The sequence below is a fragment of the Talpa occidentalis genome, unplaced genomic scaffold (assembly GCF_014898055.3).
Source record: "Talpa occidentalis isolate TD23 unplaced genomic scaffold, MPIMG_talOcc4v2.1 talOcc4.3, whole genome shotgun sequence".
Classification (NCBI taxonomy): Eukaryota; Metazoa; Chordata; class Mammalia; order Eulipotyphla; family Talpidae; genus Talpa; species Talpa occidentalis.
In genome coordinates, this window is record NW_023603184.1 from 25,867,826 (window position 1) to 26,156,183 (window position 288,358).

The window sequence follows — 288,358 nt, forward strand, 5'->3', positions numbered from 1 at the left end:
AAAAGTAGTGCATGAGCATTTGTATTGGGGTGATCTGTATATGTATGCACTTAAATAGGTATTAATGCCTATCTATACACTTGCATGTATAAAAAATTATATGTGTGAATTTTGTATAAGTATTGTGTGTTGTGTAGCTAAAGAGATAGGGCAGAGCACATACACCAGATAATGAGAGGTAAAGCCAGGAGTGAATCACTGTTGATTTCTGTCCCCGTAGATTGAGAGCTTTTTGAGGGTCTGAGTGAATGACCTTATATGTGCCTGCAAACTTGCCCTCTCCTGTAGACTGTGAACACAGTGTCCTTGCTGTTCCCATCAACTCAGGGGCCAAGAGTTTCTTGGGAAAGTCCAGATTGTCTAGTGAGGGGAAGTGAAAGGCCCTTGGATCAGCTCCCAAATGAAAGTTATATTTAACTATGGCTAAAGTCCCAAAGATATTTTGGAGGGAGGGGGTGATGGAATTGTTTTGTATTTTGATTGTGGTAGTAGCTACACAATTGTTAACGTTTGTCAAAACTTATAGAACTATACGCTGAAACAGTGAGTTTTACTTTTTATAAATTTTAATTTTAAAAAATGTAAAAAAAATCTATGCATTGATAATTGAATATTTTGTTATATTTTTCCTGTTGTCATACAAAGTCATCCTATCAATTTTCTAGATTATATCAATCTGCTTTTGGTATGACAGAGAAAAACATACAAGAATTATTACATGGAGGAAAATGAATGACATTTAATTACTGAAATGATTCATTTCATAATCCATTTATAATAACAAATCTGAAAGAATTCAAACAGCACAGAACTTTTTAACTTATCAAGAATTAACTGTAGGGCCTCCCCGGTGACGCAGCGGTTGAGCGCTGGGTTGCGAAGCTGCCCGCAGCCTCTGCAGTGCCGGTTCGATCCCCGGCTGCTCCCCGGCCACCAGAGGAGGGTCCCACATGGCTGCAGACCTCTCCTGCCACCCGCTGCTCCCCTCAGCAGTGTACTTCGGTCCTTCTGCCTGCTCTGCTCCCCGCTCTGGCTCTGGTGAATTCTCTCACCCTCCCGTGCTTCTGACTGTACCCAGTGCTTGTATAAATAAATAAATAAATCTTTAAAAAAAAAAAAAGAAAAGAAGAATTAACTGTAATCAAAATAAACTGAATTTCTAAAGGTCAGACCATTGGTCCTAGATTCTAATTGGGTAACACTTCGTCTTTATCCGTACGTAAGGAAATGCCCTGTTGTTGAATTTCACGTACTCTGTGGGAAAGAAGAGATGTTACTGGGTCACTAGTAAGTATAAAGCATTCATACAAATTATTAATGCTTGTTATCAAATGCTGGATATATTTATAATATTCAGTAACCTTTTAGCAAATGTTAATGACTTTTTTGGTCTGAAAAGTTTAATGAGATTTCAAGAAGAAAAAGAAGAGAAGGGGGAAAAAGTAGTTATCTATTTCTGGGGGAAAAGGAGTCTGCCTCAGGGGCCAAGAAACCTGAGTCAGAACCCTAACTGTCATTCACATTAAGTCCTCACTGAACATTGTCAATAGGTTCTTGAAAACTGTGACTTTAAGCCAAATGACACAGAAGGAAAACAGTTTGTGGGCCTCCCTGGTGGCCCAAGGGATTAAGATGCAACCAATGAAGCTGTCTGCAGCCACTGCAGCATGAGCTCAATCCCTGGCCAGGGAGCAACCCACATGGTGCAGCAGACCTCTCCTGACTCGCCCACTGCTCCCCTCAGCGATGTATTTCAGTCAGTCTGCCTGTTCTGTTCCCCACTCTGTTTCTGGTGAATCCTCTCACCCCCCACACCTCTGGCCTGTACCCCAGTTCTTGTTTGCATAAATAAATAAATCTTTAAAAAAAAAAAAAGAAAGAAAACAGTTTCTCAAATAACATGGTTTTTTTCACTATTATCTGGAATTGGTATTTTCTCATCCCCGTTGTAACCAAATAATGTTGAAGCAAGTGACATTATTTGAGGAGCTGCTGTACTCAAGTGATGTGACCTCAGGCAGCTTCTGCACTTTCTCAAATGTTTTGCTTTCTCCATCCACAAAGAAAGGCCTGGCCGTGAGCAGGGTTTCAGATAGCTGCATTGTTAAGAGTCCCTTAATCATTTTTCCATCTCAGGGACATTATGATTAGAAAGACATCTCTGACACAAATTGCTTTTATAATCAATTTTCTCTTTTTTTTTCTGTTAATAAAAGATGCATTGCTCTGATTTTCAGACTTTTAATTAGCACAAGATATGTGGACCACAAAGAATTAATATAATTTCAGTAAAAAGCAAAAGAAGGATATTTTTGTTGACCTGTGTGGACTTCTCTTATATAAAAATATCATTCCTTCCAGTAGACTTTGAAATGGTGGAACTGACCAAAAGTCCCCACAACAACAATCTTCAGGGGCTTCAAGGGGCAAGGCAATATAAAGTGAGTTGCTTCTGGTTTTAAATCTCATCTGATGGCTTCTGATACTAGGATTCAGGGGTGTGACTGAGCTGCCTTAACTCCTACCTTCTGTCCACTAAGTTTGCTTAAGTTCAAGTTGTAAGTTATCAAAACCTGTGCCTCTGGCCCCCTGAAACCTTGGGGGTGATAGGCACAGCTGCCATTCACATTTATACCAAATGAGCATTGCCCAATACATAGATACCTTTCATTGTTGTCACTATTTATATAGTTATTATGAGAGTTTTCCAACAGATGGCACCAAAATATCTTAAGAAAGAGGTACCTTTTTCTAGTCACCAAAAAGTACAATATGAACTAACAAAAGAGCTCATTTGGGGGCCTCCCTGGTGGCTCAAGGGGTTAAGACACAACCTATGAAACTATCCGCCGCCACTGCAGCATGAGTTTGATCCCCAGCCAGGGAGGTGACCCACATGGCACAGCAGACCTCCCTTGTCTCGCCTGCTGCTCCCCTCAGTGGTGTATTTCAGTAGAGCTGCCTGTTCTGCTCCCCACTCTGTCTCTGGTGAATCCTCTCACCCACCCCACCTCTGGCCTGTACCCCAGTTCTTGTATGCATAAATAAATACATCTTTAAAGAAAAAAAAGAGCTCGTTTTCTTCATATTGCACAATTCAGTGCTGGTAAACAGGGACAGAGGAAGTGTAAGTGGGTCTTGAAGAACTAGGAAGTCAACATCGATTATCTCTCATATACATGGTTTCTTTCTGTTCCACTGCTTCAGTCATCCTAATGCATCTGTTCACAAGTGTCCTACACTGTATATGGTAGTTGACATTCAATATCCATTACTATCTACTTGTTATATCCAGGGCCAGCTTCATGGGTGTTCCACCCATACACAGGGCTCTGTACTCAGAAGGGCCATACACTTGGTTTAATGCCCTACTGCTGCCATATTAAATTCTTAATTTTTGAACTTGTGTCTTGTTAAGTCTGATGGGACAAAGGAACATGCACATGGGCAGATTTATATGCGCAATATGCATGACAGCTGTTCCTTGCTGCATTAGTCCCCTTCAGAGCAAGAATTCTGGTAGACCTGTATTGCTTGGTAGTTCAGCGAGACTCAGTTAAGCATGTTATGAATACAAAAGTATATGCCGACGTGCTGAAAATCCTGACAAATGCTTTCCAGTCAACCCAGAATATGATTCTAATGAAGAAAGGGCTTCCCTGGTGGTGTAAGGGGTTAAGCACAGTACTGTGAAATTATCCGCAGCCTCTGCAGCACGAGTTCAATCCCCAGCAGGCCAGGAAGCTGACCCACACAACGCAGCAGACCTCTCCTGTCTCACCGGCCACATCCCTCAGCAGTGTATTTCACTCAATCTGTCTGTTCTGCTCCCCACTCTGTCTCTGGTGAATCCTCTCACCCCCACCCCGCACCTCTGACCTGTATCCCAGTACTTGTATGCACAAATAAATAAATCTTTTTTTAAAAAATGATTTTAATGAAGAAAGAAGGCAAATGGCTAAGGAACCCTATCACATTCTTATTTAGGTGATTTCCCTATAGTAACCAATCACTTGCTAAAAATAATGTCATAAAAGGAAAGGGAATAACAGGGAAACCTGTAGTTCCTTTCCTTTCAGTTCTTCCTGACTAATCACTAAGTTCAAGGTAAAGAATGCTGGTAGAATATGTGCACATCAAGAAGTGAAATCAGAGAGTTGAGTTACTTATTTGCAACATTTTCACTGTTCTTCTAAGAATGAAATACAAGGGCATATGGGACCTTCAAAGCAGAATTGTATAATTTTGTTGAGTTCATAAGCAAGTTAAATGTTATTATATTTGCATTTAAAACCAGCACTGCATAATACAAAGATGGACAAAAAATTCAAGCTAATAATTTATTTTTTTCTTAAACAATTCATTAAATAGAAGATAAAAACACTATAACAAGCCAAAAAATGACCTGATCAAGAGACTTTCACAGCTCTCTGCATCTACCCAGCTGTTTATGAAATTCTGTGCAAGCTCAGCTTGGAGGGTCATCACATTACACCAAGTGCATATGGGTCAGTCAAAGTGTTTGTTTGTTCATTATAAAGACAGGATATTGCCTTCACCTACCAGAGAAAAACCAAACAGGAACTTGCTTCAGCATTCAAGTTAGCCTAGTTTCGCCACCTGGAGATGGTGATTTGAGGTCTCTAGAAAACACTTGCTCAGTATGATGCTTTGGAGCTGAAAGTCTCCATGAAGAGACTGGGAACGGATGAGGAGTCCCTCATCAAGATCATTTGGTAGAGGACAAACAAGGACCTTCAAGGATATGTACAAGACAGATTTGGAGAAGAACATTATTTCGACATTTCTTGTGACTCCCACAAGCTGATGGTTACCTTTGCAAAGGGTAGCAGGGCAGAGGAGGGCTCTGTCATTGATTATGAATTGATTGACCTAGAAGCCCAGGATCTCTATGATGCTGGAGTGAAGAGAAAAGGAACTGATGTCCCCAAGTGGATCAGTATCATGACTGATTGGAACGTGTGTCAACTCCAGGAAGTATTCGAAAAGTGCAAGAGCTACAACCCTTATGACATGGAGGAGAACATCAGAAAGGAGGTCAAAGGACACCTGGAAAATGTTTTCCTGAAATTGGTCCAATGTATTAAGAACAAGCCCCAATATATTTGCTAGCCAACTGTAGAATGCCTTGAAGGAAAGGCACCTTGCAATAAGGTTCTGATTAGAATCCTGGTCTCCCCCAGTGAACATGTTGAAATTCAGGTCTGAATTCAAGAAAAACTACTTCAAGACCCTCTACTCCTACATCCAGCAAGATACTAATGGTCACTACCAGAAGGCGCTAGTGTACCTGTGCAGTGGGGATGACTGAAGCTCGAGGCACCTCATGCATCCAAGAGTGGAGCTCTAGGCTTCCAGATAACAGTTAAGAAATCAGCTTACTCTAACAGCCCCTGTGCTCCTCCCTGTGAAGATGACCTTGGCATTGCCTCCATTCTTATCTTAGTAGCCTATTTTAGCATTGCCTGCCTTTCCCTGTCTAGTCTCTCCTTACAAAGAAATGAACATTCCAAGGAGTTGGAAGAGAAATCTGTAATGTGAATAAATTTGTTGCACTTGCAAGAAATTTGATTGGCAGAGAGAAAGAGGCCATTTTCCTGCTTCTGTGGTCTCGGGGCATGTAGCATTATAGAGATGCAGGTGGTTCATCTCCAGCCTTGAGGACAATATGATGGCATTGAAGTAACAAAAATATCAGGCTTATTCTTCAGGCCTCTACGAAGCAGCAACAACTGCTGTGGAGGTTTAATTCCTGTCCTTCTGATCCCTAGATCAACTATAGTGTAAGTTCTTGAATACAACTACTGCCAGATTTGGAAATTGCTAGGAGTCCTTTTTGGATGCTTAGTCTAAAGACTGGCCCTCCAATTTTCATTTGTAAACACCTAAAATTCCCTATGTTAAGTATTTTCTGCTTATATCTGGAATATAGTTGCTTAAAACCAAATCTAAAATGTCACACATTCTAATGGAATGTACCCCTAATAAACTAAATAAAACTAAAGTAAAACATCTGGTCAATTTTTAAAGCTACAATATACAACCTGTAAAGGTGTATTTATTCATTTAACCCTTTCTTTACTTAAAACAAACAAAAACACTGGAATAGTTTCTTTTACTACTTTGATCCCTGTCATGACTATCTCACTCAGGTTTCAGAAGTCATGTTCAGAACTTTTCAAAAGCCCTTCTTCTTTTTTTTTTTTTTTTCAAAGCAGAAAGTTGAAGACATTGGGCTCCACTCTGCTCAGGACCTTCTTATAAAGCTTCAGATCCAGGGCTTCTCTGGCGGTGCAGGGGTTAAAGTCTCAGAGCTATCAAGCTATCACAAGCCACTGTGGCCTGAGTTTGATCCCCAGGCAGGGAGCTAACCCACATGGCTCAGCAGACCTCTCCTGTATCTCGCACTCCCCTCAGCAGTGTATTTCAGTAGATTTGCCTATTCTGCTCCCCATTCTGTCTATGGTGAATCCTCTCAATCCCAGCCCCTCCCTCCCCCCACCTCTGGTCTATACTTCAGTTCTTGTATGTATGCATGCATAAATAAATAATTAAAATAAATCTTTCAAAAAAAACATAAAGTTTAATATCCATCCATTCACCACTACATTGAAGAGCACCAGACACCAAAAACTGCAATCCTAAAGTTGCACATCTCTGACCACCCTCTGTCATTCCAGCAGCCCCTTCCAGCTCCTGGAGACTTCTAGTTGCTTTACCCCTCTGAACCTCATCAACCTTCCCTCTCAGCAGCAAGGTCCTAACCTCAAAGAGTACCTGGTTAGCTATGAGGCAGAGGAGTCAATAAATTTAAAGATATTGAAAATTTATGTCTTTACATCTACAGAAGATTTCCTCATGGAAGAGGTCACCTTATGGTATAAGGGTAAAATTCCAAAGATTATTTTTCAAGATGGCAGATCCTGTTAAAAGTGTGGTTCTTGGGCCTCCCCTGGTGGTGCAGCGGTTGAGTGCTGGGGCTGCGAAGCTGCCTGCAGCCTCTGCAGCTTTGGTTCGATCCCCGCCCGCTGGGTGAGGGTCCCACATGGCACGCAGACCTCTCCTGCGGACAGCTGCTCCTCTCAGCAGTGTACTTCGGTCCTTCTGCCTGTTCTGCTCCCCACTCTGGCTCTGGTGAATTCTCTCACCCTCCCACACTTCTGACTGTACCCAGTGCTTGTATGCATAAATAAATAAATCTTCAAAAAAAAAAAAGTGTGGTCCTTTATGTTCAGCAAACATGCTAAAGCCTCCCTTTAGTTCTAACTTGCTTTATTTTGCTTTTTTTTATTTTATGTATTTTTGAACTTTTAATGATTTATTTATGCATACAAGAGCTGGGGTGTAGGCCAGAGGTGTGGTGGGGCGGGATGGGGAGGGGGCAGTGAGAGGATTCACTAGAGACAGAGTGGGGAACAGAACAGGTGGATGTACTGAAATACACCACTGAGGGGAGCAGCGGGCAAGACAGGAGAGGTCTGCTGTGCAATGTGTGTCAGCTCCCTGGCCGGGGATAGAACTCATGATGCAGTGGCTGCTGATAGCTTCATAGTGCTGAGACTTAACTCCTTGTGCCACAAGGGAGGCCCTATTTTGCTATTTTTTTATTATTTTATGATTATATCTATCAACTGCAAATAATAAGTTTTATCTTTTCCTTCCACTTTACACCTAATATTTCTTTCTCTTTCCTTAGAACATTGATCAAGACCTCCAGCACCATATCAAACCTTAGCAGCAATAGCAGAATCTTTATGATGTTCTCAACCTTAAAGAAAATGTATCTAGTTTTCCATTAAGAATGACTTATGGGGACTCCCCTGTGGCGCAGCAGTTGAGCGCTGGGCTGCGAAGCTGCCCACAGCCTCTGCAGCGCAGGTTCGATCCCCGGCTGCTCCCCAGCCACTGGAGGAGGGTCCCGCATGGCGCGCAGACCTCTCCTGCCACCTGCTGCTCCCCTCAGCAGTGTACTTCGGTCCTTCTGCCTGCTCTGCTCTCCACTCTTAAAAAAAAAAATGACTGGGCCTCCCCGGTGGCGCAGCGGTTGAGCGCTGGGTTGCGAATCTGCCCGCGCCCTCTGCGGCGCCGGTTCGATCCCCGGCTGCTCCCTGGCCACCGGAGGAGGGTCCCACATGGTGCGCAGACCTCTCCTGCCGCCCGCTGCTCCCCTCAGCAGTGTACCTCGGTCCTTCTGCCTGCTCTGCTCCCCGCTCTGGCTCTGGTGAATTCTCTCACCCTCCCGCGCTTCTGACTGTACCCAGTGCATGTATAAACAAAACAAACAAACAAACAAATAAATAAATAAAACATGCCTCTATTTAAAAAAAAAAAAAAAATGACTTATGTTGCAAATATTGGCGAGGTTGTGGAGAAAAAGGAACTCTCCTGCACTTTTGGTGGGAGTGCAAACTGGTCCAACCACTATGGAGAGCTGTGTGGAGATTTCTTGACCTACTAAACATAGAGCTTCCATATGATCCAGCAATTCCACTCCTAGATATTTACCCAAAGGACAGAGAAACATTAATTCAACAGGGCACCTGCACCCCTATGTTTATAACAGCACTATTTACAATAGCTAAGCTTTGGAAACAACCCAAATGCCCAAAAATAGATGACTGGCTCAAGAAGATGTGGTACATATACACCATGGAATATTACTCAGCATTCAAAAAAGATAAACACCTTAAAGGAAAAAAAAAAAAGATTAACACATGCAATTTGCAGCAACATGGATGCAGCTGGAAGGAGCTGCTCTGCTCAGCGAAATAAGCCAGAAAGAAAAAGAAAAATACCGGATGGTCTCACTCATAGCAGGAATCTAGAAAACTTAAATAAGGGACCAGGAAAAAGAATAACTATAAGAAAGAAAATACCAAAATCAACAAACAACTATGAACCAGAGACACTCTATGGGGGTTGGGGGGCAGGGAAAGGAGGGATTGGGGTCAAAAAAAGGGGGTTGTAATTGTAAGGTGAATATAAAAATAAAATTTAAATAATAATAAAAAAATGACTTATGTTGCAGGGTTTTGGTGACCTATTTATCAAATTAAATAAGTTACTGTCTATTATTGACTTGTTACAACTTTTATTATAGATGGGTGTTGAACATTATCAGAAGTATTTCTCCATCTATGGAGATACTAATATGATTTTTCTCCTTTTAATGTGGTCAGTTACACCGATAAATTCTACTGATGTTGAACCATTCCTATAGCCTGGGGATAAATTCTACTTATTTTTTTTTTTTTAAAGATTTATTCATTTATTTATACAAGCACTGGGTACAGTCAGAAGCGCGGGTGGGTGAGAGAATTCACCAGAGCCAGAGCAGGGAGCAGAGCAGGCAGAAGGACCGAAGTACACTGCTGAGGGGAGCAGCGGGCAGCAGGAGAGGTCTGCGCACCATGTGGGACCCTCCTCGGGTGGCCGGGGAGCAGCCGGGATCAAACCGGTGCTGTAGAGGCTGCGGGCAGCTTTGCAACCCAGCGCTCAACCGCTGCGCCACGGGGGAGGCCCAAATTCTACTTATTCTTGATGTGGTTTTTTTAAGTATAAGAGCTGGAATTAGATAAATTATGTTAGATTTTTTGCATTTTTGTTTATAAGTGAAGTGAGTCTATTAGAGAAGTCAAAATGAAGTTGAATAATAGTATGTATACCTTCAGTACACATGGAAGAGCCGCAGTAAAGCTGTGTAACTCACCACATGGTTTCAGAGGACATCTTAAATAGTTTTGCTAAGACAAGGGAGGTTGGGGAGAAGTAAGGGGAAGGTCAGTTAGGGAGTTTACCAAGGAAGGCCAGTAAACAATGGTATGACAGTTTTAGTTTCACCATCTCCACTGAAAAAAATAGTAAGATTAGGTCTTCCAGAACAGTGAAGGAACACCCTTACAGAGAGAAGTTTACAAATAAATGTCTTTTTCAAAAGCAACCTCTATCCAACCTTCAGAGCTCCTCCCGTGAAATCAACCTTTTCCCAGAAACACTTATTTTGCGTTGGCAGATTTTTGTTCTGCTTTCGGAACTTCTCATGAAATTCCACAGAAGTTGAGTTGCTTGATTATTTCATAGAGCCAATCTCTCAGTGCTAAGATTAGATTAGCGCAATTAAATAGTTGTGTCCAATTTCTGGAGGCAATTTCTTGTGGATGGGTCCCTATATTAAACTTGTGTCATGCACACAATAAGAGGCATTTTTGTGGAAACAAAAGAAAAACAAGGAGCAAAGCAGATCAAAAATCCAGTTGGGGGGGCCTCCCTGATGATGCAAGGGGTTAGGATGCAGCACTATGAAGCTATCCTCAGCCACTGCAGCACAAGTTGGATCCCCAGCTAGGGAGGTGACCCACTTGGTGCAGCAGACCTCTCCTGACTCGGCCACTGCTCCCCTCAGCAGTGTATTTCAGTTAATCTGCCTGTTCTGTTCCCCCACTGTCTCTGGTGAATTGTCTCAACCCCCCCCACACACACACCTCTGGCCTGTACCCCAGTTCTTGTATGCATAAATAAATAAATCTTTAAAAAAATCCAGTTAGGAATTCTGAGGGCAGTCAGTGAAGAACATTTTTAGATGTCAAGTTTTAAGGGTTTTCAGATGACGTATTTGCATGAGATGTAATCAGATGTCATCAAAGTATTCAGAAGACAGTAATCATTCATAAAGATAGTCCACACACAGTTACTGAAGTGATCTCTTTGAAGTGGATACCAAATTCTTCATTTCCAGTTTGCATCAATTCCTTGCTGGCATGTTCAGAAGTTCTAGACCTCATCTTTTGCAGTCATTCTGGGAAACAAGTAACTTGCGGCTATTTGATAGCTGGCTCATCAAATTGTGATGATGCAAATGAAATTACCCTGCACCCCTAAAGTCTCAATGCTATCAAGCTATCGCCAGCCAGTGAGGCATGAGTCAAGCTATTGCCAGCCGGCGAGGGAGGTGACCCACATGGCAAAGCAGACCTCTCCTAACTCGCCTACTGCCTCCTCAGCAGTGTATTTCAGTTAATCTGCCTGTTCTGCTCCCCACTCTGTCTCTGGTGAATCATCTCACCCCCCACACCTCTGGCCTACACCCCAGTTCTTGTATGCATAAAAATAAATCTTTTTAAAAAATGAATCATACAGCGTATAATCCTTTATCATTGACTTTTCTCACTCAGTGCAATTCTCTGGAGACTCAGCTAGCTTGTTGTATGAATCATGTGTTCATTCATTTTCTACTGCTGAGCAGTATTTAATGGTGAAAATGTACCACAGTTTAATCACCCACCTATTGAAGATCATCTGGGTTGTTCCTAGCTTAGGACTATTAAGACTGTGATAACTGCTATGAACATTCATATGCATGTTTTTGTGTAAATATAGTTTTTGTTTCTGGATAAATGAGAAGTGTAATTGTTGAGTCATATAGTAGTTGCATGTGTTTTGTTTTTTTTTTTAAAGAAGCTTCCAGGGGCCACCCTGTTGGCACAAGCGGTTAAGTCTCAGCACTATGAAGCACTCTGCAGCCTCTGCAGCTTGAGTTCCATCCGCAGCTGGCCAGGGAGCTACCCACATGGTGCAACAGACCTCTCCAGCACCATTGCTCCCCTCAGGAGTGTATTTCAGTCAATCTGCCTGTTCTGCTCCCCACTCTGTCCCTTGTGAATCCTCTCACTACTTCTGGTCTGCACCCCAACTCTTGTATGCATAAATTAAAAAAAAAACTTCCAGACTTTTCCAGACAGGTTGTACTATTTAACATTCCCACTGGCAATGCATGAATGAATGATCCAGTTTTTCTACATCCTTGCCAATATTCAGTGATGTCACTGTTTTTTATTTAGTCATATAGATCAATGTCTAAAGATATCTCTAATTTGTGGCTTTGATTTGCATTTCTCTAATGTTAAATGATGTTGAACATCTGTTCATATATTTGTCATCTATATGTTCTCTTTGGTGAAATGTCTGTATCATTTACCCATTTTCTTTTTTTTTAAGATTTATTTATTCATGCATACAAGAGCTGGGGTACAGGCCAGAGGTGCGGTGGGGGGGGGTGGTGGTGGTGAGAGGATTCACCAGAGTGGGGAGCAGAACAGGTAGATCTACCGAAACACAGTGCTGAGGGGAGCAGCGGGCGAGACAGGAGAGGTCTGCTGCACCATGTGGGTTGCTCCCTGGCAGGCTGGGGATTGAACTTGTGCTGCAGTGACTGGCGACAGCTTGATAGTGCTGTCTTTAACATCCGCATCACCAGAGAGGCCCTATTCATCCATTTTCTAATTGAAGTGTTTTTACTGTTGCATTTTGAGGGTACTTTGCGTGTCCTAGATACCAGTCCTGTGGTTTGTAAATACTTTCTTTTATTCTGTAGCTTATCTTGTCATCCTCTTAACAAGATCCTTTGCAAACATTCTTAATTTCTAAGCACAATTTATCAGTCTGTCCTTTTATGGATCATGCTTCTGGTATCAATCTTAAGTACTATTTGCCTGATTCCAGATACCAAAGATTTTCTTTTGCTTTTATCTAAGTTAGTTTTACATTCATGCTTTTTTGGAAAAAAAAAATTATTTATGTATACAAGAACTGGGGTGTAGGCCAGAGGTGCAGGAGGTAAGAGGATTCACCAGAGACAGTGGAGAGAACAGTCAGATCTACTGAAATACACTGCTGAGGGGAGCAGTGGGCAAGACAGGAGTGGTCTGCTGCACCACGCGGGTTAGCTGTCTGGCTGCGATTGAACTCAGGCTGCAGTGTCGGGTGATAGCTTGTAACACTGAAACTTAACCTCTGAGCCACTAGGGAGGCCCTACATTTATGCTTTTTATACATATAGTAAATTTTTATATAATGTTTGAGGTTTAGGTAGAGGTTAATTTTTTACCTAAGGATGTCCATTTGCTCCATCATTATTTGTTTAAAAGTTGATCTTTCCGGGCCTCCCTGGTGGCACAAGGGGTTAAGCACCACACTAAAAAGCAATTCGCAGCCTCTGCAGCACAAGTTCGATCCCCAGCCTGCCAGGGAGCAACCCACATGGCACAGCAGACCTCTCCTGTCTAGCCCACTGCTCCCCTCAGCAGTGTACTTTGGTCAATCTGCCTGTTCTGTTCCCACTGTCTCTGGTGAATCCTCTCACCCGCTGCATCTCTGGCCTGCACCCCAGCTCTTGTATGCATAAATAAATCTTTAAAAAAAAAAAAGATCTTTCCTCCATTGAATTGCTTTTGCATCTGTCAAAATCAGTTGGGTACAGTTATTTGTGTGGGTCTTTTTCTGGGTTCTCTGTTCCCCTCCTTAAAATAAATTTTTTATCTTTCTGCCAACTCACACTCTTTATGCAGCTGTATAATGAATCTGAAAAAGCAATTCTTCACCCATTATTCTACTCTTCTTAGATTGCTTTACCCATTCTACTTTGCCTTTCCATATAAATTTTAAAGAATTCTTGTCTATATCTCCAAAGTATCTTCCTGGGATATTGATGAAAATTACATTATATCTATGTTCAATCTGGGGAGAACTGACATGTTTAAAATGGGGAGTCATCCATCCATGAAGATAGTATTGTTTCTCCTTGATTTCTTTCATCAGCATTGAATAATTTTCAGCATACAAGTTCTACGTGTTTTGTTAGATTTATTCATTTTATTTTCCGTGATTATGAGTGGAAATATAGTCTTTTTATTTCATTTGTTTAATACTAGTATATAGAAATGCAACCTTGCTGAAATCAGTTATTAGTTTTAGAAGTTATTATATTGTTGATTCCTTGGTATCCTGACTGCAACTTTATTGGGTCATTCCTTGGTTCAGGAATTTAAGCATAAATACTTAGAAAGGAACCCTAATATAGGAGATAGTGCTCTAAATTTATGAGACTTGATATAAGGGGGCAGAGAGGGAGAAGTGACTATTGAGGGTTGTTGGCACTCATATTCATCAAGTCTTCATCCCAGTAGGGCTTTCACACTATCCTGTTGTTATCCAATTAATCCAGGGAGTCTAGGCTATTATTAATATAGAAAGAAGAAAACCAGACTTTCAAAATTTCAACTTATTGTCTCAGTGTCCTCCAGTCCTGTATCATGACTATAGCTACTAGTTATAGAAAGCAAGCAAGCTGGCAATTACACATACATAGTTAACTATTTTCATTCTCCAGGGGGGTTCTCATGGTATGTTGCTCGTTTCTTAGATCCATGCTTCCCTCTTGCTCCCACTGTGTCTCTCGTATTGATTTTGGAAGGGAAGTCAACAGGCCAAGATAGTTTACAATCTTACTAGGTAATTTAAGCTTTTATGGTTGCAGTGAACCCTGACCAACCATAACCTCATTTTATGGAGTACCAGGTCACCAGTGCAGTCTGCCCCAAATGCCCAGATTCACAACAAAAACAAACACACTAGTGTTTCTGCCCCACCTATGCATCCCCTCACTCCAACAACCCATCCACTCAAGCAGCCCTTTTCTTCAGAATCTTCCCCATATACACTAAGGCCTGAAAGAGTTGTTTTATTTGTGACCAAGTCTTCCCACACATTCACAGCTGATGCAAATTGATGCTCAGGGCTTGCTTTAGGCAGAATTTGACCAAAAACATTTCTATCACCTAGAACCCTATTCATTGTGCGTCTAAACTCAATTCTAGCTCCTCAAGGTCTGAACTGATGCCTCCCTTCCCAAATAGACTGGTTAGAATTGTTATATGGAGATAACCAGTTTCTCATGTTGCTTCTCTTCTACCCAAGTTAGATACCTAAGAAAGGTGATCTAAGAGCCTCTCGGGACTTTGGTAGAGTCAGTTCTTGTAGTGTTTGAATCCAGTTAGGTGTGATGTTCCAAAATGCATCACATGACCTGATGCAAATTTCCCTAAAACTTACATAAAGGTAGATTGCTTTTCCTTCCTTTATATAGTCAGAAGCGCTACATATAAAATCTAACAACTATCCATAGTACCAAATACCTTGTATGGTGTGTGCATGTGTGTATGGAGAAGTTCCATATTCTACTGTGTGGTATATAATTCAAAAGTCTGAGAGTCAATGGTATAGATTCCAATGCAAGTCTGAAGGCCTGAGAACCAGAAGTGCCAAGGATAGAAGATCAATGTCATAGCTCAACATTAAGGCAGAGTGAATCAATCTTCCTCTATGTTTGTTCTATTCAGGCTCTTGACATCTTGAATGAGTCCCACTCACATTGGGGAAGACCATCTGCTTTACTCAGACTACCAATTCAAATGTTAAAACTCTCTCTTTTTCTCTCTCGGATACATCCAGAAATAAATGTGTAACCAGTTTTCAAAGCATGCAATGGTTTAGTTAGGACAACACAAATCTTGAATGCTGCTCTAATACCAATTCAAAAACCAAGTGCAGGCCTCCCTGGTGGCACAGGGGTTAAAGTCTCAGCACTATCAAGCTATGCCAGCCACTGCAGCATGAGTTCAATCCCCTGCCAGGGAGCTAACCCACATGGCGCAGCAGACCTCTCTCCTGTCTCTCCCACTGCTCCCCTCAGCAGTGTATTTCAGTAGATCTGCCTGTTCTGCTCCCCAATCTGTCTTTGGCGGATCCTCTCACCCTCCCACCCCTGCACATCTGGCGTAAAACCTGTTCTTGTATGCATAAATAAAATAAACCTTAAAAAAAAAAAGGCTCAGGCAGCAGCTCTCTTGCCCGCCTGTAAGTGTGCAGGTGTTTCTCTTCACCAACCTTCTCTTTGCAAAGCAGCAGAGGTCGCTCTCCTCCCAAGGCTGCTGCCTGTGACTATACAGGCTTGTCTTTTAAAAAAGCTGTCCCTTTCAGGGGCAGCTCTTTCCGCCTGCTTATGTCTGTGCAAGCATCCTTTACATCCTGTCCTTTTTCTAAAACCTGCCCCTTTGAATATATATATTAAAAAAAAAAAACAGCCCAAAAAGCCAAGTCCCAGATTGCCCAGATTGCTGGTTTACAAACCAGGGAATCCTATTCCAAAAGTGAAATTAAGGTAGAGGTCTTGAATCTACACATTCATGTCAGACTTGAGCTCCGACAGCTTTTCAAGAAAGAATCCATTTCCTTAGGGAAGTGTTAGTTAATGCTGGAGAAATCTTTATCTTCCAGACCATTATTTCATGATGAAGATTCTTATAGACTCAGTCTAAAAAGTTGAGACGATGCTAAAATGATTCAGTTTTCTATCTAAAATATACAGACTTGGGCCCCCCCTGGTGGTGCAGGGGTTAAATACACAGCACTCTCAAGCTATTGCCAGTCACTGCCAACATGAGGTTGATCCCCATCTAGGGAGATAATCCACATGGCACATCATACCTCTCCTGTCTCGCCTACTGCTCCCCACAGAAGTGTATTTCAATAGATCCACCAGTTCTGTTTCCCACTCTGTTTCCGGTGAATACTCTCACCCCCAGCACCTCTGGCCTACACCCCAGTTCTTGTATGCATAAATCTTGAAAAAAAAATTTTTTTTTTAAATATACAGATTTGAACAGAGTATCCCTGCCCCATCCCCTCAGCTTCTGTGATGTTATTATAATATTTATCTCAAAGCAGTTTTCAAAACTCCCTGCAGTCCATGAAGTAGTACCCTAGAACTATTTTGGCTAACACTGGATCACTGTCTACTCTCCAGCACTCTAGCAGTTATCATTCCAAGGGTGCCCACTTGGCACAGCTCCAGATTCGGAATAATACTGAACCTTAGATTAAGGTCCCTAAAAAACGTTAATTTAGTTCAATAAGGTTTCCCAACCTCCTATTCTTACAGTGCAGTCTCTGGTAATACATGGTGGTCATCAGAAGACTTGAATTATGGTTTTAGTTTTTCATAACAAGTATTTCAAAACTCCTATACAATTCCTGTTTTATCCTACTCTGTATTACTAGCAAAGTAAGCAAATAGAAAGTAATATTTTCTCAAGTAGTCCATATATTATATGTATGTAGTTATAATAACCCAAGTCACCCAGTCTAGCAAATTTTCCCAGGTTAGGACGAAAAACATTAATAATCAGAATATTGAATCTGTAATAAGACCCACCTTCTAAATGTATAAATTACAATCACTGAATGTTCATTTATACATCAGCCCTATTGATTTATTCTGTTCATTTTCAAAAAGCCAAAGAGAACTTTGAAAGAATTCCTTTATAGAAAAATCATTATATGTATTAGAAACTTAGATGTTTACCTATTTCTAGAATTTTAAAAATTGCTTTAGGAGTCTTAAAAGCCAACTATAAAAATTAAAGGCTTTTAAAGATTTCTTTATACTTAGAGGTGAAAAGGTGTATCACAATTCCCAGAGAATATATTTTTACTCAATAAAGTTTTTTAATACTAATACATCCATGAAATAAATCCCAAGTAGTACATTTAAGTTTTTCAGTACAATTTATTCTTATTACATTTTAGATTGCATTTATTAAGTGCCTTAGAAATATTACACTGAATGTAATACAGCACCACAAAGAGCCCATTAACTAAAAAGGGAACAATCTTACTTAGAGTGAGCCTGCTTTTCTCCCCACTACACATACTTGCTTTCCTGTGGTTCTTACTGTCAAACTGTCTTCAAGATGTGGCTGAAGCTTGAGTTTACATCTTGCATTAGGCTAAGTCTGTGAATCTGTGAATATAAGAAACCAACTACAATTCAAGTATAGATTGGTGAAAGGTTCTTTCTGAACAGTCAATGATGAGGGATCTGGAAACACTGGATATATTCTTGAGTAAAAAAAACCATACCCTACATTAAGTGGCAGATACAATTTTCTACCTTAAGTGGCAGATACAATTTTCTAACAGAGGGGAAAAAAAATGAACTAAGAGAAAGAATCAACGACAAGGATAGGAAAAGAATACATACACACTGGAGTAAACAGTAAGGCTTCTCCCGAGTCCCAGCTCTCATCTTTATTTTTAAAAGTCTGATAAAAATGTACTCAGTTACATTTTAAACAGCAATATTTAATGAACGTTGTCCAAAAGGCTGTATCTTAAGTTCATGTGTAAAAGTAACAAAAGCTTTATCATTCAATGGTCAATGAGAAAGGAAGAAAACCTTATTACAAATAACAATAAATAATTTCACGCAAAAGACCAGATGACATAAGAATAGTGTATTAATCAATATATTTCCTTTGTATTTACAATAAATCCATTTGTTAATACTGTGATAGAAAAAATAATGAATCAGTCCACATTATGCAGTAGAAACAGGCTTTGAGGATGATCATACCTCCACAATAAAAACATACAAGGATTTTTCCCACAGCTGAAGTACTTTTCAACATAACAGTCTTGGGTGAAAACAAAACTGACAGAGTATTTTACTTTAGATCAGCTATGTCCTAAAATCAAGGAAGAGTGTACCATTAAGCAAGTAGCAAAGCTGTCTATTTTCTCCAGGACTATTTAAATATAGTAGTTACCATGTGAAAAGTTAATTTAACTTAGTGTTATAAAAACACTAAACTGAGAAACTGTGTTAATCAAAAGCAGCCTCAAACAAAAAAGCCATCAACAGAAATGAAACAAGGAGTTCTTATAAGAGTATCATGCATATAAAGAATAATTACATAGTACATACTTTAATGACCAAACAAATAAGTGAGGTAAATTTTAAAGTCATTGAAACAAATAAACTTTACCCACCAAAAGTGTTATGCTTCTGTTTCAAAATATAATATAATCTAACATCTAACAACAGCATACTTTGAATTTTACTTTCTTGATCCCCTTTTGAGATAGTAAAGGGGAAATGTGTAACAAAATATTATCTGAATATAAATTATCAACACCAAATATCTTGTAATTGCCATTTCGTATATGCACAGAACTATTGCAAAAACTAGAAAAAAGATGAAAATAGACTGGTCAGAATTTTAAATTTCAGACAAATCCATGCTAATTCAGAATGGAAAAAAAAACAAATAAAATACAGAAACAGATATAACTTACATCCTTTCCAAATTCAATGCCAACTAAGTTGTAACTTTTAAACAAATCCACTACCTCTAAGGTAAAAAGAGGAAGGTGTAATCTCGTCTGAGCTTTTGTTTTCAAGTTTATGCTATGAAAAAAGGCTAACATTAGCCAGGACTGCAATGCTATTTTTAAAAAAATCTAGAGTCTTTTACTTTCATATATCTACTTTAGTTTTTAGTAAGGGTTAAACAAAAAAATATCAAATTTACAAGTCCAGGCTAAGTAGGTATAGCCAGTTCATGAAATACATTAAATGAATCAGCTTAGGTCAAGAATTTCCTGCTATGTTGCCACTAATTATCTACAGCTACCTTTGGAATAGTATTTAAAAGACATTTATCATAACTACTGATAGTACTTTCACAGTACTTTCCACAGTATATCAATTTCCATTTTTACTTTCTTCTCTCTCTTGTCACTTAAATGCATTATTTTAACTGTCTGGTAGGTAATTTTGTTTTACAAATTCCTTGTTTCAATTACTGAAGAGGTGATTTTAACACATAAAACTGCCAATCCTGAGATGATAATGGTGATGTTATTTAGAGGAAAACTAAAATCCAGATGATTTTTCACTCAAATTTCTGCTTTAGCTTTTTCTGGAAGATGGCTGGCAGAATAGAAAGAAGAGCCAAAATCATTAGGACAAATACTGAGTTCCAGGAAACAGCTTCCCCTGCTGTTGTAAGCTGGTAGAGTGTTGTTCCTGCCTTAATTGCTACAAAAGAAGGAGGTGCAACACCTAAAATAAAAAATGAAACAATATTCAGCAAAAGTCATTGTTTTTAAAACATAAAATGTTCTCTGTGTATAAAGTATCTTGTAAGAATATAGCAATTCTATTTTGGAACATTTTAATATAACTTAAACCCCCTCAAATTTATTATATAAAGAATTCAATTTTTATAATCAATTCTTAAGGAAAATAAGTTAGAAAACGCAAGAAAAGTTTCCAGAAAATAATTTTATAATATTTATCATCAGTCTTTAAAAAAAAAAAGCTCTGATCCAGTAACTTCAACCTTAGAAAATAATGTATCTGAGCAAAGATTTAGTTACAAGGGTGTTCAAAGCAATAATAAAAACCTGGAAATAATCTACATGTTCAAAAGTAAGACTGAATTAACTGTCATTTACCCTTGATAGAATTAACTTAAAATGAAGTGACAGGATATATTCAGAAATAGGTAATAATTAAAATATAAGCAAAAAGAGCAATTTATACAAGAGTATGTGTGGGCTGATCAAATTTTACTAAAATCCAGAACAATCTGAAAAAACTACATTAGCCAAATCTGAAGTTAATTAACTCTCTAGGCATTTAAAAAGATGAGGAATAAAAATTCTCTCCTATGAGTCCATTAGTATAACATTTTATAAAACCCAAATTATTTCTACTTAAGACTTTAAGTTTGTAAAAGAATTTTTTTACATAGCAATACAAAGTAAAAATAAAAGTAGCAAAATAAAATTATTCTTTTTAGAGTTCTAGTCTCACAAGCATTAACTTGAACTACACACTCAATACATGAATATTGTCATTTCGTTGGCATCCAAACAATTCAACATAAATTTGAAAGAAAAGCATGATACTCATACTATAGAGCCATCAGAATTCACAAAATATATACATCATCTTTATGTCAGCTACTGATTTCAAAATTAAGTGTCAGCTCCTTGTAGGCAAGAACTTTTTGTTGGTCTTTGCTTCCTCATACTTTTTGATAATGCCTATAGTAAATGTTGATTTCAACAAAATGAAAAATAAGATACTGAAGTGCAATATTTCAGTATCGATTGGAAGGCAAAAGAGAAAATTATTCAAGAAAGATACACTGACTTTTTTTCTTTCCACTGAGAGGATAGAGTTTTAAATCACTACTTAATTCTGTATGACTTTAAAAAAAATATCTAGGCAGTCCTTGTTTTTTAAGACTGCCCACCTATGTCTATGCAAGCATCTCTCTTTCCTTTTTTTCCCCTTTCCTCAATAAACTTGCCATGTGCAGATGAATGGGGAAAAACATATCCTGTTAATTCTTTAAAAGAATTAACACAAAAATACTTATATCAATACAATCCATCAAACATTTCAGAGCATCTATTTATATAGGCCAGGCTCCCTGCCCAGGAGTTCTATACGGTGCTGCCAGGCCTGCAAAAATCATGAAATCTAGCCCAGCTACATATTAGATATGTATACAATCATTCCAAGCATGAACCAAAAGCCTTACCTAGAAAAGTGCCAATAAAAAAAACTTTCAGTGGCACATTTATAACAGGAGATGTAATATTAATAAACCAATTAGGCAGAAATGGTGTTATCCTCAAAAATATAATGTAGTTAATGAGATGTTCTCTATGACGTTCAACCTGTGGGGAAAAAAAGGATCAAGATGAGGCCAATCTTGGTAAGTGACTTAATATAAATACCTTATTTCAAATCCTCATCCTTAATAATTCAGTTTAATCCAACAAAATGACTAAAAATGGAACGTGAAACAATGAACCACTTATCAGATGCTCATTATGAGTTAAATAACATGAGCTTTTTAAAATTGTGATTATATTACACTACTAAAGATAGTCCTTCATCAATTTAGATAATGATGGCTCAGCAATGGCATTTTAACCCTATACAGCAAAATTAAATTTATGACTAGAAATAAGATACACAGCAAGTAACCACACTTTTAACACCTTTAATTTCCTATAATGTAAAGGATTAATATAGCACATCAATAAACCCAGATTTCAATTAAGGAAAATTTCAGATAACTATTATTTCCTTTAAATAAGACCAATTACAGATAACAAAACAATTATTCCAAAGAAAAAATTTTATGTAAAACAATTATAATACTCAGTACACATGTGATAAAGTGAGAAGAGCACTAAAAATCTAGAGATCTGAGATTCTAGATCTTGATTCACAAATAAATGACACTGATTTGGGGTCAAGTGCTTAATTCCTCTTAATTCCCTAATCTGTAAAACAAATGGGTAAGGCAGGATGATCTCTAAAATTCCTCTAAGATTTAAAACTGTTTCTTCTGATTCTTTATAAAATTAGGATTTCCTTAGCAATACTATATTAGTTTTCTGTGTAATAGTGCTTAAATTTATCACTGCTACTTTTTTCAAAATCCTAACTAAAGTTTTTCCCACTTATGAAATGTACTAAAGGAATTGGCTGATAGAAGTTTTCCAGTAGTCCACATACAACAGCATGTATTTAGGTGCCTAAATATATGAATGCCTTTATGTCGATAACTTTAACTTCTCTGTTGATTGGACTTACTAAAAATGGAGAACTAAAATTACTGTTATGGGCACAAATGATTTGTATCTGAAACTACTAACATTCATTTTTACCTACCACTTGATTTTATTTTGGTCAAAAATATTTTCAAGTCTTGAGTCAGTTAATTCATGTGCGAGACTATATACATTGACTTCCCAATTAGCCAAATAGTTACATTAAATAATTTAAAAATAGGGTTTACCTGTTGTGACCATTTTACTGCTTTCTCTGTTAAGTATTTGTATACAACTGGCCTCCCAACTAAATAGGAGAGCATGTAGCAGAATGAGGCACCAAGTCCAGAACACTAGAAAATAGTAAGAACCCATTAGCATTTTGTATACTTTTCCATCTTATTTACATGGACATACTCAGCTAAGGAAAAGCTCAACAACTTCACTTATTTTAGGAGAGTGGGGAGGATACGCTGCATGACACCTCTAATAAGAATTCATTTATTCTAGTATGTTCTCAAAACAAATCATAACTAAAATGAGACCAGCTTAAAACAGAGACTTGTGATAAAAGTTAATGACTATATCCAATAGTTAATATTAATCTGCAGCCTAAGAACAAACTTCAAGTGTCATTTTTTTTTTCCCAATTGCTATGCTTGAAAACACCACTCTCAACCCTGGGACTTAACTCATCATGTTCACCAATACTCCTGGACTATAGGAATTACAAAACACAATAGGAAGGAAAGGCTAAAATAGAGCCTATATATACAATCCAGTCTATGATTCCCATGACAGGGAACTAACTAAATTGACTATAACACCTCTTTATGGAGGAACCTAATTGATAATATTTTAACATAAAATCTTTTAAAACGAATGAATTTGTGCTTACAAGGATAGTGGGACCAGGACACTGTCATAATCTTCATCACTCTATTTAAAACTTTTTTTCTAGTCTCCCAATTTCATTTTATATACTTACCAAACAGACAAGAAATAAGGCTAGTGGAAAGGGATAAAGAAACCCTGAGAGAATGCTGAGAAATATGGAGCCCGGAATAGCAAATGTTTGCAAGCTGTTAACTTCTAAGTTAAGGATTAAAACAATAAAATGCAATTTTTAAAAGGCAAATTCAACATTGCAAAATTTAACATTCAGTATAAATACAGAATGTGTTATGATTAAAAGTCCATATATCAGTATTTAAAGATAAAGTAAATTACATCCAAAAGTTTATAAACGATGTGACTCTTCAGTTGTACTGTCTTTAACATTACTAACATAATCATAAATATAATGCGAATAAGAGTGTCACTAAAGGAAAAATCAAGACAAATTTCGAACATGTACCAGATAAAGAGGAGTAGGGAGATTTCTGTGAAATCTGGGACATATAAGGTACAATTACTTATTTCTAATTTAACTTTTAGACATTTACATCAATTCATTGCTTCTTTTTAAAATAACGATAGAGGTTACAAAACAGTTAAGTCTTGCTTGAAAAACATAATTACACCATTTCTACTTTCCACTCATTTACAGTTCTGGTGTGGGCCCCTTTTTTTAATCCCGAACATGATTCACTTGTCAGAGGGAGGGACTTCCCCCCAACATCTCTCTCCTTACTACTTTATATTTAGTTCTCCCTCTCCTCTTATCCTCTAATTTCTACTCCCCTTATTTTAATTTCAACCTCTTCCTTCTGCATCTTGGGTTCTGCCATTGCCAAATGGCTCTTCCATGGGCTCTGCCTCCACCAAAACCACTCAGAGGCCTATAAACTAAAAAACACCTAGGCTGCTGCTTGGATAACACTTGTTATTTTCTGTTTGTTTTACAGTAGTCATCCTAATGGGTAAATGTTGCTTTAGATTTTTAAGATTCGCTTTTATTTTATTTTGATTTATTGGGTTTTGCGAGTGTAAAATATTTACTTGCTTCTAAAGTAAAATCTACACAATAAAGTATATTTAGAAACATTTCCCTGTCACCCCTATTTCATTTCTCTACTCACAGGTAAATTTTTTTTTATTGATTTTCTTAAAGATTTCCATTCTCTTTAAGAAATATAACAAGATAATGAGTATGTGCACGTGTATACTCATATCGTACCCTTTTCAGAAAAAACACTGCATACTTATTTGTACTAGTCTGTCTTGACCTTTTCACCTACTATAATATGAAGGTAAAGAGTATTTCTCCTTGACAGCTATATAGTATTTCAATTTTACCAGTGTTCAGATTTACCATGATTTATTTAACCAATGTCCTGCTGAATGGCATTTGGACATAGATGCTGCTGAGTATTTAAAACTCAGCATTTTCCAAATCAAAATAAATGTTACTCTTCTTTCTTATCCCCAAAGTTGGCTCTTCTGCCTATCCCCTTTTTTTCTCTAAAAAGCTAAAAATACAAAGCCAAAGATAACCTCCAAAAACAAGACTGGCATAATACTGAGAATTGCTGAAGTTGGAGTTTGTTCTATGATTCTATTTTTGTGTGTTTTAAATTTTCTGTATTAAAAGAAATTTCCAAAAGATACTACAACATTTTAGGCTTAGAAAAACAAAGAGATGACACTGATACTTTTTTTTTTTTTTTTTGGTGGGACCCTCACCAGCGGCCAGGGAATGAACCGGCGCTGCAGAGGCTGCGGGCAGCCTCGCAGCCCAGCGCTCAACCGCTGCGCCACCAGGGGAGGCCCGACACTGATACTTTTAATGATTACACAGCTCACAGTCCTCAATGACTAACCAATACTAAATAAACACTCTAAACTCCTTAGCCTGGTCCACTATTATCTGGCCAGACTATTTTCTTAAACTTATTTCTCAGTCCTCCTTTCTCACACCCTATCCTCCACTCAACTAATGACTGATCACTGTTGAACCATGCCCTATTTTTTGTGAATGCCACTCTACACTTGCTGTCTAGAATGACTGCATCATCTCTCTATTGACAATTCTCCATTAGTGAAGATGTAAATAGTTGTTCTGTTTGAATAATAAAAAATGGATTTTTTAATAAGTACCTAGTATATAGTTAGCACTTCTTTAAAAAAGAAAGAAAAGAAAATAAAGAGACAAAATTAAAACCTAGTTAAATGAATGAATGCTAAGGTTAAAATAAGTAATGCTTAAAGTGATTTATACACAAGAATTTGAAGTTAGGCACTACCAATGAAGGTGTAAGTACTGCCCTGTTAAATACAGTAACCATTAGCCATATGTGTCTATGGAGACAATGAAACATACCTATTACAAATTGAGATGTGCTGTAAGTGTAAAATAAACCCACACATAAAGACTTAGTATGAAAAAAAGAATATAACATATCTCAATCATTTTATATTGGTTACATATTGAAAGAAATATTTTATATATTTATGCAAATAAAATGCATTATTAAAATTAATTTCAGGTGTTACTTTTTATATTTCCTAATGTACCTACTAGAAAAATTTTAAATTACACATGGCTTATTATATTTCCATTAACAGCACTGTACTTGTAAAACAAATACTCATTCCATGCCCTTGGTAAGGTCTTTCTCTTTGGGTCACTGAGTTTAAAAAAGTACCATTTTAATACTTAAGAGTTTAAAATTCAAAAGTGGGGCCTCCCTCGTGGCGCAAGGGTTAAAGACAGCACTATCAAGTTATCGCCAGCCACTGCAGCGCAAGTTCGATCCCCAGCCTGCCAGGGAGCAACCCACATGGCACAGCAGATTTCTCCTGTCTTGCCCACTGCTCCCCTCAGCAGTGTATTTCAGTAGATCTGCCTGTTCTACTCCCCTCTCTGTCTCTGGTAAATCCTCTCACCCTCTCACCTCTGGCCTACATCCCAGTTCTTGTATGCATAAATAAATCTGAAAAAAAATTTCAAAAGTATAAATAAAATTTAAGAAACTTTGGATTTAACAAATTATTTCAGTGAAATCATTAAAATTACTTATTAAGTAAACAATAACAATATGCAATATGACCTGCCAAACTGACAATATTATCAATAGTTTATTTAAAATTTAAACCCAATGTATTTTGCAATAAGCTCATTCCTGTACCTTCACAATTCACTTTCTCAAGGCAGTTCACTCTTTTCTACTAACTTGCCTATGAATATCAGGACAACCAAGCTACAACATTTATTATACCATAGATAATCAAGATGCATTCTGCTAAGCTGCTAATTGGTCCAATGGGTAGTTAGTTCCTTTGACCCTCTGCCAAATACCCTCCCAAATCTAGGAGGCATAAAAGATAACTTTCCAAAGTAAACAGAAACTACATGCCTTGTTCATAATGTTCATAAAAACTTTATAAAAGACAATGAAAGGGGTTAAACCAAGTTTGTTTCTTATTTGGGGAAAGTATTTTAATTTATGGTTAGAGTATAGAAAGGCAAAATAACCCACCTAGCTTAACACTCAAGGTTTTACATAAAAGTGACAAAATGGAATAGGAAAAGACAGGCTTTAAGAAACTTACCTTTTCTTAAAAGCTGTCTTAAAAATTTATATATAATTAAATTGCTTTATTAAAACAGCTGCCCCAAATGACCTGTCAAAAGGTAGATTCATGAAGACAGTGTCTCCACCAAGAAAATGTATTAAATTTTACAAGGTTGAGTTTTAGTTGAAATTCCAATAAACCAAAAGATATTCAGAAAATAAAAGAGGAAGCAAGAATAGAAATAATTTGAGAGAAATAGAAAAATACTAATTTGCTTTCCTTAAATTAAAAACTGATTTTAAAAGGATGATTACCTTCACAACAAGAAAAAATGTCTTTCAGTAATGGAGATTTGAAAAGTAGGTTGGATTAGAATAAAAGATATAAAATTCAAAATCAAAATGTAGCACTATACACAGCTTGAAAATATACAGAAATAGGGTATTTTCCTAATTACCAAAACATAACATACATTTCTATAATGCAAAGAAAAGCATACTAAGAATTATTTTTAAAATTTCATATTGGTAGCTGACCTCTCCTGTCCAACCCACTGCTTCTCTTAGCAGTGTATTTCAATAAATCCACCTCTTCTGCTCTCAAAAATAAAATTTCCTATTTTCTGAATCAACTTAGGGTTCTTAATAAAGAAAATCAGTAAATGGAAGAAAAACATCATGAATAAAGATTCAAAATAAAACACCTAAAACATTTTTAGTATTAATATTACATAGCAGAACTTAATAAAAACCTTTTTTCTTGAAACTAGAAAACATTTTTCAGATAAAAGGATACAAAATATATGTAGCAAAATAAGCTAAGAGTACTTCTACATAAAAGGTGTCCTTATATTTGGATAAAACTTTTCCTAGAGCCTTGGCATCGTCCATATCTCTGGGAACCTTCATATTCACTCTTTCTTCTCTAAAGAAACAAAATTAAAGTAAAATTTTTTAAAGCACAAATTTGCCAAGATAATTATCATCACAGTCAAGTTCAAAACAAAGTTTTACCCAAATGATTAGAGTCCTTGAGCTGTAATATGTTCAGCAAAATTTACAAATATCAAGTTCAAAAGTGCACAATAACTTTTTAATGCTTTAATATAATTTCATAAAAAATATAATCTATATATGAAATTTAAGGATGACCCCAACTAAAGGTTAAAAGCAATTGTTCCAACATTAGTTTAAATTTTTAATTAAGAAATGAACCACCGATGTTAGCATATTTAAAACATACTTAATGTCATTTTGGTAATCCTCACAAAAAAGCTAAAATTAGTTATCAATTACAACTAAAATTAAGTAAAAATTACAATGAATTTACAGTTCAAACCCTTCCTGGAATATCCCAGCTAAAACTTGAAATAAAAGCCTAAACATTGGGGCCTCTCTGGTGGCGCAGGTGGTTGAGCGCCACACTGTGAAGCTGTCCGCAGCCTCTGCAGCGTCGGTTCAATTCCCGGCCGACTAGGGAGATAGCCACGTGGCGTAGCAGACCTCTCCTGTCTTGCCCGCTGCTCCCCTCAGCAGTGTATTTCGTCAGTCTGCCTGTTCTGTTCCCTGCTTTGTCTATGGTGAATCTTCTCACCCTCCAGTGCATCTGGCCTGTACCCCAGTTCTCAGATTAAAAAAAAAAAAAAAAAAAACCTAAACATTAATTTTACTTTATTTGGAACTGAATGATTCCTTCTTTACAAAAACCTCAAATAATCACCTTTGCATTTAATGTAGATTGGGCCTATTTGTTTATTTGATAAAATTTAACTGATCTTGCAAAACAACAAAGTGCTACTCAATTCCTGAATTCTATAAAAATTATAAATATATAAATCTCATTTATAAATTTAAGAATTAAAACACTTTATAAAGGCGAGAATACATGACACACACAGAGAAAGAAGTAAACAGACTATAAAAGGGTTATAATAGCACAATGTTTTATACAGGTGATTTTACCATGCTTCTAGCAGACTGGGGACAAAGATAATCTTAACCTGCAGTCTATATTCTTTCTTTCAGTCAGCTATTTCCTCATCAAAACTTGAAGTGATCAAAAATTCAAGCACACTAATATTAACAGAACAATATAACAAGCTATTATCCCGGAAAGGCATTTACATTGATACAAGAAATCAAAGACATAAAATAAATAGAAGTTTATCTATAAATTTTCAAGCATAAAGAACTGTCAATGAAAGGAATTTGGAGGAAACAGGAGGAATTCCCTGATACCTTGAAACCACATTTTAGTTATGCACTACCATACCAGATTGGGCCCTGGTTGAAAGTCTAACTACATGTTAGTAGGCCTTTATGTAATCTATGACTACACAGGGTTGGTATCATTGAGATAAAACAGTCTGGGATCTTCTACCTTCTTAAAATGTGTTTCAGATCCACAATCTCTTCCCTAAATTAAAGAAAAAAATTCTGAAAACCAAAAGTTCTTTATAATTTGTTAGCAAAAGCTGAATCACACTTTCATATAAAGTTATTTACAGTATTTTATATACAGGTTTCTTTGAAAAATGTTAACATATTTGATGAAGGAATGCTGTCCCAGATCCTTTGAAGGTACTGTCTAAATTCTGGGCCTCCCTGGTGGCGCAAGGGGTTAAGCACCGTACTATGAAGCAATTCACAGCCTCTGCAGCACGAATTCGATCCCCAGCCGGCCAGGGAGAAACCCACATGGCGAGGTAGACCTCTCCTGTCTCATGCCCTGCTCTCCTCAGCAGTGTATTTCAGTTAATCTGCCTGTTCTGCTCCCCACTCTGTCTCTGGTGGATCCTCTCACCCCCCACGTCTCTGGCCTATACCCCAGCTCTTGTATGCATAAATAAATAAATCTTAAAAAAAAAAAATTCTAGGGCCTCCCTGAAGGCTGTCCGTAGCCTCTGCAGTGCCGGTTCGATCCCTGCCGGCCTTGGAGCAACCCACATGGTGAGCAGACCTCTCCTGTCTTGCCCGCTGCTCCCCTCAGCAGAGTATTTCATCAGTCTGCCTGTTCTGTTCTCCACTCTGTCTCTGGTGGATCCTCTCACCCTACCGTGCATCTGGCCTGTACCCTGGTTCTTGTATAAAAAAACAAAAAAAAACCCAAAAAAAGTCTAGATTCCAAAATACACTTCACTCTTAAGGCTTTGGCTAGGAAATTGGGGACCTGTACTAGACAAAAAAAATATTTTGTAAGTCACAGGTATACTTTACTGTGAAAAGAACCATTCAAGTGATATAATTTTCAATGAAAAAGTAAGAGGAAAAGAGCTAGAGACAAGATATGTAGTAGGGAAGGAAATGGATGGGTAGATGCAAATAAAAATTGATCACAAGGAAAAGCAGTAGGGAGAAAACAGGGATGGAAAAGGGGGGAAAGCAGAGAAGAGCCTCAGTTTTTTCAAACTACAGATCAATATATATCATGGACTATAAAATAAATTTACTTGGTCACTATTAACATTAAAAAGTGAAAAGAAATAGGGCCTCCCTGGTGGCGCAGCGGTTGAGCGCTGGGTTGCGAAGCTGCCCGCAGCCACTGCAGCACCGGTTCGATCCCCGGCTGCTCCCCGGCCACCTGAGGAGGGTCCCACATGGCGCGCAGACCTCTCCTGCCGCCCACTGCTCCCCTCAGCAGTGTACTTCAGTCCTTCTGCCTGCTCTGCTCCCTGCTCTGGCTCTGGGGAATTCTCTCACCCTCCCGCGCTTCTGACTGTACCCAGTGCTTGTATGTATGTATGTATAAATCAATCAATCAATAAATCTTTAAAAAAAAAAATGAAAAGAAATAAATAGAAAAATTTAGAAAATATCAGCAACTATCACCCATTTCATGAAACTTAGTTTTAATATATATAGGCAAGTGAGGGAGTAGAGGGGGACAGTGGATCCACCAGAGACAGAGCGGGGAACAGAACAGGCAGACTGAAATACACTGCTGATCATGCAAGATCATGTATCAAAAATGTCTCTTAATGCAGTTATGGTTTTGTTTCTGTTTACTTTAATTTTGAAAGTCATTGGAAAAATGAGGCATTAATTAGGAGCATGCTAGAAAAACCTATAAAAAAATTATATTTGGAAAGAAAATTTTTTTTGTCATCTTTCCTTTCACAGATCCAAATTTATTTGAATTTGTTGCTTTTATTTTTTTTAAATAAATTTTATTTTTATATTCCCCATACAATTGCAACCCCCTTATTTTGACCCCAATCCCTCCCCTCCCTGCCCCCCACCCCCATAGAGTGTCTCTGGTTCATAGTTTTTTGTTGATTTTGATTTTCACTTTCTTATAGTTATTCATTTGGAAAGAAATATTTAAATAATAGTGCTAATAGAGACTTTATAAGCCATGAGAGCTGATAAACAATTGCTATGACAGTTCTATTCCTTAAAATAGGTTAGCGTTTAATCCACCTTTGTCTCTTTCAGTTTCTTTCAGTATACTTACTCACTAAGCTGAGGAAAATTTTTATATACCAAAAACATAACAAAAGCTGCAGATAAGAAAATGGACACCAATATAAGAAGTGACATTCTTGCTGACCCAGCTTCTGGATAGGCTTTTTCTGAAAGACAAAGAAAAGCTATAATTAAGATAAATTAAAATTAAGACAGTATCCAAACCATCAAATAATTTCCTTAAAGATTTACCTCCCGAAAATACTGTTCACATCTTTTTCCGAGCCACTGTAACATTAAATTTTAGGTACTACTGTGTTTGATGTTTATTAACTAGGCATATTACTTTTGGAAAATGTATCCATTTTAGAAGAATGAAGAAATGGAACACCAGAATCTGTAGCACTGATTTGTTGATAATTCAAAGCGGGGAAAGGGCATTTCTCTAAATGCAATCATAGACTCTAATTTTACATATCTATATTGGGAGCTGACAGCATAGACAGAATGGACTCTTAGGGAAAATGAGGTAATTTGGCAATTATGTCAACTGTGATAAGAGCCCAGAGATTCACAAACATCACTTGGTAAATACTATACTTTTTCTTTACAACAAGGGCTTCAGAATATTGGTGAACCGCAAATGTATTGGGTAACTCTTATCTGTGATCCAAGTACTTGTGAATTTATTTGCATTCCTGTCAAGGTAAGCTTACTGTTATCTTAAAAAGGTATGTGCAAGACAGAGATAAAGAATGAGATCCAGGAAACAGAAGAATGAACAAGGCTTATTTTACCAGGAAGCAGTCAATGATGGGGAGGCCAAGATAACTTAATAGTACTGGGAAATAGGCAGGAGTAGGTGGCTCAATTTTTATTGCCTACATTTATCATTATCACATGGATGTACTGATAACACTGAGGTGATTTAAAAAAATAGATGTGTACTATAATTAGGCTTACTATTTTTAGTTCTCTGAAAATGGATTTCCCACTATGCCCCTTCCCTAATTACTGTCTCTGTAGCTTTCCTACATGCTTTATGAAGTATCCTAAACAAAAGAACAGGACTGCCTGTTGTCTATTTTATAAATTTGGCATATTAGACATATGTCATTGTATTCTCTACTAACATTCCCCTTCTCTGGGAATCAGCACTTTTCCTAAGCTTCCCCACTCCCACCCCCTATCACCAAAGGTGCTTATCTCATTTGCCCTATACTTACTGTGTGATTCTAACACTCTAACCTCCCAACATAGAAGCTTCTGACTTGCCCAAGCCTGGATACCTGACCCAAGCAGAAACAATTTATTATTGCTTTTGACCAAGTTTTTGAAAATCTGAATGAAAAAAAAAGAGGGGAGGAACGGAAGGGAGGAGAGATGTAAGCAGGGAGGGAGGGAGGGAAAAGTGAGATAAAGAAAAAAAGAGAGACAAAGGTGGTGGATATTCAGACTGAAAAATTAAGCAGTGAAGGCCGGTCAATAACATGCCAAGATGAAGACATGTTCCCCAATGTAAGAGGGGAAGGTAGAACAGAAACCCAAAGAGCGAGCAGAAACGGAGATATATTCATTGATTTCTAACTTTCCACTTCCTTTGAAGCTTGGTTCTATTTCATTTCTTTCTCATGGGTGCCAATCAGATTCTCTCTTATAACACCTCCCTTTCATTTGTGCTTGTTTAAACTGACTTTTATTTCTTTCTACCAAAAAAGTCTAAAGTAAATAAAAGATAATTTCATTTTATCCCGTCTCATTATGGCAGTGATATATATATATATATATTCACCAGAGACAGAGTGGGGAGCAGAACAGGTAGATCTACTGAAATACACTGCTGAGGGGCACAGCAGGCCAGACAGGAGAGGTCTGCTGCACCATATGGGTAGCTCCCTGGCCAGGGATGGGAACTCATGCTGCAGTGGTTGGGTATAGCTTGACAGCACTGAGACTTAAACCCCCCTTGTGCCACCAGGGATGCCCAAAAATTCTTTATGATTTTCTGTATCTAAACAAATCACTCACTAATCAGCCTAGTCTTCCAGTTAATTAGTCCCTATCATTTTAACTTTATTTCATCTTAATTCTCAAAAAGGACTTTACTTTAAAAATCAAGTCACAAATAGAAACTTATTTGCTAACTTTTCTTGCAGGAAAGAACAGGACCTTAAAATAATACATAAGATGTATTCAAAAGAGTAATAAACCAGAGGGGCCTCCCCTGGTGGCGCAGCGGTTGATTGCTGGGCTGCGAAGCTGCCGCAGCCTCTGCAGCACTGGTTCGATCCCCAGCCACCAGCGAGAGTCCCACATGGCATGCAGACCTCTCCTGCCACACCCACTGCTCCCCTCGGCAGTGTATTTCGTCAGTCTGCCTGTTCTGTTCCCCGCTCTGGCTCTGGTGAATTCTCTCACCCTCCTGGGCTTCTGACTGTACCCTGCCCAGTTCTTGTATAAATAAATGAATATAATCTTTAAAAAAAAAAAAAGAGTAATAAACAGAGTGCCTGTCACTTAAACCAGAGTGCCGGTCCCTTGATACTTTAGTTCATTTATGTATTGTTGCTTTTTTTAGCACAGAAAATTAAACAGAGATGAGAGTCAAATATGAAAAAACTATTATGATAACAAATGTCTAATTGTCCGTATTTTTGCTCCAATGCATAGGCTGAGGGCTAAATAAATCGTATTACTTACCCTAAAGAGAAAAGTAATCAGTCAGTCAAAAGGTATCAGTGTGCACTAAAACCAATTCAACCAAAAACGCAGTTTTATTTTTTTTTTTAAGATTTATTTATTTATGCATATGGGGTATAGGCGAGAGGTGTGGAGGGTTAAAAGATTCACCAGAGACAGATTGGGGAGCAGAACAGGCAGAATGACTGAAATACACTGCTGAGGGGAGCAGCGGGCAAGACAGGAGAGGTCTGCTGTGCCATGTAGGTTAGCTCCCTGGCTGGGGATCGAACTGGTGCTGCAGTGGCTGTGGATAGTTTCACAGTGCTGACACTTAACTGCTTGCGGCACCAAGGAGGCCCCCAAAAATGTAGTTTTAGTTTCTAAATGAAAATCTATTTAAGTAGAAACTGTTCTCACAAGGCAAAAATGACTATTTTCCCACTTTACTAAATAAATACTCTACCGGGAAAGGAATATGAGTAATATATAAAGTGAATTTCTTGGGATAGTTTTCTATGAAATAACAACACAGGTTTTTTTTTCAGAGTATGACATAATTTTTTTCAAACTAAATACCTATTAACATGTAAGTAGTCTGCATAATTTTTCCAGAAGCCTACTGTGTCATGAAGGTATGCTATTACATCTACCTGGAATTAACTTGCCCAACACTCAATTTCACTTCCCTGCTAGTATCAAGGCCAGAATACAAAAGACTGATACAAATAATTTAATATTATGGGCATCTTTCAAACTCTTCACAACCATAAATAACTGTGTTTTGTCTTGCTTTGTTTATCCTGTAGATATTTGTGGAAATAAAAGGATAAATGGCTGACCTTCACCTTTCTCAGAACTTCTTTTTAAGATTTCTATGCTCCTAAGAAGCTACTATTATTAACTAGACTCCCAAAGAACCATACAAAGCAGCTTTGATTTATAAGGGAAGCAAGGTTCCTGGGATGGAGTGATGGAGGCAAGAATCACAGAACAGGTGGAAATTTATTGAAGATGAAAAGAGCTTCCAGTCTTAATCTGCATGTACCATGGCTAAAATATTTTTGAAGATTTCAACTGATAGTAGTTTTCTTAAATTAAAAATTAAATAAGACATTTAGCATGCTAGCTCTAAAATTTAGCTATAATGATTTTCTTCTCACTATGGGAAGAAAACTATCAAGGATTATCAAACAATGTTTAACTGAACTACAAAACAGTAACTACACTGAGTATTCCTTGAGTATACCTCTCTCTGATTGTTATTTGTTGTCTTACAGTACAGTTGGATGATGAAATATATAGACACTTGAACAAAATTAACCTCCAGGTGTAAGTTGATATCTATTTTCTTCACTTTGTACAATGAGGCAAACTTTTGCAAGTACTGTGTCCAATAGTAACACAAGACTACAACTGATAAGAAATAAAACTAGTGACACTCAATTTTGAAGTTCTTCCTCCTTTCACACAAAAGAATAGATGACTCTTATAACTTAACGATTCTTCTTGAGTACAATTTTAACAAACCCAGGGGCCAGTATGTAATTCATCTAGAGTTCTAAACAGAGGTAAAAGGTAAAAATTCTGTTTTAATGAGTCTACATCTAAATGCATAGCATACATAAAATGCATTCACAATATGCTTTCTTCTGGGTTGCATTACGCACATTTGTAATTTAGAGTTCAGAGCCACCCACGCCAGTCCTTTATACATTCATTAACCTGCAAATTTTCCATCAAACTAACTCCCAGTCTGAATTATCCCATTATCTGCTTTTCCAATCTTCTCCCTGGCCAAAGGTACTGTTAGAGAAAATCAGATCATCATGCTCCTTTGGCCTATAAGTTGATTTGTTATTCTAGCTTCAATTAAAGTTATCAGCAGCAAACAATAATTCTTTTAAGCATACTCTAAAAGGATTATTTCATGTCTCTTGTGGCCCTTAAATCTATCTTCCCCTAATCTCAATCAATGATACTGCCTCCAGTTTGTGAGCTCCTATTCTCTACCTCAAGATTATAGTCCTTTGCAGCTTTGCCTTTATCTTTTCATTAAGTACCAGCATACTTCTTTCCAGATCTTGCTCTTAGGATTATCTCTTCTCCATTCACCTATTATCTTCATTTCTTCCCTCTTATAAGCACCTCTATAATTTCAATATGCATATATCCAGGCTGAAAAATCTTAACCTAAATGTCCCTATGGTATCTCCCTATTTCTCAATTACTTTTGTATCAAAAAGTAATTGAAGGGCCTCCCTGGTGGCCCAGCGGTTGAGCACTGGGTTGCGAAGCTGCCCGCGGCCTCTGCGGCGCCGGTTCGATCCCCGGCTGCTCCCCGGCCACAGGAGGAGGGTCCCACATGGTGCGCAGACCTCTCCTGCCGCCCGCTGCTCCCCTCAGCAGTGTACTTAGGTCCTTCTGCCTGCTCTGCTCCCGGCTCTGGCTCTGGTGAATTCTCTCACCCTCCCGCACTTCTGACTGTACCCAGTGCATGTATAAACAAAAAACAAACAAACAAATAAATAAATAAATAAAACATGCCTCTATTAAAAAAAAAAAAAAGTAATTGAAAAAGCAAAATTGTCCTGAAGCTACAAGATTTTAGGAATGACTCTTAGTGGTCAACTAGCTCATAGATCTCAACATTCAGTGTTTTCTAGACCAATTTGATTTTACCATGAAGGAAGCAAAAGACACATCTCTTCTGAGGCATAAGTTTACAGGGACTCTAGCAAGTTTTATAAGATCACATTGTGATGCTTCTATGTTTACCCCGGAACTTTTTCCAAGGTAAACAAGACAAATGAAAATAAAATACCCTGGTCCAGGCACCTTTGTACACACATTAGGTGAAGTGCATGGTGGTTCCACCTCTTGTGTTGTCTCTCATCCTTCCTCACCGAGCAAGAAATAAAACTTCCAGTGTTACTGCCTTGCTGTTGCTAAGTAATTACTAATGAAATCACATCACCAGCTGATTACCACTAGCAAGTAAATCAAACCCTATCATCCGTGTTTACAAAATCTTTTGCCTACTGAGAGAACTACTAACACTAATAAAAGACAAGAGGGAAACAGAGTAAGACATGGGTAAGAGTAAACAGAGTAAGAAAAAGAGAAGAAAAAGGAAAATATCCAGAATAATTAATAAACAGGATGGATAAAAACTTCCTTTGCATTGCAGTTAAAAAGCCTTCTATATACTCTGACACCATTTTGACCACTGCCAGCCTTATCTCTTTCTAACAGCTAACAGATATCATCCACTCTTTTTTTTTTTTTTTTTTTTTTTTTTTTTTATGCTTTATTTATTTGTTTGCTGGTTTGTTTGTTTGTTTGTTTATACATGCACTGGGTACAGTCAGAAGCGCGGGAGGGCGAGAGAATTCACCAGAGCCAGAGTGGGGAGCAGAGCAGGCAGAAGGACCGAAGTACACTGCTGAGGGGAGCAGCGGGCGGCAGGAGAGGTCTGCGCGCCATGTGGGACCCTCCTCTGGTGGCCGGGGAGCAGCCGGGGATCGAACCGGCGCTGCAGAGGCCGCGCGCAGCTTCGCAACCCAGCGCTCAACCGCTGCGCCACCGGGGAGGCCCATATCCACTCTTGACTGACACACATAAAAGGCTTACACTAACTAGGCCTGTTTCCCCTACCAGGAATCCCCTTCCCTTCCCTCCACTTATCCAAATCTTTCACATGCTCTCCCACAATCTTCCTATAAATTGTAGTCCACAAAGGACACTTGACAACATCCTAAAAACTGTGTTGAAAATGCTGCTCTAATGATAAACAACTATTCTAAAAGTACTTTGGAGTTTTCAAGATTTTATTTTCTGAACAATTTCAGGTTAAATAAAAATGACAGTAATAAAACAACTGCTATCCAAACCAAATGACAATCTTTAGCAATGCCCTACCTAGGAAACACATTTTTATAAAGCCCTTGGACTACTGTGACTCTCAGCAGCACCATCTTCAAAACAATGTTCCTTCAATTTAGGGTGGATTTACAGTTTGATAATTCATTTTTAGATTTTTGAAATTATTTACCTCTACTGTCTATGCGGGGGGGGGAACCAAAATACATTAAACTTAAAGAACCAAATTAGACTGAACACATTACAAATTACTGACAAATACTATTTTCTGCTATACATTAAAGTTTTAAAATATACTTTAAATTTGATTAAAAGTATTTCAGCTGAATGTCAAGCATTCAGCTGAAAAGTATACGTAATATTAAATTGTACAATGCATTATAGTTGACTGATTACAATATTGCCAGACACTCTTAAAAGAGGCTCCATTCTCAGCGGTGGTGAAACACATCAGTGTGAGTAAGCTACAAATAATTTAATGTGACTTGTTAGGATCTCTTCAAGTTTACAGTATTAAAATCATTTAAAGAGCTTAATAATTCCAACTGCTGAAAAGCAATGAAAAACTTTATGTGAAGATGGAATTAAAATACTAGTTTCTAAGCGTGCTTCCCTCCCCCCGCCCCCAAAATATTTAAAGCCCTGGGAAATGCCAGGATAGCGTAATGGGAAAAAGGCTGTAGAATTTTATAAAATCTTAGAATAGTAATAACTTTTATTTAGCCCTCACTAACTTTACATGAATGATTTCATTTAATTCATATACTAATCTCAGTAGATTGTATTATTATTACTATTATCATCACTCCATGGTACAGTTTAGACACTGCGCTTTTTAAAGATAACAGGTCCAAAGTCATAAATGATAGAGCAGGGACTCTGTTTCCTTACTGTAAAAAATAAACCAACAAATTCAAAAGCTCCTTCCAGTTTTGCCAAGCTTCAATATTATCAACCTTATAATTTCCCCCGGTGTCAACAAGGCAATGTCATTCCTTCTTTGAATTGAATCAACTAGAAAAATATTTACGACGCACCTACTAGGGGTCTGGCCTTGCGGTGAGCAGCAGCCCAAACCCAGGTCGCCAATCTCAGTTTTCGCCTCAGGGCACCAGCATCCCTCTTCTCCCGCCCCCACCCTGTTAATCCCCTGGCTGGACTGGAGTCCTTTACCCTCTCGAGCCCTTCCCAGCACAGTCTCGCCTCTGGGCCAGTTCCATCTCTGGTTCCAGGGCCCACTCACCCTTCAAGTGCTCTCCGCTGTCTGGCACCGTAGGACCTCGGGTATCCGTTGTCCTGTCCATCGCTGGGGTCGTACCGGGTGCCCCCTGCTGTGGTGGCTCCTCGACTTTGGCTTTCGCCATGACAGCAGCAGAGAAGGGGAGGGATCAGGTGACGCCGCGCCCCCTTAACGACTCCGCCGCAGGCCTCTCACAACACTGGGGGCCAAAGCCACAGGCACATCCAGAGCGACCACCTCACCTTAGACGACCCCAACTCCCCGAGCTCAGTGACGCTCGGCAGAAACTAGAATTAGGCACCGCCCCGCACCGCCCCCGAGCCTCGCGCGCTCGCGCGGTGCCAATAACCGCGAGACAAGTTATGGCCACGACCCGCCCCATTCGGCGGGCAGTCCCGCCTCGCGCCTGCGCAGTCGCGGAGCTGGCGTCACAAGATTGCGCTCACGGGCGCAGACCTCTAACGCGCAGCTTCAATTCGCCGGAAGTGCGAGACCAGGGACCAAAAGCCTTTTGTCCGGGCCGCCGGAAGTGCCCGCGAGTGATTTGCTGGCATTGTTCCACGGGCATTTTGAAGCCCACTCCCCTCTGTAGTTCCACAAGCTGTTGTCATGCATTTGGACTGGAAAAATGCTTATTCTCAAGACAATGGAAAACGTAAAGCCTGAGCCAAATCTACCGAGTGCAGGAAACTAAAACTCAGGCAGGAGCTATAACCTGTGAAGGTCACAGGGTGGCAGAAATAGATTTAGAATCCGGAATTTCTTGTTCCAAGCAATTGCTGTCCCCTGTCATCAGCCATTCGTCCCACACAAGCAAATCCAGGTCAGCGCATGACGTTTAACTTTTTCTTAGCTGATCCCAAGTGTCCTCTTTTTTGATAGGTACGCTCCACTGCTACCTCTTAGAGCAGTATTCAGCTTACCATTGGTGAGTGTATTGGAATTTCTTATTTGAAAGCAACTTGGCAATGTGCGTAATTAGAATCCTAGGAAACTACCATGGAGTTAACATACAGAAAGAGGGCTCTAAAAGCATTTGTTGGTATTATAGCAAATGTGGAAACAATCTAAAAATGCAAACTTAAAAAAATAGTTAAATTATGGGAGATCCATTCTATGTACACATGGCCTTTAGTGACGACTGTAAGAGGTAGCACCCATTTTATTTCCTTAATAGTATTTATTGAAAACAATAATTATTTGGGATGTTTATGCCATCTCTAGAATGTAAGTTCTATTAAGGTAAGAGCTTTGTGGTTTTTTGTTTGTTTATTGTACCCCCCCGAAGATGACAAAGTCTTAACTTTTTAAATTTTTTTTATATCGTTTTTCATTTTTGCACAAAGTATGCATTTTCAACTTGGTTATAGTCCCCATACAATTCCCACCCCCCCGAAGATGACAAAGTCTTAACTTTTTAAATTTTTTTTATATCGTTTTTCATTTTTGCACAAAGTATGCATTTTCAACTTGGTTATAGTCCCCATACAATTCCCACCCCCCCCTTGTTTTGATCCTACTCCCTCCTCCCTTCCCTGTAGTGTCTCTCTGGTTTGTAGTTGCTTGTTGATTTTGATTTTTACTTTATTATAATTAGTCTTTATCCTGGTCCCTTATTTAGGTTTTCTAAATTCCTGCTATGAGTGAGACCATCTGGTATTTTCTTTTTCTTTCTGGCTTATTTTGCTGAGCATGATCCCTTCCAGCTCCATCCATGTTGCTGCAAATTGTATGAGTTTATCTTTTTTGAGTGCTGAGTAATATTCCATTGTGTATATGTACCACATCTTCTTGAGCCAGTCATCTATTTTTGGGCATTTGGGTTGTTTCCATAGCTTAGCTACTGTAAATAGTGCTGCTATAAACATAGGGGTGCAGGTGCCCTTTTGAATTAATGTTTCTGTGTCCTTTGGGTAAATACCTAGGAGTGGAATTGCTCGATCATATGGAAGCTCCAACTTTAGCAGGTTGAGGGATCGCCACACAGGAACAAAGTCCTAATTTTTAAGAACACATTCAGTAAATATGTTGAATAAAATTTCAAGTAAAGAAAATTATTGAGACTAATAATGTGGGCAATGCTTATTAATTTCAAAGAGAGAACTATTAAGTAAAAACATTAGAAAATACATAATCAGGGCCTCCCTGGTGGCGCAAGGGGTTGAGACGCAACCTGTGGAGCTCTTCCTGGGAGCTACCCATATGGTGCAGCAGGTCTCTCCTGTCTCTACCGCTGCTCTCCTCAGCAGTGTATTTCAGTCAATCTGCCTGTTCTGTTCCCCACTCTGTCTCTGGTGAATCCTCTCACCCCCTACACTTCTGGACTGTACCCCAGTTCTTGTGTGAATAAATAAATCTTAAAAAAATACATAATCAACTAAATTTATATTTTAGTGTAGAGAAATATTCTTGAGCAAGACATAAAACTATTTTTAAAACAGTCTGTCTGCTTTACTACATGAAAAATAAAAAGTACAACAAAATCACCAAAAAGTAAACTCTAAAAATTGGTAACAATTTACCAGTCACAGAAGAATAAATAGCCAACAATTTAGGGGAAGTTGCATAACCTCTTTACTGTGATAACAGTGATTGAGAGGTACACAAATTGAAGGAGCAAAAGAGAGGGGTTTCTAAATTAGAATGGGATTTCAGTGAAAGCCTAATAGGAAGAATAATTCTTATTTAAAGGATGAATTGGAATTAATTTGAGTGAAAAAACAACTTATGCTAAGGCTAGAAGCTACTGCTTATCTTTTTTTTTAAAGATTTATTTATGCATACATGAACTGGGGTACAGGCCAAAGGTACGGGAGATGAGAGGATTAACCAGAGACAGAGTGGAGAACAGAACAGGCAGTTGACTGAAATATACTGCTGAGGAGCGCAGCAGTAGAGACAGGAGACGTCTGCTGCGCCATGTGGCTAGCTCCCTGGCCAGGGATTGAACTTGTGCTGCAGTGGCTGCTGATAGCTTCATGGGTTGAGTCTTAACCCCTGCGCCACCAGGGAGGCCTTTATCTTTTTTTTTTTAAGATGTATTTTTATGTATTTATGCATACAAGAACTGGGGTATAGGCCAGAGGTGGGGGTGGGTGGGTGAGAGGATTCATCAGAGACAGAGTGGGCAGCAGAACAGATGGATCTACTGAAATACACTGCTGAGGGGAGAAGCTGGAGAGACAGGAGAGGTCTGTGCTATGTGGGTTATCTCCCTGGCCTAGGATCGAACACACACAGTGACTGGTGATAGCTTGATAGTGCTGAGACCAACCTCTGCGCCACCAGGGAGGCCCGCTACTGCTTATCTTTGAAAAAGAACTGCAAACAAAAAGTTGGAGAATGGCAAAAAAGAAAGAAAGAAAGAGATAGGAAAAGGACCTTATCATAAAGTGCTAGAAGTTTTAATGTTATTGTTGTAGAGCAACCCCGATACAAAATGGGGTGCCTGACTGTGGGTCCTCACCCGCGCACTTAAAAGGACTTATCAATGCTCTACTGTCCCCTAACATTATCACCAAAGATACTTGAAACTATTGTAGAACATTTAACTAAAGAAGGATGTACTAAGATTTGTATTTATAGATGTTAATTTAATGGCCCAGTGTTAGAAATGAAGTCATGCCACGCTAAGGTTATTGTAGTAAATCTGACTGGGACAGATAATGGACTGAAAACTAACAGATGGCATCAGATATGAGATGATGTATGAGAAAAGCTAATTTTAGACTTTTATTACATGTGTAAATACAGTTATTCTGCTACAGATTCTGAAGGGTCTTTGGTTTCCACTAATTAATCCCACATAAGTTTTGAAAGAACCAATAACTGGTCTCAAGCAAGTAATGTTTGTTGTGGCTCACACAATAAGAGAGGGGCTACAACTGCCTTGAGCCACACTCTGCTTGAGAGCAAATGGGTGTCCTGGTTTTATGGGGTTGATCACCAGGGTCGGGCAGTGGGGAAGCAGGGTATTGGCTGGTGGGATTTTGTGGTTTTTCAACAACAGGAAGCTACAAACAAGGACCAGGTAAACCTAATAACACTAAGACTATGTGCCAGGGGCCCTCAGTCAATTCCTGAAAAAACAATCAGTCTGATTGCATAATCATGGTATTTTGTGATTTATCCTCCTAGAATATTAGAAATGTTAAGGAAGTAAAATCTAGAAAATATAATGCACTAGTAGACAAGGATATTAGTGAGAGGTAAGAAATTATGTATTTAGAGACTTTCTGATTTAGATGTTAAGTGGTGTGCCTAGGTGATTAAAGGAAGAAGAATTGAATGGAGAGAATAAAGCTGAATTTTCTTTCTCTTTCTCTTTACCCACATTCCTCATTGATTTGTATACCTTTCCTCAGCTGAAACTGCTCTCACAGTCACCAGCGAACTGTTTATCCTTTTACTCAGTGGTCACTTTGTAGTCATTTGCTACCTCTTGCTTTGTTCTCTCGCTCACTATTTCCATGACAATTATCTGACCACTTAGTTGACTCTTTTGAAGGAAACTTTTATCTGCCCTACCCCTTAAATGATGCTATTTCTCTATGACTTCTACTCTCAGTCTATAAACTTTGCCCTAACAATCTTAGCCATATCCTCAATACCACTTATACATGAATAGACAACAAATGTTTGTCTCAAACACCACATAAAGCTCACTAGACATTTATACTATAAGAACCTCAATCTCAGAATACCCAAATATGAAATTATTACCTTACCTTTCATAATCTTGGAAGATGGTACCACCAGCTCCCTTTTTTCTCAAACCAGAAACTTAAGAATTCTCATTTAACATTCATGAAATTCAGTTTGTTGAATGAATGTATCAATTCCTTTATGTCCTTTATATTTACATCCAGTCAAACACTGGGTCTAGTCAGAGGCCCATCTCCTTACCCTCCTCATCTAGGTTTCATGATCGCTTCTCACTCATCTCTCAGCAGTTTTCCATATTACCACTAGAATGGTCTGTAAGAGATAATGTTGAAATCCTTCATGATCTGACACAAGCTCAAATGATCTAGCTGACTCTGAATCCAACATGAATAATAAATGAATAAAATAAATCATTCTGAACCACATGTAGCAAGCACCCTTACTTGCCATACTCTTTTGTGCTATTGTGCCCTTGCAACAATTATCCTTTTGCCTTAAATGTCTTCTAATGTTTCTCCATGATCAGTTAACACTTATATTTGAGGAGTATCTAAGGGTAAGAGTCCTCAGAGTGCTTTTTCCTTGCATTGCCTGTAGTTTAGTAATTATCTAATTATATTTTAATTTTTCACTTATTGTTTGTTACCAGGCTATGATTAGCCCTGTGGTGATCCAGCATAGTGCCTTTCTCAGTATGTTTTTGTACAATGAATCCTTTTGTTGTTTGATGGCTTTAGTCTGGACTGGGAGTGGAGTCCACAAAGCCTGTATGGGATTAGCTCAGGACATCATTTCTCCCTAGCACTTTCATATGCATTACAGCTCTCTAGATGTATATAATCACTAGATAGTTAATTGCAAGTCTGTTGCATACTAGAGACCAAAACAAAGTCTTATGTTGAAAAATACTGATTTTTCTGAAGAAGACAGAATGGTAGACCTGCACCAGGAGACATAAAAAGAAATTATAAAGCTATAATAATTAAAATAGGGGTGTACTAGTACAGAAAAAAGATAAGTAAATACGTGAGAACAAATAGACCAATATAATTATAGGGGTTAGTATATGATAAAGGACACATCTAAATCAGAAAAAATTGGATTATTTAATAATGGTAGTGTTAGGGGGAAAAAGATGTCCCAAAGCTAATTCCATATAGGCTTTGTGGACTATCGGGTAGGACGCATTAAAGACTTTATTTCCCTATTTTCTCCCTGAGTTGTACATTTTCCTTATTTCCTTTTCTCTTGTAAATAAACCTTTTATTAACCTTTTGTGTGTGTGTGTGTAGTAGAGTATTCATAAGTCCCTTTGAGGACCCACAGCCAGGAACCCGTTTAATATCGGGGTTGCTCTATAACAGTAGTGAGAACTGTGTAACCAATTTTTAAAAAGTCAGATACTTATATACTATATACAAATTTTATGATCAGATATTAAATCTTTAACAAGCAGAACTATAAAAGTACTAAAGATAAGCTAGAAAAAAATATCTTTACTCTCTTGAGTAAAAAGACCTTCCTGTAACCTGTCAGGAACCATCTGATTTTATTCTTGTACAACCTTAAAACAGAATTTAGCACTTTATCAAACATGGAAAAGAAAATCCACTCCATAAAAAATTAACGAACAATGTTTACTGAATTGTTTGAAGAGGAACAGAGACACAGCTAATAAATTCCTCTGTTCCTTCTCTTTATTGTCAGTTCCTCCCTCTGTCTCCTCCCTCCTAATCTCTAAAGCAAACACAGTGCTTTTCTGCTTTTAATCTTAACTCACAGGTCCTGAAGGCCTGGCCTTTGGGCACACATAGCAAAATTTTTATCTAATGAAAGTTGAAAAACATTTTTTGAGAATCTAAAATTGATATTGGAATAGGTAAAATATTTATTAAAGCATATAAGGAAAAATTGACATAAGTTAAATTTACAACTTGCTGAGACAGTGTCAATGTGAGAATCACCAAATCAAGAAACAGAATATTATCATTACCCAGAAAACACCATACTTCCTTCCAAGTCACTATTCATCCTCCCTACTAGGAGCCGCTGGAAAACCCTCTTCATATATAACACAAAAACCAATTTGAGACTTCTTTTTTTTTTTTAAAGATTTATTTATTTATACAAGAACCAGGGTACAGGCCAGATGCGTGGGCGGGTGAGAGAAGACAGAGACAGGGACAGAGCAGGGAGCAGAACAGGCAGACTGACGAAATACGCTGCTGAGGGGAGCAGCGGGTGTGACAGGCGGTCTGCAGCACCATGTGGGACCTTTGCTGGCCGGCCAGAATGGAACCTGCGCTACAGAAGCTGTGGACAGCTTCACAGTGTGGCGCTCAACCGCCTGCGCCACCAGGGGAAGCCCTATTTGAGACTTCCATGACTAACCAAGACAAAGTAATTAGTGCTGTCCCATTGAAAACAACTAGAAAATTGGATAAAATATCTTTAAAACAACTTTTTAGATAATGAACAAGTCAATTAAGGACTATGGTCCTTGGGAGAAAGGAAACAAGATGAGTTTTATGATCATCATGGCTTTCTGCCTATGAGACCTTTCTGGAGGAGGGTAGCCCAAAAAGATCCAGTAGTGTTACTGAGCCAAGGAAAAAGGATTGAAGTTTAAGGCTACCAATGTGACTGGGAGCAGCTCTAGATAGCTGCACAGGTATTTCCTGTGTCTTTGATTGAAAATCTGCATAAACCAGGTTAAAACCAAAAAACATAGAACAAAGAACAATTGTTGGAGGAAGTACTGGAAAGCTGTAAGCTGACTATGGAGTCTAGCGTGCATGGAACTAGAAGACATTAAAGTTCCCGTCAACCAGAGTGGAGAAAACTTGTTGACTATTTGCTGAGTTATTCAGAAAAGGCCCCAGAAAGATAAAATCTTGGAATTATTTTAATCTAACCCTAGAGGAAAGGCTGCACTAGACACACTAATAATAAAGATTTTTAAAAGATTCAAAGATTAATTTGATGCATAAGTATATTAATCGCCTGCCAGAGCAAAGTTCTACATTGAAAAAGCTTAGTTTTTTAAAGAGTAAACTAAAATCAAGATATTCTATAGTATGGAATCCACAATGTTCAGCACACAATCTAAAATGTTTATACATCCAGGGCCTTCCCGGTGGCACAGCGGTTGAGCGCTGGGTTGCGAAGCTGCCCGCAGCCTCTGCAGCGCCAGTTCAATCCCTGGCTGCTCCCCGGCCACCAAGGAGGGTCCCACATGGCGTGCAGACCTCTCCTGCCGCCCGCTGCCCCCTTCAGCAGTGTGCTTCGGTCCTTCTGCCTGCTCTGCTCCCCACTCTGGCTCTGGTGAGTTCTTTCGCCCTCCCACGCTTCTGGCTGTGCCCAGTGCTTGTATAAATAAATAAAAATAAATCTTTAAAAAAAAATAAATAAAATGTTTACACATCCAAAGAAGCAGAAAAATGTTAATAATAATAAGAAATATTAATCAATACAGAGAGACCCAGAAATGATTTTTTTAAAAAAAACTACTATGAATATGTCCAAGAACTTAAACATATTATTCATTAAATGTGAACATAATAAGGAGACAATGAAGACTATTCATTTAAAAATGTCATCAAAATAGAAATTCTGAAACTGAAAATCGAATATCTGAAAAAAAATTTCAGTGGAATGTTAACAGCACATTAGACACTACAGAAAAATGACTGGTAAACTGGAAGATAGAGCAAAAGCGTCTCTTCAAACTGAGGTCCAGAGAGAAAAAAAGGGTGAGCCTAGTATGTCTAATGAAAATTTCAGGAGGTATTTATATATACACCTCCTTTAAATATATAAAAATAGGGGTATTTCAAGTACTTGAGGAAAGGATGGCCAATTTTGTCAATAAATTTGTTGGAAAAAAACAAGCCCAAAAATCAAAAGGAGTTCAGTGAATACCAAGTAAGATAAATATAAAGGAAAAGACAGGCCTCCCTGGTGGCGGAAGGGGTTAAGATGCAAGCTGTGAAGCTACCCGCAGCCACTGTAGCATGAGTTTGGTCCCCGGCCGGCCAGGGAGCTACCCACATGGCGCAGCAGACCTCTCCTGACTCGCCTGCTGCTCCCCTCAGCAGTGTATTTCAGGCAGTCTGCCTGTTCTGTTCCCCACTCTGTCTCTGGTGAATCCTATGTCTCCCCACACCTCTGGCCTTTATCAGTTCTTGTATGCATAAATAAATCTTTAAAAAAAAAATAAAGGAAAAGACACTAAGGCTTAGTAAAATGATACCAATAACCGAAGAAAATCTCTAGAATAACCAAAGAGGAATGTTCAGGGGAACAACAATAAGGACAAATGCTGATCTCTCATTAAAAAATAATGCAGGGCCTCCTTGCATTATTATAGCACGAAGGGTTAAGTCTCAGCACTATGAAGCTGTCAGCAGCCACTGCTGCATGTGTTCGATCCCCAGCCAGGGAGCTGACGCACATGGCTCAGCAGACCTCTCCTGTCTCTCCTGCAGTGTATTTTAGTAGATTCGCTTGTTCTACTCCCCACTCTGTCTCTGGTGAATCCTCTCACCCCACCCTGCCTCTGGCCTGCACCCCAGCTCTTGTATGCATAAATAAATAAATCTTTTAAAAAAATAATGCAAGCAAGAAGAAAATAAAACAACTTTCTTGGAGTGCTTAAAGAAAATAGAAATGAGAATTTTTAATCCAGCTAAAATTTCTTAAAAAATAAAGGTCATATAAGGACATTTTAGATAAAACAAAAGCTGGATGAGGTGTCATCATTAAATTTGGCATATAAAAAATGTTGAAGAAAAAAGATGGCAGAAGGAAATGCAGATCTACAGAGGAATGAGGAGTGCCAAAAAATGGTAAACAAGGGTAAATATAAAATAGTTTTTCCCTCTTTACATTTCAGAGGATACAGTAGTCCTCCCTTTTCCTCAGTGGATGCCTGAAACTGCATGGTGCCATAGTACTGAACCCTACATGCACTGTTTTTCTCTTATGCCTATATGTGGGTCTGCTACTCCTAGGCAGCCTATTTGACTGCCATTTTGTCACCTAAACAAGGTCAAAATGGCCCGGCCAGTTAGGAACAGGAGCCCAAACCCTTAAGCCCTTCAGATCAAACAAGAGCACAAAGCTGGATCACACTGGGAAGGTTATACATCACAAGGTATGTCCAGAACACCCGGGGTAGGGGTGGGGGGCTGAGGACCGATGCATAACATGTGCATCAGGAGGTATGTCCAGAATGCCCAGGGGGCTGAGGACCGATGCATACTCCCGATTTATACATCATGAGGTATGACCAGGAATGCCCGGGGGACCGAGGACCGATATATGACAAGGGACCCCAGAAGCTGATCGTGGAGCGCGCCTTGTTGATAAGATTAGAACCACGGCTGGGGATTAGGGTGTATCATCAAGTAGATTAGAAGTGCCTGGAGGGCAGACTCACAATCCCTAATCTTCTACACCCTTCCCCTTTCTTTAATCTCCTTAATCTCCTTACAATCAATTACATGTGTCAATAAAAGGGCCAGGATCATGCTCTTCAGCAGCATCCTGCATTATGTAGCCTGCTCCACAACTCCTGTTTGTCAGTGTGGTGTTGTCTGATGCAACACCTATATACTTGTGATAAAAGTTTAATTTCTAAATTAGACACAGTAAGAGATTAACAATAATAAAAATAAAATGGAATAATTACAATATACTGTAATAAAGGTTATGTGAATACAGTCTCTCTTATTCAAAATATCGTACATATGGTGGTTGACTGCAGGTAACTGAAACCATGGAAAGTGAAATCATTAATAAAGGCAGTACTATTGTAGTTCATAATCATACATTGTTGGTGAAGTGTTAAATGGTACAACTTTGGTTAAGTGTTTGGCGGTTTCTTAAAAAAATAAACTGGGCCTCCCCGGTAGCACAGTGGGTTGAGTGCAGCAATGTGAAGCTGTCCACAGCCTTTGTAGCACGGGTTCAATCCCAGCCAGCCAGGGAGATACCTACATGGCGCGGCAGACCTCTCCTGTCTCACCCGCTGCTCCCCTCAGCAGTGTTTTTGGTCCATCTGCCTGTTCTGCTCTGGTGAATACTCTCACCCTCCCAGAACTGCACCCCAGTTCTTGTATATATAAATCTTAAAAAAAAATTACTGTTTTAAAAAAATAATAAAAATAATAAACAAACATCTACCTGTAAGACCCAGCAGTGCCACTCAGGTGTTTTCCCACAAGGAGTGAAAATACACATGTCCCCAAAAACTTATACGCAAATATTCATGGTAACTTTGGCCACAATAGCTGAAATTAGTGATAATGAGGTCAGTATCCCTGAAATGGTATAACCTGATAAAGGATCTCAGGGCCCAAACAGAATGAGGAGACTGGCTCATCAGAGTGGTTTAAAATCCAGGCAGAGTTAAGAGAGTGTGTATAAAGCCATCTTTATAGAGAGATGGCTCAGTGCAGGGCTTCACAGCCCAGAGAGTGTCAGGAGCCTCCAAGATCCCCCAAGTTCAATGATTAACTAGCAGGACTTTACACACAGTCATGATGATGGGTGTGATTTATTACAGCAAAATAATGCAAACTAAAATCAGCAAAGGGAAAGGCAATGTTATAGGACAGGAAGAGGGGCAGCCCAAAACCCCGCAAACCTGCCTATTCTAAATGGGTTCTGCCATCCGCCGCATCAACACAAAACATAGGAGACTTTAATGAAAAGGAACTTTAATAAAACTAGGAAACAATACAGGTAAGGCAAAGAATCTAGTTTCTAAATGAAGCACCCAAAGTTACCCGTCCCCTCGTGGGTAAAAGTCCATCCAAATGGGATTGGCCCAGAGCAAGGCCCCAAAGCCTGCCACAAGTCTAAAGCATCTTCCAGTGGGGACCCACAGCAAAGGATCAGAAACAACCAGACAAGCCTGGAAGGAAAAGAGCAAAATCAACATCAAGATAAAAGCTGCCATTGTCACCTCCCCACGGGTCTCACCCACATCTGTGTCACCCCGTCCACGACCAAAAGACAAGCGCAGTTTCTTCACGTGTCTCTAGGCTCCATGTGCCTCCTCCAGGTCTCCTGGCTCCATCCTGCTTCCTTCCTCAGTCTCTTCTCCAGCTTCTCCTCTTCCTGCTCAGCTCCACCCTTCCTTGGGTGGGGTAGGGAACATAGAACCTCCCCCTTTCCTGGGGACCACCCTGTTACAGCAACACGGGGGAAAGTCTAACGGAAACCAGACAGAAGGTTCTAAGAGTTCTCTCCCTGTAGAATCACAAAGAGCATGCTTAATTCCTCCAGCAACAAATTCCAGTATCATGTGTAAAATGCTGTCTACTCACTAGAGATTCTCATTAGAGACCAGTGCCCAAAGATTGCATTGGAAGCTGGTCACATAGCCTCTGCCTAGCAAATAACAAAATTCAGCATAAACCACATTACTTATACAAGTTTGGGTGCTATGAGTCATTCTTAGTATGGGAATGGTGGGTGTCTCCTGAAGCCCATGTTTCCAGATGTCAGCCAAGAACCATCCTCTCAAGAAGGCCCTCCTAAGGAGAGTAGTCTCAGGTCTGCAATATTAACTCTTTTCTGCATGCCGGGCAATAAGAGTATCCCTGAAAAGTGGTGGCTCAAAGCAGGTTTTCCTTGAAAAAGGAGGGTGAGGAGAATGTCCCCACAGGAACAGCAATAGCATTAGTTTGGTACTGGAAATCAGAGTCAAAAGTGATTGAAAAGTGCATCCAGTAGGACAACCTGATGCAAGGTGTTGAGTTCAAATGAGAAAAAGTGGATGTGTATAGGAAAGACAAGGGTACAGCAATATGGGTTGTTTATAAACTGATAGATTGATTTTTTTTAAATTTTTAAAATTTTTAAATTTTTTTCCCCCATCATTAGAGTTAGAAACATGGAAAGGGAGAAAGGATGAAACCTGTGATATTGGACTGAAATGGGAGTTTATGGTGTGAAATTATGGTTTTCAATAGACAGACTAGATACGTAGATGGATAGATAGAATATAAATGTCAAAGAATGTGTCCATTAAAAGGGCAGTGACACCCCAAAAACAATATATTTAGTGTGAAATCTTGGTTCTAAATAATATTTTCCACTGAAAGGAAAGAAGGCTTCTTCGAGAAATGACTGACTACAGGATTGAGATGTGGAAAAATACAAGATGTGCCTGGAACATGTTGTGCAAGAAACAAGGACGTGCTCAAAGAACGACAAGGATGTATAAAAACGACTCAAGAGCCAACTTGAAGAGGCATTAAAGGCCAAGTTGGGTAAAAAAAAAATTTTTTAAGATTTATTTGTGCATATAAAACCTGGGGTGTTAGACCAGAGGTGCGTGGGTGAGAGGATTCACCAGAGAGAGCGGGGAGCAGAACAGGCAGATATACTGAAATACACTGCTGAGGGGAGCAGCGGGCAAGACAGGAGAAGTCTGCTGTGCCATGTGGGTTGCTCCCTGGCCAGTCGGGAATTGAACCCACACTGCAGAGGCTGTGGACAGCTTCATAGAACGGTGCTCAACCTGCTGCGCCACCGGGGAGGCCCTCTTTCAGTGATTAACAGAGCAAATAGTAGTTCTGTATCATGATTGTGGTCTTGGTGATGTGAATCTGTATATATTTGCTAAAATTTTATAGAGCATTACCACAAAAACTCAATTATGCTATATAACTTTTAAAGATAATTAAAAAATAGTATTTACCATATGACCCAGCAATTTAACTCTGGAATAAAATGAAAACTTATTGCCACGCAAAAATGTCCATAATAATTTGTATTATTCATAAAAGTAAAAATATATAAATAACTGATGAATTAATAAATTGAATAATGTGTATGGAATATTGAGGCATAAAAATGAGTGAATACTGATACATGCTACAATATAAATGTAACTTACAATAAATAGTATGTTTTTTTTTTTAATAGAGGCATGTTTTATTTATTTATTTATTTATTCATTTGTTTGTTTTTTTGTTTATACATGCACTGGGTACAGTCAGAAGCGCGGGAGGGTGAGAGAATTCACCAGCGCCAGAGCGGGGAGCAGAGCAGGCAGAAGGACCGAAGTACACTGCTGAGGGGAGCAGCGGGCGGCAGGAGAGGTCTGCGCACCATGTGGGACCCTCCTCCGGTGGCTGGGGAGCAGCCGGGGATCGAACCGGCGCTGCAGAGGCTGCTGGCAGCTTCGCAACCCAGCGCTCAACCGCTGCGCCACCGGGGAGGCCCAATAAATAGTATGTTAAGTGAAAGAAGTCAGAATCAAAAGATGACAAACTTTATCATTCCATCATTATGAATTGTCCTGAATAGGAAAACCTATAGAGATAGAAAGCTGATTACTAGTCACCAGAAGTTTGGTGACACAGAGAAGGGAAGATTATGGTACAGGAAAATGATCAATGCAAGATTTGGGTGTGTGGAGGGTAATTAAAATAATGTGAAATTAGGTAGTGATGATGGTTGCACAATTTTGTAAATATACTGAAAAGCACTAAATTTCACTCTTTAAAATTGTTAATATTGGGTGAGTGGATAAGATGGAGTCAATTGGATAGTGGTGGATGGTAACTAGACCTTTAGTGGTAGGTATGGTGTGGCATATACATTTGTTGAGGTGAGAAACTGTATACCTAAAATGTATACAGTATTGTAAACCAATGTTACCTCAAAAAAATATAAAAATAAATTGTTGATGTTATATGGATTAAATCACAATAAAAACACAACATGCGTTCCAAAAAAAGAAAATCACTAAAGAAAATTAAAAGATTCTGAGTATATTTATATTTACTGAAGAAATTGTGCTTTAATTTAAAAACACTTTCCCACAATGAAAACTCCATGCCTGGATGACTTCACTGGAGAATTCTCAAATTTTTAAGTAAGAAGTAATACTGATTTTACACAATCTCTCAAAGAGGTGAAAGAGGAGGGAATGTTTCCCAACTCTATTTTATAGTCCAGCATTATGCTAACAATAAACCCGGGTAAAGATATTACAAGGCCAAATCCCTCATGAACACAGATGCAAAACTTCTTAAAATTTTAGCATCAAATCAAACACAATACACATATAATACCTGTGACCTGATGGTACCTATCTTAGGAATGTTAGTTTAATATTTGGAAAAAAAACCTCTGTAATCACATTAGCAGAATAAAGAAAAAATATTTGATCGTCTCTCAATAGATGTAGCTAAAGCAATTGACAAAATTCAACATCCATTCATATTCAAAAAGAAACTTCAAAAAAATTAAGATTAAAGGAAACTATTTCAACCTAATAAAGACATCTCTACAGATAACCTAGAGTCAACATTTTTCTTATTGGCTGAATATTAAAAACTCAATCAAGAATAAATAAATCAAGAATAAATAAATAAATCAAGAATAAAGGTGGAGTTACCCAGTCACACTGGTCTCTCCCTTGTATGCAGGAGGTATATATGGTATTATTAAACTTCTTTTTGGATTTTTATTTTATCAGTCTATCTGATGCTTGATTATTTGGCAGCCTAGAAGAACCTAAAGGGGTACTGGATGGTTTCCTTTGTGCCCCAAAATTTTGGCTAACCAAACAGAAGCCCTATCAAATGACTGGAAGCTGCTAGTTTCCCAGGGTAACTGCAAATGATGAGATCTAGGACTTCTAAACATGTGGGCATGTGAGCTGACAGCAATGGTAATGCATCTTTATTTTTAAGATTTATTTATTTACACAAGAACTGGGGTACAGGCCAGAACCGTGGGAGGGTGAGAGGCTTCACCAGAGACAGAGCAGAGAATAGAACAGACAGACTGACTGAAACACACTGCTGAGGGGAGCAGTGGGCGAGCCAGGAGAGGTCTGCCACGCCATGTGGGTATCTCACTGGCCGGCCAGGATCGAACCTGTGCTGCAGAGGCTGTGGACAGCTTCACAGCCCTGTGCTTATCAACCGCCTGCACCACCAGGGAGGCCCCAGGGAGGCATCTTTTTATGAGCAAAAACTGCTGCTCTCTCCTGACACCCTCAAAATGTGAAAACTTTTAAAACGCCTTGTTTGAATATTAGCTTAACTTTGAGATCCATCTCCTGGACTGCCTCCAGAAATTGGGACAAGCAATATATTCCCAAAAATTTCTGCAATAAGCTTGTGTTACCTTCATGATTGGAAAACAAAACAAAACCAACTGTAATATTAGTGTGCATACAATTTTTGTCATATTTCTTTAATTTGACATTATATCAAATCTTACCTCATATATATATTTATTTTTAAGATTTATTTTTTATTTTTATACAAGAGCTGGGGTACAGGCCAGAGGTGCAGGAGGGTGAGAGGATTCACCAAAGACAGAGTGGGGAGCAGAACAGGCAGACTACCGAAATACACTGCTGAGGGGAGCAGCAGGCATAACAGGAGAGGTCTGCTGCACCATGTGGGATTCTTGCCAGCCAGCTGGGATCGAACCCTCACTGCAGAGGCTGCAGACAGCTTCGCAGCGCGGCACTCAACCCGCTGCGCCACCCGGGAGGCCTTACCTCTTCTTTAGCAAGAGAAATTTAATGAAAACAGCATTTTCTCCTTGGCTATGAGTAGGAACTAGAACCCTTAAGCTTTGCAGGTGAGGAGATATTAGTTTTAAGGGGGTTGGAAACAGTTTAGAAATGGGGGTTGGGCGAGAAGAGCAGTTTCTGAGGGAGCCAAAGAAGGAGGTTGTTGTGCTAAAAATAGTTTGGAATGTGGTGGCTAGACTCAGACATTCAGAACTAATTTCTAAGTCCCAGTGTGCAGGCAGCTGTCAGACAAGGCAGGCCAAAAGTCAATGGGATTAGGTCTCTGGAAACCAGATAGCTAAATTGGGAAGAAAAAGCAGCCAACGGAGGCGGGTTAGATAGTGTTGGCACCTCCAAATATTAACACAGCATTGAGTTCTACCCCAAACTGGGCGGGGAAAACCCTGGACTCCAGGCTACAGCTACCTATTAAGTCACACTCTTTGGACTGATCTCACTCTTATGCCAAAAGAACACAGGTGGCTCAGATTGCCTTTTCATTTATGGTGGGTGGAGAGAGTGTCCAAATGGTTCCAGGCTTTGGGGCTTGGTCCTCTGGTCCAGTTCTCTCAGTGCTACCATTTGCCTGGGTCAGTAAAGAATCTTGGTCTCTAAAGAGTCAAGATTATCTAAATAAATCAGAATATAATAATAGTTTTGAAGAACATTTTTATTTAAAAAAAACATTTTTCCATGTCATCAACCATTATCATATTGTATGGCCTTTTTGTATTAATATTTTTTTCATATTCTGTTACCTCCTCAACTGCAATGGAATTTCCATGAGACTGGGGGACTTTCCCTAATTCACTGTTATCTTCTCAACACTTAGAAGCAATTGCTCAACAGATTTTTGTTACAAAATTATATTATTACAAATACATTACAAAATAAAAAGCCCGGTTTCCGTAGTGTAGTGGTTATCACGTTCGCCTCACAAATACATTACAAAATAATATAATTGTCAAAATATTGTTATAAAAAGTTCAATAATTGAACTCAAAATTAAGAGTTTTTATCCATATCCCCACCCAATTCTACTCCCCCAAGATAATCATTGTAATACTTGGTGTGTATAATACTAATCTTACAATAATATGCCTGTTTGCTTCTGTATATCTTCAGCAGAGCTTTGTGTCTGTACAGAAGTACTTGATAAAAACTAGTTGGAAATTTATTGAATGAGTTGTAAGCAGTCATGGAGTTGGGGTGAAGTAACTAAAAAAGGGTTGGCAGCTGTGAGCTATTTCCACAAACAAGTCAAGATGAGTTCTTTGAATGAGGCATTCACCTGTATATCACAAGTATCAAGGAGAAGGTCTGAACACTCTCTAGTAATTATTTATTAAGCACTTACTCACTCCAGGACCCAACCATTTACTGTGGAGAGAAATTTGATTCCCCAACATGCTACTCTTCCTTGAATAAGACTCCCTGTCCTTTTAGAATGGCCCAATGCACATGCTGGCTGCAGGGCAGATCTACTCTCCTAAGAGCCTTTGTACACCTCTTGGCTGCTGGTAAGACAGACCCTCTTCCAGGCCAGCAGACTCAGACAGACACTCATGTGCATAGCCAGCAGGTCTGGATGGAGCACTGCCTAGTCAGAACCTCTGAGAGATAGAGATCTGTCAACATGTCTTTGTTGGGGTAACTAGGGGATTTGCCTGAGTGCCAGCTTCTCTGTGAAAAAGCCAGAAGAAGGCAGCAACTTAGCCAATGAAAATACAATATTGAAGCATTAAGCTGGAATGTGGCATTTTACAGCTGTCACATCACACTAAGTGAAATCACATTTTGTGCCGTACTTCCAAAGACATAATCACTTGAAAACTATTTTTATTGCCTTGATGCATGGTTAAAAGTAGTTTCCCACAAATCTAAAAAAGTCTACTATAAGATCTTTACTGAGTGGCCTAAATACAGAGTAAAGTGGCTGTTGTCTGCTTCAGGGAACATTTAGTTATAAATAAAGCAGTACACTAAACATAGAAGAGTGACTTAGGATAGATTCCTTGCTAGTTAACTTTATTGAATAAACAAAACTAAATCAAATTTCCTAGAAATCTTCTGAATGACAGAAAATCTTAGTAGGCCTGCCTCACTTTTAGGCTCCAAATCACCTTTGTTTGACTTCTTATTTCCATACCGTGTCTTTTGCTTTCCAGAAGTTAAGCAGAATCTCCCAATCTTGTGATATACTTACTAGTGAGAACGGGGCAATGGAGAGAGGGCCTGCATTCTCAGTACCCAAAATATTTAAAGTTGCCAAATAATTCCTAAAGCCCTGGTACCTACTAGCCTCTTGGTTTAAGAGACCTTTTTTCCCAAAAATTTGAGAGGCTGTATCCTCATCATTCAAGTTTCAGTCAATATTAGTGTTTTTCTGACTATCCTATAATACTGCCTTCCTCCCATGATTCTGTATCATGAAACTTAGCCATATTTTCCTCATATCACACATTAATTTGATTATTGTCTGTCTACCTAGATAAGCACATAAAAACAAATGCCTTGTCTTCCTTGATTACCACAGTATTCCAGAACCTTGGCAGGCCTGGCACATAGCAGGCTTTTTATGCACACTTATTTATAATTGAATAGGTGGTGGCTGATAGATGACAGCCAAGTGATTAAGTGAAAGAGCTTTGGAGGAGTGCTTGTTTAAGGATTTCTAAAAAGAATTTTAAAATTTTCAGTGAAATATCTTCTAGCCAAAAAGAAAAAGAAAAATGAATTGAGATTATCATATCGATTGCTAACTTCCTGTTGTGCTTTTGGCTCTATACCTGGTGTGACTATACCACAAACCCAAAGCTGGTTTTTAACCACTGGGATCTGAGATCAAAGAAAATCAAAAGACATCAGCATATCTTAGAGTATATCACATGTTTTCCTCAATAACTCTTGGAAGAGTCACCCTAAAACACATTGCTGTTCAATGAAATATGCGAATGAGTAATGAAAACATTCAAGGAACGACAGCATGTATATAGAGAAGACACCTGTTATTTATTTTATTCATTTATCCACTGTCTTTATTAATGTGTCAGTTATTACATATTTATATAACTTTGGGGGTACATTTTCACACCTCCATATGTACACATTCTTCACTCACCCTCCACCAGTACTCCTGTGTCAATGACTTATCCCCTTCTTCCTTCCTGCTGTACCCTCCACCTTCCCCTGCTGTTCCCTCTGGTCACCAGTATATTTTTCAGAGGCTAAGAATTGTTTTTTTGTGCTTTGTCAGTATGTTCTTTGGTTATTTATATTCTGAAAATAAGTGACCCCATCTGGCAAATAATTTAATTCTACTTGCCTGTACTTTCCTCACCTGTAAAATGAAACTACCGCTCCTTATCACATAGAGTAGATGATGTATACTGAATGCCTGTCTCCACTAGATATTCAGTGAGTAGTATTGGATTGCTACTCTCTTTGAAGTATGGAAGAGTCAGAAGCCCTTTGAATAGCATCTCACCTTCTCGTCTCTGATCTGCTTCAGCCACATGAACTCTGTTCCACATCTTCCCCAGAGGTTATTCAGCAGGCACTGTAGGAAACAAAAATGTTCAGATTGTAAACTGTTCCTGCTTGTCAGAACAATAACAACAACAACAAAATCAAGCATGGTTTTCAGTCTTCACTCTAGCATCAATTGTGCTTCAGGAATCTAATATGTCAAGTGCTAAGGGATTTGGGGTAAACTCAATGATGTACACAAGGAGCCACTGTACAAGTCTAGGTGAAAGCTCTCACTTCATTGGAGGTGACAGCAATAGCAGAACAAAACTGAAGCAGGGTAGTAAATATCAGGGATGCCTTCCTGGTGAGAGGCAACAAGCTGCATGAGAAAATCTCTGCCTGCCTCATCCCAACCCCTGACTGACTTCCTCAGGAAATGATTTGGCCTCTATCTGCCCTCCAGGGCACTAGAATGGGAGGAGGATTAAAAAGGTCAACCAATCTCCTCCTGCCTAAGTATACCTTATATTAGGGGAGGTAGAAAGTTTTGAACCAATCATGAGATGGATGTTTTGTTTCTCAAGATTGATTTATTTATTCATACAAGAGCTGCGGGTACAGGCCAGAGGTGTGGAGGAGTGAGAGGATTCACCAGAGACAGAGTGGGGAACAGAACAGGCAGACTGACCAAAGTACTCTGCTGAGGGGAGTAGCAGGCGAGTCAGGAGAGGTCTGCTGCACCATGTGGGTTGCTCCCTGACCTGCTGGGGATTGAACTCATGCCGCAGAGGCTGTGAATTGCTTCATAGTGCGGTGTTTAACCCCTTGCGCCACCAGGGAGGCTCCTGAGATGGATTGTTTTAAACCAGAGTAAACTGATACCCAAGGTGCGACAGGAGGCTTCTTAGAGGAGTTAGCATTTGAGTTAGATTTTAAAAAATGCATTCTATTTAGATAAGACAAAAGTCGGGAAACCATAAACAAGATATGGAGGGCTGAAAATGCATAACTCTTCCTGGGCAAGAGACACTCAGCAGTGAGGATAGGAGGAGGATGCATTTTGCCATAAGGCACTATTTACAAAGAAAGTGAGAATGAGACCTAGGCTGAAGTAAAAAGAAGGAGGTACAAGAAAGGGAGCCTGGGGAAGAGCAGAAAAGGTCCTGGGGGGCCTCCCCGGTGGTGCAGTGGTTGAACACTGGGTTGTGAAGCTGCCCGCAGCCTCCGGTGCCAGTTCAATCCCTGGCTGCTTCCCGGCCACCAGAGGAGGGTCCCGCATGGCGCGCAGACCTCTCCTGCCACCCGCTGCTCCCCTCAGCAGTGTACTTAGGTCCTTCTGCCTACCCTGCTCCCCGCTCTGGCTCTGGTGAATTCTCTCACCCTCCCACGCTTCTGACTGTACCCAGTGTTTGTATGAATAAATAAATAAATAAATAAATCTTTAAAAAAGAAAAAAGAAAAGGTCCTGGGAAAGGAAGGTTGGGCTAATGAAAGAGTGTAGCTTGCTAGAGATGTTCACTGTGGGAGGTCCTTGTGGTTGAAGCTAGAAAAGTAATGTGAGACTACATTAGGAAGAGAAATTCAGTTTGGTACATTGTTTACAATGTTTGCAGATTATCTAGGTGGGAGTATAACCTCTTCACTCTCAAAGTCTCCATCTCCAAATACCATCACACTGGGAACTAGGATTTCCTAATCCAAAATTCTTAAGGATCTTAACACAAATATACACCCCATAGCAGTAATGATTCTCCAAGTAAGAGAAATTCAAGTCAGTGCAAAGGAGGATACAAAGGGTAAGGAAATAGGATCTGGAAAGGTACTAGAAACTATGATCCCAATAGCCTTCTCTTACCATCTTTTATTTCTATTTCTCTCTGTATAGCACTTTTTATTTTTTTAAGATTTACTTTTATTTCTTTATGCATACAAGATCTGGGGTGTAGGCCAGAGGTGTGGGGAGTGAGAGGATTCACCAGAGACAGAGTGGGGAGCAGAACAGGTAGATCTACTGAAATACACTGCTGAGGGGAGCAACAGGCCACACAGGAGAGGTCTGCTGCACCATGTGGGATCGAACTCAGACAGGCTGCAGGTTGGTGATAGCTTGATAGCACTGAGACTTAACCCCTGTGCCACCACGGTGCCCCTGTATAGTGTTTTTGATACTGTTTTTGAAGACTAGCTGTCAATGTTTTGACACACGTGTGACCAAACATAGCCACTCTACAACTTCCAAAAATACAGATCTTTCAATTAAGCATCATGCAGGTACTGAAGTAGAGTGTCTCAAATCCAATTACAGCTCATGATAGAATCTGACTGATCCAGTTTAGGTCAAGTGTCCCACCTTGTCCATTTAAATGTGGCCTAAGCAATAACTGCCTGGGACCTACTCCTATAGGAAGAAGTGATTCTCAATGAAACTAAGTTAACATAGTCTGGATAGAAACATTCTAGTTTTGCTCTCAAATGTTAATATTCAATCTAATAAGTGAAGAAGAAATGATAGAAAATCACTGGCCTGTAACACCTAATAAAAATAATTATCAATGGAAGTTAAAACTATTAAATGAAAAGGTTAATAGGGAGGGATCACGATGATAACCCCTGAACCCACTGATGCTGACCAGTTTTAGCATCACTAAAAGATATTAGAAACCTTCTGATAAAAATACCCAGCATCACTTATTAAATTTCTATATATACATAAATGTAGATATACATAGCCTGAGTCTAATCAAGCCTCTAGACTTAATAGAAAAATGACTTTACAGGAAAAACTAAAAAGAAGGAACAACTTAAATGCCACTAGATGTAGGATGTTTGGGAATTTGATGGTGGACCCTGCCTTTGCCCATTAAAAGAGAATGTGTTAATTTTTTTTAGTTTCATGCATGTTCTATTAATCACAGATCTAGTAATTTCGGATTTCATAGGCCAGGCCATACATTTCTTAACACTGTGTAGTATCACAATGTTTTCTGGCTTCTTTTGGATTAATTTTGTTAATTCCAGCAAAGAGGACAAATATAGGAAGTAAAGAGACTTAATTATAATAGCCAGTTCATTTATGGTCTCTGTTAAATGATTTTTAAAATAAGCCAGAAATAATCAAGTCTTTCTAAAATAAAATGGTGTTATTGAGTAGTGTGATAATGAACTTGAATTAGCCCAGAATGAGGTGTCTTTGTCTTCCAAACACATCCTTTACTTCTGGCCACAGACTCTCAGACTACAGGCCAATCTCTACTACCTCAGGCTCCTGACCCCAGTGATAGGACCAAAAGAGGTAGATGACCCAAACTTCAACCCATTGAGTCTTCTGAAGACTTTTTCTAACTGAAACAAGTAAAAGGACCTATTCACTGTATGATTTGAGAGCTGTTTTTACAGAAATCAAACCAACTACCACATTGGTCTAGTACCATCTGAAAGAAAATAAAAGGAAGTTGACATGAAAAGAAAACACACAACGGAAGAAATGGGGAAGGCAAGTTGTGGCAACTTTCTGCCTTTGGAGCTTATATCCTTGAAGCCAATTTCACTTTTGTCAGCTTTAGAGGATTGGAACAGTAACTTCCCCTTTCCACCTAAAGTTGTTTTGAGTTATTTCATTACATATATTTGCTGTATGCAATTGATATCATTCAAAATCTGTGATGGTAAAAGTTGTTAAATCCCAGAATGGGTTCTAAGACTTTCTTTCTCAAGGAACTCTCTAAGAATTGTCTAGAAAGGATAGTTCTTTCCTTATTTTCCCCCTAGCAATCAAGCAAGAAGAAATCACTCCATTTCATCATTTCTCTGGGTAGGCAAATATTATCAGAATCTAATACATACAAAAGGGCACAAAAACCAGAGTTATTTAGTTGTTATCCACCACCATTCCTAGTCTCAAGACAATAGTTTTTTCTTCTCAAAAGAAAACTAACATATGAACAGTAAACCAAGAATGATGGCATTCTTGGAGCTCATTTATTCCACTGAAGTAAACATTAGTCATCCACTTAATGAATCATCCTAGATAGCTTTAGGCAAATGAACCCCCAAACAGAGAATGATTGAGAATTACTCAGCTCCTTTAGCATTTAATTTTCTTCACTCAATTATTTCTGAATACCTTTCTTCCTCTAAATAATCCTTCACCATGTGCTCTTCAGGGAATCTTCATTGCATGGCATTTTGAGATCTAGTTATTAGGCATTTCAAGTCCTTTGCTTGGTAAGAGCAGACTGCCCACTGTGAGGAAGTTATTTTTCTAGTAACATGTTATCTCTAGAGGCTAAGGGTAGGACTTTTACTTTCAAAATTAAATATTTGGGGGTCTCCTTGTTGGTGCAGGGGTTAAAGTTTCATCACTATCAAACTATTGCCAATCACTGCAGCACGAGTTCGATCCCTGGCCAGGGAGCTACCCACATGTCGCAGCAGACCTCTCCTGTCCTGCCCACTGCTCCCCTCAGCAGTGAATTTCAGTAGATCGGCCTATTCTGCTCCCCACTCTGTCTCTGGTGAATCCTCTCACCCACCACCACCATTCCTCTGGCCTACACTCCAGTTCTTATATGCATAAATAAATAAAATAAGTGTTTAAAAAAATTAAATATTAGGGAATTGTTGAAATTTTTTACCACGAATATGGCTTTCTTTTGTAATCAGAAAAAATAAACACATAATTCATTTTTCAATCAAATTTTATTGATTTACCATTTGTTTACAAAACTATATAATTTAGGGTATATAGCTTTACATCTCAACATGTGCACATGCTTCTCTAACCCTCCACCTAAGCTCCATTGCCACCACACTATCATATTACCCTCTCTATACTCTCCTCCCTTCACCTTCAACCTTTGGTATCTACCATATTTTTCACAGAATCTAAGAGTTATTTTTGTTATGTTTGGTCGATTTATTTTCTTTAGATATTTATATTCCAAAAATGAGTGAAAGCATCTAGTAATTGTCTTATGCTTTCTGACTATTTCACTTAACATAATAATCACTTCAAGTTATATCCATATGGTCACAAAAAGTATTTCAGCATTTTAATAGGTGAGTAGTATTGCATTGCATATATATGCCACAATTTCTTTATCCAGCCATCTATCAATGGGCACTTAGTTTAATTCCCTGTGTTTGACATTATAAACACATATTTCTCTAAAACAGTCAATGCCAAAAAAGAAAGAAGGAAAGAAAGGACAACTCCACAAAAAAGAAAGGTAACTCCCTATGGAATACTCCAAGGGGGTAATATTTTCTCTATCTTCTACTGCATTTTTGTCCTCTTTTTTAATTTCTAGATATTTCTAGAACTATTACAATAACTTCATGTCTCTGCCTCTAGTCTTGCCCTTTTAAAATTTTCTCCGCACTGTTACCAGGGTGATCTTTCTAAAACATAGATTTGACTCTCTTTCTTCTCTGCCCTAGGAGCAGCTTGCCTGCTACATCCCCTCATCTGCCGAAAATACATGCCTAAGCCAGGTTCCTCTCCATCCCCTCCTTGGTCAGAAACACCTCTCAGCTGCTGAGAAGATCATGGTTTACTGTGGTATTGAAAAAACCAGAGGCACTAACAGATGAGAGCCTCAGCAACTTGGCAGCCCTGCATCCACTGAACTCACTTATTCCTAGCCGCAGCTTCCAAACCAGTGCCATTTCAAGGGACAGCCACACAGAAGCCAAGTTCATAAAGGCTGGGGCTGCCACAGTAGGGGTGGCTGGCTCTGGGGCTGGAATCGGGACTGTGTTCAGAGCCTCCTCATTGGTTATGTCACGAGCCCTTCTCTCAAGCAAGAGCTCTTCTCTTGTGCCATACTGGGCTTTGCCCTCTCAGAGGCCATAGGGCTCTTTTGCCTTTCTCATCCTCTTCACCATATGAGGGAACCCTCTCCACCCCCCCATAGTCCTTCTCCCATCTCTCCTCTGTCCTGTACATTTTCCTGTGTCTCCCCCAACAGCCTGGGGAAAGTGGTTGGCTCAGGATTTGACAGGAAAGACAAATGAATATGTATTAATAAGAAAAAAAAAGAAATAAAAATAAAATGAAACCTAGATCTGAACATGTTACATTCCTGCTGCAATTTGTCTGATACTCCTCAGGCATTCCATGAACTAATTCTTACCCTATTGTGACCCTGTTGTGGGATTTGACTCTCATCTTGCTCTTTAAACTTCCCCCAGACCAGACTAAGTTTTAAGGGACAATAACTGAAAGGCCCAGTCTCAGTCATCTCTGTTTCTGCCTAAAGATGAACACAAACCTTTAAAAAGAGGGACTGACCTTGCTGTGACTAGACTCAAGTGTTTCTTTCAGTAGATGCAGATTGAGACACAAGAGTTGGCATTAAGATCATCACCTTGCCGATCATCTGTAAACATCTCATTCCTGTTCTAAGGACAGCAAAGTCACCAGTGTGTTTCTACCTCCCTTTGACATGGGTTTTCAGTGTGATTTTATAGGCTTGACAGAACTCTCTGGTGGCTGCTGTGATGTCTGCTAAATGAATCATCTGGTATTTCTAACCCAGAAGCAATCTCAAATTTAATGTCCTGGAGATCAGAGACTGCTGTGGCTTAGTTTTTACTGAGCCTTCTGAGGAAGTGAAGGTGGGGATGAGGAGGAGACTTCAGGAGGAAGAGAGGCCATACCACAGTAGCTCTATGCCCAAAAAAACTGTTTTATCAAAGGCCAGCTTGTTTCTTGCCTGCTTTTATTGTGCAATAATTGGAAGCACCCCAAGCTTCTACTCCTGTTGGTCATGCACAGTTTACTGAATTGGTGTGCTGCTGTTAGAACACAAACTGTGTGTGCTAGTGATGGGCCGGCCCTAGCACATCCGTAGTGGTGGTCAAGGTGTGGAAAGATAAACACGAAAATATAACTAGCAATGTGTTACAGAGTGGTATTATAGGTGTCTTTTTCTAAAAAAAAAAAAAGGTTAATTTATCTTTTAGGTACTTGATAAAAGAAGAGGGAGTAGCAGAAGAGGAGAATCCGGTTCCCTGGAGACCTGAATTCTAGGGATTAGTGTAAGGGGATGTATATTTACCATAACACCTTGAATCATCATAGAGCTCAGCAGAATCTATCCTGAGAGCAGAAAGTCATACAAGGTCCCTTCAAGACAGTATAGTCCAATTTTTCTTTTATACAAGAGTAAACTGAGACCCAGAGAGATGTGTAGTTTTCCACACTAGCAGAATTGATTTGGGGCAGGGTTAAAGGAGAATTCAGGCTTCTTATCTTTAATCCACAGGAAGGGACAATTTTATTCTTCCTTACTCACTTTGTCAGATCTCCCTCTTAGTCCCTCAACCCACTGTCCTTGTTTATCCAGCCAGTATCTCACAAAGGTCTCAGGTGAGATAAGACATTACTTTCTCTACCTTACTTCTCTGGGGACTCATGTCAGATTGTCTCAAGAACTCTCACCCCATTCTCTGCTCTAGTTCCCAGCTGCCTCCAGGCTTTTTTTTTTTCCATTTAGCACATATTCATATGAGGTAAGATGTTTTCTCCCCTCCTGGCAAGTACCCCCTCTTTACCTTCCTGTGGTCAGAGAGTGAAGAAACCACAGAATTCTGATAGTTATTTTCTTTTTTTTTTCCTTAAAGATTTATTTATTTATGCATATAAGAACTGAGGTACAGGCCAGAGGTGTGGGGGTGAGAGGATTCACCAGAGACAGAGTGGGGAGCAGAACAGGCAGATTGACTGAAGTACACTGCAAGCAGTGGGCTAGTCAGGAGAGGTCTGCTTTGCCATCTGGGTAGCCCCCTGCCCGGGGATTGAATTCGTGCTGCAGTGGCTGCGGACAGGGTCATAGGTTGCGTCCCAACCCCTTCTGCCACCAGGGAGTCCCTGTTTTCTTTTCTTTTTTTTTTTTTTTTTAAGATTTATTTATGTATGCAAGAACTGGGCTACAGCCCAGAGGTGCGGGGAATGAGAGGATCCACCAGAGACACAGTGGGGAACAGAACAGCAGATCTACTGAAATACACTGCTGAGGGGAGCAGCACGCAAGACAGGAGAGGTCTACTGCACCATAAGGGTAGCTCCCTGGCCAGCCGGGAATCGAACTTGTGCTGAGAAGCTGCGGAGTACTTCATAGTGCTGTGCTTTACCCCTCGCACCACCAGGGAGGTCCTGATAGTTATTTTCAAAGAAATCCTCACTTTTCAAACTTCCTCTTGATTTTTTTCCCCCTCAAGGCAAAAGTGAGTGACAAGCTACAAGTTTGAGAACCACCCCTTAAATGTCATCCATAAATGATCTGACACAGTTCCTTATAAGATGAGGGTACTTGCCACCTTCTTTTCTAAGTTCTGAAACCAAGAAAACAGGAACATCTTATTTAACATCCTGTTACAATTACATCTATTTCTTTCCCAGTTCTCTTTGTTTCTTAATTCTGCTTAATTCTTACATTCCGCTGAAATTTTTTCAATTTAATTTTCTTTCTTAGGTTTTGCATTCCTATGAGAGAACACAGGCCTCCTACATTTCTTAGTTAGACCCTGTTGTGGGACTGATCTCTGTCTCCTTCCTCTCCTAAGCTGAGATCTTTCAATACCACCTGCAGTCCTTGGACATAATCCTGCCCAGAGGCAGGAGGAATTTATGGCAAGTCTGTCCTTCACTCTAGGGTTTCCTATCAAGGCTGTTGTTAATCTGAATTTATGTCCCAGTTCTGTGAGATAACTGACCTGCAGGTTCATTCTTAAGACTCAGTCCTGCCTTAGATTCCAAACCCAATTCATGAATTTCAGCCTGGAGGCATAGATCAAATCCTGACACCCTGCCCAGTGTCCTGATCCCCCTGCATCTGTGGCATGCCTGCTCTTTTCAATTTCCCATTGCTCAGCACTGAAATATCCCTGAACTTTAGTCCATGGCTAGGGTCCTACTAACTGCTGACCAGAATTATCCATTCATCTAAAATCCTGAATATTCATATCTCAGAATTCTCTCTTCCATTAAGACATGTCATTTTCTATTTGGCCCCAGATACTAACTGCTTGCCTATGCTATTGCTTGCTATTCTCACTATGTCCTCCCAATAGCAATTTTGGCCTGCCGGGTGCTGCTGTAGCTGAGTGTGTCCCCTTGTGGTATCAGATCAAAGTTGGCCCCAGGCTGCGGTAGGACTCAAGCAAGGCGTGAACCATTTCCCCTGAGTAGAATGTTTTATTATGTAACTACTCCAAAGAACAGTGCAACCCTTGGGACCAAACCAGGAAAAGCACAGCTCTCTGTGGTGAGTTCTTTCAGGACACACAGCAGTCACCTGCAATCTCTACAGGCACAGCCACCCCGGATAAAAGCCTGTTGAGTCCTAGTTCAGTGGATGTGTGTATAACTGATATTCATTTTGCTGCCTAGCATCCTTTCTGGTCTGATACTATAATTTTTCCTTTCACATTCCAAATTAATAGGTAGAATTGATTGCAAGCCGAGCTTTAGCTCTAGTCAACCGGAGCAACACAACAGCTCTTGGACACAGTGATTGTTTCAGGGACGTGCATATGACACAATAGTAGGATCTTCTTACCTGGGAATCTTACTACTAGGATTGTCAGAAAAGTGGTGATTTCTGCTGGGGTTACTAATATGGTAGAATGTTACAGAGCAGTTGGACATCCTTGTTACCACATGAGGAAAGACTGCCTAGGAATGAAGCAAACTCAGAGAAAAACAAAACTGAAAGTTTGTGTTACATTTACCCAATCCTGACACCAGCAACCCACCAATGGACTCCTTGGTTTATTAACCAATATACTTTTATTGTGTAAGTCAGCATGAATTAGATTTCTATTACTTGAAACTAATACAGCTGGCAAAAAAAGACTGACTCATATTTCTTCCTGTTTTACCAGCTGGGCAAATCTGCAGGGAAAAAAAATACACACACACACAAAAAAAAGCAAGTTGAAAAAAAGAAGTGCTCAAAAATGTACTCTTTCATTCATTCAACATTACATTAAAAGCAGCATACCACAATGAAAACAACCCAAGCTTCACAGCCCATCAGAGCTCTGTTCAAATCTTAAATTTCTGATTTTCTAGCTGTATATACCAGGCATGTTAAGTAATATCTCTCACCCTCTGTTCTTCCTTTGTAAAATGGAATAACACTATGTCCTAGGGTTATATTATGAGGAGAAGATGTAAATAATACTGTGTCCTAGGGTTATATTATTAGAAGATATAATGTATATTGTCCTCACAAAAAGGGTGTTCAACATGTAGTTAATTTAATTGCCAAACACTTTCGCTTGCAAGAATTTTAGGCTATTGTCTTCTAGAAGGTTTTAAAAAGGAAAGTAAAAATGAACAATGTTGTAATATATATGTATATATTTTTAAAAGAGAAAAAAGAAAGCAAAAACAAAAAAATCAATACTCTTCAAAATCCAGAGCAAAAGAGACCCAATGTGTGAGTGTGTGTGTGTGTGTGTGTGTGTGTGTGTGTGTGTGAGAGAGAGAGAGAGAGAGAGAGAGAGAGAGGCAATGTGAATTGTCTTGTGGACTGGCAGAAGTTTTGATAACTGAGAAGAGATAATTCCCTTTGGGGCAATCAAAAAGGCTTCAAGGAAGAAGTGGAATCTGGACTCTAGAATGAATTTTTGATAAGTAGAGGATAATTAGGAGGGAAAGGAAAAGGATAAAAGACTAAAATAAACAAAGTTGTACATGTCTATAATCTACTAAGAGCACATCAACATGGCTGGAGAATAGAATGAATAAAGTTGAAGAAGTTAACTGCCATCCAATCTGAATCAGGGGATGTGCTAAGAAATGTGACTTCTATTCTCAGGGAACAGAACCTTTGAATAGAACCAGACAATGGAACCTTTGAACATTTTTGGACAGTGTGCAGGATGAAAGTTATGATTGATCAGAAAATCACTTAGAACTTTCAAACTACATTTCCACAAGCTGCCCCTAGAATCCCTGCCACAGTATAACTGCAGAGACTACCTTTTAACCCCCAGCCATGTGCTGGAACATGGAAAAAACAGCTCAGAGGCAGAAACACCATTTCAGAGACTATTGTTTGTGTCAAAACAGCACGAGGCCAAATAAAGTCTTTAAAAAAGAAGGGAAGTGGGGCCTTTCTGGTGGCGCAGGGGTTAAAAGCAGCGCTATCCAGCTATCACCAGCCACTGCAGCTGGCCAGCCAGTGGGGTGACCCACATAGCACAGCAGACCTCTCCTGTCTCGCCCGCTGCTCCCTCAGCAGTGTGTTTCAGTCAGTCTGCCTGTTCTGCTTCCCACTCTGTCTCTGGTGAATCCTCTCAATATTCCCACACCTCTGGCCTATACCCCAGTTCTTGTGTGCATAAATAAATAAATCTTTAAAAAAAAAAAAAAAAAGGAAGAAGGGAAAAGAGCAGAGGACCGGTATTCATCCCTCCCTTGGGCTTCTGTAGTCATTTCTTCCATTCTTTCTCTGCCTTTGGTCATCCTCCTTGTCTAAGTAATTTATATTTTATGACCAGATTATCTTTCTAATCTGATCCTGTCATCCCAGGTCTAAAACCCTTAATAACAATTATCTCCAGAACAAACTGAAATTCTTTGGTTTCCCACAGAAGGCTCTTTTTGGGTGAGGCTATAACATATATTCTCACCACCCAGAATCACCAATTTTTAAGTTTCAAATTTACTTCCAACTTTTTATTTATTATTATTATTTTGAGAACAGAAAAGGCAGATTTATTGAAATACACTTCAGGGCATCCCTGGTGGCCTAGCGGTTGTCTCAGTGCTATCACTTGCAAAGGCCTGGGTTAACCCACATATGGTGCAACAGACCTCTCCTGTTTCACTGACTGCTCCCCTTAGCAGTGCAATTCAGTAGATCCACCTGTTCTGATCTCCACTCTGTCTCTGGTAAATTCTCTCAGTCCCCACACCTCTGGCCTACACCTTAGTTCTACTAAAAAAAAAAAAAGATGGGCCTCCCCGGTGGCGCAGCGGTTGAGCGCTGGGTTGCGAACCTGCCCGCGGCCTCTGCGGCGCCGGTTCGATCCCCGGCTGCTCCCCGGCCACCGGAGGAGGGTCCCGCATGGCGCGCAGACCTCTCCTGCCGCCCGCTGCTCCCCTCAGCAGTGTACTTCGGTCCTTCTGCCTGCTCTGCTCCCCGCTCTGGCTCTGGTGAATTCTCTCACCCTCCTGCGCTTCTGACTGTACCCAGTGCATGTATAAACAAAAACAAACAAACAAACAGATAAATAAATAAATAAACATGCCTCTATAAAAAAAAAAAGAAAGAAAAAATACACTGCTAAGAGAAATAATGGATGAGACTTCCAAATGTTTAAACGTGAAGAGTTATAAATAAAATTGTCACATTTGATTGCATACTCTCCCACTCAATTAAATTTCCTCTCTCAATGTCCAGTGGCAACTATGACCATGAGTCTGGTGTATATCCTTCCATTCCACTACCTATCACTCTATCTATCTATCTATCTATCTATCTATCTATCTATCTATCTATATATATATATATATATATATCTCCACCACCAGTGAATTGTGATGTTGTATGTGTCACTTTATAGTAAGGTATCATCATGTATCTATCATTTTATGTCTTGTTTTTATCACCCAAAGTTCTTTATTTTTTTCATTTTTCATTTTATTTTAAAGATTTATTTTATTTATTCATATAAGAACTGGAGTGTAGGCCAGAGGTGTGGGAGGTGAGCAGATTCACCAGAGAGAATGAAGAGCAGAACAGGCAGATCTACTGAAATACGCTGCTGAGGGGAGCAGTGGGCAAGACAGAAGAGGTCTGCTGCTCCATGTGGGTTAGCTCCCTGGCTGGGGATGGAACTCAGGCCACATTGGCTCGTGATAGCTTGGTAGTGCTGAGACTTTAACCCCTACACCACCAGGAAGGTCTCCAAATTTGTTTTTTAGACCAATTCAGGTTGGCATATGACTATATTACATTTTGTTTATCCATTCCTCTTTGATGAAAATTTAGGCTGCTTCCATATTTTTACCATTATAAGCAATAGTATAGAAGATCTCCTTAGACTTTTCGTTGTACACATGGTAAGAGATTTTTTTTGAATACATACCCAGAAGTGTAATCATTTAGTCATTGGGGATGTATATATATTTTTAAATTTTTAACTGTGGCTCAGTATACATAACATAAAATTTACCATCTTAACCATTTTTAAGTGCACTGTTGACAATGGTAAAAACACTCACATTGTATGACCAATATTCAGAAAATTTTTGCAAAATTGAAACTCTAAGAATAAAAACATTTTTAGAATATTATTGTTGAGTGTATGGCTTATGTTATCTATTAAACTGTGAATTTTATCACTTTTTAACTAGATTATCATAAAAGCTATAACTCAAGAACGGCCAGATGGAAAAGTCACATAGGGCAAGGCATGTGGGAAGGAAGCAGGAATTTTCTTGTTCTCTCTGAGCCCACCCGTTTCCTGAAAACAACTGTGGAATTTTTTGGTGTGTGATCAATGAAGTGCGATCATCAGCTCATTAGTTTCTATATCCAGCAACGTGCCTCGTGTAATAGTTTAACAAACAATGCATAACAACTGTTTGTTGAGAACATTTGGAAAAAACCCAATGAAGAGGAATAGTATAATTTCCACAATTGTAGTGAGATAAGATTTCCTCATTACACAAAGGAGTTACTGGAATTCAACTCTGGCAACCTCACCTATTTGGAACATAGCCTACAACTCAAAAAGCACAGCAATGACCTCTGAACAGAAAAGTAGCTGACTAAATTTTTTAAAAATCGATGCTCTAAAGCATATTTACTTTACCTTAGGAGATTACTTCTGAATTTTTATTTGGAGTGTACTTACTATTTTTAAATTTTAATTTTAATTGGCATATTTGGTGCCAAAAGACTAGAAGAATACGAAAAAAAAAAAAACCAGACAAAATAGGCATTTCCAAAATCATACTTGGTAGGAGACAGAGACATATTGGTCAGATTACAATTTAAGGAATTACTTACTCCCTGCCACACCACAGGAAGTGTGGCTAGCTGACTTCTTGGTCATCCTCAGATTTTCAACAAGATCACCCTCTCCTCAGCTCCAACCAAAGTGGTGGTATATTTATACCACCATGCTGGCTATTTCACCCATCACAAGACACCTCCAATAGGCAATCTTTGTTCTACAGTCCTTTTGAACCAGCAGAAATTATGTATCATATCTAACCCCTTCTGTCCAATCCTGCTTCTTTTCCCTTTTTCCCAGAGTTTTAGCTCCCCCAAAAATCATTTTCACTGCTAACACTAACTCAGAATCTGCTTCCTAGAGGACCCAACTGAGACACTCTTTATAACTCTACTTCCCAGAGATAAACATCATAAGCATTCTGAAGTAAATTCCTTTCATCTGTTTGCTATGAAATATATGTGCTTTTGTATGCTGCTTTTATTTTTTACTCATTAAAAATGAGCATTTTACTATGAAGTTTAATTATCTTAAAAATGTGACTTTAAAATGTGCTATGATTTTTTAAAATTATTGCTGTTAGATATTTACATTGTTGCTAATTTTTGCTTCAGAATAAATAATATTGCAATGACTCCTATAGTTAAATCTTTGCCCATACAGTAAGTCTTCATTTAATATTGTTTCTAGGTTCTTGGAAATTGCAACTTTAAGCAAAATGATGTATAAAGCAATCAATTTTATTTTAGGTTAGTTGATATAATCAAGAGTTTAGCTCCGACAGTGTATTTCTGGTCACAAAAACATCACCAGGCTTCTAAATAAACACCCCAAACTCTTCTAACATTAAACAAGAATTTGCATTTATTCATTCATTTCCCAACCCACTGATGGTAGTTTAAGAGTGCAAGTGGCAGGAGTCTAGTCTGGCAGTGTTGGGCAGCTGAACTTTGCAATCCTAGGGCAGCCTTTGAAATGAAGGGGCAAACTCCACCCCCTGACATCCAGTACCACCCAAGTTGGAGGAGAACATGCCTGGATAGCACCATGGTCTGAATTCTGCCACTGAAGTCCTGAGCAAGAGGCAGCTGGGAAGGGGCCAGAGCTGAGCAACCATTTGTGTGAGCCTTTAAAACACAGCTATGCCTGCTAACTCTTGACTTTTTGTTAGTTACTGTGGAAGACATCCGCCTCACTAGGACATGGGCCTTCACCACCATAACCCCCAACTGTACCTATACCCCACTCACTTAAATTGGGACAATGGAAATATACCAATGAATCTAACAAGTGTATCTTTGAGATGTGGGAGGAAACTGGAGTACCAGAGAAAATTCTGGCAGACATGATGAGAACATGCAAAATCCACACAGATTCTCCCATCAGGAATCAGTTTTTTTATCAATGTTATGAGGAGATGATGTTGAGGGAAATGATGTTATTCAAGGGCCTGTTGCATCTGTATAATTATTACCTTTAAAATATATACACAAGGGGCCTCCCCGGTGGCGCAGCGATTGAGCGCTGGGTTGCGAAGCTGCCCGCGGCCTCTGCGGCGCCGGTTCAATCCCCGGCTGCTCCCCGGCCACCAGAGGAGGGTCCCACATGGTGTGCAGACCTCTCCTGCCGCCCGCTGCTCCCCTCAGCAGTGTACTTTGGTCCTTCTGCCTGCTCTGCTCCCCGCTCTGGCTCTGGTGAATTCTCTCACCCTCCCGCGCTTCTGACTGTACCCAGTGCATGTATAAACAAAACAAACAAACAAACCAGCAAACAAAAATAAAGTACGCCTCTATTAAAAAAAATAATAATAAAATAAAATATATACACAGGAATGAAATTACTGAGACATTGGGTTTGTATGCTTTCATTTTTATCCAAATAAATAGTGAATGAAGTTGTATGTCATTGAAAATGTTCATTGCAATATTGAAAATTATTCCAATACCATCAAGAAATATGTAGTGAAAAACAATAGTCTTCATCATAGGCCAAAGAACCATTTTCCACTTTTCACTGGAGCTTTGGGTACTTACTGCCATTAAAGAGCTGCTTAGGGCCTCCCCTGGTGTGTGAGCCTTAGGGCCTCCTCTGGTTGAGTGCCACACTGTAAAGCTGTCCACAGCCTCTGCAGCACCGGTTCGATCCCGGCTGACCGGCGAGGGTCCCACATGGCGCTGCAGACCTCTCCTGTCACGCATGCTACTCCCCTCAGCAGTGTATTTCATCAGTCTGCCTGTTCTGTTTCCTGCTCTGTCTCTGGTGAATCCTCTCACCCTCCCGCGCATCTGGCCTGTACCCTGGTTCTTGTATAAATAAATAAATAAAATCTTTTAAAAAAAAAAAAAAGAGCTGCTTAAACATGTTTATAATTATTTCCTGATGTAGCTATGTTAAATACACTCTATTGCCTTCCTGTTGGCGTAGATGAGGATGTAGCACTCTCACAAGTACACCACATACCCAACCCCATTTCTCCTTCCTCATCGTCCCAAAGAAGTTAAATTATAATCTTGGCTTTTATTAATATTCTATTGTAGTGCCAGCATGGCACAGAGCAGGATCTCTGTGACCTGGGCAGATGGATAAAGGAGGGCCCTGGAGCCCTCAGCGGCTTTTCAGGCTTTTTTTTTTTTTTTTGAAAGATTTATTTATTTGTGCATACAAGAACTGGGGTATAGGCCAGAGGTGTGGGGGGTGAGAGGATTCACCAGAGACAGAGTGGGGAACAGAACAGGCAGACTGACTGAAACACACTGCTGAGGGGAGCAGCGGGCGAGTCAGGAGAGGTCTGCGTCGCCATGTGTATAGTTCCCTAGCCACGGATAGAACTCATGCTGCAATGGCTGCACATACCTTCGTAGGTTGTGTCTTAACCCCTTGCACCACCAGGGAGGCCCTTTTCAGGCTTTTATTGAGCTTTTTACACCGTATGTAGTGCGGCAACCAGGTACACTGCAGGCAGGGAGGCCAGAGGACCAGGAGGCTGGAAGTCTCCCAGCCCCTGGCCAGTCTTCACTCTTTCTGGGTTCTCTAGCATTCTCTTGTGTCCTCTGGTTCTCTGCTTTTGCTGCCATTGCTGTTTCTTCTACTGTTCTCATTCTTCTTTCTGCTGCTCTCCACCGGTTCTCCTGGCATCCTATGAATGCCGCCCTTATAAGCCCAGTCTTAGACCAGGTGTGCCCACCTATGCATACCCACACCCTACTCCAGGTGCCCGCCATCAGACATGCATGTAGGGCCATAGAGGTCTGTCATTAATGCTAATGGTGGGAGGGTGGAAAAGCCTGATAATTTTTCACTCACCCTACACTATGTTTACATTATGATCAATATATAATTTTCGCAATTGAGTCAAAAAGTGTATGCCTTTCTTGTAAAACTAGTGAATAAGAGGATTTCACCAGAGATAGAGTGGGGAACAGAACAGGCAGACTGACTGAAACACACTGCTGAGGAGGCCTATTTTATTTCATCTGCACCCACAATGGGTAATAATTTTGTTAAATGTTTCCTTTTCTAATATTAAAATTAAAAATGCTCACAATGGAAGTTTTTTTATTTCAAAAAAATTGAGAGGAATTGAAATCAACTAATCACAGTTCCTGTTGAACTGATGATGCGCTTGCCAGCTCTCCGATCCTTGCCCTCTCTCCCTTTAAGTACCCATATCAGTGCCAGCTGGGCCATCTATAGAGTGTCACTGAGGTGTTCTTGACCCTCAAGCCTCCTTCGAGCATTTATCCTCTGTGTCATCTCAAATCTGTCACTGCCAAGCTGCAGACCTCTTCTCTGTCACCCATCTCTCACTGATCAGTAGGCAAATGCCTTCCTCTTTCTCATGCCCACATCTTTTTGATAGGGATTTCCCAGCAGTGTGTTTTGGGTTCACAATAATTCCATTCTTTCAGCATGTCACACAGGAGTACCTGGTGATTCAGATGTTTCTGTATTGGTATACAGACTTCTCCTTTCCAGGACTGGGTTGAAGTAGGTTCAAATATAGATTGAAAGAATCTTCACACTCCTCTCTAGCACCAGACCCTCTGCTTTACTCTTCCCTCTATGGGAACGCTTTCCTTCAGCACAGGATGTCCCCCTTAGAAACCCATTATTCCTTCTTAGAATCTTTTTCATCAGACGATGCTCATTTTTAAACTAAAATTTTATTTCCCACAGTACTTCTGGACTCAAGAAAATCAAGGAAGGTACTAGGTGTTTCAAGCATTCTGTAACAGCATTGGTGCAGAGCACACCGTGCTTGTCCCCCAGGTTCTTCACCAATTAGGACACATATATACACTGCCAGTGTGCTGACAGACTTTTATCCATGGGCAAAACCCCATCCCACCTGCATTTCTCTTCTGTTCATACTTAAGTCAGAGCACTTATTACATGTATTATTAGTATTGTAAGGATGTGCTTGTGAGTTTATCTACTCCCAGTTTCAGGAGGGTAGGAATCTATGGACCACAATGTAGGAGGAAGAGTAGGCATAAAATACTGAGGAGGGGTGGGGGTTAGGGTAAGTCAGACTATGCTGTAATGCTTGAAACAGCAGGAAAAAGTATGCAAACCAAAGACAATAGAGAGATGTTAAATTTTCTTGCAGCAGGGCAAGGGCTTGAGGAACATACTATACAATGAAAATGTGCCAGGTCATTGTGTTAGAGTTGAATGAGAACGTGGCAAAACCAGTTATTGGTGACCCTGCGCTGCGATGTTAAGGAGTCCAAAAGGTTGTGTTGGCATAGACAGGAAGAACTCCATCTGAAAAAGACTACAAAGAAAACAATTAAAACTGAGATTTGCTGAGTTCCTACTATTTGCAAGATTGTGCCAGCAACACGGAGTTGGGTATGGAATCATTCCCACTTTGCCCATGTGCAAAGCAAGATTTGACCAGATCAAGTGACTTTTGGGGAGTCACATCCCGGGCAAGTAGCAGTGTTGGCTTTAAAGTCCCTGGACTCCCGAGCCCTCAACAGCTTTTCTGAGAGCAGCACATTCAGCACTGCGGTGTGAGAAATATTTTCCTCAACTTACCGATAAATATTTTCCTCAACTTACCGAAATATTTTCCTCAACTTACCGAATATTTCCTCAACTTACCGATAAGAGCTTTGCAGAACCTATGGAGTGGCGTTCAGGGAACCTTTGTCAAGCTTTTAATGCCTTCCAGAAGGGCACCACTCCTAAGAACGCGCGTCAGAGGGCCCCGGAGCAGAGGCGGCTGAGTCACCGCGACACAGGAATGCCGCCTGCTTGGAGAGGGCCTGGCCGCGGGCGGATCTTGCATTAGTGAACCTTGACTCTCGGCGTCGTCACCTTCAGGGCAATCGGGAACCACCACTGAGTACAGTGGCGGGAAGAGCTGAGTCAGCGCAGGCGACGCCCGCAGGGGCCAGCGGGGAGGGCGGGCGCACCCGGCTGCGCTCCTGCTCCGGCCTCTGCTCCAGCGCCTGGCCCCGCGCGCCTCAGGCTTTCCGAGCGCCCGCTGCGCGCCGGTCAGCGCCCTGGGAGATCCCAGGCCATTCATATTACCACTTTCATATTACCACAGATGGAATTAGGGGCAGGTTTTCGGATATCACGCCGTGGACTTGGGATCAGAGACAGAATTTTGAAATCTTGAAGTGTCTCCAAGCAACAAATACTTCAGTGAAAGCTCTTGACCTTGTGAAAGTGTCGCTGGGACGCTCCAGGTCTCAAAAGGAGACACGGAAGACTGGGTAGATTTTGAAGATCAAAGGGACTTGTCCAGGGCCAAAATTGATTTGCCCATCTCAGTTCCAAAAAGCAGTAAGTAGTAATTAAAACAAAACACACACAATTTTTTTTTTTTTAATGAAAGAACAAAACTTCCAGACTACAAGAGAAAAATATATCTTGGTTTCTGAGATAAGTTATAACAGGTTTGGGACATTGCAAAGGGAACTTTCTAGAGTTGATTCAGATGCCACTAACAATGTAATCAGCAATGAATTTTTAAAGAATGATTTTATCAAATGCTAGAATAGTGTGCAGTGTTCAGTTAAAATGTAGTGCTTTTTGAGATTAAAAAATAATAAAGATTTTTGAAAGACTTTATATCAGTATCAAAACAATCTTCAGAAAGATTTTAGACTCCCAAAAGATGATGAGCTTCAAGTTCTGGGTTGTATTCATCTTTGGCTCATGTCCCACTCCTGCCCAGTGCCTATAAGTAGTAGGCATTCAATACAAGATTCTGAATTGAATTGATTTGAATCAAATCATTTCTCCAGTAAAGTGCCCACAGGGCCCTTTGTATAACATTAACTTCAGGCAGAGGTCCAGAAAGCAGTATTAGTGAAGAGATACCATCACCACATGGCCCAAAGTAAGTCTTGTCTGTATTTCACATGTACAGGACTCTGGAGTGTGAAATACAATGTTCTGGGTCCAGTTTTATTATAGAGAAAGCTACACTCTGTTAGATCATCTCAAGATTCACTAACTCCTAGCCCAAGAGCCCTGGATCACAGAAGTCTTTTTTTTTTTTTTTTTACAAATTCATGCTATGAAGCAGGCACATGTGTTCCAAATTTTAGTTGACTGAAGAATGTCATTATTACCTAGCACAGCACTGGCAAATAATAGCCACTTAATAAACACGTGTTAAATGGATGGATGAATGACAGCAGGTGAGAAACTGCCTAAGACAGAAAAATGAAAAGGCAAAATTCTAGTGTGTGCTATACCAGAACCAGATCTGGGACCCAGATTCCTTTCCAGTTTGAAGACTCTGCAAACAGACTCAAAATCAGGCACCCAGGCCACCATTCCAACACAAAACAACAAAGTAATATATGTGCATGGTTACAAAGTAGCATAGAAGAGCTTAAGATGAAAAGTAAGTTTTCATCTCAAAAAAACTCTACATTTTTTATATTAATGTTTTAATTTTTTTACATCATTGTTCATTTTTAAACAATATTTGCTTCCCCCCACCTCCTCAGAGTTTCCTTCACCAATGCACCCGTGCACCATCACCTCAGTCCCCTGTGCTCCTCCACTCCCTCCCTCCGATCCCTCTCCCGCCTCCTTCCTTGCAGTATGTCTTTGGTTTATAATTGTTTTTACTTTGTTGTGTTTTGTACTGTTATTTTTTTTTTTACACCAATGTCTTATTTGGTTCCCTTATATTCCTGCTATAAGTGAAACCATCTGATATTTTTCTTTTTCCTTCTGGCTTATTTCACTGAGCATAATTCTTTCTAGTTCCATCCATGTTGCTGCAAATGGCATGAGTTTATCTTTTTTTGATTGCTAAGTAATATTCCATTATGTACATGTACTGCATCTTCTTGATCCAGTCACTTATTTTTGGGCATTTGGGTTGTTTCCAGGTTTTACCTATTATAAAGAGTGCTGCAATAAACATAGGGGTACAGGTGTTCTTTTGAATCAATGTTTCTGTGTCCTTTGGGTAGCTCCCTAGCCATGGAATTGCCAGATCATATGGTAGCTCCATTTTTAGTAGACTGAGGAAACTCCAGACAGCTTTCCATAGTGATTGAACCAGTTTTCACTCCCACCAGCAAGGTAGGAGAGTTCCTTCTTCACCACATCCTCGCCAACATTTGTTATTGCTAGTTTTTTTAATATGTGCCATTCTTAGTGGTGTAAGGTGGCATCTCAGTGTAGTTTTGATTTGCATTTCTCTGATTAAAAGGAATGTTGAACATTTTTCATATGCCAGTTGGCCATTGCGTTTCCTCTGTGGAGAAAGGTCTTTTAAGTTCTTATGCCCATTTCTTGACTGGATTGTTTATTTTGTTTTTGTTGAGTCCTGTGAGTTCTTTGTGTATCTTTGTGATCAGTCCCTTATCAGTTGACTGGAGTGCAAAGATCTTTTCCCAATCAGTGGGGTGTCTCTCTGTTTTGGTTAATGTCTCTTTTGCTGTGCTGAAGCTTTTCAGTTTGATGTAATCCCAGGTGTTTGTCTTTTCCTTGACTTTCTTTGCTTTGGGTGATGAGTCTTTAAAGATGTTATTGTGATGTATGTCTTATAGTATTTTACCTATTAAAAAAAAAACCTCTACATTTTAACTGAGTACTGGATGTTATGCTAAGGGTAATGAAATCTTTTCAAAAAAATTACATTACTGATCATATTATTATTGGTGGCATCTGAGTCACCAATACAACGTATTGTATCAGTCACTTGTATCAGAATTTGTTGCTGTAACAATTATAATATTGCCATGTATAGTTGCAAACATCTGACTACTGCTTTATTACTTCTGTAGCTGTGCATAAGCAATTACACATTGAAACACATATTATTTTATTATAAATCACCTTCCTTTCATTTATTCCTTCCATTACAGTTAAAGCACTACATTGGTGGTGGTGGGGGGGGGTAAATAGGTGTGTGTAGTTTCAGACCTCATTTAAGAATAGTAGAGTGTACATTACATAAAGGAGTCTGATAGGGTTGAGATCTCCTGGCCTAGTCAGATAAATCTAAAATCACTTCTCCGAGCACTAATGGCCATCATTGTCTTGTCTTCAGTTTATTTTCTTTGTTATATCTACGGTCAGCCAAGTTGTTTTACTTGATAGTCCTAGTATGAAAGCAATACCTTCCACCACACAGCCCTGAGGTCAGTTTTTTCTATATGATCAGACTGTTACTTTTGACATATCTAATTGACCAGTTCATTCAAAATCTGTCCAATTGCCCAAGAGAGTTCCTTAATGAGGATGACAATAATTATCCAGATCAACTAAATGTTCTCTTGCAAAAATTGAATTTGAAAGCATATAGTAAAGTAGTTAATAGTAGAATCACAGGCTGAAAGGTACACAGAGAAAAAACTATCCAGAAGTTATGACATAGCAGACACCAGAACTAGACCAAAGTCCTGAGTATGCAGAAACATAATAGGAAATTAAGTGATAGTAGCAGGAACAGAAGAGGCAGAGAGAGCATCCCTACATATAGTGACAGATCATAGAAAAAGATCCAGAAAAATATCTGATCCTTTGAGCTGTGTGGATCCAGGATAGCCTCCCAGTTGCCAAAGTGAATTTAATCTCCTCTGAAGCCTCAGTCCTACATGATTGAGATTCCCATCTTTATTTCCCCACATAGGCTTAGAAGAAATCTTTATCATCCAAAGTAATGTGATCTTTGCCATCAAAGATCAAAACTACCTTATTATCCAAACCATGCCCTCCTATTTCTATGCTTATACTGTCTCCCCTGTTTGCAAAGTTCTACCCTCCCGTCTTGTTACTGCATGTTTCCATGTTTTAAGCCAAGAATCCAGCTCCATCTTCTCTTTCTTGATCTCAGCTGTAAGAAATGCCTCCCTCTCTCTTCAGAGTTCCCATTTCTACTTCTTTTCAGGATATTTTTCACTCCCAACTCTGTGTTATATAAAATCATCCTCCCTATTAGATTATGAGTACCTTGAAGAAAGTACAATGATTATTTTTATCTATTTCCTTCATAGCAGAACTAAGCATAGAACCATGTGCAGTTTAGGTGATTTATTATTTATTGCTCCTAGTTCTCCCCATTTCTCAGGTCTTCATTTTTTTCATGGTGTCAGTTATCTTTAAGAACATGGCATGGAAATAAAAATTGGTTTTCATGTAGTAGAATTTTGAAATATGTTTGCTGAATGAAGATCTAACTTTTACTTGATGTCTAAAGTCAGCAGTACAAGGATATAAGCCAAATATTTCAAATTAAATGTTCTTAGTGTAACAGGGTGGTCCCCAGGAAAGGGGGAGGTTCCAGGTTCCCTGCCCCACCCAAGGAAGGGTGGAGCTGAGCAGGAAGAGAAGCGGCAGAAGAGACTGAGGAAGGAAGCAGGATGGAGCCAGGAGACCTGGAGGAGGCGCATGGAGCCTAGAGACACGTGAAGAAACTGCGCTTGTCTTTTGGTCGTGGACTGGGTGACACAGATGTGGGTGAGACCCGTGGGGAGGTGACAATGGCAGCTTTTATCTTGATGTTGATTTTGCTCTTTTCCTTCCGGGCTTGTCTGGTTGTTTCTGACCCTTTTCTGTGGGTCCCCACTGGAAGATGCTCTAGACTTGTGGCAGGCTTTGGGGCCTTGTTCTGGGTCAATCCCATTTGGATGGACTTTTACCCACAAGGGGACGGGTAACTTTGGGTGCTTCACTTAGAAACTAGACTCTTTGCCTTACCTGTATTGTTTCCTAGTTTTATTAAAGTTCCTTCCCATTAAAGTCTCATATGTTTTGTGTTGATGCAGCGGATGGCAGAACCCATGTAGAATAGGCAGGTTTGCGGGGTTTGGGCTGCCCCTCTCCCTGTCCTATAACATTAGTAGCAAACATGCTCCTCCCACTGCATTATTAATTTCTTCTAATGATGTGACCATTTTCCAAATCACTGAGACTTAAATTTTTTTTTAAGATTTATTTATTTATGTATACAAGAATTGGGGTACAGGCCAGAGGTTGGGGGGGAGAGGATTTGTTGTAGAGCAACCCCGATACAAAACGGGGTGCCTGACTGTGGGTCCTCACCCGCGCGCTTAAAAGGACTTATCAATGCTCTACTGCAGGCACACATGAAAGGTTAATAAAAGGTTTATTTACAAGGGAAGTGGAATGAGGAAATGTACAGCTCTGGGAGAAAAGTGGGAGACAAAGTTTTAAATGAGTCCTACCCAATCCACCGATCAGGAATCCCAAAATGGCGCTCTCAGAGTTGGCCACCAGCCAGGAGCCGTGAAGCCAGGAGGCGAGCGATCGCAAGCCAGCGAACCAGTGACCCCAAGGCCCACGTGTTTGGTTTTTATATCCAACCTGGCTGCCCAACTCCACCCTCAGGTCCCAGCCACCCTCCCTTTGGTGGTGATGGGATTTGTCTTTCCCAATGTCTTGATGCCTTTAGTCTGGAGTGGGGGTGGGGTCCACAAAGCCTGTATGGGATTAACTCAGGACATCATTTCCCCCTAACATGGGGATTGAACTTGTGCTGCAGTGACTGCCGATAGCTTCACAGTGCTGTGCATAGCCCTTTGCACTACCAGAGAGGATGACTTCAATTTTTTTTTAAGTCATCCTGCCACCACAAATAAAGTTCAGTAGCCATCATAGCTATGAGAACTTTCACCAAAGCAGAACCTGATACATAATGCCAGTAATTCATTTGACAATATTATTGCAGAAGGCAGGAGTGAGGAGTGGAACTATTTATAAAATATATCTCAGGATCATTTGACCAAGAGAAGAAAAGGGGAAGAATCAGCCGTCATTCCCCATTGGTCAAGGGTTGCACAAAATGTTAACTTCCCTGCAGTTCCAGGTTACATATGCCTCAGGCCTGAGGTGAGGCCCAGTTACACAGGCATGCATGTAAGTCAAGAATTGTATTAATCAGGGGCCTCCCTGGTGGCGCAGCTGTTGAGCGCTGGGTTACAAAGCTGCCCAGAGCCTCTGCAGCGCCGGTTCGATCCCTGGCTGCTCCCCGGCCACCAGAAGAGGGTCCCACATGGCGCGCAGACCTCTCCTGCCGCCCGCTGCTCCCCTCAGCAGTGTACTTCGGTCCTTCTGCCTGCTCTGCTCCCTGCTCTGGCTCTGGTGAATTCTCTCACCCTCCCGCGCTTCTGACTGTACCCAGTGCTTGTATAAATAAATAAATAAATCTTTAAAAAAAAAAAAAAAAAAAAAAAGAATTGTATTAATCAGCAAACTGTATTCACAAGCCAGTTTCATGGATGCTGACAGAAGATATGATATTCCTAGGTCAGAGACTAAGAACTTTATTACTCACTACACAGCAGGTAACATCAGTTTTATGTTCGTGTCAGTCCTCCATTTTGAGGTACTATTCCTCCAGGAAAAAAGGGGTTTGGAATAATTAATCTGCAACCAGTGTCTGGCAGATCTCCTTAAGGGATGGAGCAATATTTGAAGGCTCAGCAGTGGTCTCTTTTGTTGGCAGGTTGGACATTCTGTGACAAATGCCAGGTCATCTTTGGTGAAAAGAATCTCATGTTGGGACCATGCATAGCTTCCATGCCTGCTGTCATGGATGCTTCATTAATAGGCTCATTGTCTAAGAACTAGGGTAGCCAAGGAGAGAGTCTGACTGATAATCACAGGACGTGACCTGCTTACCTCATTTCTAAGTGCATCCTTTGTGATGTTTGCCCTCTGGTAGACATAATGAAATACAAAGATCTATACACTTTGTGCTTCTCTCTTTAAGTCTATCTATTTACATTCCCCAAGATATCCTTGTTCTTATCCTCTAATCTTTCTTCTTCCAGGCAAAGCTTTCACCACTAGAAGAATATCTCAGATCACTTCTCTTGGGCCACTTATCCTTCCATACAAAATAAATGAATAAATGTACTGTTCTCAATTCTACCATCTAGGAGAATTTTCAGTCACTCCTGCCCTTCAGGGTCATCCCTAACTAGAACTGTGGTGCAACATAGTCCATTTCTTGCTGGGAAAAAGCTTAACTGAGCTTTATCTAAACCAGGCCTAAGTTTCCTGCCCCCATCACTGGAGTACGTTAAAAGAAAGGCTTCAGAGCAGCTGTGGTCAGTAGAACAGTATGGTCATCTGTTGTTGTAATTTACTTATGTCATCTGGTCCTGCTTACACCTAGTCCCAAATCTAGCATTTCCACTGCACAATAGAATGCTTGATCTTATGACACATGTATCTTATAACACCCAGTATGTAATTAGGACTTCTGGTTGCATTGTCACTGGTATCATATCCCATGGTAAAACACTGGATCTCAGCTACACATCAGAAGCAGTTCCTCAAACAATTATGTAAAGGGTCAAATGGTAAATATTTTATACTTTGTAGACAATGAAGAGTTCCTGTTTTCTGTTTCAGTTAGGGAAGGGACTGCTTCTATTAGCTTGGAGGATATAAGAGAATCCAGGGATTCAAATGATTGTGCTTATTTATCCAGTTATCTTTATTCCAGATCTCTGGGTCCAGTTTTCTTCTTATCAAAAACAGATTTTGACATAAAATATCAGTTGAAACTTTGAAGCAACACTACCCTTACATTAATGAAACTGGTGGTGATATTTAATGGAAGAAGGCTACTCAAATTCAAGGCCGGAAGGAAACTGAAAGAACTCAGGCTAGGGATGAAACTGTATAGGCTCATGGTTGAGGCCATAGTTGAGTCAAAACACACCCACAAGGGCTGTACGCACAGGGAAAAAAACATACTTTTCAGGACTAGAGACAAATATTACACTGCTAGTCCTGCAGAACTAGTGCGCTTATGGTGACCAACGCAAGGAATGTTACTTTGGGCTGGTCAACCGCGGGTGTAACTTGGAAACCACGCTGGGCGCCAAACTGTTGTAGAGCAACCCCGATACAAAACGGGGTGCCTGACTGTGGGTCCTCACCCGCGCGCTTAAAAGGACTTATCAATGCTCTACTGCAGGCACACGTGAAAGGTTAATAAAAGGCTTATTTACAAGGGAAGGGGAAATGAGGAAATGTATAGCTCTGGGAGAAAAGTGGAAGACAAAGTTTTATTTATTTTTTTTTTTTTTTAAATTTTCTAGAGGCATGTCTTATTTATCCATCTATTTATTGTTTGTTTTGTTTGATACATGCACTGGGTACAGTCAGAAGCGTGGGAGGGTGAGAGAATTCACCAGAGCCAGAGCGGGGAGCAGAGCAGGCAGAAGGACCGAAGTACACTGCTGAGGGGAGCAGCGGGCGGCAGGAGAGGTCTGCGCGCCATGTGGGACCCTCCTCTGGTGGCCGGGGAGCAGCCGGGGATCGAACCGGCTGCAGAGGCTGCAGGCAGCTTCGCAACCCAGCGCCCAACCGCTGCGCCACCGGGGAGGCCCGGAAGACAAAGTTTTAAATGAGTCCTACCCGATCCGCCGATCAGGAATCCCAAAATGGCGCTCTCAGAGTTCGCCGCCAGCCAGGAGCGGTGAAGCCAGGAAGCGAGCGATCGCAAGCCAGAGAGCCCAAGGCCCACGTGTTTGGTTTTTTATATCCAACCTGGCTGCCCAACTCCACCCTCAGGTCCCAGCCACCCTCCCTTGGTGGTGATGGGATTTGTCTTTCCCAGAGTCTTGATGCCTTTAGTCTGGAGTGGGGGTGGGGTCCACAAAGCCTGTATGGGATTAACTCAGGACATCATTTCCCCCTAACATTACTATTGAAACCTAGGCCTGTTTTCAGCACAATCTACCTTATTCTGGATTTTGGGGGTCTTCTGAAATGCTGTCATAGAGGCCCTCTTGCTTTTACAGCTTAGAGTTGTGGATTGGCTTAAAGGAGTTTGTCCTTTTCCTTCTTCAATGTTTTCATTGTTAATAAAGTGAAACTCTTCCACCATCCTATAATTATTGCCTCATACCATGCCCCACCTCACCCCAAAGAGCCACACCACTGTGTGCATAGCCACTGTTCTCTTTTACTCGCACTTCATCCCAATCAGCCACAGGTGATATTCTAGTAAATGTGATATCAGGACAGGTAAGAGGTACCACAAGACAATAATCGCCTCATTAGGTAATATGATTCCTTTCTAAGGGTCTGCTTGTTAAGACTGCTTTATTTAACAACATTCATAGCCTGGGTTACCCTGCCAGCAGAGCCCAAAACAAAGGTTGATCTGTTTCTTGTAGAGTATGATTCCAGAGGACAAAAGTAAGGGACTCTATAGGTTAAAGCAAGGAAAGAGGAAGGAGTCAGTACAAAGTTAGGCTATGGAATTAGTCATGGTTCTAGGCAATTGGATGCTAGATCCTGCAAGACTATCTGAGGAGTTGTTTGAAATGTGTCTCAGGAGTGTTCACATAAGGGAAGAGAAGGAGAAATATTTGTCCATTCTTGTTCTCATTGGTTAAGGTTCACCCTATAAGGCTTAAACCTGCCTGGGCACTTCTGGGTTACACGTGTACAAATACCAAAGCAGGTGTCCGCAGGATCCCATGATGTGTAATCAGAGAAATCCCAGGGCAGGGAGTGAGAGGCAAATTGAAGACCTGAAATGAGGTGTTGTCAAGTCGCACCTGCATGAAGATTATTGACAACTGCATAGAACTGGTACCTAAGTGGTGCATAAGAGATATATGAAAGTCCCATGATCTTTACTTCCTGACATATTACTCACTAGCTCTATAGCAACACTTAGATCCTTATTATCTCTCACCCATATTACTACAACTCACTCTAATCTGGTTTACTTGCTCTTAATCATATTCCTTCAAAGTCAAACCCCGATATTACCACCAGAGTGAACTTCCTAAAATACAAGGAATTGTCTGGTCCAAATAATAAGCATGATGGTGGTGATTATGATAAAAATAATAATTACTATTATGTCCAGAACATTTTCTATTTGCCAGATAGTGTGCTTAGAGCTTTCAGTGCAGTTTTTCCTTTCTCACAACTCACTGAGATAAACATCAACATTAAATCTTTGATATGAGAAATTGAGTAGCATTGAGATTAAGTAACTTGCCAAGGTCATATGTCTGCTGAGTGGTGCAACTCAGAGTCAAACTCAAGTCTTTTAAATTCAAGTCTGATCTTTTTAACCACTTTACAATGTTGTCTTAACTTTTTTTTTTATCAACAACAAAGTCTACCTGAGCTTTCTAAATTCATCTCTCCTACTGTCCTCCCCTCTTGACTTCAAAATGCCACATATTCTTTATGTCCCTGTCCTTCTAGACCTTCCTCCTGGCATGTTCTTCATCCTAACTCCCTTTAGAGTAGTATCTAATTCATTCTCTGTGTTCAGAAATCATGACATAGGGTCATCTGAAAAGTCCTGAAAATTAATAATTTAACCTTTGTGGTCCTTCCTTCCATCTTTCTACCCTTACTTTTTTTCCTTCTTTCCCTCCTACTCACCTTCCTTTCTGTTATCATTCCTTACTTTTTAGATCTTAGATGTACAGAGTTGAGTTAATTATAATCTCAATTGATATCACACTATTATCATTCGTCTAAATAGTGCCCCTCTTATTTTCACTGTTTGTCTCCGACTCTCATGAATATCTTCCTTTTCATGGTCAAACACTTTGTTATCTCTGATGTACATCCTTAAATAATTATTACCTTTATAAAATGTATCTTATTTTGTCTGAGGATCTATATTTAAATGCCTGATTAAAAAAGACTTTAATGAAAAAAATACTGAGATAAGGATCATTTCATAGCAATAAAAGTTTTAGTTCACCAAAAAATACCATAACCCCAAGTATGTAATGCAAAAACTGATAGAATTATAAGAATAAATTTAGAGGGCCTCCCTGGTGGTGCAAAGGGTTAAGACGCAACCTGTGAAGCTGTCCACAGCCACTGCAGCACAAGTTCAATCCCCGGCCAGGGGGCTACCCACATGGCGCAGCAGACCTCTCCTGACTCACCCTCTGCTCCCCTCAGCAGTGTAATTCAGTAGATCTGCCTGTTCTGTTCCCCACTCTGTTTCTGGTGAATCCTCTCACCACCACCCCCGCACCTCTGGCCTGTACCCCAGCTCTTGTATGCATAAATAAATAAATCTTTTTTTTTTTAAACATTTTTTTTTTTATAGAGGCATGTTTTATTTATTTATTTATTTGTTTGTTTGTTTTGTTTATACAAGCACTGGGTACAGTCAGAAGCGCAGGAGGGTGAGAGAATTCACCAGAGCCAGAGCGGGGAGCAGAGCAGGCAGAAGGACCGAAGTACACTGCTGAGGGGAGCAGCGGGCGGCAGGAGAGGTCTGCGCGCCATGTGGGACCCTCCTCAGGTGGCCGGGGAGCAGCCGGGGATCGAACAGGCGCCGCAGAGGCCGCGGGCAGGTTCGCAACCCAGCGCTCAACCGCTGCGCCACCGGGGAGGCCCAATAAATAAATCTTTAAAAATAAGAATAAATTTAGAAATTCACAATTGTAATTGATCTTAACTTTTTTTTCTTTTTTTAATATTTTATTTTATATAATTCTTACATCATTTTTCATCTTTGCACAATGTATGCATTTTCATTTTGGTTATATTCCCCATACAATTGCACCCCCCCCCTTATTTTGACTCTAGTTCTTCCTCTCTCCGCGCCTCCCTAATCCCCCCCACCCCAGTGTGTCTCTGGTTTATAGTTGCTTGTTGATTTTGATTATTACTTTGCATTGATTAGTCTTTTTCCTGGTCCCTTATTTAAGTTTTCTAAATTCCTGCTATGAGTGAGACCATTCAGTATTTTTCTTTTTCTTTCTGACTTATTTCGCTGAGCATGATCCAAAAAAGATAAACACATGCAGTTTGCAGCAACATGGATGGAGCTACTTTAGATTTTTTTTCAAGGAACAAAGAGGAGCTAGAAAAGATAAAGAAGAGAGTCTGAGGATATTATGGGCTTGTGCCCCCTTCTCCCCAAATTCATTTGTTGAAATCCTAACAACCAATGCTTCAGATTGTGACTATATTTACAGATAACACTTGAATAGAAGTAAGTAAGTTAAAACAATGCCCTTTGTTTGGACCCTAATCCAACTTGATTGGTGTTCTTATAAGACAGAAGATTAGTCAGAAAGTCAGGTGTACAGCAGCTTGGCCTGCAACCCAGGATTAGCCATTTTGAAATTCATGGAGAAGAGAGTCTTACATCCACATGCAGGCACAGGAAACCCTCTTATCTGAGGGCAAGTCCTTAAAAGAAGTCATTATTTAACTAAGAAAACTGTTATCAGTAAGAACCCCAACAGGGGAGCATATGGAGACACCCTCCTGGAGATGAAGGCAACATTTCTTTGGCAACTTGTGACATAAATGATAGTATTACTAGTCAAAGGAGTAGAATGCCTTCCAGACTCATTGTCTAAGAAGAGAACAGTGCTAGGTCTGAAGAGGGAGGTATGTCTTTGTAAAATCTACCCACCTCCAGAGAAGCAGATTTAGGCACCTCCAGGTCCCAGAAAGTGTCCCTGTAAGGACCCGCTTCACAAGATGTTCTTACAGAAGTGAGACCAGAGCTTCTTTCCAGCCCAGACCTGGGCATTCCTGAGCCTGTCCCAATTCACCAGTGCACCAGGGGAATCTCTGTATCTGGAGGACACCAAGAAATATTCCTTGAATCCTCCAAATCATGAAAATAAGGAGCATCTCAAGATCTTTAGGTATTTCTAACAGTCAAATGCCCACCAGAAAAGACACAATAATAGGAGGACATTGACTAGTGTTGAATATCACAAAGGCTTCTCCCAGGCATCATAGAAACACTTGCATAAGAGAATTTGTGAAAAAGAGAAGCCTTTCATATACAGCAGGTATGAAATGTTCTTCAGCCACAAAATCAACTTTCAGGTTCATCAGAGATGAGAGAGACACCCTGCATGTGTCCCTTTGCTAGAGAAGCTCCCAGCAGGCGGCACCTACCTACCACAGCCACCTGAGGACTCGCCAGAAAATGCTTCAAAGTATTCTCTCCAACACAGAGTTTCCTTGGTTACAAGCCCCAAGGTCATCTGTATAAATTTACGTTTGAGTTTGGCTAGTTGCATGGTAGCTCCCTATTTAGAGCATATGCTATCATTACTTGACTGTATTTTCCGTTTATTGTCTTACTCCACTAAATATAAGTTTGGCGAAGGGGTGGATTTCTCTATTTTGTGCTCTAATGTATCTTAGGTGCCTAGAAAGGAGGCTAACAAATTTCAAATGACCAATAAATATAGTTGTTGAATAAGTGACAAAAAAAAAAAAGAATGGACGATTAGGCTACACAGAGGGAACACTAAGCCAGGACAGGCAGGAAGGCAGTCATCTGCAAGTCAGGGAGGGAAGTCTTGGGAGAAACTAATCCTGTGTACCCCTTAATTTTGGACTTCTAACCTCCGGAACTGTGAATAAAATAACTTCTGTTATTTGGAAGGTGGGGGGTGGAGTGGGGTCAGAATGTAGCAATTTGGAATTTTTTTTTCACTTTTTAAAACTTTTTATTTTGAAATATTTTCAGACTTTATAAAATGAATGCAAATTCCCATATACCCTTCACCCTGATTTCCCAAATGTTAACATTTAACACATTCACCTTATTATTCTCTCTACATGTTTTGGTTTTTTTTAGATTTATTTAAGCATACAAGAGGTGGAGTATAGGCCAGAGGTGCTGGGGTAGAGGGTGGAGGTGGTGAGAGGATTCACCAGAGACACAGTGGGGTTCAGAACAAGCAGATCTACTGAAATACACTGCTGAGGGGAGCAGCGAGAGATACAGGAGAGGTCTGCCGCACCATGTAGGTAGCTCCCTGGCCGGCTTGGGATCTAGCTCCATCTCTGCTGCAGAGGCTGCAAATGGCTTCATAGTGCTGTGCTTAGCCCCTTGTGCCACCAGGGATGCCCAGGTAAGAACTTTAACAGAAAGGAATTTTAATACAATTAGTGTGCAACAAAGAAAAGACAAAGAATATAGTTTCCAAATCAAGTACCTGAAGTTACTTATCCCCTCATGGGTAAATGCCCAGCCAAACAGGGTTGTCCTGAAGCAGGGCCAAGGAGGCCCAAAAGCCTGCCACAAGTCTAAGTCACCTTCTGGTGGGGACCCGTAGGAAAGGGGCAGAGGGGGCCCAGCATATCTGGGACAGAAGGAGCAAAATCAAGAAAAAGCTGCCATTGTTAACCTCCGCAAGAGTCTCTCACCCACATCTGTTTCAATCAGTCCAAGACCAAGAAGCAAATATAGTTTCTTCACATGTCTCTCTGCTCCATGTGCCTCCTTCAGGTCTCCTTCTAGCTCTCCAACCTCTTTCAGTCATTCTCCAGTCACCTCCTTTAGGGTGGGTGAGTCCAATGATATACATACAACTCCCACCCTTGGCTCCGATCTTATTAACAAGGTGTTCCACTGATCAGTCCCTGGCGTGCAAAGTATATCAGTCAGCCCCTGGGCATTCCTGGTCATACCTTGGGATGTATACCTACTGCCCCAGGGCAAGCAAGCTTCCTGCTCTTGTCTAACTTGGAAGGAGCCTTGTAGGTTGCACTCACACACACACACAAATACACACAGATATAGGTACAATATATATATAATATGTGCATATATAATACATACATATATAATTGACTCTTATAATACATATATATAATACATACATATATATTATACATATATATATATAATTGACTCTTTATAAGGAGAGAAATAAATATATGGTGTGAAGTAGGTACTCAGTTTTATTTCTCCCCTTACAGAGTCAATTTTCAAATCTATCCACTAAGCAACCTACACCTTTCCCATTACTTTGGGGTGTCATATATGAAATTCCCACCTATATAAGGGTCTAGTTGATAGCTTTTGCTCTTGATGCCTTTTTATGTTTATCTGTTTCTGAACCACTTACATACATGCCTGCTTTCTAATTACTCTTGTTTTATGGTGTGTCAATATGGTGTTATTGTGAATCATATATTATTTTCGATTATCTTTTACAGTTGGTTATGGTTGTTGACATAGGTTTGTGATAGTGATTGTTTCCTTAAAAAAAAAAATTGAAGTTTGGGGCCTCCTAGGTGGCACAGGGGGTTGAGCACAGCGCTGTGGGGTTGTCTGCAGCCTCTGTGACACAGGTTCGATTCCTGGCCATCCAGGGAGATACCTACATGGTGCGGCAGGCTCCTGTCTCACCGCTGCTCCCCTCAGCAGTGTATTTTGGTAGATCTGCCTGTTCTGCTCCCTGCTCTGTCTCTGGTGAGTCCTCACATGCTCCTGCACCTCTGGCCTGTACCCCAGTTCTTGTATAAATAAATGAATCTTTAACAAAAATTATTGATGCTTAATGAATAGAGGGCATAAATCTTAGAGTGAGGTCATTTCTTCATGTGTGTGTAACTGTTATAACCATTATCCAGACAGATACATAAGACATTATCATCCCAGAATATTCCCTGTGCTACCTTCGAGGAATAACTACTATTCTGCTCTCTACAACCATTAATTACTTTTGTATATTTTTGAATTTAATATAAGTGGAGTCATATAATTTATACCACTTTTGTGTGTGTTTTTTTAAAGATTTATTTATTTATGCATACAAAAGCTGGGGTACAGGCCAAAGGTGTGGGGGGTGAGAGGATTCACCAGAGACAGAGTGGGGAACAGAACAGGCAGATTGACCGAAGTACACTGCTGAGGGGAGCAGCGGGCAAGTCAGGAGAGGTCTGCTGCACCATGTGGGTTGCTCCTTGGCTGGCCAGGAATCGAACTCGTGCTGCAGTGGCTCAGGATTGCTTCATAGGTTGCATCTTAAACCTTGTGCCACCAGGGAGGCCCCTTTTGTGTGTGCTATCTTTCATTAACATTGTCAGGGAGGGCCTCCCTGGTGACACAAAAGGTTAAGTCTCAGCACTCTGAAGCTATGGGCAGCCACTGCAGCAAGAGTTCGATCCCTGGCCAGGGAGCTGACCCACATGGCTCAGCAGACCTCTCCTGTCTCACCCACTGGTTCCCTCAGCAGTGTATTTTAGTAGATCTGCCTGTTCTGCTCCCCATTCTAGCTCTGGTGAATCCTCTCACCCCCCACACACACCTCTGCCTACACCCCAGTTCTTGTATGCATAAATAAATTAAAAAAAAACATTGTCAGGGACATTTATCCATGTTACAGGCATATCAATAACTTTTCCTTTTCCTTGCAATGTAGTATTCTGCTGCATGGATTTACTTATCCATTCCATTAATGAACATTTGGGTCATTTTCAGTTTTGAGGAGATACAAAGAAAATGATTACAAATATTCATGTACATGTCTTTTGATGGACATAAGCATTAATTTCTTTAGGACACATATCGAGGGTCTTATGTATGCTTATTTCTAGTAGGCATTGCTGAACATATCTCCAAAATGATTTTCCCAACTTACATATAAGCTACGCAAAAGAGTTCTACTTATTCCATGTCTTAACAAATACTGCGGTATCAATCATTTAAATTTTAGATGTTCTTTAGGTGAATCATGCTACTTTTTAAAGGGGTTTTAATTTGCATTTCTTTTATGACAAATGATATTAAATACCTTTTCATGTGAATTGTCCATTATTTTTCTCTTTAATGAAATTCTATTTCAGTCATTTGTACATTTTAAAATTTTGCCATCTGTCTTATTAAAAATTGATTTTTAGGAATTCTTTATATATTCTAGTTAAATATAATTCCTTACTTAGGTTTTATGTATCTTTTTATCTTAATCTGATGTGTTTATTATTTTTAAAGTAACTTTATTTTAGAATGACTTTAGAGTTGTAGAATTGTTGCAAAGATCACACAGAACGTTCCCATATAGTCTTATCCAGTTTCCCCTATTATTAACATTGTACATTAGTATGGCACATTTATCACAATTAATGGGCCACTACTGATAACATTATCAAATAAAGTTCACACTTTATTCAGATATCCTGTTTTTTTCCTAATGTACTTTTTCCTTTCTAGGATTGTAACAGGGTGGTCCCCAGGAAAGGGGGAGGTTCCAGGGCCCTGCCCCACCCAAGGAAGGGTGGAGCTGAGCAGGAAGAGGAGAAGCTGGAGAAGAGACTGAGGAAGGAAGGAAGCAGGATGGAGCCAGGAGACCTGGAGGAGGCGCATGGAGCCTAGAGACACGTGAAGAAACTGCGCTTGTCTTTGGGTTGTGGACTGGGTGACACAGACGTGGGTGAGACCCATGGGGAGGTGACAATGGCAGCTTTTATCTTGATGTTGATTTTGCTCTTTTCCTTCCGGGCTTGTCTGGTTGTTTCTGACCCTTTTCTGTGGGTCCCCACAGGAAGATGCTTTAGACTTGTGGCAGGCTTTGGGGCCTTGTTCTGGGCCAATCCCATATGGATGGACTTTTACCCACGAGGGGACGGGTAACTTTGGCTGCTTCATTTAGAAACTAGACTCTTTGCCTTACCTGTATTGTTTCCTAGTTTTATTAAAGTTCCTTCCCATTAAAGTCTCATATGTTTTGTGTTGATGCGGCGGATGGCAGAACCCATTTAGAATAGGCAGGTTTGCGGGGCTTGGGCTACCCCTCTCCCTGTCCTATAACAGATTCTCATCCAAGATTCTACATGACATTTAACATTTATGTCTACTTAGACTCCTCTTGGTTATGATTTATTATTTCTTAAAACTTTTATTATGCTGTAATAGATCCACAGGAAGTAGCAACACTAGTACAACAAATGGTGATTTTTAAGTCATTCACCCAGAGTGGTTTCCTAGTTTTCACAGTGTTTCAATACTTGTGCTAAATGCCTCAAGATACATGATATTACAACAATCTAATTAAAGAATTGCTGCTATTCCTATTTTACAATAGAGAAAATTGAGGCCCTTAGTCATGTCAAAGCCAGGAAGCTGTGTAGTCAAACATCAGTTTGCCTTCGAGACTAAACCATAATGATATAGAAACTCTGTGGCTGACTAAAATAATTTTTGCCAGCTGAAAGCTAGGTGTTTCTCAGTCAACTCTCAATTAGATTGCCTTCCTATAAAATAAAGGCTACCCAATACCCAACTGCAGAAAGCCTTCCTGGGAGATGGGATAATCTGACCCCAGGTCAGAATATTCTGTATTGGGACCAAATCAACCTCACAAGTATGTTGACCTTTCCCCTCCCTTTTCAATCTGCCTGTTGTGCTGACTACGCTTATTAACAGACATGTAAAGTAAAGTAGCATGTTTTTCCCACTGTGTGAACAGGCAAGTAAAAGGAAACTTTTCCATTCTTTTCCATTGTGAATTAAAAGATTAGTGGACAGGTGGAGGGGGGGAGGAAAAAAATTAATCTGATACATGATTTCTCTTTTGATCCTCGTGGTTACTCTGACACTTAAGGTGATCGAGAGAGTATTCACCTGTTCCCAGTAACTAAAAATTGCACAGTCATCTGCCTCCCACATGGTGGAGGAACAGTGTATATTTGAACTGAAAATGGACAAAACAGATAAAACAACTGTTCAGACTCCCTGTTTTCCCTGAGAGGATGAAAACAAATAAGGTAAGCCATATAGTTTCCCCAGTTTTCTGACCAAAGGCACATTCTGGATCTTGGCTAGAAAGGGAATTCCCATAAAGACCATTGTGGCCTCAATGAGTCAAGAAAAAAGATTGAAGTTTAGCAAGGACAAAATGGATGGAGATGGAGGGTAGGTTTTCTGAAAGGAGACTACACAAAAGTTTTCCAGAAATGCAGTCTTCCCTAGCCTGCTAAATAGTCAAATGGCAATTAGTACCCACAGCTAAGTGATGTTTATCCTAGAGCAGCAACATGCAAAAATCAATTAATATAGGGCCTCCCCGGTGGCGCAGTGGGTTGAGTGCAGCGCTGCAAAGCTGTTCACAGCCTCTGCAGCGTGGGTTCGATTCCCAGCTGGCCAGGGAGAGACCCATACAGCGTGGCAGACCCCTCCTGCCTCTCCTGCTGCTCCCCTCAGCTGTGTCCTTGGTCCAGTCCATCTGCCTGTTCTGCTCCCTGCTCTGTCTCTGGTGAATTCTCTTGACCTCCCGCGCCTCTGACCTGACCTGTACCCCAGTTCTTGTATAAATAAATAAAAAAAAAACAAGATTTCCAAATGTTTATGGAAATGCAAATAACCTAGAATAGTCTAAAAATTGGAAAAAGGAGTAACAAAAAGAGAATTTACACTATGTGATTTAAAGTTTCACTATAAAATTACATTAATCAGGGCCTCCCTGGTGGCACAAGGGGTTAAGACTCAACCTGTAAGGCTTCCGCAGCCTCAGGGAGCAACTCACATGGTGCAGCAGACCTCTCCTGGCTTACCTACTGCTCCCCTCAGCAATGTATTTCAGTCAATCTGCCTGTTCTGTTCCCCACTCTGTCTCCAGTGAATCCTCTCCCCGCCCCCCACACTTCTGGCCTGTGCTCCAGCTCTTGTATGCATAAATAAATCTTCACAAAAAAAAAGAAAGAAAGAAAATTACATTAACTAAGACATTATCATTTTGACATAAGGTCAAATAAATACATCAGTGGAACAAAATAGCCTAAACTTCCCTATGCAAGTTTAGTCTGAGAGATTAAAAAGTATAAAACACAGAGTTTCAGCACTGGTTGCAAGATGGGATGGGGTTAGACAAGAAACAAGAGGGTCTTGCAGGTGACGCGGGGTTAAGTCTCAGAGCTATCAAACTATGGACAGTCACTGCCTTCACTACAGCATGAGTTGGAGCCCCAGTAAGGGACTAACCCACATGGCACAGCAGACCTCTCCTATCTCGCTCTGTGCTCCCCTCAGCAGTGTATTTCAGTGGTTCTGCCTGTTCTGCTCCCCACTCTGTCTCCGGTGAATCCTCTCACCCCCACACCTCTGGCCTACACCCAAGTTGTTATATGCATAAATAAATATATCTTTTTTTAACAAAGATATAAACCAGAGAGGTTCTGCAGGGGAGGGAGAGGGAAGAGCACAAGATACTATGTTGATGATGCATAGGTGAATTGGTTGTGTGAAACTTTTTTTTTTGAGATTTATTTTTTTGCAATTTCACTCCTAGGTATTTACCAAAGGACACAGAATCATTAATTCAAAAGAGCACCTGCACCCCTATGTTTATAGCAGCACTATTTACAGTAGCTAAGCTATGGAAACAACCCAAATGCCCAAAAATAGATGACTGGATCAAGAAGATGTGATACATATACACAATGGAATATTAGTCAGCAATCAAAAAAGATAAACTCATACAATTTGCAGCAACATGGATGGAGCTGGAAGGGATCATGCTCAGTGAAATAAGCCAGAAAGAAAAAGAAAAAATACTGGATGGTCCCACTCATAGCAGTAATTTAGAAAACCTAAATAAGGGACCAGGAAAAAGACTAACTATAATAAAGTAAAAATCAAAATCAACAGGCAACTGTAAACCAGAGACACACTGTGTGTGGTGGGGGGAGGTGAGGAGGGATTAGAGTCAGGATAGGGGGGTTGGGAATTGTGTGGGGAATATAGGCAGGATAAGGGTGCATGCATTGTGCAAAAATGAAAAATGATGTAAAAAATATATAAAATAAAATATTAAAAAAAATTTATTTTTTAATTTACTTATGCATACAAGAACTGGGGTAGGCCAGAGGTGTGGTGGGTTTTCTTTATGGCCTAGGCAGATTTGTCTGAATTGATGGATTTTGGAAGATATCCCATAATTACTGATAATGTAACAGGGTGGTCCCCAGGAAAAGGGGAGTTTCCAGGTTCCCTGACCCCCAAGGAAGGGTGGAGCTAAGCAGGGAGAAGAAGCCAGAGAGGCCTCTAGGATGGGCTGTAAGGGCTGTGGAGAGCTAGCCTCTAGGAAGAAGGAAAAAAGAAGGATGAAGAGCAAGAAGGAGACCTGAGGAGGCACACGGAACAGAGATACGTGTGAAGCTGCACTTGCTTCTAGGCCTTGAACTTGTCCCAAGGGTTTGGGGGACATGGAAGGAGATACTTGAAACAGACATGGGAGAAACCTCTGGAGAGTGTTAACCTGCCATTGTTAACATGGCAGGGTTTATCTTAATTTTGATTTTGTTCTTTTCCTTCCAGACTTATCTGGCTGTTTCTGACCCTTTCCTATCAATATTGGCTAGGGCACTGGCGATTAGGATTGAAGGGTGAAATAAGGTTACCTATTTATATTTATGCAGACCTACCATTGCACATTTCCCTTTACTCTTCATACATTTATTTATTGTGTATCCACTCATTTCTGTGTCTGCCACAAAGAGATAAACATTGTTTTTGCCCTGAAGCAGCTCACATCTAAATTTCTAGTCAGGTAATTCACATTCTGTGTCACTAGTCTGACAAATTAAAAATAAACCTACAAATAAACTGAGTGTGCTAATCACACTGCCAGCTAAGCTCTGGAAGGGTCCTGGGGTCAGTATTTTGTATGAAAAAAGAAACTTTGGCTCTCCAGACAGGGTTTAACACCCTGTGAATTCTAGTCTCTCTAAAGCATGAGACACAGACACTGCTCCAGCCACAGGTCTACAAATTTAGTTAGATCCAAGTTTCTAATAATACAGTTTTTTTGTTGAATATTTTTGAATTTTTTAAAATTTAATGACATATCATTACGTTACATCCTTGTTTGCTTTTTCACAATATGTGACTTCTCCCCTCGGGTGTGGTCACCATAGTTTTCCTACCGCCAAGTATCCTCCATAGTCCTCTACCATAGTCCATTGTGCTCTTCTCTGCTCCAGCATTACAATTTAAAAACCATCTTTTTCATTATCACTCCTTCCTTTTAGTTTTAGGGAGAAGGAATTAACATTTTTGGAGCACCTCCTAGGTGCCAGCTGCTTTTACACACGTTGTGCTATGCTATAATTGTCACAATTCCATGATGTACAAGTAAATTTTGCAATCTAAAATAGATATGTAGCTGGGCAAAGAGTACCAATTTGAAATCATGAAGACTGAAATTTCAGTTCTGGCTCAGCCAGCAAGTCATGATGAGATTATTCATTACTTTCTTCATTTATTCATTAAAATATTGAACTCCTATTAGACATTCAAGTTCTGTGGTAGGAGACAAAGATACAAAAATGAATAAAACATAATCCTCATTTGAGGAATGGAGTAAAGAAAAGAAAATTCTTAGATTTTATTAGTACAATGATAGAACTAACTACAGGTTATATTGTGAAAAATCTACTGACTTTTTACAATCTAAGTAGCCCAATCTGAGTCTTAGATTCTTTATTTGTAAGTTAGGAATAATTCTACCTCACTTCCAGACACAGTGAGTGTCTTATAAGATACTAATATTGTGATGGTGGGGCCTTAAAATAATCTTTTAAAAGGTAATATTGCAAAGTTCACTATTTCGGGGGGAATACTTTCGTATACCACCCCTTCTCGCCCTCTCTCTTTTTTTTTAAAACTAAAAACAATATGTGATCCTTTCACAAATTTTATTTGAAGGCTTATAATTCATTTTAAGTATGTATTTCAAGTAAATTTATTACACTAATAGCAGGTATTAAAAGGAAATTTCATCTTACTATTCTAGAAAATCAATTACTTTCTTTTCCCATCCTTTGTCCATGTTACAAAGCCATATCCTTGCATGTTTTCATGTTGTCACATTTGTATTTTTTGATGGCTGTGAAATATTTTATGACTGGATTTTTATAATTTGCTTAACCCCATATTGTTAGACATACCTCTGGAGAGAGATATGTGGAGAGAATGAAAAATTAAAAACAGCCTTCCTGTCCTTAAAATTCTAGGTGAACCTCTTACTAAGTGACTTTGAGCAATTTGTTTAACCTTTCTGAAACTTTCCTTTTTTTGCTTGCATTCTTTTTTTTTTTAAGATTTATTTTATTTATTTATGCATACAAGAACTGGCGTGTAGGTCTGAAGTACTGAGGATGAGAGGATTCACCAGAGACAGTGGGGTACAGAACAGGCAGATCCACTGAAACACACTGCTGAGGGGAGCAGGGGGCCAACCAGGAGAGGTCTATAGTGCCATGTGGGTCAGCTCCCTGGCCAGGCATCGAACTGAAACAAACTGAAGCAGCAGTGGCTGGCAATAGCTTGATAGTGCTGAGACTTTAACGGCTGTGCCACCAGGGAGGACACCCGCCTTTTTTTAAAAACTGTTTCTTCAACTATTTTCAAGGAAGGTGAATCTTAATAGGTACTCTACTTTCACTGCATTTAGAGGTGATTTATATAAAGTTCCTCCCAAAATTTGGCTATTGGATTAAAAACCATAATTTTAGTATTTGGTAATAATATAAATATTACGTAATGTGATACTTTTCACACATTGCACCACACGTGCTTCAGATTCCCCTTATGGCCACCATAGTCATATTATTGTGCGAACCCTATGTGCCTGGTCTCTTTAATTTTCTTTTTGTGTAGTTTGCACATTTTTTCCTTTCCCAGCCACCAAGTTTCGTCTTTAAGACCGACAACTGGCGGCCACGTGGGCTGAGGCGCGTCGACAGAGACTACATCTCCCAAGATGCTCCGCGGGCGCGCCGACAGGAAGTGGCCGGAGCATCTCCCGCCTCCACGCTGAGGCGAAAAGGTTCTATCCGGGGCCTTGGCGCTTCTCTTTCCTTTCGCGCCGGTTGCCGCTGCGGAGCGCGGCGGGTCCATGTGCGCAGTGAGCGGCGCTATTCCTGGCCCAGTAGCACCCGAGCTCAGGGTTTGACCGAGTCCGCGCTGCGATGGACCCCAACACCATTATCGAGGCCCTTCGGGGCACCATGGACCCAGCCCTGCGTGAGGCCGCAGAGCGCCAGCTAAATGAAGTAAGGACGCCGGGCTGGCGGCGGCGACGGGCGGGCGGGCTCCCCGGCCGGCCGAGTCCTTCGGGCCTGGCGGGCGGCACGGACCGCGTCGCCGAGGCCCAGCCGGAGGGGTGGGGCGGGGACCTGACGGCGAGCGCCACGCTGGGACGCCTCGGGCTGCTGCGGCGCTGGCGGCCGGAGCAGCCTTCGCGCTGGCTCCTGCGCTGGGCCTCTGTCTGCGGCTGAGGCGTGAGGAGCCGACTGAGGCGAGGCGGGCGTGACCGGCTGGACACATGGCAGGCTCGGGTGGCCGGCCGCGCTCTGGCTCGCTCCCAGCTCGGTCCTCGCGCCCGGGTGGGGGCGAAACTCCCTGCGAGGGTTTTCGGAGGTTTCCGGGAGCGGTGTTGGTCGGGCCGGGTTTGGAGGCGCTCCTGGGAAGGCAGAGTTGGCCCATTGGGGGCTGTGCCTGTCAGCTTGTCACTTGACTCATCAGTGACCTGCACAACTTTTCTCCTCTGCGCTGCTACGGAAAGCGTTCAGAGCCTTCCCCCCACTCCCCCGCGTCCTCCCCCTCTTGGGCAGGGCGAGGGAAGTGCAGGATGCCCATTTGAATCGGATTGTCTGCTTTTGATACTCTTAATGCCTCGGTCGGGGCGATGGGGCGATGTAGTGGAAAGGGTGACTGCACCTTTCCAGGTGGAGAGCGGAACCACTGGTTTCTTGAGTGACCTTGGGCAAGTCACTTAACCTTTTGATGCCGAGTTTTTCCCATTCATAAAATCAGGCCACAGAGAAACTGACAGTCAGATGAGATAAGGTAAGCTTTGAAACGTGCGGAGCTTCGTATTCACTCGCTGAGGGTTGGTTTCTTATATTTTTGGGGGGCCAAAGCTTGGAAAAAAGTCCTATGTGGGGTTTTTTTTTGGTGCTCTCTTCAGCTTCATCCTTTGTTTCTAAATTTCTGCAACTTTTTAAATAATAGTATTGTAAAGGCATCTTAAAAGGGACGTTGTAACTTCCTATACTAGCTAATAGTTGTAGGTATACTACCGAATCTGCTACTTTTAGTGAGATTTAGTGAACATTTTTTTAACGTAAAAAATTCCTCTTCAAAGGAGAAATTCGGTTACTTTATGGCCCTCTTAATTTGTAGGTAAATTGCTTCAAAACGTTATTTAGATTAACTTAGTATAAGTAGCAGGATTCTAAGTTGAACATCTTTAATGGAGACTGCACAATGCTAATTTGAGATCCCTTCCTTCAAGGAACTTGTGCTTTAAGATCACCCACAAACTTTAGACAAATTAAGTGTAAAATTATTTCAGAACAAAGTTAAATCTTTCATATGGAAATGAGACCAGCAGTAGGCCAGACCAAAATGATGCTCAAATTCTTAAGCTCAGAGTCACACTGGGAGAAGCTTAGATTTCTTTGGCATGTAAAATAGTGAGTTAAAACAGTTTCCTACTTTGAAACATTAGTAAACTATAGAGGATGTTAGGGGTTACTTTATTTTTGTTTTGTGGTAGACACAGGTAAAGATGAACATTTATGATGCATATGTAAAACCTAGACAACCTACAAGTTAAAGTATAGTGACTTCTATGATAGTACTTTGACTCAACATACTCGAGTATAATTATTTGAATATCTATTTGAAAGAAAGAGTTGGTTTCCTTAAATAAGAAAAATTGGGATAAGTAATACTGCTTGCAAAATTTGAAATTCGGTTCATTTATACCTCAACTAGGTATTGGATGTCTTGTTACATGCACTAACATCTTTTAATAGTGATGGGGGTATTTCACATACTAGTTTTTAGAAGACAAACAAATTAAAACAGTATTCAAAGCATTTTTTCACCTAACAGTTAAGCTGCTGTTAAGGTACTCCGGAGAGCAGGATATACTGCTTGTCTTTCTGTCAAAGAAAATTTGGTATCTGGTCTATGTTTCTGTGATAGCTATTTACATTTTATAAATTTATTTCAGTAATTACACTTGGAATTTTTAGTAGTTTTCCTAAGGTAACTTTTCTATTAGGATATTTATTTTCATCTCATATCTTAAATGCCGTTGTAGTGAAGGCCATTCATTTGAATACTTTTGCTTTGAAGTTTTTGTGTCAGACAGAACCTTGATTTAGGAAATAGATCCCAGATAAGTCTTGGAAGACAATTAACTCTAGTATGAATGAAGAAGTAACATTTTGTTTCTGCCAGGCACTTCATGCTTTGGAGGATAGAATGAATCAATATTACATGATGGTGTCATTCAACTGAGGCTATCTTTTGGTTCATTTAATTTAAAAAGAAATCATTGACATTTGAATGAATCTCTTCAACTAAGTAATAAGTAAATGTAAATGTTATCAATGTATTATAATTATATAATTAAAAAACAACAAGAAAGTGCCCCTGCTTTGTGGAGAATTGCACTTTACTGTTCGATCTAGTTGGAGCTCTTTTTTCACATTTATCTCAGTCTCGTTCTCTCACTTGCCTCTATCATAGGCTCCATGTCATTATATTCAGCTGTCTCCATATCGCAAAGGAGTTCCCTGCCTACCAAACTCCCTTATCTCCCTTTGTTTATTTTTTCTCTAGCACTGAATTATCATACATATTTTATCATCCTTCCTAATATAATTTTTGAGTTTCCAAGGTTGGTAATTTTTGTCTTTTGTTACTGCAGATGTATTTGTCAGTTTTAGCCTTCTTGGTTTCCTGTTATGATAGGTAACTTTGAAATAGTATAGTTGTTAACTCTGATATGCCATCCCACCTCAAGCATTTTTAGGGTATTTATGTATTTTAAGTACTGCATACAGAATTTATAAGTTCCATTAGACTATTAGGGACCACAGTAAGGATTCTCTTTTTGGCAGATGTATTCAGGATGTATCTGAATTAGTATTTCCTGCTGACTTACTCTTTGGTAGGTTATGAATTTTGATTTTTTTTTTTAACTGCTGTTAACAGTTTTGGAACTCATTGTCATGTTCCAATCTGAAATATCTTTATGTAATAAACTGCCTCAAAGACTGGAGAAAAGCATTTTAAAATGCCAGTATTCTTGGAAATACAATTGAAAATTCCCTGAACACTTTTTTTTTTTTTTAAATACGGAAGCATTCTGTGCTAGCTGGAAGATCTTAGGAAAGTTATTCAACCTCATTTTCCTTATGTATCCTTTGGGAATACAAAGGCTGTCATTTCCTACGTGTACATATGCACACACTTAGAAGAGCATAAAATGAACAAAGTAGTAGTATGTATATCATTTATTATGTGGGTTGTGTGAGATCAGACATAAAAAAATGATTGATACCTACTAAGTTGTCCAGATTACAAGAACTACTGCGTAAGTGCCAGTTGATTGACAAATCCAGCATGCCATACATTTTGTTTGCTACCTCGGTCTAGTAACTTGGTACTTGCGTATCTTAGTAGAAAAAGAATGGCACTAATGGAGAAAAAATACATGTCCTTCGAACAATGGGATCACTGGTAGACAGCATTAACATGGAAAGTGGCACAGTTATAAGCACCATACCTGGCTCTCAGTAAATATTTATTGAATGCAGAGAAAAATAAGAACTCAAATAATAGTTGGAAATACCAAAAATACTCACCTTTCAATCAGATTGTATTATAGGATCTGTCATTTCTCATTTAAATGCAGTATTTTATTGACTTGTATATCTAGAAGAGCAATTTTTAAAAAAAATTTGTTTAGGTAGGGGACTCCCTGGTGGCACAAGGTGTTAAGATGCAACCTATGAAGCTAACCGCAGCCACAGCAGCACAAGTTTGATCCCAGCCAGGGAGCTACCCACATGGCACAGCAGACCTCTCATGACTCACCGGCTACTCCCCTTAGGAGTGTATTTCGGTCGATTCCCCACTATCTCTGGTGAATTCTCTCAACCTCCACACTTCTGACCTGTCCCCCAGTTCTTATATGCATAAATAAATAAGTCTTTTTAAAAAATTTGTTTAGGTAATCTAAAATATGTAACATTTGGTATTGATTCAGCATTAATTATTATGTTCCAAAGACAGTTTGCTCTTAGGGATACAAAGGCTGTCACTTCCTACATGTACATAAGCACACACACAGAAGTACTTGTTTTTTTTGTTCGTAAAATAAAGATAAAACATCTCTGAAGGTTTTTGGCAGGTTATAATAGGCAATAATCTCTTCTCTCTTTCTGCCTTTTTTTTTTTTTTGGTGCCAGTGTTCTTCAATGGAAATCTCTCTTACATAAACCTTATGCTGCTTATCCCTCCTATTAAGCTCTTACCACCTAGAACTAAAATTTTTCCTATCCATAAACCTTGTCAATCCATCTTAAATGACATCTTTTCCTGTTTTGATCTTCCATGGTATTGTGAACTCAATACTCAGCACCTAATCTTATATATTATTCCTTACATTTTAACCTATTTCTATTTGAACTAGGTGATTGCTTTCTTGTCTACTTAAGAATTTATTGATTTTTACTCATCTCTGTGGGAATAAAATGAAGATTTTTCTTTTTTGGGCCCTGGAATACTTAGTTAACGGTAGAGACACTCAACCAATAGTTGTTTCTGTTATTTGGAAAAAATTTGGGGGTAAAAAAACATATGACAAGTACTATCTCTGCTGAAGATTCAATACAATAACACGAGACAGAAGTCCTGGCTTCCATAAAACTGAAGTGTTTTAATTTATCTATTTTTTTTTTATTGAAGTCATTGTTTTACATCCTTGATAATATGTTGTCATTATAGTGTTTTTACCTTTCTGGAGAAGCCGACGCTTTAAATGTAATGTCAAATTTTTTTTTTGAAGTATTGATATTTATCTTAATGATAGTTCTCAGGTTGGTTCATTTAAAAGCAAGTGTCTTTGTTCTAGGCACTGAACTAAGTGGAAGATGCAAAGAAGGCATCATCCATGCCTTTCTGGAATTCTGTGTGGTTAGGACTATAATAAAGCTATGTTTGGATGAGGAAACTTAAATTAGGTAAGGCAGATATGGCCTCAGCATCAATATTCTTCCCACCTTCTACTTGGAATCATGAACAGTGCCCTAACAGGAATTAGAAGGCTTACTTAGAAGGCATATAAATACCCTGTTCCTCATTTAATGTGCTATGAAATGGTTATGTCAGTAGAAATGCTGCTTTCTTATATTACTTTTTCAGGAAGTGGGCTTAGCTTTGATAAATTTTTTATATTGATAAATTTCTTTATGTTTTCTGTTTATCTTTTAAGTTCATAAACTATCCTGAGTTACTTCTGGGATATTCACAGATGGTAACTATTTCTACTATAAGTGATACTTTATTTTTATTTTTTTTTTTTATATTTAAAGAGCAGGTTTATTAGGGAAACGGAAAGGGACAGGTTTTGCTAAGAGAGACCTGCACGGTTGCCGGCGGCGGGCGGCCTTGAGGAGAGCAACCTTCGCTGTGGGAGGTCAGTGAAGAGAAGCCCCGGCATGGTACAGGTCACGGGCAGCCCGAAAGCTGCTGCCCTGCAGAGGGAGAGAGTTGGTAAGAAGAGGCACCTGCATAGTCACAGGTGGGCAGTGGGAGTGCTGCCTACTTTATTTTTAATGGCTAATTTGATTTCATTTTATTGAAGGGTTTTACAAAGTAATGAAAATTTTAGGTCTGGAAAAGTGCAGAATGAGGGCATGTGTTCAACAAAATATGAGACTATGGTATGTATGTTTTTGGAAGACAAGTAGTTTGTAGTCTGAACAAGTAACTTTCCTTAATTGGGAATATATTGATATACATACTGGTCTGAATTTGGGAGAAAGTCCCTGGGTAATTTGGTTATTAGACAGGAAGTTATACAGTGATAGAGCATGCTAAAGATCTGAAGAAAAGATAACACCATATTAATATTTGTAAGAAAACATTTTTCTTTTTTTTTTTTTAAGATGTTATATATTTATGCATACAAGAACTGGGGTACAGGCCAGAGGTGTGGGGGTTGAGAGGATTCACCAGAGACAGAGCGGGGAACAGAACACGCAGATTGACTGAAATACACTACTGAGGGGAGCAGCAGGTGAGTCAGGAGGGGTCTGCTGCCCCATGTGGGTAGCTCCCTGGTGGGGATCAAACTCCTGCTGCAGTGGCTGCGGTTAGCTTCATAGGTTGCGTCTTAACACCTTGCGCCACCAGGGAGGCCTGACATTTTTCTTTTTAATTTGTTGTAGATTAATATATCATTTTATATTGTTTTTGTCAGTGGAACATTAAAGACAAGTGTGATTTAAAGTGGTTCTTTTTTGGTCACTAAAAGTTTTTTTAAACTTAGTTTGAAAACATTTAAGTATGATCACTTTAATGAAAAGGGAGGAAGAAACAGTGAAGAGCTTCAGCCTAGCCCTGATTCTCCGGTCTTCACCTCACTATGTCTCATATTTTATGTGGGTAAATATATACAATATTTGCCTTGTTAAATTCTTTAGTAAAACAAGGGTTAGATATTACTGGCTCTTGCAATTTCCTGGTTGTGTTCATTTTATGTAAAATCTTAAGTCACTGCCACTTTTAAGTGGTATGAAGTGTAGTTGCTAATTGAAGGTGTCTGGTATTCCATTGGGGAGAAATAATAAAAAGTTACCTCTCAAAAAGGAAGTTTTAAAATGCATTGACATTTGTTGATTACATTGGAGAATGTGGGTCTAGAGGGGAAATTCATTTTGAAGAAAACATTTTGACTTAAAGGATTAAGTCTTGGTTTGAGGAGCTGGTAAAATATCAAGGAGAAAATGTCTAGCAGGCATTTGAGAATATGAAATTGAAGTTTAAGAGAAAAAGCAGCAATGGAAAAGTGATCTTTATTCTTCAGGTGATGACAAAGGCAGTAGTGTGATCAAGAGGTGTGAGGTGGACCAGAGGGCTACACTTTAGGCCATGACCATTTTGGGGACTTTGAGAAATAGTAGAACGGAGACTGGCCAATATTGTACATACATATAATAGGAAGAAGCTGAGAAAAGGAATTTCAAGAAAGAAGGTTTGTTGTAGGTAATTTAAATGTCCTTTTTCCTTAAATGAATTTTATAAATTTTCTACTTTTGTAGTAAGTAAAAAGTAACTAATAAAAGAAAGGGTTGTTAAAATGAGAGAGATTAAAATGAAGACGGGGAGAGGAAGCCATAGAAGCTTTTAAAATATTGGTAGCTTTGAAGAAAGCAATTTCTGCTTACAGAGTTAGTGAGTGGTAATGCTACAACGGGGTGGGGACAGGATTAAATAGGTTAAGATTACTAAAGTCGGGGAATCTGATCATTTGGTTTTATGTGGTTTTCTTTGCTTTTTTTTTCCTTTTGTAAAGTTACTTATTTTGTGGGATGGGTGAAGCTACCTGTGGAGTAGAAGTTTTTCAGGTATATTATCACCTGTTGTAATAATAGTTTTTCTCCTGTCATGTTTTACAGTCATCTATGCTAGAATTGCATCCTTCATACTGCTTTAAGATCTCATCTTCCTGTAGCTTAGATCTATCTGATTATGTAAATCTTTTCCCCACAGTTTGCACTTGTTAGATCTTGAGGTGGCCACAGTTTACCTTTTCATTTTTGTCTTTCACTGTTTACTTTTATTCTCTTAATAATAGTTTTAACATATATTTTTTAAGACATACTTTTTCTTTTAAAAATTTTTTCTCTGGGGAATGTAGCCAAGATGAAAATGCATACATTGTGCAAAAATGAAAAAATGGTGTAAAAAATATATAAAATAATCTTTTCTCCCCATGTCTATGAGTATAAGGGCTTTAAAATTAACTCAAATTTTAATTAATCTGGGGCCTCCCCGGTGGCGCAGTGGTTGAGCGCTGGGTTGCGAAGCTGCCCGCAGCCTCTGCAGCGCCGGTTTGATCCCCGGCTGCTCCCCGGCCACTGGAGGAGGATCCCACATGGCGCGCAGACCTCTCCTGCCGCCCGCTGCTCCCCTCAGCAGTGTCCTTCGGTCCTTCTGCCTGCTCTGCTCCCCACTCTGGCTCTGGTGAATTCTCTCACCCTCCCGCGCTTCTGACTGTACCCAGTGCTTGTATAAATAAATAAATAAATCTTTAAAAAAAATTAAAAAAAAATTTTAATTAATCTGTCAAACTATCTTGGAATGATCTTTTCTCTCTATAAAAATCTGACACATTGTAAGTGATAGTAAGGGGGGTGAGGTTAATAGTGATGGAGTTGGGGGCAGTTGAAGAATATTAACGAGATGGATTAAGGGTGAATGTTGAATTATCTGGTTGATGAAGAAATAATATCAAACTAAGAAGTTATCTAGAAAGGAAATTTTGTGTTATGGTTGGTGTCTTTTAAATGAGTATTATTAGCATTTTTAACTCTACTTAATGATGTGTAATGTCCTGTTTGTTATTTCATTTTTTGTGGTTCTCTACTAGAAGCTAAGATCTTGAAGAAGGGCCTTTAATTAGTGCTAGCATCCAGAAGTTTCATTAATACATTGCCTCATATAAAAAATTTATTGTAGCATCCTCTCAGAGATGTCTTGATGTTTGCCAAATTGTTGGGAATAATTCCGTAATTAATCAAATTTTAAAGGATTTTTGTGATTGATGCTAGTTTATTTTTAAAATCACCATGAAGTTTTTTAAAATATAACATGATATATAATAGTTAATATGTGAAAGAAATTCTTTTAAATATGTGATAGTTTGCAACACCCAAGAATGCTAGATAGTTGTTACCTATTGTTTAAAAGAGTGATTTTTTTTCCCCTAATTTGAACAGTTCTATGTGTTCTTTTATTTGATCTGTGTTTAATACTTTTACAAACCTGTAGGCTTTTTTGTTTGTTTTTAAACTTTATTGAAGTATAGTTTATGTATCATAAAATTCAGCTGTTTTAAGTGAACATCAAAGATTTTTTTAGATCTACTAAATCAAACTGCAACTCTCACTGCAGTCTAGTTTTAGAATAGTCCCATAACCCCAATAAATTACTTCCTTTTACTTTACTAACTAAACATGTTTTAGATTTATATTTTTATGTTTTTGAAGGTAAAGTGACTTAAACCAGAGTAATGAAATGATAAGTGCTTCTCTTGAGATTTTTTTTTAAAAAATTAGGACTTCATTGAATTCAGCCACTTCAGAGTTCAGTTCAGTGGTTTTTAGTATATTCAGAGTTAAAGCACCCATCACCACAAACTTAAGAACAATATCACCCCAAAAAGAACCCCCATTCCCAATAGCAGGTGACTCCCTACCCCCACCCCCTGTCCTAGGTCACTTTCTTTCTATAATGTAACCTGTTTTGTGTAAGTGAAATCAAGTATAGTTTTCTGTGACTATCTTTCACAAATATGTTTTTAAGGTTCATACACATTATAATATGTATTAGTACTTCATTCTTTATCATCAGATAATATTCCATTGTATTATATATGTCATACTCTGCTTATCCATTCAGCAGTTGGTAATGTGTGGGTTTTCACTTTGGGGCTATTATAAAGAACGTTATAATAAATTATTCAGTTAAAAGAAGTTGTTTTTTTTTTTTTTTAAGTGAGGACTAATTTACATATAAAAATAGTTACAACTGTAATTTTTACTTAGGTACTGCCAGGTTACTTGTATCACTATTGACTAAATTAGATTTGCCTGTCCTTGACCTTCCTATAAATAAAAATACATGGTATATACTCACGTAGCCTCTCAGTGTTTTTAAGATCCATATTATTGCTTGATTTCATAGGATATTTTTTAAGTTACTGTGTATTTCCACATATGAATTATACCATGTTTGTTTAAATATTCACTTCTTAATACACAGGTATTATTGTGGCTATAAACACTTGTTTCTCTCATATATAAGGGTGAAGTTGCTATGTTGTAGGTTAGGTACATATTCCAAACTGTCAGTTGTCCAATATGGCTGTACCATTTTACATCTGTCAGCAACTAGAGTTCCATTTCTTTCTATATCCTCACCAGTACTTTGGTGTATTGCATATCTTGTTTTGGGGTGGGACTGTCTCCACTTGTACTAATTTTGTAATTCACATGTGCACATATTTGCTCATTTTTGTTTTGGAGTAATTAACTCTTAGAACATATAAAAGTTTTGCTTTTTATCTTCTTGATGATAACACTTACGACTTTCAGCTGTCGGCGTCATATTTAGGTTTTGCCAAACCATGAGTAGCATCATATGTTCACTTTAATTCACATGTAGCTGTTATGTGTCCAAAAAAAGTGGTAGGTGGTTTAACATGACTTCTAAATTTAAACCAACATCTTCGTTTTGGGTTCCAATCATCAAAAACAGTCTTTTTCAATTCAGAGGGGGATAACACCAGAGAATGTTATATACACAAAATCACATAAGCTGTATTTTACAGGTATTTTAAGGAACTAAAGAGTAATTGGGGCAGTGTTTAACTTATGACCTACTTACCAACTTTAAAATATACTGAGAAAGATGGGTTTCTGTTGTATATGGATATATAAACATTTGTTTTAATATATTTACTAAAATACTTTTCGTGTTTTATTTGTTCCTTACAGCCATCCTGTGAAGTAGATTTTATTATATTAATTTTGTAAAAAAGACATTTTTTCTGAGTCAATTTGTTCAAGGGTTAGAAATGAAAGAAGTGCCATCCCCTGCATTTATAACCTGGCCTTTGTGATTCTGGTATTCTGTTTCAGGAGTTCATAATGTGCAGGATAAGATATATACATAATTTTAAAAAGTGACCTAAAAAGTGCCATAGTACTAGTATGGCTAGTAGTATCCTTTGTGGGTTCATCTCTGTGCCTCTTAAATATAAATACCCTTTTTCACCCTACCTCTGGATGATCGCAACTGCTTCCAAGGCATTTTTATTATTGCTTCATTTAGTTATTTATTAAATTTGTTTAATGTCTTAAATGAAGGGCATCATATGAAGAACAGGCTGTACAAATAGTATAGTCCCTACTAAAGTGGAGCTTAAGGTCTAATTAATAGGAGAGGCAGACAGAATTACTCTACAAATATAATTATAAATAGGTAATGAATGTTGAAAAAAAAAAAACTGGGGAGATTGTGGGAGTAATTGGGAGCCTAATTTTAGCTTGAGTGATCAGTCAGGAAAGGCTTCTCTAAGGAAATGTTAAGTTGAAACCCAAAGAATGTGAGACTGAACCAGTTAACTCTGGTGGAGTGTTGGAGAGAAGTGTTGAGAGTAGAAAGTCTGAAATGGGCTTATTGAAAGAAGTTAGTGAAGGCTAGAAAGGCATAAAGTTTGCTTAAATGATAGTGAATATTATGCAGGGCCTTATTTATGCACTTTGAGTAGTAGAGTAGAATGCTGTTAAAAGGCTTACCAGGGAATGGATTGATAATTTTAAAGATGGTTGGAGGGCCTCCCCGGTGGCGCAGCAGTTGAGCGCTGGGTTGCCAAGCTGCCCGCTGCCTCTGTGGCGCCGGGTCGATCCCCGTCTGCTCCCCGGCCACCGGAGGAGTATCCCACATGGCGCGCAGACCTCTCCCGCCCGCTGTTCCCCTCAGCAGTGTACTTCGGTCCTTCTGCCTGCTCTGCTCCCTGCTCTGGCTCTGGTGAATTCTCTCACCTTCCTGCGCTTCTGACTGTACCCAGTGCATGTGTAAACAAAACAAAACAAACAAACAAACAAATAAACATGCCTCTATAAAAAAAAAAAAGAAAATGGATATAAAATTGACAGGATACATACTGAATTGGCATAGAGAAAAGGGAAGTTAACAGGATAGGGATGAGAAAGGTTAGGATAGCTGGTAAAAAGTAACAACAGCTTTTAGGGGGAAGAGGCGTGAGGCTTTGAACAACATAGTAAATCTGAGAAACCTATGATAAAATGAAGATACGGGATGCTAAATAGCTCTGCTCTGTTGGAGTGATAAAACTGGGTGTAACATTTAGCATACAGATGGTACTTACAGTTGGGGATGGATGAGATCAGCTGGAAGGTGGAAAAAAATCAGCTATTACTGAGTCCTGGTGCCATCAAGAATTTTTCGATAATCTGCTTGCAAAGGAGCCTGAGAAGGGGCGAGGAAAAGTGTATGAATTGCATGAGTGGAAACATGTTTCAAGAAAATGATAGTTGTTGACTATATTCACATCTATTTAGAATATTGGAAAGGCCAAATACCTCCCTTTCACTTACCTAACTCCTGTTAAAGTCTTAAATTTAAGCATTACTTCTTCCAGTTAGTACATCTTTCAGTTCTTCCAGTGTTCTCTGCTTCTTCCATTATACTTTATGCAACTACCTGTTTGATTATCTTGTTTTCTAAATTTTTAAGTTTCCGTGAGGTCTTGGGGCCTTGTTGTCTTGTTCAGTGCTCTAGTCTTAGCTCCAGACATAGTGTCTTGAACAAAAAAAAAAATCTAAATAATTTTTGTATGAATGAATGAAGTATCACTCTGGGTTCTAATGAGGAAGATTTTTTTTATATTCAAAGTGTTTTTTTTTTTTTGCTTCTAAGATTGTGCTTTGTACAATGTTTGGGGGTGGGGTGGGGGGGTTGTAAAGAGGAAACTAAAAGAAAAAGTCACTATTGTTCATGTGAACAAATGTAGAAAAATTGTTAAAACTTGGGCTGGAAGATGATGACTTTGTTAGGTGGTAATTTTAAGGGGCAGGGTAGGGGGAAGGAAACTACCCTTTTTGTACTGTTGATGAACGTGGTCCAATTTCCATTGCATAAAATTTGGTAAACAAATACATAAAAGATAGCTCTCTATAAATCCACTATCCCAGCACTAACTATAAGGTTTTTCCCCTACTGTCCAAAAGTAGAATAGTTCCTATTTGGTATGATTTGGTATGTTATATTTTGGGCTATGGGAACATAATTACCATTAATTTACACTTGATCTTAGCCAGAAGGCCGAGAAGCAGTTAACCATTAATTTATATGAAACAGTTTTTGAGTGTTCCCTGACACCACCCCCCCCGCCCAAATATCAGATACCAAATAGGAATTTTCTACTTCAAATACTGATGCAAACCTATATTAATACTTTTTGGTGTGTTTCATTCTTTCCTGTATGTGTTATATTACATAATCATACAAATATATTTTCTATTGAAATATAATGTGCATATAGAAAAAGGAGGGTATAGTCATTTTTCACAAATGGAACACACTTAGAGTTAACAGCTATATTTAGAAATAAAGCATCTACACTTTACAAACCTTCCTACCCTCAGCTGTTTTACTGATTTAGTTTGTCTTTAGCCACTTAATAGGATGTCTCTATGGAAAAGTCATTACTGAAATGGGGACATGTAGGTGTCACAGAGGTTACTGTTTTGAGCCGCTGACGCCGTGTAGATTAAGAATGCTAGTTAGGGGTACATGGAAGTACCGTGTATATGCAGGCATGTACAAACATCCAAAATGTTTTAGAAATTAGAGTATTAAATTTTTTGAGATCATTATAGTGATTGTTGGGAAATAAGGCTGGAATCAACTTTGAGCCAGTCATGCTGTGGAATAGAGTACTAAGAATATTTGCAGAAATTTAAAATGTATTTTTTTGTTTGTAGGCACACAAGTCTCTGAATTTTGTTTCAACACTGCTTCAGATTACTATGTCGGAACAACTGGATTTACCTGTGAGACAAGCAGGCAAGTCTCCAGAATTCTTTTCTTAGGTGTATGCAAATACATTATTTTAAAAGACCCATACCTGAATAACAGGCATATCTTGGGGTAGTCCTTTAGGGGTTGGTTTGCCCTCGTGTGTTTGCTACAAACAGTAAATGTCTCGATACCTGGTCATAGAAGTTGAAGTAATTGTAATACATTGAATTAAAAGAAGTTGGAAGTGGAGGTTTATTAAAATACTGTATATATTTTATTTCCCTTCCTGATGAGTGATTCTAACATACAAATCTCTTTGTTTATCCAATTTGCTAACAGCTTTATGCTTTCACTGAGCCACTTATATTTTAGTCACATATCTTGCTTTTCTTTTTCCCTAGAGCAGGTTTTTTTTTGTTTTTTGCTTACTTCATTTAAAATATTAGTAAGATTTTCCTTTTTGGTCGTTAGAATTTAATCTCAGGTCTGTTTCACTGATAATAGTATTCTCGGTACATAAAATATTGCATCACACATTGAAAATAATGAACAAATGTAAATTCTTCATGATTTTAAATAATTTGTAAGTAACATAATAGTGGAACATTTTTTCTGCCTATAAAATATATTAATTTCAGTGGAACTTGGTCAGCAGTGAGTCTTTATTTCTAATTTAGTAGGAAAAGGGTGCTTTGATAGTTTCAACTGTCATTTCTTTTTGCTTTTGAAGGGGACATTTTCCATTTCGTTATTAGTAACAACAGTGGATCTGAAAGAAAACAATTGAGCTATAGACTTTTAAAAGTGATATTTACAATACTGTTATAATAAATATTCTTTTGTCAAATTGATCTGTATTTTAGGTGTTATCTATTTGAAAAATATGATAACACAATATTGGCCTGATCGGGAAGCAGTACCAGGGGATATATCCCCTTATACTATTCCAGAAGAAGATCGACATTGTATTCGAGAAAACATTGTAGAAGCCATTATCCACTCTCCCGAGCTCATCAGGTATATATATATGTATATTTTTAATTTATCCATTGTCATGGGTGCATAATTTGGGGGGGTTATTTTTGGAGGGAGGGTGAGGTAGAGGTTTTTAAGAACATAAACCTGTCACTTTGTGGCAACTTACTTAAAAATTCTGTAACAGGGGAACTTTTCTCACTGCAGGTGCAGTTTATACTTATTAAAACTAAAAATTTTTAGCTTGAGGTGACATTGACATATAACTATATATATAAATTTTCAGGTGTATACCATTGTAATTCAACATCTATATACACTGTGTATACTGCATGCTCACTATCATACCTTGTTTCCTTCTATCACTATACAGTTGACCCACCCTACCCGGAACCTTCCCCTTGCCCCCCATAACCACCAATCTTTCTCCTTTTTTTATATTTTTTTATTTATATCTTTCACATCCTTGTTATTCCCCATAAAATTCCCACCACCAGTTCACCCATGAACCATCACCATAGTCCCTTGTGCTCTTCTCTCCCCTGTTTTGATCCCTTTTCCTTCCCCTTCCTCGCAGAATGTCTCTTATTTATAATTGCCTGCCTAGTTTTGTTTTGGATTATTACAGCTGCAGATTGCTTCATAGTTTGGTGCTTAACCCCTTGCTCCACCAGGGAAGCCCTCCCCTATATTCCTCCTATAAGTGAAACCATTCGATATTTTTCTTTTTCCTTCTGCCTTATTTCACTGAGCATGATCCTTTCTAACTCTGTCCATGTTGCTATGAATGGCATTATTTTATCTTTTTTGATTGCTGAATGGTATTCCATTGTGTATACATACCACATCTTCTTGATCCAGTCATCTATTTTTGGGCATTTGGGTTGTTTCCATAGCTTACCTATTGTGAATAGTGCTACAGTAAACATAGGGGTGCAGTTATCTTTTTGAATTAATTTTTGTGTCCTTTGAGTAGATTCCTAAGAGTGGAATTGCTAGGTCATATAGTAGCTCCATTTTTAGTAGTTTGAGAAACCTCCGCACAGCTTTCCATAGTGGCTGGACCAGTTTGCATTCCCACCAGGAGTGTAGGAGAGTTCCTTTTTCTCCACATCCTCACCAACATTTGTTGTTGCCTGCTTTTTTAATGTGTGCCGTTCTCACCAGTGTAAACCACCAATCTTTTTGTGTCTATGACTTTGTTGTGGGTTTTTTTGTTTTTTTTTTTTTGTAAACTTCATGTGAAACATACTGTGCTAGAGAAAGAAGGTAAAGAAAACTAAAATGTTACATATTTTGTATCTTTCACGACTTGAAAACTCATGAATCTGCAGAATATTTAGTGAGAATAATTGATGTTCTAAATGAAACTTGTCAGTTGATAGGAATAAAAAAATCACCTACATTTCTAACATTTACTGGGTTTTTTTTTTTTTTTAAGATTTATTTATTTATGCATATAAGAACTGGGGTACAGGCAAGAGTTGTGGAGGGTGAGAGGATTACCAGAGACAGAGTGGGGAGCAGAACAGGCAGATTGACTAAGATACACTGCTGAGGGGAGCAGTGGGCAAGACAGAAGAGGTCTGCTATGCCATGTGGGTTGGCTCCCTGGCCGGGATGGAACTTGTGCTACAGTGGCTGTGGATAGCTTCATAGTGCTTTTATTTTATTTATTTATTTATTTATTTTGCTTAACCCCTTGCGCCACCAGGGAGGTTCTACTGGGTTTCTTTTAAATCAGTAGGAACAGGTAGTTTTTGATGAATGACTTTTATCTAAACAAGCCATTTTCTTTGTATGAGGTGAGAATATTTTGTCTTTTTACTTGCTATTATTTTTGATTTTCAGGGTACAGCTTACTACATGCATTCATCACATCATCAAACATGATTATCCAAGCCGCTGGACTGCCATTGTGGACAAAATTGGCTTTTATCTTCAGTCTGATAACAGTGCTTGTTGGCTAGGAATTCTTCTTTGTCTTTATCAGCTTGTAAAAAATTATGAGTAAGTGTCTTTCTCATTCCTGTAGAATTTTGAGAACTAGGAAATGCTTAGAAAACTTAAGCTAATTTGTTTGAACATCTAAAATTACATTTGGTATAATGTGAAAGTTAGTGAATTATGTGTTGATTTTAATTCTTTTTGCAATAATATCCTTAATTCTGCAGTCTGATTTAATAAGAAATTCTGATTTAATAAGAAACTTCTCATGCCCTTTTTTCTTACCTATTCAAAAACCAAGTTATTGCTGATTCCTCAGTATGGGCTCCTCATTATGTCTTGATGAAGGGTCTAAAGACAAATTTTTAAAAATTTGATGGGGATCAGAATACACTGAGCACTGGAGCTTTTTTTGTTACATTTGGCTTTCTGTGAATTTTTGTCTGAATTTGGGTTCTTGATAAGTTTTAAGAACCTGTCATAGTCACATATTTCAGTGTTTACATATTTGAGCAAATTATTGTTCATACAGATAATTAGTATCAGTAATAACAATTTTAGGCAAGGAATCATTTTAGAACTGGGTTTAGGGATTAGAAAAAAATCTAACCCCGGAAGTTGAGGTATAGCACTGAAAGGAGTAAGCCAGATTATGAAGGGATTTTCTCTTAAGTGTCTGATGAAATTTGTAGGCATTTTAAATTTTTGATATTAGAAAATAATGAGGAAAGCAAGAGGAACACTTACACCATGATGGTGGCTTTATTTCTGGTCCTAACAGCTACACAGATGCCATTGTGAGCCCTCTAATTCTGGGGCTTGTAGTTAGCCTCCGATACCCTGTTTGGGTCCCAACTCAAAGTAGCTGATGAAGTGCTGCTTTTGTTCTGAGCAGGAAAGAAATATACCATTTACAGCATTGGTACTGGTGTTTTCTTGTGTTCCCACCAGCTACCCATCTTCCTGCTAAGGAATGTTCCAGCTGTTGCTCCAACCTCTGTCAGAGTGCCAGTTGTTGTAGTTCTGGTAAGTGAGTGACTAAAATGAGAGAGCATAACAATAATAAGTTGTCATTGTCATTGAGGAGGTTCAAACCTCTCCTATTCTGTAATCTTAGTGGGAGAGAGTATGGCAGGTTTTTTTTTTTAAAAATGGGAGGCATAGGAGGCTGCTACAATATTGGAATTTCAATTCCTTTTTAGTCAGTGTTCAATTGTGGAGCACAAGGTGTTCACAAGGGATCTGTGTGGCCTAAAGCAGTTCTCAGAAAATTCATGGAGAAATTGGAAGTTGTGGTGGTTTTCAGGAGCATAGATTTTCAGGAAATGCATGTCAGTTGTTGGAGAGCATAGGAGTGTTTGGAGAGGAATGCATGTCACACCATGTGGGATTAGTACAAACCAAAAAAAAAAAAAAAAAAGGTACAGAGTGAACATGAACCACTGTTTTTAGTGGCCAACAAGTTAATGAATAATGGTACAGATACTTTCTTTTGAGAGATTGGGGATAATTTTGTTCTAGTAAATTGGTAGTGGTAGTTATTAGTGTCACATTCTCATGTTTTGAGCCACTTTCAGGTCTTAGGGATAGTAATTTGTTTCATACCATAAATTACTACCATACCCATTAGATTAACAACCAATACCACCCAATTTCCAGTCCCCACTGCTCAATGTAGAGTGGGAGGTATGAGAGACTAATGTCTAATGTGGAATATTCAAACCTCTTACTGTGTGATCCACGTGGGTTGGATAAATGGAGAAAGGTACACAATATAAATCTTACCTTTATTGTTAAAAAGGAATATTGTCTATAATTATTAAAGTTTGTTTAATCAGAAAATGCAAATTGCTTTCTTTTATGCATTGTTACTGTTTTATTGACTAAGAAATGTACCAATAAACTTTTCAAATGTATACCGGGGTAATTTCTCAACCCATCAGATTAGATATTTAAAATAATCTGCCAGTTAAATGTTTAATAATCTTAATCATTACTACTGTAAATATTTCTCTTGCTATTTTTTATCTACAGCCATTTACTTTGGTTCTTATTTCACCTACTAAAATAAATGGAATCCAGTCTTTTAAGAGCATTTTGTCTATACTTTTAAAAATATGGTCAGATAGTCAATTTGTCAATATATGTTCTCCTTTTCAAAAGGCTGCCAACAGATCAAACTGGAATCTGGTAGGGAAAACCAATAATACAAAAGCAGTTTAGGTAATGTAAAAATAAGACTCACTGTTTAGATTAATTATTTCTTAACTATTAATCTGTATTTTGCAAATCTAATATAATGTAAATCTAATAATGGAAGCTAGTTTTTCTCCCCATAGGTCTAAACTATGAATTTGATTATTTGATTAAAATATAATTAAAAAAGACATACCTTTTAACAATACTTTTGAAATGCTGAGGAATCTGTGTGTGGAAATGTCTCATTTAGGTCAACAATTCTTTGTCCATGTACTTGGATCAAAATGTATTCAGAATTCAGGATTTCTCAGGTATTAGAAGGGTAATAAGGTTCACATTATACACATTACTTAACACTCCTATTGCAATATCCATAGCAGCACCCAACACTCAAACACATTACTGTATTTGCTTATAAATGAAGAACATAAATCGCCTGTTGAAATTGGGCTCTGTTGCCAGCTGGGTTACAAAAGAATTTCTGGTTTATATGCTTTTAGATTATTTTATACTTTACAGATGCAACTTCTGCCTTAATGCACTTGCTATGTAAATTACTTAAGGCTGGTAGAAATATGATAGATTTTATATTAATTAACTGCTACTGTTTTAAAAATTGTTCTTTTGGCTCCTCAATTCCAATATTCACAGTTAGAGACAGCATAGTGAAAGTGGTTAAGAGGACAAACCCTGGACCTCCACTGCTAAGGAAATGTCTATTTAAGATATATTTAACTTCAAGTTTCCTCAATTATAAAAACAAGGACAAATTTTAGACATTCTGTTATTAGTGAGTTTTTTCCTGTGAATAAATAAGTAGTTTCTGTCATATAATTGTGAAATAAATTCTTACAGAATTAGTTTGTATTCCTACCTAAAGGTACAAGAAACCAGAGGAACGAAGTCCATTGGTGGCAGCAATGCAGCATTTCCTGCCAGTTCTAAAGGATCGTTTTATCCAGCTTCTTTCTGATCAATCTGATCAATCTGTCCTCATCCAGAAACAGATTTTCAAGATCTTCTATGCACTTGTTCAGGTAATTTCTATAAAGCAGTTTTTCTGGTCAGGAGTCAGAAAGAATTGGAGTACCTGAAAATAATTTCAATCCAAAATCTAGATTTGATGGATGATATACTAGTCAAATATAAATTGCCAAAATTATAAATACATTTAAAGTCTAACCAAGCACACTTTCCCAGATACATAGATAACTCTAATTTAAATGGTCAATCTTTTTTTTTTCTGATTTTTTGTTTTTGTTGTTGTTGTTAAGAATTACTCCTTTATTGTAAGATTTTAGTTTATTTTGCATAGAAGAGCTGGGGTGTAGGCCAAAGTTGAAGGGGTTGAGAGGATTCACCAGAGACAGAGTGGGAGCAGAACACTCTATTTCATATCTACTGAAATACACTGCTAAGGGAGCAAGGCAAGCCAGGAGAGGTCTGCTGCGCTAAATGTGTGTTAGCTCCCTGGCCTGAGATTGAACTCAGGCTGTAATAGCGGTGTGACTTAACCTCTAGACCACCAGGGAGGCCACTGTCCCAGTAATTATAAAACCTGTTCCTAAGTTTAACAGAAATACAAATACCATTGACTTGATGGCACAAAAGAATGGGCTTCATCATTTTTATGTTTTGTTCTAAAACTTCCTGAGATTAAAGATAACCACTAAGGAAATACTTATAGCTACATTCTCAGTGTAATATAATTATTACCAACAGAGTTTTTAATCTGATCTTTTTGTGCCATATAGGCATGGAAGAGTTCATCTTATCTACCAGGCTGCTTGATATAATTCTTACCATTACTTTTTTAAAAAATTGCATTCAACTATTTACAGTAGCCAAATTATGGAAACAAACTATGTGCCCGAGGACATAGGAGTGGATTAGGTAAATGTGATTATATGTACTCAGTGGAATACTACTCAGCTGTTTTTTTCCAAAAAAAGATAAACTCTTGCCATTAGTGACAATATGGCTGGAACTGGAAGGCGAATAATGATAAGCAAAATAACTCAGAAGGAGAAAGACAAATACTTGATGGTTTCACTTATGTGTAGAATATAGAGAAACAAAACAAAGGGTCAGACAAAATCCAAATCAATAACAAGCCCTTACTATAGAGTTGAGGCTACAAGGCAGGGCGGGGGGTGCATTTCAATTTCAGAGGGAGCACAATGGACTGTAGTGGTTGACTTAGGAGTAAGCCTTGGTGGTAGATGTTGTGTGGTGACATGCATCTGAAGAGGTGAAATTCTGTGCCTCTGAATATTGTACAGTTTTGTAAACCTATGTTAAATCAAAATATATATGTGTGTGTATAAAATCTTTCACATTATATTTAAATAGACCTATGACTTCTCCACTAAGATTGTAACTGTTCTGTTGTCTGGTTAGATTTTGCATGTCTTTTACTTTAAAGATAATCTCTCTCTGTCTTGACCTAAGGGCATTTTAATGCCATTCCATTGACTCCCTATATAATTCTCTTTAAAGTGATTTGGATAGATAATAGCTACACTGTTTGCATTTTCCCTAACTGGTAGGGTCAGTTGTTTTTTTTTTTTAGAGCACAAATTTTAGATTAAGAATAATTTATTTTTGTTAATTGTTCTAGAGCAGGGAACAAAGTATATCTCCAACTTAATTTTTTTTTTAAAGATTTATTTGTTTATGCATACAAGAGCTGGGGTACAGGCCAGAGGTGTGGGGGTGTGAAGGGATTTGCCAGAGACAGAGTGGGGAACAGAATAGGCAGATTGACCGAAGTACACTGCTGAGGGGAGCAGCGGGCAAGTCAGGAGAGGTCTGCTGCGCCATGTGGTTTGCTCCCTGGCTGGCCAGGAATCGAACTTGTGCTGCAGTGGCTGCAGATTGCTTCATAGTTTGCATCTTAACCCTTGAGCCCCCAGGGAGGCCTTTCTCCAACTAAATTTTTGATGCCCTGATTTAAAAATATAGCCATCTGAACTATGAAAATAGGTGCTCTGAAATCATAAATGGGATGTTGACTTCTATGAGCTTCTTAAGAGAGAAGATTTCTCCCAGGAATGGAAGAATGGATCAACAGTAAAAAGATCAGATTTTGTGATTAAATCTTAGTTGAAAAGAGAGACAAGTAATCATCTTTAAGGATATCAGATAAGTAGCTGATAAAATTTAGTAACCATTTCTCCTTTTAAAAAACTCTTAAGGACCTCCCTAGTGGCCTAGGGGTTAAGTTTCAGTCTTAAGTTTCAGTCTCTGGCCAGGGGGCTAGCCCACATGAGTAGCAGACCTGTCTTGCCCGCTGCTTCCCTTAGTGTGTTTCAGTGGATTTGCCTGTTCTGCTCCCCACTCTGTCTCTGGTGAATTCTCTCATCCCCTCTGGCCTACACCACAGTTCTTCTATGCCAAAATAAATAAATAAAATCTTTTTTAAAAATAAAAAGATTTAAGAATTCTAGAATAGAAATTTCCTTAATTTAATGAATGTGATTACGAATATCACACCTCATGGTAAAAACAGATGTATATCCAGTAATTTGGGAAGAATAAGCAAGGGTGCTCCCTCTCTGCTACAATTTACCATTGTAAGATAACAAACCAAATCATTCAGGTAAGAAATTTGCCTGTCTACTAAAAACAGGAAATGGAGTTAATGACATTCTGTAGGTATTGTGAAGAATAAAAGGAGGTGTGATTTTCTTTTGAAAGAATTTTAAAATATTGACTTCTTTATTTTAATCTAGTATACACTACCACTGGAGCTGATAAACCAACAGAACCTGACAGAATGGGTAGAAATTTTAAAGACTGTTGTGAACAGGGATGTACCTAATGTAAGTGTCTGTGTGTTCTCTTAAGTTGATATTTTATCTTTTGAAATTTTTATCTTTTGATACTTTGTGTTTTGAAATTTTAAATGATACTTGTATAGTTTATAATGCAAGTTTTTTTAGGTAGACACACCATTTCATATGTTTACATATGTGCATGTGCTAAGTAATTTTTGAAGACTTATGTTATTAAGTGCTTGTATATATCACAGTTTATAGCATCCTAACTTTTCTGTTTTTTATTGTCCATTTTTAATTAAGAGCTCATAACAGACATCTCTACATGACTACGGTTTTATTTTCCTTGTGATAAAAACTTTTAAGATCTATTCTCTTAGCAACCTTCAATCATATTGTTAAGTATAGTTTAGCAGTTTCTCAAGCTATTTAGATTTAAACTCTACGGGTTTTATTTTTTATTTTTAAATTTTTTATTGAAATAACATTGTATTATGTCACATAAAATATATAAATTTCAGGTATGTAAAATTAAACATCAGTATTATATATGTGCTACATTAAGTTCATCACTGCAAGTACAGTTCTATTCTTTATAAACTCTGCTGGTTTATACGAATATTGAAAAACATATCCTTTGTAACCAAGTAGTGAAGCAGTGATGTGTCTGTTAGATTTGAATGAGAAGCATTCATGTTTTTGTGTATCTGTTCTTACCTTATGCTGCTCCTCTTACATTGTATCATCTCTTAGTATCATTAAATAATTATCTCTTTAAAGGAAACACTTCAAGTTGAAGAAGATGATAGACCTGAGTTGCCATGGTGGAAATGTAAAAAGTGGGCTTTACATATCTTAGCAAGACTTTTTGAAAGGTAAACTCAATTTTTATTTAAAAATTTAAAAAAATTACTTTTTCAGACTTTGGTTTTATAAGTGCTGATGTAAACAAAGCATTATAAAGGAACAGCGGGCCTTTTAATTTTTTGTTTTGTTTTGTTTTTAGATATGGAAGCCCTGGCAATGTTTCTAAGGAATATAATGAATTTGCTGAAGTATTTCTGAAGGCCTTTGCTGTTGGTGTTCAGCAGGTAAATCTCAGATAATTTTTCTAGTGGAGACATGGCATTTTTAGGTTAATTGCTTATTTATACTTTCTTCCACATATAAAGACTGTGTGTGAGCAACATTTTGAATCTTCTAGGAGATCTGAGACATTTTTTGTTCTTATAACTTCTTTATACTCTTAAATTATTGAAGACCCCAGCAAGCTGCCATTTATGCAGGCTTTCCCTTGTGACATTTACCATTATTAGAAATGAGAACAAATTTCATGGATTTAAAAATAATATCCACTACATGTTAACACAGACCACATGTTTTTTTGTTAAAAATTAATTCTCCAAAATGGAAACATTTTACAAAGAGTTTCCTCTTTGCACTAGTATACATTTTCACTAGTGTCTTTAATGTCTAACTTAATGAAAGGCAGCTATGATAGTCATCCACCTCTGTTTTTGGTCTGTTTTGTTTTGGTGGGCATAAAGACAATTTGGACTTACAGATAGAAAATTGGAAAGGACTAGTGCTTTAAAAGACTTTTCAATAATGGTGGAAATTCTTAGATATCATGCCAAAATTTAATAATGGTAGTTTCTTATAGTTTAATTGCACTGTAGTTTGAAGCCGGCAATGCACATTTCATATTTTATTACATTAACACCCATTCGTCTATATTGTGCATTGAATGGATCTTTTATTTATATGTTTTAGTAACATCCTGTGCTGCTCATTTGGGATTTATTGACTCATTGAGTCAATGCAGGTTTTTCCAAGTGTTACTGCATTTCATTATTCAATTTTAAAAAGTCATTCTTGAATATCACTAGAGACATTTTTAAATATTGAAAAGCTATAAAAAGTAGATCTAACATTTCAAGAATTCTAGTTTTTGCTTGAAAGGCAAATTTTAACACCAATAACGTTGTTGGTTACTTTCCTTGGAGTGACAGGTTCATTTTGTTCCCCCTTTTTTTTTTTTTTTTTTTAATAGGAAAAAAGTCTACCCTATACTCAAGTCTGAATAACAATTTCTCTATCTCTTTTTCTTTCAAAAGTATGTGTTAGCGTTTGGTAGAGTTGTTTTGTTGTTTTAGCTTTTTCCCTGACCTTTGTACTTTGATGTGTAGCAAAAGTGCTATATGTACATTTCCTGTTTAATAATATTTACAATATTCCTGGTTCTTTAAGGAAATTGTTAAGGAAAATTTATTAAACATTTATTTGGCTGTAAAGAATAGGATGACTGTTAATCCATTTTAGTGCCACTCCCTCAATTCATGTTAAGCAACCAGAAGTTTTACACCATTGATGGAAATCTGTCAACACAGTAACAAAGGCAGATGATGTCTTAGCATTATTATGAAAATAGATTTGTCCTTGCAGATCTTTTGAGAGGTCTATGAAGCACATTTTGACAGTCGCTGTTCTGAAATATCAAATAGAATTAAAACTTAAATAGGTAGTTTGCTTAATATACTTCATAAGTACATTTTATACTTAATAAATTGAAATAATAATTTCAAAAGACTAGTTTCTTATTGTTTGTCTTGAGAACATGGTTTACCAACATGAAATTATAAAAGTGACTTTATTTAAAGGAAAAAAAAAAGAGTGCCATTTCTTTATGATGTCATGTTTTTGCTGGCTTGCAAGTGGTTAACATTTCTATCTAAAGTTTGATTCTTGATCAAAAATTTTTTTCAAAGGTGTTATTGAAGGTATTATATCAGTACAAAGAGAAGCAATACATGGCCCCTCGAGTTTTACAACAGACATTAAATTATATCAATCAAGGAGTTTCTCATGCCCTCACCTGGAAGAATTTGAAGCCTCATATACAAGTAATAATTTACTATCTGAAATGTTCTTGTATAAAATATAATGGAGGTAACATTGATTCCTATATAGGCTGCAAACCTGCTTTTATTGTTGACTTGCGTTACTTGGTCTGATTTTGGGGATTAAAAGTATAGTTTTAAAAATGATGTAAACTTATTGATATAAACTTATTAAAGGTATTTTGTGAATATTCAGATTATCTTTTAATCTAAAATGGTCTTAAAACTTGCCTTTAGTTCTTATTGTTGGATTATTGTGAGTTAACATTTAAATAATGTAATTTGGAATAAGGGAAGGACTTTATTTCACCAAATTACAATTGAGGATAATTGACTCATACACTATATGAAAAAATTACTTGCTTTATTTAGAACTGTAGAATTTGATGGACTAAAGTTTAATATTGTGTGTTTTCAAAATACTTGGTTATATCCTTTGAGCACCTATATCTTACAATTACTTGTTGCATTTACTTGTTATATAATAATATATACCCTGATAGTTGTCTGAGGATGCTGTTAAATACATTACTAATGTTTGATATTGTTTAAAAATACAAGAGTGTTAATTTCATATTAACAGTTAACATAAATTTGAAGGTTTCAACTTGAAGACTGACTTATGTTGTTACTTTCTTAACTTTTAAATTGCAGGGCATTATCCAAGACGTTATTTTTCCATTGATGTGCTATACAGATGCTGATGAAGAACTTTGGCAGGAAGACCCTTATGAATATATACGCATGAAGTTTGGTAGGATTTTTCACTTTTTAGAAACAAAGTATGTCAGTAGTTATACTTTATATAGTTAACCTAGGGGGTATTAATGCCTTGCCATTGTTTCTGAAAAGCCTTTGTTGATTTAATGTAAGTTATACATTTTTTTTTTTTTTTAAAGATTTATTTATTTATGCATACAAGAGCTGGGCTACAGGCTAGAGATGTAGGGGTGGGGGTGAGAGGATTCACCAGAAACTGAGCGGGGAACAGAACAGGCAGACTGACCGAAATACACTGCTGAGGGGAGCAGCGGGCAAGACAGGAAAGGTCGCTTCACTATGTGGATTGCTCTCTGGCTGGCTGGGGATCGAACTCGTGCTGCAGAGGCTGCGGATTGCTTCATATTGCAGTGCTTAACCCCTTGCGCCACCAGGGAGGCCCCAAGTTATACATTCTTTAGACTTTTGGGGGGATATTTATAGTACTTGTCAATGGGAAGTTTCATTTTTAACAGACACAAATACAGTAGTATTAATAAGTTCTGACAATTATTTTTTATGCCTCATGCCAAAACTGCTAGATATTCAAGATTATAAGTTATCACTTAAGTGGCGGTACTTTTAGATTCTCTGTTAGTCATCATCATAAGTATGTGAATTCAGAAGACATGCTGGAAGCTGGAGTCACACACAATCTCTGTTCATGAAAATAAAGAATTGTAATTGACTAATGATGTTATTTAGTCCTACCAAAATCTTGTGTACTTTTTTTAAGTTTGTATTTTTGTGAAAATTCTCACTTCTTGTAAAAATAATCAGAAGAAGTTGATGGATTAACATGTAATTTGGGGGATCTGGGTTATAATCATACTCAACCTTGTGTGCAGATTTAGAAAATTTTTAAGTTTCTTTTTTTAATAGTCTTTGGTAAATTATGTGAAAGTGTTGATGACATTATAATTTTCTGTATTAATTTTAAATTTATTCTCTAGATGTGTTTGAAGACTTCATTTCTCCCACTACTGCTGCCCAGACACTTTTGTTTACAGCCTGTAGCAAGAGGAAAGAGGTAGCTATTTAATGTGTAAATAACTTTTAATAGTTAAAGTTCATTCAAATATACTATTTTTAATGTTAGTTTTATAGGTCATTTTGTTATCAGTCTTTCTAAGGATTGTTCAGATATCCAATGGCATATTACTTTCCTTTTGACTCTAGGTACTGCAAAAGACTATGGGCTTTTGCTACCAGATTCTAACAGAACCAAATGCGGATCCTCGGAAAAAAGATGGAGCCCTGCATATGATTGGCTCTTTAGCTGAAATACTTCTAAAGGTATTTCTTAGTGCCTTGGTTTATTTTAACAACTTGAGATATAATTCACATACGAGAGAGTTCACCAATTTAAAGTGTATAATTCAGTCGTTTTCTTACATTCAGATTTCTCAAGCATTTTTATCACCGTAGTATCAGTTATCTCCTCATTTTCTCCCAAACCTACCAGCCTATCCCAATCTACTTTTTTCTCCTCTATGGATTTGCCTTTTCTAGACATTTCATATAATGAATATATTAACATATGGCCTTTTATTGGTGTAGATCAGAGGTGTGGCATGGGGTGTGTATGAGAGGATTTACCAGAGGCAGAGTGGGGAGCAGAACAGGTGGATCTACTGAAATTGACTGCTAAGGGGAGGAGCAGGCAAGACAGAGAGATGTGCTACACCATATGGGTAGCTCCCTGGCTGGGGGATCAAACTGTGCTGCAATAGCTGCCAATAGCTTCATAATGCTGAGATTTAACCCCATGTACCACCAGGGAGGCCTTTGAATTTTTTCTTGTTGTGTTGAAGGATAAATAGCAGGGTAAGAGATAGTATGTTTTTTTCTTTTTGTAGGATTTTTTTCCTTTTAAAAGAATTGATCTTTCAGGAAATTTGTAAAGCACATTCATCCATTCCAAGCCTATAAACATATTGCTTTTGTCATGGCAGATTTTCTAGTCAAGGAAACACTGTTCTAGAGGGATGTGTAGAAACCCCAACTTGATTGTTCACATTGTGTCTGACTTCACAAGTAATAGATGAAATTTGTTTTTTCTTGAAGTTAATAAAAGCTAGTTATTATTCAAGATGTAGCTAAATGTTTAATCATAATACTATATAACTACCAGGAATCTTGCTCCATGTTATTGAGTTCATTGCCATTAATTTGTGGGTATGTTTTACATATCTTTCAACTTTTCTGTAACTGTTCACCCATCCTTTTCTTTTTTTTTTTTTTTTTTTTAAATATTAAATTTTATTTTTATATTCCCCCATACAATTGCAAACGCCCCATTCTGACCCCAATCCTTCCCCTCCCGCCCCCCCACCCCCAAAAAGTGTCTCTGGTTCATAGTTTTTTGTTGATTTTGATTTTCACTTTCTTATATTCATTTTCCTGGTCCCTTATTTAAGTTTTCTAGATTCCTGCTATGAGTGAGACCATCCGGTATTTTTCTTTTTCTTTTTGGCTTATTTCGCTGAGCATGATCCCTTCCAGTGCCATCCATGTTGCTGCAAATTGCATGTGTTTATCTTTTTTGAATGCTGAGTAATATTCCATGGTATATATGTACCACATCTTCTTGATCCAGTCATCTATTTTTGGGCATTTGGGTTGTTTCCAAAGCTTAGCTATTGTAAACAGTGCTGCTATAAACATAGGAGTGCAGGTGCTCTTTGGAATTGATGTTTCTGTGTCCTTTGGGTAAATACCTAGGAGTGGAATTGCTGGATCATATGGAAGCCCTATGTTTAGTAGGTCCAGAAATCTCCACACAGCTCTCCATAGTGGTTGGACCAGTTTGCACTCCCACCAACAGTGCACAAGAGTTCCTTTTTCTCCACATCCTCGCCAACATTTGTTGTTGCTAGTTTTTTTAATATGTGCCATTCTCACTGGTGTGAGATGGTATCTCATGGTAGTTTTGATTTGCATTTCCCTGATTACAAGTGATGTTGAACATTTTTTCATATGTCTGTTGGCCATTTGCATTTCCTCTTCAGAGAAGTTTCTTTTTAGCTCTTCTGCCCATTTTTTGACTGGATTATTTTCTTTGTTGTTGCTGAGTCTCATCAGCTCTTTGCAGATTTTTGTGATCAGTCCTTTATCATTAGTGTTGGGTGCAAAAATGTTCTCCCAGTTGGTGGGGTTTCTCTTTGTTTTTGTTATTGTCTCTTTTGCTGTGCAGAAGCTCTTTAATTTGATGTAGTCCCAGCTGTTTATCTTTCTCTTCACTATCACTGCTTTGGGTGATGTGTCTTTAAAGATGTCTTTGATGTGCAAATCCCGTAGTGTTTCGCCTATATTTCCTTCTATGTATTTTATGGTTTCAGGTCTTATGTCTAGTTCTTTAATCCATTTTGAGTTGATTTTTGTGTATGGTGTGAGGTAGTGGTCAAGCTTCATTCTTTTGCATGTAGCGACCCAGTTTTCCCAGCACCATTTATTGAACAAACTTTCTTTGCTCCAATGCATAGTCTTTGCTCCTTTGTCAAAGATTAGTTGACCATAAATCTGTGGGTTTATTTCTGGATTTTCTATTCGATTCCATTGATCTCTATGTCTGTTCTTGTTCCAATACCATGCAGTTTTGATGATTATGGCTTTGTAGTAGAGTTTGAAGTCTGGGAGTGTGATGCCTCCATTTCCTTCTTTTTTTTTCAGTAGAGCTTTGGCTATTCGGGGTTTTTGGTGATTCCATATGAATTTCATCAATAATTGTTCTATTTCTTTGAAGAATGCCATTGAGATTTTGATTGGAATAGCATTGAATCTGTATATTGCTTTTGGTAGGATGGCCATTTTAATAATGTTTATTCTTCCAATCCATGAGCAGGGGATGTCTTTCCATTTCTTTGTGTCTTCTTCTATTTCTTTTAACAGTGTTTTATAGTTTTCTTTGTATAGGTCCTTTACCTCTTTTGTTAGATTTATTCCCAAATATTTGATTTTTTTTGTTTCGATAATAAAAGGGGTGTTTTTTTTGATTTCTTCTTCTTCAGATTTATTGTTTGTGTATAGGAAGGCTACTGACTTTTGCGTGTTGATTTTGTATCCTGCCACTTTACTGAATTGATTGATGAGTTGAATTAGTTTTTCTGTGGAGATTTTGGGGTTCTCTATGTATATTATCATATCGTCTGCAAATAGTGATAGTTTGACTTCTTCTTTTCCTATTTGGATTCCTTGGATGTCTTTCTCTTGTCTTATTGCTCTGGCTAGGACTTCCAGTATTATATTGAAAAGCAGTGGTGAGAGTGGACATCCTTGTCTTGTTCCAGATCTTAATGGAATTGCTTTCAGCTTTTCACCATTGAGAATGATACTGGCTGTTGGCTTGTCATAGATGGCCTTTATGATGTTGAGGTATGTTCCTTGTATCCCAAGAATTTCAAGGGCTTTTATCATGAATGGGTGTTGCACTTTGTCGAAAGCTTTCTCAGCATCTATTGATATTATCATATGGTTTTTATATTTCTTTTTGTTGATGTGTTGGATAACGTTGATTGATTTTCGGATGTTAAACCATCCTTGTGCCCCTGGAATGAATCCAACTTGGTCGTGGTGAATTATCTTATGGATACATTGTTGGATTCTGATAGCTAAAATTTTATTGAGGATTTTTGCATCAGTGTTCATTAGGGAGATTGGCCTATAGTTTTCCTTTTTTGTGTTGTCCTTATTCGGTTTTGGTATTAGTGTAATATTGGCTTCATAGAACGTGTTTGGTATTGTCCCTTCCTTCTCAATTTTTTGGAAGAGTTTGTGAAGGATAGGCACTAATTCGTCTCTGAATGTTTGGTAGAATTCATTTGTAAATCCATCAGGTCCTGGGCTTTTGTTTTTGTCACCCATCCTTTTCTTAATTTATGAAGTATAAAGAGAAGAATTATTTGTTGTACAGAAGGGAATTGTGACTGGGAATTGTGAGTGACTTAGCACATTCAGATTTCTTATTTTAGTTTAATTGTAAAATAAATTTAGACATGAAAAAATTGCAAAACTAGTTCCCATTATTCTCTGCCCAGCTTCCTCCAATGGTCACATCTTAACCAGCTAGCCATGCTACTATTATCAAAGAGGAAATTAATATTGATATGATACTATTAATTAATCTACAGACCCCTTCAGTGTTTTACATGGTTTCCCACTAATTGCTTTCTTTTCTGGTCCATGATCCAATCGTTGATCACACATTGCATTTAGTGTCATTTTTCATTAGTCTTAGTTTTATAAGTGTTTGTTAGTTTTAATATGAAATTCAAGGAATTCTTTCTATAAACTTAACTACATTTTAGAAAATATCCTAATTTAGGTTTTATGACAGCATCTTTTTCAGATCTCTAGTCGTCTCATTATAAATGTTTTCTGAGAAAAAAATTTTATGAGTTAAGGAGTAAAATTAACCACTAAATTATTCAAACCATTGCTCAGAAGATACAGTGTACTTACTTTTAAAGCAAATGCATCCAAGTGCATTCAGTATTTTTTGATGGTAAAGTGTTTTTATTATAAAGTTCAGGGATAAGAAAATTGAATGTGGATCCTGGGGTTCAAAGGATCAGAATAAACATTGCTGTATACTAGTAGTCATTTTTAACACCGGTGTATCTATTTGGCATTTGAGATAATATGGTTTGGAACTCTGAAAAATAATTTTTTTATATTTACAGAAAAAGATCTACAAAGATCAGATGGAATACATGTTGCAAAACCATGTATTTCCTCTCTTCAGCAGTGAACTAGGCTACATGAGAGCAAGGGTATGTTTAAAAACTAATTTATGAATTTATGTTTTTCATAGTGAATGTTTTTAACTTGTATATTGAAATTTTTTATGGTTCACTTTAAAAACTATATTTCCTTTTAGACTTCAGTTAATGTAAGTCATTAAATGGCTGCTGTAAAGTGTGCATGGTTGTCATCTATGTTTGATAGCAGTATCTGTCTGTGTTTTTCATTCAGATCTGTTATCCACACAAATACCATGCAGCCAAAGAGTAACTTGGGATCATAGTACTGGTTTAGTGTTGTCTCTTTGGACACCTACCACTGGCCAGCCTCCAAATTCCCTTACACAGAACTTTGAGAACAGAGATATGGTAAACTGGGGGAATTTAATGTAAAGGATGTATAGTAACTCACCAGATTTTTTTTTTTAAGGCTTGCTGGGTCCTTCACTATTTTTGTGAAGTAAAGTTCAAAAGTGACCAGAACCTGCAAACAGCCTTAGAGCTGACACGAAGATGTCTGATTGATGATAGGGAAATGCCTGTAAAAGTGGAAGCTGCCATAGCACTTCAAGTGTTGATCAGCAATCAAGAAAAAGGTAAAGGATTTGCGGTTCCAATAGTATAATATCTTTACATGTAATTATACACGGCGTAATCCTGAAAACTCAACACATAGTGTTTTCACATGGAAGTTTTTTTACTCTTAGTATATCAAGTTTAAAGAAATTTTGGCTGTTTTTGCTAAAAAGTTTTTTTCATACAGCTAAAGAATACATCACTCCATTCATCAGACCTGTAATGCAGGCTCTCCTTCATATTATAAGAGAAACAGAAAATGATGATCTTACCAATGTAATTCAGAAAATGATCTGCGAATATAGTGAAGAAGTTACTCCTATTGCAGTAGAAATGACACAACATTTGGTATGTTATTTGAACCAATCATTTTTGCATTACTTTATAGCAAGTCTTTTCACCTAGTTTATAATAGATAGTATTCTAAGCCTTAATATATATTTAACTAATTTAATTCCCATATAGCCCTATGTGAGGAATATTCCTATCCTGAGATATTGTGGGGTATAAGGTTAAGTGACTTGGGGAAAGGGGTAGGTCTGGGATTCATACCTGAGCTATGTGCCTTCACACTGCCTAAAGTTGAATCATTTCTGCCTTTTTTTCTTCCTGGGTTACTTTGGAACAACTTAAAGACGAAGTTTAGGTAATAGTTAAGGTAGATTTTTTTTCTTACATGAAATTTGTGGAAACAGCTGTTATTTTATAGTTGGCCTTTTTATGTACATAACCCCAAATCTTTGAGAATTAGCTCTGTAAATAAGGGTCAAAGAATGCATGAACAGGTGCCCAATAACTATTCACTTAGAGTCCCTGTACAATGATTTATTTGATTTAGAATTTTATTACTGCTAAATATTTGAGGTTTTAAGATTAACTCTTGATATTTGTGGATTTAAGCAAGGCACAGAGTTTTGTGAAAAATACTGTGTATAGCTGATTTTGATGGGTAAACAGATTTGAATAAATATAGTAAGTAGCATTCATTACGTATATATGTTGCATTTATAACATTAAGCTGATTGTTGATTATTACCCCTTTCCATTACTACTCTCATTTTGTTTCCAAATGATTGGATTTTAAAACAAAAAAGCCCTTGGTGATTAATCTACTATATTTAGGGTATTGTCATATGTCTGTCAGTAATATTCATAATATTAAACTGTTTCTATACTCTGCCCATTTAATTCTCACAGTATCTATAGAGTTCCCAAATAATGTGATAGGAAAGAGGTCAAGTAATTTGTCTAAGGTCATCTAGCAAGTATCAGAGTGTTACCATTTGATTCCTGAGCATAAGCAATTGGAGACATTGTGTCATCTCAATGAAAACATTTAAAACTCAAAATGTTTGCTTTAAGAGCAAGCCTAAATTTTATTCTCTTGAATCTAGGCAATGACATTTAACCAAGTAATCCAGACTGGGCCTGATGAAGAAGGAAGTGATGACAAAGCAGTTACTGCTATGGGAATTCTGAATACCATTGATACACTTCTTAGTGTAGTAGAAGATCATAAAGAGGTAAGAAAATGATGCAGTATTGCATAGCTTTTAGGGCATTTCAGACCATTCTTTATCAACTGTTCTGTACTCTCTAGAGGACTCTACTTGCAGGATTATACACCTTGATTTTGCCATTGTTGTTATTTTAGTTCCCTTTTGTAAGGATAGGATTGCTACCTAAGAAATATTTTAGATTCCTTAGTATTAGAGAAACTAGGAACATGAGATTTGTATTAACATCTGTTTACCTTAGACTTAGGATTTATTTACATATCCAAGATTTTTTTTTATCTTAAGCCTATGCAGTTCAGTGCACTAAACCATCACCATCCTCTTCCTATTTTTCTTTTACTGTTGTCTTTTAGAAAGGCAAGAGAATTATAATCTGGATTTTTAAAACATACAGAAAAGAGTAAAGAACAGAGAAAAGTATAACCAATACCCTTTAGCTACCACCTAAATTTATTAGATTTAAACATTTTACAGTATGTCCTTTAGACTATTCCCAGTAAGAGGCAATGATAGATGCAGTTGATGTCCTTGGGGTATCATTTTCTGATCTCATTTTCCTGCTTTATTTCATTAGAAGTACAGTCCTGAATTCAGTATTTGTAATTCCAGTGCATATATTTACATCCATGATCATGTTAATAGATTATTGTTAGCCTTTTGTAACATGAGATTTTCCATAAAATACCTTTGTATTGTAGATTATAATTGGAGATGACAAACCATGAGGAGTCTTTGAGGAATTGAAAGTGTGTACATTTGAAATGGCTGTCCTGCTTCTATATCAGATGACTAAATTTTATCTTAATTCCTTTCCTTTATCCCCCACTCCCATTAAAACATTCTGATGACTTATGGAGTTGTAATTCAATTAAGGATCATAGCAACTAATCAGAATTTGTACTTTCTGTCAGTTTTATATGACATAAAGGCCTGCTTTACTATATGTAATGTAATTACATAAGTAGCAGTGATTTAAGAATTTGAGGGAGGGGACTCCCCGGTGGTGCAGTGGGTTGAGCGCAGCACTGTGAAGCTGTCCGCAGCCTCTGCGGCGCTGGTTCGATTCCCGGCCAGCCAGGGAGAATCCCACAAGGCAAAGGAGACCTCTCCTATCTCGCCCTCTGCTTCCCTCAGCAGTGCTTTTGGTCTGTGTGCCTGTTCTGCTCTCCACTCTGTCTCTGGTGAATTCTCTCACCCTCCCGCGACTCTGGCCTGTACCTCAGTTCTTGTATAAATAAAATAAATCTTAAAAAAATAAAAAAGGAATTTTTGGGATTGGAAGAAATAATGCCTTCTTTCAAATAAGTTTTCTGTAAGCCACCAACAGTAACTTTTCAGCTATATCTGGACTGAATTAATCTATATTTACATACAAAAAGATCTCTTGAGTACCTCCCTGGTGTCCTAGGGGTTAAGTCTCAGCACTATCACCCAGGCCAGGGAGCTGTCTGATCCCAGGCCAGGCGGGAGCTAACTCACATATGGTTAGCAGACCTTTCCTGTATTGCCCACTGCTCCCTTTAGCAGTGTATTTCAGTAAATCCTCCTGTTCTGCTCCCCACTCTGTCTCTGTTGACTCCTCACCCCTCAGGCCTATGTCCCACTTCTTCTACAAAATAAAAAATACTAAAAACAAACGAAAAAAGATCTATAGGCCAGTTTGCAGAATGTTTGTTGCACGTTTATTTTTATGATTATTTGCATTTTTCCAAGATACTCATTTTCCTTTGCTTTGTTAAATAAACTGAAATGTCAGCTTTGGTGTTTGCCTCATTGTAATGGTATGTTATTACATCATTTCAAAAGACTTGAAATGATTCCTTAACAATATTTTTAGATTTAAATGTAGTGATTTTTGTATAGTACGCATTACTTAGTAATTCATTCAGTGTGCTGCAATTCCATGTGATTTTTTTTTTTCCTTCTCTTTTAGATAACCCAGCAGCTTGAGGGAATCTGCTTACAGGTCATTGGAACTGTTTTACAACAGCATGTCCTAGGTACATACTTCTGATTGTACTGAGAATTTCTACTATTTCACAACAGCAAGCACTATGCTAATGACTCTTTATTCTGTTTTAGAATTTTATGAGGAGATCTTCTCCTTAGCACATAGTTTGACATGTCAACAAGTATCTCCACAGATGTGGCAGCTACTACCTCTGGTATTTGAGGTTTTTCAGCAAGATGGCTTTGATTACTTTACAGGTAAGTTAAGCTACAATAGAACTATTGAGGATTTCCCATATTTTGATTCATTTTTAGCACAACTGAACATATTTTTTGGTGTTCTCATCCTTCGTTGTTAGGTTAAGTTATCACTAGCAATTAATGCTCAGGGAAGACCCACAGCATTGATTTTTAATGTATTTTGATTTAGATAGTCTTTCAGATTTTTCCCTTTTTAATTTTTTAAATTTTTTTTTATAAAAAGATTTATTTATTTATTTAAGCACTGGGTACGTCACAAGCGTGGGAGGGTGAAAGAATTCACCAGAGCCAGAGCGGGGAGCAGAGCAGGCAGAAGGACCGAAGTACACTGCTGAGGGTAGTGGCGGGCGACAGGAGAGGTCTGTGCGCCATGCAGGACCCTCCTCCGGTGGCCGGGGAGCAGCCGGGGATCGAACCCGCGCTGCAGAGGATGCGGGCAGCTTCGCAACCCAGTGCCCAACCACTGCGCCACCGGGGAGGCCCAAGATTTTTCCCTTTTTAACACATTTTTACCCCCTATACCCCCATCAGTCTTCTCTGCATAATCTTTGTATTTAACTTTTTCCTATTTAAATGTCAAGGAATTTGCTTAGATTTAATTATAAATGAATATGATTTAATTGATTGAATGTCTAGGGGCAAAACAATTTCAGATTTGCTTTTCTTTTTTACAAATAGCATTTATAAGTAAAGATTTAACTAATGCTTTTTATTAATACAGATATGATGCCTCTGCTTCATAATTATGTAACAGTTGATACAGACACACTTCTGTCTGATACCAAATATCTTGAAATGATATACAGTATGTGCAAAAAGGTAGGTCATTTTTAGTTAATATCAGAACATGTTAGGCTGGTACAATAAAAAGTTTGACAATGTGAAGGTACATGATAACCACATTATTGTGAACAATCCAGTCATAAATGGATTCATAGAATTAAGGGCTATAATGGTTATAAACTAAAAAGATTTTGATGCCCCAGTAATAGCTTTGACAAATACTTGTCTTCTAGCTGCCCTCTGATAGGGCATTTAATTGAAGTTATATTATTGTTGATTTTTAGAGTGCCTGGAACTTACATTAGCCTCATTCTTTACTGGGCTTTGACTAAAAAGAAGGGGGAAAAAGTCAGGAACCTGCAGATTTTGAAGGATCATGAATGTTTAGAGATGTATTATGAAGAAAATACTTGGAGGTGTATGGAAGCTGTACAATAAATACTTACAAAATATCACAATTGTAAAACCTAAGGGTTTGTTTCTTTAAAAGGCAGAAATGTGTGCCATTTCCTGGAAAATCAAAAGACAAATTTTAACAGTGTTGTTGAAAGGCAGAACACCAAGCATTTTAAAAATTATCTTGCTCCATGAAGTTTTTAGATGCTTTGTCTTCATTGATAGCATTTCTTTTCTGAACACTATTTACAAAATAATCATCTAGTTTTGTTCTTCATTTATTGTCAATTTTGTTACTTATAGTTTGATGCTCTAGGAACAAAGATACCATCTACTTTTCCTATTCTAAAACATTTATCCTCATCCAATGTTTTTATTTCTTGCCTAGGGACATTTGTCAGCAGACTGGTTCTTCCTTTCCCACTAATGTCAGTGTTTTTTAATTTATGAGACTTGTGTAAAGAAAAGTTTTCCCCTGCAATATTAACTTAGTTTGTTGTGGTTCCTTTCATACAGGAACTAGTTATCTGTCATAAAGGTAAGGTATTTTAGCTACCACATTTGTATTAGAAAGTAGTGGTTGTCAACATGCTACTCCATGTTAACAGAGTGGCAATACAAGGGAGAAAGTTTGATTATAAAGACTGGTATGCCAGCGTGCTACTTCTAGACTATGAAAGATTACTTCAAATCCCTACAGGTGCTTTAGACTACAGTCTGTATAGTGAACATTGTAATCATGTCAATTAGAATATCTTCTTGACACTGTAGATAAAGAATGGAAATTCTCAGACTTTAGAAGTCTTATGGTGCCTCATTGCAATTTATATTCTGTGTTGATCCAGGTTCTTACAGGAGTCGCAGGAGAAGATGCAGAGTGTCATGCAGCAAAGTTGTTAGAGGTCATCATTCTACAGTGCAAAGGGCGTGGCATCGACCAGGTCAGTGAGGCTTCAGAAAAGGATTCTTCCCTTGCCCATTTTTTTCTTTTTAGTCACTTGTTATATATCCTGTATGTTACTGTATATTGTGACTGCTCAGTCCATTTTAAATTAAACCATTATAAAATAATATGTTTAATATGTGTGAAAATACAATTGGCAAGTGTTATCTGACAACTTGTTATCATGACACATTATCACTTTTTAGCAGACACATTTGTCATTAAGTTTCCATGGTCAGTTTCTGTAGGACTTCTTTTCATATATTATTGATAGCTGATATAACAAAGTGATATAACATAGCTGATATAACAAGTGTAAGTTTAAGGTATAGTGTAATGAGTTGATACATGCTTATATTGCAAAATGAATACCAAATTAATGTCAGTAAGAATATTGTGAATGCATGATTGTTTGGGGGCACTATTATCTCAGAGAAAACCTTGACTCTGAATTTGGGTTTTCTCAATAAAAATCTTTTGGATCTTCTAATGGAAAAAGGTTAGTTCAGGCAACAAGTAGGTTAATGTGAACAGCATAGAGTACTGTAAACTTAAAATTTTGGACTCTTTCTTTACAGTGCATTCCCTTATTTGTGGAAGCAGCTTTGGAGAGATTGACAAGAGAGGTGAAGACAAGTGAACTTAGAACAATGTGCCTGCAAGTCGCCATCGCAGCTTTATATTATAATCCACACCTACTTCTCAATACCTTAGAGAATCTTCGCTTCCCTAATAATGTTGAGCCAGTTACAAACCATTTTATTACCCAATGGCTTAATGATGTTGATTGTTTCTTGGGGTAAGTGACAAATTGGATCTTTCTTCATTTAACCTTGCATGGAACTCTGCTTATTAAAAAAGGTTAAGAATATGTCATTTTATTTTATTTTTAGGCTTCATGACAGAAAGATGTGTGTTCTCGGCCTGTGTGCTCTCATTGACATGGAACAAATACCACAAGTTTTAAATCAGGTTTCTGGACAGATTTTGCCAGCTTTTATCCTTTTATTTAATGGATTAAAAAGAGCATATGCCTGCCATGCAGAACATGAGAATGACAGTGATGATGATGATGAAGCTGAAGATGATGATGAAACAGGTAAGGGATTTGCTATGGAGGAAAACAGTTATCTAGTTAGGAATATCACAACTTATTTTTTATTGGCCTTAATACAGAAAATGGCATGATAATCAAATGTGTCATACCCATTCATTAAAAGAAAGACTATTTTCTCACCAGAGTGTAAGGTCCATGGAGGTACTTCGTCTGTACCTCCAGTGGGTAAAATACTTTCAGGCATTTATGGTTTTTGTGATGGCAAACATTTGTCATCTGTTAGTTCTAAAAGAAATAAATAAGGATTCTTGTACTAATAATAGAGAAAATATTGTAATGTTCCAAAAATAAGATAGCTATTGCCATTTTTATCATCTACTAACTTAACCATCCTGGGGCAGCAGGAGAGGGGAAGGGTACATAAAAGGTGTTTTGTTGTATATAACATAAACTGTTTTACTTTACCATTGTTACTTGCTTTGGTATGTTCCATAAGGCTCTAGTAGAGCACACAAAATGCTGAAGCTTATGTTATCCTTTTTCAAACCGCTAGAGGTTTAAGAATAATGGTTGGTTTTTTAAATTTGTAATATTGCTGAATATGTAGTTAATCAATTCCTAGGAACTTCTTGAATTTATTCAATTATGATTTTTAATTACTGTAAGTGATCTTAATTACTGGCAGTTTGTTGAGTAGTAGATTATTTTAGTACCTATTTTTAACTTGGCAGAGGAACTGGGGAGTGATGAAGATGATATTGATGAAGATGGGCAAGAATACTTAGAGATTCTGGCTAAGCAAGCAGGTGAAGATGGAGATGATGAAGATTGGGAAGAGGATGATGCTGAAGAGACTGCTCTGGAAGGCTACTCCACAATCATTGATGATGAAGATAACCCTGTTGATGAGTATCAGATATTTAAAGCTATATTTCAAAGTAAGTCAATATATTAAATTCAAGTAACTACAATTCTTTTCCTTGAGCCTATCTGCTTTTGTTTGTGTATGCACTCTAAAGAGTTATGGGATCAAACATAACTCAGATAGTGCTGCCACTATCTGTTCTAGACTACCACAATAAGGAGCAATATTGCATAGAGAAATCACATAAAATTTTTGGCTTCCCAGAGCATGTAACATTTATGTTTATACTCTACTATAGTCTAAGCGTACAGTAGCATTACCTCAAAAATCAAGGTGTAGGGCCTTCCCTGGTGGCGCAGCGGTTGAGCACTGGGCTGCGAAGCTGCCCGCAGCCTCTGCAGCGCCACCCCGGCCGCCAGCGAGGGTCCCACATGGCGCGCAGACCTCTCCTGCCGCCCGCTGCTCCCCTCAGCACTGTGCTTCGTTCATCTGCTTGTTCTGTTCCCCGCTCTGGCTCTGGTGAATCCTCTCACCCTCCCGCGCTTCTGACTGTACCCAGTGCTTGCATAAATAAATAAATCTTTAAAAAAAAATCAAGGTATATATCTTATATTAAAAATACTTTGTCACTTAAAAATACTAACTCTTGGGCTTCCCTGGTAGAGCAAGGGGTTAAGACACAACCTGTAAAGCTATTTGCAGCCACTGTAGCATGAGTTCAATCCCTGGTCAGGGAGCTACCCACATGGTGCAGCAGACCTCCCCTGACTCGCCTGCTGCTCCTCTTAGCAATGTATTTCAGTCATTCTGCCTATTCTGTTCCCCACTCTGTCTCTGGTGAATCCTCTCATCCTCCCCCACACCTCTGGCCTATACCCCAGTTCTTATATGCATAAACAAATAAAAGAAAAAAAAAGCTGACTATCATCTGAATCTTCACCAGGTCATAATCTTTATCCTGGTGGAGTTTCTTACCTTGATATAGATGGCTGCTGATCAGGTTGATGAAAGTTGGGGTGGATACGTTTTAATATAAGATAACAAAGAAGCTTGCCACATTGACTTTTTCACAAATGCTTTCTCTGTATCACACAATATTATTTGATAGCATTTTGCTTATAGTAGAAATTCTTTCACAGCTGTCCTTTCAAGCTTTGAAGCCAGGCACTGACTTCTTTTCAGCCAGAAAAGTCCTAGCTGGCATCTTCTTTCAGTAGAAGGCTGTTTGTCTACATTGAAAATCTGTTGTTTAGTGTGGCCATCTTCATCATTTTGTTTTAGCTAGATCGTTGGGTGTCTTGCTCCAGCTTTTACATCAGCACTTGCAGCTTCATCTTAAACTTCTGTTATGGAGAAAGCATTTTTCCTTAAACCTCATAAACCAACCTTGCTAACTTCAGACTTCTGCAGCTTTCTTACCTCTCTCTACAGAATTGGAGAGAACGAGGATTTTGTCCTAGATAATACTTTAGCTTATGGAAATGATGTGGCAGGTTTGATCTTCTATCCTGACCACTAAAACTTTGTATTAGCAGGAAGGCTATTTCACTTGTACATTCACTGGAGTAGCACTTTTACTTTGCATACATTACTTGGATAAGTGGTACTAGATCCTAGCTTTGGCCCTATCTTGGTTTTTGAAATCTCTTTTGTATGGAATCTAATCATTTCTGATTAAAAGTAATTAGAGCCCTGTAAATCTTCCTTTGACTTATTTCAATATTTTGTCTCAGGGAATAGGGAAAGGGAGATGAGGAAACTATAGGTTGGTAAAACAGGCACACATACAAATCAGTTAAGTTCTCCATTTTATATGAGTGGGTTTGTCGTACCCCAAAATAGTAACAAAGCATCAAAGATCACACCAATCACAAATCACCATTACAGATAGAAGAATAATAAAAAAAAAACTTAAAATACTGCAAGAATGACCAAATTGTGAGACACAAAGTGAAGACATGCTGTTTAAAAATAGACTTGCCGAACTCAGCATTGCCACAAACCTTCATTGGTTTAAAAAAAAATGCAATCAGATGAAGCACATTAAAAACAAGGTATGCCTGCATATCATACCAAATTAGAATTATAATAGGATTTGAGAGAAATAACCAATTATATCTGCTGTTGCCAGTTTCAGACATCCTATTTAAAATGTTATTTTGTAACACGCATTATAATAGTATAGATTTAAAAATTCATACAGTAACAATTCCTCTTTCCCACATCAAATTTCTAGCTTTTCCCCAAAGTAAATGGCTCTTATAATCACTTTGTTGTATGTTATATCTTTGTGTATCTTTTCCCCCAACTCTGCCATAGACACAGTTACCTGTCTGAGAATTTGACTAAAACATTTATGGTCTTGGAATGACTTTTCTTTATTCATGTGTCATTGTAACTGTAGCCTATTTGGTGCCACTTTTGTTTTAGTTTACCATATCTTGAATTTCAATAAGATATAACATGTGTATTATACTACCTAACTTAGAAAATTAAAATTGGGGGGCCTCCCTGGTGGCGCAAGGGTTAAGACGCAACCTATGGAGCTGTCCTCAGCACGAGTTCAATTCTCAGCCAGCCAGGGAGCAACCCACATGGCGCAGCAGACCTCTCCTGGCTCGCCCGCTGCTTCCCTCGGCAGTGTACTTCAGTCAGCCTGCCTGTTCTGTTCTCCACTCTGTCTCTGGTGGGTCCTCTTGCCACAGGCCTCTAGCCTGTGCCCCAGCTCTTGTATGCATAAATAAATAAATCTTTAAAAAAAGAAAAAGAAAATTAAAATTGGCACTGTATTTGAAACATCTTTCTCCTCAGAGTTAACCTGCTGTGCTGTTTATCATTCCTATACATTATGCACTTAGATGTAGAATAAGTTCTCTGATAACTAAGTCATCATGACAAAGCAATTTTGATACAAGGTTGTAGAAATACAAAGGAATGACCTCTGAGCTACCAGGCAGGTAGCAAGAATTGAGTTGCCAAGAAGTACCTACTTGGTTTTGTGCTGTATGTTGATGACTGTATGTTGTAGACATTAACCTAAGTTAACCTAAAGGATGGTTTATATTAGAGAACCCATGTACTATAAATGTATTAAGTATAAATAGAAAATCATGTAGTTGAATGTCAGGTTTTCTCTACAAAATACCAGGTACGTATGTGAGGAATTCTTGGAATTTGTTAAAAGAAAAAAATTTTTTCTTTAAAAATACATTTCCCTTAGTTTGATTTAATCACATACTTATTTAATGAGTGAATTCTGTGCAATTTTCTCAGACTGTCTTTAACTTTGTTTTTAAAATGACCTTCAAAATAAACTGTTAAAATGTCAAAAAAAAATTTTTTTCTTTAGGGAAAAGCCTCTTTCTCTCACTACACTTCACCATTTTGTATGGTAATTCACTTGCATGTCAAAATAGGGAAATACATGGTCAGATTTACTACCATGATATATTAATTTAGCTATTGTATGCTTTTATGAAATATTGTGAGATTGTGATAACTACTTGTGTAACATAATGAGAAAATTTGGCCACAGATTGAGTTTGATCATTAGTTAGGCTATAATACAAAAATGTGTGAGCATTGTGATCTTAACTCTTTAAGTATGCAGTGCTTTCTATAGAAAGACAAAACCTTTTTTAAAAAGATTTTTGAATAGCAGGAGATACATGATTTTTTTTGTGTGCTATTCAGCCCTTTATTGCATCAACTTGATGTTACTGGGTTTTGTTTCTTAATTTAGGGGTTTGAGAATTCTAATATAAATTTCTTAAGTTTGCCTAGCTAGTTATTATATAAGAACAGGTTTGGGCTCTGAATCCTTATTTGTTTGCTGTATAAATTATGAGAAAGATTAGATTTTTTTAAGGACAGAAGCTAAACGTAAATTTTTTTCCTATATCCTTTGTTTCAGAAGTAACTTAAAATAACAAATTATTTTTTTAAAAGAGTATATTCATTCTTTTACTTGTTTTTTTTTTTTTTAAGATTTATTTATTTATGCATACAAGAACTGGGGTACACGCCAGAGGTGTGGAGAGGTAAGGGGATTCACCAGAGAGAGAGTGGTGAACAGAACAGGCAGATCCACTGAAACACTGCTGATGAGAGCAGCGGGCGAGTCAGGAGAAGTCTGCTGCGCCATGTGGGTATCTCTCTGGCCAGGGATCGAACTCATGCTGCAGTGGCTGCAGATAGCTCCATAGGTTAGGTTTAACCTTAACCTAGTGCCACCAGGGAGGCCCCTAAAATGACAAACTATTAATGGGAAAAACGAAAACATATTCAATTTTAATACTGGAGGTACTGTAGAGGGAACAGAACAGAAAGGAACTATTAGGCCTCTCTACTAATAGCCCTTTTTTCCCTTTTCTTTTCGATAGCTATACAAAATCGTAATCCTGTGTGGTATCAAGCCCTGACTCATGGTCTAAATGAAGAACAAAGAAAACAGTTACAGGATATAGCAACTCTGGCTGATCAAAGAAGAGCAGCCCATGGTATGTTGATAAACACAAGCCCTCTTTAATGTAATTAATGATTTGCTGTAGCCTAAAGTTTTCTATTAAATGATTTTAAATTATAAAAAGCTACATTATTGTAGGTGGATTTCACTCTAAAAGAATGAAGTAAATAAATTTTTGCTTGCTCTCCCTTACTGATTTTAAGTGTAGTTGAAGACTACTTTCAGTATTAGGAGTAGCTTTAATAAAGTTGTTCAAGCTCCTGGTGAGCTTGTTTGTATTAGAAGAGGCTATAAAAACTGTAAAAGTTATAAAAAAAACTGCATTTCAAAAAGGGACATTTTAAATAATACACAATCTAACAATGTGATGTAGGTCTTAATACTGTTACCAGACAAGTGTTATGTTCAAAGAAGCATCCTCCCTATAAACAAAGCATATCTGTTTGAAGTATTTTATGATTGGATTTATCTGCATTATAGTCCCATTAGAAATTTGGTCCTACTTATGTGTTTTTCTCAAAATGGGGCATTTAAAGAGTTTCTGGGTTTTTTTTTTTTAATGATGGGAAGTAAACGTAGACTAAGAGTTCTATACAATAGGTGAGTTTATCTCCCTTCCAAATATTTTCCTCTCTTGCTCTTATTCGGACCAACTTTGGGACTTCCTAATACAAGCTATTAACTTGTTGACTAATGTCTGTTGATTGCTTATGTCCTATAGAAGTAGTCAGATAATTGAATGATCTAGTAAACTTTCACTTGTATGTTTTCTAGAATCCAAAATGATTGAGAAGCATGGAGGATACAAATTCAGTGCTCCAGTTGTGCCAAGTTCTTTCAATTTTGGAGGCCCGGCACCAGGGATGAATTGAGTTATCACTTTCTTTCCTGCTGTGTGATTGTAGTGAAGAGCTTGTGTTCCTCCTAGTAGTGGTTCCAGAACTGGTTCATGTTATCTACTCTAAACTAATTGATCAATAGATGGACAAAAAAAACCCAGGAGGTGGGACCTGATCATGCAACTTGGCACTGAAAAAGAAATCAGAGGGATTTGGGGTGGGGAGGGGAGGTAATGGGGGGGGGTATTTTCTTTATTTTTTGAAGAAAGTAAGATTCTGACTGAAAGTTCAAGTGACACTGTGGAAATCTGAAACAAGAGGGGATGTCATGAAGGCAGCTTTTCTTTTTCTGAGGAAAAACTAGGCATGGGCTACAGGACTATTTAAAATGTCTCATTTACAGTATAAGCTCAAAGGTAGATGTAATTTTTACACCTATGAGTATTTGTCCGATTTCTGTCTCTTCTCACCATTGGGTATCTATTCTTTATATGTAAATAAGATAAGGTAATGGATAGCCTTATTCAGTCTTCATTTTCATTCATCAAAGATTGTTCCTATGTAGATTGGACATTTATTGTAGCACTACATAACTGATTAAAAAAATCTGTAAATGAATTAGCACTTTCATATTGAAACAAGCCTGCTAGCCTATGTATAAAATAGCAAAATGTTTGCTGTTTATAAAAAGAAGGGATATAATAGGGAGGGGGGCAGGGGTAATTTCAAGTTATTAATTTAAAAATGAACTAGCAATTTTGTACCTGGTGACTTTGTGGTGCACTCACCTCTGATAGTGACTTGAATTCGGTATGTTAAAAGGGGTTAGTGATATTTCATTGCTGCTAAAAAATGGCAACTCCCTCTGTGTCCTGTTTTTTCTTAAAGCTCTCAGTGTACAAGTGGATATTTGGATACAAGACCTTACTGTAACAAATAAGAAAGGTGGTATTTGAAGCATGTAAATTGGACCTAAGTTCTACTCTTAAAGAGTTGATCAGAGTATGGCTAAACATCTATATATGCAATCTATTAAAATAACTTAATTCGGCTATTATGTCTTTATTTGATTGCAGTTTTTTCCTAATTATAAAATATTTTCTTCATTGGCCTGTTTTTATCCTGTATCTACAGAGAGTGTGAAATGCACACTTTTAAAATTTAACATCCATTCACCCCATTCCCCCCACATCTACCTTATCCCTCTTATTGATTGTGGTATCAGATCTTAGGCTAAAGGCAGACGGTTCCCTCCAAAAACCACTATTGATACCACTGCAAAAACAAGCCAGCAACAAGACAATGTAGGGAGGTTGGCTTGCTTCCTCTCCTAACTTGCATGTTCAAAATAGCCTTTATTGATCTTAAACATCTGTCAGATGAGTCATACATTGAGTTATTTTTTTATATACATGTATACACACAATATTTCAAATTGAAAGCAACATCTCAATGGATTAAAACTATTAAATGCTGTTATCTATAACAGACTAGAAGATTTATAACTGTAAAAATGAAACAAATGCAAATATTCATATTTAAAATGCATAATGAAGAAAACCCATTGGTGTTGTGTTTTTCTTGTATGCCAATAATTAAGCCACTGCTGTTGGCACTGTTTGGTTTTCTATTTTAACACTGAAGGAGTGAAAGTATTTCCTATATTTATGAATTTCCTATGAAAATCTTTACAAAAAAAACGAAAAAAAAGAATTGTCTGTCTAAAATGTGTGGGTGAAAACTGTTAATCAAGTGTGTTTCTACTTCTTCCCCAGTTGGATACCATCTGTATACTCTAGGTTGCTTAAGGGAATTTCACTATTATATAAAATTGGTAAGGTTACAATGGAGTTGTATATATGCAACATTGTGTACAGAGGGGAGATATTGAATAGTATTAAACATTTTCATCTTCCTTTACCTTTTATCCCCTACCTAATACCTAGTCTTTTTTAAATTTCAGACTTCACTGCTATTTGAATTGATAATTCCAATTTTCACATTATTGTTATTGGAAAACCATATCTAATAAAGGTTTTAGTTATTCCCATGAATAGTATGAAAATTCTCTTTTGCTGAGGTTTTGTTCCAAGAAAATGTATTGACATGTCTTCAAGAAAAATTTACTGTCTCCTGTGTCATACAATCCAAACTAATGACCATTTATAGATTTTAACTAAAATTAAAGTCCTTAAAATTAGATTATATAAAATACTAGTGTTCAAATGGTAATTTCTAATGCATTCAATATATACCTCAATATTTTCATTATTTCCTTAAATTTAACATCAAATTTTTAGTTTTCATACAGATCATGGATCTTGATAATGTGTTTCTAGACAAGGTTATAGGACTTTTGTATGACTTTATAGAGTACTGTATTTACAAACCTGTAATTAGTTGCATGTTGATTTTTTTAAAACGTTGCTTTTCCCCGTTTGACTAATCAATAATTTTTAATTTATAGAAGTTAATTCTGATTTTGTGTGGATTTCAGTATTTGTCTTTGTTAAGTATAAAATCTTCACTTTGTTAATTTAAGCCATCCATTTTTTTAAAAAGTTATTTATCAGTATTAAATAAAGGAAGTTAATCTGTTTTCTGCAGGTAGTAAAATGGTAATTGCTAATTTTCACACTTTACTAAGATAGTGACTTCTGTGTTCACTTCTGGAAGAGGCCAGAGTATGGCCAAACCCAGAGCCATATAGCTGTATGCTGTTCAGTCCCAGATGTAGCCCCTTAAGCAAGCATAAAGAAAGTCATTAAGAATTTCATTAATAGGACTAACCTAGGTCTTTAGGAAAATAAAGCAGAATACCTTAAGGACATGGGCATTGCATTCATATTTGTCAGTGGTATAAAATTATATTGAAACAGCAGCTAAAAAAAAAATCAGTTCTGTATAAATTTTGGTCAGGACTATCTGTGGCTCTAGTATTCATCCTAAATTCTAGGTTTTGATGGGATTGGCTACCCTTGTAGCAGCATTTCACACTTTGATGTATTTCTATGAGGGTAGGGATCTTTAACTGTATTGCTTTTTTTCCCCTGGGTGTAACATAATTAAGATTGACGTGTACCTGTAAACCAACCAAAAAAAAAAACCAAAATTAACAGGGTACCCTCCTCTACACCAAAGGTAGGTAGACTGAGACTGTAACTCAACTACGTAAAATAATCCAGTGCTACTTTGGTCCCCTTGTTCTTTTGTGGTTAGTACTATACGTGTTCCAAGAGAGTTCACAATCATGTAGACTTTAAATAAAACAAAGCATGCACCCTTGCCCTTTAAGGACCAGTATAACAGGTGCGCATACTGCTACTTCTTGTATCAAAGACCAGAAGTTACTCATGACTTTGTCTATCTCCAAAAGCTAGGGTGATAGTGTTCTTAAAAAGTACCCAGCTAAGAAATGTAGGATTTTATCACTGGGAGGAATAAGTATCTTTTAAGTAACTTGTGAAGTAATGCCCCCGCCAGGTTTTTAAAAGCCCAAGTGATGACTCTTTTATAGATTCTAGTTCATGGTAAGTTAAAATTTGTCAGTTTACAAGCCTCCCCGGTGGTGCAGCAGGTTGAGCGCAGCGCTGTGAAGCTGTCTTCAGTACGGGTTCGATTCCCAGCTGGCCAGGGAGATACCCACATGGCATGGCAGACCTCTCCTGTCTCACCCGCTGCTCCACTCAGCAGTGTATTTCAGTCAGTCTGCCTGTTTCGTTCCCCACTGTCTGATGAATCCTCTCACCCTCCTGCACCTCTGGCCTGTACCCCAGTTCTTGTATAAATAAATAAATTTTTTTTTAAATGTAAAGTATGTGATGCATTAAGATTGGTAGAATATGGTTAGTTTTTTTTTTTTTTTTTTTTTAAGATTTATTTATACAAGCAGTGGGTACCGTCAGAAGTGCGGGAGGGCAAGAGAATTCACCAGAGCGGGGAGCAGAGCAGGCAGAAGGACCAGAGTACACTGCTGAGGGCAGCAGGAAAGGTCTGCGCAGCCATGCGGGACCCTCCTCTGGTGGCTGGGGAGCAGCCGGGGATCAAACCGGCGCCGCAGAGGCTGCGGGCAGCTTCGCAACCCAGCGCTCAACCGGGGAGGCCCTAAATAAATCTTCAAAAATTAAAAATTTGTCAGTTTACAATCAATATTTGAACCCTCTATTTAAATACCTCCTGCCAATCTTAAAGTTCCTTCTAAATTCCTTTTCATATTCAAGCCAGAAATACAAGGAAACTTCCTGAAGCTGAAAAGTACCTACCAAAAACCTAAACCTAATGAGAGACTATCAAAACTTTTCCTCTCTAAGGTCAAAAGTTATATAATCATGTCCCCTGTTGCCACTTCCATTGAACATTGTATATGATGTTATGGCTGGAACAATTAGTAAAGAGGAGGAAATAAAAGACATTCAGACTAAGAAGGAAACTATATTCACTGATGACATGTTCCTAAAACCATACGGAATCCACACATGACAAGCAAGGTTGCAGGACACAACCTTTGACTTTATACTAAAGAGTCAATTGTGTATCTATACAGTAGCAATGAAATGAAAAGTGGAATTTGAAAATTTGACTAATGGTATAAAATTTGAGTCCTGAAACCCTTAATTTAGCTGATTTTTCAGCAAGATTTGATGAGGAAACTTCAATGTGTTGAATAGAAAGGAATAATCTGTGACAAAAGGGTTTGAGATAGCTGGGTAGCTACATGGAAAAGCATGAAATAACCTTTCCTTACCCACATACAGAAATGAACTCAAAGTGGCTCAAGTATTTAAATGTAAGACCTCAAACTGAAAAAATAAGCATAAATCTTCGTGACTGAATTAGGCAATGGTTTCTTGGACACCAGAAAACAAAAACTACCACCATACCTGGGCTTAATCAAAATTTAACATTTTAGAAGAAAACAAATTCTGAGTATACAGAGAACTCTTAAAAAAATATCAAATGGAGCCTCCCCGGTGGCGCAGCAGGTTGAGCCCAGTGCTGTGAAGCTGTCCACAGCCTCTGCAGCATGGGTTCGATTCCTGGTTGGCCAGGGAGATTCCCACATAGTGCAGCAGACCTCTCCTGTCGTTCCCGCTGCTCCCCTCAGCAGTGCATTTCGGTCATCTGCCTGTTCTGCTCCCTACTCTGTCTCTGGTGAATCTTCTCACCTTCCCACGCCTCTGGCTTGTACCCCAGCTCTTGTGTAAAAATAAATCTTAAAAAAAAGATTTTTTTAAAAAATTATCAAATGGAGGGCCTCCCTGGTAGTGCAAGGGGTTAAGTGTCAGCACTATGGAGCAATCCACAGCTACTGCAGCTAAGTTCGATCCCCAGCAGGGGAGCATGGTGCAGCAGACCTCTCCTGTCTCACCTGCTGCTCCCCTCAGCAGTGTATTTCAGTACATTCACCTGTTCCCCAATCGATCTCTGGTGGATCCTCATTCCCTGACCTCTGGCCTGTACCCCAGCTCTAGTATGCATAAATAAATCTTTAAAAAAAATTTTATCAAATGAACCAATTTAACAATGAAAATCCAAACACATTATTCCAAAGAGAAATAGGTAATAATTGTAGATGTTCAACATCACTAGTCATTAGGGAAATGCAAATGAGAGTCACAATGAGATTTCACACAAGCAAGTCTGGTCAAGAAGTAGACCAGATAGGGCCTCCCTGGTAGCACAAGGGGTTAAGTCCTAGTACTAAGTTTAGCAGCAGCCACTGCAGCACATTAGATCCCCAACCAGTAAGTTAACCCACATGGAGCAGCAACCTCTCCTGTCTGCCCTGCTGCTCCCCTCAGTTGTGTATTTCAGTTGATCTGCCTATTCTGCTCCCCACTCTTCTGCTGAATCCTCTCACCACCACCCCCACCTCACCTCTGGCTTACACCCCAGTTCTTGTATGCGTAAATAAATCTTTTTTAAAAAATAGACCACATAATGTGGAGGAATCGAAACCCGAACATGTCGCCAATAGTATGTAAAATGCTCATCTGTCAAACATTTTTATGGTTTGTGGAGCTATGAAATCTAGACATGGAAACATTTTCAAATACATCGTGGTGATGGTTGCATAGCCTTGTGACTGTGCTAAAGACCACAAAAGTGAACAAATCTGGTTAAAACCCTCTAAAATGTAATATGAGATCTTTAATGCAAATTAAGTTTTACTCATGGTTAAATAGCTGTGCCTGTTTTAGGGGGAAAATCCTTAGAGAATATATTCCAGTGTTTTGTTTTGCTACCAGTTCACATGTTTTTTAAATCACCTTATCAAATAGCCCTTGCTGATGCCAAAGTTGGGGTAGGGAGGTGAACCTTAAAATTTTTTTATGACTTTGGCACCTCATATCTTTGAACGTAGTTCAGTGTTAAACCTGTAAGATTGACCTAAATTTTCTCCCCAAAATCCAGTGGTATTTCTAAAATGTTGTATGTTTTTGCTGCTTATTTGGAGACATGAGCTTCACCTTTAAAAAAAAAAATTCTTACTTTGTTTCAAAAGTACACTTTCCCAGAAGAATAGTATTTAAAAAAGTGGTTCCATCCTGAACTATCCACTACTTAGCTCTTGTTTGAAAAACTGTAGATTTACTATGTATATTAGTGAAACTTGGCTTTTGCTTTGTCTGGAATGTTCTACTTTAGATTTGAGCAAATGTGATTGAAAGCCAAAATGTTAGCTAAGATCTTGTACCTTGAATTTGGAGGGGCTTTAGATTTATAAATACTTTGTAAATTGAGTATATTCACCTCTTAGTTTGCCACTAAAAGCTTAATACATATTAACCACAACTACTAAACTTTGGAGCTCATTTTTGGGTGACATTTTTGAAGTGGTTTAAAGGTAGCGTTGATAAAATAGAAAAACTGCATTCAAACTGAATTGTATTGAATAGCATGAAATGAGGGAAACCATGCAATTAGCCACTAACAAACATGCTTATGTCTGTCAGCATTAATATTTACTGAGATTGGAAAGGAACATTTTAAATAAGCTAATCAAACAATAGTTTCAAAAGTATGCTCTAATTAAGACCCGATTAATGCTCTTTTTAGATTTCTTTTAAATGCTTTTTTCTTTTTACAATTCTCTGGGTCCATGGACCCTATGAAACTAAATTGTGGTTTTTTCCATAGCTTTCATCGGAATTTCAAAGGAATTATCAAAGTGTTTAAGGACATTTGCCATAGACCATTAATGTGGGAATTGAAGAGATGGGCAAACATTTACCAAAGTACTTGAAAAGCATCTCTGAAAAAAGCATCCTTGGTAGATATATTTGTAATCTACATTTTCATAAATCCTCCCAATATACACTGAAATTGTTTTACCATATAGATAAGGCAACAGGTACCGAGACAAGTGACAGATCTATAACCACAGCTCCTAGCGGAGATGAAGTTCTTAGTTTTTAAATTCTTTAATATTTATCTATAAATCCATGATTAAAAAATTATGATTAAATTACCTGTAATAAATTATATGTATTATATATTATATATAGTATATTATATATACTATATACAGTATATACTATATAGTAGTATATAGTATATACAGTATATATAATATACTGTATATAGTATATTATATATAGTATATTATGTATGTTATATAGTATATTATATATGCTATGTTATATATAGTATATATATTAATGTTATATATTTTATATTATAGTTATTATATATTATATTATTACATAAGTAATTTAATAAATCAGTCACCTAAAGGGCCTTCTCCCAGAGATTCTTTTTAAAAATTCAGTGTATCATTTTTCTACATGTATAATGCATTAATGGTTATGTCATTGCACAAAATGCCAAAAACAGCCAATTCTATAGTCGAGTTACTAAAAGAAATATTAAAAAAGCATGATGGTAATATTTTTTTGAGGGGGACTAGAAACAAGTCTAGAAAATTGAGGAGAAAATTATATATATTAAGAGCCTGGTCTAGCATGGATTGGAAGTGAAAGCCATTAATTTGATGAAAAGTAGACAGCAAAGATTTGAAATGATTTGGTGTAATTCTGAAGATTACGAATGGCCCTAAATACTAGGCACATTTGAACTCTAGTCACTGGTAAATACTGTTAAACACAAAAATTTCTCAACTTGTGACAGTCAGAATTAAGGTTTCTCCCTAAACCAAATTTGAAGTATAGTGTTCAATTTTTATAACCACTCAGTAGGTTTCAGATATACAACATGTACTTTAAATGCAATCTACATTTATAGGGTGATTTAACATTTTGTGTATTTGTGTTACAGCATTTCAACAAGTCGACTACGCATGACATAGTAAATGGCTAATCCGCATAAAGTATTTTGATTCTTTTAATAACATTTTTGGCAGATGTAACATCTGAAAGGTTCAAAAATTAATTTAAAAACACCTTTAAGGAATATACTAAGGTCAGTACTTTAAGTGACCTAATTCCTCCAGTTTCAAGTAACCTCACTCAATTTTGTGTCCCATTTTTCAATTTTATAAGTATGTCAGAAATATGAACTTTTACTATGTATTGAATAAGACTCAAAATTCTATTTGCCATCCAATGCGTTTGGGTACTGGTAAAACTATACCCTCTTGTCAGCCCCCCCCACTCCCAACCGCCACCAAAAAATTGATGTTAAAACTCTCAAACTTCAACGCAACTGTAAACCAAAAATATTTTAATTACGTTCACTTAGAAGACACCCTATCTTTTGATTTAACCTCTTGGCCATTGTAAATAATTCCATAACCACCTGAACTGCAAAAAAACAGTACGTCATCCAGCTCTCTCCAGTTCTTCTAGAAAACTAGGACACAAATTTGTCTACAACGAGCCAGCCTCCTCATTCTTAGTTATTCCCCAATTCTACACCTGTAAACAAATCTGGGCTCTGCACACTTTATCTCATCTTTATAAACTCAGCCTGGCTACCAAAGCAAACGAATACTCCTGAAATAACTACTTTCTCCAATGGTTCAGAAAAAGTTGGGAGGATAGCTGCAATAAACATTATCTAAACTTCACAGCTAATTTGTATCCATGCTTAATAGATTTGGGGACGCCGAATCTATGCTTTTCCTATTCTTTTCACTTTCCTTTAATTCGCGACACACACAAAAATAAAAAAGGCAACCACACCATTATTTTTGAACCTAAACATATCGCAAAAGCACCCGCGGGGTCTATCAGCGAAGCCTTAAGGCCACCGCCCAGGGGTTCACCCTCCCACCGCATGGAGATGCCGGGGCAGCAGGAGAAGCGCCGGCCGACTGGGCCGTCAACGATCGGCACCCTCGGGAAAGCGGAGGGCTCGACCGGGATCAAGGCCTCAGCAGGCACCCAGAGCCCCAGGGAGCGGTTAGGTGTCCCATCCTTTCCTATCCCCCCCTACCAGTTCCCTCCCAAAGGGTCGGCACTCGGCAATCTCTAGGAAAAGCCCAATCGGTCTCCAGAACGCGCTCCAGCAAGCCCACCGGGAGCGCCCAGGCCACCTCCTAGCCCCTGTGGGGAAAATGGCGCCCGTCACCCCCTTCTCCCTCCTGGCTAGTCACAAGGGCCAGCCTCCCTCCCTCGCCACAAAATGGCGCCTCCCGCTGGGGCCCCAGAACCGGCATAATTCACTTGTCAAAGAGGCGGTGTCGATCTGGGACGAGCGGTTGCATGACCCAGTCAGACGCAAGGCCTTGGACTCCGCACCTTGCACAAGCCACTCAGGCGCTGGCTGTCAGGGCCCGCGAAGTTGACGTCAAGAAAGGGGGTGGGGTTAGGGCGGTCTCCTTTCCGCATCACCTAAACGTGAGCCAATGGCAAGCAGGAAGCGTCTAGTGAGTGACGTAATGGCAGCCCAATGGAGGCTGGGGGCGGGCCTCAGACAAGCTATGCGGGTTGCGGGGCCTGGGGGCCGGGCGGCTGTTTCCTGTCCTGGTGCATGGTGGTCGGACGAAGGAATTGTTGGAAAATTTTCTCGGAGGTTCGTATATAAATGTGTTTTTACCCAGTGTGCATTATTCTCCGCCCGGCCGCCGCCCTCAGCGCGGCGGCGCGGGCCCACTCGGGCCCGGACTCTCACTCGGGCTGCTCAGCCTCTGCCGCAGGCCCCGCCGAGCCCACGGCCGGACGCGGCACCGGCGCCCGGGCAGAAGCGGAGTTTATTAATAACCCGCGGCCGCCACTCTGGGCGGCGGAGCTTTTCTCGCTGAGGACGCTGCCCCCCCCCACCGTGTCTTTGCTCGCCGCGCCCCGCCTGCTCCCTCAGGGGACCGCCGAGGGGAGGGAGTGAAGATGGGGAGGGTGGAGCCCTTGGGAGCCTGACGGCGCTTCTCGGCTTGACCTCGGAGCGGAGCGGCTCCCCAGGCGCCGCCGAGGCGGAGCTCCTCCGTCGGGGATGCCCGGGCCGCGGGCCGCACCGGGCCCCAGCTGAGGCGCCCGCGGCGGGCTTGGCCCAGGGCCCGCTAGGGACCCCTCCTGCAATCGCACCCAGACTTTCCTGCTGCCCGGATCGTGCACACATTGCTTGTTTACCTTTTTTTAAAAAAAAACAAAAAACACTGATGAGGTCTGATACCGAGTATTAGAAATTGTCGATTTTACTGCTTCCCATTTTCTCTCGGTTTTGGCCAAAGAGCGAAGAAATCTTTTAGTGGCTTTGTACTATTTTGATGTGGAACGTGAACGAATTTTTAGTCCCTCAACTTTTGCTTTTTAACATTTTTTCTGCATTAATGAAGTTAGGCAAAAAGTAGGGAAGAATGAGATTGTTACTAAACCCATTATTTGCTTAAGATCAGTTTCATCCTTGGGTGTTTCTAAGCGGTTGGTATGATCAAGTGGGGCTATGGTGAAAAAGTATATTCTAGGTTGTGATTGAATTTGTCTTGAATCTGGAAGATGCATGTGTTTTTTCTGCAGTTAAAGTTTGTTTAGTATTTTATCTTGTTGAATATGCTAGTTTTAGTTCGTTGTTAAGTGTTTAGTGGAGAATGTGTGATGAGGTCACCCCGAAACTCATAACTAATGTTATCCCAAAGTATTTTGACTACTTTGGAAATTCACTAATTAGCTGTCTACAAATATTTGAATGTCTTTTCCTTAGCACCCTCCCTCCTATTTAAAAAAAAAGTAGCTTTGTTGGTATAATTGACATACCTGACAACTCACCCCTTTAAAAGTGTATGATTAGATGGGTTTAGCATTCACACAGTTGTGCAGCCACTACCACACAAGTTCATTGCTTCAGAAAGAATGCCATACCATTAATAGTTCCTCCCCAATTTCCCCTAGCATACCCCTTCCTCTGTCACTCATCTACAGTTTGCCCACTCTAAACAGTTCATATAAATTGATGACTTAGTATGTGGGCTTTTGTGATCGCCTTCTTTTAAGTTTCATTCATGTTATCACATATATCAGTACTTAATTTCTTTTTATTGCCAAGTAATATTTCATTGTACTGACATAACACCATCTTTTGATGGGCTTTTGGGTGGTTTTCACCATTGTCTATTCTGCATCATGTTGCTATGAAGGTTCACGTACAAGTCCTTGTTATGAATATTTTCATCTCTTGGATGTGTACTTCAGAGTAGAATTGCTCCATGTGGTAGTAAGATCACTAACATTTGTGAAACTGTCAAACTTTTCCACAGTGAGGGCACCATTTTATATTCCTGCAAGCAGTATATGAACATTACTACTTCTCCACAATCTTTTTTTTTTTTTTTTTTTGGTGGGCTCCTCACCGGTGGCCGTGGCAGGGGATCGAACTGGCGCTGCAGAGGCTGTGGGCAGCCTTGCAACCCAGCGCTCAACCACTGCGCCACCAGGGGAGGCCCACCTAACTTCTCCACATTCTTGTCAACATTTATTTTCAATCTTTTTGATGGCTGCCATCCTAGTAGGCATGAAATGATATCTTTTGTGATTTTGATTTGTATTTCCCAGAGGCTTAATTATGTTGAGCATTTTCTCCTGTGCTTGTTGACTATTTGTATGTTTTCTTAGGAGAAATATCTATTTGGATCCTTTCCTCATTTTAAAATTAGATTAAATTTTTATTATTGAAATGTAAAAGTCTTTCATATAAAAATCCCTTCTCGAATATATGATTTTATTTTATTTTTATTTATTTATTTTTTTTTTAAGAACACTATTTTGTTTTAAGGGGATTTTTTTTTTTTTAAAGATTTATTTATTTATACAAGCACTGGGTACATTCAGAAGTGCGGGAGGGTGAGAGAATTCACCAGAGCCAGAGCGGGGAGCAGAGCAGGCAGAAGGACCGAAGTACACTGCTGAGGGGAGCAGCGGGCGGCAGGAGAGGTCTGCGCGCCATGTGGGACCCTCCTCCGGTGACCGGGGAGCAGCCGGGGATCGAACCGGCGCCGCAGAGGCTGCGGGCAGCTTCGCAACCCAGCGCTCAACAGCTGCACCACCGGGGAGGCCCTCGAATATATGATTTTAAAAAGTGTCTATAGCCTTTTGTGGCATGTTGGGGTATTGCTGTGCAGTAAGATTGATTGTGTTTATGGAAAGTTAAGCTAGCTATCAAGCAGTTCTTTCCCCCCTACTGTTACCTTAGCTGAATTAGAGTTATTTATAACATCTATGCAGTGTATGGTCATTGGAGGAGCACCTACTCAGTCCTGAGATTTTTATCATTCTATTTTGAGATTCTTTTAATTGTTTTTTTTTTTTTTTTTTTTAATCTGAAGTCTTACCTCCTCCTGTTTGCTCTCAGCTTTACTTCAGAACAGTGATGTTTTAAAAGTTGGGTTTGTCATTTCTCTTTTCTATGCTTAATTTGTATTTTAAGGAACAGCCTTTGTGAGATAGTTTTTGAACTTTATTTTACTGTCATACAAGCTGACTTTGTTTTTAAGATGTATTTAGACCGAGAAACTTCGGTCAGGGAAAATAAAAAATTGAAAACAGCATACGTCGCTCCCTTCTTTCCCATAAGTTTAATCCAGTTTTTTAAAAAATGCTGTAGTGGGATCTGAGCCTGTAGGAATACTTTTCCATTAATATCTGCTCACGGGCATTTAACTCCAAACTACATTTTTGTGCTTAAAGTAATGCTTTATTCAGTTCTTAATTTTGGCTAGGCATTGAGTTAAGTCGTTTGTTCAGTGGTTTACATATATACCTAAGATTAGAATCTTCAGTACAAACCTATTATCAAGTACTAGTTATCCCTGTTCTGCAGATGAAATTTAGAATACTTAGCCAACTATTCTATGGCAAAGTTGGAACTTGAGCCTGTGACTGGTTGTCAACTGAGTTATTCAATAAGCTACCAAGTATCTTCTTTAACTTTTAAAATACAGGATACATGTAGTTTGCAGAATGATGGAGTGTTTTGAATAATGTACCTAATGTGTCACAGCATGCTTGTTACTGTACTAATTGTACTCAACTTTAAGTTGATGAGTATATAAGCCAAATGATTAGTACATTCGGCTTTTCACTGAAAATACAGAGATTTATATAGTTATGGATGTAGTAGTCATAAGTTTAATCATTTAAATTAATGCATTATATACACAATACAGAATACAATGCAGAAGCATGTTGTAAAAAGTGAGGCACAATGAAAAGCATTGGGATAAATGAAAATCTGATCTTGAATCTTCTCAGGCAATTAATTAGCTGTCATGTCAGACAAATTGTGTCCATTCATTTAATATTTAATAAACGTGTACAGTGTGCCAGACATTATTACAGACACTGGGAATTCAAGGGTGAACAGGGCAGGTGACCCCTGCCATTATGGAACTTAGAGTTCAGTTAAAAATTCTGATAAGTAGGGCCTCCCCTGTGGCGCAGTGGTTGAGCGCTGGGTTGCGAAGCTGCCCGCAGCCTCTGCAGCGCCAGTTCGATCCCCGGCTGCTCCCTGGCCACCAGAGGAGGGTCCCGCATGGCGCGCAGACCTCTCCTGCAGCGCCAGCTGCTCCCCTCAGCAGTGTACTTTGGTCCTTCTGCCTGCTCTGCTTGCCGCTCTGGCTCTGGTGAATTCTTTCACCCTCCCGTGCTTCTGACTGTACCCAGTGCTTGTATAAATAAACAAACAAATAAATAAATCTTTATTTTTTTTTTTTTTTTGTGGGACCCTCGCCGGTGGCCGGGGAACGAACCAGCACTGCAGAGGCTGCGGGCAGCTTTGCAGGCCAGCGCTCAACCGCTGCGCCACCAGGGGAGGCCCAATAAATAAATCTTTAAAAAAGAATTCTGATAAGTGCTCTGAAGGAAATAGAGCTCTGTGACAGAGAATATGGGGATGGTGGTAGAATGTATATATTTTAGATAGTTGATGAAGAACAATATGTGCAAAAGTAGGAAGAGTTAGGTGTGTTTTAGCAACTAGAATGTCCGCATGACTGGATATATATAATGAATGACAAATGTAAGCACCTGCAGTATGATTTATGTTAAACTCATTTCTTGAACATAGAAGCATAACTGTCAAGATCCAAAGACCAATAGGACACAGTATGTACATTAAAAGGCTCATGGTCTAGTTGGGCAGAGTGGATGTGGGCATTAAAGGACTGGTGAGAGGAGCATTTGAATATCAGAAACCTTTCAGCAAAAACAAGGTTCTGTAAACCTTGCTATCCTCACCCATAGAAAGAAAACTAGTATGCTTTGAGTGGATCTTGAGTAATGAGTGCTTTACCTACATTATTCTTCAAACAGCCCTATCAGGATCTGGGTAGCAAGGCAGAGGCACCATGAAAGAGCCCTATGCCTGGATTATTCTTTCTACTCTCCTTACCCTAGCAAATATATATTTTTATGCCCAAGCTCACATGTCATCATCTTTGCATCCCTGAGGCAAATTTAGGTGCTGCTTACTCTAGTAATGCTTCTGTTTGTGGTAATTTAAAAAAAAAAAAACCCAAAACTAGTTTTTCTTAAAACCGTAACAGTAACACATGGTAAAAAATTTTTTGACTTACGGAATTTACATAATAAAATTTAAAATCCCTTTTCTACTCCACTCTCATCTCCAAGTCCTATTTCTGGGTGGTAACCCTTGAAATTTTTTTTTTAATTGAGGTAACACTGGTTTACGATACTGTATGATTCGGAGGTTTGGCCTCACATCTCTTCAGATCTGTGTTATTACACCACACCCACCATCAAGGCTCCCATAGTCTATTGGGCCTTCTACACTTTCCACCCTCCCCATGCCCTTCTGTAACCTTAGTTCTACGGTCAAATACTTAGGGTTTATTATTGGTCTGGTTGTGTCTGACCTTTTGTGTCTCACCACTTGAATTTTTAAATGTATATTCAAGGTGAGGTTCTTATTTTCCATCCCTTGTTGGAACCCTACCCCTAAGACTAAACAGAAGGACAATCCAGAGAATGAAAGAAAATATTTACAAAGCCTATATCTGACAAGGGATTAATGTCCAGAATATTTTAAGAACTCTTAGAATTGAACAATAAAAAGGCAGCCCTTCTTTTTTTTTTTTTTTAAATATGGAACGCTTCATGAATTTGCGTGTCATCCTTGCACAGGGGCCATGCTAATCTTCTCTGTATCGTTCCAATTTTAGCATATGTGCTGCCGAAGCGAGCACGACAGCCCATTTTTTAAAAAATATAGACAAATTATCTGAATAGGTATTTCTCCAGAGAAGGTATATCAAAGGTCAATAAGCACATGAAAAGATCTTCAACAATATTAGCCTGAGGGAAACATAGTTCAAAACCACAGAGATACACCTCTTCATAGCCACTAATGACGATACTCAGAAAGATTGATAACACCATTAGCTAGAATATTGAAAAATTGGAACTCGCAGCCATTGTTAGTGGAATGTAAAATGGTGCAACTGCTTTGGAAAATAGTTTGATAGTTTCTCCAAAACCTAAGCATAGAGTTCCACTCCTTGGGTTCCTACCAAAGACAAGCAAAACATATCTACACAAAAACTTGTACACAAATGTTCATGGTAACATTATTCACGATTGCAAAAAATAAAAACAGCTCAAATGTCCATGAACAGATGAATAAATAATGTACATTCATAAAATGGTATCTTTTTTTAATTTTTAAAGATAATTTTTAAATTTTAATTTACATAATGGAATTTTATTTGGCAATAAAAAGGGATGAAGTACTGATACATTCTACAATGTGGATGAACCTTGACAACATTGTGCTTGAGCAAAAGAAACAAATCACAAAGGACCACATATTATATGATTTCATTTATATGAAATGAACAAAATAAACAATAAACAAATCTATAGAAATAGAAAACATGTAAGTGGTTGTCTAGGGCTTCGGAAAGAGGGACATGGGCCTTCTTTTGGAAAGTGATAAAAATGTTCTGAATTTAGATTGTGGTGAGGTTTGTACAACTCTGAATATACTAAAGCCTTTGAACTGTACCCCTTAAATGGGTAAATTGTATGGTATGTAATTTATATCTCAATAAAGACACATGTTTTTAAAGAGTAGGCAAGAGGAAAATTCCTCTTGAATAACATACCGCCAAAGCCTGTTTTTGCTTGCTTTCTACTCAGTACCCTTTTATAGTAGAAGGAGAAAATAGTGAATAAGATAAGACATGGGACACTATAATCTCTTCTTAATTTGCTTTTTAAAATTCCTAAAAAGGGCCTCCCTGGTGGCGCAGTGGTTGAGCGCTGGGTTGCAAAGCTGCCCGCAGCCTCTGCAGCGCCGGTTCCATCCCCGGCCACCAGGTGGGCGTCCCACATGGTGCACAGACCTCCTGCCGCCCGCTGCTCCCCTCAGCAGTGTATTTCGTCACTCTGCCTGCTCTGCTCTTCCCTCTGGCTCTGGTGAATTCTCTCACCCTCCGGCGCTTCTAACTGTACCCAGTGCGAACTGTACCCAGTGCGTGTATAAATAAATAAATATTAAAAAAAAAGAAAGAAAGTAAAACCATTAAGTGAAAAGCATAATTTAAAAAAAAATTAAAAAAAAAATTCCTAAAAAGTTGTAAATATACATGTACTACCATGTGCTAGTCTAAGTGATTGATATTTATCCTCACAATAGCTCTGTGAAGTATACTCTGTTTACAGGTTGGGAAACTAGAACAGTTGAGTAACTTACCCAAGGTCACACAGATAATATGGTAAAGGAGATTTTGAAGCAGATGTCTGGCCTCAGAGTCCTCATACTAAAGTGTAATGTTATACTACCTCTTATAAGCATTCCTTTCCAGGTATAACCCACACTTCCTAATCTACCTAAAGGGGTATCCTCCTTAGATGTTTTGTTCTAGTAGTTATATATATAGCTTCTCTTGAGAAGAGCAAGTACAATAATTAAAGTAAATTGTGATAAGGGTATAGGCAATATCATGGGAAATATATCTAAATTCTGACCCAATTTGGGGAGTTAAGGTAGAACTTTTTGATGGAATCTGAGACTACTGCAATAAAATATCTGAACATACATTTCTCCAGAGAAGGTATACCAAAGGTCAATAAGCACATGAAAAGATCTTCAACATAATTAGCCTGAGAATTTAGCCAAGTAAAGAGAAGTGGCAGAATAATGTAGATGGTTCAAGTAACAATGTTTAGAGGACCAGATCCCAGAGACACCTTGGACTATTTTGGGAGTGGCAAATAATTCAGTAGCTTGTATCAGATTATTGAGCCAAATATCAATGTCAAAAAGTAGGACCTCCCCGGTGGCGCAGTGGGTTGAGTGCAGCGCTGTGAAGCTGTCCGCAGCCTCTGCAGCGTGGGTTCGATTCCCGGCTGGCCAGGGAGATTCCCACATGGCGTGGCAGACCTCTCCTCAGCAGTGTATTTCGGTTGTCTGCTTGTTCTGCTCCCCGTTTTGTCTCTGGTGAATCCTCTCACACTCCCACGCCTCTGGCCTGTGCCCCAGCTCATATATATATATAAAAAATCTTAAAAAAAATAATCAGGGCCTACCCGGTGGCGCAGCGGTTGAGCGCTGGGTTGCAAAGCTGCCCGCGGCCTCTGCAGCGCCGGTTTGATCCCCGGCTGCTCCCCGTCCACAGGAGGAGGGTCCCACATGGCGCACAGACCTCTCCTGCCGCCCGCTGCTCCCCTCGGCAGTGTACTTTGGTCCTTCTGCCTGCTCTGCTCCCCTCTCTGGCTCTGGTGAATTCTCTCACCCTCCCGTGCTTCTGACTGTACCCAGTGCTTGTATAGATAAATAAATAAATAAGTAAATCTTAAAAACAAACAAACAAAAAAGAATGATTTTCCCCATTAAAAAAAAAATAATAATCAAAAGGTAGACTTCACCTATACTTCATGTTGTGTCATTTAGGGCAGCATTTAACCTCAGTTTCATTTCCTCATCTACAAAATTGGGATAAAATAGTACTTAAGTCATAGAATTGCTAGGTGGATTACATGAACTAGTAGTAATGTGTGGGATATAGTATTATAGAAGATAGTGTTTTCCATTTATGCATCACTACTCATTTTTTCATATAAATTTTATTATGAAATTATATTGGTATCATCAGCTGTTTAATTATGACCAAGATTACTGGGGTGTAGAATATGAAGAGGTTGTATCTAGAAGACTGGAGGGTTGAGTAACCAGCTTGTCTTGATTTTTCTTATATCCTAGTTTAAAAACAGAAAATTTCCCCCTTCCCTCCCACCTTTCCCTCCCACCTCAAAAAAAAAAAAAACCCTGAGAGTTTTGAAAAGGATTAATTAGGAAGTGGAAAGCACCAGGAACAAGTGAATGTCACAGAGACCAAGGCAAGAGAGTATTCCTAGAAGGACATAAAGGCTATAGAATATACACGTGTTGATTTTCAGTAATGCACACCTGAAACTTACATACATGCAATGTTACTTCAATTAAAAAAATAAAAAGGATATAAAAGAGGTATCAAAACAAGTAGATAATAGACTGAAAAATATCCGTCACAATATTTTAATGTTCAACTGTTGTCAACATTTGGTCTTTCAAGAAACTTTAAATGGTGTAATCTTCAGTGAGGTATATATAATCTTGAGGTATAATTTTCAGTGTTCAGTTGGGTTAGTTTGGGCAGTTGTATAAACCCAGATGCTCTTGACTCAAAAGAAAAAACAAAACATTTTCATCACTACAGAAAAGTTCCTTGTTCCCTTTGCTAGTCAGTCCGTCAACCTTGCAACCCACACATTGATTTCTGCTACTGTAGGTGGATTTTGCATGCTCTTGGAATAATATGTATATTTTGTGCTTGGCTTATTTCCCTTAGCATCTTTCTGAGATTCAGCAATGTTAATGCATATACAGTAGTTTATTCCTCTTTACTGCTAGGTGATATTCTAGTGTATGAATTTATCGCAACTTCTTTATCCATTCTTTTATTAATGTACATTTGGGTTCTTTCCAGTTTGGAACTATTATGAATAAAACTGCTATGAACATTCTTGTATTACAGGTTTTTTTTTTTGTAGATGTGTGCTTTCATTTCTCTTGGGTAAGTATCTATGAATAGCCTTTGAACCTTATGTTAAAGTGGAGATTCTTTGACCAGCCAAAATCGTTTCAATAGAGGTAGGACAGAACTCAGATAGATGGTAGTGGGCAATTAGTAACAACTGTTAAGGCAATGTAGTTGTGATGAGGAAAGTAAGACTAATAACTGAGTTGACGGTAAGATTTTGTACTAATTTGATACTATTTTTGTGTTAAATTGTTATTTTTATGTTAAGGAAATAAGAGAGAAAGGGGGGTTGTGTATATTGAAAGGTCCCTGAGACCCCTAAAGAGGATTGGCAAATGAAATGCAGAGAACAAGTTGGAGGGATTAGTCTTACCCTGTAAGAAGGTTATATGGTGGAAGAGAAGGAAGAAATAATTTGTGGAAATGCCATCAAGTGATGGGTTTCCTGTCAGAGTTCCTCTCTGATGACTCTTATTTTCTGCGAAGTTGCCAACTGATTAACCTGCTGAAAATCAGGTGCTGAGGGCGGAGAAGGAGGATGGCAGGAGGAGTACAGGAGTGGGGGTAGAGATTGATACAAATGGAAAGTATTTTAAGTAGTCAGTATGAAGAAACAAAGCTGCTGAGCAGCTTTGGTAGATTGGAAGAGCCCAGAATATTATATGCCCTTTCAGGACTGTTCCATTTAATACTATCAAATAAATTATTAAATCTGAAGAATGCTTTGTCTATCTGAAACCTACACAAAGCTACTACAAGAGGTGGCTCTCTCCAGGCTGACAAAAAGGGCACGCAGCAGAACTCAGTGCAGACACCAATGCTTTTTCAAACTATGTTTCCATTCTCAGGAGTCTGCTAAGTAAGGTGGAAGTGTATGCTATCTGACCATGGCTTAACAATTTCTGCACATCTGGGCGTGAGGTTAACTTTGCAATCTTTGCAGCTCAGTTCAAGATGGAGAATGCAGTTTTTGTCCCCAGTATTCAAACTTAAAGTAGATATAATTCTAGATTCAGAAACAGCACACTTTAACCTGATTGTCTGATTTTTTTTTTTTTAAGTGGGTTTTACAAAGAGAAAACAAAACCTTCCTGGTTGTCCCAAAAGATTTACAGTTAGTGTAAGTGTCCTGGCTTTTTTACATATGCCTGGCTTTTCTGTGTTTTAATTCAGGCAGGCATTTCTGAAAGGTAGAAGTAGGCAGAGTGGGGTTTGCAGATTCTTTTCCTGAGTAGGCAAGGAGACCCCTGTCAGCCCAGCATTGGTATTGGAGGATTTAGCTACAGGAAGTTGTTGTTTTCTTGGGAGCTGTTTAGTCTCTCTGCTGTTAGAAGTGAGACCCACAGGAATTGACATTATCCTATACTACGAGCTGGGTGAGCTCTCGTTTTATAACATGACTGAGAAATCTCATATATATACTTTTACTGAACCTCTTAGGCTTTCTTCCCCCGTAGAACCTGATTTTGAACCTCAGAATTTGTATAGGAACCAATTGTAAATGAAAATTTCTTGACAGATACAAAAAAATTGAGCATTTCAGGCCCAAAAAATAACCTACCAAGTCATACTAAATAGAAAAGTCCTGTTTTCAATTAGCGGGAGGGAACCTGTATTAAAAGACACTCACACTCCTACTGTCACACAAGAACGTTTGGCTTTAGAGGCTCATTTGTATGAACTTTTTCAGGAAGCAGAATCCAGACTGCAGGTTTAAAGAGAACATGGCAAAAGAGCCCAAAGCAACCTAGAAAATATTTCCAATAAATACAAATGGAGGACTTTCCTTATATATAAAGGAAGGCCATGTTTATTAAAAAAGAAGAAGAATATCCTAGGAGAATACTAAGCAAAACACAATATATACAGTCACCAAGGATATATGAAGGGCCAAAGAATATTGGGGTGGGGGGACCCACTCAACTTCATTACTATTCAAAGAAACGTAATTTGAACAATGACTTTTTTTTAATCCATCAAATGGGCTAGGTTTAAATAGACTGCAATCCCTTCCTCCCCCCAATTGGTGAGAGTATGGAACAGCAAGCAATATAAATTGGTACAATCCCTTGGTAGTGGGGTTTCACATTTTTCTTAGCATTTTCAATATCATCAAGAAATAATGAGCTTTTGGGGCCTTCCTGGTGGCACAAGGGGTTAAGCACCGCACTGTTAAGCTATCCACAGCCTCTGAAGCACGAGTTCGATCCTTGGCCAGGGAGCTACACACATGGCGCAGCAGACCTCTCCTATCTCACCCTCTGCTCCCCTCAGCAGTATATTTCAGTCAGTCTACCTGTTCTGCTCCCCTTCAGTCTTTTTTTTTTTAATAAATTTTATTTTTATATTCCCCATACAATTGCAACCCCCTTATTTTGACCCCAATCCCTCCCCTCCCCGCCCCCCACCCCCCATAAAGTGTCTCTGGTTCATAGTTTTTTGTTGATTTTGATTTTCACTTTCTTATAGTTATTCATTTTCCTGGTCCTTTATTTAAGTTTTCTAGATTCCTACTATGAGTGAGACCATCTCCCCTTCAGTCTTACCCTCCGCACCTCTGGCCTGTTCCCCAGTTTTTTGTTTTTTTTTTTAGGATTTATTTATTTATACAAGTACTGGGGTACAGGCCAGAGGCACGGAAGGATGAGAGGATTCACCAGAGACAGAACGGGGAGCAGAACAGGCAGACAGACAGATAGAAAACACTGCTGAGGGGAGCAGCGGGCAGACAGGAGAGGTCTGCCGCACCATGTGGGTATCTCCCTGGCTGGCCACAAATTGAACCCATGCTGCAGAGGCTGTGGACAACTTTATAGCACTGCGCTCAATCCGCTGCGCCACCAGGGAGGCCCATTCCCCAATTCCTGTATGCATAAATGAAGAAATCTGTTTTTTAAAAAAGAAATAATGAGCTTTTAACTTAGACATGATGCTATTGTCGTTTGAATAAAATCTCAGTGTGAACAATATGGAAATATATATACACACATATGCACATAGTTTTCATAAAATATCACTGTATCTGCCCTAATTCAGGTCCATGTGTTTCTGCTACCCATTTTCTTTCTTTCGTTTTTTTTTTAAAAAGATTTACTTATGTATACAAGAATTGGGGTACAGGCCAGAGGTGTGAGGGGTGAGAGGAGAGGTGAGACAGTGAGAAACAGAACTGCTGAGGGGAGCAGTGGGCAAGGCAGGAGAGGTCTGCTGCGCCATGTGGGTTAGCTCCCTGGCTGGGGATCGAACTCCTGCTGCAGTGGCTGTGGATAGCTTCATAGTGCTGCATCTTAACCCCTTGCAACACCAGGGAGCCCCTGCCACCCATTTTCTCTTTACATTGCATTACAGTTAGATCCTTCTGAAACTAAAACCTACTGCCACTTTCTTGTTTAAAACCTTGAGGTTGGGGCCTCCCCTAGTGATTGAGCGCAGGGTTGTGAGGCTGCCCACAGCCTCTGCAGCGCCAGTTCAATCCCCGGCCACCGGCGAGGGTCCCACCAAAAAAAAAAAAACAAAAAACAAACCTTGAGGTTGCTCCCATTCCAGTGTAGGCTCCTCAGTGAAGCATCAAAGCTCTCTGAGATCTGTCACTGCCCACCTCTCCTTCCATGTCCTTCCTGTGACACAGTTTTGGTTCATGTTATATTTAGTAGTTGTGATCTTTTGTAGCTGTTTGCCTTATTTTTTTACTCGTTTGCTTGGAAGTCCTGAGCACCTGCCCTCCTGGGTACTCTGTGACCTGCAACCTTATACCTTGGATCTAGGATTTAGTGTCATTATTTCATTTAGTACAGAGTCTAGAAATCCTAATCTTCCCCCTCCTTAGAGTATAAACTACACATCAGGGTCTGTCTTAATTTTTGTATCCAGGATGCTAGCAAAGTATCTGCCTGGTGGATAGAATGCCTAACATTTAACTTGTTTTTTTTTTCTTCTTTTGTCTTACTTGTTCTGATCCTTAGTTTCTTTATCTTTTATTGTTTGAAATGTTCATTGCTTTTAGAAAAGAATTTTGGTAATTATACAGATAGTATACTCATATCACAACTTGAGTATACTTTTGAACTATAGTTCATCCCATAAATCTTAGAGACTGACTGTAGATTCACACTGACTAAAAATACATAAGAATTTATCATTTAACGAATGATAGGAGAGGGATGTGATTTAACTTTTCCCTTGATTTCTGCATTTAGTTCAGAGCAGAAGCAGAGCGATCAGTTAAAATGCTATTACATTAAAGTGAATGATACATGGTAGTAGCTTGTATCAGGAAAGTCATGATGAAGGTTGTGAGAAGTAGTCACAGTCAAGATAGATTTCTGGGGGCCTTCCTGGTGGCCTAGGGTTAAGTCTAAGTGCTATCACCAACACAGCCTGAGCTCAATCCCCGACTAGGGACCTAACCTGCATATGGTGTAACAGATCTCTCCTGTCTCACCCACTGCTCCCTTTAGCAGTGTATTTCAGTAAGTCTGCCTGTTCTGCTCCCTGCTCTGTCTTTGTTGAATCCACTCACCTCCTCACCTCTGCACCTCTGGCTTATACCCCAGCTCTTCTATGCATAAATAAATAAATCTTTTTTAAAAAAAGATTTCTGGGTCTCCCTGGTGGGTCAAGGAGTTAAACATAACCTGTGAAGCTATCCACAGCCACTGCATCATGAGTTCGATCCCAGGCCAGGGAGCTACCCACATGGTGCAGCAGACCCTTTCCTGACTTGCCTGCTGCTCCTCTCAGCAGTGTATTTCAGTCGATCTGCCTGTTCTGTTCTCCACTCTGTCTCTGGTGAATCCTCTCCACCCGACCCCCCCATCTCTGGCCTGAACCCCAGTATGTGTAAATAAATAAATCTTTTTTAAAAAAAAGATATCTGAAGACTGAGTCAACCGAATTGCTGATGGGATCAGTGGACTCTTCAATCATGTTAAACCCAAAACCTTCTAATTATGAGGATTTTACACCGCACAAAGCTGAGTGATGGGCAAGAGTTGCCATTGTGCTCAGTGGTGCACAGATGCATGATGAAAAGAGCTGTCCTTGGAATTTGGGTTCACACCTTCCACCTTGCACATGGAATGAAATTTCATTTTATTACAAAGACTGTATACTTTCTTAGCAATTATGTTTCATAAATATTCTTTGTAGCTTTTATTTCTTATACATTATTCTTTGTTCTCAAGTGCCTACGTTTTTCTTCAAGGTAGAAAATGTTGTTAGCCCAAATAAATCGAGATTCTCAGGGAATGACAGAGTTTCCTGGAGGAGGAATGGAGGCTCAACATGTTACCCTGTGCCTGACAGAGGCAGTGACTGTGGCAGGTGAGTAGTCTTACAAGAAGAGATCCTGTGGGTTTGGAAATACTGTTTGTCTTAAGGGAAAAGGAAAACTTCCAATAATGTGTTTGCTTCCCTCCTCCTCATTTAGCCAGAGGCAACACAAAGCTAAACCTTTCTGTGAGCATTTCTACCCTATGCTAGATACAGTAGTGCAGGGAAATATTATTTTGTAAATACTGAAAGAAATCCTACTCAAATCTACATCTGAGACTTTTTGCCTAATCTTTATTTTAAAAATTAACAGCATGCACATGTGATAGTTCCTAAAGAGTAACTTTTTTTTTTTTAAATAGATGGTGACAACTTAGAAAATATGGAAGGTGTAAGCTTGCAAGCAGTAACACTTGCAGATGGTTCTACTGCTTATATACAGCACAACTCTAAAGGTATGTGACATTTACACAGCCCACTGATTAATGCCAACAGTTCATAGCCTCAGAGTTGGAGCACTCGGCAGCTATAGCCCTTCTCAATACCTCCTGAAGTTTTGCATGTGATAAGTTTGGAATTATTCACAATTAGTGGTGGTGGGGGGAACTTCTTTTGTTTTTATACTTATTTACTTAAAATTATTATTTAATGCTTTTTTTAAATATGCATAAAACTAAAGATACTTGGTTTTGCTTTTATAACATTGTCTCTGACTCAGTGTTTCACTTTGCTCCAAGAAATAGCCCAGTTCTCGAACTCCTTGTTTTTCTGGAAACCTACTGAGCATAGTAGTCAAGGGACTTGTATAGTCCCTGGGAAAGAGAATGACAACTGGCTTCAGCTGCACAGACATATCTCTCTTCCCAGTTTCAGTTTCCCTATAGTCAGGGGCACTGTTCCTCAGTGACTCTGAAGTGTCAGAGGCTTGACTTGCGTAGTCTGCTGTGATGAGCCACTCTTCCTCTTGATCTTGTGTAATTGAAAATTGGAGGGGAGGAAGGATGGCTGAGGGAGGATTTTCTGCTTTCTATAGGACCACTGGATGTGTTATTGAATTGCCTCAGAACATTGAGGGAAGAATCAAGATGAACATGATCTTAAGTAGTGTATGTTTTTATAGTTGATATTATTTTGAAATTGTAAAGTTTTAAAAATTTTGCTTGTGCTGATTCATTGGCTTAAATCTTTTGTTCCAGATGGAAAACTCATAGATGGACAGGTCATTCAACTGGAGGATGGTTCTGCTGCCTATGTTCAACATGTACCCATACCTAAAAGTAGTAAGTATTTGATACTTACTTTCCATCCTGATCTTCAAGCTTTAGGTCATGCTGCTTCCAGCTGCCTTTTACTCTCTAAACCTGGTCCTGGTCTCTATCCTCCTTCTGAGAAGATCTAGAGACCATGTTACCTTAATTGAGACTTTCTCTCAAAGATTATAGAAATTACTAGACTGTACACTGGAGATAAACAGGCAGCAGTTATCAATTCTGTTATTTGAGCTAAATCCTTCATGTCTCTCATTTCCTTCTCCCTCCCCCTACCCCTTCAACACTTCTTATACCTGCTATGTATTCCTAAAACAAACATTCTAATATCTTATCTTTAAACACTTATCAGAGAACCCTTAATGAAATTACTTAAATGTTCAAGGACCCATAAAGCAAGTATAGATTTTTATGATGTATGTTTATTGACTGTGTGGTCAGAGTTATCAGAATGTTCTTAGAAGACATGGGATCTAAATGTAAGCCTTGTTCTTGAGCAGGGGACAGTTTGCGATTAGAAGATGGTCAAGCAGTGCAGTTAGAAGATGGAACTACAGCATTTATTCACCACACCTCCAAAGGTAAAATGGCTTTGGAAATAGGAATAAAATAAGGGAGAAGTGGGGCACAGGGAATAAAAAAGACCTGGGTTTTGTTTCTGAAGTGCTTTCATGTCAAGAGGAGAATGATGCTTGTTCTCTGAAGTACAGGATGGCAGATTTTGGCTCAGGCTAAGGAAAAACATTCTAATCATTTCAGCTGTCCAATAGCAGGTTGGATAAACAAACCCCTAATTCCGGAAACTTCAAATGGAGGCTGCTTTTAAAATAAAATATTTAACGTTTGAAGGTTAAATTGCAGATTTTTCTTATCCTTATTATAATTTCTTTAGCAATTTCCTTTGCCTGTTATGTTGGTCTTTAATTAAAATGAAGTTAAAAAGAATTTAGAAAAAGAAAAAAAACAATAACAACAAAAAACAAAAAAATGTTAAAACTATCTAAAGCAAATATGGCAAAATATTAATGTTTATTAACTTTGTGTAGGGAGGATCAGAGATTTGAGTGGAGTACTAGGAATAATGAGAACAGCTCTGCAGACAAACTATCTGGGTTCAGATCTGGGTCGCCTGTTTTTAACTGTGACCTTAAACAACTTACTTAACCTCCCTGTGCTTCAATTTCATGATCTATAATGTGAAGATTATAATAAGTATCCACTTCATAGGGTTATTGTGAGGACAGAATGTAAACCACTTTGAACAACTTTGTCACATAGCAAATGCTCAATAAATGGTAGCTATTGTTATTTATACAATATTTTATTACAGAATGATGTAACATGGTTTAGAGTGATGTAACACATTTTTCAAGGGAGAAAGAATTAATTTAGAATATTCAAATTTGTAAATAAACATGTTTAAAGTTGGAAAAAGTTATGAATTTTTTTTCTTTAGCAGTGAAAGTTAATCATGGGTTCATTGCGTTTAGATAAATTTATGATTTCACATAAATATCTATATTTTGATATAGTTATCTATAGGGGAAAAAACATGGACTTCAGCATCATACCGACATGAAGTCAGATCTTGGTTTTTCTATATATTGACTTTAACTGTTAACTGATAGTTTTTTTTTTAATTTCCTGCATCCTAAGGAAAGTGACTTCACTTCCCCAAACCTCAGTTTCCCATTTGAACAATAGTTCATCCTTCTTGGATGATAGCAGTCTTACATAACCTCACAGAATTGTTGTAAGAACTGAATTAAATAGCACCTGTAAAAACAAGTGTGCCACCACACCAATAACTACTGGATAAAAGTCAATTCCTTTTTTCTTTTAAGCATGTTACTGTGGGGCCTCCCTGGTGGTACAAGGGGTTAAGTGTTAGCAGCACTATGAAGCTGTCCGCAGCCGCTGCAGCATGAATTTAATCCCCGGCCAGGGGACTGAACCCACATGGTGCAGTAAACCTCTCCTGTCTCGCCCACTGCTCCCCTCAGCAGTGTATTTCAGTCCCTCTGCCTGTTCTATTCCTCACTCTGTCTCTGGTGATTCCTCTCACCCCCCCGCACCTCTGGCCTGTACCCCAGTTCTTGTATGCATAAATACATTTTTAAAAAACAAACATGTCACTGTGTATCACATTACCTTCAATTTTGTGCCATTCTCTTCCACTCCCTCAGATAGTTATGACCAGAGCGCGTTACAGGCAGTTCAGCTGGAAGATGGCACCACAGCTTACATCCACCATGCAGTGCAAGTCCCACAGTCTGACACCATCTTGGCTATTCAGGCCGATGGGACAGTGGCAGGTCTGCACACTGGAGATGCCACAATTGACCCCGATACCATCAGTGCTTTGGAACAGTATGCAGCAAAGGTATGGCATTTACCATCTCACAAATGTCCTTGATATAGCTTCTTTATTTTTTTACTAAAAGGAAAGAACAAAAGTGCATACTTTACCAAATAAGAAACTACTAATTCAAAGTAAAAATCAGACAGCAACAAGATCAGCATTTATCTGAAAAAAAGTATAGACAAAAATACCGGAAGGAAAAAAAAGACATAGGGTCAGAGCTTATAGAAAAGAATTGGAAAAGATATTGGAAAAGGTGAACGGTGTCTAGTTAAGTTTTATATTTAAAAGGCTGGGTGTTACCCTCTGCTTTGAACGTATGTCTTGCATATGGTATTTTTTGTGATGAAAATTTTCACGCAAGTGATGAATCCTGAATCCCCTGTGTACTTATCACTCAGCCTAAAAACTATCAAATTGTAAAACTTTTTTTCTCTTTTATTAAATTTATATTTTTTCTTACATTGTTAATTTTCGGGCAGTATATGATTTCTCCCCTCAGCTGTAGTCCTTGTTGTTCGCCCACTACTTTAGCACCTGTGATCCATCACCATAGTCCCCGTGCCCTTCCTTCTCTTTCCCTGCTGTGTGCTTCAGATCTATGGTAAACTTGTAAGTTTTATCTTTACCCTGACCCTTTGTTCGATGTCTCTATATTCCACATATCAGTAAAACCATCTGATATTTATCTTTTTTCTTTTGACTTATTTCACCAAGCATAATACCTTCCTGCTTCATCCATGTTGCCACAAATGGCATGAGTTTATCTTCAAAGTGTAAAACTTTTTTAAGCTTTATTTTATTCTTGTAGGTGTCTATTGATGGAAGTGAAAGTGTAACAGGTACTGGAATGATTGGAGAAAATGAGCAAGAGAAAAAAATGCAGGTATGTAAAGCTACCTTTTTTATATAAACTCTTTCTTAGCATTTGTGGACCTTCCTTGGATGATAGCAAAAAAAGTCAACTCATTACCTCTATAAAAAACTCTTACCAATTCAGAAAAAAAAAGTATGTAGTAGGCAGCAGCTTTCTCCAACTCCCTCAGGTCTCAGGATTCTTTTTATGGGTACTGTGTAGCTCTAAAGAAATAGAAATAGCACAGAAATCCAGATAAAGCTTGTGTTCTGAAACCCAGGGCAGTTTTGGAGAACAGGTGATCTTCTGACTGCCCCCTGCCATGGTGGCTTGTGGATCCTTTTTCTCAGACTCTGTCATTACCATGACAAACTAACCTTCACTTGCAGTATTTTTTGCTACCTCTGTTTTTGTTTGTTTCCTCTGTTTCAAACTGATTTCCCTCCATATTTCCCTTTTCAACTTTGGAAAGATGGTCCAGCTAATGATCATTATTTCTACTAAGCAGAGCTTTTGTACTTTTTATATCAGATGCTTCTTGGGCTGCTATGTCCTGTGGATGCCTGCCCGTCATTCATATGCTCACCCTGGTCTGGTCATTGACTTTTCTGTAACCCAACAATAGCCTAGAGCAGCAGTGCCTCTCAGAGTGTTACAATAAGTCCAAAGTAGTTGCAGATGCATTCTGGAAGATAAACATTTCAAAAATTCAAAACTTGCATAGTTCAAGACACTGTTTTGGATTTGTGTGTTTGTGGAGGGGGTGGTTCTCTGTGGGAAGGTGTTCTTGCAGCCTGTATCATCATTATAACATATTTTTGCATTAACTTGGCTCCTTTTTTCAGCATTTATCTTTAATATTTTGCTGACTAATCCCTCATAGCAGTTTTTGCATTCTTCTGAGAGTCTTATATTTTACTCTTAAAATTATTGCTTCAGGGCCAAACTTTTTAAGCATTAGCATCACTACTTAGTAATATTGGGTCATCAAGAAGGGAGATTTTACAATATAACAGTAAATGATAAAATAATAGGAATCACTGAAATAACTGGTAAAAATTTGGTGCCTCTAAACATTGCTAAATAGTCAGTATTTCTGCTTAACAGCTGAAGTGCTCTGAAGTGACAGTACTATAAATACATTGCAGTTCACTAAACCCATTGGCTTTGAAACTATGTGATTCTTAGCAGATTTTTCAAGTCCTTGAATTCATATTCATGAATAAATCTTCAAGCCTCTGAATGCATAAAAATGACACTTTTTCCAGCACTATATAAAATCCACCAAAGTAAAACTACTAAAATGCAAACACATTGTAAATATACATAAGAAATGTAGGTTAGTGCCTTGAAATGACCCAGTAAGGGTTTTCTCTCTTATATGCGACTAACAAGTTTTGTTTGTTTTATTTTATATTTTTCACATCATTCTTCATTTTTGTACAATGTATGCTTTCTCCTCTTAGGTGTAGTCCCCAAGAAATTCCCACCACCAGTTCACCCATGCACCATCACCATAGTCCCTTGTACTCTTCCCACCCCTGTTTTGATCCCTCTTCCTCCTCCTCCCCTGCAGAATGTCTCTGATTTAAGTTGCCTGTTGATTTTGATTTTTAATTTATTATAATTACTTTTTTTTTTCCTGATCCCATATTTGGTTCTTCTACATTCCGCCTATAACTATCCGATATTTTTCTTTTTCTTTCTGGCTTATTTCACTGAGCATAATCCCTTCCAGTGCCATCCATGTTACTGCAAATGGCATGAGTTCATCTTTTTTGATTGCTGAATAGTATTCCACTGTGTATCTATACCACATCTTCTTGATCCAGTCATATATTTTTGGGCATTTGGGTTGTTTGCAGCTTACCTATCACAAATAGTGCTGCAATAAACATAGGGGTGCAGGTGTCCTTTTGAATTAATGTTTTTGTGTCCTTTGGGTAGATACCTAGGAGTGAAATTGTTGGATCATATGGAAGCTCCATGTTTAGTAGTTTGAGGAACCTCCACACAGCTTTCCATAGTGGTTGGATCAGTTTGTATTCCCACCAGTAGTGTAGGAGAGAGATCCTTTTTCTCCTCATCCTCGCCAACATTTGTTGTTGCTTGTTTTTTTAGTATGTGCCATTCTCACTGGTGTAAGGTAGAACCTCATTGTGGTTTTTGAGTTGCATTTCTCTGATTACAAGTGATATTAAACATTTTTTCATGTGCCTGTTGGCCATTTGCATTTCCTCTTTGGAGAAATGTCTTTTAAGTTCTTCTGCCCATTTCTTGACTGGATTGTTTACTTTTGTAAACAATTGCTTTTGTTGAGTCGTGTGAGTTCTTTGTAGATCTTTGTGATCAGTCCCTTAACATTAGTACTATGGGAAAAAATTTTCTCCCAATCAGTGGGGTGCCTGGGCCTCCCAGGTGGCGCAGCGGTTGAGCGCTGGGTTGCGAAGTTGCCCGCAGCCTCTGCAGCGCTAGTTCGATCCCCGGCTGCTCCCCGGCCACCGGAGGAGGGTCCCACATGGCGCGCAGACCTCTCCTGCCGCCCGCTGCTCCCCTCAGCAGTGTACTTCTGTCCTTCTGCCTGCTCTGCTCCCCGCTCTGGCTCTGGTGAATTCTCTCACCCTCCCGCGCTTCTGACTGTACCCAGTGCATGTATAAACGAAACAAATGAACAAACAAAACAAAATAAATAAATAAAACATGCCTCTATAAAAAAAAGAAAAAAAAAAATGCCAATCAGTGGGGTGCCTGTTTGTTTTGGTTAATGTCTCTTTTGCTGTACAGAAGCTCTTTAATTTGATGTAGTCCCAGCTACTTATCTTTTCCTTCACTTTCTTTGCTTAGGTGATGTGTCTTTAAAGATGTTATTGAGATGTATGTCGTGTAGTGTTTTGCCTTTATTTTTTACTATATATTTTATGGTTTCAGGTTTTATGTCTAATTCTTTAATCCACTTTGAGTTGGTTTTTGTGCATAGTGTGAGGTGATAGTCTAGCTTCATTCTTTTGCATGTAGCAGGCATGACTAACAAGTTTTTGAATAACAGAATATTTGTTGAAGAGAGTAATAGTAACTACATTTGTGTTAAACTAATATAGAATGGGTCTATAAAAAATGAATGAATTTATCATATATTGGAATACATGGTACCTTGGGATGTACAACATTATAATAAACTATTATCATAAAAGCCTATTACCATCAATTAATTTCTGAACCCAGAAACATAACTAGGAGGAATTCAGAACTGTTGAAGCAAAATGTTATAAAAAGCTCCAGTACCCTTATATGCAGACATATAATCATTTGGTATTGGTGCCAACAGACAAAGAAATAGGGCCTCTCCAGTGGTACAGCAGGTTGGGCGCAGCAAGGTGAAGCTGTCTGCAGCCTTTGCAGTGCAGGTTCGATTTCCAGCTAGCCAGGGAGATACCCACATGGTGCGGCAGACCTCTCCTGTCTCACCTGCTGCTCCCCTCAGCAGTGTTTATAGTCCGTCTGCCTGTTCTGCTCCCTGCTCTGTCTCTGGTAAATTCTCTCACCCTCCCATGCTTCTGGCCTGTACCCCAGGTCTTGTATAAATAAATAAATCTTTAAAAAAAAAAAGTAAACAAAGAAATAAAAGAAAGTGACACAGGATTTTTTTTTCCTAGCTTTTTCTCCTTTTCCCTTTATAACTCTCCCTGAAGGACTAGCTCTGGCTGTCCAGTATGGTAGCCTCATGTGGCCATTGAACACTTGAGATGTGGCTGGTCAGAACCGAAATGTGCTGGGAATAGCATACATACCAGATTTCAAAGACTTATGAAAAACAATGTAAAATATCTCATTCATAGTTTCTCGTATTGATTAAATGTTAAAAGATAATATTTTGGAAATACTGGAAATAATATTTGGAAATACTAATGAATAAAATGATTACTAAAATTAATTTTACTTATTTGTTTTTTGCATTTTAAATATGACTGCTAGAACATTTTTAATTATTTATGTGTCTCACATTTGTGACTCACATTTCTCTTCATTAGGGCAGAATCAGAAGCTCATTAATTCTCTAACCTCTAAAACAATTGAGTACCATATTTGAGGTTGAGGACATAGTACATGGTATTAAAAAGTCAAAATATCGCCCAGAGAACCACTGCAAATAAATAGAGCCCATAATTTCTGAGCTTGTCTCTTGGTGCTCCTTCTACTTCCACCAGAGTTGTTTATTAAATTGTATCTTAGTACTAGGCTGTGCTTTATTTTTTTTTTTAAATATATTTCCCAATTTTATTTTATTTTTTTAAAGATTTATTTATTTATTTATACAAGCACTGGGTACAGTCAGAAGCGCAGGAGGGTGAGAGAATTCACCAGAGCCAGAGCAGGGAGCAGAGCAGGCAGAAGGACCGAAGTACACGGCTGAGTGGAGCAGCAGGTGCAGGAGAGGTCTGCGTGCCAAGTGGGACCCTCCTCTGGTGGCTGGGAGCAGCCGGGGATTGCACCAGCTCTGCAGAGGCTGCTAGCAGCTTGGCAACCCAGCGCTCAACTGCTGTGCCACCGGGGAGACCCTAGGCTGTGCTTTAAGGGAAAGAGATCTGTAGCTAATGAAATAGATTTTTTTTTTAACAGAGCCTTGTTTCAAGGCTCTAGATCTTTTCCATTGTGATGTTCACAGTTTAGACATTTTACTTTCATCTGTAACATAAACATACTAGTTGTGTAGCTGAGCTGACCTCTTACATGAAACCAGATTTCATAGGACAAGAAAGATCTAGAATATTTAAAGCAGCTGTGTTCTTGGGGAGGCACTTTTACCCCCCAGAGGATATTTGGCAATATCTGGTGACAGTTTTGGGAGGACATATTTACTGGTAGCTACTGGATAAATATCCTACAAGGTCCCCAACAGGAAAGAATTATCCTGTTTGAAATGTTATGGTGCTGAATTTGAAAATCCTGATCTAAAGTATCCTATTTAAAAACTGTATTGATGATGGGTGTCTGTGTTTGTGGAAAGCTGACTACTCTCATAGCCATCATGCTACGTCATAATTAGTTAAGTAGAAAACAGCCTGGTATTAAAATAATTTGTAATAGTAAAAATCCATGTTTAGATTCCACTGTGCTGGGTAATAGCTGTGTGACTCTGAGATTTTTTTATCAGTTAAATGAGAATAATATTTAAATCTTCACTTTACCCATCTCATGGGATTATGAAAACCAGATGAGACTTTCATTTGATTATTATTTTGCATTGCATGAGAACATAATTTGCAAATGTGTAAGCATTATACAGCATTAATGACCCATTGCAAGTTCTGTTGGAATACCAGGTCTTTTTTCATAGTTTCCATTCGTTTTGACTTCATTCAAAACTAATTTTATCTGTATTGGAGATCAAAGTTCTTTGGCATTTTTAATAAGAAGTCTAAGAGCTGGAAAGCCAATAAAACTAGATCAAGAAAAAGAGATTGTAAGGCTATTAGCAGAGTTTACAAGAAGCCAAACTCCTGAACAGCTGAGCTTCACAGGAAGCAGAACTGCAGAAGCTGAAGGCCAGTCCCACTCATGTTTCTTCCTCCCACCCTCCATGGCATCTCTGCTGCCTTCTTTCCTCTAGGCAAGCTTCCACTGCATCTTCATTGAGTTTGCATGTGGCTCTTGCATGCTTTCTCAGGTTTATCAGCCACAACCTTTTATCTCTTAGGTCATATTTCAAGGGAGAAGAATTTATGACTCTGCTTGACTTTTTTTTTTTAAGATTTATTTTTATTTATTTATGCACATAAGAGCTGGGGTACAGGCCAGAGATACAGGGGGTGGGAACATTCACCAGAGACAGTGGGGAGCAGAACAGGCAGGTTGACTGAAATATACTGCTGAGGGGAGCAGTGGGTGAGACAGGAGAGGTCTGCTGCACCATGTGGGTTAGCTCCCTGGCTGGGAATCCAACTCTTGCTGCAGATAGCTTGATAGTACTGACACTTAACCCCTTGCTGCTACCCAGGAGGCCCTGCTTGACTTTTTTTTTTTAATATTTTATTATTATTATTATTATTATATTTATTTTATTTGTACAAGAGCCAGGGTACAGACCAGATGGTCAGGAGGGTGAGAGGATTCACCAGAAACAGAGCAGGGAGCAGAATAGGCAGACTGACGAAATACACTGCTGAGGGGAGCAGCGGGCGAGACAGGAGAGGTCTGCCATGCCGTGTGGGTTGCTCCGAGGCTGGTGGGGATCGAACTGACACTGCAGAGGCTGCGGACAGCTTCACAGCGCTGCACTCAACCGCCTGCGCCACCAGGGCGGCGCTAGCCCTGCTTGACTTTTTAAACCAAAGGCAGCTTGCAAGTGAAGCATATTTTATGTATACTTTTTGTACTTTCATCTAGCTGAGTGATCTTGAACAACCTAGCATTTGTAAGCCTCATTTTAATCTCTAAAGGTAAAACAGGTAAAACAGGTATTAGACAAATGGTTATTGATAGGGAAAACACAAGATTGAGCTGTGGAGCACTTAAATTCCAGAGATTCTGATCGATAGGCCAAGGATGGAACCCAGAATTTTTTTTTAATGATATTTTTAGTAGGTTATTTTATTTTATTTTATTTTATTTTATTTTTATTTTATTTTATTTTTTTTAATTTTCTAGAGGCATGTCTTATTTATTTATTCATTATTTGTTTGTTTGTTTGGTTTATACATGCACTGGGTACAGTCAGAAGCGTGGGAGGGTGAGAGAATTCACCAGAGCCAGAGCGGGGAGCAGAGCAGGCAGAAGGACCGAAGTACACTGCTGAGGGGAGCAGCGGGCAGCAGGAGAGGTCTGCTCACCATGTGGGACCCTCCTCCGGTGGCCAGGGAGCAGCCGGGGATCAAACCGGCTGCAGAGGCTGCAGGCAGCTTCGCAACCCAGCGCTCAACCGCTGCGCCACCGGGGAGGCCCAGTAGGTTATTTTTTTAATTGAGAGAAGTACAAAGGAAAATAAAACCAAAATTGCCAATAATCTTAGTGTACATATACAGGCATATAAAATACACTATTGTATACTTTTTTTTTAAGATTTTTTTATTTATTTATACAAGAACCGGGGTACAGGCCAGATGCGCAGGAGGGTGAGAGGATTCACTGGAGACAGAGCGGGCAGATTGACTGAAATACACTGCTGAGGAGGGCAGCGCATGAGACAGGAGAGGTCTGCTTCGCCATGTTGGTTGCTCTCTGGCCAGCCGTGATTGAACACGTGCTGCAGAGGCTGCAAATTGCTTCATAGGGTGGTGCTTAACCCTTTGCACCACCAGGGAAGCCCGCTATTGTATACTTTTTGAAAGACAAGGTTATCATGTTTATTTTTCAAAAATCCAGTGATATAGGTAGGTAAAAAATAAAAAGTGCAGGACCACCACCCAACAGTAATTATTGTTAGAAATCTGTAGGGGTGTGAGGGAGTTGTTTATTTTTTAAAATCTTCGTGACAATGCTAATGTGCCCCTTGGTTCCCTAGGAAAGGGAATTATTACCCTTTCTTAGGGTATAATTCTTTACCTAATGGAGAACATACTTTAAATTGTTTTTCAAGTTGCTTTGATTTTATCCTCCAAAAGTATAGATTATTTATATCCTAATATACATGTTTACACATATCAGATAGCAAAAGTTCTCTCTGCTATGTGCATTAGACCTTTATAGTATTTTCAGTACTGAACCTGACAGTAAAATGTACTGATTAGCTTCAGACCAACCAGGTTTCTCTATAACTAAAGACGGTCTGCCAGTTAGTTATCACTGGACTGTGGAAGCTTGAGACTAGAGCCAGTCCACTTTAAATCTTTCATCAAAGCCTTTGACCATGGGCAAGTTACATTACCTAACCACTCTGAACCTCATTTTTCTAATTTCTAAATCATAGATAATATTTATTCATTGGGTAGTTGTGAAGGGCCAATTAGATAGCACGTGCAAAGCACCCACTATGGTGCATCCATAAATGTGACTTCAATAAATGTAGTTGACCTCTTTATTATTGAGATCACTTTGGAATTCAATCTTAGATCCAGTCCTTTATTTGCCACCAGAATTTGCACCTCCTCAGAGTTCTGAAATGTTAAAGCTAGAAGGTCCTTCACTTATTTACATTGATTTTAGAACTACTTGGGAGGGTATCCTAGGGTTTGTTTGAGGTCCCTTGGAAACTAACAGCCCTGAGCCACCCACACCTGCCAGGGCCACCAGCAGCAGCAGCAGGAAGCGATTATCAGTTCTATAACAATGGAATGCTCTGTCACCCAGGGGATTGGCCTCTTTTTGAAGAATTGTTAAAAAAGGAAAAACATCACTGATTTAGTACAGTATGTCCTTTAAACTAGCAGGCAAACAGGCCCTGTATGACTTGCACATGGTCACATGGTAAATTTATGGCAGAGCTGAGGTTATCTCTTACTTCTCAGCATACATTAAGCATAAATAGTGATTAAGTCATTTTCTGTAGTTGATTTTAGAAACTGATTAGTATTTCACTGGTGTTAGCTTCGAAACTGTCCTTGAGACATTTCCCTTGTGATGATAACATCAGGTTATTTTTCCTTTGACAAAGACTACATATACCCAGTACTGTGTAACCCTGAAATACCTGTTAAATAGCCTGAGCCTAATAATTTAGCTATCGAATTTTAGATCCTGTTCATTTTTGCTCTTAACATATTTGCAGAATCATCTGTTGCTTTCTACTCCATAGCCATTGTCCTAGGCTGATATCCATCACCTTCCTTCCTCCTTATTTATGATTCTACAAACTTCTTTTTGTCTCCTTGCCTCTTTCATTGTTCACTCTGTTCTGTGCTATTAACAGAGGTCGCTTTCTAAAACACAGATCTAATCTAGGTCAGTCCCTTTCTTTAAGATTTTTAATGTCTCCTTTTATTTTCATTAACTAGAATGACATCTAAAGCTTTTCCCAAACATGGTCCTGAATTTCTCTTTTTCATGTTATTCATTTATTATTTCATATTATTCAGATGAGATATGACACTCTCATATTGTTTCCATTTCCTCCAGACACATTTCATACCATTGGCTGTACTCTTCCTGTTACCTGGACAACCCTTCCCACCACTTTCCAACCTTCAAATTTCACCTCTAGACAATTTGCCCTGAACTACAGTTCTCCCCAGAGAACTTCATATGAATTGCTGGGCTAGTAATGATTACTTTCTTTTATAATCTCTTGCTAGTTGGACAATTTCACTGGATATAATAGAAACCTTATCAAAGCAAGGGCCATCTCGTATTTGTTTTGGTATGAAGTAGGTACTTAAGCAATCATTTGTCAAGCATTATTTCAAAATGTCTGCCACAGTGGGAGTGAAGAGGAGATTAGATTGGAACTAGGATAAGAGAAAGTGGTAGACAGAAAGCAGGTTCCAAGTAGAATAAAACAATTTATTGGAGAAGATAAATGTGAGTCAGGATTAAGAGATAAGGGCTTTACAAGGAAACATTTCCATTAAAAGGGGAGATAATCTCATCCCACTCATTCTATATATTGAGATAAAAACCCAGGGGCCTCCCTGGTGGGCAGCAGGTTGAGCGCAGTGCTGTGAAGCTGTCTGCAGCCTCTGCAGTGTGGGTTTGATTGCCATGGGTTCGATTCCCACATGGCGCAGCAGACCTCTCCTGTCTCGCCCACTGCTCCCCTCAGCAGTGCTTTCGGTCCATCTGCCTATTCTGTTCCCCACTCTGTCTCTGGTGAATCCTCTCACCCTCCTGCGTGTCTGGCCTGTGCCCCAGCTATTGTATAAATAAAAAATAAAAATCTAAAAAAGCAAAACAAAGCAAAACCTAAGTGACTTTTTTAACTGTGTGTCCCTTAGCTTCTTGGAGATTTTCCAAATATTGTATGCTGTACAGCATTACAATTTCAGTGCTTTTCTTTTACAAGGTTCCTTTTGCTAGCTGGGTATTGTTACTGTAGGTTCTCATCATACTGTCCCTTCTGAGGATGCCTTTGAGTCAGGTCTGCTTTGGATAATTAGAGCTAGTGTTAGTAGATGTGTTGCAATTGCCCTTACTAGTAATTGTCATAACATGTCAAATGCTAGTGACTTCAGCTGATTTAGAAATTAAAACTTCTGTTTTTACTACCTCCTTTCCCCCATGCAGGTACAAACTCAGAGTCCCAGTAGTTCTTCCTAACCTGGAGCGTCTGTGCCTTATATTACCACCCTGAGCTCCTGAAGTATACAGTGTGTCTCGGAATGGGAGCAAAAATAAGTGCATTTCCGGGAAAATTTTTCAATACTTATTCTAGGTTACAAATTCAATCTTATTTCTTTGTTTTGGCTTAATCAAATCTGATGCTAAGCCCTAATGTGTATTTCACACCAGAATTAAAGTATCTTATAAATTGGCCTAGAAGAGAGCAACAGAAAAGATTCACATGTGTGCCTCACCACCACCAGGTCCGCAGATGTGCCCTCATGGACTTAATCTTTCAAACCTGGGGAGATGGTGAGCACACTCACTTCCCTGGTGCTCTTAGGATAAGAGTAACAGGAACTCTTGTGTTCTGATTAGGAGTCCCATTTTCTTTTCTTTTCTTTCTTTTTAAGATTTATTTATTTATTCATACAAGAACTGGGGTACAGGCCAGAAGTGTGGGGAGTGAGAGGATTCACCAGAGGCAGAGTGGGGAGCAGAACAGGCAGATTGAGTGAAATACACTGCTGAGGAGAGCAGCTGGTGAGTAAGGAGCGGTCTGCTGCGCCATGTGGGTTGCTCCCTGGCCGGGGATCGAACTCATGCTACAGTGGCTCCGGATAGCTTCAACACGCCGGATGTTAATAGTTTTCTCTGGATGGTGGAATTATAGCTCACTTGACCTTTTTCTCTTTACTCTCTGCAGTGATATCCAAATTCCTCCAAGGTGCATATTTTAGAGTCATAATCTGAAAAAGCAATAATAGTGAAGTTTTAAAATAATCAGTTAACTTAAAAGAGTCCATAAAAATACCTTTGCTTCTTGAGAGATAAACAGCAACTTTCTTATTCCAATTATTCATCATGATGATCTTTTCTCTGTTGTTTTGAAATTTATCAATATTAAAAAAGCTTTAGGCAGTCTTCTTTTTGAGCTGTTGTGACAATCTGCACAGATAGGATGTCTTAACAGTGTCACCACATGGCCCACAAAGCCAAAAGTCATTCTTCATTTCTAAAATATGTGGTCATCTTTTTTTTTTTTTTTTTAAGATTTATTTTTATTTATGTTTGCAAGAACTGGGGTGAAGGTGCGGGGTGGGTGAGAGGATTCACCACAGAGAGGGGAGCAGAACAGGTGGATCTACTGAAATACACTGCTGAGGGGAACAATAGGTGAGACAGGAGAGGTGTGCTGTGCCATATGGGTTAGCTCCTTGGCTACCATGTGGGTTATCTCCTTGGCCGAGGATTGAACTCATGTTGCAGTGGCTGCACCATATATATTCTGTATATATCCTATATAAATATATATTCTATAAAAACAATTTATATTCTATATAAATAATTTAAATCATACTTCTGGTTTCATTTAGATTGTCTTACAAGGCCATGCAACAAGAGTAACTGCTAAATCTCAACAGAGTGGAGAGAAGGCATTTCGATGTGAATATGATGGATGTGGAAAATTATATACAACAGCTCATCACCTTAAGGTATACGTAAAAAAATGATGTATCAAGGTATGGGAATACTTAGGACATTAATGAATCTGAAATACTTGTAGCATTCCAAATACCACTGTTTTCCGCCACTTAGACACAAAAAATTTATAGATTTAGGAAACTGTCAATTCTTTGAGAGTTTGGACAATGTTTTCTCCATGTCTGTCTCCCTGATGTCTAGCATAATAACTAGTACATGGTAGGTACTTTATATATTTGAATACATTTTTGTCAAATATGAAATTTATAAAATTGTATGAGAGAGTTTATGTCATCACTATGAATAATAATTTGCTGGAATCTAGCAAAAGTTGATGTTAATTTGTCCTGTTTTAAATATTTAGGCCAAGTATTTTGATTGCAGGTAAATATAACACACCATGACTCATAATAATAGTAATAGCTAATATTTACTGAATAATTTGCAAGGTGTCAGGAAGTATGCATTTAGTATATTTGTAATAGCAGCCCTGGAGCCCTTATCTATGTTAAACATTAACATGTTGCTGATCTCTTAGTGCTTCATTTTCCTTATCTATAAAATTGGACAATAAAAGTTGTGAGAATTAAACCAGTAAAACACTACATGTAAAATGCTGAAAAGAATAGCAAAGGTTCAGTAGATAATGGCCTTTGTCATGACTATTCACTTATCACAGTAATCATCTGTGGTAGGTACTATTATGTCCCCACTTTACAGACAGGATTTCAACACTTCAAGAAGGCAAGTGCCAGGCCCTACCAATCAAGAGTCATGAAACCTTGCTTCAGATCCAGTCCCCTTTAGCGCCAGCTCCCATGCTCTTAACCTCACATTGTATATCTCCTCCCTACTCTACTCCTAGCTCTCCAGGGTGTATTCCATACAAACACCTTTTTTTTTTTTTAAGTTTCATTATGTCTGAGAGTCCTTTTTTTCAAGATTTGTTTTTATTTATGCATACAAGAACTAGGGTGTAGGCCAGAGGTGAGGAGTGGGGGTAAGAGGATTCACCAGAGATAGAATGGGGAGCAGAACAGATGAAGCTACTGAAATACACTGCTGAGAGGAGCAGCAGATGAGACAGAAGTCTGCTGTGTCATATGTGGGTTAGCTCCCTGGCCAGGTATTGAACTCAAGCCACTGTGCTGGCGATAATTTGACAGCTCTGAGGCATTAACCCCTGTGCCACCAGGGAGGCCCCATATACATACATACCTTTTAACACTCTAGCAAACCTCAAACCTCCGATATCCCTGTTCCTTACTTGAAATGAATACTTCTTGACATACAAGATTTAAGTCTATATTCAGAAATACTAGAGTACAGCCTTTGAAAAAAGAAATTATCTTCTGTTTTTCAAAAATAACATACAAACAACAAAATAATTCAACAATGAAAAAAGGAAAAAGGCCTGTGTTGAATACATGTTCCTAAGGAATGCCAAAAGGCAATGGGATCGTATGTGTGCTTCAATGGCAGGTCCATGAGAGGTCACACACAGGAGACCGGCCTTATCAGTGTGAGCATCCAGGCTGTGGGAAAGCATTTGCAACAGGTAAATACATGCATTTCCTTTATTTCTTGGTTTTACTTATAGGCAAAGCAGAGAGAGACCAGAGGCAGGAGCCGACTCCTTGCCTTTACCTGAATTAGCAGACACACATGATCATTTTTTCAGTTTTTCTTAACTGCTGCTTATCCTGCTTGCCTTGTTCTCTCTTTCTGTTCTCATTTTTTGCTAAGAGCTGCATCTGCCTACAGTGTTCAGAGATTTCACTACGCAGTATGCTTTGTATTATTTCATTTATTTTAAAGTGAAAGAATTTTTATTTAGTTAATATTGGTTTATAGCCTAAGTTTCAGGTGTACAGCATTACAACTTGACATCTGATTACACTGCAGCATGCTCTCACCACACCTCTTGTTTCTGTCCATCACCATACAGTAAACCCGCTTCACCCATTTTGCCCATTCCCAAGCCCCTCTGGTAACCACCAGTCTGTTCTCTGTATCTGAGTTTGGTTTGGTTCGTTCATTTAGTAAGTCTTAATTTTTCATCAAAGTAATACATGCATATATGGTTTTTTTAAAAAATCAAATAGTACAAAAGAGTATATTTTATATAGTAGTAAACCCCTCCCCATCCTTTTCAACTCTCAGTTTCTCAACCCAGAGGCAAAAACTTTGACACTTGTCTGTGTCGCGCTTACCTCCATTTTTCTTAATAATGTGCTCTTATTACCATTTCTTCACTTGATGACATAAGGTATTTTCTGCTGCTTTCCTGTTTTTCCCCCTTCCCCTCACAAGGTTGTATCAGCAGTTTTAACTCTTCTGCTGGCTACCTTGTTCATTTTAATAATATAACCCCTAAACCTGTCCTAGTCTTTTAACTAGAGACCATATGTGGACTTCCTACTGTATAAGAATAACACCACTACTCCGAGCCCTCTGCTCCACCTGCCGGCTTGTTGACTGTACTTGCACCCTGTGAAGTGGGTAGCATTCCCGCCACAATGAAATCTTCCCTCGTTTGCCTAGACAGTGACTCTAAAAATGAAAAGCCATAACATTTTCATCTGTCATCACTATTTAATCCTGTTCACTGAAAAGCAGAGTTGAATGCTGTGATTGGATTTACTTGTCTGTGACTCCCAAGTCCTGATCCACCTGCCAGTGTTCATGCAGATTCCCTTTCTTGGCAACAGTTCAAAACCAGGCCATGTCTAAGGTGGCTTCATATTTGAAGCACGCTTCCCTTGTATGACTTGAAACTGTTTGCTTTTCCCAGTAGTTTCTGTTTATCATGATTTTCTCTTTGGGAATGAAAAAATGTATGCCTTCCAGGTCATGTAATTAATTTCCTCTAGTTTCTGAGTTTATCTGGTGTTTGGAATCCTTCTATTCAGTTGGAAGTTTCTTCATTTCTTAGTCTAATTTGGAAGATTCATGTTCATTTTGGACCATTCTTGTACAGCTCATCTTTCCTAAGTTGTTAGTAACCTTTCCCTTTTATTTTCTTCAGGGCATCCATTACCCCCATAGTCATTTCCTAATGTTTGTGCTGTTTTTTATTCAATGGGTAAAAGGACTTCTACAATATTTGAGGATTTTTAGATTTTTAAGTTCATTTCTGTTCCTTGAATTACCTGTTGCCTTGGGAATTAGCATTTTCATTCTTAGTCTTTCTGCAAATGTTTTCTATCTGCCCACTAATTTTTTTTAAAGATTTATTTATTTATGCATACAAGAGCTGGGGTCTAGGCAGAGATGCGGGGGTAAGAGGATCCACCAGAGACAGCGTGGGGAGCAGAACAGACAGACTGACTGAAATACACTGCTGAGGGGAGCAGCAGGCGAGACAGGAGAGGTGTGCTTCATCATGTGGGTTTCTCTCTGGCCAACTGGGGCTCAAACTTGTGCTACAGAGGCTGTGGATTGCTTCACAGTGCGGTGCTTAACCCCTTGCGCCACCAGGGAGGCCCTGCCCACTAATATTAAAAGATGAGTCAGTGACAAAGTAGACTGGCAGAATTGGACTGGTTACTTTGCTTTTGCTTTCTTTAGCAGGAAAAACATAAACTGGATCTTGAAAGCTGACACAGAATTTAACATTAGGACAGATCTTAGAGAACCGTAGGGAACTGCGTCATAACAATAAGATGGGGTCTTTCCATAGATGCATCTAGCAGAGCCAGGATTGGTCCCAGGCCTTCTAACTTGCAACCTATTCCTCATCCCATATCTTGACTCTACTTCCAGCTTTTAGGGCATGAGTTTGAACATTTAGTAAGATTTGAGCACTTTGAGAAAAGAACACATGCAAGCTCTTCTAGACAGAGATGAAACTATTGAATTTTCAACCTGACAGTCCTGAACTACTCAGACTCTTGTACATTTTATTTTTTTTAAAGATGTATTTATTTATTTATGCAAGAACTGGGGTACAGGCCAGAAGCACGGGAGGGTGAAAAGATTCACCAGAGAGAGAGCAGGGAGCAGAACAGGCAGATGGACTGAAGACACTGCTGAGGGGAGCAGCGAGCAAGGCACTAGAGGTCTGCCACACCATGTGGATATCTCCCTGGCTGGTGGGGAATTGAACCGGCACTGCAGAGGCTGCAGACAGCTTCACAGCACAGCGCTCAACCTGCTGTGCCACTGGGGAAGCCCAAACTCTTACACATTTTAAATAATTGTTCTCATATATTTGGTGTTTACTGTATTTTTCAGTAGTGTAATTATCATGTACATTTTATTTTTTTAAAAGATTTATTTTTATTGATTTATACATATAAGAACTGGGGTGTAGGCCAGAGGTCGGGGGTGAGAGGATTCACCAGAGACAGAGTGGGGAGCAGAACAGGTGGATCTACTGAAATACACTGCTGAGGGGAGCAGTAGGCGAGACAGGAGATGTCTGCTCCCATGTGGGTTAGTTCCTTTGCCGGGGATCAAACTCATGTCACAGTGGGTTGGAATAGCTTGATAGCACTGAGACTTTAACCCCTGTACCACCAGAGAGGCCCATGTGCATTTTAGAGGGATTTTGTGTAATTAAATTCTTTCCAATTTTTCCTAAAGGTTATGGATTAAAAAGTCATGTCAGAACTCATACAGGAGAAAAGCCATACCGGTGTTCAGAAGATAACTGTACTAAATCTTTCAAAACTTCAGGAGATCTACAGAAACATATCAGAACTCATACAGGTACTGGTGTGAGCAGAGTATCATGTCTATGACAGGAATACTTAGTCCAAAGAGCAGACTTGATGAAGGAGTCTCTGAAAGAGTGTCAGAGGCTCTCTTAAACTCCTGGAATTCCATGTAATTTTCCATTTGTACATGTATGCTTTCCAGGGTGATTGCCCACAACTTTGCTAGACTCTTAAAGAGGTCCATGTCCCAAAAAAGATTAACAGTGGCTCTGGACTACCAGCTCTCTCCATTTTCAGGAATTATTTGAGCAACACTCTTATTTACCTAGGATTGCACATCTATTCAGTAGCCCACCTGACCAGAACCTAAGGCACCAATTCCTTCTGGATTTGGTATGACTTCCCATGCATTAAGCTGCTGCTGAAAAGTGTCCAAAATCTTTAACAGACCCACAGGAAGAAAAACTTGTTACTTCTTTATAATCACCTCTCTTCCTTTTCAAATGTTCTGCTCTCATTTCCTAAATGGTACTTCATACTATCACTTCTTCTCTCACTTCCCTTCCTTGTATTTGATAACTTATGGGATTGATATCATAAAGGTAATTATTTGCTTTGGATCAGAGCTAGAAGAATTTCTGAAAGAGCTATTGTAAGCTCTTGACTAATGTAAGATAGTTTAGTTTGAGGTTTTAGTACAGATATTTTAAACATAATGTAATAATTTTGCCCCTAAATATTTCTAAGTATTCTGAAATATTTTAGTAAATTTCTATTAAAGATTCTTCCAGTTATCAAAGTTTAACTTGTAGTTCGACTATGATCTCAAATTGACTTTACAATGCTCAGAAGCCAGAGCTGTAGGTCTCTGCTTCTTTTTTTTTTTTTTTTTTAAAGATTATTTATTCATTTATTTATACAAGCACTGGGTACAGTCAGAAGCGCGGGAGGGTGAGAGAATTCACCAGAGCCAGAGCGGGGAGCAGAGCAGGCAGAAGGACCGAAGTACACTGCTGAGGGGAGCAGTGGGCGGCAGGAGAGGTCTGCGCGCCATGTGGGACCCTCCTCCGGTGGCCGGGGAGCAGCCGGGGATCGAACTGGCGCCGCAGAGGCCGTGGGCAGCTTCGCAACCCAGCGCTCAACCGCTGCGCCACCGGGGAGGCCCTGTAGGTCTCTGCTTCTAATTCATCCCTGCACTTATTTTTATCCACTGTTTCAGAAGTAGATGTCTTCAAGTTTCTGCAAATTCTGTTTGGATTCACTATGTAAAACCAACTTGTTACATAAAACCATAATGTAGTTCCATTAATATTTGATCAGAAATGTCATAATTATGATGCTTTTCATGTGCTTATTCTGCAGGCTACATATTCATACACCAGTTTTTAAATCATGAGTATTTTTATAGGTGTAAATGGAGTTGAGTAAAGAGCTTCATGGACTTTTATTACAAACACAGGTGACTTCAGAGCAAAAACAAAGCAAGATGCTACAAAGTCAGAATATTAGTTGTTGTTCTATGGAAATTGTTGGAATATTTGGCTCCTTGTCATAGCATGTCGGAATTGTGAAAACTTTAAGGATCATCTAGGCCCAGAAAGGAGAAGGGACTTGCCAAGATAAACTCTGTTCTCTTTAAGTTAACATATTCAGTGAAACACTCACTAATGAAGAAATCAAACATTTCTGCTCCTTTTAAAATGATTTCATACTTAAGGGCAGAAATTGGTTTCTACCAACATGTAAAACATAATTTCATTTGACCAAAAAGAAACAAAAAACAATATTTTATTTACATTTCTTCCTGACATTTATTTCCCTACCTCTTTTTAGCTCATATACCCATCTGGATTATATCAGGGTTGAGTTTTGAATGCCCTTCAGGTTTTCCTATGTAGATTTAAATTTGGTATAGAAGATGCTATTTATAGGAAAAAAGAAATACCTGAAAGGAATTCTCAGTACAAGAAGCATCTTGAGCATGATCCTAGGCAGAATTGAAAGATGAGGCATTTCAATTTTCTGTACATTTTCCTACCATTTCATTTACTTGCTTCTGTGTTTTCAGGAGAAAGGCCCTTTAAATGTCCCTTCGAAGGCTGCGGTCGGTCTTTTACAACATCAAATATCAGAAAAGTACATATAAGGACACATACAGGAGAAAGACCTTATTACTGCACAGAACCTGGATGTGGGAGGGCATTTGCCAGTGCAACCAATTATAAAAACCACGTGAGGATACATACAGGTAAGTCTCTGATTCTTGGTCTGCTATCTTTTTAAAGATTCAGTTGTTTTTTAAAGATTTATTTATTTATGCATGCAAGAACTGGGGTGCAGGTCAGAGGTGTGGGGTGTTAGAGGATTCACCAGAGACAGAGTGGGGAGCAGAATAGGCAGATGTACTGAAGTACACTGTTGAGAGGAGCAGCGGGCAAGGCAGGTCTGCTGTGCTATGTGGAGCAGAACAGGCAGATCCACTGAAATACACTGCTGTGCCATGTGGGTTAGCTCCCTGGCTGAGGATCAAATTCGTGCTGCAGTGGCTGCTTATAATGTCATAGTGCTGAGACTTAACCCCTTGTGTCAGCAGGGATGCCCTTGGCTTAACATTTTTTTTTTAATTTTTTTTTTTTTATAGAGGCATGTTTTATTTATTTGTTTGTTTTGTTTATACATGCACTGGGTACAGTCAGAAGCGCAGGAGGGTGAGAGAATTCACCAGAGCCAGAGCGGGGAGCAGAGTAGACAGAAGGACTGAAGTACACTGCTGAGGGGAGCAGCAGGCGACAGGAGAGGTCTGCGCGCCATGTGGGGCCCTTCTCCGGTGGCCGGGGAGCAGCCGGGGATTGAACCAGCGCCGCAGAGGCCGCGGGCAGCTTCGCAACCCAGCGCTCAACCACTGTGCCACCGGGGAGGCCCTTGGCTTAACATTTTAAGGAACTTTTTTCAAAAGTGGCTGCACCATTTTATAATCTCACCAACAATATGTAGAGGTTCCTTTTTTTTTTTTTTTTTTTTTGCAGATCCTAGCTATCTAGCTAACATTATCTGTCATTTTAACAATAACCCCTTAGTATGTATGAAGTGGTATCAATATCATTGTGTTCTTGATTTGCGTTTCCTGATTGCTAATAATGTTGAGCATCTTTCTATGAGCTTATTGGCCACTTGTTTATTTTCCTTGGAGAAATGTCATTTCAGATCCCTTGTCCACTTTTTTAGTTGGTTTTTCTTTTTATCTCAAAGTTATAGAAATTCTTTATCATATTCTAGATAAGTCCCTTGTCAGATATATGACTTAGAGATATATTTTCCCATTCTGTGGGTTATCTTTTAACTTTCTTGATGGTGCATTTGCAACACAAAAGTTTTCAAATTTGATGCTCCTCTTTGTGGATGAATGACGTGTGGGGATGAAATGGCAAATCAGGCAGAATGTGCATTTGTTTTACCATACAAATATTTTTATTACTGATATAAAGAGTAATCTTATGATAATTCAAAGTTAAAAGACAGGCCTCCCTGGTGGCACAGGGGTTGAGTCTCAGCATTACCAAGATAGAACCAGCCACTGCAATACGAATTTGATCCTCAGCCAGGGAGCTGACCCACATGGTGCAGCAAACCTCTCCTGTGCTCCCCTCAGCAGGTTACTACAGTGGATCTGCCTATTCTGCTCCCCACTCTGTCTCTGGTGAATCCTCTCACTGCCCTGTGCCTCTGGCCAATACCCCAGTTCTTGTATGCATAAATAACTAAAAATAAATCTTTTTTTAAAAAAATTAAAAGACATTTTACCTCGTGAAACTTTGGCTAATGATCATCAAGTGTATGATACAACAAATGCCCACATTATGCTGTAAGTGAAGTATAAAGAATCAACCACGTAAAAGCAGTCCATTTGCAAGGTTGTCAGATGACCCAGTTGTGCAGTAAGGATATCAAAAGTATAATTCTGATCTGATGATCATAATTATGATCTGATGCCACCTAGTGGCAGTTTTTGCTCAACCTAAATATCAGTAGGGCCAGTTTTCTGGGTTGGAATTGCTAGCCATTTCCCAGCGTGACCACATCCCCCGCAGCCATCATCCACCAAGAGAAGAACTGTAGCCTGCTCTGTTTTGGGGTTTTTTTGTTTGTTTGATTTATTTAGTAAATGAACTGGGGTGTAGACCAGAGGTGCGAGGGGTGAGGGGATTCACCACTGACAGAGTTGGGAGCAGAACAGGTGGATTTTACTGAAATACTCTGCTAAGTGGAGCAGCGAGTGAGACTGGAGAGATCTGCTGCACCATATGTGGGTTAGCTCTCTGACTGGGGATTGAACTCAGGCCACAGTGGTGATAGCACTGAGACTTAACCCCTAGGCTACTAGGGAGGCCTATAACCTGCTCTGTTTTTGAGAATGGGGACTGGACAAAAGATAGGAAGTAATCTCAAAGTACTTTATGTCAAAGACTTACAGATTAGTTTATGCGATTTTACTATCTATAGATAGTTTTACTGTGTTTAAAACCACAGGGAAAGATGCAGTTACCTAAGGAAGGTGTAAAATGGAAATAAAGTTTGAAATGCATTTGTATACACACATTTATATGCACATTTTAGAAGTAATCTGAATTCATACCAGTATATCCAAGTCCAGTTGATCCCACAGAGCTCTTTATTTCCTTTCGCCAGTCCATATTGGTATATCCCTCCTTCCACAGCAAGAGCTCTGGTTTCTCACAGCATTGACACGTTTATTCACTTGCTCAATCTTTTTTTTTTTTTTTTTATAGAGGCATGTTTATTTAGTTTACACATGCATACAGTAGCGCGGGAGGGTGAGAGAATTAGAAGGACCGAAGTACACTTCAGGAGAGGTCTGCACGCCATGTGGGATTTCGCCGGCATGCAACCCAGCGCGCTCACTTGCTCAATCTTTTATTAGATTTAAAAAAGTTTCAGAAAGCTTTGCCATATACTACCACAGCATCAAAGCCTACTAAAGATTTGTTCAGAGTTTTTCCCCACCCCCAACCTAGTTCAAGACTGAGGTTATTAAATATGTTGTATATACATATTACTTTAGTTTATTCTTTCTCTTCCCTCCTTCCCCATTCAGTATGGTTTAAAGTATTCATTTAAACCACAATTGGGTTAATTTGTTCCAATTTGCTTTCAATTTTAAATCCTACCACCACATGCTAACACTGTCTAGATATTTTATGATATTAAAGTAATGGTTAATGTTGATTTTCTTAAAAAAAGGATCCATCAGGTTATCCATCTATAATCTAAATTATTTATTTATATCTGGAGCTGTTTCAAAATACTCCAGCATAGAAGGAAGGAGGAAATGTGTAGTGAATAAATGAAACAGTATTGGCTATGAGTTGGTAGTTGAAGCTGCCTGATTGGGGCTTATTACATGCTAATCCTATACTTTTGAGAATGTTTGAAATTTTATGTAATAAAGAGTTCTGGAGGCCTCCTGGGGGCGCATGGGATTATGAAGCAATCCGCAGCCACCGCAGCATGAGGAGCCAGGGAGCTAACCCACATGGCTCAGCAGACCTCTCTCCTGTCTTTCCCACTGCTCCCCTCAGCAGTGTATTTCAGTCAATCCACCTGTTCTGCTCCCCAGGTCTTGTATGCATAAATAAATAAATATTTAAAAAAATAGAATTTCAAAAATGTATGTACTGTCTATATTGTTGGCAAGGGCCTCCCTGGTGGCACAAGAGGTTAAGCACCACCCTATGAAGCAATCCACAGCCTCTGCATCACAGGCCAGCCAGGGAGAAACCCACATGGCGAGGCAGACCTCTCCTGTCTTACCCGCTGCTCTCCTCAGCAGTGTATTTCAGTCAGTTTGCCTGTTCTGCTCCCCACTCTGTCTCTGGTGGATCCTCTCACCCCCCACATCTCTGGCCTGTACCCCAGCTCTTGTATACATAAATAAATAAATCTTTAAAAAAATATATTGTTGGCTAGTTGTTTCATGGAAAAGAAATACAAACTACCCTTTGTATTACCTAGTTGTTTTTAATGAATATTCAGTAGTTTTTAATTGGATTCAAGAAGTCAGCTAAAGTTAATATAAAATTTGTATGTCCCTTTACTGACATATCCAAACTCTATCCAGCAGATTTTTTAGAAAATTCTTTTCTATTATCTTTATAAAACCCTTAAGGCAAGTTTCATTTATTTTTATTACTAATATAGTATTATAATGATACCTTGATTATCTAGTTATAGTTACCAATAAATGACATTTTCATTAATACTTAGCATTAAACTGGGCAACAGCTCCATCCTTACTTCTCTCATCCCTTGAAATTAGGGAGAAGTGGTGACATTCAGGCAAAGAATAACACCCAGATGCAAACCTCATGAGCCAGCTCAAAACCATAAGTCATTTCTTGTGTCCTGCCCTGTGGCAGGCTAGAAAGGGATTTGACAACTGGTTATTTTCACCACTGGGGACTTGGTTATTTTCCCATTAGGGACCTATGTAATTAATGATCATCCTTTCATGTGTAAAGTTTTTTTCTCTCTCTCTCTCTCTCTCGGTGGTGTTCATAGGGGAAAAGCCATATGTTTGCACAGTCCCTGGGTGTGACAAAAGATTTACAGAATATTCCAGTTTGTACAAACATCATGTTGTTCACACGCACTCCAAACCATACAATTGCAACCACTGTGGCAAGACATACAAGCAGATCTCCACACTGGCCATGCACAAAAGGACAGCACACAACGACACGGAGCCCATCGAGGAGGAGCAGGAAGCCTTCTTTGAACCTCCCCCAGGTGAGGGTTTTGCCAATGTCGAGCTCTCTGTTTGGGACATGATTTGTGATTCATAGCATCTTCTCAGATCATAGTTTCATTCACATAATCACACAAACATTTAATTTACAACTGTGGTAAGTGCTGTCAAAAAAAGCTGCTGGGTGCTCTGGGATATAGAAGGGGGAACTTAAATCTAGTCTGGGAGGTCAGAAAAGGCTCCCCTGAGAAAGTGAATTTTGGGGTGTTATAGAGGATGAACTGGAGTTAAGTAGGTGAAGAGGCAGAAATTTGGTGGAAAGGTGGAAATAGGCAACAAAGGCAAGAGAATATCCAAATGGAAGAAACAGCCCATGCAAAAAGACCTGAAGTTGAAGAAAATATGTAAACTGTGGAGAGACTGAAAGAAGTCTGGTATGGCCCTTCAGCCCATGAGGGTACAGGATGTGAGGCTGAAGAGCCAGACAGGGGCAGCCAACTGTTTGGTACTTTAAGGATGTTGATGTTGACCCATAAACATGGTGAAGCACTCGTGAGTAACTCTTAGCTGAGTCATGTGCTAGAAGGTAGTGTTGTGGGTGATAAAAGCATTCATTTCAGTAAGAATAAACTCTTGGAAAAGGTATTTTAGAGAATTACATTATGTGATGTCATTTAAATAATTTCGCATTGGTAAATAGGGATTTACCAATGAAGCAGATTTTTCTAAAACAAAAATCTAAACAAAGTTTAGTTTCTTTTACTGTGTCAGTGAGCATCTCCTAAATGAAGTGCATCTGAGAATTAAAAAAACATCTTTTCCCTTTCTAAACAACTGATAATCATTGAAAACATGTAGGTGGACAAAGTTGGAGACTAAGGCAAAGACAGACCTCTCACTACCAACTCCACTGATTGCTTCTAATTTGTCTTTTCAGAGTATTTGCTATGTGATAATAAGAACATAACAGTTCTTTCAATGTTAAATGCTATGTTATTTTCTAGTCAAAGTTCTGTACATGTGCATGGTTAGATATTACAGTCTAAATCCTTGCAGTTAGAAAGCAGGCATCGATGATGTCAAACTGAGGTTTTAAGGCCTTCCCTTTTTAAGCTTCCCCAGACTCTTCCTCAAATGTTGATATTTCAGGATAAAACCTAATGCTGCCCTCCCAATAGGACAGCAGTCTTTCTGCCCACCTGTGACTATGCAGGTGCTTCCTTTCACCCACTCTCTCCCTCCTCAGGAAAGCAACCTTCCTGCCTGCCCATGACCCATGCCGGGGCTTCTCTTCACTGACCTCCCTCAGTGGAGGCAGCTCTCCTCAATGCCACCTGCCTGCAGTCATGCAGTTGCCTCTCAGCAAGCCTGTTCCTTTCAGCACAGCTCTTTCTGCCCGCTTGTGTCTATGCAAGTGTCCTTTACTTTTCTGTCCCTTTTCTAATCAACCTGCCCTTTCAAATATTAAAAAAAGAAAAAGGTGATATTTCAGATTGTCAGAATTTCTTGTATTTTAGAAAATAGTCTCTCATATATCATTTTGCTGAAAAAAAAAGATTGTTTTTACGAGCATGGGGATTTGTACCTTTTTCCTCATCTGATCGCCATTGAAATAATACTATGTAAATAGCTATGAGACAAAAAAAAAAGAAATGAAATAATGCCTGCCATGGGGACTACACCCTCAAGACCATCCCTTCTGAGTGCATGCACCAACTACTAACTTTGAGAAGTACTTTAAACTCGCAAATTAAGTCCTTCTTTGAAAAAACCCTCTCTCTGGTTTTGTGGGAGATGGAAAGTCATAGAAGAAAAGGATCAATGCTCTTCCTGGTTGCCAAGTGATGGACTTGTTGAAACTGCTGTTTACTTACTGGTTCTTTATGAAATAAAGAAGGAGATAGGGGTTCTTGTTTTGTCACTTATTAAATTATTAACCTTACCCCCAGATAATGTGCTATTTATTGTCTTTACACAATGATGTCATTGTGTGCTAATGTCTTGCAATCAGTCACTTGTGTTAAAGAGTAAGTAACTTAGTAGGTTATGTTGACACACCATTCCAGTTTGTGAGGTTAATGTTTATGAGGATTGTCTTATCATTTTTTTAAAATCATTTTTAACAGCTTCTTAAGTGACTACAAAGACGTAGTGCTTACTAGCCATATTGAAAGGTATTTGCCCCTCAGTCTTCCTGTATATTCCCCCCATCTCCTGCCCCAACATGCACAGTATCACATAATTACTCCAAGAATGAAAGAGGCCTTCCAAAATTAGAACACTTAAATTTCATATGGAAAGATTTGGTTTGTTCTTTTTTGATTTAGTTTAGCTCTGCAAAAGTGGAGGTAAGGGAGGGCCTTCCTGGTGGCACAGGAAGGGGTTAAGATGTAAAGCAAGTCAGAATGAAAAAGACAAATACTGGAAATTTATATAGTGAATGGTTTAACAAAGTAAAATCCTTTTAAAAATTAGTGGATATAAATAGATGAGGTTTCTGAGACTAGGAGGGGAAGGGATTAAGAGTCAAAGAGTATGTAAGGAGGGCCTCCCCGGTGGCGCAGTGGTTGAGCGCTGGGTTGCGAAGCTGCCCGCGGCCTCTGTGGCGCCGGTTCGATCCCCGGCTGCTCCCCGGCCACCGGAGGAGGGTCCCACATGGCGCGCAGACCTCTCCTGCCGCCCGCTGCTCCCCTCAGCAGTGTACTTCGGTCCTTCTGCCTGCTCTGCTCCCCGCTCTGGCTCTGGTGAATTCTCTCACCCTCCCGCGCTTCTGACTGTACCCAGTGCTTGTATAAATAAATAAATCTTTAAAAAAAAAGAGTATGTAAGGAATGATGGTGGGGAAAAATTAAAAAAAAAAAAAAAAAGACGCAACCTATGATGCTTGCTGCAGGCAATGCAGCACGAATTTGATCCACGGCCAGGGAGCAACCCATATGGTGCAGGAGACCTTTACTGACTCGCCTGCTGCTCCCCTCAGTAGTGCATTTCAGTCGATCTGCCTGTTCTGCTCCCCACTCTGTCTCTGGTGAATTCTCTCACCCCCCACACCTCTGGCCTGTACCCCAGTTCTTGTATGCATAACTAAATAAATCCTTTTAAAAATAAATAAATAAATAATTTTTAAAAAAGTTAAAAAGCTCTAAGAAGCAGTGTACTTTGTCAAAAACTGTAAATAAATAAATAAATAATTTTTAAAAAGTGGAGTTAGGGGAATCAGAAGAAGGTGCTTGAAACCATTTTCATTTGTATAAATTTCTCTGTAATTTTAAACTCTTTTCTAAGCAGCTTGCTGGGTTGGCAAGTAAATGATTCATTTTTTTTTAAACAGGTCAAGGTGAAGATGTTCTTAAAGGGTCCCAGATCACGTATGTTACAGGTGTGGAAGGGGATGATGTTGTATCTACACAAGTAGCCACAGTAACCCAGTCTGGTTTGAGTCAGCAAGTTACACTCATATCCCAGGATGGGACTCAGCATGTAAGTATTTACTAAAAGCCAAAGAGTTAAATCATTTTTTTTTTTTGAAACTTGACTTGAAAGGCAAGTTGGGTCCCAATGGAGGGAAGCTTTGACTATCAGGGCTCAAAGTTTGAATTTGAGCTTGTAGGCAGTGCTAGATCTCCTGAAGTTTTTTTCAATAGTTTGCTGAAAGGGATGACATGCAAACAGATTAGCAGAGAAAGTTTGAGAGTATAGAATTCAGATTTTGGTATAATTCAAAGCTGAGTTGGTGAATGTCAGAATCACGGTGACACTGAGAGTTTGAAAAGTAATTGATCTATGTGAAATACTTCTCAAAGAAGGGATGGCATTAGAGCTAGGAGGTGAGATTGAGAAATCAGCAGAAGCTTGATTGAGGTGATGATTAAAAGATCCTAGGAAATCACTTATGGGGAAACCTGTAAAATCTCCAAAGGTTGCTTTCTCCTTAGGTGGAACCATGGGGGTTCCACTCAACTAGAATTTCACAGAGTTAGTAGAACAGTTATCTTGATTTCCCCAGGAGGAGTAATGGTAGTTCTCTGACAGTCAAAGTTTTGAGGGTTTTCTAGATGCCACTATCCTAAAATAGTTCAGATTTGACTTAATTTTTAAGTTCTAACTTAGTACCTGGTAAAAATAGGCATATGGGATTCTTTATCCTCTTTTATCTACCTTTTCCACAGAGAACCCCCTCCTTACCCATTTGTCTCAGAGCTTTACCTTCCATGATTAATCTTCCATGAATTAATCCTTTTTCTTATTGACATGCTGATATTAGTAATTAAGAGGCAGAACATATTCAGGATTGGAAAATACAAAGCACTTGTACCATCCTGTTCATCTCCTCCCTTTCACATTTGACATCACTAGTTCCACACAGTACTCTGTCTACTGATTGGCAATCAAGATGAAATATTAAACATATTTACTGGGGACCTCCCTCATGGCGCAAGGGGTTAAATGCAGCACTATGAAGCCATAGGCAGCCACCACAGCATGAGTTCAATCCCCAGCCAGGGAGCTGACCCACATGGCTCAGCAGACCTCTCCCATCTCACCCACTGACTGCTCCCTTCAGCAGTATATTTCAGTCAATCTGCCTGTTCTGTTCCCCATTTTGTCTGTCTCTAGTGAATCTTCACATACACACACACATCCTGTACCTCTGGCCTGTACCCCAGTTGTTGTATGCATAAATAAATAAATCTTTAAAAAAAAAAAAGAGGTGGGCCTCCCCGGTGGCGCAGCAGTTGAGCGCTGGGTTGCGAAGTTGCCCGCAGCTTCTGCAGCCCCAGTTCGATCCCCGGCTGCTTCCTGGCCACCAGAGGAAGGTCTCACATGGCACGCAGACCTCTCCTGCTGCCTGCTGCTCCCCTCAGCAGTGTACTTTGGTCCTTCTGCCTGCTCTGCTCCCCGCTCTGGCTCTGGTGAATTCTCTCACCCTCCCGCGCTTCTGACTGTACCCAGTGCTTGTATAAATAAATAAATAAATCTGGAAAAAAAAAAAAAAAAGACAAGTATCAACAAAATTTCAAAAAAAAAAAAAAGAGGCAACTTGTTCCATTGTTAGATAATTCTAGTGTTTATCAGACTAGAACCTACTTCTATGTCATCTGCTCATGACTCCTCTCTGACCATATGAACTGAATGTACTCCCCTCTTTACACGTTCTAACACAGCTATTTTCCCCCCTCCCAATGTTATATTTTCTCTAGACATAACCATTCCATTTCTTTCAGGAATTAGATTTCTCTTCCATTCCTTTAGTCAACTAACCAACATTTATTGAGCACCTTCCCACAAGACATTTTGGTAGACTTTGTGTGGGGAGTACAGGAAGGATGGTATTGTAGTCCAGTAGGAGAAAGACATTCCTAAAATGAACAATTATTTCTCATAATGATGGGCATGCAATAAGAATATGTAATGTGGGGCCTCCCCGGTGGCGCAGTGGTTGAGCACTGGGTTGCGAAGCTGCCTGCAGCCTCTGCAGTGCCGGTTCGATCCCCGGCTGCTCCCCGGCCACCGGAGGAGGGTCCCACATGGCGCACAGACCTCTCCTGCCGCCCGCTGCTCCCCTCAGCAGTGTACTTTGTCAGTCCGCCTGCTCTGCTCCCCGCTCTGGCTCTGGTGAATTCTCTCACCCTCCTGTGCTTCTGACTATACCCAGTGCTTGTATAAATAAATAAATAAATCTTTAAAAAAAAAAAAAAAAGAAAGAATATGTAATGTGCTGTGGCAGCCTGGAGAAAGGAGTAAATTCTCCAAGATTCTCCCTAAACGAATCTTGGAGGCCCTTGCAGAGAATTGCCATTCCTTTGGATCCTGAAGAAATGTGAATATGCCAGGAAGGTCCAAGTCATGAAGATATTAGCAGAATATGACACTGTGGGACTGCAAATGATTAGTTGTAGCTGGAGTTCCTGGATACTGGCTGGAAATAGTGGAAAATGAGTCTAGAGAAACTATTAAAGGCCAGATCATGAAAGGTCATGAATGCTATGTAAGAAGTCTGAACTGTGGGGATGGGGAATGAGTCACTAAGAATTTAAGCATGGAATATAAGGCAGTTTATCTTGTTTGGAGGTGTTGCACTAGAAGATGATTAGAAAAGGATTAGACTGGATAACTGGAAAGAAGTTGTATTGTGGAAAGTCAGATGTGAGAGAAAAAATAAGCGTCTGAATTGGCTGTAGAGATAGAGAGGAGGAAAGGCATTTAAAAAGTACTAGTTATTCTGATGACCTCTGCCTGAGTTTATTTCATCATCGCTTATTTGCTTCAACAAAGTACATTTACACAAGAATTAGGCCTTGTCCTGAATAAAGATTCCCAAGTATAATAAGATAAATCGACTGACTTGTGAAAATGCGTTATATTGCAGGTCAACATATCTCAAGCTGATATGCAAGCCATTGGCAATACGATCACAATGGTAACGCAGGATGGCACTCCCATCACAGTCCCTACTCATGATGCAGTTATCTCTTCAGCGGGAACACACTCTGTTGCTATGGTTACTGCTGAGGGTACAGAAGGGCAACAGGTAATTACTTTTTTTCTTTTACATCAATACATATATCAGTATCAGAAGTGTTACATAGATGTACCATGTGATATGGCAGTTAAACACACAAATTTAGGACTGAATCCCAATTTACAGCTTCTTTGTCATATAACCATCTGATACTCAGTTTTTCCTCATCTGTAAAAATAGGAGTGGTTGCTACATCTACCCGATAAGACTGACAAAAGTTGGGAGGCCCCCTTTTGTGGCGCAAGGCATTAAGTCTCAGCACTATGGCAGCCACTGCAGCACCAATTCTATCCCCAGCAAGCAATTCTATCCCCAGCAATTCTATCCATGGCGCAGCAGACCTCTCCTGTCTCGCCCACTGCTCCTTCAGCAGTGTTATTTCAGTGGATCTTCCTCCTCTCACCTCTCCACACCTCTGGCCTACACCTCAGCTCTTGTGTGCATAAATAAATAAATCTTTTTTTAAAAAAGACTAAGTATTGAATAAGATAATGCACAAGTATGTATTTAGTGTTCATTAATGGTAACTCTTCCAATCATCATCATCAGATACTTAGGAAAATTACATTTGCAAAATTTATATAATTTTTTGAATCTGTAATCATATGCTTCAGAAGTCAAAAAGTATATACAGGTATGCAATGAAAAGTCTTCTTCCACCCCACCTCCATCCGTTTCAGCCCCTATAGATAGAATCCGCTATTATTAGTTTCTTGTGTATTCTTCCAAGAATTCATTAAACGTATACAAATGAATCCAAATAAATAGTCCTCTCCCTTCCCCTCCTTTTTCAGGGTAGTAAACTATACTGTTTTGTGTCCTTTTTTTTTTTCTTTTGAATTTAATAGTACATCTAGAAAACCTTGCATTATGTAGTATCCTCATTTTCTTTTAAAGCTGTATCATATTCCACTGATGGACATGTTATATCCTTAAAATCTTTTGCTGCTTCAAACAGTATATAACCATGTGTGGGAGTTTATCTGATAGATAAATCCTGGAGTACAATTTCTGGGTGAAAAAATATATGTGTTTGTAAAACTGCAGTATTGGGGCCTCCCTGGTGGAGCAGGGGTTAAAGTCTTAGCACTAGCAAGCTATCAGGGAGCTAACCCACATGTCGCAGCAGACCTCTCCTGTCCCACCTGTTGCTCCCTTTAACAGTATATTTCAGTGGATCCACCTGTTTTGCTCCCCATCTGTCTCTGGTGAATCCTCTCACCTCCCACACCTCTGGCCTACATTCCAATTCTTCTGTGCATAAATAAATAAAAATAAATCTTAAAAAAAACAACTGTATTAAGTGTTGGCCACACCTCCCTTTTGGGATTGACAGTGCTTCTTCCCCTTCAAGCATAGTCAATATATTGATAGCATACTTTCTGATTTTTGCCAATCTGATGTATCTCATTATAGCTTAATTTTTCATTTCTCTTAAATAAATTGCATTAAATACATTTAAAAACTGTTCTAGTACTATGCTAAAAACAGTGTTGAGTTTCACTGCAGCTACCATACCGTATTCAGTGTGGCTAGTTCTCAAGTGAAACCCCCACCCCTGTTGTGAGGTCCCTAGCTGCTGAAAGTTGCCTGGCTTCATTCCAGCCCTAAAAGCCTCCTTTCCAGAGAATTTTCCTACACCACAGGTTATAGATAAGCTACATAAGAATGTTTGCTTTAGGGCAACTATCATTCCAGACCTGCAACTATAACTGGTATAAGGTATATTTATCCAAGCTGGGCTATAAACCCATCCAGGAATCCTAGAGTCATGAAAATAACTGCAAAACTGATTAGGTGAGACCATTCTATAAGACAGACTGAAAACTAGTGCTTGGGTTGCTTTATTGAGGGGAGTAGGGGGATAAGGTATAATTAGGTATATAGCCAGGAGAATTGAAAATAGACACTCTCTAAAAAGCTGTTAAAGCTAGTTAAAATAACTAGTCTGAATATTTAGGGCTACAAGTTTACCCTGCTATTCAAAAGTAGAATGTTTCTATTTGTTCTAATTTGGTAAGTTATTTTTGGTATTGGGAACATTATTACCATTAATTTATACTGAAATTTTTTCAAGCATTTCCAGACCCCCAAAATAAGCTACTAAATCATACTAAATAGAGACATTCTACTTTTTGGGTAGTGAGGAAACCTGTCTTTAATAAATCTTTTTTCTGTGTGTGTGCATGTATAAACAAAGTTAGGATGATAATGTAATTTTCTGTACTTGTCAAATACCTAACGCTACATTCTGAACACTTTCTCATACCAATTATACGTTTCTTAAAGGATTTTTTAAAAAGATTTATTTATTTATGCATACACGAGCTGTAGTGTAGGCCAGAGGCATGCGGCGGGTGAGAAGATTCACCAGAGACAGAGTGGGAAGCAGAACAGGCAGATTTTCTGAAATACACAGCTGAGGGGAGCAGCGGGCAAGACAGGAGAGGTCTACTGTGCCATGTGGGTCAGTTCCCTGGCCGGCATCTAACTCAGGCTGCAGTGGCTGGAGATGGCTTCATAGTGCTGAGACTTAACTCCTGTGCCACCAGGGAGGCCCCCTTTTAAAGGATTTTTAATATTTATAAAATAATTATCAAATGGGAACATCATAATTTATTAATTTATTCTACATAAATAATTCATTGTACAAGCCTCTGATTATCTTCCTAGAAATGTTCTAGTCATGCATACAGACCAATGGAATCGAATAGAAAATCCAGAAATAAACCCACAGATTTATGGTCAACTAATCTTTGACAAAGGAGCAAAGACTATGCATTGGAGCAAAGAAAGTTTGTTCAATAAATGGTGCTGGGAAAACTGGGTCGCTACATGCAAAAGAATGAAGCTTGACCACTACCTCACACCATACACAAAAATCAACTCAAAATGGATTAAAGAACTAGACATAAGACCTGAAACCATAAAATATATAGAAGGAAATATAGGCGAAACACTACGTGATTTGCACATCAAAGACATCTTTACAGACACATCACCCAAAGCAGTGATAGTGAAGGCAAAGATAAACAGCTGGGACTACGTCAAATTAAAGAGCTTCTGCACAGCAAAAGAGACAATAACAAAAACAAAGAGAAACCCCACCAACTGGGAGAACATTTTTGCACCCAACACTAATGATAAAGGACTGATCACAAAAATCTGCAAAGAGCTGACGAGACTCAACAACAACAAAGAAAATAATCCAGTCAAAAAATGGGCAGAAGAGCTAAAAAGAAACTTCTCTGAAGAGGAAATGCAAATGGCCAACAGGCATATGAAAAAATGTTCAACATCACTTGTCATCAGGGAAATGCAAATCAAAACTACCATGAGATACCATCTTACACCAGTGAGAATGGCACATATTAAAAAAACTAGCAACAACAAATGTTGGCGAGGGTGTGGAGAAAAAGGAACTCTCCTGCACTGCTGGTGGGAGTGCAAACTGGTCCAACCACTATGGAAAGCTGTGTGGAGATTTCTGGACCTACTAAGCATAGAACTTCCATATGATCCAGCAATTCCACTCCTAGGTATTTACTCAAAAGACACAGAAACATCAATTCCAAAGAGCACCTGCACCCCTATGTTTATAGCAGCACTGTTTACAATAGCTAAGCTTTGGAAACAACCCAAATGCCCAAAAATAGATGACTGGATCAAGAAGATGTGGTACATATATACCATGGAATATTACTCAGCATTCAAAAAAGATAAACACATGCAATTTGCAGCAACATGGATGGCGCTGGAAGGGATCATGCTCAGCGAAATAAGCCAAAAAGAAAAAGAAAAATACCGGATGGTCTCACTCATAACAGGAATCTAGAAAACTTAAATAAGGGACCAGGAAAATGAATAACTTTAAGAAAGTGAAAATCAAAATCAACAAAAAACTATGAACCAGAGACACTTTTAGGGGGGTGGGGGCAGGAGGGGAGGGATTGGGGTCAGAATGGGGGGGCTGCAATTGTATGGGGAATATAACAATAAAATTTATTATTTAAAAAAAAAAAAGAAAAAGAAATGTTCTAGTCATGGAACTGTTAAATTAATGGCATAAGTTATTTTAAGCTTCTTTTTTTTTTTTTTTTTTAAGATTTATTTATTTATTTATTTATTTATTTATTTATGCAAGCACTGGGTACAGTCAGAAGCACAGGAGGGTGAGAGAATTCACCAGAGCCAGAGCGGGGAGCAGAGCAGGCAGAAGGACCGAAGTACACTGCTGAGGGGAGCAGCGGGTGGCAGGAAAGGTCTGCGCGCCATGTGGGACCCTCCTCCGGTGACCGGGGAGCAGCCGGGGAACGAACCGGTGCTGCAGAGGCTGCGGGCAGCTTCGCAACCCAGCGCTCAACCGCTGTGCCACCGGGGAGGCCCTATTTTAAGCTTCTTGCACCATATTTTCCAATTATTTTCCAGAAAGTTTTAACAATTGTACCATGAATCTAAAAGCTTTCTTGTTTCACTGTATACTTGCTAGCATTGAGGTTTTTTTTAATATGTGCATGATTCACAAGCAAAAGTTAACTTCTCTTTTTCTTTTCATTTGATCACTAACAAGGTTGAATATATTTTTCATATTAGCCTACAATCTGATTTTTCCTAGCTGAGATAAAATTTATGTGCAGTGAAGTGCACAGATATTAAGTTTACAATTCTGTTGTAAAACACATACATTCAGGGACCTCCCTGGTGGCACAAGGGTTTAAGCACCACACTGTGAAGCAATCCGCAGCCTCTGCAGCACAAGTTCGATCCCCGGCCACCCAGGGAGCAACCCACATGGTGAGGCAGACCTCTCCCTTCTTGCCCGCTGCTCCCCTCAGCAGTGTATTTCAGTGAGTCAGCCTGTTCTGTTCCCCACTCTGTCTCTGGTGAATCCTCTTACCCCCCCGCATCTCTGGCCTGTACCCCAGCTCTTGTATGCATAAATAAATAAATCTTAAAAAAACAAACAAAAAAAAAAACAAAAAAAGCACATACACTCAGGGCCTCCCATGTGGCACAGGGGTTAAAGTCTCAGTGAGTGCTATCAAGCTATCTCAAGTCACTGCAGCCTGTGTTTGATCCCCAGCTGGGGAGCTAACCCACATGACACAGCAGATCTCTCTTATTTGGCCCATTTCTCCCCTTCCTCAGCAGTGTATTTCAGTATATCCACCTGTTCTGTGCCCCACTCTGTTTCTGGTGAATCCTCTCACTCCCCCCTCCGTCCCCCACCTCTGGCCTTCATCCCAGTTCTTCTATGCATAAATAAATAAAAACAAAAGCTTAAAAAAAATACACATTCATATAATCACCCCAAACAAGATGTAGATTTTCACCACCCTAAAAAGTTCCCTCATGATCCCTTCCTGTTAGTCCTCATCATTTAGGCAACAACTGTTCTGATTACGTTATCTATTCTTGAATTTTGCATAAATAGAACAACCAGATGAACTCTTTTGTATTTGGAGTTTTTATTTCACATAATATTTTGGAGATTTATTGTGCATAGCATGTAATTCATTCTCTTTTAATTGCTGAGTAGGGGCCTCCCCGGTGGCGCCGCGGTTGAGTGCTGGGTTGCGAAGCTGCCCACAGCCTCTGCAGCGCTGGTTCGATCCCCGGCTGCTCCCCGGCCACCAGGCGAGGGTCCCACAAGGCACGCAGACCTCTCCTGCTGCGCCCGCTGCTCCCCTCAGCAGTGTACTTCGTCACTCTGCCTGCTCTGCTCCCTGCTCTGGCTCTGGTGAATTCCCCCACCCTCCTGTGCTTCTGACTATACCCAGTGCTTGTATAAATAAATAAATCTTTAATTGCTGAGTAGTATTTTATTGTAGAAATATACCAAAATTTGTTCAACATTTACCCCTTTGTTGAGAATTTGTGGTGTTTCTAGCTTTTGATTATTATGAATAAGGTAGCAGTAAAAATTCTAGTACAAGTTTGTAGACAAATGATCTTATTTCTCTTAGATAAATACGTATTCATGGAATTGCTAGGTCAAAAAGAAGAGGTATATTTAACTTCTATGAAAGTGCCAAAAAGTTCTCCCAAGAGTCATACCAAAAACAGAGTCACACAAGCACTTTCAACCCCTTCGACTTTTAGATCCCATGGAGTCTAAAATAGAAAATTAGTAGGAGGCCTCCCTGGTGGTGCGAAGGGTTAAGTTTTAGCACTATGAAGCAATCCAGAGCCACTGCAGCACAAGTTAGATCCCCAGCCAGGGAGCTGACCCACGGTGCAGCAGACCTCTCCTGTCTCACCAGCTTCTCCCTTAGCAGTGTATTTCAGTAGATCTGCCTGTTATGCTCCTCACTCTGTCTCTGGTGAATCCTCTCACTCCCTGCACCTCTGGCCTACACCCCAGCTCCTATATGCATAAACAAATAAATCTTTTTAAAAAAAGGAAAATTAATATAGCAAGATATGTTGTTATTTCTTAGTAATTGGACTGATCCTATCAGTTTTCCAAGTTAGAAGGAAACCTAATTTTATTTATTTATTTTTAGAAATCTAATTTTAAATGCAACCTGTAAATAGGAGAAAATAGGATATTGTTTACCATTGATCCAAACTCAGGAATAAATAGACATCTGAAATGTGAACTAGTCCACATGTGTAATTTCCCAAGCAGCCACTAAAAGGTAATATAGAATCTCTAGGTACATTCTTGTTTACTTGATTAATGGAATCTGGTTTAGCAGATCCACTTCTCCAGTGGCCGCTGCTCTATTTTACTTAATAACCTAAATAAGTCTCTTCTTTCTGAGCTCAACTTCCACAAATAAAAAAGTCTCTTTCTCGTTTTTTTTTTTTTTTTAATTTATTTATGCATACAAGAACTGGGGTATAATCCAGAGATGTGGGGGTGAGAGAATTCACCAGAGACAGAGTAGGGAGCAGAACAGGCAAATCTACTGAAACACACCACTGAGGGGAGCAGTGGGCAAGACTGGAGAGGTCTGCTATGCCATGTGGTTTAGCTCTCTGGCCAGTGATTGAAGTCATATTGCAGCAGTGACTGGAAATAGCTTGATAGTGCTGAGACTTTAACCCATGCACCACCAGGGAGGCCCCAAAGTTTAGGCTTCTTCACATACATGGTCTAAAGGGAATTTTTTCTTTTGCATTGGAAGATACAAATTTACATTAAATGTTTTAACCTTTTTAAATCTTACTTTTAATTCTTCATCTGTGAATTTTTTGTTTTGCTTCAGGTTGCAATTGTGGCTCAGGACTTGGCAGCGTTCCATACTGCCTCATCAGAAATGGGGCACCAGCAGCATAGCCATCATTTAGTAACCACAGAAACTAGACCTTTGACCTTAGTGGCAACATCCAACGGCACCCAGATTGCAGTTCAAGTGAGTATAACAGCAACTGCTCTGTCTCTAGCTCTAAATCCTGTACACTGTGCTTCACACATAACCTTTACTGAATAATCTTTATCACCTAGCTACTTTAAGGAAATTGCTGTGTTTTGAAGGAAGTAGACTCAAAGAGCCTAACACTTTGTTCTCTATTGTCTTTGCACACTCTAGGGTAATTTATAGCAAGAAACATAAAGCTTCTGCCACATATTCCTATGTGCACCCGACCAGCCATTTTTACTCTCAAAGTAAAAGTCAATTAGGAAGGATTCTATAATGCTCTTAAGAGCTATTCCTTGAAAATTAACCTAGCGTAGAGATACACCCTGAATGAGTCCTCTAAGAATCACTGTACAGCCCTATTTTACAGTGGGGATTGTCAGAAGACTAAGAAGAAGCCTTTATATGGGAAGTCTTTATATTTAAGCAGAGAATCTAGAAGCCTAGATGCTAAGTGTAGATTACCTCTTTCTGAAGAAAGTTGTTGCTCTCATATTCACTTGAAAAAATGTGATAACATGCTCAAGAAAATGCCAATCATTGGTTTTAATATAGTTTAGTTTATGGGCATAGACATTTAAGACTCAGGAAGCTCTTTAAATATCTCCCTTGGCCAAGATGAACGTCTTTTGTCTCTTGAATGTGTGAAGATTTTCAAAACCCTAAATAAAGAAACTGCATTATTCTCATCCTGTTGGAATTTGATTTTGTGCTCTTAATGATGGATCAGCCATAGTAGGTTAACAAGCCGAGGTGTCAGAATTACAGAGGGAAATTTTACTTCTGACATAGATAGTAGCCCCTATATCTGTGGTTCAGTCAACTGCAGTCTGAAAATATTATGTAGAATTAAGATTATGTTGAGAGACCATGTTTATATAACTTATTAATTACAGTATATTGTTAAAATTGTTCTATTGATTATTATTGTTGTTAATATCTTACAGTACCTAATTTATAAATTAAACCTTATCATAGATATGTATGTTTAAGAAACAACATAGTATACTTAGAATTTGGTACTATCAGCAGTTCTAGGCATCTAGTAGGGTTCTTAGAACATATCCCCTGTTGACAAGAGGGGCAACTGTAATATTTCTTTGGCATTATCTTGACTGTGGCTTTGTATATGTGCCTATTTCAGCTTGGAGAACAGCCATCTCTGGAAGAAGCCATCAGAATAGCATCCAGGATCCAACAAGGAGAAACACCAGGATTGGATGATTAATCCTCAGCATAAGAGAGCAATAAAACAAGAGAAGTCTTTCATCTTCAGGCAGCAGAGACCCATGGCACCCGGGCCCAGGACAATTCGAAGCTTTCCATTCCTAACACACTGTACACATTTTTATGCAAGAGTGGAGAAATTTTATTCTTGACACTTTTGTGTACATAATCCTTGGAGTAGAGTCCCAAACTGATTCGTTGTGTACAAGAAAATATGAAATTAGGGCAATACAGTAAATTTTCATGTTACTCTTTTATCAGATTGCAAACTCCTACAGTTGACATGCAAGATCAACAAAGTCTTACAGAGTCTTATGATGGATTTTTAACATGCTATAAAAGAAATAATAAAGGCTAAATCTAAAATGTCAAAGGTTCTATACGTCAGGCAATCAATTCCAAAAGCCATCATGGATAATAAAGGATGTAAAGCCTTCAGATATTTCCCTGTTAGTAGAATGTCTGCAGTTTTTGCTCTACTGTATGCTTGCCCATTTTTATTTGTATCTCATGGTTTGAAGACTATTCATCATAGTTTCACATCCCTGTTAAATACCAACTCTTGAAGCTGAAATGCTAATTATATTAGCATTATGTTGGATTATGTATAAAATTACAAAGTTTGGTTATTTAAAATTAAAAAGTTAAATCCAGTGCATTGGTTTTGTTAAAAATTTTACTTAGTGTTCAGTGTTTTGTTACTGTTTTTTTAAAATAATGAACTATCAAAGTTTGACCACAGGCTGGAGCCCAGGATGACGGTTCTGTAATTAGAAATGTCTTTACTCTGAAAATTAGGTTAGTGGGTTGGTGTAAGTTATTTATTTTGCTTATGTACTTTTGTTTTAAAGTTTATTTACTCTAAAGTTTTATTAATTTTGAATACAGCAATTTTTTTAAATGTTACCTTTATATTTGTTTTTTTAAAGTGGTATGGGGTTGGAGGAAATGTTGCAGAAAATAACACAAATCAATGGATTACAACTCAGCACACCTACATTGAGAGTATATAGTGTACTGAGCACAAAGCAAGCACTTTCTTGTCTAGTTTTATGTACTCAACAATCTTGTAGGATATATGGGATTTACAATCCCCATTTTTACATAAGGAAACGGAAGATCCAAAGAGGTTAAGTATCTTGCCCAAGACATAGCTATGAAGAGGAAAGATGAAGAGTTGGAAATTCAGACTTTCTTACTCCCAAATCCAGTGTTTTTTTTCACAACACCACTGACTCATCGGATGATAACGTGGCGGAGATGATGGAGATGAATACAGGCAATTCTTGATTGCTTAATGAGCTGGCCACTTGAAAAACCTGTCTAAAATCAGAAATTCAGCATAGGGTCCAACAAGGTGAAGGTGGGGGGCTGGGTGAGGGTCAAGGGTTGTCTTGTAACACTTTCCTCCAGTGGTGTTCACTGTATTTTGTTTGCCAGAGAACCGAAATGTGACTATCCTTTCAAGCTTTACAGTAGAAATGAAAATGTGTTGAGCCATTTTACTTAATATAAATGTTATCTTTGATCAGATTCTTCAGTCTTTGCTGAAAAGGGTCATGACTTTAGTCACTGAAAATGGGAAACTGTTCAAGCTTAGGCATGGGGTCCATTACTTCCCCTTCAAAGGCCTTCATAGATACATATACATTAGGAAAGGTCTTGGGCTTCCTTGGTGGCCTAGGGGTTGAGTCAGCAGCGCTACCGCTGAGATGGCCCACTTCCAATACCTGGGTTCAATCCCCGGCCAGGGAGCTGACCCACTTAGCATGGCAGACCTTTCCTGTTTCACCCCCTGCTCCCTTTAGCAGTGTGTTCAATGGATCTTCCTGTTCTGCTCCCCATTCTAGTGAATCCTCTCACTCCCCCACACCTCTGCCCTACACCCCAGTTCTTCATGCAAAAATAAATAAAATCTTAAAAAAAAGTCTTAATCTCCCACAGATCCAATTTTCATTCTTGACAGACCTTTAAATACACACCTAAGTCTCTTGAGGCTCAGAGAGGGGCTGGCAATGTGGGGTAGGGGAAGAACAATGAGTGAAGTCGGGGTGGTACTCCAGCCTCGCAGCCCTCTCCTACCAGCCGACCAGGCGCTCCACTGGGCCTACCAGACCAGCTGTGCTTTCCAGACGTAAGTTATTGACCTGCTCTTACTCAGATTCCAGGATATTTCTCCCTTCATCCAGATCTTTGCCAGATGACTTGAGCAGGGCTAAGCTGGAATGTGCTGGTAGGCCTGATTATCCATCAGATCAAAAGAACATGCTTTCCTAGTGCCCCAGAAAAAAGGGCAGAGGCAGGCTGCTGGTTTGTTCCCTACTTGTCTTTCTGGAATGGGACATGAAAAACCGAAGGAGGTGGCATATTTCCTTCAGGGAAGACCAGCTGATGTGCGGATGGTTGCTAGTAAAGCTAGTCTGGGGTTCTAAAGACTAGTCTAGGGTTCTAAAGACTAAAGAACGTTCAAGATTCAGGATAACTGCGTGAGTAGTTAAAATGAAAATTATCTGGCAAAAGCTTTTTCTGCTCACTTTTCTGCATTCAGGTGAAAGAAAATGGGGTTTTTGCTCTATTTTTACCTGTCTTCTGCAGGATTTTCCCAGGACTCACAGGTTTCCAAAAGCTCTCCACAAGCCTAAGCACCTCCCCCAAACCCTACCCTCAGCCCCAGCCTAAGAAAGGGATGTGGGAAACAACTCTAACCTGGGTTACAGAATCAGTCCCAGCACCCTCCAGACAAATGCTACAATTTCTATGAAAAAGCAAAGAGGTAAAATCTCTGAGGCTCAGAGGGGGTTGCCTTATCTTTAAAATGCGAAAGCTCTGCTCCTGGGCTTTTGTGCTGAAGAGGGCAAAAAAAGGCAATAGGTCCCTGCTGGGAGCATCTTGTACACTTACCAGATGTTTTTTCACCCAGAAAAAACTGATCAGGCAAGTGGTTTCCCTACTGCCTTAAGGCTCTTCAGATATACCAAAATTGCCTCATGTTCTTTTAAACAAAAAACCAGGAACAATAGAAAAGCGGATTATCGTGAAGCTAGTGAAAATTTGTGGGTACTTTTCAAATCGTAAAGGAACTAGCTAAGGAACAAAAGGCGCTATGAAAGATGTTGGGGGCAGGTCACCAGCAGGAGGCACCATGGAGTTTCAGGAGCCAACCACAACACATATCCCTGGCTCCATCACCTAAACCAAATCAACCAGCTGTGCCTGGTCTCTCTAACCCTGAAGGAAGTCATTTCATGTTAGGAGGAAACAGGGTAAGTTATGGGAAGACCTGATGCCTACTCAAGTCTGTGGGAATGACACTAAGGAGGGAATGCCCACAGCAGATCTGGGACACTAGTTTTGTCCAGTCTGACAACGACTTTTGGTTTTATAACAAGCATAAACCAAAGAAATACTTCTGAGGGCATCTTAGATTCAGTCCTAAGATGCCTGCTACAATTCTTGTGACTATAGGGTGGAACTAAATATTATTCTCACACATGGACTTATAGGGCAAATCACTCTGCCAGGCCTAAAAAGTCCCAAATCCCAGCCATTTATTCCTAGTGACATTCAACACTTCTAAGCTCGGTCCTAATGAATGGGCAGGTGGCTGGCAGTATTTGGTATTCTGCATTATACTCTACAGTTTCATGGTAAAGGCTATTGGTTGATTTGGTGGCATAGGCATTAAAGACAGAGCTATCAAGCTTTCACCAGCCACTGCAGCACCAGTTCGATCCCCAGCCAGCCAGGGAGCAACCCACATAGCACAGCAGACCTGCCTTGCCCGCTGCTCCCCTCAGCAGTGTATCTCAGTCGATCTGCCTGTTCTGCTCCCCACGCTGTCGCTGGTGAATCCTCTCACCCCCCGCATTGGGCCTACACCCCAGTTCTTGTATGCATAAATAAATAAATCTTTAAAAAATCGCCATTAAAGTCAGGAATTAGACAAGGACACACACCACCTCTCCTAGTACTAGCACCATACTTTAGCCAACTGAGCTAATTGGCCATTGAACACCTCTCCTGTTATTTAGTGTTGTTCTGGAAGGGGAGTGAATGCATTTAGATAATGAACATAATAAGAGCCAGAAGTACTAGGAAGAAGAAAATAATTATTATCAATTATATGATGGTATACCTAGAAATCCAAAATAACCAATAGAAATATTGTTAGAAATTATACAAGAGCACAGAATACATTTTGTGAATCTTTTTTAAAAAAGACTTATTAATTTATGCATACAAGAACTGGGGTACAGGCCAGAGGTGGGGAGGTGAGGGGAGTCATCAGAGACAGAGTGGGGAGCAGAACAGACAGATTGACTGAAATACACTGCTGAAAGGAGCAGCGGGTGAGACAGAGAGTTCTGCTGCGCCATGTGGGTCACCTCTCTGGCCAGGGACCGAACTCATGCTGCAGTGGCTGTGGATAGCTTTACAGTGCTGCGACTTAACCTCTTGAGCCACCAGGGAGGCCCTGTGTATCTCTCTAATATTTGTCATTTTTCTGTGCTCTTGTGTTGTTTCTAACAATTGGTCTACAGAGCAGCAGAGCTTGGTTGTAGCGGGTGGGAATCAGGATGCACATGAAATACTTAAGTCTTGGTTGCTTAAAAATGACCTAGCAGGGAAGGCAGGTGATCTAGTCGCCATTGGCAGGTGCGTGGTGAGCAATCCTACCCCTCAAACTGTGTTCCTGGCTAAGTTAGTGTTCTGAAGCTGGTAACCAGGGATAAGAAGCCTTTTATGCTGCACTTAGAAGTTCAAATTTATTATATTTTAATGTGTTAGGTACCCTTTCACTATGTACATGTATATATCCCTACTCATCTTGCAAACTCTCGTTACTTAATATTTAAATGGACATTTGGGTGGCTTCCAATTTTTGGTATTTTAAGTAACGCCTTAAACATACTACTGCCAGATCTCCAGCTGGCTGATTACCACCCTTCATTCAGGTTCCTGCTCAAAAACCACCTCCTCAGAAAGGCCTTCCTCTACCACGCTATTTAAAGTAGAACTTTTTGCCAATCCTTTACTACTTCTCACTCCATTAACCCCCTTTTTAAGAGCACTTATCACTACTTGATATTTTTTGTACATTCAATTCCTTAGATATTGTCTGTCTTCACCAGAGAACTCAGATATTTCATTCGCTTCATTGCTGTGTTGTGAAGGTTTAGAAGGGGGCCCAGCCCACAGGGAAATCTCATTAACTACTCTTTGAGTGAACTAATACAGTGTTAAGCATTCATATTCATATATATATTCATATTCATATATAGATATAGAAATAGAGAGGATTATATATATATAGACAGATATATATATTATATAATATATATATATATAAAAAGAGAGCGAGAGAGAGTCTTACATTGCTGTGAATTTTTTGGCAATATTTGATTTCTCCCCTAGGTGTATCCCCATAATTCTCCTACCAACATAGGTCCGGGATCCATCAGCACAGTCCCTTGTGCTCTTCCCTCCCCTGTGTTGACCCCTCTCCCTCCTCCTCCCCTGCTGTATGCCTCAGATACACAGCCAGCTTGCTAGTGTGTTAAACATTCTTTTACATATTTTTGCAAACTGCACCAATGGTTAAGTACAATTTCTAGGTCAAAACATATAAACATTTAAATTGTAACAGAATATATTGAAATGATCATTTAAAAATACCATTTTAGGGGCCTCCCTGGTGGCACAAGGGGTTAAGCACTGCACTATGAAGCAATTCGCAGCCTCTGCAGCACGAGTTCGATCCCCTGCCAGACAGGGAGCTATCCACATGGCACAGCAGACCTCTCCTGACTCACCCGCTGCTCCCCTCAGCAGTGTGCTTCCGTCAGTCTGCCTGTTCTGGTCAGTCTACCTGTTCTGTTCCACGCTCTGTCTCTGGTGAATCCTCTCACCCTCCCCCCAACATCTCTGGCGGGTACCCCAGCTCTTGTATACATAAATAAATAAATCTTAAAAACAATTAAGGGCCTCCCCTGGTGGTACAGCGGTTGAGCACTAGGCTGCGAAGCTGCCCGCAGCCTCTGCAGTGCCGGTTCAATCCCCGGCCACCAGCGAGGGTCCCACATGGTGCGCAGACCTCTCCTGCTGAGCCCGCTGCTCCCCTCAGCAGTGTATTTCGTCCGTCTGCCTATTCTGTTCCCTGCTCTGACTCTGGTGAATTCTCTCACCCTCCCATGCTTCTGATTGTACCCAGTGCTTGTATAAATAAATAAATAAAACCTTTACCAAAAAAAAACCCCACAATTAAAATACCAATTTACATCCATCCTCATAGTAGACAAAAATACATTTCTCCATGTCCTCCATAACACAGGATAATGTCAATCTTTGTGAACATTCCCCTTAATTTTAGAAATTTTTTTATCCTCCCTCCCTTTAGAACTTAAAATACATGTGGGCTTTATGGTAAAACAAAAACATAAAGGTGCAAGTTTAACTCTCTGGACCTACTCCCCTTATGCATAACATAGAGCATGCCCTGCTGTCCTTGCAGACACTGCGTACTAGTCTGGCACACCAACTGGGGGCAGCCACCCTGCCTTCATCAAGTCTCCCAGTTAGTTCTCACCCTCACCTCACCTCATTCTTCCTGGGCAGAACTAGCTAGTGTTTTTAACAGTAACAATCTCAGAAACACCATCTCAAGGGCCTCCCTGGTGGCCAGGGGTTAAAATCTCAGTGCTATCAAGCTATTGCCAGCCACATCAAGCTATCACTAGCTACTGGGGCATAAGTTCACTGCAGCATGAATCCATCCCCAGACCCGGAGTTACCCACATGGGGCAACAGACCTCTCCTGTCTCTCCCACTGTTCCCCTCAGCGGTGTATTTCAGTGGATCTACCTGTTCTGCTCCCCACTCTGTCTCTAGTGAATCTCTCACCACCACCCCCACATCTCTGGCCTATACTCCAGTTCTTGGATGCATAAATAAAATAAATCTTTAAAAAAAAATTACCTCCATTAAAAAAAAGAAAACCTCTCTTTTAGAGGCTTCCTGTAAAGATTAAACAATATATAAAGCATCTGGCTTTACACTGTATAAAGATATAAGTGGCACTATATCTTTCTCACTTCCCTCAAAAGCACCCAAGCTCTTTGTAGTACTTAGGACATTTCTTATATTTGGTCTTGTATTTTTGTTGTTGTTGAAGTAAATGCAACCTCTAGTTGTTATTGTCCTCATAATAAACAAAAGGGGATGCTTAGAACAGGACCACTTGGCCTGAATTTCTTTTTTTAATTCCTCCCATTTGCATTTGTTGATTGGCAACTTTCTCTTAGACCTGCAGTTGGCCCCAGTATATTTAAGTCTCAGCACAATCTTCTTTGTAACTATAGCCTATTCCCAGGAAATTGGCTTAGTTTGCCCACCAGGGCCACTCTGATTCCCATCATAAGTCTGTTTTCCCTGGGCATACAGAGAATCATGTTCTTGTACTGTGTCACTTTGTGGGATTGATGATTACCACACTTCTTATACAAAATCCAACAGGTTTTAGGAAAATTCACCATGTTTACGAGAGCGCTGGCAGCACAGAGAAAAAGCCCTCATCTGTATTAAGGTAAGAGGCAGCAGGTAGGATGGTGGACGTTGATGTTATTTAACATAGCATGCGCTCTGTAGATGATGCCAAGTAGGGCTGATTTCTGCACTCAAGAACTAGTTCATCCTCCCCAGTATGTTTTTCTTTGTACACATTTACACCACCAATCAGCTGATTGTATCTACACTGCTGGGTGTTTTCTACCCAACCAGCTGCTGGATGAGCTCATCTAGCAATTTTGTCTGAGCTGAACAAGGCCTTTTACAGAACTTTAAAACTGACTCACCACTGAGTCATCACAACATAGCAATACCCAAACACATGCCTGTTGCTACACAAAAGACCAGCATGGGATGTCTGCCTTATCTCCTTTCTCTTCCCTAATGAGACAGAGCTCCTGACCTCATGGGGGAAGCGTCATCACATCTTTTGTGATGCAGTAATCTGAACAAAGCTGGTTTAAATAATCACCTGGCGGCCAGCAAACAACTGGCAGTCTTCCTGGTCATCCAGGTTATTTCCTGTGTAAGCCACTAAACCCAAGAGGTGAGGCAATTAATCAATTACCAGAATGTATATTGAGCACTGGCATTCTGTTGGGCACTTACTTACAATTCTTCCTGTTTACAACATTTTTATGAAGTGACCTTTGCAGTGAATTACTGAAACTGATGACGAATATAGAGACAAGTAGCCCTTTGTGTCTCTGTAAAGGAGAAAAAAAATGGAATATTGGAGAAAATGGGGCTACCTGGTTCTGTTCTAGTAGAAAGGAGTTATGAAAAAAGCAAATAAGAAGCATTATGTTTTGGTTAATTGCTTTACAGAGCTATAAATTTTAATATATTGGTTGAGAACTCCTCTTATCTAGGAACCACGTGGACAGTACTCAGTATTATTTCTTGGGATAGTCTAGAAGTTGGTATCATTTGCACGGGCCTAACTGCAGTAGACTGTCATGGTAAAGATTGAGATAACTGAGTAGACTGAAGGCTTCTTTCACTAATAAGGCTGGCTATGGCCATGGTTTTATGTGTGCAGAGACACAACTTATTTTTTTTTAAAAAGATTTTGTTTAGGGGCCTCCCCGGTGGTTCTGCGGTTGAGCGCTGGGTTGCGAAGCTGCCCACGGCCTCTGCAGCGCCAGTTTGATCCCCGGCCGCCTGGCAAGGGTCCCACATGGCGCGCAGACCTCTCCTGCCACCGGCTGCTCCCTTCAGCAATGTACTTTGTCCATCTGCCTGCTCTGTTCCCCGCCCTGGCTCTGGTGAATTCTCCCACCCTCCTGTGCTTCTGACTGTACCCAGTGCTTGTATAAATAAATAAAATAAATCTTTAAAAAAAAACCCAAAAAACAAAGTCTATTAAAATGAATTTTAAAAAAAAGATTTTGTTTATTTTTGCATAGAAGAACTGGGGTACAGTCTAGAGGACAACTTTTAAGTACCTTAGCATGATCTCTTGTAGCTGAAGATCCCAAGCAGAAATTGAATAAACATTTTAGATCCTCAAACTTTTTATTCATGATTCATAGCATTGCTGTAGTCATAACTAAAGAATACGATGAAATCTGCCCTTGATCTACCTTACATAAATGCTAGAAGGATAAATAAAAATACTATTTAACAGTCCTTAACGATTAATTAGGCATGACAAGAAATGATATCTATTTCACTAAAATACAAGCTTTTGATCAGTCACTTTCTCTGAATTATACTTTTCAAGTTCTTATTATATTGATACTATCTGTTCTGATTTGATTATTCCCCCTGTTGTACACTAACTCAACTGTCATTAAATTAAACTTATTTTGGGGACATAAGGAGTCATTTATTCCATTCACTGACTATAAAGTCATCAACAAGTGTGGATTATTCTCAAGCAACATTGCTATAATTAGAAGTACATACATTTATTATCACTCCTGTAAGGGACAATGCTAGTCTTATATTTAATCCTCTAAGAAAGAAATGGATATGATTATACTGTATTAGGGTGAGCTGATGAACATGTGGTGAAACGGTCAAACAATGGTTTTCATCAGAGGGTATTAAGGCAAGTGACAGGGTAGAGAAATCTAATCTATACCTGAGTGGTAGGAGTTACCACATTCTAGCTTGAGATCTGGATTCCTGGGGCCAACTGGCAGTTGGTAACAGAGCAGGTTGAAGTAAGGTGAGTTTTGCTGAGAGAACTAGCATTAAGGGAAAGGGAAAGATAGCAGTGAAGATGAAGAAAGACAGTTGAGCTTATTTTAGCATATTATTTGGTATTTAAGTGAAAAAAATTGACCAACATGTCTTTTTTAAAAAAAAATATTTATTTATTTATGCATACAAGAGCTGGGATGTAGGCTAGAGGTGGGGGGAGGCGAGAGGATTCACCAGAGACAGAGTGGGGAGCAGAACAGGCAGATTGACTGATATACACAGCTAAGGGGAGCAGTGGGAGAGACAGAAAAGGTCTATTGCTCCATGTTGGCTAGCTCCCTGGCTGGGGATCAAACTTGTGCTGCAGTGGCTGCAGATGGCTTCATAGTATTGAGACTTAATCCCTTGCACTACCAGGGAGACCTGACCAACATGTCTTTTAAAAAAATTAATTCCTGTGCACCGCACTATGAAGCTGTGCACAGCCTCTGCAGCGCGGGTTCAATTCCCACCCGGCCAGGGAGATTCCCACATAGTGTGGCAGACCTCTCCTGCCTCGCCCACTACTCCCCTCAGCAGTGTCTTTGGTACGTCTGCCTGTTCTGCTTCCCTCTCTGTCTCTGGTGAATTCTCTCACCCTCCTGCGCCTCTGACCTGTACCCTAGTTCTTGTATAAATAAAAAATTTTTTAAAAAAATTAATAGAAATATATCAGAGTAGGCTCTTGTTTGGAGAAAGTTATTATTGCTCCAAAATCAAAAGCATGAGCTAGGAAAAAATTCAGTTTTGGATAAAGTCTGGCTAGTCTTATGAAAAAATTCATATAGACTCTATATCACAAATTAGTTCCTAGTTTTGAAGGACCACCTTTCACTCCAAAGTGCACAATTCATGTACATAAGAACAGGCACGTATATTCATGTGCTCTATAAAGTATTTGAGAGGGTGATTCAGGAATTGCAAGGACAGGAATCTTGCTTGTTTCGCTGCCAAGGGAGGTGAATGGGCTGACAATGGAGTTATTAACCCTCTTTACTTGCTAAGTCATCTGTCTACAGGGAATAAACAGTTCAAGTTTGTCCTCCTAAAACTTAGAGGCAAGATTTTTACTTAGTTACTACATTACCACAAGCCTGTGGATTCTGCAAAAGTTGCCTAGCAACATTACAGTTAGGAACAACACAGGAAATTCGAATTAGATATGCCCCAGGGCAGGTGGGCGTAAACCCATCTTTCCAGTATAGCAAGGAACATGAAATTTAAAAAATCAGAACAATCATTTAGAATTTCAGTTAGGACATTACCCCAGTTAAACCATAACACTGTGCCATGCTCTCAGCTGGAGGAGACAGGACTTGGGCTTCTTACTCATTTTAGCATATTTTTTGTTTTCAAACATCAGATTTTTTACTAATAATTTCAGAAACATTTATTTATTAATTTTTATTTTATTTATATATATATATTTTTAAAGATTGATTTATTTATTTATACAAGCACTGGGTACAGTCAGAAGCGCGGGAGGGTGAAAGAATTCACCAGAGCCAGAGCAGGGAGCAGAGAAGGTAGAAGGACCGAAGTACACTGCTGAGGGGAGCAGCGGGCGGCAGGAGAGGTCTGCGCACCATGTGGGACCCTCCTCCAGTGGCCGGGGAGCAGCCGGGGATCAAACCGGCGCCGCACAGGCTGCGGGCAGCTTTGCAGCCCAGCGCTCAACCGCTGCACCACCGGGGAGGCCCCTATTTATTAATTTTTTAAATTTATTTTTATTTATTTATTTATGCAAGAGCTGGGGTGCAGGCCAGAGGGGTGTGTGTGTGTGAGGATTGGATTCACCAGAGACAAGAGTGAGTAGCAGAACCCGGGATTGACTGAAATACACTGGTGAGGGGAGCAGCGAGAGAGACAGGAGAGGTCTGCTGTGCCATTTGTGGTTTAGCTCCCTGATAGCTTGATAGTGTTGAGACTTTAACCCCTGCGCCACAAGGGAGGCCCCAGAGACATTATGCATCTTCTAAGAGGCCAACCAACTTCATCTGGTTGCTAAAGTTCCAAAGACAAAACTTGACTTATGCTCTGGGTGGAAAGGAACCTCTCCATGCCCGTGTGGTGGAGAGTCTGGAGCAAGGAATGTTTATTTTTACCTGGAAGTGAAGAAAGCCGAGGTGAGTCTTGGTAAAGGAAATAGTTCTCACATTAGTCTTGTTTTCAACTTAAAAAAAAAAATATTTTCTTTCCCACAGACATTTCGTACACTTTTTGGATGAGTACCTGGATACTAAAAATTCAAAGTACTAAGGCTGTGGACCAAGCACTTTTCCTTTCTCATCCGGAACCCATTCCCTTTTACCCAAACTACTTCAAGGATCTCTGACTTTAGGGAAACAGACAGATGACAAAGTTAAGAGTTGACCAAAAAAAAAAAAAAAAAAAAAATATGGGGTTTCCCTAGTGGGCAAGGGTTAAAAACAGTGCTATCAAGCTATCGCCAGCCACTGCAGCATGAGTTTGATCCCAGCCAGCCAGGGAGCAACCCACATGGCGCAGCAGACCTTTCCTGCCTCATCTGTCCGCTGCTCCCTCAGCAGTGTATTTCATTTGATCTGCCTGTTCTGCTTCCCACTCTCTCTGGTGAATCCTCTCACACCCCTGCACTTCTGGCTTACATACCAGTTCTTGTATGTATAAATAAATAAACCTTTAAAAAAAAAGTTGAAAGTGTTACCTTCAGGAAGGAGATTTAGATTAGGGGTAGAAAGCGTAGGTGGGAGACTTCTGTATCATTTGAATTTACATTGAGAGAAAAGACCATGAAGGGAAAAAAAATGAAGTATGATGCCTGATAACCTCTACACACTTCACTGAATAGAGTAGAAATCTTCTGTTCAAAATCTTCAATAGGAAAATTTATCTGCAAAAATGGCAGTTCAGGAAACAAACCAACAAATATTTCAGTAAGGGTTTTATTATTACCATTGATAGAAGGTGTTAAGCACCTGTGCCACAGGGGAAAAGTGATTTTGTAATCAACAAAATAGAATAGGTCCCTACACTGCTTTTCTAGGAGATAGTGATAGCAAATAATCAACATTGTTTGAGACAGATAAAAGCCAGCTAAGGAAATAAAGCAGTGAAGGGGGGAGGGGGCATGAGCTTGCAGGGATAGCAAAAAAGACAGAACTGCTAGATAGAAGGGGCTTGGAAGAGCAACAATCTAGCTGGGGAGAGGAGTGTCTATAGGAGTGTTAAAGTTCCTCTTTACTTAGAAAGTACACATTTTTACACACAACTCATGATACAAATCAATAAAGAGTACAGGTTTTCTAGTTTATTTACACTTCACATAAAATTGAGAAAATGTCAACTATCTACATCAAAGAATTATATGTCACCAGGAGTGAAGAGGTGTTAAAAACCACTCTTGGCTTTGGCCACAGAGGATCTTCTTGAACATATAAAAGGGTAAAGTTCCTGGTTCCCAAAAGCTTAAACTCAAGTTTCAATTAACACACAAAAAGACATACTTGTGTGTCTTTTTTTGAATTAATATACAAAAAGACTGCTAGCAAGTGCTTGGAGAAACAGCTGTTTACTCTTCACTGCATCTTTAGGTGTGTAGTCTCAGGGAACTTTCCATGTAATAAATACTAAGATGTGTTTCCACTATTAAAAATCTAGCTTGAGGGCCTCCCTGGTGGCGCAGCGGGTTGAGCGCAGCGCTGTGAAGCTGTCTGCAGCCTCTGCAGTGCTGGTTCAGTTCCTGGCCAGCCAGGGAGATACCCACATGGCACAGCAGACCTCTCCTGTGTCTCTCACTGCTCCCCTCAGCAGTGTTTTCAGTCTGTCTGCCCATTCTGTTCCCCACTCTGTCTCTGGTGAATCCTCTCACCCTCCCACACATCTGGCCTGTACCCCAGCTCTTGTATAAACAAAATCTTTAAAAAAATCATTATAAAAAATATCTAGGGGCCTCCCTGGTGGCCCAAGGGGTTAAGCACTGCACTATGAAGCGATTCGCAGCTTCTGCAGCACGAGTTCGATCCCCAGCCAGGGAGCAACCCACATGGTGCAGCAGACCTCTCCTGACAGCCCACTGCTCCCCTCAGCAGTGTACTTTGGTCGACCTGCCTGTTCTGTTCCCCACTGTCTCTGGTGAATCCTCTCACCACCCCCAACCCCCCATCTCTGGCCTATACCCCAGCTCTTATATGCATAAACAAATAAATCTTTAAAAAAATAAAATAAAAAAAAAATCTAGCTTGAGTTTAGCTTCTGGTGTTAGAACTAATAAATCTTCGCTGAAGGTAGCCCGTAGGTTCTTGGAAACCGACTGGACCGTGTAATAAAAACAGGCCTTTAAATATGAAGCAAAACAACAAAAGCGATGTCAGAATTCAAAGGACTCGAATGCGCTGCCTTGAGAACGTAAACTGCTTTTCGTCTGGAGGGCAGTTCCGCAGTTTATATTCTTGGACTCAGCAGTTCTCACTTCTGTGAATGTATCCTAAAGGATGAAAAACAAATAATCGGAGGAAAAAACAAGGGGCTGGAAACTGTTCAAGGGGGGACTATTCACAACTGAAACAACTGCTAGCCTTGCATTGCGGCAGGGAAGCCCCGGCTGAGGGACGGGCTGCCGGGGCCGGGCGCGCTCGTGTCTCGCGCAGAGTGTGCAGGGCCCGGCCAATCGGCCGCAGCACATGCCCACGTGCTGGCGGGCAAACATAAACACCGCGGCCGCGGGGTGGGCGCCGGCTCCGGGGGGCGCGCGCCTCGGGCCGGGGGCCGGGCCGCCCGCCCGAGGCCACTCGCGGCCGGCGCTCCCGCCCCCGGCGGTCCCCCGGGCCGGGTGCGGGGGCGCAGCCCGGCGGCCGTCCCCGCGCCGGAGTCGGCGCCTGGAGAACCCGCGGATTTCGGGGTCCGGCCCAGGCGATCTCCTCACACCGCGTGACAAGACCCCGAGGCCCAGGTCGCCCTTCGCGGCTCCGACCTCCCCGCGACACGAGCGCCCGCGGCCCCTCCGCAGCCTCCCAATGGCGGGCGCCGGCGGCCCCGGGCAGCAGGAGGGCCGCGGCCGCCCCCGCCTCGCCCAGACCTGCAGGGACTCCGAGCCGCTCCCGGGCTCAGATCCCCGCGGGAGCAAGAGGGGGCAGGCGGCCACGTCCAGGCCGGCTTTCGGCTCCGCCTCTCCGAGGGGGGCTCCCCCCCACAGCGCGGCCGCGGCTCTGCCGCGCGGCCCCAGAGAGCGGCGCCCACCCGCTCCCGGCCGGCGGCCGCGCTCCTCGGCGGGCAGAGCCCCCGCCCGGCGCCCGGCGGGGGAGGCGGGCGGAGCCAGCGGGTTCGCGCCAAAATCGCGTAGTTGGCTCCACCCCCGCGGGCTACGTCGCGCCTTCCTTTTTTTTCAAACCCCGGGCTGGGCGGGGATTGGTGGGCTGGGCGCTCACGTGGTTAACGGTCGCGGGAAGCCGCGGAGCCCGAACCTGCGGCCGGACCAGCAGAGACCCCAGCCTCGGCGCCCGGGCCGCCCCGCCTCTGCCGGACAGTCCGCGCCGCCGCCGCCGCCGCCGCCGCCCCGAGCGCCCCGGAGCCGCCGCCCGGAGCCGCGCAGGCCGCCGCCGCCGCGGCCCGGCGCGCCCAGTCGCACGTGGCGGACCCGCCCCCTGGGCCGGCCGGGCCCTGGACTCCGCGGGCCGCGGCTCTCCCGTCCTCCGCCCCGGCCCCAGGGGCGCGATGAGCTTCCTCAGCCGGCAGCAGCCGCCGCCGCCCCGCCGCGCCGGCCGCCTGCACCCTGCGGCAGAAGCTCATCTTCTCGCCCTGCAGCGACTGTGAGGAGGAGGAGGAGGAGGAGGAGGAGGAGGGCAGCGGCCACAGCACCGGGGAGGACTCGGCCTTCCAGGAGCCGGACTCGCCGCTGCCGCCCGCGCGCAGCCCCGCGGAGCCCGGGCCCGAGCGCCGCCGCTCGCCCGGCCCGGCGCCCGGCAGCCCCGGGGAGCTGGACGAGGACATGCTGCTGCGGGGCGCCGGCTCGGGCGCGGACGCGGACGCGGCGGGCGGCGGCGCGGAGGGCGACTCGTGGGAGGAGGAGGGCTTCGGCTCCTCGTCGCCCGTCAAGTCGCCGGCCGCCGCCTACTTCCTCGGCAGCTCCTTCTCGCCCGTGCGCTGCGGCGGCCCGGCGGACTCGTCCCCGCGCGGCTGCGGGGCGCGCCGGGCGGGCGAGGGCCCCTGCTCGCCGCTGCCCGACCACCCGGGGACGCCCCCGCACAAGACCTTCCGCAAACTGCGCCTCTTCGACACCCCGCACACCCCAAGGTGAGAGGGCGCGGGGCCCCGGCGCCCGCAGCCCGCAGCCCGCGCCCGCGCCGGCCGAGCCTTTTAAAAAGGCCGCGGCGCTGCCCGGGTTCGGTTACATAACCGCCCGGCCGCGCCCCGCCGGCGCCCCTGCGCCGCCACCGGAGAGCTGGCAGCCCCGCTCTGGGGCCCGGCCCAGGAGTCGTCCGTTAAGATTATGTAACAGAACAATGGGCCTGGTCTGGAACTTCTTCATCTTTCAAAGGGCGCCGGCCAGGTGGGGGATGCCCGGGGCGCGCCGTCGGGGCCGCCCCGAGCGCAGCCCCGCGGGTGGCACCGGTCACCTGGTGGGGGCGGCCGCGCAGGGGCCGGCCCGGCCACCTGACACCCCCGGGCCCGCGGCCATATGGTGCCTTTTAAACGCTGCGACCGGCCCTGTAATTTGGGCGGCGCACGAGGGACTTTGGTTAACTTTTTTTTTTTTTTTTTTTCCCCACTTCATGTGCGCATCGCTCGGTGTCTTGTGGCTTTTATGGGGCGGGGGCAGGTTTGCGGTATGCAGGGGAGACGGCTCGTCGACTTGGGAGGAAAGGCTGGTCTAGCTTTTACAGCCTAAAAAAAAAAAAGAGGCATTGCTAAGGGGGTAGCGTTTAAACCTCTTTCCAGACGTAATAATTGGGTAAGCGATTGTTTACACCTTTGGGTTTGCAGCGCCCGAGGTGGGTGAGCCAAACTCTCACGGTTAGGGACAGTCACTGTTACACACCCGCGCTCAGGTTGTTGCTTCGCCCCGTCTGCTTTCGCACCGCTGATAATCTGTCTTCAGGACGTGTTCAGTACCTGAGCGGCAAGAGAGAATGCAGATTACCGCTTCCAGAACTTTGGAAGTAAGAGCAGGTGACTTGAAACTAAAGTAATTGACCCAAGACAAATATTTACAAGATTAATATGGAAAAGAGGCCTTTTAAAAGTGAAGCAGTGCTGTCAGTGGTGCACCTCTGGAGACTCCGAGCTTTTGAGCTTTACTGTTAATTAGCCCACTTGCCCAAGGCAACATCCCTCTGGAAGTGAGGGGAGGAGTCTAGTGGAGGTGGCGTTCTAAGCCCAGTTTGCATAGGGGTGGGTGGCCTTTTCTGGGACTCTGACCGCTTTCTATTTTTAAATCGATTGAAAGGGTCAACTTTTAGCCTCTGGAATTAACTTAATTTTAGTCTGCATTTACACTCTTTTTGGGTTGAAGACCTATTTAGCGATTTTTTTTTTTCTTCAGAAAAGATGTTTAGTAAGTGTCCAGCTTCAGACTCCTAAATTAACCGCTGTTTATTTTGCTTGGAAAAAATGCTTATATCTTGTTTTGATCTACATATATGGACATGTGACAAGCTTTCTGAAGGTTAAATTGAGAAGGCTGACTATAGGACTTGGATCCTAAAACCCGTATTTTTCTTCCAGAGTTTGCTCTCCAAAGCTCGAGGACTGGATTCTAGTTCTGTTAAACTCCGAGGTGCTTCTCTGTTCATGGATACAGAAAAATCAGGAAAAAGGGAATTTGATATGCGACAGACTCCTCAAGTGAATATTAATCCTTTTACTCCAGATTCTTTGTTACTTCATTCCTCAGGACAGTGCCGTAGAAGAAAGAGAACATATTGGAATGAGTAAGTTATTTGTTATTCAACAGTTTTCTTCCCTAACCACCCAAGATTGTTTTGATATTCTTACCAAATTTAATTTCAACTGAATGACATGGAAGTTTATGTTCTGAATTTCTTTTTCTATTACTAGCACCTAATTCTCTGGAGAAATTGATGGGAAATAGCCAGCTGTGTGTGGAAAAGGAGAGACATGAGCACGGAAGGAACAAAAAGCCTAGATAGCTTGTGGGAAATCTGGTGTCAAAAATGAGGCAGGCACACACATTCATTCCTGAGTGTGCACTTTCATCTACAGTAATGCTTCTTTTCTGACTCAAAACAAAAAAAAGACAGTTGATTTAGAAAGGCTTTAATTTTGATATGTGTGTGGTGGCTTATCTCAGCGGGACATTTTTATCAACTGCTCTGTATCTACTGATTACAAAATTAAATACTTCCTGTTTTTATTCATTAATATTCTACTCTACTGTACACTTCGGTGTATCTGTCTGATATGTTGATGGAAAATACATGATATTTTTCAGTTCCAGTGAAGACATGGAAGCCAGTGATTATGAATTTGAAGATGAAACAAGACCTGCTAAAGTAAATACCTTTTTGTTTTCTTTTTATTGTTTCTGAAATTTTATTTTCTACCTCTTAACAAGTTGCCATATGTACACGCTAAATAAATATTACAGCATAAGAAAAAATTACAACATTAAATGTAATGATTTTCAATTTCAGTGTTATCCCATGGCAAAAAATTGCTTTCATCTATGCTTTTATACATATGGATATACTTTTTATTACAGAGAATTACAATTACTGAAAGCAATATGAAGTCACGATATACAACAGAATTTCATGAGCTAGAGAAAATTGGTTCTGGAGAATTTGGTTCTGTTTTTAAGTGTGTGAAGAGGCTGGATGGATGCATTTATGCCATTAAGCGATCAAAAAAGCCATTGGCCGGCTCTGTTGATGAGTATGTATTGAAAATTCTGTCTTTTACTCTTCTCTGTCGTATTACAAGCATTAAGGCCCTATTAGGTGATCAGGGACTGAAATTCTCTGACTTTTGAGAAGTTACAATTACATACTTTTAATTTTGTGCCATCGGTTCTTACTGACCTTGGTAAAATAATATGAGTAGTCTGATTTTGGAGCCTCACATAAGTTTCTTATTTCTGCTAGCATCCTTGAACTCGTAGTAAAATGGCGTTTCATCTTTTTGAGTTCTTGGGCCAACAAGAACCGTCTTTCTAACTGACATTCTTCTTTAGTGGAGGAAGCTTTTGGGAAAATCTGGTATACAGTGTTAACATTCTCTCTTAAGCATATTGTTCAACAGAATAGTAGATACAGAAGTTTCTTTTATAAAGTTTTCAGATAAATTCAGTTTAAATTTCAATAAAAATGATTTACCAGTCTCTTAATCTAAAATTTCTCCTAGGCAGAATGCTTTGAGAGAAGTATATGCTCATGCAGTGCTTGGACAACATTCTCATGTAGTTCGATATTTCTCTGCATGGGCAGAAGATGATCATATGCTTATACAGAACGAATATTGTAATGGTGAGTAATGTGATGAGTCCTTTGCAAACTGGTGAGCCCAAGAAAAATGAACACTGACGGAAAACTTGTTTTTATTTGATGTCTTGCTTTAAATCTATCTCTTTTAACTATTACAAACTTATTTATTTTAAGATTTATTTATTTATGTATGCAAGAACTGGGGTACAGGCCAGAGTTGCGGAAGGTGAGAGGATTCACCAGAGGCAGAGTGGGGAACAGAACAGGCAGACTGACTGAAATACACGGCTGAGGGGAGCAGCAGGCAAGGCAGGAGAGGTCTGCTGCGCCATGTGGGTAGCTCCCTGGCCAGCCGGGGATCAAACTTGTGCTGTAGAGGCTGCAGACATCTTCATAGTGCTGTCCTCAACCCCTTGCACCACCAGGGAGACCCTCTATTAATAATTTAAAAACCAGAAGCCTAACATCAGTTTCAAGTACCAGTGATGCCTACTTGAATGTTAAGACTGAAAATCTCTGCATATTATTTTATGTGTCTTTGCCACTTAAACTTGAGAGGACAGTGACTTTGCCATGTATATTTTAATATCCCTAATATCTAGCAAAGTGTATATGTGGGCTATTGTAGTTAATAACAGATTCCCTGCTTCTAACCTTCCCTATCCATTTCCTTTTAGGGGATACTAAAACTGACTCATAAAATTATGGTGACTATCCATTGACCTAAATTCTCATTTGTTCAAGACAGCCTATAATCTTGCCTTCTCCCGTCTATACAACATATTTACCACTAGAACTTTTCTATTAAGTAAGTTATGCTCTTTTAGTTCTCTGGACTGGTCCCACTTTGCTCTCAAAATAAACGTGTAAGGTTAAATATTGGATCGCCTGTATAGCTTTCAATTCCAGCAAGTTCTTTAAGAACCAATTCATTCTTTGTCTTTTACTAAACCGTGGCCAAAATCCTGGCCTCAATTCTGATCCTTACAGACATCTGTTATTAAATATCCAAATTTGTCTACCTCAGAGATTTCTATTTTGATATGTCTTCTGTGAATATTTTATTAGTTAGAATTTAATGAACTCTTGAGAGGACACAGTGGAGATTTGTTTTCATTGCTTCTCTTTTTTTTCCTTAAGACCAGAACAGTCATTTTATAGTTTGTGAATAATTAAGTGGTATAAGTAGTGGATTTAGGCTTTTCCTATTCAAAAACAGTGAACAAAATAGAATTAAAAAAATCCATTTCTCATATCTAACCGCTCATTGGGCTTTTTGATAGTTCTCTACATTTGAAAGAACAAGTAAATGCCTTGTATGTAGTATTGCTGCTAGTTTGTTTCACATGTCTCTTGAAATGTTTCTATTCATACCATCAAAATATTCTTGTAGCTGCCTCCTGTGTCCCATGCACTGTTCTGTTTTTGAACTTTCATTTTTCAGTTTCTGAATTTATTATAATAGAGCTGGATCATGATGTTGTCTTCATTCTTTGTTCCCTTGTTACCATCTCCCTTTTAGTTTTTCTCCCTTTCACCTTGTTTATGTAACTGGTTCTCTTAACAGTATTTCACTAGCAGTCCAGGGGGCACAAATTTGTAACAACCTACCAAATTCGTGGTTGTGTAATTCAAATGAGTTTGAGAAAACTCTTGGCTGGAAAGTGTAGAGGAGTGAGTTGTCTTCCCACCCTTTCAGATTAGAAAGTCATCCCATGATAAAGTTAGATCATCAGATAATCTTTTGGAAACAGTTTATTATTTTGAGCACTGTAATATACTGTAGATTTTTTAAAAACATAGATTTGTGTGAAGCAGAGCTGCTTCTCTGTATGATTGTTCTACACAGATGAAAGAAATGATTATCCTGATATGTTTGTATGCCTTTCCTTCTTTTGTTTCCCTCTACCACCATATCTACAGAAAGCTTTAAATGTCCTAATAATAGGACTGATCTTCAAATCCTTGTCCAGTTTCACAGGGAGAGGATTCTGTTATCATTCATTTGTGCACTTTGGGTAACTGATATCCTTTATCAGTACTGAGTTTCTATATTATCTCACAAAGTCATTTACATTTTAAACGTTTTGTTTTAGTTTGGTGTTAGACTGCAATTTCTATCTTCAATTAACAAATGTAGAAAGGGCCTCCTGGTTGCACAAGTTGTTGGGCACAGCACTGTGAGGCTGTCCGCAGCCTCTGCGGCACGAGTCCGATCCCTGGCCCGTCAGGGAGCTACCCACATGGCGCAGCAGACCTCTCCTGTCTTGCCCGCTGCTCCCCTCAGCCGTATATTTCAATTAGTCTGCCTGTTCTGTTCCCCGCTCTGTCTCTGGCGAATCCGCTCACCGCCCCCGCACCCCACCCTCCACCTCTGGCCTGTACCCAGTTCTTGTATGCATAAATAAATAAATCCTTTTAAAAAAAAAGTGTAGAAAAATGTTGATGGACAGAAAAAGAGAACCTGATATGTTAGATGAGTGTTTTGCTCTTTTCACTTCTCTTGCTTGCCCTTCCAGCAATGAAGTAGAAGGAACTGACACAGCTAAAGTTGCCAGACCCACTAAAAAGCAACCTTATTTTTTTTTCCTAACTTGGTCTAGGACTTGTCTGGTAGTTTTATTGACTTGCTACCTTCTGGAAAATCCTATTTTTCCCAGAGTTCAAGAATTGTGCAGGTTTAAGTATGGAGAACATACTAATCCTAAGATATCCAGGTGTATGATTTATTTTTATTTTTGAAACACTTTTGACATTTTGTTTTTCAGTCGTGCTCTTATTGTAGGACCTCCTTTCCTGATTAATGTATTAATGTTCCTGATGTTATTACCCTGGATTCCTAATTAAGCTTTAGGAGGTTTTATGCTTGTTTTAAATAACTTATTTTCTCTGAGATAAAATGTAAGCATGTGAAGTTTTGAAAAATAGAAGAAAATTAGCTGGTTGGTTTGATTAAATCTATATAAGCAAGTTATGATCTTATTCATAATAAGAGTAGTAAAATTAAAACTACAGTAAGATACTGGTTTTTACCTATCAAATGTATAGAATGTTGCAAAGGGTATGGGAAAACAATAATGTATTTGTATACATTAATCGTGGACGTATATATTGACACAGTCTTTCCTGGGAGGGGGCAATAGGTACGTATTGCCCACATTTGTCTTCCAAAATCCCACATTCACCTATGGCACATGCTAATAGAGTTTAAGTCTAATCACTAGATGCTGAGTACACTGTTAATTTTTTTGTGGGCTTTAATCAAGTTTTGGCTCTGAAGGTGTGAATGTCAACCTTAAACTCTTGCAGAAACATGGCAATGACCCTCTCAGCTGTAGAAGTGTATTCTATGTGTAATAAGATAGTGTTATACACTATGCATATGTATATTATAACATTGTATATACCCTTTGACTCAGCAGTTTGTTTCTAGGAGATAGTCTAAATATATGTGAAACCACCAGTGTTCAAAATTATTTGTTAGACATAATATGTAGTAACAAAAGGTTGGAAATTATTTTAAAACACCCTATTAGGAGATTGACTAATTATCACTCAATTATATTATGAAATTCTGTAGAGACAAAAGGGTAGTCTTTGTATATTGGTAAGGAATGATCTAGAATATCATAAAAATACATTTGCATGAAAATGTTAAAAAGAATATGTAAGAAACTCATAATACTGGCTTACTTTGAGAAATTAAATCTGATGGGTTGCTGGAATATATGAATGAGCTAGGGACTTTACATTGTATTTTGTACACTTGGTAAGTATATTACCAGCCTATTGACAAAAAATAGAATTTTTATTTTACGAGCAGTTTGAAGGGAATAGATTCTATAAAATGTCACTTTCTTGTTTGAGCCTGGTTATTTAGTAAAAACAGAAGGGAGAAAAGTCAGAATGTTTCAGAAAGAAAAAAATGCTAATTTTCCCATGTTTGTTAGGTGGAAGTCTAGCTGATGCCATAAGTGAAAACTACAGGAGCATGAGTTACTTTACAGAAGTAGAGTTGAAGGATCTCCTTTTGCAAGTTGGCCGGGGCTTGAGGTATATTCACTCAATGTCTTTGGTTCACATGGATATAAAACCTAGTAAGTACCTGGGTTCTTTAGGCTTGTTGGGAATAAATTACTTTAATGAAACAATATGAAAACAGAAATCTTCCTTTATTTTTTCACTGTTAGTTTTCAAAGACCTTTGACCAATGTGTCTATATTGTTTTATGAGATTGTAAACTCATTTTTACTAAAAGCTGAAAAAAATTTGCTGCATCTTATGGGAACCACATGGTCTTATGCTGGGACTCTAATGGGGAGTCTGAGAACATGTTTAAAGCCCCTCTTTTGTGCTAGGTCATAGAACCATAATTCTGAATTAATGCTGGTGCTGCTCACATGGTAGCATTTGGAATGAGAAATTTGAAAATGTTTTGAACACTTAAGTGCTTTACAAATGTTTCAGTTTATAAAAGAAATAATAAAACTGGATGACTCAGGGAAAAATGATAGATATGCTGATAACTACATAAAGGTTATAAGTGAGTCAAGACTGGAAAATACAGGAATATAGTGGTTTTATTTTTCCTCTTAACTGCTAGATTGTCTTTTTTTTTTTTAAGATTTTTTTTATTTATGCATACAAGAGCTGGGGTGCAGGCCAGGGATGCGGGGGGTTGAGAGGATTCACCAGAGACAGAGTGGGGAACAGAACAGGCAGACTGAAACACACTGCTGAGGGGAGCAGCGGGTGAGACAGGAGAGGTCTGCCTCACCATTTGGGTTTCTCCCTGGCCAGCCAGGGATTGAACTCATGCTGCAGAGCCTGTGGATTGCTTCATAGTGCGGTGCTTAACCCCTTGTGCCACCAGGGAGGCCCTGCTAGATTGTTTTTTAGCTAAAAGCTTTTGGTTTGATTTTATATAAAATGGCTATAGTAGATTACATATTATGGTTCAGAACAACCTCAGAATGTTCTTTCAGAGGCTTACAAAGAGCTTATAAGATTTCTAATTGAAGGAACATTGGTACTAATGAAGATGTAGCCTTATACAATTTTAGTGTAAATTGAAACAAAATTTTATTACAGAACTAGTGATAAATACATTGTAAAAATATTTTAAACTGTGGTATGCCAGACTGAAAAAAAAGTAAGTTCCCATTTTTCTATTAATCTTTGTAATTAAACCTATAAAATAATGCCAGTGCTGCTTAAAGGGTTGTTAGAATAAACTGAGATGTGAAAATGCTTTGAAAACAAAGTGCTGTACAAAGTTGTTATTTCTCGCCTGTAAAATACGAAAATGTGCTATATGTAGAAATTAAATGGCATTTGAATTGAAATTATATTGGCGTTTAAAAAAGGATGCAAGTGAATCCTCTAATAACAACTTAGTACAGTGAAATCTCATCACTTTTGAAGTCAACTATTGCTGCTTTTCCATTGGTAAATTTTCATCTCATAGTAGAGACACCATATTACAATTTTCCCAAGGTGGCCCAAGTCAGTAGTTGATTTGTTCAGAATAGTATCTAGTTCAAAAACCATGCATTATAGGGCCTCCCTGGTGGTGCACAGGGGTTAAGCACCACCCTATGAAGCAATCCACAGCCTCTGCAGCATGAGTTTGATCCCTGGCCGGCCAGGGAGCAACCCACATGGCGAGCAGACCTCTCTTGCCTCGCCGCTGCTCCCCTCAACAGTGTGTTTTGGTCAGTCTGTCTGTTCTGTTCCCCACTCTGTCTCTGGTGAGTCCTCTCACCCCCCACATCTCTGTCCTGTACCCCAGTTCTTGTATGCATAAATAAATAAATCTTTAAAAAAAAACAAAAAAAAAAACCTATGCATTATATCTAGTTACATCCATTTTTCTTTTTAGGTTTTATTACCCCTCCCCTATTTTAAAAAAAAAAAATACAAGTTTTGTCTTGCAAGATGTCTTTCCCTCTGGATTTGACCAGTTGGTGTCTTGCATCATTTAACTTAATCCTAAATATAGGGGAGAACCTTATGCATCCTTTAAGTTGGAAATTAAAAGGTTGATGGTTTCAAGTTAAACACTGTAGGGGCCTCCCTAGTGGCACAAGGGGTTAAGATGCAACCTATGAAGCTGTCCGCAGCCTCCACAGCACGAGTTCAATCCCCAGCCAGGGAGCTGACTCACATGGCATAGCAGACCTTTCCTGACTCACCCGCTGCTCCCTTCAGCAGTCTGTTTCAGTCAATCTGCCTGTTCTGTTCCTCACTCTGTCTCTGGTGAATCCTCTCACCCTCCCGTGCCTCTGTCCTGTACCCCAGTTCTTGTATGCATAAATAAATAAATCTTTAAAAAAATAAATAAACATTGTAGGATAGGTGTTCTTAAGTTGATTTTAATGAGCTTTTCTGTCTATGGAACTATGTGATTCATGGGAATTGAAGTCCTCTTACACATTTAATTCCATTAGTTGTGAGAAGAATGTGTATGTTAACTTATTACAAATTTATTTTCAAAAAGGAAAAGATAGGTTTAGACTGATGGCAGTAAATATGAACTATATGGTTTGCCTGCACTCAGATCTTGTGTTAAGTTTCAGACATAGTAGACCCTTAAGTTTTAAGTAGAAAACTTGAAAATACTAAGGCATTTGAGGATTAAAAATTTCAAATATACAAATTCCACTATAAAATTATTTGTCCTATAAAGTGAAACTAGATGACTCCAGTGAATAGGACATTAAAAAATTCAATACTATATTGATAAAATTATTAAAATGAAATCTATTTAATTTAAAATTTAGGTAATCATGAGCTTGCCTAAATTTGAAGAAAGAATACTGTGTGTACGGTGGAAATAGTGAACCACAAAGCCACTTTGGGATGTAAAAGCTATATGATAAGATAGACGCACTAGCTAAATGATTTGTTCTTTACACGCCAGCCATGCACCATTAGATTAAAACTTGTCCTTTGGCAGCATCACAAATTTGCTAATAATTGCCTTTTGTATTGTTTTAAGTAGTAAAAACTGCTAAGGATCAATATGTAATTGACATGGGTCTAATGCAGTGGTTTCCAGGTGTTCAAGGACCAGTGGTAGACCAGATAATGCATTCCTGGAATAGCCCCATTCCCCATCCCCTGAGATTCTTTGGACTTGGATTTAAGTAAAACATAATCTATATTTTAAAAAACTTTCTGGATGGGGCCTCGCTGGTGGTGTAGGGTTTAAGTCTCAGCGCTATCACGCTGTCGATGCTCTGGCCTGAGTTCTATCCTTGGACAGGGAGCTAACCCACATACGGTACAGCAGACCTCTCCTGTCTCACCCACTGCTCCCCTCAGCAGTGTATTTCAGTAGATCTGCTTGTTCTGCTCCACACTCTGCTCCGGTGAATCCTCTCACCCCCCCCCATCTCTCGCCTACCCCCAGTTCTTCTATGCATTTAAAAACAAACAAACCGAAAAACAATTTTTGGGATGATGATTCTAATGTACAACCTTATTTGTGAATTTTGGTTATACTACTGATTGTTTGTGTGACTTATGTAAATAACTGTTTGACAGGTAATATATTCATATCGCGAACATCAATCCCAAATGCTGCCTCTGAAGAAGGAGACGAAGATGATTGGGCATCCAACAAAGTTATGTTTAAGATAGGTAAGAAAGCAGCAGCCCCTCTGCCCACCCGTGCGCCTATGAAGGTGCTCCTTGTTGCCAAGTTTCTCTTTGCAGGGCAGCAGCCCTTCTTCCCACTTGTGATTATGCAGGCCTCTTTCAGTAAATCTGTCTCTTTCAGGGACACTCTTTCTGCCTGCTTATGTTTGTGCAAGTGTCCTTTATTCCTTTCTCCCTTTTTATGATTAACCTGCCCTTTTGGATATTTTTTTTAAAAAAAAGGTTAAGAAAGAATGAACCAGATTATTACCTTAAAATGGGCTATTTCAGCTCTTGACAGTGTTTTGTTTTTTTTTTGTTTTTTTTTTTTTTTAATACTGCTAGGTGATCTTGGGCATGTAACAAGGATCTCTAGTCCACAGGTTGAAGAGGGTGATAGCCGTTTTCTGGCAAACGAAGTTTTGCAGGAGGTAACTTTTTTCCTTTAATAATAATCACAAATTGTTTTGTAATACCTATCAGTTGACAGAACAGTAGAAATGCAGATGTATTAAAGTATTAAGCTAATTACTATTAGAGTGGGAATACAAAATAGAAACCTTTAACTGGGAGTGTTTAGCAAAAGTCAGTAAAGGAAAAGATTTACAGTGTTCAACAATGGTGCAGTTTTGATAAAGGCGATGTTCCCCTATACTGCCGATGGACTTTAAAATGGAAGTGTTTTTTGGCGATCAGAATATTAATATCTGTCAACATTTTAAACTCGCATACCCTTTGAATCCCAGAGTTTCACTTCTAGGAATATCCTACAGAAATATTCATATAAGAACAAAATAAGAACAATGTAACTGGGCCTCCCTGGTAGTGCAAGGGTTTAAGATGCAACCTATGAAGCTATCTGCAGCCACTGCAGCATGAGTTCAATCCCTGCACTGGCCAGGGAGCAACCCACACGGTGCAGCAGACCTCTCTTGACTTGCCCACTGCTCCCCTCAGCAGTGCATTTCAGTCAGTCTACCTGTTCTGCTCCCCACTCTGTCTCAGGTGAAGCCTCTCACCCCCCACGTCTCTGGCCTGTACCCAATTCTTAAATACATAAATAAATCTTAAAAAAAAAAAAAAGAACAATGTAAATAATTATTTATCAATAAGGGAATGATTAAGCAAATTATGGCACATAATTAGCTGTACCATTTCAAAAAGTACAATAGTATTTCTTGATAAGCATTTTGAGTGAAGGTAGAACAAGTAAGTTAAATGATCCCATTATTCTTCATATATATATATATATTTGTGTCTTTATATGTGTACATTAATATTATAAATGTGTATGTGTTTGTATGTAATTGCCTGAGAGGGACAGGAGTTTCTTCTGAGAATTTAACTGGGCTAATGATAAAGATGAGACATTCACTTTAAGAGATCTATTTATAACCCCACACCACAGGGTCATAGTACTTTGTATTTTAGAAAAGATTTATCCAAGTTTTGTTTTATTTCTGATACACACTAATAGGTCCTAAACAAACTATAATGTATCTTTGGACATTTTAATTTAGTCTGATTTCTTTTTCTTAAATATTTATTTATTTATTTATTTATTTATACAAGCCCTGGGTACAGTCAGAAGCGCGGGAGGGTGAGAGAATTCACCAGAGCCAGAGCGGGGAGCAGAGCAGGCAGAAGGACCGAAGTACACTGCTGAGGGGAGCAGCGGGCGGCAGGAGAGGTCTGCGCGCCATGTGGGACCCTCCTCCGGTGGCCGTGGAGCAACCAGGGATCGAACCAGCGCTGCAGAGGCTGCTGGCAGCTTCGCAAGCCAGCGCTCAACCGCTGCGCCACCAGGGAGGCCCTAGTCTGATTTCTTAACCTAAATTACTACTGAGTTGTAGTCTTACTTAACTTTGACCATTTTATATTCCCTTAAAATTTTGTTTTAAATTTTACAGAACTATACCCATCTACCAAAAGCGGATATTTTTGCCCTTGCCCTCACAGTGGTATGTGCTGCTGGTGCTGAACCTCTTCCTAGAAATGGAGACCAATGGCATGAAATCAGACAGGGTAGATTACCTCGGATTCCACAAGTGCTATCCCAAGATTTTACAGAGTTGCTAAAAGTATGCATTTTATATGTGAATCACTTTATTGACATGGTTCAATATTTTGTTAAAATTGTACATCTTTACCTTAATTTTACATCTCTTTTTAAGATCATGATTCATCCAGATCCAGAGAGAAGACCTTCAGCAATGGCACTGGTAAAGCATTCAGTATTGCTTTCTGCTTCTAGAAAGAGTGCAGAACAATTACGAATAGAGTTAAATGCTGAAAAATTTAAAAATTCACTTTTGCAGAAGTAAGTGAAGTTTTTTTTTTTAACTTTTGTATTCTCAACCTTTAATGAGAGATAATGTAAGCTTTTTTTCAGTTAAGGATATAGTGTTTTGACATGTTATACAATTAAAGTTTGAGGATTTCTGCCTTAAATTAGTGTTTGACCTATAGATTTGTGTTGTTTCTAAACTTTGATATTATGGGCTTAAAAATTTTTAAGATTAGTATTTAAGTATGTGCAAGTGGTGATAATCCCCAATCCTTAAATTGTAACAAAAGCTAGGTAAACCTGTACTGTTTTCCCTCCTCCCCAACTTTTACTATTAAAAAATTATTTTCCTTACAACATTCTGTTCTACTTGATTTTATGATGTTACTCTTGATTATGTTAATAGATGATTCTCATATTTGATCTGAATGACCTTTTAACCTTTTTTGAAAGGTGGTTGGAATGCTAATTCTAATTAATTTCCTTCATTGCTACCATTTTTATTTTAAACTATTAAACTGTCTTGAAATATTGAAAGGTTTATTTGCTACTAGTTTGATAGACATCATAGTACATATAAATACAAAGTAAAATTTTCCTTTCATCTCTTTTTTTTTAAAGATTTATTTCATTTATGCATATAAGAGCTGGGGTGTAGGCCAGAGATGAGGTGTAGAGGGGGGGAGTGGGGTGTGGAGAGGATTCACCAGAGACAGAATAGGGTGCAGAACAGGCGGATTGACTGAAATTGCTGGGGGAAGCAGTGGGCGAGACAGGAAAGGTCTGCTGTGCCATATGTGGGTTAGTTCCCTGGCCAGGGATCAAACTCTTGCTTCAGTGACTGCTGATAGCTTCATAGCGCTGACTTAACTCCTTGTGCCACCAGGGAGGCCCTTCTTTCATCTTTTTTAAATATGGTAGATACTAGATACTTTTCACAATATGAGTTAGCAGTCTATTTAAATTTTTTTTTTTTAAGACCCAAAGTTGGAACTCCCTGGCGGCACAGGGGTTAAGGCCTCAGCATTATCTAACCCCACATGGTGCAGTAAACCTCTCCTGTCTGGCCCACTGCCCACCTCAGCAGTGTATTTCAATAATGCACCTGTTCTCTTCCCCACTCTGTCTCTGAATCCCCTTACCCCCTGCACCTCTGGCCAGCACCCCACTTCTTATATATATAAATAAATTGGCGGGGGGGGGTGGATACCCAAAGTCATTACCAGCATCTTTGTTGTATCCAAACGTATATGCTATTTTAATTCTAAAAGCACAAAATAAAATCACTTCGTAAGTTTTTTGAGCAGAAGCTCAAGTTTCGTATTGTAGTTTTCATTTCCTCCATTGCATTCTAGGATAATGATGGCATGCAAAGTTCTCCCAGCTGAAGAGAATAGTTTGTGTTTGAATTCTCAGGATCCCTTCCTAGGATTAATAAGGGAGTGAAAAGTCTTGTTTCCTGTTTTTATATTTTTAGAGAACTCAAGAAAGCCCAGATGGCAAAGGCTGCAGCTGAGGAAAGAGCACTCTTCACTGACCGGATGGCTACCAGGTCTACCACCCAGAGTAATAGAACATCTCGACTTATTGGAAAGAAAATGAACCGATCTGTCAGCCTTACCATATACTGAACTACTCATTTCCCACCTCCCCCCAAAAAACTGTGACAAGAGGAAGCTAGGTTGAAATCACTGCTACAATCCAGTTTGCGATTACATTCTCAATCGGTGTCAGTAGTTTTACTGAATTACCTTTTTAGGACTTTTATTTGTGAATTACAGTTGAAAGCTGTATTTTGACCATGACTATATCTGGCTATCAGTCTATTCTTACCAGTCTCTCTTCTTAGGATGTCAGTCACTGTTGGATGTTACACCAGCTTTTCCAGGGTTAACCACTGTGGTGGTGTGCTGCTTATAGTTTGCTGTTGCATTATAATAAAAGGTATCTTTCCCTGTAGTGACCTGTAACAAGGACTCAAGGGCTTTATTACAAACATAATCTCCCTTTGAAAAGGGAAATGCTGAGACTATTACTCAGTCTTTTAATGTACCTGTGTGTCAATCTTATATTTCTTCTTTTTTTTAATTGTGAATTATACTTGTATATCCAACTGGGAGCACTTTGTAGGCATTGCATGAACCATGGAATATTTCTGTGGAAGTATTGCCTTGTGAATTTGCTGCTATTTTAGTTTTGTCTTTGCTGTAAAATTGTAGCATTAAACAATCATCGTTGTTAATAGGCTTTTTTTTTTAAACAATTATGTGAAATATAAAGCTGCTTCCGCAGCTATTAACCCTTTTTTCCCCTTTGAACTTTGAAGCTAGTGCATTGGAGACATGCACCTTTCCCTCCTTTGAAATGCTGTATTAATGTAGTATAAATATTACTGGTTTTGTAATTTTTTCTGATAATACACTTTCCTGACTTTTTAAAACTGTTTCCTCCCTTCTCCCAAGTTTTGTACTTGATTGTATTGTTAGTTTGTTTTTAAATGTCTTACCCAGTTTCTGTTCAATATTTCTGCATATAAACTAATCTTGGTGATACTGTACATAGCTGTTTGAAATGCCAGAATGACTTCTGACTATTCCAAGCTTTTCCAAAATACTTTATCTGTGTTTAGCCATTTGACTAATAACACTGGCTAACAGATGTGGATTTAAAAAAAAAAAGGATTTGTCTATTGTTTGTTTTCCTATTAATTTTGGTTTAAAACATGTTTGCACTTGTCTGTTTGACTTGTGTTTTATTAACATTGATTGGCATATTAAAAGTCACTCTGAGCTTACCTTAATTGTCTAATGTACTTTGTGGTGCCTGTTTTATACTATTTTATCTCTATTATCACTACATTATAAAATGTAGAATATAATGTATGTAAAGTACCAAAAGCAGAGGGCACATTTCTGATAGACTATGAAAAACATCGATTATCTAATGATGAGCTTTTAGTCTACATTAGTTACATAATCAGGATTCAAGAAAAATTTTCCTATTAATCTTGAATTGCTTTTATTTGGTATTATAAATATTTAATGTTTTTAAATCACATTGTACATTACACAGCTGATCTAGAAATGTAATAAGTTGTTTAAAATAGCTTTAGATCTTTAAGCATAATAGGACTCAAACTTTCTAATTTGAACTGAGTTGCAAAAGAGTTTTAATGTGGGGAGTGTTTCAACTCACTAAACTAGGCTGGCTTTTAAGAATTGAGAGTGCAAATTTAAACAGTGCTAACTAATTCTACCTGACATCTTTTTCTGATGTAGATAGAACCAGAGACTAAGGAGTAACAACCCTTAGATAAAAACATGTCGCAAGATCCTTGTGCTTTTTGGTCATGGGCTTGTTATTTTTCTTGATTATGGTCTATTTCTGCTATAAACATTTCTAACAAGATTGAGTATCTTCACTTTTAAGTCTGGCCTCTTAAAGAGCACATCTTAGAGGTCTGACAGGAATTGTTGCAGACAAATAAATTAACTTTTATAAAAGCTTTTATAAAAGCTGATGCGTGTGGGCAATAGAAAACCTAACAAGTTGCATAAGCTGGAGCAGGTAACACATTTCAGAAGCCACTGAAGACAAAACTGAAAATCATTGTTAATTAGTCACTTTAAGTCATTAAGGTTCATATTCCTAGTGCACTAGCTTCAAAGAAAAAAAATCGTGTTTTTCATCAAGATTTCACAGTAACTTTTTGGCATTTCATCCAAGAATATTTAAGGAAAATTGTGGTATCCAAAGAGGGAATTCTGAAGCTAACAGAGCTGATGAGTTTGGCTTATATTTAACACAAGATACTTGAGTGCCTTCTATGTGCTAACTGGTAGATCAGTAAAAAATAGTCATTGCTATAGGGTTTCAGCATAAAATAGAGGGGCCCCATGTAAACATGCAATGGCAGAATGTGGAAAGTGCTATATTAGAGTGACTCTGCAAGGTATGGTGATGGCTCAAAGGGCATTTACATATGGGGAGACGATGGTGGCAGATTAGAAAATGGACCTGGAGAATGAAATTCAGACTGGTTTCAAAGCCACTATCATTAACACAGGGAAAGAGAAAGAAGGACAGGGACTGGGACTTTGCTCTGAGTAGAAACCAGGGGATAGGGACTTAATGGGAGCAGTGAATATTGAACAGTTTCAGTTTTTACAACAGAGAACTTGTCAGTGTAACGTCAGGATTGGGGGAAAACGACAAATGTAATACTGGAGCATTGGAGGAGTGACTTGTTGCAGTTGACTGCAAATTGGAAACTTTATTTTGCCAATAATCCAAGAGTAGTTCTAATGAGCAATGTCTTTTGAAGAGCTGATTTTCAAGCTTTGATTTTTTTCAGTCAACTTTGTTCTGGAAGTTCAGAAATAATGGCATTTAAATAAAATAGTGATAACAGTTAAAGCCTTAGGATGTCTCCCTAATTCTTAAGCAGCAGCTTCCTGGCATTAGGGTAGTTGCTACTCACCTCCCTCCCAGCCACAATTCATCTCTTCAAAGCATCTCACTGACTAGTCAACAGATCATATAAGTTGTTGCATCCTTGAGGTATTTTTGTGGAAATTTTAAGGCCAATTAAAGCTAATTTAAAGGCTAATTAAAGCAATCAACAGGAAGATGAATCAAAAATAATTTTGGAAGTGTTTTGGATATTGTGAAAATCACAAGTGAAGCCTGGAACTAGGAATTTGGGGAGAACTGCCTATTTCATATTGTGAGGGCACTTATAAAACTGAAAAAAGCATACTTGAAACACTGACATTGAAAAGTAAGTAGATCAAGAAGTTTCTCTTGCAAATTTTGGTTGTGTTGGAAGTTTTTTAGAAGCTTGGCAAAGTAGGTTTTTATAAAAATGGAAGAGTAAAACATCATTCAAGCTATCTCAACACTTAACTTTCAAAAATTTTAAGAGGCATTTATTTGAACATCATTGAATATTTTTCTGTGTGGCAGACGACCCATATTTTCAATGCCCAATTTTCAATAACCCTAATTTTCAAAGATATCTGAAGTAAGAAAAACTAAGTATATCCAAGGAAGATGTGCCAGGGAAAGACGTCATGTTTGTCCTAACTTCATTAGACAGAGTCTAGAAAATCTTGACCAGACTAGGCCATGAAGAAAAATACCCTAAAGGAACACTTATATAATAGTCCATATTGTTTATTTTTATATGGCTAATAAATATTTTCATGAGCACATTATTTAAGTTTTGACATTCTTATGCTAAGAAATGGGTTTCCAGGCCTGGAATTACTATTTATAAATGCCTACTAATCCATTATGCTGATGGGGAATAAGGTTCATTCTACAATGACTCCATTCAGGATTAGTATGCAGGAGAAGGGTCATCTTTTTGCAGATGAGACTACAGAAGATCAGATAAATTCAAAGTTTAGGAAACCAGTGTAGTAAATAGGAGAGCCAGAATTCTAACTCAGATCTCACTGCAAAGGATCACCTTTTTTCCAGATATATGAAAGTTGACAAATACCAATTAAAGGACAGAATGCAAGCAGTAAAGGAGAGTAAGAAGGAGCAGTCTGGGAACTGGGAAAATTGGGAAGATTCTGGTGACATGGCAACTAACAGAGAAGTTTGAAGGAGAAATTGATTAACTGTGACAGCAAAAGAGTAATAAGTGACTCAAAGCTCCATGAAGGCATCTAGGGTTCACTAGGAAAGCTTTGGTGAGCAGTGTCAGGAGAGTGGGAACAAAAGTCAGGCTACAGTGAGTTGGGTATAAATGGGATATGAGCAAATAGAGACAGCAAATATGAATCATTTTCAGGAAATATGGTTGGAAAAGAAGGGCTATAGCAAGCGCGGAAACTTTGGGTTTTGCTGTTTTTGCTATTTATCGATCACCTATCATGTGCTAAGTATTTTACATAATGTCATTTAATCCTCATAAGAACTCTGACAAAATTCCCATTTTACACTAATCTTTAGAAACATAAACCCAATTCATGGATTAGAAAGCTACAAGTGTCAGGATTCAAACCTGAAGTATTTGAACTAGCCAAATGCACAGCAAATCCTCTGAACTTTGAAGAGAGGAAGAGTGTGTGAATGAGCAAGTTTGGAGGTGTTTGGAGAATGCAAGAAATGGGGGGAGGGATTTCAGTCTAATGGCCTCTGAGGACACAAGAAAGTCCCAAGAACTGAAAGGACTCAGGACAGTGGCACTGCAGATGGAATCCTGTCTCACTACTCTACTTTCTTTCCTACGGAATGAGACAGTTTAAAAATTTCAGAATATACTATACAGATGTTTAAAGGACTGTTCCAAGGAAGTTTTATAACTTGGAGAAATGAACGTGTTATGTTAAAGTGAACAAAATCAGGAAGTAAAATGTCTGTAGGGGATTTAAAAATGTAAACATTAAATAAAAGCAAGGGAAGTTAACAATGGCTGCCATTAGGATGCTGGGATTATGGGACATATTCCACTCCTCTTTCTTCCCTGAATTTCTATATTTTAAATAATGTGACTATTTTGTAGTCAGAAAAACTAACTTTGAAAATATTTGAAGTTATAAATATATGCAGTCAATATAAATTAGGAAAGTCACCTGATTTTCAAAGATGTGTCCAGTGATGGAGCCTGTGCTCCCCCACGTTTCTGATAATGGAGAGCATTCATTTGGAAACAGGGGCATAGATATAATCTGGACTGGGCAAAATGGACTTTTTCCTGGACCTTTGTAGATGCTCCATTTGCTATATTAGCAAAGATGGGAAAACCAAGATTTCCATGGCCTGAAAAAAACCTATCTATAGGAGAAGAGAATAAACCAACATAGAAGGAGGAGAGAAAGAAGGAGAGTAGGGTCTGACAGTGTATCAGATCCGAAAGTCAGTCTTTGCTTGATTCCATATCTGTGTATATATTCCTTTTCCTGGCCAAAGCTACTTTGAATTAAATTTGTTACTTGCACTTGACTGACGCAAAGTATTTCTCCAAACTGGAATTCTAATGCAGGAATTAAATATACTAGGAATTGTATGACTGAGAAATGTATCCATATATCCTGGGGTTTCCAGATTAACCCCTTTGTTGAGCCTCCTACTATGACAAGACTAAGGTGTGACAGCAGCAGATTCCTCAGCACTTCCTCTTAACCATCCTCATTTTCCTAATCACTTGTGGAATTAACACCAATTTTCTAGAGGCTATTTTATGCAGAGCCAGAAAGAATTCTGCCTGCAGATCTGACCTCTGTTGAACAGGATTAGGTACCACACAGTTCCACTAACAGCTAAAGAGACTTACACAACCTGGTGGCTTGGACAATAATTATAAAGCAGAGTTTGCTTTCTTGTCTGCCATGTCATAGGGCTATAGCTATCAAAGATGCTGTTCTTGAAGAAAGAACCTTGAGAAAAGGCAGTGAGGACTCTTGAATTAATATTTGGGGTATGAATTTGAGGAAAGGTGGTATTTTAAGCCTCTTTATTCTGAGGGGATGTGACAAATACTAAAGTCGGGGAAGACAGAGGACCTAGAGGTGCTTCCTAAATAGAGTCCTGGCTCTGACTTTGAATGATCTGAAATATAGAGTGGAATTGCACATATTTACTTGTTGACTGCATTTTTCATTCATTTTCTCTTTCGAAATTTTTATTGAAGTAATATTGTTTCACAATTATATATAGGTTTCAGGTGTATATAGACTTATAGTTCAACATCTGTATATGATACCTTATGATCTCTTCTTGCAAAAGCATAGTTTCTATCCACCACTAATCAACTAACCCTCTTCACCCTATTTGCTCACTCCCTAAACCTCTTCCCTTATGATTACCACCAAAGTTTAGTTTTTTTTTTTTTTTTTTTTTTTTAGAGGCATGTTTTATTTATTTATTTGTTTGTTTGTTTGTTTTTACAAGCACTGGGTACAGTCAGAAGCGCGGGAGGGTGAGAGAATTCACCAGAGCCAGAGCGGGGAGCAGAGCAGGCAGAAGGACCGAAGTACACTGCTGAGGGGAGCAGTGGGCGGCAGGAGAGGTCTGCGCGCCATGTGGGACCCTCCTATGGTGGCCAGGGAGCAGCCGGGGATTGAACCGGTGCCGCAGAGGCCGCGGGCAGCTTCGCAACCCAGCGCTCAACCGCTGCGCCACGGGGGAGGCCCCAAAGTTTAGTTTTTATGTGTCCCTTTGGTTTACTTTTTCAATCAACATGTATTTTGAGAACCTTACTGTACTAGGGGCTACTGGCTAGTGCTAGGTACTGAAATACAAATATAAACATGCCAATCCTCTCCATTGCCTGCAGTTATGTGGAGGTATTAGACAGAAACAACTAACCCTATATAGTAAAATCAGTGCTCTTTTAGAGAATGCTTAGATCAGTATGGGACGATTAATCCAGAGGATAAAGGGGTAGATGTTGCTGTTTCCAGAAGAGGTAACTCTTCATCCAGGTCTTGAAAAATGAATAAGAGCTTGCTAAATGGAAGAAGTAGAGGGTTTCCTAGGTAGAGGGATTACAATGAATAACGCCCAGAGGAATGAGACTGTGTGGCATAGCAGAATGCTGAGAACATATCAAATGCATTGGAGGGAAGAAAGCTGGCCCTTTTTGTGGGAATTCAGTCTCACTTTGCCTAGTTCATGTTTTCCATTTTTGGGTTTCAATTCTGTGAGAAACTCCTGAGAAATGTGGATTTCTCTTCATTCTTGCTCAGAGAAGAGTTGAAAATATTGATGAACGAGCAAATGAAAGAAAAGTGTATTTGAGGTCCTAGGCTTTGGTGTTCCAGGAATAGAAGTCATAACAACTCTTGGAGGAAAAGGAGAGAACTTCAATCACCATCGCAACTTGGGTCTCTTCTGAGCCCCGTCTTTTCCTGGCAAGGGCCCCTCACAGCTGCTCCTACCATAACATCGGCCCCACTGTATGCTCCTTCATCAGGTCAGTTCTAGGCACTCTCACTTCTGTCCCTTCTAAAACTCTCCTGTTCCCAGTGTCCCTGGTGCTGCCTGGGCCCCTGCGCCTGAACCTTCAGCATTGCTGCCTCCCCACAACCCCACCCCACTCCACCCCACCCCACCATGCCCCTTCCTATCTCCTGGTTCCTGAAGCCAAGTGGCCCCAGCTGACATGGGACTGGGGGCTGGTGATGGAGGGCAGGGCTGTGCTTTGTTTTTTTTTTTTTTAATATTTATTTATTTATGCATACAAGAACTGGGGTACAGGCCAGAGATGAGAGGGGTGAGAGGATTCACCAGAGACAGAGTAGGGAACAGAACAGGCAGACTGACTGAGATACACTGCTGAGGGAGCAGTGGGCGAGACAGGAGAGGTCTGCTGCACCATGTGGGTAGCTCCCTGGCTGGCCAGGGATCGAACTTGTGCTGCAGAGGCTGAGGATAGCTTCACAGTGCTGTGCTTAACCCCTTGCGCCGCCAGAAAGGCCCCATTATTCTTTGTTTATCACCAGACTTCACATTTCTCTGCACCCTTTGATCCAGTGACCACAGGTCAGTTTTGGAAGCCCTGTTACCAGAGTTGGCATCTGTCTTTCTAGGAAAACTTTCAGTCCCTTATGTAAGCCCTGATACCTGTCTCTAAGAGCCCACAGTTCAGGAGAGGATATGAGACCCAGAAACTGGAGTGACCTCAGCTGACACCTATTTTTAGCTTTACAGATGACTCAACCTGTTCTCACAAAAGCGTTATATCTGTAATAAACAAAGCATGCAGACAAATGCACAGCAGCCACTGACCTGGACCGTTCTCCATGACTCATGTTAACTGCCAATCCAAGACAGGCAGCTGGCCAAGGCATAGTATTTCCTCCCAAAATCATCTGTGGGAGAATTCATGGTTGAGCAGCTCAGAACTTTAAGGGGGAAACAGGATTATAATTACTTTTACATTCACCCACTTGCTGAATAAAAGGAATGTTTGGGACTTTGTAATGCTTGCTGAATTTGTAAGAATGAGTACTGTTCAAGTTTCCTTTTTCGTCCAGGGGAGAGACAGCATCTGACAGTCCTAACATAGACTGCCATTTGACACAGGGCGTAGCGTTTTCACCAAGAGAAAGGGGAGTTCAAGCTACAGAATAGAAAGTTCAGTTTTGGACATGGTGAGTTTAAGGTCCCTGCGGGGCAGACTGTTGGTATTATCCAACGGGCTATCAGCTATACATCAAGCCCCAAGATTTAGACTTGGGCATTATTGGCATTTGAATAGTTACTGAAACCTGGGATGAGAGTGAGATCATCTGAGAAGATTTTGTAAAATGAGAGGAAAAGCAAGCCCTGACAGAACCCTGGGAACAGCAGCATTTGTGGGATTGATGGTGAGAGGGCTGCCAGGGGAGGGAGGAGCCAAGGAGAAAGCACGAGAAAATGCAGGCAGGGAGAAAGAAGAAAATCAGGAGTGAGTGGTATCTCAGTAGCCTCAGGAGAAGAGAATCTCAAGAATGAAGAAGTAGTCCATGTACAGAAGAGGACTCGTAAGATAAGGACTTAAGTGTTTCTCTGGTTTAGTCTCTGGTGACACTGGAAAGAGCGGGTTTGGTGGTGTAGTAGAGAGAGAATCCAGACATCTGGGTTGAAACTGCAGACCTGGCACCGGTTCACAAGGGAGTGGGATTTTCCCCATGACTACTCAGGAGTATGTGCTGACAAGAAGATGGAAGGATAAGGGGCAGAGGACAGAGTGAGATAAGGAAGGGAGGGCTGCAAGAATAGGTGTCTATGTTTGGAGAAGGATTTCGTCAGAGAGTGCAGCACTTCTGGGGGATGATAAGGTTCAATGGCGAGATAACAAGTGTGGCCAAGGGGATGAGTGGCCCAAGCAGTAAAAAGGGCAAAGGTCACGGGAGACGAGGGAGTCAGCGACTTTAAGGTTAAGATGTAGAATGTGTTCTTCACGTAGATACTTCAAGACCCTAAGTCATCCAGCTTGCTGGCATTATTTCCCCTGGGAAGACTGCCAGGGAGAAACCTAAGTCCTCAGGGAATGCTGGGAGGTAGGTATAAGGGAATGCCAAGGCATAGAGCCTTGAAGCAGAGAGGCTGTGAGGGGAGGGAGGAGGCTGACCCTCTCCTCCTTGTCCCACAGTACGCAGGAAATGGCATGCCCTCTCTCAGGAGCTTAGCAAGGGAAGCCATGCCTGCAGTCAGGTTTCGGCTAAGGCAGAAGGTAGTGTGAGGTCCTTTCAGAAAATGAACAAAGTTTCTGGGTGACATAAGTTCAGAAAGTTGGGAGTAATTATAGGAAGGGCAGAGGGCAGCATTAGCCCAAGAGTGTAGGAAATACCAGGTTGCTGGACTGACTTGCATTTCAGGGATTAGCCTGGGGTGATAGAGAGAGGAGGACAAGGGAGGATTGTGACCAGGGGCCAAAAGGGGACCGTGGCTGAAGTGCCCTCCGTGCTTTGCAAACTGAGGCCTTGTTCCGTTCCCCACTCTGTCTCTGGTGAATCCTCTCACCCCCCCACACCTCTGACCTACACCCCAGCTCTTGTATGCATAAATAAATAAATCTTTAAAAAAAAAATAACAAAGCACAAACCTGCCTTCCGCCACCAGCCCCCAGTCCCATGTCAGCTGGGGCCACTCGGCTTCAGGAACCAGGAAATAGGAAGGGGCATGGTGGGGTGGGGTGGGGTGGGGTGGTGGGGAGGCGGCAATGCTGAAGGTTCAGGTGCAGGGGCCCAGGCAGCACCAGGACACGGGGAGCAGGAGAGTTTTAGAAGGGACGGAAGGGAGAGTGCCTAGAACTGACCTGATGAAGGAGCAGACAGTAGGGCTGATGATGTGGTAGGAGTTTGGCAGCCTCCGAAGGGTCTGGTCCTGGTGTCTGGGTGTATAATTTAGACCTGAGTTAGAATAGAAATTGGACCCCCAACCCTGGGTGGCAGTGCCTTCGTCATGGATTCTATGACTGATTTCCTACCCTCTCCTCAGGGGGATGAACCTTGAGCTTGAGGTAGAATTTTCTTTACTTCCAGTCCCAGCACTGTGTCCCGAACCAGTTAGAGAAACACCATCCCCCCTTTCAGTGATGGATTCAGGAAAGGACCTAAGCCAGCTCTGTCTTAATCCCTGTGCTGCCTTACTCCTTGGCTGCAGGGCTGATTGGGGGAGGTCAGTGGGCACATCACAGACATTGGCTCAATTGTGTTGAAGTCCAGTAATCTGTTATAGAGGGTGAAGTGTGCAAACCCTCACAAGGTTGAAAATTTGCATATATAAATTTGACTCCCCCAAAGCTAATAGTTTGCTGTTGATGGAAGTCTTGCAGATCACATAGTTGATTAATGCATGTTTTATGTGCTATGTGTTTTATATTTGTATACTATAAGTGATGGAAAATACTCAAGAAACCTCCAGAAATCACTTTTTACCATGATGCACAAATCATTTGCAACACTTGAATTCACCACAATTAGAAACAGAAGTTGCTACAAATGATTATAGTAGTACAGTATGCGCTACAGTTAATTTTATAAAGCTATGATTTAATACTGCATCTTTACATTTGTTTATATTTTCTGGGCTATATGTGTGTGTAGGTTTTGATAAATTTTAATTTTTTAATAACAGATTTTTGTGTACTTTATGGTAGTAAATAACAGACTATTACCTAATCTTTTATGCCTTCACAACATGCTTTTTTTTTTTTTTTAATAATTCTAGGCTATGCCATTCATCTGGGAATTTTTTCATATAGTTTCAAAAATTTCCAACATGTTTTTCAATATATTTATTGAAAAAAATCTGTGTACAAATAGAACTGCACAGTTCAACCCCACGTTCAAAAGTTAACTGTAAAATCAGGCCTCCCCTGGTGGCGCAGCGGTTGAGTGCTGGGTTGTGAGGCTGCCCGCAGCCTCTGCAGCGCCAGTTCGATCCCCAGCCACCAGCGAGGGTCCCACCAAAAAAAAAAAAAAAAAAGTTAGCTGTATAATCTAAACAAATTATAGTCAGGGCTTCCCTGGTGGCACAGGGGTTAATGTCTCAGCGCTATCAAGCTATCACCAGCCACTGCAGCCTTAGTTCAACCCACTGGCCAGGAAGCTAAACCACATGGTGCAGCAGACCTCTCCAGTCTCGCCCACTGCTCCCCTCAGCGGTGTATTTCAGTAGATCTGCATGTCCTGCTCCCTACTGTTTCTGGTGAATCCTCTCACCCCTCACCCCATACCACATCTCTGGCCTACACCCCAGTTCTCATATGCATAAATAAATAAAATAAATCTTAAAAAAAATTGCCGTCAGTTCTGCCCCCATGAGGAGAAACAGCTTATGGACAACACAACGCAGAGAGGGCAGAGTTGATTGAGTGCAAAGAAACAAAGCCCCTGAAGATGCCAGGAAGTTCTGGGTCCAGCCATTGGTCAGTCCTCATTGTCTCTGAGACAAAACAGGCTTTTCATTATTTAAATCAGTTTGATTTCAGTTTTCTGTTACTACCTGACAACATCCCAGCTGAGAGAAACATATTTTAGGTATTCCTTCGTCCCATCAGCAATTCCACTTCAACTTCTGGGCCAAGGCTGTGCAGGACATGGCACCAATTCTGGGGTTCTTACCAGGCAGAGGATGATGACCCTGGGGACCAGCTGGATAGAAGTGATGAGCTAGGGAGGGGCCACTCTTCTCTGTCAGAATATTTGGCCTCCCCTCGCTATCCTGGTGACCCAGAAACTTATTTCTATTTCACAGAATCTTTTGCACTCTCAGTCTATATTTTAGTAATCTTCTTTAGTTTGCTATTAATGAAAATGTTTCCCCTAGTCTCTGATTTTGACCATATTGTGATGATCTGTTTTTGCCTTCCTCCACTCATTTATTCAGCGAATATTTATCAAGTGCCTACCTCATGGCAGTCCAGTTCTGAGCACTGCGGGTTTGGTCTGTGAACAAAACAGACAACACATCCTGCCCTCAGAGAGATACAGACAATAAAGAAAACAAGTGATTACACATATGTATATGCATACACATATACACACTCATGCATACACACATATGTACCCGCACATATGCACACGTGTATATACACCCATGCATATATACACATATGCACACATGTGTGTATATATACATATCTAATAATTTTAGATATCGCTAAAGTAGAAAAGTCAAAGCAGGGAGTTATTGGTTTGCTTGGTTAAAGGAGAAAGTTGCTTTGGCTTTTGAGTAAAGATCTGAAGAAAGTGAGAAATGGACCATGGAGGGGCAAAGCATTCCTGGCAAAGGGAACAAGTCCAAAGTCTGTGAGATGAACATGTGCCTGGCGTATCTCAGGAACAGCCCGGAGGCCAGTGTGAAGAGAAGAGTGAGAGAAGGGGAGAGTAGTAGTGGAGGAAGTCAGGGAGCTTTTAGGGCACAGTGAGCACATCAACTTTTGTATCTCATGGATGGGAAGGCAAAGGTAGTTTTTAAGTAAAGGACCAACATGACTAGATCCAGTTTTAATTTTTTTATATATTTTTTAAGATTTATTTATTTATGCATACAAGGACTGGGGTGCAGGCCAGAGGTGCGGGGGGGTGTGTGTGTGTGTGTGTGAGAGGATTCACCAGAGACAGAGCGGGGAACAGAAAAGTCAGATCGACGGAAATATACTGCTGAGGGGAGCAGCGGGTGAGTCAGGAGAGGTCTGCTGTACCATGTGGGTTGCTGCAGTGGCTGTGGATAGATACATAGGTTGCGTCTTACCCTCTTGCACCACCAGGGAGGCCCTCCATCCAGTTTTTAAAGGAGAGGGAGGACGTCAGTCACCCTTGCCCCCATCTTCCCTATCTGGTCATATCCTGTCCCTTTGGGTGTCACTGACCAGGTGTCTATTCTGAATCAGCTGCAGTGGGGACATTTTCTAACTTTCCAGCTCCTGTCCTGGGTGCCCTGTCCTGGGCTGACCCTAAGGTACAGACCATGATTAACATGGTAAAGGAAAAGGCACTGGAAGTGGCTGAGGACCTGGCCCTGGTCCTCAAGTAATGGAAGTTTAAGGAAATAGGTATTATCATTCCCAGAAGAGTTTGTGACAGCTGGAGATCACTTTGGCCCACCACAGTCCAACATGGCAATGGGTTACAGGGGAAGAATTGAAAGTGAAGGTTTTCCTACTAAGAGGAAAACATTTTTTCATCACCAAAAATGTGTCATGCTAATGAGCTGTGCAAATAATGGAATATTTAGATGAACTGGAAGCTGTCTTTGAGGATGATGGTGGTGGGGGATGGCTAGATACTTAACAAGTACTGCAGGAGTGACTGAAGCAGTTAAGGAGATCACACTGGAAAGGAAGGTCAATACAAAGCTCCAAGATTTGTCAGTATTGTATGAGGTGGAGGGAGAGGAAGGACAAGCTGCAGATGTGGAAGAATACTAAGAGAGTGAACTATTGAAAACAGATGAAACTACCCTGGACACAAGGAAAATAGCAGAATCTTGTAAAGCCGAGCCCATGAGGAGAATCGTTGAGGCTGTTGCAGAGCAGAGGGAGAACTTAATGTTCACGTGTACCTTTTATTTTCTTGAAATTTGTACAAGCTGTCATTCTAACAATAGAAGATGACTACACAAGACACTAACAATGTAATGAAGAGAGCCCTGGCCCTCCAGCTGACAGAATCTATCCTATTGGGTCTGATTTTTTTTTTAAGATTTATTTATTTATGCATACAAGAGCTGGGGTACAGGCCAGAGGTGCGGGGGATGAGAGGATTCATCAGAGACAGAGTGGGAAACAGAACAGGCAGACGGACTGAAATCCACTGCTGAGGGGAGCAGCGGGCGAGGCAGGAGAGGTCTGCAGGGCCATGTGGGTTGCTCCCTGGCCGGGATCCAACTCGTGCTGCAGAGGCTGCGGATTGCTTCATAGTGCGGTGCTTAACCCCTTGGGCCACCAGGGAGGCCTGGTTCTGATTGGCCCAAAAATGTGAACCATAGATGTGACCATTGACCATGTTCACCAATATATATAAATTCTCTAATAAAAGACCTATATGTTTCTGATTAAATTTAAAAATTTTGCTAAAAAAGTAAAGAGAGGATTCGTGCATGACTTCAAGTTTTTGGTCCAAGCAAATTAAAAAAATTACTGTTGCAGAAATAAGTGGTGTGTGTGCATGTGTGAATTTGGGGGAGGTATCATAGAGAACAGGTGATCAGTTTTGGACATTTGTGTTTGATATCCATTTGCAAAAGTCAAGTAGACAGAGGGTTGTTTTGATTCTGGAGTTCAGGACAGAAGTTCAAGATAGGGATCTGTTTGAGAATCACTAGGATAGTGAAAGTATTTAAAATCACAAAACTGGATAAACCCACTTAAGACCTTTATTTTTCACTTTCCCTTAACTGTGATAGTACTTTAATTCATATCTTTAAATACTTTATTTAGAAAAGGACTAAGGGTACTGAAAATGAAACAGTATCATTTTATATCTTATTCACTCCAGCTCTGAGAAGATGGTGTGAAATAATCTTTTTGTAAAGTCACCCTCCATTGAGGCTAAGATTTTGTTAGTTTAGTGAAGAGGAAATAACAGATATTTGACTCACTCTAGCTTAATGAGCTCAACACTGTTTTCATGTGTATATAAAGTAGATCAGTTTTTAAAATACTCAAAGTATCTCTGCATGCATGGCTAAAAGGTATCATGGTATCATGTTCTCCACTAGTCACATGCTATTGCCTCAGGGTCACTGTACTCTTTCCCCTTTTACCTGGAACATTATTCCTAACAAACGAGATTTGCTACTTTGCTTTGTTCACATCTCTGGTTAGATGTTATCAGAGAGGTTTTGCTCTAACCGAATTCAAATAGCATGTCCCATCACCAGCTGCTCTAATTTTCTTCTTAGCATTATTACCACCTTACGTCATATATCTGTTTATTGTCTGCTCCCCTTCATTACAATGAACTCAAAGGCTGTTGAAGGAATGAAGGTCACAATATTGTTTTTAAAGAGTTGTATGGGGCCTCCCTGGTGGCCTAGGGGTTAAGTCTCAGTGCTGTCACCACTATGGCTTGGGCTCAGAAGCCAGATTGCAAGATACAATCTCCTTTGCGGCCTAGCCCCAAGCTTCCCAGTTCAGTTGGTGGATGGGGTGTGAGGCAAGAATGATGTTTCTTGTGCACTACTGAGGCTGGGACTAAGATCTAAACCAAATAGATGCTGAAATCAACTGAAAGGAATGAAGAAATGAAACTGAGTATCTCTCTCTCTCTCTCTCTCTCTCAGTATCTATATCTATCTATATATACAAGTGATGTGCATATATGATATATATGAGAGATATATACTGTAACAACAGAAAATATAATAAGCAGAAAATAACTCAACTGAGTGGGGTAGGGAGCTAACCCACATGGCACAGCACAACTCTCCTGTTTTGCCCACTACTTCCCTTAGCAGTGTATTTCAGTAAAATCCACCTGTTCTGCTCCCTATGCTGTCTCTGGTGAGTCCTCTCAGTCCCTGACACCTCTGGCCTACACCCCAGCTCTTGTATGCAAAAATTAAAAAATAAATTCATAAAAATAAAAGAATTATATGAAGTTATTGTGATTATTATTTTCCTGCTTTGCTAACATTATACATTACAATTAAAAATTTTTTTTTGCTACTTTAGTAGATGCAAATGAAATGTCAAGACATGTTTTAAGTTTAAAAATTTGTTTATCAAGGCTAATGAACATTTCCTCATGTACCTGTGACTAAATTTATTTCTCCTTGTGAATTATATCCTTGCCTTCTCTAGCAATTGGTATCTTGATTGCTTTTATACATTTAAGCAAGTTTTTATACATTTGAGGTATTTTCTGCTTGTTATATTTTCTGCTGTTACAGTATATATCTCTCATATATATCATATATGCACATCACTTGTATATATAGATAGATATAGATACTGATATAGATAGATAGATAGATAGATAGATAGATAGATAGATAGATAGATATACTCAGTTTCATTTCTTCATTCCTTTCAGTTGATTTCAGCGTCTATTTGGTTTCGATCTTAGCCCCAGCCTCAGTAGTGCGCAAGAAACATCTTGCCTCACTCCCCATCCACCAACTGACTGGGAAGCTTGGGGCTGGGCCGCTAGGGAGATTGTATCCTGCAATCTGGCCTCCGAGCCCAGGTGGATGTGTCGCTCTGCTCCTGCAGGAGCACTAGGAGTCCACTTGAAGGCCCTCCTTCTATCCAGGTCTCCTGGGACCCGAGCTTTCCAGATCCATGTCTCCAATACCCAGTGAAGTTGAGCCTGTATCCAACCATCGAGTAGGGACTGTCCCCTCCACCTTCGCGCCTTTCCACTTCCCTGACGCCCCGACCCCACGGGGCCCTCTGCTCCTGCAGTCAGCCTGGTGCTGCGCGGGATAGGCTCTGCGCCCCGACCTTCCAGGTCACCAGAGCGGGGTGCTGGGCCAGCCTATGCTTCTCCCCTGCCTCCCCAGCTGTCCGCTCTTTCCCAGCACATCGCCGACCGTACCCACTCCTAGAAGGGGCTCAGTGTTGGAAGTGTTGCTGAAGCAGACGCGCTTCAAATACGAAAAAGAAAATATTACATATATTCAACAGATGTGCACACCTACTGTGTGCCAGATACAGTTGTCTGGTGAGCCCCGCACTGACCCAGACCGGGCCACCTACAATGGATTGCTCCTCAAAGTCCAAGCGCGGCATCTCGGGGATGAGTGGAGAGTGGGAGCGGGGAGTGGGGGGCTCCTGCCGTCGTGGGTGATGGGATGGGCTTTGCTGTGTGCGCCTGCCCTCGCCTTGGCCCCATTAAGCCGCGGGCCGCTGGGAAGGGTGACGGAGCCGCACAGCCCGACGCCTGGCGCCGCCCAGCCCGAGGTGGGGGCTTGCGGGGAGCAGGATCCCCGCGCCGGGCGCGCCCCTCGGGCTGCAGGGCGGTGAGCTCCCCGGCCCGGCCCGGGCGCCCGCGCGCCGCGGCGCCGCCAGCAGAGGGCGCTCGCGGGCAGGACGCGCTTCAAGCGGGCGCGGCGGGGTGACGGCCCCCCCAACCCGGGCGCCAGGGGCTCCCCGCCCGGGGCGCTCCCCGGAGGTGGCTCCGCTGGCTGAGTCTCACTTCCAACACGCGCTAGCAGGCCACGTCCGGAAAGCCCGGTCGTACTGGAGCGTAAACTTAAACACACGTGAGTCAACAAGCAGCTGCAGCTTTTCTGCTGAAATTCCCCCAAAAGTTGGGGCCGGCTCTGCGGGGGCCTCAGGGCCTCGGAGGTCCCGGGTCTCGAGCCCTGGGCCCTCAAGTGCCCGGGCCCTGGAGCAAGCGGAAGGGCCACTTTGTGGGAGAGACTCTCGCCAGGGTAGGAGTGACGGGCCTCTCTGCAGGTGCAGGCGCCCCCTTGTAAGTCTCCGAATTCCAGACTTTCTTTTACATAAACTTCTGTTTATTCTTTTACACAACCCAGTCAGACGCGGAAGATAGCATGCGGGTTGTGTGCATGGTAGTAAGATATTGTATTTGTTCATCTGTGGGTGCAGGGACGAGTAGGAGTGAACAGGTTTCGAGGGTCCATGACAACCTTGAAATTGTGTCAAATTTGGGGGCTGATATGTATTTTTCTGAGACGATGCCCCATAGCTGTTATGATTAACGAGTTCATAACCTAAGTTTGGTAAGGAAATGGCAGGCTCAAGTCAACACTCAGGGAGCAGACGGCTTCAGAACCCTTGACAGTAATCCTGAGGCCCGGAGTCAGGTTCGCCTGTGTGGGTCGCTATGCTTGGACTTGACGCTTCCTCCTAACGGAAGGGCCCCCTCCCCCAATCTCAGAAAAACTCCAGGGGCGCAGACGGTTTCGTTTTAAAGATAAGTTAAGCAGATTTACTTCTGCATTTCTCTGAGCTTAAATAGAAATAACTGTTTGGTAGTTTTTCCCCGGATTAGTCATGCAAGCCTCTATGCATCACTTACCACTAGGTTTCAGAATTTGGGGCAGCCTTCTGCACAGGTCTGGCCCAGGACCCTTCTCTCACCACGTGAGAGTCCCGGGGGAACTTGGGTGCTGACTTCACCTGCCTGGGATTTTCCTCAGCCGTGTGCCCAGGGAATTAAACCATATTCCTTTCAAGGAAAAAACAAAAACAAAAACAAGTTTTTTTTTTTTTTAAATTGTGAAGGAAGAAACATTACAAAACCACCCATAATTCCAATAATAGACCTAACACAGTAACTAATTTTTTATTTTTAATATCACCTATCCTATGTTACACATTTTGCATTACTGTTATTATAGCACTATGGTAATTATATAGAAATATTCGATTGTACAATCTACTACTTTTTTAAAAAGATTGATTTATTTATGCATACAAGAACTGGGGTGTAGACCAGAGGTGTGGGGGGGTGAGAGGATTCTCCAGAGATGGACTGGGGAGCAGAATAGGTGGATTGACTGAAATATACTGCTGAGGGGAGCAGCAGGCAAGACAGGAGTGGTCTGCTGTGCCATGTTGCTTACTTGACATTTCCATTTGAATGACCTATGGTTGTCAGGTTTCCAACCTGAAAGACAACCTAAGCTCACCATGTCCAAGCCCAAAGATCTGATTATACTCCCAAACTGCTTCACGCACAGCCTCTGCCTTCTCAGTTGATGAGAGTGCCATTCTTCCACTGCTCTGAATAAAACCTGGGAGTCATAAATTACTTTTTACCCTCACCTCCCACACCTAATCTGTCAGGAAATCCTGTTGGCTCTGCCTTGCAAATATATCCAGAGTCTACTCCCGACACTTCTCACCACCTCCACTGCTACCATCCTGGTCAGAGCCACTGTAGTTATTTCTTGCCTGAGTTACTACCATAGCATCTTACAGTTTCCTTGCTTACACCCACCCCACCAAGTCTATTTTCAACACAAGAGCCAGAGGGATTCTTTTGAAGCATGTTAGAGCAAGTCCCTCCTCTGCTCAGAACCCTTTAACAGCCTGTTGTTTCACTCTGAGTAAAAGACGAATTGCTTAATAAGAACCAGCCTCCACCACTGACCCTTTCTTCTACTGTTCTCTTTACAGTTCACTTTACTCCAGCAACACACATCTCCTTGTTCCTCAAACATGCCAGACACGCTCTGCCTCAGTTCCCTCTGCTTAGACTGTTCAGCTTTCAGCTACCTGCTCTCCTTGTCTCTTTCCTTCACCTTTCTTTCTTTCTTTTTTTTTTTTTTTAGAGATTTGCTTATGCATAGAATAACTGGGATATAGGCCAGAGGTGCAGGGAAGGGGGTGAGAGGATTCACCAGAGAGAGAGTGGGGAGCAGAACAGGGGAATTTATTGAAATACACTGCTGAGCATTCAAAAAAGAGAAACACATGCAATTTGCAGCAACATGGATGGCGCTAGAAGGGATCATGCTCAGCGAAATAAGCCAGAAAGAAAAAGAAAAATACCGGGTGGTCTCACTCATAGCAGGAATTTAGAAAACCTAAATAAGGTACCAAGAAAAAGAATAACTATAAGAAAGAAAATATCAAAATCAACAAACAACTATGAATCACAGACACTCTATGGGGGGTGGGGGGCGGGGAAAGGAGGGATTTGGGTCAAAATAAGGGGGTTGCAATTGTATGGGGAATATAAAAATAAAATTAAAAAAAGAGAAAGAAATACACTGCTGAAGAAGCAGTGGGCGAGACAGGAAAGGTCTGCTACTTCATATGTGGGTTAGTTCCCTGGCCAGGGATTGAACCCAGGCTGTAGTGGTGATAGCGCTGAAACTTAATTCCCTAGCCCACCAGGGAGGCCCCTTGGTCCCTCACCTTCTTAAGGTTGTGATGGTGAAACTGAAATTGGGGGGTGATGGAACAGCAGGTAAATGTATGATGTTGAGACTCCCTCTGCACTGGGTAAAGGGCTCAAGTCAAAAATTTTGAAGACTGAACCAAGGCAGGGAATGGAAGCATATTTAAAACGGGACAGTCTTTATGGGGCTTTCCTGGTGGTGCAAGGGGTTAAGTCTCAGCACCATGAAGCTATCTGCTGCCACTGCAGCATGAGTTCGATCCCTGGCCAGGGAGGTCACCCGCATGGTGCAGCAGACCTCTCCTGTCTCACCCGCTGCTCCCCTCAGCAGTGTACTTCAGTCCATCGCCTCTTCTGCCCCCCACTCTGTCTCTGGTGAATCCTTTCACCCCCTGCACCTCTGGCCTGTACCCCAGTTCTTGTGTACGTAAATAAATAAACCGCTTCTCGGCCTTTTGGCTAAGATCAAGTGTAAAAAATAATAATAATAAAAAAAAAGGGGACAGTCTTTAAAAGCTGGAAGTTATAGAGAAATCAGGTAGTATTTGCTCAGTTCATTCACTCATTCATCAACTGCTTTCTCTGTTCCTACAATATGGAAGATACTGGGAGTATTAATTTAGTGTCCAGTCAGAATCTGAAGGACTCAGACTGAAAGATGTGGTATAATCTTGGAGAGGGCATTTGTCTGTCTCATCGGGTTAGCAGCACAATGTAGAAGATGTCAAACATCTCAGAGGTGGGAAAATTGAAAGGAGAGTGAAATGAATTGGCTGGTTGCTTCTCTGGCAATCATTGTTAGCTCTTTTGCTGCCCAGGGACTCCGGGAATGCCTTGGGTCAACGAGAGCACAAATATGGTATAAGAACTCCAAAAGCTTCCCGAACAGTAGTGTTCAGAAGCTATGCAGGCTGAGATTTACCTTACTCTCCTTTCTCTCCTTCACCCCTTGTGAACTGTCTGAGCTCAGTCAAGTTCCCAGCGCATGAAGTGTTGGTGGTGGAGGGAGACCTACCAATTAGACAAATTAGAGATTCATCTGGATTAAAAAGTAGGGTTTTCAAATTTTCTTTTTTTTTTTTAAGAGTAGTTTTCTTTTCTTTATTTATTTATTTAGTGTTGCTTTTCTTTTCTTTTCTTTTTTAAGATTTATTTATTTATTTATACAAGCACTGGGTACAGTCAGAAGCACGGGAGGGTGAGAGAATTCACCAGAGCCAGAGCAGGGAGCAGAACAAGCAGACAGACGGAGGACACTGCTGAGGGGAGCAGCGGGCGCAGCAGGAGAGGCCTGCGCGCCACGTGGGACCCTTGCCGGTGGCCGGGATCAAACAGGCGCTGCAGAAGCTGCGGGCAGTTCGCAGCCCAGTGCTCAACTGCTGCGCCACTGGGGAGGCCCTTCAAATTTTCTAATCATTGAAAAGACTGAGATGAATGGGAGCTAAGGTTAGCAGAACCCTGGGGCAGTGAGGTATGATGGTAGTAAGGCCAGGGAGGAAGAAATCGACCTCCAGCAACTAAGCAGAGATAAAGTTCACAGGACCCTGTGGTCAGGAGGCTGCTGGAAAAACAAAGGGTGTAATATTGTAGTTTGTTAAGTGTGTGTGTAGCTTGTCATATAGCTTTAGACCTTCAGGGCAAGCAGCGATCTGGATCCAGGCCAGGGTGACACAGGCTTCTGGATCCTCACCTTTGGACTTTTTTCCTCTCTGGCTATACTCTATGTCCTCTCGAACTGTGGTTGCTTTACAAAAATGAAATTGGGTAGATGATCTGACTTTTCACTATTTACACTTTGTGTTATTTGAGTTTTTTAAACAAGCAGGTATTATTTTTGTTGTTTAAAATATTGGTGGTGAATGGGGATTGGGTAATGAAATCACTTCAAGAAGGGTCTGAGGTTGAGTGTTCAGTGTTGGACTTAGACTTTTAACAAGTTAGTCTTTTGTTTTTTAAAGGAAAATGTGGAAAGAAGACACAGACATATATGCAAGCCAGTTGTCAGAAACCATAACCATAACCCTGCTGCCTGCGGTTCAGGCTTGACTGCCTTTCTGCATGTCAGTCAACCCCATGGTTACTCTTTGATCTGCAGAACACGGTATAGTTCCTAGCACAGAGTGACCAGTCCATCAATAAATTTTCAAAGAGAATGGACTATGGCAACACTCTCCTGCAGGACTTCTTGCCTCTAGTCTTATATTTGCTGCTAATTAAATTCAGCAAAGATTCACTGATGCACTTAGCATAGGTCAGATATTTCCTACTATTGTTTTCCTCCAGCTGTCTTCAGACTTAAGCCTCTGTGGTCCCCAAAATCGTCTTTAGAATTTGTATTATAAGTTGAAATAATTTTAAAGGATGTCATTTTGCCTTATTGTATGCATTGATATTTAAAACTGTTATAACACCTTTAACAATGTATTTAATGGTATTTAAGTTAATACCATTAATGGCATTTAAATTAGTAGATTTATGGGGCCTCCCGGTGGCGCAAGGGGTTAAAGCTCAGCACTATGAAGCTATCCACAGCCACTGCAGCACAAGTTCGATCCTCAACCAGGGAGCTAACCCACATGGCACAGCAGATTTCTCTTGTCTCCCCTGCTTCTCCCCTCAGCAGTGTTCTGCTCCCCACTCTGTCTCTGGTGAATCCTCTCACCCCACCTCTGGCCTACACCCCAGCCCTCAGATGCATAAATAAATAAATCTTAAAAAAAATAAATTAGGGGCAGCCCCGGTGGTGCAGCGGTTGAGCGCTGGGTTGCGAAGCTGCCCACAGCCTCTGCAGCACTGGTTCGATTCCTAGCTACTCCCCGGCCACTGGCTGAGGGTCCCACATGGTGTGCAGACCTCTCCTGCCGCCCGCTGCTCCCCTCAGCAGTGTACTTCGGTCCTTCTGCCTGCTCTGCTCCCAGCTCTGGCTCTGGTGAATTCTCTTACCCTCCCGTGCTTCTGACTGTACCCAGTGCTTGTATAAATAAATAAATAAATCTAAAATAAAATAAAATAAAATAAATTAGTGGATTTAAATGCCATGGCAGTTTTGATGTCCACCATAATCCATTTTAAAAAAGGCAAACAAAATTTGAAACCTGGGATTTTATCTTGTGCCTTTTTCCTCTTGAAGTAAAATCCACTGGGCTGTTCCCCACAAAATTTTATCCTGTTGTAACTTATTTTTTTTAGCCTTGAAAGCTTTTTTATTGACTATCTTATAACTCTTCTGGACAAAAATATGAGGTGAAATTAAAAAAACTTCTGACCATCAGATTAGGTGTTAAATTTTTTCTGAACCGAATTAGCTTTGCAATTGTTAGTAATTTGCAAATATGTCATAAACCACAAAAATAATAATCATAAATTATATGACATAAGTATTCTATGTCATTTTATTAAACAAGAAAAAAATTAGTGAAAATTGCCCATTTAATGAGATGGATGGGCCTGTGTTTTTACTAGTTCATGTATTAGTGGTTACATGTTACCTTGTTCACATAATAAGTAAATGAGAATGGAAAGAATATTTTTTTTTAAGATTTATTTGTTTGTTTGTTTATTTATTTATATATACAAGCACTGGGTACAGTCAGAAGCGCGGGAGGGTGAGAGGATTCACCAGAGCCAGAGCGGGGAGCAGAGCAGGCAGAAGGACCGAAGTACACTGCTGAGGGGAGCAGCGGGCGGCAGAAGAGGTCTGCGTGCCATGCGGGACCCTCCTCCGGTGGCCGGGGAGCAGCCGGGGATCGAACCGGCGCTGCAGAGGCCGCGGGCAGCTTCGCAACCCAGCACTCAACCCTGCGCCACCGGGGAGGCCCGGAAAGAATATTTTTATTATAGATTTTCTCAATTATTTGGGTCCCTTTTGAGTTACCAAAATTCATGCAGCAATCTATGATCAAAAAATGATTTTTAATAATCTGTTAGCTGATAACTCAATGTTCAGTTTTGTTGAAAGCAAATGAGAAAGAGAAGCATTGGAAGATTATCATATTTTATTTATTTTTTTAAGAAAAGATTTATTTATTTATGCATACAAGAACTGGGGTACAGGCCAGAGGTGTGGGTATGTGTGTGAGAGGATTCACCAGAGACAGAGTGGGGAGCAGAACAGGAGGACTGACTGAAATACACTGCTGAGGGGAGCAGTGGGCAAGACAGGAGAGGTCTGCTGTGCCATATGGGTAGTCCCCTGGCTGGGGATCAAACTTATGCTGCAATGGCTGCAGTTAGCTTACTAATGCTGAGACTTAATCCCTTGAATCACCAGGGAGACCCAATTATCATATTCTAAGAGGGTCTCTCCCACTGTTGTGTGGAGAATAGGCTGAAGGAGAGTAGTGAAGGAGGCAGGAGGGACACTGGAATTTAGGTTCGAGATATATTGTGGCAAACTAAACTACCTTATAACTTGGATGCTTAGATGCAAATATATTCATAATTAATTTTTATTTTAATTTAATTTTAACAATATATCATGATCATTTTTCCTTAAAAATTCTTGTAATTGTTTTTATTGTTTTCATTATTGTTTGTGTATAAATCATATACAACACTGTGTATATGATTTAGGGCTATAGGTCTCGCTCTTCAGATATATGTTGCCACACTACAACCACCACCAGAGTACCCATAATCCTTCACCATAGTCCATTAGACCCCTCCCTCCCTTTGCTCCTCACTGTCCCACTCTGGTAGCCTCAATTCTACAGTCATATTTCTAAGGTTTACAAGAAACTTTTAGTGTTACTCATGGTTCTGTGGGCTAATAATTCAGATCAAGAGCAGCAGTGATAGCAATTTCTTTCTTCTTCCTTTTTCCCTCCCTCTCCCCCTCCCTTTCTTATTGGGGAAATGTTGGTTGTATTTTGGAAGTATAGGATCACCCCTTTCAAGTGTTGTTACTATAGCTCTCCCACCCCGAAAGCACCCATAGTGCGCCACCATAACCCAGTGTGGAGCTAGCAGTGTCTGCTGGCCTGGATTGTCATTCACATGTGTTCACAGAGGGCTGGGGTTGATGGCAACAGTAATAGTGGGGTCACATATATGATGGCTTGGTTCTGCTGTTGGTTGGATTCCTCAGTTCACCTTCAAGTAGTCTCATGGCCTCTCCTTTTTCATGTAGTCTCATGGCCTCTCCTTTTTCATGTAACCAGAGTTTTCCATGGCAGCACAGGGTTTCCAAGAAGGCATATGTGGCAGCTATCAGGCCTTGTCAAAGCTTAGGTTCACCACTGGCAAATATCAGTTCTGCCATGTTCTTTTATTTAAAGCAGGATCTAGGACCAGCTCAGATTGGAGGGCAGGGAACCAATCAAGAATATGGATGCAGGAGCTGTAGTTCTCTGGAGGTACCACAGTGATAGACCAACACTACTGAAATGAAAATTATTTCAATAATTGAGGCAAGATGTGATGGTGGTTTGGGGACCAAGGTTTTAGCAATGGAGATGGTAAGAATTCATGAGTTTCTAGATATGTTTTGAAGGTAGGATTTCCAAATGGCTTTGCATAGGGGCATGAGACAGGAAGGAGTCAAGGGTGAGGCTGAGGTTTTCGTATTGAGCACCTAAAAAAGTGAGAAGTGCAAGACTGAGAGAAGGGCAGCTTTATGAGGACTGTTGGGAATTCCAATTGGAATTTTAAGTTTGAGATTTCTACTGCATATATATATGGGAATATCAAGGAACAGCTGAGTATGTAGGTTTGGAGAGATCTGATATAGATAAATGATTTGCAAGTTTTCAGTGTATAGATGGTATTTAAAGTTTTGAGACAGAACAACATCAACAATGGCTTGAAAGCAAAAAATAGAAATTCCTAAGTGCCAGAAACCAAAAGGAATCCAAAACTAGCAGAGTGAGTAGGATCCAAAGCTGGGACAGGATAATTCTTAGGTAATAAAGATGAGCTTTTAATGTCGGCATAGTGAAAGGAAATGAGGTTTTGATTGATAAGACTTGGAGCCAGAACGGAAGGTCCCAGAATAAAGTATGAAATAATCCATTAAAAGTCTAGTTGGGGGCAGGGGGAGGGGAGGCAAAATGAATGAAAATTGGTACACTATAAGAAATTCCAGAACTGTAAAGAGATGTTCCTAAGACCTTTTAGGCTCAAGGATAAGAATGCATCTGAATTCTCAGCTGTCTCATGGAAAGCCAGGAGGCAGTGAAAAATACTTTCAAAATACTAAGAAAAAGGGAATTTTCAACTTAGAATTCTAACCCTACCAAGCTATCATTTTTCAGACATGTAAAGTCTCAAAAAAAAAAATTACTTTTAATGCACTCTTAGGACACAACAGGAGAAAACAAGGGAATACACCAGAGGAAAGAATGGGAAACCAGATGAGATTTTGTCATAAGAGAATGGTGAAGGGAATCCCAAAATATGATGAATGGAGAATCCAAGAGACAATGGTGCTCAGGCTTAGAGGCGACAGTTCATATTGGAGCAAGTCCGAGGTTCCAGGGGAGACATCTTCAAGCAGATGGACTCAATAGAATTCCTAATGGAAATACATATACTTGAAAGGAGATTAATATTGTTGGTGGAAAGTATGAAGATACGTTGAGATGAGTAGATAAAGAATTAAACACAAATTTAGACAATTTTTAAAGGGAAAGTAAAAATCGCTGCCAATTGATTATAATACATGTTATGAACTCAGAAATGTTAAAATGTGAACAAATTTATGTGTTAGGATCGAAATCCATGGAACCATCAACAAAAATTTATGTGCTCCATAATGTTTATTGTGCATTATTTACAACAGCAAGGATATCTTAGTCCACTCAGAGAGGACTGAATAAATATGTGGTATATCCACACAATCAAATACTATTCAGCAATAAGGAAAGATGAATTGTTACCATTTACAGCAAAATGGAAGGACCTTGAGAGAATTATGTGCAGCAAAATAAGTCAGATAAAGGCAAATAGTCAATGATTTCACATCTACGAGTAAAATAAGGAGATAAAGTGGGTGAAATGACAAAGCACAATAATTATAAACTAATGGACATTTGAATAGTGAGGTTTCTGAAATTTATAGGGGGGACAGGGAGAACAGCTCAAAGGAGTAGTTGGTGGGGAAAGTATAATCAAAGTCCAGTAGTTCATTTAGTAAGGTTTTGTGAATATACGGAAATTCCTCTCCTCTGCCAAATACTCTTGAATAATGGTTGGATTGAGTATAAAATTTCTTTCATTTCTAGGACTTTTTATACAAATCTTATAAAAATACACAGTAATACTCCCTTCAAATATTAATTTTCCCATCTCTTCTTTCAGTTCTTTTTCTCTGTAATTCCTATTATCTAAATATTTGAACCTGTAATCTATTTTCCATGTTTTAAATTATCATTTCTTTTTATTTATCTCATGCTGTGTCCTGAGTTCCTCAGTTCTCTTTTCTGATTCTCTAATCTTTGAATGTGTTCGATCTAGAGTTACTCCCATTTATGACCTTTTAGATTTCAATTAGGGTATTTTTCCATTCAAAGATTTCTAATTGGTTGCCTTTCAGGAAGTTACATTTCAGGTATTTTTTTTCTTTCTTAATAATTTGCCTTTGAAATAGTACATATGCACTCATATCTGAACATTTTCAACTTACAATTTTAGTCTTTTTATACTTGTTTACACATTTCCAGAGAAAATTTCTGGTCAGATTATTCATTTCAATGGCTGTCTTCCTCACCAGTAGATTCTTTCATCTGATTTGAAATCACAGTTTGCAAGTTCTTTTTGAGTGAGAAAGTGTTTGTTTTCTTTGATTTCTCTCTCTTTCTTACTTTCTTCTCATCCCTTCCCAGGATGTCTCCCTCTGAACCTTTGGGTATTAGGTGAGCCATATCTTCAGATCATAGTTCTCCTGTCCCTGGATCTATATTAGGGATCTGGTGGAGCTAGTCATGGGTCCAGAGGACAGCTTGACAGTTCTTGGTAGCAAGCTATTCTCTTCATTCCTCACCTCCTTAGTCTCTAATAAAGCAAGAACCTATGGATTGACAGCTATTTTTTGTTTCAGCTTCTTTTTGGGACCCACAGTAGCCTCTGGTATAAAGCCATAAACTTCAGTCCCCACATTGTGGGGTGCGCTTATCTTTATAAGAGCTAAACCGCTGTTCAGCTGCCAGTGTTTACCTTCTAGATGTAGAGCCCACAAACCTGGGGCTTCAGCCCCACTCATCTCACTACGCCTCTATTCCACTTCTGGCTCATAGAAATAGGTGAGTCCTGCAATGTCTTTTTTAAAAAAGCTTATTTTAATATTTTACATTTCCTGGCTGTGTATTTGAAGCAAAATAGTTTTTGGAGATGTAAACTTGCTTGTGTTGACTTCAAGCTTCTCATACCTGTTTTCTGTCCCTACCCCCTCTGCTGAAAACAATAAATTGATGTTACTGGTGATTTCTAGATTGCCAAATCCAATGGGAGAAGTTCAATAGATCAACAGTTTTAAGGTTCTTTTGTCGCCTGGTATTTATTGTTGCTGATGAGTAACTGATGAAGTTGGTCTTTTGTAGGCTGTTTTTTTCGATAGGTTGCTTATAAAATTATTGTTTCTTATATTTTTTATATTTGGTGTTCTCCACCATCCAGGTGCTGTCTAGGTATGAATTTATTTGTATTTTTCTCAATATTTTGTGACCTGTACCAGATGGGTCATGTGAATTCAGGTTCCACATTGGTGCAGAAACAGGCTTGGGGTTCCAATTTATCATAGATGATTATTTTTCTTCCTGTTGCTCAGAAAATCACTAGTTTTTTGCTCCTTCCCCAGGCTGTTAAGTAGCTTTTCTATTTTCTTGTGGGGAGTTCCACCTCTAGGTGTTGTCAATGCTGAAGGCCTCATCTTTTTTTCCCCTCCAACTTAGAATGCAAATTACTTTATTTTTAAACTTCTAAATTTGAAAACAAGACAGGTGAAATAATACAGTTTTCTAAAGCTGAATGTGCTTATTGGGTGCTGAGTTTTTCTGCCTGAAGTGCAAAAACAACTTCTTGATGCTCCTGGGCAGGAACCTTACTGTATTGATCTGTGATTAGACTAATTGATCAATCTCAGTTGGTAACATCCCTTTTTTTCCTTGGTAAGTGTTTTAAAAATTCTAGAACAGATGCATTTTTCTAGTCTTACAGTGACAGCTTCATGTGAAATGTCTTCTGAGGGGCACATGCCATGTACAGGAGTCCATCTGCAACCTTCTCATTTTCATACTCCAGAAATCAGGGTGGACACACTCAACATGCTGTGTCCTTTCACTAGCACGAAGAAGCCTTGATTAGCATTGAGCTCTAATCTGATAATCTTGATGACTCACTCTGCTGATATGATCTGGATGAGGAACTTGGTTTTGTCCAGGACAGGAAGCTGTTTCTCGCCTTTGTACCTATATTATTCACAGGGATATTGGTAGAATGCTGCTGGTAGGGCTTGGCATGGGAGGGGGGCCGGGTGGCGACGAACATAAATGATCTGTGGCTCCAGACAACACTGAAGGCAGAAGTCAGACTGCAGCAATGGCAAATTCCCTTGTAAAGGCTCATCTTCTATAGCTACATCAACCTTAAAATTTCATCCTAATAAAGAAGACGTGGTGTATATATATACACAGTAAGATACTCCTCAGCCATAAAAAAGATTTTTTTCTGTGACAACATGGATGGACATTGAGGTGATTTTGCTAAGCGGAAATAAGTCAGAAGGAGAAAGACAAATACATGTATGATTTCATTTATTGGTGGAATATAAAGAAAAAAATAAATGAACTGACAAGAGAATGGTGGTTACCAGAGAAGTGGAGGTAGGGTAGGGAACAGATAGAGGGGACCAGTTCATTGGCCCTGATGGTGACCGGACATTTTGATGGCGGGTATGGTATGATATATGCAATTGCTGAGATGAGCAGCTTATATCTGAAATCTATACAGTGTGATAAATTAAATTAAAAAAAACCTCAATTAAAAAAAAGTCCCTTATATAATCTCTAAAACTTACCCTGTTTTTTAGTTTTGGATTCTGCTCACCATGCTAGCACCTGGGAATTCCCTTTTCTTGCCTTTTTTTTTTTTTTTTGTGCACAGAAGAACTGGGGTGTAGACCAGAGGCCAGGGTGGTGTGAGGATTCATCAGAGACAGAGTGGGGAGCAGAACGGGTGGATTTGCTGAAATACACTGCTGAGGGGAGCAGCGGGAAAGACAGGAGAGGTCTGCTGCATTCTATATGTGTTAGCTCCTTGGCTGAGGTCGCAGCAGTGATTGCGCTGAGACTTAACCCTAGGTCACCAGGGAGTTCACCCCTCCTCCCCCGCTTTCTTACTTTTATGTCTTAAGAAAAAAATTAAACAAATTTTTAAAAAGATAAAAATGAATAAATTATCCAATATTTTAGTGTGAGAGGCAATTTTTACTTCAGTTTAGTCAGCTTGTCTTGGCTTCAAGACACTATTGTAGAACTCAAAGCCAAGAATTTGACTCTTTCTCCTCATTGAGTTCTTTGGATTCCTCTTTTCTGGGTTAATAAAGCTCATCTATAAGATCCAGTACAACTAAACTAGGCAAAGTTTAGTTTTGATCACTGGAAGTCAATCTTTAATATAAAGAGTTCTACATCGTTTGATTATAACATTGTTGAATAAAAACAATCCCACATTGGCTTCCCTGGTGGCGCAGCGGGTTGAGCACCACGCTGTGAAGCTGTCGGCAGCCTCTGGAGCGCCGGTTCGATTACCAGCCAGCCAGGGAGAGTCCCACATGGCATGGCAGACCTCTCCTGCCTCGCCTGCTGCTCCCCTCAGCAGTGTCTTCAGTCTGTCTGCCTGTTCTGCTCCCGGCTCTGCTCTGGTGAATTCTCTCACCCTCCCGCGCCTCTGACTATACCCCAGTTCTTGTATAAATAACTAAATCTTAAAAAAAACTTAAAAATAACTAAAAATAACTAAATCCCACATTATTGGAGGATCTGCTTTCTTTCTATGTCATTTGGCTTAAAGTTGCAGTTTCCAGGAACCTATTAACAATGTTAAGTGAGGATTTACTGTACCGTGAAGTTCGGGAATTTCTAACCTTCAGGATAAAGTTCAAGTTCCACAAACATTCTGATCCTAAATATGCTTCTAATTCTATTTCCTGTTATCCTCTGTTACGCACCCAATGCTTTTGATAAACCAAAGTACTTATTATTCTTCATTACCCCTGAGTTCTTCATAGTCATGACCTTGCATATGCTCCTTTTTTTACCTGTGATACTTTTACCATCACTGCAGGGCAAATCCAACCTGTCTGTCAAAGTCCAGCTCACTTGGTCTTCCAATTAACCCTGGCTAGTCTTCCTCTAGATTTCTGTGACCGAGGGAAGCAATTGGGTTGTGAAGGACTGAACCTGAGAATTGAGCCAGGACTTGTGGTTTCAGGACCTGACTCTACTAATTCGCTGCCCCTTTGTCCTTCTCTAACCTTCAGTTGTTCTTATGTAAAATAAAGATGGCAGTATCTACCCTGAAGAATAAAGTCTCTTTTAAGACTCTGGTCTTGAGTGACAGAAAATAGGCTTTTTGATAAAAAGCATTTATTGGTTTATATACATGAAAAGTCTAGAGGCAAAGATGGCTTTAGGCATGGATGAACTCAAAGTTCGAATGGTATCAGGATTCTTTTTTTTAAAAGATTTATTTATTTTATGCATACAAGAACTGGGGTACAGGCTAGAGGTGTGGGGGGTGAGAAGAGACACCAGAGACAGAGCGGGGAACAGAACAGGCAGATTTACTGAAGTACACGGCTGAGGGGAGCAATGGCAAGTCAGGAGAGGTCTGCTGTGCCATGTGGGTGGCTCCCTGGCTGGCCGGGGATCGAACTTGTGCTGTGGTGGCTGCAGACAGCTTCGTAGGTTGTGTCTTAACCCCTTGTGCCACCAGGGAGGCCCCAGGATTTTTTTTTTTAAGATTTATTTTATTTATTTATGCATACAAGAGCTGGGGTGCAGGCTAGTGGTGGGGGGAGGGTGAGAGGATTCACCAGAGAGTAAGTGGGAAGCATAACAGACAGATTGACTGATATACACTGCTGAGGGAAGCAGCGGGTGAGATAGGAGAGGTCTGCTGTGCCATGTGGGTTAGCTTCCTGGCTGAGGATCGAACTCATGCTGCACTGGCTATGGATAACTTCACAGAGCTGAGACTTAACCCCTTGCACCTCAGGGAGGCCCTGATATCAGGATTCTATCTCTCCTTCAGCTCTGCTTCAGCTCTGTCACCTTCAGTCTCAGGTCAGAGAGTAGTAGCAAGATGGTAGGCAGTAGTCCCAGAACCCAGAGTTTTTCTGCTCAAGCCCACAGACAAGCTTGAGAATTTCCTTTCCAGCTAAAATCTGAACCAAATGCTTATTGCTCTGACTGGGTCATGACCCCATCTTTGAGATGATTACTAGAGCCAGGAGAATTTGATGCTTGGATTGATTGGGGCCCAGGGAACTTGTCTACCTTAGCTCTACAGCCTGAGCAGCGACACATGAGGAGAGTGGGTGGAAGGGTGTGTGTGTGAATGGCCTCCAGCGAGAAGTTCAGGTACATTTTCCAGAATGGCGAAAGGATACTAGATGAGAGTAACTGCAGACAATCACCAAAAATGTGCTGAGACTCTGTTGGAGACCCCTAAGGCATAAAGTGCTGAGACAAGGAAAACATCAGGTCATGACTGGAAGACTGGTCATGGCTAAGACTGATCAGCACAGGTCAGAGGTTGGAGGTGGGAGGTCGGAGGACCAGCCCATGTACAGATCAGGATGTTATTTCTTGTGTCTGTGAAACTATGTCTGGGGGACAAACTAAATTAGAAAAGAAACAGAATAACCTGATAGCGCAGAACCTTGGCTGTGAATGTGTGTCCGGACAAGGCTAAATACTAAGCGAATGACTCATTGTCTAATAACTAACAAAGAAGGGAAGGGGGCAGTTTGTATCAATAAAAATGAGTTGCACCAGGCATTCCGGACACTTGAGCACAGAATGAGAGGCCGGGTGTCCCCTGGGCCCCACTTCTCCTAAACTGTATTTTGTGTCTGTCATTTCTTTATTCCTTGGTTCTTTCTGATTCCTCTCTCAACCCTGTTCACAGGAGCTGGACTCGGCAAGAATCAAATGAGATAATATCAAGAAACTGACTTCAAAAGTCCCATTCATATATAAGTGATGATTGTTCTTTGGTTATAGGTCTCTTGCGGTATTTAGCATTTTCTTCCTTCTGTTTATAGTCAGCTAGTTCATGCTTTATCTCCCCTACTACACCCAGAGCAGCTTGAGAGCAGCATCTCTGTTCTAGACATTTCTGGAGCATCCTACTCAGCACCTAGAAAATAGAAGGCACCCAATAAGTGATTGTGGAATAACTGAATGAACTGAAATTTGAAAGCATTCCCCAGAATTCTGTTTGTCCCTAGGTTGAACTCATAGAAAGCTTTGGCGAACTTTACACTTTCACTTGAATCATAAATAAGTCAGTGGGGCAAGATAGTTTCAGGAAGCTGAATTGCATTGATTTATTAACCTGTCCATGCTAAGAGCTGTCAGAGAAAAGAAAATTCCTTTTGATTGTTTATTAATTTCTGCTTTATTTTTCTCTTTCCTGCCCTGCTAATAGGGGGTGGGCATCAGAAAAGCACAGACTGAGTAGGAGAAATTCTCAAATGCCCTGCTGGTCAGGGCATTAACCCTTTGTAAATGTTCTCTCCTGCTCCTTAAGGCCTGAGTTTCCAGGAAGTTTTGAGTTTTATTGAAGGAACTGGATAGCAGTTCTAGTCAAACAGCTGGAAACCCAGTCCTATGAGTTTGTTCTCCTGTATCTCTGCAGTTGGGTTTCTTAGATTTCCTATTTGAACACAGAGCCTGGAGTTTAGGAAACTGAGCTCTTGGAAAAGGGAGTACAGGCCATGGATCACCCCTTGAAATGGTTTCTAGGTACCCTCCTGCTTCAAAGTTTTTTGGGGCTGCTGTTTTGCTGATTTTGCAATAGAGATGCTAATTCTTTTTAGCCACAAGCTTTATAGAGGCTTAATGCAATATATTGGAACTAGTTTTCAACACGCCCTCCCTGATGTCACAAAGATACTATTCCAGCAGCCTGGTCTCTCATAGGGCAGAAACAACAGGAATGCCGTTTTAGAGAAGGAAAGTTACATGATCATAGATATTCTGAACATGGACTTAAGCATCTGAATAAATTGTAGAGTCATTGCTGGAAATAGTGTTTCAGCTCTAATACATCGAGACAATTGTTAATGGGTGGGGATTGAGAATGAGAATTGTACAAGAGCATTGTTAGCAGGTCGGAAGTGACCAAAGGAAAATTTGAGCTGGATGGGTCAGCAGCAGTACCCCATGTGGTACTTGGCAGCCCAAACTGGGTGTTGTTTAACACCCTATTCATTACCTTCACTTCCTGGACAATCCATGTCAATGCAAGCTCATTTCCGGAAGGAGAGCCGTTGACTTTCAAGCTGTGACATTGCCTCCCCTGTGTGTCTCTGTCTTGACCCCAGTTGGCATCTTATCTCTTCCTGACTCTGGCTTTCTCTTTGTCCTGGGGCATGCTCTCACAACTTTTTGGGTAATGTTCCCCACACTGAACCTACCCTTGGGTGTCTGTCTCCCATGGGTGCTCTGCACAGGAACCTGCAGCAGCATGATCTTATAGAAAGAGCCTGGACTAGGAAGCCACACAAAGGTGGGTTCTATCCCTGTTATCCCTACCATTCATTTGAGCAAGTTATTTCATCTCCTTGAGGTGCAGTTTTCCTGTAAAATGGAGATAATTTATCTTAGTGGGGTTTTATAAGGATTTTATAAGATAAAGGACTTAGGACAGTGAGTAGATTAGCCCATTGTAAATGGCAGCCCTTATTTGGTGTAAAGAGTCCCTGGAGTAGACAAATCACACAAACACTGCCTTCCCACCTACTAGTGATAGCATCAGGCCAAGTTTACCCTAGCTTAAAAGGCCAGCATAGACAGACTCTACTTCCTGATTTGTAACCTGCTGTAATATTTCACAATCTGTTAGTCAAGAAACTGTTCTTAATATCTAACCTAAGTTCCCTTTGGTGCAATATATCATGTCCCTTTTTAAAAAAATATTTATCCATACAAAAACTGGGGTACAGACCAGAGGTGTCGGGGGTGGGATGGTGATGAGAGGATTCACCAGAGACAGAGTCAGGAACAGAACAGGCAGAATGGCTGAAATACATTGCTGAGGGGAACAGTGGGAGAGACAGGAGAGGTCTGCCTCTCCATGGGGGTCACCTCACTGGCTGAGATCAAACTCATGCTGCAGTGGTTGGAGTTAGCTTGATAGTGCTGATTTTAACCCCTACACCACCAGGGAGGCCCAGAACATAAAAATTTCTTAAACTGTATTTTTACATTTAAATCCTGATTACAAACTGTGTTTGTTTTGGGTGAAGATAGCAAAAAACAACCCAGACTTAAAGTGACTTAATAAGGAAATGTAGGAAACTGTATTGTCTCATGGAGGGAGGAGGGGACAGGGTGAGAATAAGATTGGGGGAAAGCTCAGTGGATTATGTTTGAGGACTGTGGGTGCTTTGGTGGTAGGAGAACTATGGTGACCACACTTGAGGGAAGAAATCCTATACTGTGAAGAAAATTAACAATGGTACTGCATTAAAAAAATTATATATATACAAATATACACACAAAACTGCATTGTATCACATCGCAAGAGCCCCCTGGGTGGGGTGGCCTGTGAGCACAGTGTCCAGGGTTTCAGATCAAGCAATTCTTTTGGCACCATCCTTTTCTGAGGCTCTGCAGCACCCTCAGTTATAGCAACGTGGCTGTCACAATGGCTTTATCAAATCCAGATGCAGCAATTCAGAGGAAGTGGGATTCTTATTTCCCTTTTTTGGGGACTGTGGGAATCTCACCCAGAAGCCCTACAGTGAACTTTTGTTCACATCACAACTCACTGGCCAGAGTTGTGTCAGATGCCCCTGTCAAAGCCAGTCACTGAAAAAGAGCATGGCATTGTGAGCTGACTTCCACTCACTGTCCCAGAATAGAATGAGTGTGGGGCAGACCACAGTGATTATCAGTAGGTAAATTTCATTAAATTCCTTTAAACAATCAAAATTATAATCATAAATCCAGTAAGACTGAATTCCTGAACATTCCAACACACCAAATAGAAGACAGAAACAAAAAATAAAATAATCAAAGACTGTACCTACATCTAAATCTAATTTTAAAATATTAAAATCATGGACTTAAATTCTTTTTCATTACCTCTATACTTATTCTTAAATATAAGTAGCATTTATTTTTATATTTATCTAGGGTTACAGTAAGTTTACTAGATCCCACAATAAAATAATACCATCTCATATGAACCAAAGTTGTAAGTTATTCATGTCCGTTGGAGTTATTAATTATTGATTCATGGCTGTAGTAGGGAATCGAAGATGGTGTATATCAGGCTGCCCTTCTCCCTTTCATAGCAACTTTATTGAGATAAAATTCATATTTCACAAATTCACCATTGAAAGGATACAATTCAATGCTTTTTATTTTTTATTTATTTATTTTTAATAGATCTTTTTTTTTTAAGATTTATTTATTTATTTATACAAGCACTGGGTACAGTCAGAAGCGTGGGAGGGTGAGAGAATTCACCAGAGCCAGAGCGGGGAGCAGAGCAGGCAGAAGGACCAAAGTACACTGCTGAGGGGAGCAGCGGGCGGCAGGAGAGGTCTGCGCGCCATGTGGGACCCTCCTCAGGTGGCTGGGGAGCAGCTGGGGATCGAACCGGTGCTGCAGAAGCTGCTGGCAGTTTCGCAACCCAGCGCTCAAGCACTGCGCCACCAGGGAGGTCTAATTCAATGCTTTTTAATATAGTCACGGTTATGCTGCCACCACCACAAGTTTAGAACATTTTAAATACTCTAATAAGAAACCAATTAACAATCACTCTTCATTTATTCCTTCCTTCAAGTCCTAGGCAACCACCAACCTAGTCTCTGCCTTTGGGTTTACCTGTTCTTGACATTTCATACACATGGATTCATATAGCATGTGGAGGTTAGGTCCCTTTCATCATTAAACTTTCCTTGTTCCATTAGTGGCAATTCCCATGTCTATATCTTTCATAGGGGATTTTTTGAAATGATTATTTTGTTTATATTAATATTATGTTGCTTATGTCAGTATTATGTAATTGGCTGTATTGCCTTTTGTTCTGTATTGATCTAGTTGTAGGGAATGATTGGAAGTGTAATATTCCTGATATATTCAGCATTCACTCCCTTTTATCCTCTATGCCTTCCTTCCCTTCTTTATTCCATAAATAAGCATTGAGTCTCCTCTCTGTATCAGGTATCATGCCAGGCCTTGGATGTACAACAGTGAACATGCAGGTAGGGGCTTTGCTTTGTGGACTTAGCTTGGTGGAGGTCTGGTGCCTTCTGCTCATGTGGGTGCTGCTGAGTTCCCATCCAGAACTGTTCAGTGTGCTCTCAGTATATCAACAGCTCCCTGTGCCTCTTAATTTCCCAGTCTTTCTTCATCTCTCCAACCATATAACCCTTGGTGGTGTATAATTACCATCATTATACATCATTACTTAATTATCTGTTTACTACAATGACAACTCATGAAATATGTATCATATTTGTCTAGTTATTAAGTTTTATCGGATGACAACACTAAACTGTTCAGTTGTTTCATATTTATACTTAGATTCTTCCAAAAAAGGATTTAATTGAAGCAGAATACAGGTCATTTATAAATAGCCAAAGCATAGATGTTAAAGCTAACTGGAAAATACTAAATTTATTTTGGACTAAAAAAAGAATGCAAACAAATTTGCATCAACCAAGAGACTTTTGAATGGTGAGAAATGGTTGGAAAAAAGCTTATAAAAAGGCAGTTACTGTCATGGTGAGGGATTAAAATTTAAGGAAATAAATACATGGTATGTTAAGGAAGTCTATTTTTATATTAGTACAAAAATGATTTCGAGTTGAATAAAAATAGAAAGTTTTAGCTCCAACTGATGAATTTAAAAAGGAAAATATTCTTCAGATCTGTCACATGGAAACAACTTTACTCACTATCAAATTGATTTCACACCCTATATACAGGTTTTGGATTCTACGATGCTTCTGAAAAAAGAAAACAAACTTTTTTGGAGCACAGCCATTTCCATGTCTTGAAGCAGGGAAAAATTAGGAGGGTTTCTAATACCCCAAAAAAGGATGCTTCCAAAAATATTTGAAATAGTGTTGATTGGACAATGAAACCAGTAGAAGAGAGTCCCCTCGTATTCTAGGTTCATCCATGTTGTCACAAATGTCAAAATTTCCTTCTTTGTAAAGACTGAATAATAGTCTATTGTTTAAATATACTACATTTTCTTATCTATTTATCCTTTGATGGACATTTAGGTTGTTTCCTTATCTCGGCTACTATGAATGATGCCAGAGTAAACATGGGAGTGCAGATATCTCTTCAAGGTACTGATTTAATTTCCTTTAAATATATATCCAGAGTGAAATTACTGGATCATAGAGTTGCTCTAATTTTTATTTTTGGTGGAACCTCCAAACTGCTTTCTATACTGATTGTGCTAGAAGAAAGCATTTGATGCTTCTCTCTGAGGGAGAAGATAGAAAGAGATGACCTCTTCTCTACTAGTCTCTCCATCATTTTCCTTTGAGGGGTATGAGGTTTATATCATTCTGTCCTTGTTGAGTCAATAAAAGGGCAGAAGGAAGAAGAAGGATATTGATATTTAGCCTGAAGTTGTACTGAACCTAGGACACAAGTGTTTGGATTCTTCTAGCTTGCAGAAACTCTGTGTCTGTGGCTATAAGAGGTTCCCAGCAGATTCAAATCATAAATGTTCTCCAATAAAATAGGAGGGAAGCAGATGAGTATCACTGGATTAGGATTTCAGAGGGGCTTCACAGTGTTTCCAACTCTTTTCTCCACCTGTGCCCCCTCCTCCAGCTGAAGTAAATAGCCAGGGTAGCCACAATTCAAGCTTTAAAAATTTTTTTTTTTACCATTTTCTAAGGCAGGTAGGTTGAAATTTCATCCATTAGAAATTAATTTGCACTTGGGGCCTCCCCAGTGGCGCAGCGGTTGAGCACTGTGTTGTGAAGCTGCTGGCAGCCTCTGCAGTGCTGGTTCGATCCCCGGCTGCTCCCCGGCCACTGAGGAGGGTCCCGCATGGTGCTCAGACCTCTCCTGCTGCCCGCTGCTCCCCTCAGCAGTGTACTTCAGTCCTTCTGCCTGCTCTGCTCCCCGCTCTGGCTCTGGCGAATTCTCTTATTCTCCTGCGCTTCTGACTGTACCCAGTGCTTGTATAAATAAATAAATAAATAAATCTTAAAAAAAAATCTATTAAAAAAAAGAATTAATTTGCACTTATAGATTGATACTCAAGGACTAGCGGGAGGTAGAGAAGCATAGTCATTCGCTCCTGAATGTGGATTACTTGGGTTGCTTTTCTACACTAAGGGAAAGGGGAGTTTTGATGGAGAGGGTGGAGAGGAAGGACCAAGAATGAGCATAGGGATAAGGGGCCCAAGGACAGGAAAGTAGGGCTAAGAGGGGATTCTAGGGACTGGGGAGACTTTGGCCTTCTCTGGTGGCACTGTCTCAGCCTCTTTTATGAATTCCTTTAGAAGCCATTCCTTGAATTTTGATGTTCCTTGGAATGTTCCAGAACCTGTCTCAATTTGTACTTTCTACTCATTTTTACTTTCTAACTAATCTTATCCATGTATCTACTTGTACACCACATCTGGGCTGGACATTACCCAGAGCTCTCGGGTCACATTCTTGTCTTTGGTCTTAGGAACCGTATACAAATATCAGATATTTTTAAGTTTCTACCTTCCATCCTTGGGTTTGGAGGTTTGATTTGGTCTTATCTCCCTAATTTGTGCACCACTGTATTTATACCAGAGTCCCCTTCTCTGTTTAGCTCTTTCAGATTACACTACTCATTTTGAGGGTTTGCCTGCCTTTTGGATTCGATTTCTCTTTAATCAGCCCACCCACCCACCCATCCACCCATCCATCCACCCTTTGTTGGACCACCTATTTGATTGCAAAGACCAATAAAACTTAGCCACCAATTATAATTTGTGGTTTTCCCCCTTGAACCAAGCAATTCACTAACACAAACTGGTGTCCATTCTGACTCAATCTACCCAGAGATATTATATTATCAGATCCCACAAGATAAGGCCTCAGTCCCACAAGATACAACCCACTTCAGGTGCCAATTGCCAGTCCAGGTGGTTCCCTGCACTTCTTACCAACTGGCTATTTAAATCCTTTTTTCACAGTCTCCTTTTCAATTAAATTAACTTGCTAATGTGACTTACAGGATTTAGTAAACCACTTTACTCACTAGATTACCAGATTAACAAAGAATATTACAGGAAACAAATCAATAGCCATGTGAAGAGATCTACTGGTTTTGAACAAAGGAGCCTCTGCCACATGGAGTTTGGGACCTTGCAAGTGGATGTATTCTTGTTCACTAACCTGGAAGTACTCAGAATCCTGACCTTATGGGTTTTTATGGAGACCTCATGACAAAGTCATGCTTGTTTAAGTCACTGGCCATTGGTGATTGAACTCAATCTCCAGCCTCTCTCCCATCTCATCACAAGGTTGGTTCCGCTAGCTATCAGCCCCCAATATTAGGTGCTTTCCAAAAGTTACTTTACTAACAAAACAAAATAAAATTTAATTGCTCTCCTCACTTAGGAAATTCCAAGGGTTTTAGGAGTGTGGTCAGTGGACAAAGACCAATGTAATATGAATCACATATCACATATCTAAAATAACATCCTACATTCCTGTTTCTCCTTCATCTTCCACATGGTTTACTTTTTGTTTGTTTTTCAATTTCTATATTTTTGTACCTGTAGCTACCTCTTTCTGAAATACCCTTCCTTCTTTATAGCTTTGTCTTTGAGCTTTTACTAATTCTCAAGATTCAGACTCCACCTCTGAGAATCTTCTCCTGATTCTGTACTGTCATTTCTATTCTCAGGGTCTTAGGCTGACCTGGATTTTCATGCATCCAGTGGGATTGTAGATCTGGCCTTAGTCCCAGTGGAAGATCATTAAATCAGGATTTCCATAGAACACTGGGCTCAGCCTAAGCAGCAGCTACTGATGTCTGAGAAGTTTTTAGAGTTAACCCTGTCATACAGTTCTTATAATTAAAAGATCACATGTTGCTGCTTTTGCACCTTGAACAAACCGCCCAACCCTAAGGCCTTTTAGAACTCTATTATTATTCTCCTTGTTTGCCCTTAGTGCCCCTCCCATTTGGGTGAGTTTTCGAAATTAAACTACTTTCACAGCTCTTATCTTACATGTTGCTCACAATAACCCAGTGAGGCAAAAAGAGACTATTGTTTTTGTCTCTGGAGGAGACTGTAATTTTACCTGGCTCTGAAGAAGTGCGCAGGCCTGACTCCCTGAGGCTCTGCTTAAACCTTGGACTGGCTTATAAAAATTTCCATGGAACCAGAAGCTTCTTCTCCCCAGAAAAGCTGTGGAGTAATGGAGTGGTGAAGATGTTATCAGCTGCTGCTGAGGCAAGCAACCAGAGCCCAGATACCCCTCTCATCTGCCAACTTCAGAAACAGTCATTCAGCATTTCTGTATCTTGCTACCAGATTGTATCCACTGATACAGGGTATTTCAGACCTTCAGGAAGATAAGAGCTCTCTAGGGCTAACTGATAGGTTATTAGGCCTCAAATGCTGACCTCTCTAATTTCTCCTCTCACCTTGGCAAGCTCCTCATTATTCTCCACACTTCAGCCACAATGGCCCTCTTGACTAAACCATGCTACTTTTAGGCTGTCCTTTCTGTCTGGCAGGTTCTTCTCTCACTTCTGTGTAGTTAACTGTAACTTGCCTTTCAGGTCTCAGCTCATTGTCATTACTCATTTGAAGCCTTCCAGAGCATTTATGCACTCTCATTTCAACTATTTTTCTTTTAAAGCACTTAGCAGAAAGACAGGGTGGTCTAGAACACAGTCCAAGGGGAGGGAATGCCATTTATTTGTAATACTTAGAAAGTCACAAGTAAGTGTTAACCATGACGATGCTGGTCCTGAATGAAAGAACACAATCCTTCCAGCCAAAACTAATTTAAAATGATTTCAAGTCCTTTAGTTGCACCTTTCAAACAAGACGGAGCCATGTAGTCTCCTAGGTGAACTCCTAGAATTCCCCTGTTCCTTTTTTCCCACCCACTATCTTCACTTGCACTATAACCACTTTTTCTTTTTCTCAGAAAGTCCCCTTTACCCCAAAACCTCTACCTTGTGGTCTTCTTTTCCTCTCCTTTTCTTTCTGTTTCACTATTGCAGAAAACAAGTGCCCAAAAAATGACTGGAAAGGTAGGACTCTCCTTGGAGGCAGGGGAGAGGAAATTTGCAGAATTTCTTAGATCATTGGGGAACTATGGAAACACAACATCTTTTCCTTCCTATTGACATCTGAAAAGGAAAACCAGAAATGCTAAATGTCCTTATACTGGAAAAAAGAAGCAAGCAGAGGTCCAGAATTCTTGTAAAATCTGCAGAACAAGGGGCCTCCCTCGTGGTAC

The 288,358-nt window shown here is 39.7% G+C and overlaps 4 protein-coding genes, 1 long non-coding RNA gene, 2 other non-coding genes and 2 pseudogenes across 9 annotated transcripts; 6 read left to right on the plus strand and 3 right to left on the minus strand.

The window, feature by feature from the left end:
* Nucleotides 1-3,567: 3,567 nt before the first annotated feature.
* On the plus strand, nucleotides 3,568-5,332 carry LOC119254934 (annexin A2-like; annotated as a pseudogene).
* Nucleotides 5,333-17,391: 12,059 nt separating this feature from the next.
* TMEM41B (transmembrane protein 41B) lies at nucleotides 17,392-39,330 on the minus strand. The gene is made up of 7 exons (XM_037522638.2): nucleotides 38,941-39,330; nucleotides 31,186-31,303; nucleotides 27,529-27,657; nucleotides 23,264-23,357; nucleotides 22,524-22,628; nucleotides 21,252-21,390; nucleotides 17,392-19,759 (listed from the first exon to the last, which is right to left on the minus strand). Exons 1-7 carry the CDS (start codon nucleotides 39,059-39,061, stop codon nucleotides 19,590-19,592), a joined length of 876 nt encoding a protein of 291 aa, XP_037378535.1. The 5' UTR covers nucleotides 39,062-39,330; the 3' UTR covers nucleotides 17,392-19,589.
* Nucleotides 39,331-101,653: 62,323 nt separating this feature from the next.
* IPO7 (importin 7) lies at nucleotides 101,654-150,225 on the plus strand. The gene is made up of 25 exons (XM_037522639.2): nucleotides 101,654-101,884; nucleotides 115,433-115,514; nucleotides 116,333-116,486; nucleotides 118,296-118,454; nucleotides 121,471-121,627; nucleotides 124,325-124,414; nucleotides 125,150-125,244; nucleotides 125,376-125,460; nucleotides 127,138-127,272; nucleotides 127,924-128,023; nucleotides 128,982-129,058; nucleotides 129,208-129,324; nucleotides 133,710-133,799; nucleotides 134,200-134,365; nucleotides 134,533-134,693; nucleotides 135,740-135,868; nucleotides 137,796-137,862; nucleotides 137,945-138,070; nucleotides 138,795-138,892; nucleotides 140,098-140,193; nucleotides 140,774-140,994; nucleotides 141,089-141,294; nucleotides 141,984-142,190; nucleotides 146,500-146,616; nucleotides 147,357-150,225. Exons 1-25 carry the CDS (start codon nucleotides 101,801-101,803, stop codon nucleotides 147,452-147,454), a joined length of 3,117 nt encoding a protein of 1,038 aa, XP_037378536.1. The 5' UTR covers nucleotides 101,654-101,800; the 3' UTR covers nucleotides 147,455-150,225.
* On the plus strand, nucleotides 133,937-134,117 carry LOC119256440 (small nucleolar RNA SNORA23). Its single transcript, XR_005127773.1, has one exon. It is a non-coding gene; the product is annotated as a small nucleolar RNA SNORA23 (small nucleolar RNA).
* Nucleotides 141,064-142,244, minus strand: LOC129146587 (uncharacterized). Its single transcript, XR_008553474.1, has 3 exons — nucleotides 141,966-142,244; nucleotides 141,433-141,537; nucleotides 141,064-141,306 (listed from the first exon to the last, which is right to left on the minus strand). It is a non-coding gene; the product is annotated as an uncharacterized LOC129146587 (long non-coding RNA).
* Nucleotides 150,226-157,305: 7,080 nt separating the features above from the next.
* On the plus strand, nucleotides 157,306-215,269 carry ZNF143 (zinc finger protein 143). 3 transcript variants are annotated; one of them, XM_037522641.2, is made up of 16 exons: nucleotides 157,306-157,396; nucleotides 172,058-172,172; nucleotides 172,484-172,576; nucleotides 173,318-173,401; nucleotides 173,887-173,970; nucleotides 175,576-175,772; nucleotides 176,563-176,637; nucleotides 188,172-188,291; nucleotides 189,763-189,838; nucleotides 192,868-192,993; nucleotides 195,010-195,189; nucleotides 199,518-199,745; nucleotides 203,036-203,184; nucleotides 206,075-206,236; nucleotides 213,442-213,588; nucleotides 214,739-215,269. In XM_037522641.2, the coding sequence occupies exons 1-16, from the start codon at nucleotides 157,355-157,357 to the stop codon at nucleotides 214,820-214,822; spliced, it is 1,962 nt and encodes a 653-aa protein (XP_037378538.1). In that variant the 5' UTR covers nucleotides 157,306-157,354; the 3' UTR covers nucleotides 214,823-215,269. The 3 variants fall into 3 exon arrangements, with proteins under 3 accessions (XP_037378538.1, XP_037378539.1, XP_037378541.1); XM_037522642.2 differs by having other exon boundaries at nucleotides 173,890-173,970; XM_037522644.2 differs by having other exon boundaries at nucleotides 157,359-157,396; nucleotides 172,054-172,172.
* LOC119256376 (U6 spliceosomal RNA) lies at nucleotides 162,907-163,013 on the minus strand. The gene has a single exon (XR_005127716.1). It is a non-coding gene; the product is annotated as a U6 spliceosomal RNA (small nuclear RNA).
* Nucleotides 215,270-230,265: 14,996 nt separating the features above from the next.
* On the plus strand, nucleotides 230,266-246,715 carry WEE1 (WEE1 G2 checkpoint kinase). The gene is given in 12 exon segments (XM_054699367.1): nucleotides 230,266-230,312; nucleotides 230,314-230,844; nucleotides 232,278-232,481; nucleotides 233,003-233,063; nucleotides 233,273-233,445; nucleotides 233,914-234,035; nucleotides 237,944-238,090; nucleotides 241,542-241,637; nucleotides 241,980-242,065; nucleotides 243,545-243,715; nucleotides 243,809-243,954; nucleotides 245,399-246,715. Coding segments are annotated over 12 exon segments (1,938 nt in total). The 3' UTR covers nucleotides 245,553-246,715.
* An 11,415-nt stretch (nucleotides 246,716-258,130) lies between these two features.
* Nucleotides 258,131-259,483, plus strand: LOC119254935 (ubiquitin-like-conjugating enzyme ATG3; annotated as a pseudogene).
* The last annotated feature ends 28,875 nt before the right edge of the window (nucleotides 259,484-288,358 follow it).

What these genes read in the sequence shown, in the direction of transcription:
- IPO7 (XM_037522639.2), top strand. Translation starts at nt 101,801, where the DNA reads ATGGACCCCAACACCATTATCGAGGCCCTTCGGGGCACCATGGACCCA. An exon ending in GATCAGCAATCAAGAAAAAG is followed by an intron (nt 134,366 to 134,532) that starts GTAAAGGATTTG and finishes TTTTTCATACAG; the next exon opens with CTAAAGAATACATCACTCCA. An exon ending in TTTACAACAGCATGTCCTAG is followed by an intron (nt 137,863 to 137,944) that starts GTACATACTTCT and finishes ATTCTGTTTTAG; the next exon opens with AATTTTATGAGGAGATCTTC.
- TMEM41B (XM_037522638.2), bottom strand. Translation starts at nt 39,061, where the DNA reads ATGGCGAAAGCCAAAGTCGAGGAGCCACCACAGCAGGGGGCACCCGGT. An exon ending in AATTTTCCTCAGCTTAGTGA is followed by an intron (nt 27,658 to 31,185) that starts GTAAGTATACTG and finishes TTGTTTCTTTAG; the next exon opens with AGAAGAAAGAGTGAATATGA. An exon ending in TTTTATTGGCACTTTTCTAG is followed by an intron (nt 19,760 to 21,251) that starts GTAAGGCTTTTG and finishes TTTTTATTTTAG; the next exon opens with GTGTTGCACCTCCTTCTTTT.
- ZNF143 (XM_037522641.2), top strand. Translation starts at nt 157,355, where the DNA reads ATGGTGGTCGGACGAAGGAATTGTTGGAAAATTTTCTCGGAG. An exon ending in TATTCACCACACCTCCAAAG is followed by an intron (nt 173,971 to 175,575) that starts GTAAAATGGCTT and finishes CCACTCCCTCAG; the next exon opens with ATAGTTATGACCAGAGCGCG. An exon ending in GCACCCAGATTGCAGTTCAA is followed by an intron (nt 213,589 to 214,738) that starts GTGAGTATAACA and finishes TGCCTATTTCAG; the next exon opens with CTTGGAGAACAGCCATCTCT.